General features: G+C 39.4%; 12 protein-coding genes, 3 long non-coding RNA genes and 1 other non-coding gene across 42 annotated transcripts; 12 read left to right on the top strand and 4 right to left on the bottom strand.

Annotated features, from left to right (window-relative positions):
* Positions 1 to 394: 394 nt before the first annotated feature.
* On the top strand, positions 395 to 5,025 carry LOC146574467 (uncharacterized). 3 transcript variants are annotated; one of them, XM_085274128.1, is made up of 8 exons: positions 395 to 542; positions 690 to 710; positions 2,733 to 3,020; positions 3,145 to 3,435; positions 3,672 to 3,722; positions 4,003 to 4,098; positions 4,399 to 4,488; positions 4,789 to 5,025. In XM_085274128.1, exons 1-8 carry the CDS (start codon positions 506 to 508, stop codon positions 4,971 to 4,973), a joined length of 1,059 nt encoding a protein of 352 aa, XP_085130254.1. In that variant the 5' UTR covers positions 395 to 505; the 3' UTR covers positions 4,974 to 5,025. The 3 variants fall into 3 exon arrangements, with proteins under 3 accessions (XP_085130254.1, XP_085130255.1, XP_085130256.1); XM_085274129.1 differs by having other exon boundaries at positions 4,015 to 4,098; XM_085274130.1 differs by lacking the exons at positions 395 to 542; positions 690 to 710 and having other exon boundaries at positions 2,646 to 3,020.
* Positions 5,026 to 5,232: 207 nt separating this feature from the next.
* LOC146574468 (uncharacterized) lies at positions 5,233 to 9,791 on the top strand. Its single transcript, XR_014892470.1, has 7 exons — positions 5,233 to 5,251; positions 6,568 to 6,592; positions 6,678 to 6,697; positions 6,803 to 6,837; positions 8,162 to 8,222; positions 8,349 to 8,389; positions 9,423 to 9,791. It is a non-coding gene; the product is annotated as an uncharacterized LOC146574468 (long non-coding RNA).
* Positions 9,779 to 47,218, bottom strand: cacna2d3 (calcium channel, voltage dependent, alpha2/delta subunit 3). Of its 5 annotated transcripts, none has more exons than XM_085274125.1 (39): positions 46,999 to 47,218; positions 45,468 to 45,549; positions 43,720 to 43,938; positions 42,149 to 42,265; positions 40,338 to 40,397; positions 34,895 to 35,057; positions 34,204 to 34,335; positions 32,662 to 32,722; positions 31,981 to 32,131; positions 31,691 to 31,765; positions 31,499 to 31,588; positions 29,589 to 29,702; positions 28,507 to 28,585; positions 25,757 to 25,890; positions 25,315 to 25,332; positions 23,731 to 23,802; positions 22,907 to 22,987; positions 22,748 to 22,822; positions 21,731 to 21,808; positions 21,372 to 21,443; positions 21,212 to 21,273; positions 21,054 to 21,121; positions 20,684 to 20,729; positions 20,475 to 20,572; positions 20,228 to 20,321; positions 18,775 to 18,870; positions 18,536 to 18,657; positions 17,896 to 17,973; positions 17,750 to 17,811; positions 17,615 to 17,659; positions 17,462 to 17,524; positions 15,222 to 15,292; positions 13,711 to 13,786; positions 13,418 to 13,458; positions 13,260 to 13,315; positions 12,987 to 13,104; positions 12,758 to 12,871; positions 12,395 to 12,476; positions 9,779 to 10,662 (listed from the first exon to the last, which is right to left on the bottom strand). In XM_085274125.1, exons 1-39 carry the CDS (start codon positions 47,121 to 47,123, stop codon positions 10,570 to 10,572), a joined length of 3,483 nt encoding a protein of 1,160 aa, XP_085130251.1. In that variant the 5' UTR covers positions 47,124 to 47,218; the 3' UTR covers positions 9,779 to 10,569. The 5 variants fall into 5 exon arrangements, 4 of the variants coding, with proteins under 4 accessions (XP_085130251.1, XP_085130250.1, XP_085130252.1 ...); XM_085274124.1 differs by having other exon boundaries at positions 21,731 to 21,814; XM_085274126.1 differs by lacking the exons at positions 43,720 to 43,938; positions 45,468 to 45,549; positions 46,999 to 47,218 and adding an exon at positions 42,961 to 43,202 and having other exon boundaries at positions 21,731 to 21,814; positions 42,149 to 42,907.
* Positions 15,492 to 19,145, top strand: LOC146574470 (uncharacterized). The gene is made up of 3 exons (XR_014892471.1): positions 15,492 to 16,209; positions 17,344 to 17,678; positions 17,760 to 19,145. It is a non-coding gene; the product is annotated as an uncharacterized LOC146574470 (long non-coding RNA).
* A 5,580-nt stretch (positions 47,219 to 52,798) lies between the features above and the next one.
* LOC146574471 (parapinopsin-like) lies at positions 52,799 to 60,035 on the top strand. The gene is made up of 4 exons (XM_085274143.1): positions 52,799 to 53,182; positions 53,294 to 53,622; positions 55,785 to 56,027; positions 59,764 to 60,035. Exons 1-4 carry the CDS (start codon positions 52,852 to 52,854, stop codon positions 59,872 to 59,874), a joined length of 1,014 nt encoding a protein of 337 aa, XP_085130269.1. The 5' UTR covers positions 52,799 to 52,851; the 3' UTR covers positions 59,875 to 60,035.
* Position 60,036: 1 nt separating this feature from the next.
* On the bottom strand, positions 60,037 to 122,916 carry cacna1da (calcium channel, voltage-dependent, L type, alpha 1D subunit, a). Of its 11 annotated transcripts, none has more exons than XM_085274133.1 (49): positions 122,611 to 122,916; positions 120,229 to 120,694; positions 118,333 to 118,438; positions 104,510 to 104,649; positions 99,603 to 99,772; positions 97,231 to 97,383; positions 95,313 to 95,509; positions 94,852 to 94,955; positions 93,021 to 93,190; positions 91,368 to 91,442; positions 90,109 to 90,196; positions 89,835 to 89,861; positions 89,208 to 89,368; positions 88,435 to 88,660; positions 88,114 to 88,321; positions 86,417 to 86,537; positions 86,180 to 86,267; positions 86,041 to 86,071; positions 85,791 to 85,945; positions 85,570 to 85,699; positions 84,016 to 84,075; positions 83,878 to 83,937; positions 82,377 to 82,483; positions 81,975 to 82,062; positions 81,778 to 81,885; positions 81,630 to 81,682; positions 81,389 to 81,535; positions 81,076 to 81,277; positions 80,675 to 80,833; positions 79,918 to 80,028; positions 77,626 to 77,709; positions 73,982 to 74,014; positions 72,860 to 72,988; positions 72,697 to 72,762; positions 72,511 to 72,602; positions 72,260 to 72,419; positions 71,713 to 71,840; positions 71,528 to 71,624; positions 71,286 to 71,388; positions 71,010 to 71,111; positions 69,346 to 69,479; positions 67,810 to 67,926; positions 67,007 to 67,398; positions 65,936 to 65,959; positions 65,155 to 65,283; positions 64,901 to 65,040; positions 63,976 to 64,082; positions 63,412 to 63,729; positions 60,037 to 63,245 (listed from the first exon to the last, which is right to left on the bottom strand). In XM_085274133.1, exons 2-49 carry the CDS (start codon positions 120,546 to 120,548, stop codon positions 62,940 to 62,942), a joined length of 6,426 nt encoding a protein of 2,141 aa, XP_085130259.1. In that variant the 5' UTR covers positions 120,549 to 120,694; positions 122,611 to 122,916; the 3' UTR covers positions 60,037 to 62,939. The 11 variants fall into 11 exon arrangements, with proteins under 11 accessions (XP_085130259.1, XP_085130258.1, XP_085130262.1 ...); XM_085274132.1 differs by having other exon boundaries at positions 65,936 to 65,962; XM_085274136.1 differs by lacking the exon at positions 84,016 to 84,075 and having other exon boundaries at positions 65,936 to 65,962.
* An 8,930-nt stretch (positions 122,917 to 131,846) lies between these two features.
* On the top strand, positions 131,847 to 137,201 carry LOC146574473 (uncharacterized). Its single transcript, XR_014892472.1, has 3 exons — positions 131,847 to 131,904; positions 132,022 to 132,111; positions 133,800 to 137,201. It is a non-coding gene; the product is annotated as an uncharacterized LOC146574473 (long non-coding RNA).
* A 255-nt stretch (positions 137,202 to 137,456) lies between these two features.
* On the top strand, positions 137,457 to 148,756 carry LOC146574474 (transketolase-like). Its single transcript, XM_085274146.1, has 14 exons — positions 137,457 to 138,456; positions 139,874 to 139,991; positions 140,083 to 140,196; positions 140,296 to 140,393; positions 141,127 to 141,318; positions 141,510 to 141,628; positions 141,787 to 141,983; positions 143,563 to 143,727; positions 145,088 to 145,244; positions 145,734 to 145,864; positions 145,951 to 146,034; positions 146,168 to 146,261; positions 146,581 to 146,703; positions 147,624 to 148,756. Exons 1-14 carry the CDS (start codon positions 138,350 to 138,352, stop codon positions 147,809 to 147,811), a joined length of 1,887 nt encoding a protein of 628 aa, XP_085130272.1. The 5' UTR covers positions 137,457 to 138,349; the 3' UTR covers positions 147,812 to 148,756.
* Positions 148,757 to 148,764: 8 nt separating this feature from the next.
* LOC146574475 (uncharacterized) lies at positions 148,765 to 152,455 on the bottom strand. Of its 4 annotated transcripts, none has more exons than XM_085274149.1 (8): positions 150,670 to 152,455; positions 150,410 to 150,449; positions 150,238 to 150,309; positions 150,071 to 150,139; positions 149,881 to 149,931; positions 149,722 to 149,784; positions 149,541 to 149,616; positions 148,765 to 149,133 (listed from the first exon to the last, which is right to left on the bottom strand). In XM_085274149.1, the coding sequence occupies exons 1-8, from the start codon at positions 150,670 to 150,672 to the stop codon at positions 149,100 to 149,102; spliced, it is 408 nt and encodes a 135-aa protein (XP_085130275.1). In that variant the 5' UTR covers positions 150,673 to 152,455; the 3' UTR covers positions 148,765 to 149,099. The 4 variants fall into 4 exon arrangements, with proteins under 4 accessions (XP_085130275.1, XP_085130274.1, XP_085130273.1 ...); XM_085274148.1 differs by lacking the exon at positions 148,765 to 149,133 and having other exon boundaries at positions 149,143 to 149,616; positions 150,670 to 150,711; positions 151,970 to 152,455; XM_085274147.1 differs by lacking the exon at positions 148,765 to 149,133 and having other exon boundaries at positions 149,143 to 149,616.
* LOC146574476 (protein bicaudal D homolog 2-like) lies at positions 152,395 to 161,603 on the top strand. Its single transcript, XM_085274145.1, has 8 exons — positions 152,395 to 152,938; positions 155,590 to 155,802; positions 156,377 to 156,529; positions 156,844 to 157,308; positions 157,961 to 158,962; positions 159,099 to 159,250; positions 159,769 to 160,000; positions 160,354 to 161,603. The coding sequence occupies exons 1-8, from the start codon at positions 152,699 to 152,701 to the stop codon at positions 160,354 to 160,356; spliced, it is 2,460 nt and encodes an 819-aa protein (XP_085130271.1). The 5' UTR covers positions 152,395 to 152,698; the 3' UTR covers positions 160,357 to 161,603.
* Positions 161,604 to 162,411: 808 nt separating this feature from the next.
* On the top strand, positions 162,412 to 166,499 carry card19 (caspase recruitment domain family, member 19). The gene is made up of 6 exons (XM_085274151.1): positions 162,412 to 162,464; positions 162,847 to 162,986; positions 163,896 to 164,052; positions 164,184 to 164,246; positions 164,504 to 164,569; positions 164,705 to 166,499. The coding sequence occupies exons 1-6, from the start codon at positions 162,458 to 162,460 to the stop codon at positions 164,812 to 164,814; spliced, it is 543 nt and encodes a 180-aa protein (XP_085130277.1). The 5' UTR covers positions 162,412 to 162,457; the 3' UTR covers positions 164,815 to 166,499.
* Positions 165,687 to 165,814, top strand: LOC146574478 (U6atac minor spliceosomal RNA). Its single transcript, XR_014892606.1, has one exon. It is a non-coding gene; the product is annotated as a U6atac minor spliceosomal RNA (small nuclear RNA).
* ninj1 (ninjurin 1) lies at positions 166,483 to 176,844 on the bottom strand. Its single transcript, XM_085274152.1, has 3 exons — positions 176,568 to 176,844; positions 171,911 to 172,148; positions 166,483 to 169,793 (listed from the first exon to the last, which is right to left on the bottom strand). Exons 1-3 carry the CDS (start codon positions 176,622 to 176,624, stop codon positions 169,651 to 169,653), a joined length of 438 nt encoding a protein of 145 aa, XP_085130278.1. The 5' UTR covers positions 176,625 to 176,844; the 3' UTR covers positions 166,483 to 169,650.
* A 3,002-nt stretch (positions 176,845 to 179,846) lies between these two features.
* On the top strand, positions 179,847 to 204,547 carry wnk2 (WNK lysine deficient protein kinase 2). 7 transcript variants are annotated; one of them, XM_085274155.1, is made up of 30 exons: positions 179,847 to 181,452; positions 186,224 to 186,396; positions 186,879 to 187,099; positions 187,828 to 187,985; positions 188,596 to 188,684; positions 188,896 to 189,115; positions 189,965 to 190,235; positions 191,080 to 191,360; positions 191,631 to 192,362; positions 192,767 to 192,880; positions 193,302 to 193,334; positions 193,529 to 193,645; positions 193,797 to 194,207; positions 194,379 to 195,071; positions 196,212 to 196,261; positions 196,400 to 196,562; positions 196,655 to 196,771; positions 196,865 to 197,035; positions 197,109 to 197,151; positions 197,254 to 197,409; positions 197,613 to 198,469; positions 198,673 to 198,730; positions 198,841 to 198,905; positions 199,025 to 199,608; positions 199,719 to 199,945; positions 200,042 to 200,272; positions 200,420 to 200,518; positions 201,222 to 201,266; positions 201,382 to 201,704; positions 202,088 to 204,547. In XM_085274155.1, the coding sequence occupies exons 1-30, from the start codon at positions 180,787 to 180,789 to the stop codon at positions 202,388 to 202,390; spliced, it is 7,671 nt and encodes a 2,556-aa protein (XP_085130281.1). In that variant the 5' UTR covers positions 179,847 to 180,786; the 3' UTR covers positions 202,391 to 204,547. The 7 variants fall into 7 exon arrangements, with proteins under 7 accessions (XP_085130281.1, XP_085130279.1, XP_085130280.1 ...); XM_085274153.1 differs by lacking the exon at positions 193,529 to 193,645 and having other exon boundaries at positions 191,472 to 192,362; XM_085274154.1 differs by lacking the exons at positions 193,302 to 193,334; positions 193,529 to 193,645 and having other exon boundaries at positions 179,848 to 181,452; positions 191,472 to 192,362.
* A 2,053-nt stretch (positions 204,548 to 206,600) lies between these two features.
* LOC146574481 (inter-alpha-trypsin inhibitor heavy chain H3-like) lies at positions 206,601 to 217,267 on the top strand. Of its 2 annotated transcripts, none has more exons than XM_085274164.1 (22): positions 206,601 to 206,774; positions 207,589 to 207,749; positions 207,881 to 207,985; positions 208,241 to 208,403; positions 208,499 to 208,609; positions 210,418 to 210,546; positions 210,663 to 210,779; positions 210,874 to 211,042; positions 211,136 to 211,246; positions 211,401 to 211,582; positions 211,686 to 211,865; positions 211,954 to 212,075; positions 212,650 to 212,798; positions 213,153 to 213,197; positions 213,409 to 213,495; positions 213,853 to 213,909; positions 214,386 to 214,454; positions 214,831 to 214,938; positions 215,094 to 215,262; positions 216,579 to 216,727; positions 216,922 to 217,006; positions 217,096 to 217,267. In XM_085274164.1, the coding sequence occupies exons 1-22, from the start codon at positions 206,703 to 206,705 to the stop codon at positions 217,208 to 217,210; spliced, it is 2,655 nt and encodes an 884-aa protein (XP_085130290.1). In that variant the 5' UTR covers positions 206,601 to 206,702; the 3' UTR covers positions 217,211 to 217,267. The 2 variants fall into 2 exon arrangements, with proteins under 2 accessions (XP_085130290.1, XP_085130289.1); XM_085274163.1 differs by having other exon boundaries at positions 206,603 to 206,774; positions 212,650 to 212,831.
* A 5,991-nt stretch (positions 217,268 to 223,258) lies between these two features.
* On the top strand, positions 223,259 to 239,292 carry LOC146574482 (inter-alpha-trypsin inhibitor heavy chain H3-like). Its single transcript, XM_085274168.1, has 20 exons — positions 223,259 to 223,451; positions 223,815 to 223,975; positions 224,105 to 224,209; positions 226,141 to 226,303; positions 226,398 to 226,508; positions 227,597 to 227,725; positions 227,841 to 227,957; positions 228,052 to 228,220; positions 228,314 to 228,424; positions 228,579 to 228,760; positions 228,865 to 229,044; positions 229,136 to 229,257; positions 230,179 to 230,423; positions 230,916 to 230,972; positions 231,102 to 231,143; positions 231,626 to 231,736; positions 231,816 to 231,993; positions 238,514 to 238,662; positions 238,862 to 238,946; positions 239,038 to 239,292. Exons 1-20 carry the CDS (start codon positions 223,380 to 223,382, stop codon positions 239,150 to 239,152), a joined length of 2,604 nt encoding a protein of 867 aa, XP_085130294.1. The 5' UTR covers positions 223,259 to 223,379; the 3' UTR covers positions 239,153 to 239,292.
* Positions 239,293 to 243,654: the final 4,362 nt, after the last annotated feature.

Consider the following 243,654-nt stretch of genomic DNA (forward strand, 5'->3'; position numbering starts at 1 on the left):
AATGGTTTTATAAGAAGTGATGTAATTGCGTGGTGGTTGGGATCCCTTCACAAATACCTCCACACTACTTACTTCTGTAATTACGGCACAGGAGAAAATGTCTCATGTTGCCTGTACTGCTGTACTAACTTTGGACCCTGAACCCCACGGACCCAGCAGGAAAACACCTTCAACAGGCTTAGTTTGAGTATTTTTTGCTAATCTGGCTAAAAAGACAACACTCATGTTGAACTGATACTGACATTTATATTTTTAGTTTTTTTCCCTGGTTCTGACATTTTGCACCAGTTAGTCTGCACTGATAAAACAAAATCTAAATATACAACATGCTGTGGGTTTACAGAGGACTATGTGAATGTGTTTCTGTGGCCAGTAAGAAACTATTATTGTATATTGATACTGCTTTGGTTTCCTGACATGTGTGTGACGTGTCAAAGACGAGTGTTTGTTAAAGTCAGGTAGATGTAGTCTTTGGAGGCATTTCTGTCAGCTGTGTGTCAGCTTCATGATGAGTGGACATCTGCTGTTTGTCATCCTTCTCTGTAAGTAAAACTTTCTGTCATATACATTGTTTAAATGTGAATCTGCTACTTACACTCAATAGCAATATAAAGTTGAATTTTTAATCTTGCTAGTTTTATATTATTATTGGAGCTTTTTAATTTGTTAACTAATTGTTTCTCCAACAGATTCTTTTTGTGAGATCAAAGGTCAGTCTATAAATTTGATATTTCTTTTGACAGTCACTTTTATTGATATTTAACATATTTCATACACATGCAGTTAGGTCCAGAATTATGTGCGCAGAGACAGCCTTTTTCTAATTTTCTTTCTGTACATTACCACAATGAATTTTACACGAAACAATTCAGATGCAGTTGAAGTGCAGACTGTCAGCTTTAATCCAATACGTTTAACAAAAAGATTCCATAAAAATGAGAGGAACTAGATCAATTTAACACAATCCCTTCATTTGAGGTGCACAAAAATAATTGGACAAAAACGTAAATTAAATAACTAAAAATGAAATGTCCATTTCGAATACTTGGTTAAAAACCCTTTGGTGGCAATAACAACCTGAAGTTTTGAACTCATGGACATCAGCAGATGCTGGGTTTCCTCCTTTTTAATGCTCTGTCAGACCTTTACTGCAGTGGCTTTCAGTTGCTGATTTTGTGGGCCTTTCTGTCCAAAGTTTAGTCTTCAACAAGTAAAATGCATGCTCAATTGGATTAAGATCAGGTGACTGACTTGGCCATTCACGTCTTTGCTTTAATAAACTTCTTTGCTTTAATAAACTCCTGGGTTTCTTTGGCTATATGTTTTGTGTCATTATCCATCAGTATTTTGAAATGCCACCCAATCAATTTGACTGCATTTAGCTGGATTTGAGCAGACAGTATGTCTCTGAACACCTCAGAATTTATTTGCTTTTTCTGTCCTGTGTCACATCATTAATAAACACTAGCAGCCCTGCACGCCCAAACCATCACACTGCCTCCGCTGTGTTTTACAGATGATCTAGTATGCTTTGGATCATGAGCTCTTTGATTTTTTCTCCCATACTTTTTTCTTGTCAGCATTCTGGTAGAGGTAGATCTTGGTTTTATCTGTCCAAATAATGTTTTTCCATAACTTTGCTGGCTTTTTTAGATGTTTTTAAGTGGGTTTTTTATTTTAGATGTTTTAAGTCCAGTTTAGCCTTCCTATTCTTGAGGCTTATTAGTGGCTTGCACCTTGCAGTGAAACCTCTGTATTTACTTTCATATAGTCTTCTCTTTATGTTAGACTTGGATATCGATACACCTTCCTTCTTGAGTGTTTTTCATGTGGTTGGCTGGTGTGAAAGGCAGGGCTCTAGACTAACTTTTTGCCATGGTTGCACTGGTGCGCCTAAAAATAAAATTTAGGCGCACCAGCACAAAATTTAGGCGTACAAGCACAAAAGTTAGGCGTACCCAAATCTTTTAACTGCATTACTTAACACCGCAGTAAATGCAGTGCATCATATTGTCAGCTTGGCTGTATCTTAGCCAGGGAAACTGGTCAAGCCACTCGATTCGAAATTTATACATTTTCTCACTTTTACTTTCAGTGGACTCCGGCTGGGAGTCGATCGTATGTGGCTCATTTTCTGATGCCGTCTCCGGATCAGTGTTTGACAAAAACAGAGAGGTTGATGGCTCCGTGTCAGAGCGCTGGCTGAGAATTTTGGACTGATCAGGCCTTAACTTAACGAAAAAGTTATCAATTGTTCTTTTCATATTTTCTCAATACCAACTTCATACACTTCTGACCTGGGCTACTCACCCTTCTCTATCTGCCCGCACTTTCAAATGTAAACACAAGTAGGTCTGCAGGAATATCTGGACCACGGCCAATCACAGAGGTCCCCGCCTCTGAGTATCTCTGATTGGTTTAGAACACGACATGGGCATAATGTGTGTCTGTTGTTGAACACACGGAGACTTTCAGGGTTGCTGAAACTTTTTTTCCGAGAAAATACTTGGTTGCATCGGTGCAACCAAGTATTTTTTTTACTTGGTCGTACCGGTGCAACCAAGTATTTTTTATTAGTCGCACCATGGAGAAATTTGGTCGCATTTGCGACCAAATTGGTCGCACTCTAGAGCCCTGGTGAAAGGGTTTCTCATCACATGGAAATTGATTGAATCTAAATTTGTTTCCAAATATAAATGGAATTAACTGTATGTTATTCTTTAACTTTGCAGCTCTTCCTGAACCTAAACTGACAGTGAGCAGATCAGAGATCACAGAAACAGATTCAGTCACACTGAAATGTGAGGCATCCTCTGTTCCTATGCCTCGGTGTTCTTTCTACTCTCCCACTGGAGGAACTGTCAAAGAATTGCCCTGCTTGACGACACTGACAGCAACCGAATTGCTGAAGATGGCAAATGTCAAATCACCTGCTACTGTTAAACTGAACTGTTTTTACACAACGCAGCCTGGAGCACCAAACTCTCCATACAGTGACTTTTCCAGCATCATCATTCAAAGTGAGTGGCTTTAGCACTGATTACTGATGGTAATGCAGAATTAACACAAGCAACGCATGCTTTCAGCATGTTGCTCATGTTCACAGATATAATCCTAATGTTAATTAACGCTTCAATTCTTCAGCTCCTCTTCCACCTAAACTCATTGTTAATCCACTGGTGATCACAGAGACAGACTCAGTCACACTCAACTGTGAGACTCCCCCATCTGTTTCTGTGCCTGAATGTTATTTCTACACTTTGAGTGGAGGCATAGTCAACAAGTTTTCCTGTCTAACAACACTGACAGCAACCAAACTGCTGGAAATGGCAAATCTGAGAACACCTGCTGAAATTGAAGCAAGTTGTTATTACACTGCACACTCTGGAGAGTTAACATCTCCATACAGTAACATGTCCACCATTAAAGTACAAAGTAAGTGACTTTCTATTCTACCCGATTATACATTGGACATATATAATAATGCATTATATAATACAATATATAATATATTGTATTATTGTAGGGTCTACCTTAAAATTTAAAGTGCCTTTAGGCAGCTGTTTTTGTAATTTGGTGCTGTATGAATAAAATTGAATTGAAATATTCATACAGTATCCTAACAGCAGAAGTTTTGTGTTGTAACATTTCAGTTTTCAATGTGACTTTAGGGACAAATCCAAAGGATGCAAGCACGACGGATTTAACAACCATTATTGCTGGTAAAACATCATCATCGTCATAAAACGTCATCTGTTTTAAGTTTGTCCACTATTCTAACTTACAAACACTAGTGCCACATACAGTAAATGTTATTTAATTACACAACAGTAACAGGTTTTGTAAATCTTGGTTTTACAAAACCAAATTTACAAAAGTTCAGATTCTATATAAAGATGTAAATAAAAACAAAATGCAAAGATTTTTAAATTGTCTTTTTCTATTCTACGTCATTATACAGTCATACAGTAATCACAAATGTTTCATGCTGTAATATTCCAGTCTTAAATTTAGGGACAACTTCAAAGGATGGAGGAACCACAGATTTAATCACTGTCATTCCTGGTAAAACATCATCTGGGGACAAAGTTCACACAGGTACCTGTCATGAACGTATATCATTTTGAAAGTTTTAAATGTTATCTAATTACAAAGCAGTGACAGATCTAAATCCATCTTTGTTTTACGACTCAGAATCCAAAAAAGTTATAATGTTGCGCAAGATGTAGATAAAACCTAAATGCAAAGATTTACAAATCTCGTAGACCTGTATTTCATTAACAATGAATAAAATAAACTGCAAGGTGTGTGATTTTCTATTCCACCTCATACATTTATACAGTATGCTAATCACAGATGTTTCCTGCTGTAATATTCCAGTCTTAAATTTGTTTTTAGGGACAACTTCAAAGGATGGAAGAACCACACACAGGAAGAACACCACTGTCATTCCTGGTAAAACATCATCTGGGGACAAAGTTCACACAGGTACCTGTCATGAACGTATATCATTTTGAAAGTTTTAAATGTTATCTAATTACAAAGCAGTGACAGATCTAAATCCATCTTTGTTTTACGACTCAGAATCCAAAAAAGTTATAATGTTGCGCAAGATGTAGATAAAACCTAAATGCAAAGATTTACAAATCTCGTAGACCTGTATTTCATTAACAATGAATAAAATAAACTGCAAGGTGTGTGATTTTCTATTCCACCTCATACATTTATACAGTATGCTAATCACAGATGTTTCCTGCTGTAATATTCCAGTCTTAAATTTGTTTTTAGGGACAACTTCAAAGGATGGAAGAACCACACACAGGAAGAACACCACTGTCATTCCTGGTAAAACATCATCTGGGGACGAAGTTAACACAGTTATCTGTCATGAACGTTTGTCATTTTTACAGTGTGGCTGTAATATTATTTTTAGTTTGTCCACTACCCTTCCACATAGGATACATGTTATGTAATCACATAAAAATAGCACCCTACCCTAACCCTATAAATAAATAAATAAATAAAACCAGAATGCAGTGATTTATAAATCTTATCAATCTGAGTCACCATCTCAGCTTCATCGCGGTATTAGTTTTGTGCAACTGAAAAAGAGATTTTCTTGTTTATGACTTCTCATGCTACAAAACAGGTAAACTGACATGGAAACCACTGATGGTTTCAACTAGTTGTGGATTTGCTGTGGGTGTTGTCTTACTGGGATGTTTACTTGTGAGGAATCTGCAAAGAACTGGTGAGAAATGCTGTTTATTTTTATTTACCTTTTTAATGAATTCCAAATACATTGTTTACTTAAATACTGAAACTGCTTTTCTTACACAAAATTGAGAATTATAAAAAATATTTGAAATTCAATATTTTAAATGCAATTTTTCCACTTTTTGTTAAAAAAAATTCTAATTCATTTTCAGGTTTTGCATAAACGAGACAGAAAATAAATACAGTGTTCCCTCGTTTATTGCTGGAGTTACATTCTAAAAATAACTCGCGATAGGTGAAATCAGCTTTATTTTTTACAATTATTATAGATGTTTTAAGGCTGTAAAACCCCTCATTATACACTTTATACACTTTTCTTAGACAGACATCAACATTTTCACACGCTTCTCTCTTGTTTAAACACTCTTAAAGTTCAAACCTTTTTAGAAAAATATGTCCAGCATTATAGAATGAAACCAAAGATCAAACCCTGTTTTCAAGTCCAGAACATGGGAATAGAGTAGCCGTGAGAGAATTCAACATTAATGAATCAATGGTACGGAAGTAGAGGAAGCAAGAAGAATGAGTTAAGTTTGACTTATCTGACTGTTTTGTTTCGCTTAATGCGCCTTATAATCCAGTGTGCCTTATGTTCCGAAAAATATGGTAACTTCTACCTTCCTTTAGCATTTCAAGTCCAACATTTTGTGCGATGCTTAGCATCTTCCTCTGCCTTTTGGGTGCTACCGCAGGTGCCTTTGACGTCGACACTGTTGTGTTTGTTGTCTTCTGCTAGCGAAGATTTATGTAAATTTGACAAGCTGAACGTTTTTTGTACTCTACAGGAGATTGATTGACAATGGTCTACAGCTGATCAGGACACAGAACACAATGCGCTGTAAAAAACAAACAAAGAAACAAACAAAAAAAGCATGCAAAATTGCACCCCAAAAACATTTGCGAAACAGCGAGGCCGCAAAAATTGAAGCGCGTTATAGCAAGGGACCACTGTAAATAAATAAATGTGAGCTTTTTATCTACTTCATTTATTTTCTCTGTATAATCTATGACATCATGTGCAGTGGAGTCAGATGGAGAATTGGATTAGGCATGGAAGCTCATAGTGTTCCGTGTTGTAGCCTTATAATTCCAAAGTAAATATCTCAAGCATAAATTACATCTAATGTCATATGACTTAAAACTTAAGTTACTGTGTATAATTATCAGAACTGGTTTGTTTAGTATTGCTTTAGTATTTTTTTCTCCAATATTTCCTTGTGGATCATGAAAGTTGTTTGATCAGCAATTACTTTTTTGTTTTCTTTCTTTTTTTTTTCTTTTTTTAAATAGTTCCAGTAAATTCTGTTACCAGCAGGTAAGACATGCTTTAACTTTTTCTGCAACTGTTTTCAATAGTTTCTGTACTGGAAATGACTTTGTTGTTGTTTTTTTCCTTGTAGATCACAAGCCCACTGCACTGGTAATGTAAACCCTTAGTGACTTTAAGTTTTTTGCAATTCTCACCTATAGTATCTTTATATTTTTGCCTTTTTGTGTTTTCTTTTTTTTTCACTTTCAATTGTAGATGGCTTAATGAACACAACACATCTTGGAGAAAGGGTAATTAAAAACAAAAGCTCTCTGATGTAACATTCTGAGCTAGTGGTTCTGAAAAGTATCTGGACACTTCAAGCTGTAGCAGATGGGTACCTTTTGAAGTAATTTAAAAAAAAAAGAAGCATCCTTTAACCCCTTTCAAAACACTGAAATTCACATAGTCTCAATGGAATGAGATGTTTGCACTATTAATAGGCTTTGTGACTAGAGAAATTTTAAGCGTGAGAGAAGACTTTGAGCAGTCACATGTATTTTCAAATAACATTTATGAGTAGGGATGGAAATCACTTCTTGCAGAGAATTGGTTGTACCATGGAATTGTTAGTCTGCTTGCCTGTAAGTTTGCTTATAGGTGCCTCTTGCACTATAATCAGCTGCTTTCAGTTCATTTGTCAGAGATGGAAAATAAATAAATACAATCCAAATTTTACTGAACAAAAGTATGAGAGTGTGATGGTACAATGCAAACTGCATCAAGAATAGAAACAACTGCATTATACTGCAAATATAACTTTGGCTCTTTGCAAGCATGGTAATGATACGTTTGCAAGAACCCAGAGTGAAGCACAAAAGTAATGTAATGAATGATTTAATTAATTATTTTCTCCTTCTCCTTTTTCTGTCCTGAGCCCAGGTAATGTCCCTTTTTTGAGGAGACTGGACAGCTGAGGTAAAGGCAAGGACTGTTTTGGCAGTCAGATAGGGGCATGCTTATTTGTATTTTTGATAAAAGCATCATAAAGTATTTCCATACGAGCTCTACAACAGTGATATAGAGCTGATTCTCTTCCAGTTGTAGTTCCATAAATCATGAGAGAAACCTTGATCACAGAAATGGATAAAAGCTCATTTAAAAACTATTTGTGGTCTTGATTTTGAAGCTTCAATTTTCTGACTGCAGCTACCACACAGAGGCCACTGATATAATTTGCAAAACCACAATATAAGAGTATTTATGCAGAGTCTTAGTTAAAAATAAATCATTTTCTGGGCATTTAAGATTTGGATGAGTTTTAGCTCTAAATTAGTTAACTGGTTGTATTAATCACACATGGATTTAAACTCTCTGAGGAACAGAAGACAACCAGTTATAATCTCCAGCCAGTAGAATTTCATTAAGTTCATTCCAGATGAAACTCACAAACATCATAGAAGTCTGCTGTCGAAGTGTCCAAATTCTTTATGGGGCCACTTTCCAGTATGTATATTATAAGGCTTATCAGGCTAAATGTATTGATATAAAATATTTTTTTCCACTCTTCTAATTTTCCCATCATCTCTTCAATAATCATCCTCTCACTTGCCTTATTTCGTTTTTTCAAACTAGCCACCTCCAGGTAACCAGCAAGCCTACTCTGTAATCACCTCAGTACCTGCTGCTGATCCAGGTGAGCTCCTTTGTATCCTTATTTGTAAGAATGTAAATGATACAATTACATGGAAAATTTGTTAAAACCTCAAAACCCTTTTTCTATAACATGCTTTGCATCAAAGAATTTCCTTTTCAATTGCAGATTCTACTCAAGAGGATGGACAGCAACTTCAAAAAAATGAAGTAAGTCTGTCACAAGCAGAGGTGGCAAAAGTATGGACATTCTTAAGCAGAAGTGTTAAAGAAATTAACATTGGAGACATTGGAGAGAAGAAAAAAAAAGAAAATATACTTCAGCAAAAATGTTGTGAGATTTCGAGTTACTTCTGTGAGATCCCGCAAGTTTTTAATTTAAGTCCATGCACTTCCAGGTCAGTACTGAGACCATGGAAACAACCATAGAGATGAAAGACAAACACTCGCGGCAGAGATACATTGAGTTTTACTTTGAACTTCACCTAAAATATGATAACATTAAATCAGTGCTTGACAGTACACAGGTTTTTATAATGAAAGATTTCTAAAGAGAGTTCTTTGTAGAGAGTGTAAGCAGACACAGTTGTCACAAGGCGCATTCTGACATGGCAGTCTTGGTTGAATTCATTAACAATCAGCAGCAGTACTCTCGACAGTTTTACAGGTACTGATGGAAGTATGATAGATGTAGGGGGACAAAGTATTTCTCAATCTCTTGCAAAACTTTTGCAGGATCTTGCAATGGTACATCTTTTTGTTTTTTTCTCCAGTGTCCCTTTCGGGACTCTGTACATTTGAAATTACCTGCCTCTTAAAAAATATTATACCCTTATCCTCACTAGCTAGATGCTGAAGTACCATGATCACAATTTGTGGACATCTGCACGTGTCCTGGTGTTTTGCTATAAAAAGCACCGGCCCATGTTAACCCCTATGGTGCTATAAATTAAGCAAAAATACAGTAAATGCAGTAATGTGAAAAAATAACTCAACTCAAATGTCCTAAAACAAAAGTAACAAGCCTGTTTTGAAAATGTAAGATGCAGAAAGTATTAGTTATGTTAAAATGTAAGGAGTAAAAGTGAAAAGTTGTCAGAAAAATAAATGCTCAAGTAAAATACAGATACCTTAGAAGTATTTGTACTTCGTTACTTCCCACCTCTAGTCACAAAGGCAACATCAGATCTATTGGTCATATAAGTTCTTAGGTAATACAGTTTATTTTCTTTTTTCCGCCCAGTCTGACATATACGATTTGTACTCAACCATCCCAGAGGAGCCAGCTACATCAGCCCTGAAGAGTATGGTGTATAGCACTGTGAACCCTATGTACACCTCTGTGAACCCCGTGTAAAATGCAAATGAAGATAGTTTTAAGTTGACTGCCTTAAGGCAGTTTCATAGCATAAATGTTAAATCCCTGACTAAACTAAAATGTTAAAAAGTGTTGTTTTCTGATGTGTTGTCTATTTTATGCTTAACACATTTTTTTGTAATAGGATATATTTTGTTTTCCCTCCAGGACTGTATATAAATAGCATCACATTTATAATCAATGTCTGCAATACAGCTACACAAACTCACCCACACAAAAAAGTAGCTTAATGTGTAAATGATGGAAAATATTTATTTGCATTTATTCATCAGCTTTCCTAAACATGTAGTTACGAGTATGTGGTCACCTTGACAAATGGCTGAACACATCAATGCCACATTCTTCAAACACACTGCTCTTATTCATGCATCTTGTATCTTTCTTAAATATCATTTGCTTAAAAACAGAATAAACAGAATAAAGCCATTTAATATTTTCTGGTGTCTCACTACTATTTTCCATGATCCATTACAGACATCAAAGCAAATTTAGTAAAACAAATACATTGTTTTAACAAACTGAGGACTGTGGTAGCACTATCAACTGTTTGTAATGATTTACTGCCTAAAACAAAGACCACTCTGCATTCTTTTCTCATTTCACAAAAGTGCATTTTACATTCTGGAGACAATAGCTTTCATATTTTTCCTGACACAACAAATTATCAAACATTTAATGTCTTCCTGTGCACAAAGGCTTGTCTTAGACTTTGAGCAAAGCACTCTCACTTGTTGAGAGGCATTCTGCGTTTTTTTCTTCTAATAAATTCAGCACACATGTAGAGCAAACTAACTCTCGGTGGTGTGCTGATCAAAGTCACCCAGCACTCCTGTTATTCTCATTTTCTTTTGTTCTCTGCATTAATGGATGTGTCTCAGTGCTACTGATAAAGATTTTGTCTTTGTAGAGTGCTGCCTGTATTAGAGGTATGAGCAAATTCATGTTTTTATGTGTCTATAAGCTTCCTCTAGTTGAGTTAGTCCTTACTGATTTCCACTGCAGCTGCTATTGGTCACCTGCTGATGGTCGCTGTTATCAGAGGCAGCAGAGCTGCTGCTAAGGGACTGGAGAAGCGTGTTGCTGAACCGCACTCCATGGCATTTTCCTGTAAGACACACAATCAATTGTAATATTGCAGTACACATGCTTTTTAGTAAACTTACCAGTTTGAATGCGTTGTATTTGGCAGTGACAGTACTGAATATAAACGTCATATCATATCTTTAGATAACTTTTTTAATCATATTAACTTTACACATATAATGTTATTTATATGTTAAAACAAAGTAAAGTAATGTCCCCTTGGAATTGCAATGTACGAGTGAAAAATACAGATGTGGACAGAGATGGGCAGTAACACGTCACAAGTAACGCGTTACTGTAATCTGATTACTTTTTTCAAGTAACGAGTAATGTAAGGGATTACTATTGCAAAAACGGTAATTAGATTACCGTTACTTTCACGTAAGCACACTGCGTTACTGCGTTACTAAAACCGTGATGAATGTCTCATGACAGTGACGTAAGCGAGTGCGACGTTGGTGACAACAGCTGTGTGCAGATCAACAATGGATAATATATCGAGTGCGGGAGAGAGTATGAGCGTGCAGCGTTTAAAGCGTGGAAGTACTGACCTTACTTTGAGTTTGATTCCATAAAAAGTGACAAAAACATTAGTGTCTGTTGTGCGTGGGAAGAAAACTGCTTTTTACAGCAAAAAAAACCCCTAAACTTCCAAGCAAGCACCGAGTGCGCAACGACGTAATGGGAAATTCACAGAGAAACCCGCGGATTCTTCCACTGACCGCTGCGGCTCACCTGCACCAGGGCACACCTCCGCCTACCCCACTCCTGCTTTACAGGTGAAAATAGAGCAACAGGACCGCTAGTCTTTGACTTTATTTATTTTCTGCTGTGTTTTACTTGCATCTATTTGTAAGAGTGTAAACACAACAAAAATATTTTATTTTATGTGCTGGAATGTGCAGAAAAAAGGTTTAAATGTTAAACAAATTTCTTCCAGTCAGAGAATGGTGCATATAATTAAGTTTTTGCTTGATGCATAAAGTTAAAAGATTTAAAGTTTAACATTTTAAAAAGAGACTTTTCCATTTGATTACATTTTGTATGATGGATTATGCAGAAAAAGTAGAATTGGGCTGAAAGATCTATCGCTTTATCACCTATTCAGGCTGTAAATCGTGTTTTTAAAATGTAACTAAATAACTAAGTAATTAATTACTTTTGAAAATAAGTAATCAGTAAAGTAACAGGATTACTTTTTTGGGGAGGTAATCAGTAATTAGTTACTGATTACTTTTTTCAAGTAACTTGACCAACACTGGATGTGGACAATCAGGATTTCAACAAACCAAAGAAACCAGCCCTCTAAAATTCTGGGATGAATTAACAATTCATAGCTGAAAATTTTAAATATATAATTTTAAATGTGTATATATATTTTGAACAGATTATTTTTAAGACATTTAATGCTAGAAGAGGATATGCCATCATGACTCCACATTGTGTTGGTCTTTCATATACCACTGTAGACCATATCTTAAAACTTAGAAGCAAGCCAGTGGGTTAAAAGTCAACTACTAGTTCCCTATTACTACTACTACTTTAACTACTATCTCTAAAACTAACTATTATATTATTATAAAATTATTGTGTTACAAAAAATAACAGTTTCAGTTATGTTATATGTAAGTATATTACCATTGTCACATTTTCATAGAGTAGCACATAAACTTATTTGTGTTTTCTTTACTTTCAGCTTTCACTGTATACATGTTGACCTGCATACATACACGTAGATCAAAACTTTCACATACCTCAGGGTGGAAAGGATGACATGATTCAGGCTTTTTTCTGTCCTTCTGATACTTCAGTCTCTCACATTTTAGTGACTCGTTGTGTTCAAAGGAGTCAAGGGTGTAAGAATAAATCAACAAGATATGGTTCTAAGTTTGAAACCCAACTAGCATGCATTAAACCTCACTTACCCTAAACCACAACTTCAAATTTAACCCTAAGTGTAATCATCTCAATAGTAAACCCCTCAAGATGAAATTCATAATGATCACTTTTTCTCACAGCCAGCTAAACATATTTAGGAAACAAATTTTAAAAAAACAACAACTTTCAACTATTTTGTTTCAGTTCATGAAATGTCTCTGCTTCATACAGAAAGGATATATATGATCTCAATGGGATCCATTGTCACTGGAGGAGCACTGCTGCAGTCACACTTATTATCCACAACAACCATGAACAGGTTGCTGCTGGGAATCTGCTGTATGACAAAAGATCTGCAGCACAAACACAAAGTCTAATTTTAAAAAAAGTTTAATGTTGGTTAAATGTAATCAAATGATACTATTAGATTATTATTTCATGATTAATAGACAGTTCACTTTGCAGCACCTGATGCAGCCGTCGCACTCAGTGTTTCCGGTTGTTTCTTTGATGGTGCGTTCAGACACAAATGCAGGGTATTCTGTATCACATGGTACCATCATGGTTTTACCCCGAGATCTCTGAGCTGAACGTGAAACAGAGCAGGTTTAACTGAAACACAGAGGCTTTACAAAATCAGCATTAAGCAGAAGAGGTTTTCTTTCTGCCACTCACACTTTCCAAATATTCTCCCTCTCTCAGATCTCAAATGCCTATAAATCATCACGAAGTTACGGTTACCTTTAACTGAGAGATCAATATTCCACCAGCTGTACAGGTTAAATTCTAGCAGGAAACTAAGAGAAAAGCAGAAACATAAAACATAATCAGTGTTTGTGATGAAAGTTATGAGAATAGAGTAAACCATACTAAACAAATATTTTATCAAAAATTCTTACATGACAAGTTCAGTCAGAAGCCATTTAACTACAGAAAATGGCTAAAAGACAAAGAAAAGATAAGGTCAGCTTTTTTATTTGCTTTGTTTTGTATTGATTGTTGTAAATGCTGTAGTTCATTTTCCACTTGTTCAACATGCATCAGCCACATGCAAATGATAACCACAAACTGAAATATGTTCGATGGCCAGTGGTTTAGTTTGAGGACATATGCAGCTGTAGATGTTGTGAACCACAGATTATAAATATCCTTTGACTTCTCTTCCTCTAAACGCTGTCTGTTGCACACTTACATCTGACAAAGTGCGTGCACTGTCACTGCTCCCAGCATACTCTCTGCAAAGGGCCTGGTAGTCATAAAGAGTGATCCTGAAACACACACAGCACAGTGAAGGTCTTAATAAACATCCGATCTCATCATCATCATCATCGTTTATTTATATAGCACTTCGAAAACACACCTGGTAGACCAAAGTGCTGTACAATAAAAATATAAATATAGTAATAAAATAGCAAAAACCAAACATAGCAATAAAATTAATAAAAATGTCAGTTACCCACAGAGTTAAAAGCCAGGGAGTAAAAATAGTTTTTTTTTTATCTGGACTTAAAAACTGGCACTGATGTAGCCTGTCTAATATGGAAAGGAAGAGTTTTTCAAAGCATTGAAGCCGAAATAGAGAACGCTCAGGCTCCTCTAAGTTTCAGCCGTGACTTAGGGACTGAAAGCAACAGCTGCTCAGCTGACCGAAGCGAACGAATGGGGACATGGGGCTTCAACAAAACAGACAACACAAAAAGTCCAGTTTGAGAGATACGATTTTAACCACAAAAGTGCCGAACCAGAAATTCCCACACAGTGCTGTAAGCGGGAGATCAGCAAATCGTGATCCACTGTGTCGAATGCAGCGGTCTTGTCCAACAAGACAAGCACTGCATATTTACCACGCTCTGTCGTTATCAGAATGTCATTCATAACTTTTACGAGGGCTGTCTCCATACTGTAAAAGGGCTTACAGCCGGACTGAAAGATTTCACACAATTGAGAGTCATTCAAATAGTCCATCAACTGAGTATAAGCAATCCTTTCCAGGATCTTACTCAGAAAGGGAAGCTTGGAGATGGGTCTAAAATTTGACATGACTGAGCTGTCTAACCCTGGTTTCTTAAGTAAAGGATGTATGACTGCATGCTTAAATTCGTAAGGTACTTGACCAGACAAAATACTAGTATTGTATAGTATACTAGTATGTTCAGAATGTGTGGTCCGATGGTAGGAAATACCTTTTTGAGAAAGCGGGGAGGAACAACATCATTTGGAGAGCCACACGGCTTAGATTTCAACACAGTTTCACTAAAACAGGTAAAACAATTGGTAGAAAAGCAAGAACCATGCATGCCAGATCAGCAGAGGTCTCAACCTAGCAACCTTGTCCACAAAATAATTAAGAAACTTATTGCACATAACCTGAGAAGAGTGCAAAAGAACATAGCCTTCTGTATTAAGTACATAATTTATAGTGTTATAGAATACACGAGGGTTATGCGAGCTGGCAGCAATAAGTTGAGAAAAATAGGAGTGCTTGGCAGCCTTTGCTGTTCTCTGATAGACGTTCACAACAGTGAAGGAGAGGAGCCCGTTCGCACAAACAGAGTTCAAAACTGGTGTGGCGTGTTGAAGGGGATAGCTGCTTAAAGTCTTGCTTAAATGTGCCTTATTCTCATATATAACAGCATGCTTTTTAGCCTTTGAGTTTAATTTATTAGGTTAAAGCTCAACCAGTTGTTTAACTGTGTCTCAAACCTTTTGAAGGATCCCATTTGTAGCAGTTTGTTCATAACAGCACCTTCCACCTCTCCAAAGAAAAGCCCTGTCTGAGAGAGAAATGATGTCAAAGCACACCAGAAAGCATGAAAAAAAGGATTTTAATTTGTTTAATTGTGTTTTATTTAAGCAGCATTAAGCATTCACAAAGAAACATGAGATGCAAGCTGGCTTTTTAGGGCATCAGCATGTAAATAGCGTCTACCACAGTGAGGTGGTAACCACTGAGACCAGGGGCCTGTTCTTCGTACGTCGCTTACTACATCCAAGATCAAATGACACATCCAAGACCAAACCATCGCGCTAACCGTGAGCTCGCTAATCCGGTTCCCCGAACACACCTGCTGTTGACGATCAGTACAGCTGGACGCAGGAATGTGACATCACTGGGTGTCGTAAAAGGGGCTACGCATCGATAGTAGAAACATTGATCGGCAACCCGCTGATTGGTCGGCGAAAATGTCCAAGGGGCGTGCTCGGTATTTTCCGGCAGCAGAGCAAGAACTCTTGAGTGAGGGATTTCAGGAGTTTCAGAGTTTAATTAAAACGCAAGAGAACACTGCAAAGGCTGCAAAAGCAAGGAGAGAGGGCTGGCAGAAAGTTGCTGACAAATCAAACTCGTAGGTAATTTAATAATAATAATAATAATGGATTGGGTTTATATAGCGCTTTCCAAGGCACCCAAAGCGCTTTACGATACCACTATTCATTCACTCCCACATTCACACACTGGTGGAGGCAGCTACGGTTGTAGCCAGGCTGCCATATCGCGCCATCGGCCCCTCTGGCCAACACCAGTAGGCGGTAGGGTAGATCTATCATATGACACTATATTGTCCAATATCATATGGCATTATATTATATTATAATATGTTATATTATATCCCCTTTCACATTAGAGCCACAACAGGACCCACAAGAACATGGGAACAAGTAAAAGTGGAATACAGGAGTATTCTACAGAATGGTAATATTTATCTCTTAGATTGCTTTGCGTCTCTTGGCAAGGTAATACTGGCCTGTAATACTCTGTTAGTTTGTTCATAACAGCAACCAAGAAAAGGGCAGAGGAAAAAAAGACAGGTGGTGGTCCTGCACCCCCTCGTCAACAAGTTGGTTAAGTAAATAATACCCTCACGGGAATATCGATATCTCTCTATGAGCACACTGTCGCGCTGAGCTAAAGGATCCTGTCTGTCCCGCAATATACGCTGAATTCTGAGGACTCTCCTTATCAATCTTGCACCTTCCGCAATGGGTTGGTCGCGTATACGGACAGGACATGGCTGCGACAGGCTTCCCAAATCCACCTTCGCTTTTATAGCCGTGGTCTCTCATCTTGATTACACGAAGTAATTTACAATTACTACTCTGAAATATGAATTACATCTGTAATAATCACATACATGTAATAGAATGTTAATAGTTCATTTCCCTTTTTTAGGAAATGACCTGTATGTATCTGTGTGACATCAATAAAAGGATCAAGTGCTGCATTATCTTTAGTTACATTGATAATATTTATTTATGGTGAAACAGTGGAAAAATATCGCTGTTGCTTTCGTATAAATGAAGCGGACATACCTGCGTGGCCGCGATCTAATCCTGTTTACATAAAGTAAACCTGCTCCCGAGCAGGTTTACGCTTACGGCTCTGTTGCTATGACAGCAAGTCCCGGATGAGCTTCGGGGAACCGAACGATCAAAGATCACGCGAAATCGTCAACAATCTAATCCAGCTAACTTACTTAGCGAGGTACGAAGAACAGGCCCCTGGTCAGCTAAATGTTGTGTAGCCGGAGCTATTTGTTCTTGGTCTGCAGTTGAAGGTTATGTGAATGCTCTGATGCACACAATGTAGAGCACTTATATTACCAGATGTTACTTAATGTCTTTGGGATTTTCTAAAGTGGTAAATGCATAGTTCACTCTTCCACTTTGATATTTCCTTTTGACACTAATGCATTTCAAGACTCAATGGAAAGCCATTAAAGGAAGAACTGAATGAATAAATATCATAAAGAAAATTTCTATGCCTAAATATGTAATAGAAAAATTTGCTCGTTTTTTAAATTTATATCTAAATTTGTGCTTTTCACAGAAATGTTAACCCTGGACAAAGGAAGGTCAAAATCTAAAAAGATGAGTATTTTATTAAAAAGAAATACATTCTTCAAGCCAAAACTGGTCCTTTGATGTAGTTTAGTTGCACACAGTACCTGAGACTGTTCTTCTGTAACAAGAATAAATCCATTGTTGTCAATGAGATAACAGTTGATGTCCTGTTTGAAATGTGGATATAAAGATCATAGTCATATTTTCTTCTAATACCTTTCAGCACTCCTCAAGTCAGAATAAAGAAGCTCTCTTACCTCATTATCGCAGCTAATGCTACATTTTCCATCCAGAGCTGTACACTGAGCATATAAAGGACAGGTTAGTTTCATGCATAATCATGAGGCTCACTTTTGTATGAAAAACTGTTGTGACACTTGGTGTGTTGTTACCTGTCTGCAGGCAGTCCAGAACTTCTTCTGAAAGTATTCAAGCTTCATTTGGATCCCTACAGCTGAGAGCAAGACCAAGCAAAAGTGAGCTTGGACATAAGTGCAGCTAGAAACTAAAGATATGACAGAATATTCAAAGTCATTACCAGCAACAATTGGAGATTTCCTGTCATCGAGGAGCTGAATTGCTGTGCTGGCCAAAACCACACTTTTATTTTCTAAAGCTGGAGGAGAAAAGGAGATAAATACAGCTCAAGTTATAGTTTCTGTTCACTAGATGGCACCCTTTACCCAGCAACCGCACAATAAACCTAGTAATGGAGTTCAGTCTGGTCTTTTTTGCAGCCAGATGACTATAATAATTCGGAAATGGGTTCTGTGACAGAACATTTCAGGTTATGATGGCAAAGCCTGGCTGGATGCAGTCATTATTAACAGGGGAAAGGCGGGGCAAATGTCCCGGAGAAGGAAACTGAGATCTCTACCCTCCAGATAGTAGACAGCACGTGAGCCACATTAACGGCAGGAAAGCTGTGAGGGAGATGAGCATCCCACCAGTAAAAACCACAGTCCATAACAGAGAGAGAGACGTAGAAAGACAAGTTAATGCCTACAGCAACCAAATGAATTTGCAAAATGTACAGTGTGCAATGCTGCATTGAGATGAACTTGTATATTAGAAGATACAGGAAAATTTACCAGCATTGTGGAGATAAATTCATGTTTTGTACATTTTTGTACAGGCTCATAGAGCTGATATTTCACACTCCATAATGTTCTGCATACCTGTGCTGAAGGGGATGGAGTAGACAAATGTGCCGGGAACCTGCTCTGCTGCTCTCTTGTACCACAGAGGGAAGTGATCAGCATTAAACACACCCTCCTTGTCCTCTGCTGTCAGGAAATCTCTGAGGAAGCATACAGAGTGAAACTGAGGTGAAGAGCAAAGGATTAGATTCATCAAGTACAATCACAGCCTCACCTCACGCTGAATGGTTAGAGAAATGTTGAGCGGTGGCACTCACCTGTTGGAGAGCTGATCAACGGGTACAAACAGGTTGGTTCTGGAAAGACCCGTACGTGTTCCCAGAAAAGCAATCTCCACTCCTTTGTCTGAGTTTCTGTTGATCGATTTTAAAGCAGTGAGTGTATGCCACAAAAATATACCTGCGCTTTGATTTTACACACTTTCCCTGAACATTTGTGATTGATTTAATGCAGCATGTAATTTAAATTTCTCTTTGAACACAGTATTTGACAAACTGGGTATTTTTACATAAGAGTTAACTTAACACGGATGTTCTTATTAAGTTCATACTTGATTGCTTTTTAGTTATCCATGTAATTATTCACATATGACTTCTGATGCACTTAGTTTGATATTTTATTGGCAAAATTATTTATTTGTGACAAAAAATATTCAGCAGCTTTATCAAAAGGAAATTATCATCAGTTGCAAACATGCATACACATCTTACACATTATTCCAGAATTCAAAGTGTTGCATCATATCCTGTAACAGTGTAATAGTTGATGAAGAATTAGCTTCAGCTATATCAGCCAAAAACTGAATTATACAGATGTATTAATTTGAGTCTTACAAGGCATATCTTTTTAAAGTATGTATAATTTGAACAAAAGATGTTACTTAGAATTAAATAATTTCATAATGTGTCAGAGATTTATAAATACTAGTAATAATTAACTTCATATTTGGGTAAATGCTTCTAAAGTATTAAAGTGATCAAACCTCAGCTACATCGAAGCACCTCTGTGCATATGGCACTAACACAAACAGCACTTCTGACTTTGCTGGTAAAAAATGGCGACTGGATAATTGCTGCACTCCTACTTGCAACATGGAAAGTTTTGCAATCCATCATATCAGCATAGTCAATTAAAACTTAATTTAGCGTCGTGTACACATGCCACCAGATGGCTGTTTTTAACTCCCTGAGGCAACCACAAATTTTCTTAAATGCACAGTAATATATACCCCTGTGACTGCTTAAATGAACACTAAAATCAAATAAATCATATTGTTTTATAATTTAAAAAAAAAAGAAACATATTGCATATCATATTTTTGAGGTTTGGGGGGGCTTTTTTTTAACTTCTACAATCTAATCTTATTTTAATGTTCTTTTATTCAACATGTGTGTTGAGCATAATCTTTATGTGTTTAAATGTATTCAATTATGTGGAATGCAATGTTTTTTTTAATCTATGTTTTTAAAAGCAGACCCCAGGAAGACAATCTGTGCCTTCCTAATAAATAAACAAAACAAAAGATGTCAGTATTTACCCAGCAAACCTGCTGGGCTTCTGTAGGAACCCTTCACCCTTCATTTACAGTGACATTTAAGAGTGCAGATGAATTACAAGCAATCTTGTGATAGTTTGGTATATAATGATAATCATATTATTAATGCTTTATTCACAACTATATCTCAGGAATAGGTACCTAAAGTTTCTTACTCTGACTTGTTGAGAGCCAATCCAGTCCAATAGGCCTCGAGCGGAGCAGTGACCACAGCATCAAATAAAACCTCCTGGATCAGCTCTCTGTCACCTGTAACATCAGAGGATAACATGGGTCTGATTAACTGTATATCCATCTCATTCAACATGTTTTTGTCTTGATCACACTTGATAGGATAATTACATTTCAGAAATTATAGGCTGCTTGTACTATGACTTGCTTATGTGTCACTTTATGTCTTACATTTGAGGTGCGGTCTGCGGCCCGTCATGAAGAGTTTAATAGCTTGAATCTGGGTCAGGTGACGATGTTCATGCTCCTCCTCTATGTTGCAGTAGGTCCTGCATCCAAAAGAGCCACACTGTCAGACCACAGGCCTCAGGATCCCTGGTGATCACAAAGGGGTAACCTACATAACGCATGAATGCCCACTCCCATAACCCCTGTGTTACCATTCGTCTGCCAGGGCGACATCTGGCTGTTCCAGATCACGGAGCCCTGAAAAACACAAGTCAGTAACGCTTCAGCAATGCCGATCTGCAATGACTGAAACACAGAGTAAATTTACATGTGCAAGGATTTTTATCATTAGAGAAATTTGGTTATGTGTTCCTGATGTAAACGTCTTACTTTGTTGTGTTGGTACAAAAACTCATGTATAAATGGATATAAATAACCAGGTTTTATATATTTCCTGTAAATGCCACATTCTCAGGATACTCACTACAGGATACTAACCAAGTAAGATCTTCCTCACAAGCCATTTCTTCATGTATTTGTGAAGTATTCAGACTTAAAAGTGTAAATCAAAGAGTGGAGTACCTGCTTCGAGCGACACATTTCCTCTGAAGAAGTACTTTCCGTGACCTCTTGAGAGAGCTACTCCGACACTAGAGGCACGCACCGAGAAGAACATTAGCCTGAGTCAGTCAACGTTTGAGTAGAAGTGAGACATGAATGTAATAAAACTTTTCTTCCACCTGAATGGAGTTCCTTTGATGTCAGTGTAGTAATAGTCATTGTGCATCTTTAGCACACGCCTCTGAAAGAATAACAGATTCATTCCCTCAGTTCAGAGACAACAAAGAGAACATTCTCATTTGTTATGGAGACACTAAGCGTCTTTATCTGCAGCCTCACCCCTCTATCCACAGTCTTCTTCACCTCCATAGAGAAGGTCCCTGTCCTCCTGTTCACCATAGCATTGCGTAACTAGAAGATAAAGCAGAGAGGGCAAGGCTGGGTCACTGATCATACTACCAGCCGGATTTCAATGCAATTGCACTGTGTTGCAGAAAACTGAGCAATCCCACCATGGCAATTCGTATGCTAATTTGATCTAATAGAAGCCTTTGCCATTACCGAACAAAGTAATAAATGTGTAATTACAGTGTGTAATGAAGTCACTGATTTGCTTAATATTGCAGATCCAAACACATTTAGTGGTTCATATTCTACTAAACATAAAGGCTTAAAACGATATGAATTTTGGCACATACTATGCCATCTTTGTCTTCCCATTCCACCTCCGAGAGATCCACACTGCTGTAGTTGGGCTTCCTCCTCTTCTGACCCTCCTGATACTGCATAGAGGAACACAGCATGCACAACTTAGTGACCTTTTTAGTGTAATATTATTTTATTTGAACTAATAGCTTAACTTAGGTTCAAACATGTCATCTTATCTAGCCTTATTCATCTGTTAAACATACACATAAGACATAATTTTCAAATGCATGAGCCAGATATTAAGGAAATAGATCAATTTAGAAATCATTATTTTTCACTGTAATCTGTCTTTCATGTTGCACTTTCAGAATTAAGACCTACTCTTATTTATCAAGTGCAGTTATTGAGGTTTTGCTGAGTAATTATTTAACAAATCGACTGTGAAATGAACACTGTCAGGTAAATTAAAAATAATTAATATGATTGATAGAAAATCCACGCTCAAACAACTCTACATCGATGCATTAAACTTTAACATGTCAAACTTTGCTACTGAATGTAGTCCCGATCCACATGAAACAACAAGTCAATGACTACGACCACAGCACAGTTTTAGCCACAAAGAGACACAAAGAACCAACACAGACCAACACACACACACACGCACACACAGTTGCACAGAGAGGAATAGCACTAACACTGGCACACACAGATCCACTAGCACAGCCATAGCTCCCGAGGAACCAACGGTGCCAGGGCGAGCGGCTGTGATCTCTGCCAGCGAGTGTTAAGTTACCTCTGGGAAATCTCAGGCCAGCCAGCCCTATGAATGGCCTTTATCCCTGCATGCATACATCAAAGGAAAAGGTGGGGATTACAGACTATACGAGCCCATGTAGCCTCCTAACCAGATAACACATTTGTCTCTGCGTACCCTCGTGGGAGGTTCATATTTTTGGTTATGCATACAATAGCATGGACAAAAGAAAAAAAGGAAAAATAGGGTCAAGTCAGGGAATGCTGTGAGAATGTTCAGGTGTAAAAATAATGCTAAGAAAGTGAGTTACCAAAGGCCTGAGGTCCGGATGTATCAGGATGTAGCCATTGTTTGTGATGGCAAATACATATCCATGGATCCCTAACTAGAGACAGAAAATGAGATACTTAAGGCAGAATGAAAATATGCATATGAATACATTAATCTAGCCCAAGACAGCTGATTGTACCATATGTTTGGGGATGAGCTTCATCAGCTCCTGCAGAGGGATGTCTGTTCCTACCACCCCCAACAGAATACCCTGGTTCTTCTGCATGAAAAGATTCAAAACACATACACAACTTTAGATAAAAACGGCGTTTAATATTCAGTCACCCAGCAGTGGGAGGATATCATTGCTCTAGTAAAAGGTGTTTAAAGTATGAAAAAGTAAGTTTAGTCTTTGCTTTGCATAATTTAAATGAAAGAGAAGGGGCATTTCACCTTGTCAGTTTGGTAATTCAGTCCACCAGGGGTGTTTTTAAGGTATATACAGAAGATAAAGTCAGAAAGAAAAATACTAAGGTCTGATTTCAATTTCTCTTTATTGTTCATTTTTTTCAAAAGTTTAGATACAAAAGTGTCTTTTTGTCAGAATTTTTACACCAAAGAAGCCATAGTTTGACAAATTTCTTGTATTCATATAGATTTAAAGTGGACCTATTATGTTCATCAGCCCTACATTTATATGCCTGAAACCAATTAGAATAGCTTTTTCAAAATTTCCATATTAAAAACAATCTTTAGTTATCAATACCAGAGCTTTACAAAGCCTATAAGTTTATCCATGACCCTAAAACAAGCAGTTTGAGCACCCCTTGATCATTTTTAAAACAACTTTCTTCTGACTGGCTGTTCTTTAAAAAAGAAGATTTGAACATCAGGGGAGTTTTTGCGCCCACATCCACATATAGTGATTGATCTCACCCACAGAGACGCGACACACAGCCGTTATGTGAAATTTAATCATCAAAACACCTAGTAACTAGCTAATAAATGCTATAATTGACTCACAGTTTCATTCTTTGTGCTGAAGACAGGCATGGCCACTGTAGTTGTCAAAGTTGGGCCCGATTTGTCGTTCAACTGAAAAAAAAAAAGACACAGAAAAAAGCAAAAGAGGACTTTATTATTTATAATAATAAAGCAAGGGAAGAAAAATTGTATTGAAAAAAACACTCTCTCCCCTAGATAAGCTCTGATAATCAAACATAATTAAAATAACTTTTCGTTTTTTAATTAAAAGCTCTGAAACTGACAGGAGCCAACAATGCATTCATCCACAGAACATAAAACTTTCATTAAACTTTCTTCACCATCACATTTGATACATTTTAAGACAAGTTACATACAAAGCATGCTGCCTATGTTTATGTTGACACATTTTGTTTATCATCAGTACCTAAAGTCCTGCAAAATTATATTAATGATATAGATTATGTAAAAACAATAAATCTGAACCACCCAATAAAGTAGTTAATTGGTAATAACAATACAGCCTAAGTTACATATAAGTGTGTTATTAATGTATTTATTAAATGTGTAAAAATTGATCCCATAACACAAGACTGATGTGAAAGGCAGGGGCGGAATTTATTCCCTTCACATAATATATAACTGTAGCATCCAAACGGTCCTGAAGAATTACATGTAAAATGAACTGAGACTGGTTAAAGCCTTTAACTTGTCAGACCTGAACCATGTGCGGCTCATGTGCTCAGGAGGATGAAGGCTGACATCAGCGCATGAGCACCATTAAAATAGGTCTGCCTTTCCCTCACATTGTGAAATGGTACAGCTGAGCATGCCTGTGTCTGTGTTTGTGCATGAGCGTGGTTGATGTTCAGGTTGTGTGTGTGTGTGTGTGTGTGTGAGTGTGTGTGTGTGTGTGTGTGTGTGTGTGTGTGTGTGTGTGTGTGTGTGTGTGTGTGTGCGTGTGTATATGAAGCCAACGAGCTGTGAACTGCTGTGTGTACAAGCTGGCTTGACAAAATGAAGAATGGAGGCTCCTTAAATTCATCACAGCACACAATGGAAGAGAAAACTGGCCTGCTTTAGTCCTTACAACCATACGCACACAGGTACAGCAATGGACACCTCCATCGCTCTCGCTCTCTACCTTCTTTCCTTCTTTCCTTCTTTCTTGGTCTCTCCTCCAGTGTCAGTTTTATTATGGGCTTTAGGAGATAAAGTGCAATGATCCACAGAATGATGAATGGTGTGTCTGAGGCTGAGATACAAGAGCACACACTGCAGAGGACAATCTCCCAACCCTTTCTGTATGTGTGTGTAAATGTATATGTGCGTGTGAGAGGGAGAGTGTGTGTGTTTTAGTGTGTGCATGCTTATTGCCTCCATATTGGAAAGAAAGACAATAAATGCTCCTCTGCTGTTTGTGCCCCTCAGAGCAACCCCCCGACTGAAGCATGATGTCGAAAGGCGAGAAACAATGGGCAGGTATTTAACCTCTCAAGTCACTTCTGCTTCATATAATATGACTTGTACTTTATATCCTGCCTTTTCTGGTCCTACTTCAGAACCAGATCCACAGCACAAGGCCAGTTCTTGCACAAGAAAACGAAAACTTTGCTGACGTACCTTGTGGGCCAGGGAAAGCTGATGGGGAAGAAGAGATACACAAGGATTGAATCATCAGTGAAATAAAATCTGCATATTCTGCATCGACTTTGTGGACACAGATGCACACTGGGGGGAAAAATCCATGCAGATTAATGAAGCTCATAATGAGGAATCATTCCAGCAGCATGAGGAGTAATGATGAGAGAGCAGACCCACACATGTGAATACTCATTGTACAGTACAAGAGATGGACAACACAGCATGAAAACCTCATATCATGTAGAACAGCAACAGGATACAGCATTTAAATGTCTCTGAAACAGACAGTTCGACAAATCTGTTGCTTTATTTCTGATGCTCAGGTATTTTATGAACAACGCTTTCACACCAGAAAACTATTGTATACTTGAATAATGAACCAGTAATATTAATTAATGTACAATACTTAAGATATACTTACAGCACTGTCCACGTAAGCCTCAGTCCACACTGTGTCGTGCTCATGATCGATAACCTTTGGGCGGCTCATGACATGAAGATATCTCATGACGTTCTCCTGAACATCAGCTAAGGTTGAGATCTGACTAAAATATCCTGCAATGACACACACACACACACACACACACACACACACACACACACACACACACACACACACACACACATTAACCCACAATCACAGCAAACACACTTCTGCAAGAGGAAGGATGTGATCCATAAACTCATTAAAGAACAGCCCAACATGTGGAGTATTTAACACATCAAACGCAAAATTTACATCTAGTGGTTGGAACAACAGTTCCTTTACTGAGGTAAAGTTAAAAAAAAAATACAAGTGAAAACTCCAAGTTCGCCAAACGCATCAATGAACAATCATTCATAAAATGGATCTACAGGAATTTTCATCTTAAGTACAGACAAAACGATGTAGAAAATCACAGCTTACTAAGCGGAGCATCTATGTGTAAACTATGCCGTTAGGGAGGGTCCTTCACACTCCCGTATCTAATGTATTCATATGTGTTATTCTTTTAAACTTAATTATTAACATTTTGCATAAGTGCATTAGAGACTTCCTGATGCTTTTTTTAATCAACTATCATGACCATAGTATTAAATTCCTGCTTATTACACAGAAACCACCACAGGTGTTTCCTGGTAGTCATTACTATTCTTTAAGTGTGTTTTAAAAGTCTATTACCTGGCTATTAATATGTTATTAAGTAGAAACAAGCTGGTTTGCATTTTACAGCTATGTTTTCTGCTTATTATGCAGAAACTACCCAAGATATTTCCAGGTAATAGCCTCACAAACACACAAGTTTGCTTTAATGGGATATTCGTATGTTATTAAATAGAAACAGGCAGTTTTGCATTTTGCAGCTCTGTTTCCTGCTTATTACACAGAAACTACCCTGGCTAATTGAGTGGTTATAACTTAGAAATGACCACCTTATCTCTTTCTTGTTACCCTACAATTACCACTTTATCATAGAGCTATATGTCCACATTGTTACCCCAGTTTTGGGGACCTTATTATCCTGTTACATAAATTTCAGAGTACTATTACTCAACTCTAACCACTGTTGCTACCATGCTGGTACTTGGATATTATGTAGTTATTACTTTAGTAATTGCATAGTAATAACTTAGAAATTACTATATTATTACGCTCTTGTTTCCGCTTTGTTACCCTACTATTTCCCCTTTATTACCGAGCTGTGATAGAAAGTGGTACCGAGTTTCCTGATGGTTATGTGGGAGTGTTTGAGTTATATGTGCGTCCAAGCCTGAGATAAACTTTGCAGTTTTTCCCTCTGCCCCACTTCATTCACTGCAGCAGCAACACATTCCTCCCACACAGCGTGTTTGGCTTTGTTTGTCAACCCTTTACCATTCGTTTAATTTCTAACAATTTAGCCCTACTCTTTTAGTGTGAGGCTAAATCCAACCTTTGCTAACATGATCTAGGTAAGAGGAGAGATAAGTTTAAAAGATATTACAGATCGCTGGTGTGTAAACTCCTCAGCATCCTTAGACAAATCAAATGTAAGGACACCACTGGGGATGGTCTTCAGTCTAAGTCCATTTATGAATGCAAAAAATAATATTTTAAATTTAAACTTTACATTAAAACTTTTTAAACTATTATATGTTTTTGCATGTTTTTATTCACACAATTAATAAATTCTATTAGATTTATTAAGGTGATGTGGTGCACTAAAAAAAAAGAATTCTGAATCCTAAAGCTAATACAATTTCAACATGCTGCACATTTAAATCAGCTCACAATACCCACCGTGTGTAGTTTTTAATGACTTAACAACCCAACATATATCCATCAATCCATCCATTATTTCAATAGCTACTTATAAAATTCAGGGTCATGGGGAGGCTGAACCCAGCTGTCACATTTCAACATTTCCAGGAAAAATGACCCAGCTTTGAACTCACTGTCTTCACTGATGTCAACAGAAATGTCAGCAAAGTATAAGATTGCACAAAACAGTATCTCTCAAATATTTTGTGTATATATTCCATGTTATTTGACTATTATTGGTGTGTTTTAAAACTTCTACTGATTATATTAAAATTAAGTCTAAAATAGCTTTTAATTCAAATATGGTTCCAAACCAAAAGAAAGTACCTCAAAACTGTGTTAAAGTACACTACTGCCCTCCTGCTGATGTCTCTGCTGGATTGCATAGAGCCAGTGTTTCTGTTTAAACTGAGTGTCACCTCCTGCTGTTGCTGACAATGTTTTATATCAGACATGTTGGGTTATAACGCAGCAGTGGCCTGTATGGGAAGGAGGTTTGTGGCTTGTCATTCCACAATCCCTCTGTGATCTGTTTTCCTGGCTGTGACTTTCCCTTCCAGAGGGCACTCATCTGGAGCGTTGACGCGAGGGAGCCATCAGTAGTGAGCAGCCAAGAGGAAGACACTGACAGGAAGAGGGATTAGAGCAAATTGACCTCTGACCCTCCCGAGTGCCACTTCATTGCCTCTTGGCAGAAAGAGTCTGAGCAAGCACATGCATATGCGTGCACACACACACAAAACACACAAAGCTACACATACATGTCCAAACCACACAGACCCCAAAAATCCTTAATCTATCATATTATTGCACACAAGCGCAGCATCAGACCCTGTTTGACACTCTGATACGAAGCTGTCTTGGAAAGTGTTTATCAAAAGGTCTCCAACCTTTGTTGGCACAAGCCATCCATTTAAGGTTATCAGCAAATGCAGACTCTCGTCCAATCAGGTAAGGGAATAACCGGACCTGTTTAAAGGACACATAGATGACAAGAGTTTTTGAGAAAGAAGGATTAAAAAACATGCAAAGTGATGTATCTCCTCAGTGCTTCATCTTCCTGTCCTGATTCTATCTGGTTCTGGAGAAGGAGGAAGCTATATGTTCTTTTAAATTCTCAGGAGGAAAGTGTGTCTTTGCACTTTTCTTTTTTAGGCCAATCCTTTTTAGTTTATTTTAATTTTTTCATCTTTTTTTGAGTTTATGTATTCAAATTAAATTAATTTTCCTTTGTTATTGTTTGGGCATGGGGGCATGTACAACTGTCCTTCTGAAGAACGCTGCGTGACACTTTGCCAGACCTGTACGGCTCATTGGCTCCAGATGCTTTGCTAAGCAGAAAGCATATAGAAAACACTGAAAAGCTGCCATATAGCAGCCCTCAGGGTGTATTTGCGGGGTGGGTGGGTAGGATGAAGGGGGGGTGCCCTGCCAAACACTGCCCGGTGCTCTGCCAAAAGCCCCACACATATGCTTCACAGGACTGAACAAAAGCCCTTTAGCTGTTGTTTTTATGGCTCTGTGAGCTGCACAGCAGTTCATTTCATTTTAACTGCATTTAGGTCTTACTGAGAAAGACCAACAAAAGATTTTAAACCCAGTATTGAATCCACGAAGAAGTGTGGGGAGAGCACAGCAGAGGGGTAAGAGTCCTTTGAGCCTGAGCTGCTTGTACATGCAGTGCCCTTGAAAATAATTAATTTCCCATGCTTTATTCCCTGAGCTTTAATTCATCAACACACTGAAAAACATCATATTGACAACGATTTTTACACGAGTGATAATGAATTAAGAAACCAATTCCTCAAAACATCAGACCGGAGCTCCGGCTGGGATAATGTAAAATGTACATTTGATGCAAGAAAACTGCAGTGCAAGCAAAAAACTGTGATGCTTACAATTTAAAATTAGACAGAAAAGACAGTGTGATGGAGAAAAATAGAAGGGGAGAGAGACAGCGGTTAAGACTCACTTTTCTTTCTGGCCAGTTGTATTTTTCAAAAACATCGTCATACATCTCAGTTGCCCCATCAGTGACGAGCATTATGGCCTGACTGCACACGCTGCCACGACCAGTCTGATTGAACTAAAGTACAAGGGGGGAAATGCATGAGAGTAACATAGCATAACAGAAAAATCAAACAATATCTATGATGTTATTTACACATGAAATAAATAGAACTAGCATTATGTTGAAGTAAATAAACCTGAAAAATGTGGCACACTTGACTCAGATGCAAGAAGATGCAGTGCAGTAATTAAGTGGCTTATTGACTTGTAGCAGTGTAAATGTGAAGAACCACAGGAGTGTGAAGAGACAAGATCACAGGACAAATCCTGCTGAGCACACCTGTTCTTAACATATAATATGCATCTTTTCATTTCTGTTGTCATTGGAGGACAACAAACAGAGACTGTGGCTGTATGTGCGAGGTCAGCATGACTCAGTGTCAGGAAAAACAAGGAAAAGGATGAAACCCTTGGCAGGTGCAGGTATTAAAAATTAGTTAGAAACATACAGCAAACTCTTCTGATTGGGTAACTTTGGGTAAGGTTTCATCTAATATTAGAAAACGGAAAGAATGAAAGCAGTGACTAATGTGATCATCCACCACATCTGAATGTTAAAAAATGGTTTTAGTTCATCGTGTGTTTTGCTGACAGGAGATCTTTTAAACTGTCAAAAGTAAAACATGAGAGTGGCGACAGTGAATCAGTATAAACATTATCAGGAACACCATTTTTTTACTTTGATTAGTTAGACCTGTGCCTTTTCTGACAAATGCCAGCAGAAAGCTCAGTTGAGATGTTGTGGGATGCCTTTCCAGCTGTGGTTGTTCCTCATTTCAGGCTGTTGACTTGCTCTTGTTTTCTGACAAGCATCCATTCTTTCTTATAAATTCTAAACTCTTGCTGTTAAAGAGTTAAATCCATATTATTTTTTTCAGAAAATATATTATAAATTAGTATTGGCAGAATGTTTTTTGTGTTTGCTGTTTTATGGTACTTTTATATCACTAGCTTTGTAAAGCAGCTTTACTCTCATCCATCTCACCAGGCCTCGGTATAAATGCTGCAGAGCTTGTCAAGTGCAAAGAGTTTCTCTGTGATTCGGTCTATGATAGGATGCATTGTGACTTTATTCACTGTGCAGCGGTGTAACAGTGAATTTCGATGGTAAGCTACGGGCTACCTGATTACCATATTCATTGCAGAGCTTTAATTAATCTGACAAATGCAGAGGTAAAAGCTGCGCTCCCTCAGCTTCAGCAGCACTGCCAAAGCTTGCCTGAAAACAGGGAGATAAAAGCAGTGCGGCGTGGCTCCTGGCCTTATCTTCTTTGTGTTCCAATCACACGTTATTAATCATTGACGTTAATTAGAGCCATTAATCACAGTTCAGAATAGATGTGTCTGTGTTTGGAGGGTGGAACGGGGATTGCAATGGAGCATTTCGATGGGCGGCACACCTCCCAAATGCTCGAATATATTTGACTAGAGTGTGCTACTTTTTATGATTAGCTCTGTGTTGTACTTGGAGCACATTCTGACAGTGAAAACAAATGTGGCTTGTAAAATGAAAGTTTCCCTTGTGTTCGGGTCAAATGGAGCACTTGAATTAAATGAGAACGAAGAAGCATTTGTCTTATGTGGGCACGTGCAAAAATTCATTATTTTTATGTCAAATTAATCAATAAATGAATTAAACTTTTTATAATAAAATTACAAATGCTAATAATCCAACATTAAAATGCAATCAGAAAATCAGAAGCTGTTTCACCTCCTTTGTAATAAGTTAATTTATTAGAGTATAGACTGAGAGGATGTTTGAAAGATTTGTCATTAAATGTCAGTCACAGTTTTTTTTTTACTGGAACTTACATCACTCAGGATCATGAAAGCTTCAGTCAGAGCTTCACCAAGCAGTCCGATCCCTTTGGCAAACAGCTTGTCCAGATGTTCACGGAAATGCTGACACATAACCACAAAGTGGAAGAAGAAGTTTTTCAACTTTAGCTGCGTGAATTCGACCTGCTGCGAGACATATATTCATTAGTTTTAATAGGGACTCACGTCTTTATTGGTTCTGTCGGCCCGGACCAGCGTACCATTCAAACAAGGCTCCACATAGTGGATCTCCTGATTATACTGTGGGAGTATAACAACCATTTAAACAGAAGAGATTTAAATAACCAATCTTTGTTTTTCATGGATGACTGCGCTCCAGTTATGCCGAATACAAGAACATTGTAGAAACATCTAAAAATGTGTTCATTAAAGTAACAGAGAGGGCCTGAGATTACGCAGGAATGTGAGAATCATTCATTTAAAGGAGTAAATACTTTGTTTCGACTTTAACTTACAGCAATTATGTTGAAGAAGTCATCATCTCCCAGTGTGTCTAATATGGAGGAAACAGTCTGTCTGGCAATGGTAAGCCTCAGCCCCTTCATACTTCCACTAACATCAACTAAGATCACAACATCCTTGGGAGACGTAGCGGCCTGAATGTACCTGTGAGACAGAGTTCACTTAAAGCAGGGGCGTCAAATATTTTAATTTATGGACCTTGTCTAGTTCAATTTAATCCAAAGGGACTAGGAAAAACCATCTATTATAAACAAAGTGTCTTTTTTTTTTTCTTTTTAGTGCAAAAAAAAGTAAAGGTACATTTTGGAAAAGTGTCAGTTGTGAGTGTGAGTGTCTTTAAAAATTGAATGCAATTAGTGTCTTCGATTTCCCACATCTAGTCCGTCTGCTGTAATTGCATTCATTGTGCATTACAAATAATAGCGGTTGAGCTACAAAGGCACAAAACCTTCACATGTAATTGCAGCTAAAAAAACCTTTCAGATGATGCCAAGATCTAAAAATTAACTTTTGAAATGTCTTCCTTTGTTTATGTAATTTTGACCTCCTCACACCAGGGATAGTAGGAATATATATAAGATGACTTACACACTTCCTTGGACAAATAGACTAATGACTTCTAGAATCTAGAAGCTGTGTGATGTACAAAACTTCTCAGGTACATGCAGGCTTACCACTTCCGATTTCTGCAGTCGAAGCCAATGACGCCATGCTCATCTGGATGCCACTTAACTCCTGGGGGGCAGATTCAGACAAATCAGAATTGGCAGAATTTTAAAGTAATAAAATAACATTGCTTCACAGAGAGCAAACACAAGCACACTGACAAGATATATTAACATGTAACAGTAATCAAAATATAAGTTCTTCATCTGTCAAGCCCTTCAGTAAGACACAGCATACTACATTGTTCCAGTTACAGATCATAAAGAGTCACACTATAGTGCGCTGGGTAATAAGCTACATATTGGGAGGTTTGTTAAATACGGTGTTCACCTTGCATGAATCTACATAAAAGACTGATAATGCACTATATTTTTAAAGCCACCAGATTTGTGAGGGGGAAAAAAACAAAGCTCTCCCACTATCAAATTTAGCCTGTGGGTGAATTTCTCTGAGCCACTGAGTGCTACTGTTGCCAAAAAACTATTAAAAAGACATTACAAGCCGCATTGTTGCAGTGGGCAACATGTTCCCTCGTTATGATGAACACACTCAGTGTGGCTTATCTCGAGTCAGTCCCACATTAACCATCCTGATGCAGTAGACTCACGAGGCTCATCAAATCTGGTTTAATCTAAGGATAAAAACACTCACCACAAAATAGCTGTTGAGACCTATTTATTTAAAGTTTAAAAGCTGCAGTGGTTGAAAAACCAATGACACTAAAAGACTCGACATCTCTGCAAAAACTGAAAGCTCTAAAAGGATATCTGGGTCTGAATTAATTAAATTTTAATTTGTGAAGATATGAAAAGACATGAAAAACACACAGATGTTTGGCCATGAACAACGGCCACACACAAATATATTTGTCTTCTCAGTTAGTTTCTTTAACAGAAACCAAAAACACAACAAAAAATGAACAATCAGGCTGAAAATATTAAAAGTTAATATCTGTTTATGTAAATTTCTTTCCTCATTTAATGCAACGTGTTCCCAAAACAAAGAGCAGTATTGTGGAGTGAGTAATAAAAACATGAATACATATATTAGCAAAAGACTGATGAGAAACATTTGGCCTTTAAAGATTCCCCGTTATACATTAATCACATAAAGCCTACATCTGTTAACAATCTCAAAAGCCATTTCTCATCACTGCAGCTTCTCTACAGTGAACAGGCAGCCTGTTTTACATCAGCGTAACCGTCTGAATAACATCGTCTGGATCTAAGAGATGTTACTGAGTGTGGCTGCAGACCAACTCTGGCAAATTCAGATTAATTGCAGTCTGTATATATGCATCCTCTCTGATGGTCTGTAAAATTACAACATTAGCCAAATTACCCCTTTAGTAATTCAAAATCATTTGTTCTGATCAGTTTTTTTTTCACTGACAGTTGAGAGCTCCCATGGGATGCTCTCTCTCTCTCTCTCTCTCTCTCTCTCTCTCTCTCTCTCTCTCTCTCTCTCTCTCTCACACACACACACACACACACACACACACACACACACACACACACATGCAGACTGACAGACAGATTGGCAGCACTCACCAGGGTACTGTCTGAAGAAACCTTTGGCACTCCCAAAGTACTGCCAGATAAGCGTTGGATCTCTTTCATAATTATCTACAAACACTTTATTCAGGGCCTCAGACCAGTAAACCCCGTTCACTATATCAGGATCTGCAAATGGCGGCCACAGGGACACACACACAGGCATGGTGAAAGAAAGGAGAAAAAGAGAGAAAAGTAAATTAAATGGTGATAATGGTAACCATTCTGGTCACCATTACCGAGTGCATGGTTGACCTTTGTCCCTTATTGACCCCCCTGAAAGAGATACAATGCCTGTGACTAAATCATCCCTCCCTTCCTCCTGCTGGGTGACTCCCCTTTTGTGCTGTAAACAGAGAGTTATGGGGAGTCTATTAATGCTGAACAAAAGCCACACAGGCAATACACGGGAAGAGGTGAGAACAAGAAGCGACAGAGCAGCTACCATATGGGCAGCATCTTTCCAGAGCAGACTGCTGCTGCTTACTTGTTATGTCTGGGCTCATATCGATCACCTATCTCCACTTCGCCCAGCCTGTCACACTGATACAGCTTCAGCTACCATTTCTCACTTTCACCACTTACTTTCCTCCCTCCCTCTCTCCTCCCCATTCATCAGCTTCCTGTAGGTGAATATCACTCACATAATCCTGAATTTAAGGCAGCCGCAGAGAAGAGGAATACACACCTTTGTTGTACATGTTGGTGGGCACCTGGACAACACTGAGGCTGAGGTTGACTGAGAGGTTATTGAAATGGTAATTGGGCTCCAGGAGGAACTCTCCTCCTAGCTCCACATTATTGCCCTCCTCATCCACTTCATTGATCAGCACAGCATTGAAGTATTCATACTGCAAAAAGAGCAGACACAACAGATATTAGACATACAGATATGTTAACCAAAGCCCGCAAAAACAAAGACAGAACAGTTACTGCACACACACGACAATAATAACAATATTTATGTTCATATTTAAAATATGTAGTGGGGGAAATAATTATTTTATCCACTGCTGAATTTGTAAGTTTGTTCACAAAGTAATGAAGAGTCTAGAAGTTTTATGGTAGTTTCATTTTAATCATGAGAGACAGAAAATCAACCACAAATCCAGAAAAAATGCATTGTATAAAAGTTAGAATTTGATTTGCATGTCATTTAGTTAAATACGTACCTGATCCCCGTCGAGCCAATCAGAAATTTGGCTGACACCGATTAGCTATTTGCCCATGTGGCACACAGATTACAATCAACCAATTACAGATACACCTGATCTCAACTCATTATGTATATAAAGCAAACTTGTACACAGAATTTCAACCTCTTGACCACTATGGGCAAGACCAAAGAGCTGTCAAAGGATGTCAGAGACAAGCTTGTAGACCTCTACAAACTAGCTACAAGACTATCAGCAAAAAACTTGGTGAGAAGGTGACAGCAGCAGGTGTGATTATTTAGAAATGGAAAAGATCTAAAATGACCATAAATCGCCTTCTGTCTTGTGCTCCATGTAAGATTTTGCCTCATGGGGTGAGGATGATCATGAGAAAGATGGTGGATCAGCCCAAACTGCAAGGAGCTCATTAATGACCTGAAGGTAAATGAGACCACATTTACCAAGAACACAATTGCTAGCACACTAGGAAGTAATGGATCAAAATCTTGCATCACCTGTAAGGTTTTCCTGCTCAAAAAAAAAAAAATGTTCAGGCCCATATTAAGTTTGCCAGTGGACACTTAATTTGTGTCAGAGAAGACTTGGGAGAAAAAGCTATGATCAGATTCGGCTTAATTCAGTTTAGTTTTATTTATACAGCGCCTAATCACAACAACAGTCACCTCAAGACACTTTATAATGTAAGGTGGAAATGCTGCAATAGAAAACAGAAAATCCCAACAATCATATAACACCCTATGAGCAAGTGCTTTGGTGACAGTAGGAAGGAAAAACTCCCTTTTAACAGGAAGAAACCTCCAGCAGAACCAGGCTCAGGGTGGGGCGGGGCCATCTGCTGCGACCGGTTGGGGGTGAGGGGAGGCAGACAGGACAAAAGACATGCTGTGGAAGAGAACCAGAGTTTAATTATAACTACTGACTAAATGCAGAAAGGTGTATATACACAGGATTCAGGATCACCTGGTCCAGCCCTAACTATATGCTTTAGCAAAAAGGAAAGTTTTAAGCCTAATCTTAAAATTAGAGAGGGTGTCTGTGTCCTGAATCCAAACTGAAAGATGATTCTATAGAAGAGAGGCCTGAAAACTGAAGGCTCTCCCTCCCATTCTACTTTTAAAAATTATAGGAACAACAAGTAGGCCTGCAGTGTGAGAGCGAAGTGCTCTAATGGAAGAATATGGTACCATAAGGTCATTAAGATAAGATGGGGGCTGATTATTTAAGACCTTGTATGTGAGGAGCAGGATTTTGAATTCTGGATTTAACAGGGAGCCAATGAAGGGAAGCCAATACAGGAGAAATCTGATCTCTCTTTCTAGTCCCTGTCAGCACTCTTGCTCCAGCATTTTGGATTAATTGAAGGCTTTTCCAGGGGTTTTTAGGACATCCTGATAATAATGAATTACAGTCATCCAACCTAGACGTAATAGATGCACAAAGTAGTTTTTTTAGCGTCACTCTGAGACAGAATGTTTTTAATTTTAGAGATGTTGCGCAAATGGAAGAAAGCAGTCCTACATATTTGTTTCATATGTACATTGAAGGATATATCCTGGTCAAGAACGACTCCAGGATTCCTCACAGTGTTACTGGAGGCCAGTGTTATGCCATCCAGAGTAAGAATCTGATGAAATCCAAATCTAGCTCTTTGGCATCAACTCAACCTGCCATGTTTGGAGGAAAGAGAAATGCTTTGGATCTATTTTCTGCTAAGGGTACCAAACTGACGGACCAACGGATAATATCTTGAATGAGAACTCTTTTAGCCAAAACACTGAATCACGGATGGGTCTTCCAGCATCTTATCCAGAAAAATTAGGCATCTTAGACCCTAAACCCCAACCAAAATGACCTTTACAAATGTTAACACTCATGTGTGCTCTGTCTACATCTGCAGGTTCCAAACCATGAAACCAAAAGAAGAATTAAACAATGGACACAAATGGCATCAAAAACAGACCTTTCTAAAGCAGATTACAGTTAGCACAGTTGTTGTTTTTTTCTTTATATATATTTCTCAGTTTGTCAAAAAAATTGGCACTGGATGTGCAAACAAGGACTATGAGTAGAAAGTGAAACCCAACAATTTTTCTGTCCTGTCCTTCACTGCCTGCTGCTGCAGTAGAAAGACTACCGCATCCCGTGTGAGCGGCCTCTCTGTGGCCTCTAGTCCTCATTGTCTGCACTAAGAAAGAGAGTGTGAGAGATGGGGGAGGCAGGGAGGGAGGTGAGATGGGTGATGGACTCTCAACCATCCCTCCTAGGAAGAGGGGGAGCAAGCGGGCATCGTCATCAAGCAGCCTCTGACAGCTCATACCACGCCTGAGCAGCTCTCTGACGAGCTGTGTTGGTGGTGGGGCGGGAGGAGGCGGGGCGGCTGTGGAGGAGGAGAGAAACGTGCATCCTCAGCAGAATTGAGTGCTGTAGAGAGGCACGTTAACCACCAGGGTTATTACTGTAGAGCAGGCCATGGGACACTGCAGCTCTCCGAGACGGCCCGCTGACTCTTACACCACTGCAGTTAGCTGTAGGCCTTACTGCAGAGATCTGCCCTCCATTACAAACAGCTAGGCCTTACTGTATAAGCAGGCTCGACAGCTGCAGCTATCAGGTCTCACTAAACTTTGCTGGATTTAACAGCCCTTAATCTCCACACTATCTTATCATATCGAAGTTAAAACTTGTTAGTTTCAAAGCTTTTGCTTTGTGTGATGTGATGAGTCAGATTGTTCATGGGGGAAGTGCTGCTTACAACATGAAGTCAAACAATGAAACACTGTGATAAATTCATTTATAGTAAGTATTTATAGTATAGCATCTTTAGAGATACACATCACAAAATGGTTCACAATGAAATGCCAGAACAGAAAAACAAAAGTATGACTAGAGAATTAGCATAATTGTATATGAGTGTGATTATACAAACTTAAATCTTTGTGGTGTCTATAAAGACCTTTGTTGTTGTTGTTGTTTAAATGAAGTGATTCAGATTCAAACATAGTTTTTTAAACCAGTTTTTTAAAACATCTGAAGTAGAAATAAAGGAATTCTCACAAAGCCTTAAAAGTATTTTTAAAAACATGCACAAAGTCAGACTTTATGTTGTTTTAATGTTTAGAGAAATTTAGAGCCTGTATGAAACAATTTTATTGATGTGTCTTGTTATGCATTTGTATTAGGAGACAGAATAATTCTAAAGGAATGATCTTATGAACAACAACTTTATATTGCTCATATTTTAATATTTAATACTTTCTTTTAGGCCTACTGAAAGGAACACTGACACCCCCCCCCCCCCCCCCCCAAAAAAAAAAAAAAAAAAAAGAAACTAAATAAGGCTCTACTGTACAAATGTTTCGTTTACACCATCAGACTGGATCCACACACCCTTGAATTGCACTCAGGTCAGCACAAAACATCTGAGTGTCCTGAGACAAAGCAGCTGAGATAAGAGCAGCCAGCTTATCTCACTGTGGTCAGTGAAATGGTGCGTGAAAAATGTGTGGTGTCAGAGGAGGCGAGGTTGGCTGAATGATGCCAAGAGGAGTACTATAATGACATCACATCATTACCGCAGGTGGATATTGAATTTTCCTTATTATTTTTTATGGCCTTTAAGCTGAAATGGCTGTGTGATAGGCCTGTGTGATAACTGTCAAGGGCTTGGATGAGAACTTTTCTTATCTAAGAGTGTGCAACAATTTATGTGTACCAATGCAGCCACGGGAGGATCACGAAAAACTGAAAAATAAAAAACAAAAAAATGAAATAAGATCTTCAGATATTTCAGGAAATAATGTTTTTGACAAAAATATAAAGAATGTAATATTTGTGTTTCTTTGAAGGGACTCATAAATACATAAATGCATAAAAGATATAGTTTGGTTTGTGGATTATTGCTTTGAGTCTGATAAATCTTCACATTTCCTACAGATCTTATTTCTTAAATATAAAATAGAGGAGGTTGGGGGTATTTAAGTATAAGCCAAACCGTTTCAAATAGGTTAAAGACAAAAATACTTCTTTATTTCACTGGTCATATATTTCTTTTAAGGTAGCATCTCTCCCTCTTGTCCCTCTTGTTCTGTGGATGTGAACAGCAAAGAAATGGACAGGAGAACAAGGTGACAGAATGTATTCATATGATGTAAATGCTTCTATTAACTGTAAAGTGCTCCAGTTATTTCAGTGTTTTGTTGCTCGAGTGGTTTTCCAATCTGCAGCCATGGAAGTGAAACAATGCGCCACGCAAAAGAGTTTCATTTATCTCTGTCCAGTGGACGGAGAGAGAGCGAGGGAGAGCGGTAACAAACGCCAGAAATACTGCATTCCCTCTGCAGAGACCAGGGAAGCTCTCAGCGCGCACTGAGAGCCGCTAAATAATGTCCCCAACAAAGCCCGAGCGCATGAGCAGATCCTGTGAAGTATAATTAAATTTAGAATGACTTGTCTCCCTTCCCTTTTCTTTCTGGTTAACCTACAGACCGCCCTCTAATAGACTACCTTACCTGAGGGGGAAAATTGGTGGTTCTACAAAATATAATACCATGCACAACAACCCGAAGCCCATACTTGTGCTCGCAGAGGGTGAGCTAGATCTTAATCTCCACTGTGTTCTAGTTAGTGTTAATTACAGTATGTAAAAGCTTAAAGGCTCTGCAGCCTAATTAAAAAAAAAAAAACATGGTTATGAGTTATGGCAGTATTGGCGCCGCAGCCTTCACTGTGTGAGGCTTGACTTATCAAAGAAACATTATGTATCAAACCGCTGGCAGGACGTCAGAGTGAAGGGCGCTGCCAACGCAATTAAAGACTTTTAGGGCCTATTACCCTTCTCTCACCTTGCAGCCGCTCCTCCCCTCACCAACTAAAAGATGATTCATCGTGATCTATGACAGTGACACGCCACTTTAAAAAAAATCACGTCTTTCCTTTCCTTTTCTTTTGCAGCCTCACCTGCAGGTCGGGATTTTCCTCATGCTGATGATGCGCTTCTTCGGCCGCCTCCACGAGTCGCTGAGAGGAGAGAAGTGTTGCTTAATAAGAGCAAAACTTTTAAAAAAATGCATGTTTAAAATATACAAACTCTTCCGTTCATACATGGTGACTGTACAGAAACTGTTAAGACACTGCGTAAAACTTGGCGTAGCTTCGAGACTCCCACAAATTTCCCCCGAGGCGTTAACACTCTGCTGCTTTTTTTTTCTGTTTCTCAGACTTGCTGTTTGGACATTGCTCTGCTCCTCGATAATTTCCAAAGCGCAGCGAATGACATTTCACCAAAGAGGAACGTGATCGAGGACCGTAGCACTGCTTTAAATTAAATCTTAGAATGAAATCGGCAGCATGTGAAGATTTCTGTCAGCGCTCTCCAGAACTTACGAAAATGATATGTTCTCAAAATTCAGTCGATTAATTCTTGACTGTCCTCGCAGCATTTTAAAGGGGAAAATGTACATAAAATATAGGCAACTGCTGCAGCAGGAGCGGAATGATTGATGGAGGCAGGTTGGAACGGGATTTTGATGCCTTTCACCAAAGCAGAGCTAACTTCTGGAATAGATTGATTCAGAGAAATATGCTTGACTCCGGGTTTCCCGGGAAACCGCAGGTAAGCAGGTAATTAACATCCGTCACGCGTGTCAAAACAAACTGCTATATAAACACAACTGCGGCTTTTTCCGCCGACTCCTGAGGATAAATTCAATTGACCCCAAAGCGAGTTCTAGTGGTGTCAGCAGTTGTCGAATAAAAGCAGCAGGAAATAGGTTAAATCTATTTTATTTTATTATTTTTTTATTTTTTGTGGTAGGCTTGTGTATGAATGTCTTTTTTTCACCCTTAACACTTGAGAACAGCGTCGATTTTCAATTTGGAGCAAAGCGACGACGCAGTCAGACTGAGATAAACCTGAAACTGATTTTGTTTTTGCACGTGTCCGTTTATTTATATATTTAATGTGTATTATTCAGCCGCACTTCAGACTGATTCCAGCCGGGTTTTTTTATTAAATTAAATCTGTGTATCCGGTGTCATTTGTGGCCCGAGTTGCCATGAATTATCGCGCACATGGGACAAGGCGCAGGGAGATAAACGTTATCATTTCCCAGCAGTTCGTGCGAGGCGTAGCATTAAAATGGTTACAAGCTCCTGTGCGCTGAGGTCGCAGACAGGCTGCTGCTGTGAGGCTTGACTTCACCTCAGGCCCAGACTGTAACAGACTACATTCACGACTACACTTCAGATCCACGTAATCTCTCAAAGTTTCTCAGATCGGTGACTACTCTTTTTATTTTCTTCCTGGTATTCACGAAGTTACGTATTATTGTTACCAAAAAAAAATGCACATAAAAAAAGCAAAGCCAGCAAAAGTCATTGTGGTCACTGTTACTGAGGATAACTCCTGCAAATTTTCATACTCCCTTTATGAGAAACAAAATAAGCATAAATTGTTGACTTGATCAGACTCCAGATTGTTTCTCAAAGCTAAACTCGCACTGACACAGTTAGAGCTGCTTTTAATTGTCAGGTGCGTCAGAAAACATTAAACATTGAAGCTCAAGTTAAGTAAATGAGAAGGGAAGAATTTGAAAAAAAAAACAAAAAAACAAAAAAAACCCTTATTTCAGCAAAAAAAAAAAAAAGGAAAGGAAAAAGACTGATTTCACCCCTATCCCATACATGCCCTTACCCTGACAAATTGAAATGAATATATTGTACTATAAATGTATTTTTCTGATAAATAAAAATTCAGTAACACGGCCTACCCTTGTTGCTTCGGCTTTTCTCCGGAACATTTCCTCCATCTTCACAGCCAAGTTCTTGACCACTTTCATACCATCAATCTCTTCCACTCTGACTGACTTTTCGAATTCTTTATATTTCTGAAAATAACCAGAAGAATCATAAAGTGTGGTGCTGACAGGGGCAACAGCTGTGTGTCCTGTAACATGGAGAGCATAGTTTAAACGTAATGAGATCTCAAGACTGATTAACCCATTCCTTAGATCTTACTCAGCATGACAGGGAAAGAAACAGATAATTAACATCTTCTGTGTGTATATTTGTATGCATATTTAAGCCTTATTGTTTTACTGTATCCACTATAGAAATGAGTAAATTGTTAAACAAGGTTTAAAAGCTTTCACAGGTTGGCTGACGGGCTGCATGCAGCTAGTCTCAGGTGAACATAAAATCCATGCTGGGACACAAAATGACTGATGGTCTTTATCTGGTCTCAGTTACTGGCTGCACATGCCGCATCTTCCTCGCTGATTGGCTGGAGAAGGCCATGTTGGGTGGCCGGGGAGGGGGTGGAGCTGGATCTGAAGGCTATGCATGGCAAGAGGGTAATTGAAATGGAGTCAAAGCACAGAAGAAAGATAATAACGTGTCAAGCTTGGGCGACTCTGGGTAATGAACTACACCTCACATAATGCTGATTCTGCTGGATGCACAGGACCTCCAGTGATACAGAACAAAGCCCGTCACAGCTCGAAGGAATATAGCATTACATAATCCCACACCTGCCTGCCACACACACACACACACACACACACACACACACACACACACACACACATGCCAAGTAAAAACAAAAAGCTTGATCCTCCCACACTCTCCAGTCAGCCACTTCATGCACACATCCAGCAATTGTATCTAAAAATAAACACAAGCCACTAAAGGCTCGTAGCACGTCCAATATTACATGTTACGGGGACAGGATATACAAAAAACACACACAAACCAGTACATGAGGCGACAAATTACCTACTGAAAGGAAGAGTGTGGACTTTCAGTGGAGCAGAACAGTTCATTTCACGCCTGTCCTCCTCGCCCCAGCACCCTGAGTCCCCAGTCCCACCCCAGACCCCCACCTTCCTACCTCCCACCCCTCCAAGTCATCAAGTGGAGGTTAAGCCCCATCCATCAAAAACACTCATCACTATTATTGATTAGAGTAATGACCAATGCTTGAGTGCTGGGAGCCGGAAGAGCCAGTCTTTTCCCCCTTCTTTGTGAAATCGGGTAAATCACCATAAAAAGCATCTAATGATCAGCCTTAATGACCAGCCCCTAACGACCCGTCAGTTCCCTCACAGCTCACTGCTTTGTGCTGACTGGTTCAGTACAGCTCTCTCCAGATATGCCTCCATGAACCGCAACATAAGCAAAGTGCTTACATACAGACAAAGAAAAAAAAGTATATATTTGCAGGGCATCATGAAAAAGTCTTTTTTGTTCCAATTTGATAAAAAGAAAAATAGAAGGGGAGCTTTATATACAGCTGTGTTTCACTTTCAACCACACATCTTAGCTTAAATTCAAAAGAAGTCACCTCAGAACAAGAAGATCCTAGGCTGGGACCCTGAAGACGTCTTCTAATTGCAGTTTGAACACTCTCTCCATGCTTGCGTGGACTTCCTCTGGGAAGTCCGCCTTCTTCCCACCCTCCAAGACAGGCGGGATTCTTAATCCTGCTGCTGCCCTTGACTGAGGTGGTGCCCTCAGAGCTGGAGTTGACACCTGGACGTGGCGCTGTGATTGCCCACAGCTCCTAAAATAGCAATGTGGATCAATGCATTAGTATTAGCAAGAGTCATGCACAGATTCATGTACTTAACAAGAGGAAAGTAAAGGTTATAAACAGCAGACAGGGAAGATGACAGTGTTCTGACAAGAAAAATGGAAACACTGTAATACAGTCCTCTATACCAGTTTTGTAATTAAAGCCTCACATAAATTTAAAGATTTCCCTATTTTTATTGCCACACATATGAAAGGATAACTCGAATATGACACCACCACAAAGAACAGCTTTACGATACAGTGAAAAAGAACCTGAATATTTAACTGTAGCTATACAGCACTGCCGAGCTCCTGCACTGCACCGCATTACATCACACTTAAGTGAGAAGGTCAGGAGAAGGAGTATGCACACTCAAAAACTTACTCAGTAAAAGTTGCTTTTCAGTTTAGAGACACGCGGCATGCTTACAGCATTCATCTCTTCAAGCTAAGCTGAAATTGCTTGTACAACCTTTCAACATACAAAGTTTTTTTTAAACTTTTTTCACTTCAAAATTAGATGATTCCGCAGTTTGAAGTTAGACTAAATACGTGGGAGAATCTACAAGATTTCCAGAGACACAGCCATTAAAACAGAGAATGTCCACTTTGACTTGTTAGCAGCAATAAAACATGACTGCATGTTATTTTCCCAAACGCTGGGATTCATAACTGTCATCCTAACATTCATGCAGGGTCTTTACCTAACATCATAAAGCACTTGGTGACTGTTGTAATTTGGTGCTTTATAAATACAATTGAAAAACCCTCACTTGGGTTACTGCAAATAATTTGGTGTTTTTTTCTTTTAAATCTTTTTACCTGAACCCTGTAAAAAAATAATAATTCGAAGTCTTTGCACACAGTGCTATAAGCCTGCACAGCTATTCTGTATTCATGCACAGCTCCTACAGCTGTTTGCTTTGCAGTCCCTGGTTTGGTCACTTTTGAGGGAAACCTGCAGTTTACCATTCATCCCGAATGAACACTGACCACCTTTTTACACCTCAGGCCTGTGACTACAGCGCACACCTCTGCCATCATGTGGTCAGAAAGTTAAATCTACTGCATTGGACCGTCGCTCATTCTCCCAAGGTTTCACTTGTTCATCTTGTCACTCCCCTACACCCTCTATCAAACTCCACCACACTTATTTAATTTGTCCCCTTGTCACAATCATATCCAGAGGTTGAAACTCTTGACTCCAGAGAGTTAACTGGAGACATGAGATGAGAGAGGAATCAGAGCCATGGTTAATGGGCCGTATCATGAACAAATACACACACACACACACAAATGTGTGCATGCGCACAAAAACACATGCACACACATATACACAGAGTGCTCTACCAAGCACACCTGAGTCTCCTCCAGAATAACGCATCAGCATTCAGCTGAGACACGGAAATGTCTCTGCAGTCATTAGATAGCACTACAGCATACAATGGATGTAACTGCATGGCATTCAGACAAAGGAAAAATCCATCCATGTTAAAAAATAACATAAAGGAAATCTACCTTTTGCAGTAGCTGGGAACCAGAATATTTAGCAGATATTGATTTAATTTCTCCCCCAAATGCAGAGGCCCAAAGCTTTACGCTAAGAAAAAAGACAGAAAACGACAAGGCAATTTATCCAACAGTTCTCTACATAAAAGAGAAGAAGCAAAATTTAACAAGACAAGACAATAGAGTAGAGAGTACTTTGAGTATTTAAAATATAAAATCCTTTTGATCTATCATTTTAAGCTTCCTTTATGAAATGATCAGTGAGATTATTGAAGAAGATTATCATAAACCTTCACTTTCCTGATAAAAGTTTATAATCTGATGATCTAAACTACAGTTATTGAACCCTCTTATATTAAACTGTAAATAACGTCTACGTGGCATCAAAATTTTGCACTGTGAATATTAAATTAACATCATTTCAGCTGACAAACTTGCCTTTTTATTCCTAAATGGGAAGTAGATTTATTTAATGATATGCTAATTTTAAAAAGCCCATGAAACACTGAATACATGTTTTCAAAAATAATGTGTTGCAGGTCAACTGTCTCCATGTGCAAAACAAACTTTGGTAAAAAGATAATCCTTCTAGCGCTTCCCAAATGGTTTCTCAAATATCCAAAGGGGGAGATTTTTTTTTCCTTTGCACAGTTTTTATTTGTTTTCAAAATCTGTCCATTTCACATTAAATTGCACCTTAAATGAACTTGCTAGGAGAAAAAAAGTATTTTTAAAATATTTTACAGATAGATGCACAGCACTAACTTCCATATAAGTGAGCGTTAACTGCAGTGGAAACTAGATTTATTTACACCTTACACATTATTTTAGATTTTACAGTCTTTCATTTAGACATTTTCAGAACAAATGAAGCTTGGTAAAAACTTATTTCATTAAATTATACAGCATTGAAATAGGTGTCTACAATCTGCTACAAATAGGCCTACAAATAGTTATAACAAAGAAAATGTAAATCACTTGCAGCTAAACAGTTATGTGGGCATTAAATTATTAGATTACACTTGTATAGGACTGGGTGGGGATTCCAGCTATAACACTTCACACTTATGTGTGTTATTATAATGAAGAGTGTGTCTTCTTTATTGCAACTCTTAAAAAATAAAATGATAAAAAAATTTCCCTTTAAGAAAAAGATGCTGTAGTCCATCATATTAAAATGTCTTGTTTTATGAAAAATGAATAGGAGCGTCATGCTTACATTTATGACAGCAAATGCAGGTATAACTGTAGATAAACAGGTAGCATTCACTGCAAAGAACGTTTAGGTCTGCAGTTTAGTTTCCAGATATATCTAAATTCCTCAACCTTATTTTAATTTTTACAACGTTTTTTGACATACATCCAAGAGGCAAGCGGTATTTTATGAGATGCAAAATACGTTTGTTACTAGATACATTTATTTAAATCTAGAACATAATGCATGATTTGAAACGCGGACGTTGTGGTAGTTTAATTATCTGTAAGTCACAAATCGACACGTTCAATGCGAATCAAAGTTGCACAGCAGTTTCTCACTCACACTGACAGAGGGATCCCTTGCTGGGACCCTACCACCTCTACCACATTCAAGCCGACGAAGATCCAGAGCAGAAGAAAGCTGGTGCTGCACACGTGGGAGAACAGGATCCTCCAGTTTCCCTCCATCTCCAACTCTCTTTATAAAATGTGGGTACAGTAAAATCCAGTCCCGGCACCGTGCTGGACCGCTCGACCCCAGTGCACCTTCTCAAACCCGCGCTTCTGCCAGCACGTATCCTACTGTACACCGCTGTATGGACGAGAGAGAGAGAGAGAGAGAGAGAGAGAGAGAGAGAGAGTATTACACTCCAGCTTGTCTCTCCAACCTCTCTGCTCCATTGCCTTATCTGAAAATGGGGGGAAAGCCCTTACTCGGCTCTCCGGTGCAGGAATCGCGATTTCTGTGTGTGAGAAAGCCTGAAAAGCTCGGAGAGGCAGGAGATCACTTATATCTAGCAAGACTTCATGCGTTTTCATTTCCACCTCAGCAGAGCAGCACACAGGTGTATGAGACTCTGAGCTGCAGAAGCACAATGCTTTACTTCTGTACTTGTCTTCTGTCAGGTCGAAGGAAACTGGCACTGAATTGTCCTAAAGTTGTAGCATTAACGCTGACGCAGCAGTATAACTGTACACGGCCGCTGGACCGTGCTGCCTCCAGTGTCCAATCTTTTGCCGGTATAAAGGTAATCAGGTGGTGCAAAACGTACTTCCTCTTTTTAAACACATATAAATGGTTAAATATGAATTCTGCTTGGCGTTTGAAGGGGGCATTGTTCACATAAATTGTGGCTCTGCGGGTAATAATGAGACTGCAGATGTGATGAAAGCTTCCGCACTGGCTGCACAACAAAGGAAGAAGAAAACATTCAGTTATTTGGTTTAGCGAAGATGCGGGTAGTCAACCAGAATGAAAGAGAAGAAACACTAATGGGTAACCGTGGAGGGGGGGGGAAGAAGCTCGTCTATGATTGGATGAAATCCTGCCGAATGAATCAATCATGGTCACTCAGTGCAACTTTATTTTAAAAACGTCAGTCCCGCGAATTATTTGGGGAGTTGTGAATAAGCTCCTCTCTTGTGGAAACAGTGAAGGTGCAACTAAATGGCTTGCAATAAAAGTGTTGGATTGTGCGCAGTTTTCACTCTCTGGTATTCAGTCAGGCCGAAAGATGTCCCCATCGTCCTGCACCTTAAAGGCTGATTAGGAGGCGATAATGATGTCAAGGCAGCAGGCGGGTTGATGCAGCACGCCTCCCCTCCTCCTCCCCCCCCCCCCGTGCCACCATCACCTCACCGGGAATCCTGTTTCGACTTGAAGCTTTTATTAGTTTAGTAATTGCATCATACATCAAAGTTGTGAGGAGCCTCTGCTGCCTGCGACGTGTCGATAAGGCGCCCGCATGTTGGATGACGGACAGTATCATCCAATGTCTTCTCTCTGACCGCCCGCTCTGTTCAGCGGCTCCCAGAAAGCTTTAATTAAGTAAATAAAAGCAACTCGCTCTTATTATCCTTAAGGTCCTTTGCTTTTATCGAGCTAGTTCAAGACGCTTACTGTAGCTCAAGGTGTGCTGTCCTTGTGCAAGCAGTGGCATGGTTTGAGGTTTTCATGTATTAGGATACAGAGTTCATTGACTACATTTCTTATGATCTCCACCCACAGAATGCAGCTTGGGTATATTTCAATATATCTTGTTCTCGTCGCTGCAATGTTTTATGTAAAGCAGCCTATAGAGAACCCGAGTTATTCCAGGGTCTCTTTTTAAGCATAAATCTGTGTTTTCAGGTAAAAATTTATTTACTGATCTGTAAATTTTACTGCCCCTATCAGCTGAAAGTAGAGTCTGATTAGCTTAAGTCATAATTCAGCTAATCAGGTGCTGAGTTTGATTTACAGCAGCATGAGATCAAATATGATCAATTGAGGTTTGTCTAAGCAACTCTGTTTATAGTGTATCAGAAAAAAACGTGATTCTAGGGGAAAGCAATCTATTTCCTTGATCATTCTCTGATCCCTGACACTTTTCCTCCTGAACTCCAGCTTGATTGCTTTTACTTCCAGTCTATATTGGTCCTCATGGACCCTCTGGTCCCACCCCAGAAAACGTTCACCAAAAGACAGACTTCCAAGCAGTAAAACGTAGTCAAGGTGTAGTCATAATAATATTGTGAGGGGGATGGATTTGGTCCATGCCCTTTGACCTCTATTGTCATGATATGGATCTATGTTGCCTGATATCTGAACAAGTTGCCTAAATGCAGGCTTGTTTTTTTGTTCTTGTTTTTTTTTTTAAACAGACTTAGTTTAGTTTAGAGTGGCTTGAACTTGATTCTTCTGTAGTTGAAAAGACCCTGGAGTATTTGTGCTTTGTTGACCTCTTGGACTGTCTGGGCTCTTCTGAAGTCTGTTCATTTACTGTCCAGCCTTGAGCTAAAGGTATACCTGAGACTACATGCTTGTTAGGGCAGTTGGTGTTTATATGCATTACTTTTAGGTAGGTGTGTAAATGTTGAACTGGGCTGAATGATAACCATTAAGAAAGTAATGGTTGAGACACCTTCATGAATGGGGAAAAACAGAGGGCTGCAAACACTGAATACACTCAAGAACAAAAAGGCCAGGTTAGACTCTGTAAAAAACAAACAAACAAACAAACAAACAAACAAACATCTAAAATAATCCTCAAGTCCACAATTCTGTTTGGAGATATGATACCATGATTGACTGGCACCAGAAAGATGGGAAGAGAAAATTAAGGAGAAGGAGAGAATCAGCTATCTAAAGCATGCCAAATATCTGATGAACATGATGGAGACCATGTTATCACACAGGCATGTACGGCTACCAGTGGAACTAAGCTATTAGTGTTTGTTGATGATGTGACTTGAGATACAAGTACAGAGGCTGAAGTGTGCAGGCCTATACTCTGTTTAGATTCAGCCAAATAATGTTAAACAGACCAGACAGCACTTGGATAGTGAGTTTCTTAAGACAAAAAAATGGGATGTTCTTTATTAGCAAAGTAAGTCACCTGATCTCAGCTGCTTATTATCTCAGATAACAAGCAGCAACTAAACGTGGCTGCAGTAAAGATCTGGCAAAGCATCTCAAGAGAGGAAACACAGCAACTGACATCAAAGTATTAAAATTAAATATTACAAATATTATCTTTGAAATTAAGTTAGATCATCAAATTACCGTTGTGCCTCTGAAAATGAACATAGAGTAAATGGTTAACTGAAAGCAGTGTGAGTATCTGTATTTACTGTCCTCAACTAAAAGTAAATATTTCCAAATTTATTTCGCAGAATTTATAATATATATATTTATTTATCGTACATTGTTTTGTTAAACACAGATCTACCCACCAAAGTCATGTTATACCATGCATAAATACAATATTACATGCAAGCTAAATAACAGCTGTTAATTTTACTGTGTGCATACTTTATTAGCAGGGTAACAATAGCATCAAGGTAAAAACAGAAAAGTCAGAAAAGTCAAACAAGGGCACTGAAGGAACATGGAGTGAGGAGTAGTGACACAGTAACACACTGTGTAGCACAAAGTGCTCTCTAGTTACACAAGTAAGATTAGTACAATAGCTTTCCTAAGAGCTGTCAACAACAAGAGCTGTCAACAACAACACGGTCTTTATGAGCAGATAGATTTACCCAGGAGATGTTCTGGATGTGTTCAAATCTGTCAAAAATATTTTGGGGAAGTAATTTGGAACAACAACATTTCAATATCAAAGTGCTTTCAGTGATCTGAAAACAGTTTTAACATTCTCATGAAGGTATGAAAAGTAAAGTTTTCCTGGATGAGACAATTTCCAAGAATTCAAGTAAATGTTAACCGACAACAGTACGGCCTCTGATAGTGGGATGGGCTTCTTTTTTTACCACTTAGGTAAGATTTTGTTTCAAAATGAAAGAGAAGTGCTATCATCTGAATTAAAAAAAGAAAAAAAAAATCTTTTCATCAGTGCTCTGTCATTTTTCTGTAAAGCAAATTTACCTTGCCTTTAGGTATAAATAAAGTTACCTTACCTTACCTTACCTTACCTTACCCACGACCCAAACAGTTGTAATCTGTGTCTTGACTTGATTGAAAATAAGCCTCTTAAAGGGTAAAACATCGGACACCTGTTCTCTTGATAATCTTGAGGATTAACCTCACCTTGCAACCCCAGCAGCTGCGGATAACTTAATTCAGGCCACTTCCAATGGTCATTCAGTCTTATGTATTCAGCAAAGGCCATGACTGAGTGAACTGTTCTGGCTTGCTGTGCCATATGTTATTAAGTCTAACATATAAATACAGATCACATTTCATCATCAAAAATTGGTTGTGTTTTTTTCTTTACTTTTTAATCACTGCTGTGAATTTGTGTAACACATTAATTAGTAATCCAGCTAGCAGTGAAATAGTAATATAATAGTAATATTACACTTGTAACGTGTTGTTATAAATAAATATAGATCAAATAAAAATATTTATTTTTACTTGATGATTAGGTTCAAACCTAACCTTTGCACTTGTTAAAGTGTTTGCATCTTGTTGTTGTTTGTCTGAGTTCTGGGTTTAGGTGGAACTTTAATACAGAGTTATTAATAGCACATCACCGTAATCCTGAGTCCAAACAGCCCGTTACATGAGTTTGTAGCTAAAACGTAACCGGTTACTTCATCGCTTGTTTAATCGAATCTCTCTTTAAGAACTAGTCTTAAGCCAGCCTTCAGAATAAACTTTGTTGCACACAGAGAGACAAAATTGTTCACATCAAACTAATTCCACATAATATAATTAATGCAATGATATATTTACCATTGTCATTATCCTACACAACAAGCACTTCATGGCTTTGTCACCCTGAAGTAAATATTTTATTCATATAGACTATAAAAATACTCAATATATATGTTTTGCTTTCTGACAGAAATCTGTTATTAGTAATATAGTTTCAAAATTAAGTTTGTTGAAGACATTTTTATGCCAACATTCAAGAGAAAAATATTTTAAATCCTCGGACCATTTTGTATAACCCTTCCTTCCCCAACTCACTCAAATCCTAAAGATAAAACTACTCTTGAAGAAAAAAGGATAATTTAATCACATTTGAACTAATTTGTTACACTATTACTGTCATTTTATTGATCTAAAAAATAATTTCCAAGAAAGATGATCATGTTTCTTACGCTGCTGTATTCAAAATTAGCAACTTAGAGAGTTTAATTATGCCTATGCTTTTTCTATACAGAGCAGTAGCACTAAAAGATGCATATTTGAAAAAGTTACAGTTTGATTTTTTTAAAAATATATATATGTCCTCATCTCAAGAAGTCACTAGGATGAGTGAGAAAATGTTTCTCCCACAGAAAACGCAACGTCTAGATGAACAGAATCAACTTTTTGGGGCACACAGTCCTAATTACAGTAGTTAGCACATGTTGTGAAACACCTCTCTCTAAGCATTTCACAGACAACTAAATCAGCAGTCTGATTTAGTTGTCCTCTGTGAGGGGGAGCAGTCACAAATAATCTTATATTATTGTATTTTTATTTTTGTTGTATTGTCTTGCTTTTCTTCTGTACTTGCTCAGTGGGTTGAGCGCAGCAACAAACACTGCCTGTTTAAATCCTTTTACAATTAAGAAAAGGGTGGGGGATCAAGGACCATCATTTTGGAGGAATTACTCTTTGGTAAGTCCAGATCTGGAGGATTTATTCTTAGACTCGAGTCGTCTAATCTCCACTGTCACACTCGAGTAGTGAGATATTGAACTCTGAGCACCTCCAGGGAAGAAAAGACGACCATACCACTTTTTTTCCTATAGTTTTGCATCCATGCAGCACTCTGGATCTTTGCAAAATGCTTCTTTTTACCTGGGTCCGCAGGGGGAACCCTCTCTTCCACGGGCTGGCTACATCATTCTGTCCATCATTATGGCCATTTTTACTGGTCCGGCCATCACCCTCAACGCTACAGTGATTATTGTGTCCCTCATGTACAAGCAGCTGAGGCAGCCGCTCAACTATGCTCTAATGAACATGGCTGTGGCTGATCTGGGCACAGCCATGACCGGAGGAGTGCTTTCTGTGGTCAACAACGCCCAAGGGTACTTTTCCCTGGGCAGAACAGGCTGTGTGATGGAAGGTTTTGCTGTGTCCTTGTTTGGTAAGTTCAAAGAATACCACATGGAGTACAGTGTCATTAAAAGTACTTTCACCTCCACTAGCGTCCGTGAAAATTCAAATTTTATTTTATTTACTTATTTATTTATTTTAGGTATCACATCTCTGTGCACCGTTGCTCTGATCGCAGTGGAGAGGATGTTTGTGGTGTGTAAGCCACTGGGACAAATTACCTTCCAAAAGAAGCATGCAGTTGGAGGTGTTATATTATCTTGGCTGTGGTCCCTGACATGGAACCTGCCTCCATTGTTTGGATGGGGAAGGTATGAGTTGGAGGGTGTTGGGACATCCTGTGCGCCAGACTGGCACAACAGAGACCCTCAAAATGTCTCCTACATCGTGGTTTACTTTGCGGTGTGCTTTGCTGTTCCTTTTGCCATCATCCTGGTATCCTACACCAAGCTAATGTGGACGTTACACCGGGTGAGCTATTATAGATCAGCGTTGTAAAAATAACACGCATACTTTTAAGTTATGGTGTTAAAGTCATCTGCGGGATTTGTAGCGCAATGGAAGTATGTGTTTGAATTTACATTATAACTCTGATCACTAGTAAAATCTCTTATTTTTAAATTTATCATATTTAACTGACAGCTTTAGGCTACACATACTACTCACAATAAAGACAATATACTATAAGAAGCAGAGGTGTGGACTCGAGTCACATGACTTGGACTCGAGTCAGACTCGAGTCATTAATTTTATGACTTTAGACTTGACTTGAAAAAATGTTCTAAGACTTGTGACTTGACTTGGACTTTTACACCAATGACTTGGGACTTGAATTGGACTTGAACCGGTTTACTTGAAAAGACTTGATATTTTACCCCAAATACAAAATTTAACATGCATATTATATAGAGATTGAAAATGTGACGTCATTCACGGGTAGAACCGCAAAGGATTCTGGGAACTCGTGGCAAGCGGTACTAGCGCACGCAGGCTTTCAATTAAAATCAGTTATACAGCGATAAAAAGAAACACAAAAATGTCAAGAAGCTGTTGTATTATTAACTGCAATAGCCGGTCGCATGACAGCCACGGGAAGCCGACGGGTAAAGAGATCGGTTGTTATCGGATTACGTCATTGAGGAGAAATTGTTCATGTTTCCGAAGTAACAAAGACGCGACGGATGGCCTGGATTGCAGCCATTCAAAGACCAAATATAACGTCCCAGAACACTCCAGCTCACAGGTTAGTCTGCTCCAAGCATTTCCACAAAGGTCAGTCAAAGGTCAGTCTGCTGTTGTAGTTAATAGGTCATTTTTCTTAACATAATTGGTGATATAGGTTACAAGCAAGTCTGGCGCTGAACAGAAATTGTGGCGCTATGCTCCTTTATTTATTGTGCATAAATAGTGAATTGTCCTGACACAATATTGCGTTTCGCTTCTGTTATTATGGTACATTGACAAAAACATATACTTTTATTCACAGGATAAAACAGTTGTTTTGTATCACTAATTGCCCAGTACGATTACAGCATACAGTATTATTGTCACTGCTACATTTCTGTGATGCTACCAGAAATTATTTCCACTACTAATTAATTACCGTTGAGCTCAAAGGTCCTATTAATAAACGGTTAACGAATGTGTATTTATGACGACAATTTGTGAGACTGGTAAACTTATGATACGTACGATGGTCTTTCGTTCTACATGGTGCATTTCAAGGTCCTGTACCCATCCGTCGGTAAACTGTACCTGGGCTTGTTGCAGTGACCTGAAGTTACTAAACTTCATGAGTGTATGCACTCACTCCAAGAACCGTATGATTATAAATATGCATATAAATATGCTACGATGAGATAGCTGACTTCATCTAACTAGCAAATGTTTTCCAGGCTACGTTGGTGATGCAGTTTTTTTTTTAAATGATATTTTTTTTAAAAATATCATTTATTTATGTATGATATTTTTGTCATGCGATTTTAAAGCCGGTCCTACAACCGCATCCAAGAATAACATGCAGCTTATCTCAGAACTGTCGGTGAAAATTATTCTTGGAGCTAGGTTTAATTGAGCTGCATTTTAAAGAGGTGCAATTTCACAATTTGTGTATATTTTCTAAGTTCACTATTTTGTCATGTGTTGAGAAAAACACAGATTAAAAAATTACATGGTCTAATATTTACATTTAGCATATAACTGCAACATGCTTTTTTTCGTTTTTTTTAACGACTCGAAAGGACTTGAAATTCAAAATTTCAGACTTGTGACTTGACTCGGACTTTTACACCAGTGACTTGAGACTCGACTCTGACTTGCCTGACATTACTTGAGACTTGACTTGAGACTTGAGGATAAAGACATGAGACTTACTTGAGACTTGCAAAACAATGACTTGGTCCCACCTCTGATAAGAAGTGTGTAAACTTTATGATACTGTGTTTTATTTTTCTGTTTTTTAAAGGTTAAATCAGTTCTTACCAGCTTTTTTAAAATTCTAATCCTGTTCAGTAAAGTGTTTAGTGTCTAGCTGGGGCTTCTTGTCACTTTCAGTTCAGTCTTGAATCTTACTGCAGAGATGTTTCCTCTCTAAATGTCTTTAGTGACCCTATCAGTAACACACCATTTTACAGGTATCAAAGATGGCTTGTGTGGAAGGTGGCGCAGTGGCTAAAGGGGAGATGAAGGTGGCGTCCATGGTGATCCTGATGGTCCTGACATTTCTGATCAGCTGGATGCCGTATGCCACCCTGGCCATGCTTGTGGTGTACAACCCAGATGTGAAGATTCATCCTCTGGTGGGCACAGTGCCTGTTTATCTGGCCAAGAGCAGCACTGTGTACAATCCCATCATCTATATCTACCTCAATAAGCAGGTAATAATTGTATTCAGCCAGATATGGTAAACACATTGAGGGGAACTAGTGAATCAACTTTTTTCCGTCACATGAGCACCACCCAGTGGGGATAAAATGTATTACACAGCTATTCAGGAAATACAGGAATAAATACAACACTGTTTCTGTTGGTATTATATAACTTACAGATTTGATATATTTTACGTTGAATATTCCAGTTTTAATGAGAAAATTTTAAATTTGTCTACAGTAAATAAACCATTTCACCCCAGTTTAAAACGAGCAAAGGGTTTAGAGTCTATTTTTGTTTATTTTTAATTTTACAGTTACCTTCACATATGATCAATTCTCCCATAAAGCCAGTAAAACATATTTTCAATAGACACAATAGACACACAGGAGGGGTTGTAGTTACAGACATGTATGTTTTTCTTAAATGCATATGTAACACCTGCTTAGTATAGTAGGGTTAAACTTATAGACTAAATTCGAGAGGAGTAAAATAAATTTGAGAGAATTGAGTGTTGAACAGCCGGCAGATTTATTACAATGTTACAGTGGTGCAATAATCCAATGTAAACAGCATAGAAAATTAACAGAAGATCAACAGAGAAGAGCGCTCTTTTGAAAATAACAACAAAATAAAATAAAATAAGTAGTCTCTTTAGACCTGACTCCTGATGAGCAGGATATTGGGAGTTCAATAGTTTCCCAGAGAAACAATCCGTATGAAGTAAGCAGTTTTTGCTCTTGCTTATCTGAAATCCTGCGATTCGAAGTAATTCAGACTGTAGCTCTACTCCTGCATCCAGAACAGCTGGCCACACTGCTTTTGGATTCGCCAAGAGTTTTCACAGGGTCTGGCTCGCCATCCATATCCAGAACCACTTCAGATCCAGGATCACAAAAAACCAGTCTGCACATACAGTACAGAGCAATAAACAGAATAGTTCTTAACAGTTTTTCTAAATAAAATGAGATCTCATAAAGTTTTCAAAATCAAGTACACTGTCGTTTTAACATTGTTCTGTCTCTATGAATTCCATTTGTATTGCTTTACAGCATTACAATCAATTGTATTTAAATACCCCTTTTTAAGGCATATGTAATCACATCATGAAATGTTTGTAACGTAACTAGTTTTAAATAACTTATTTACATGTATTAACCTATAACTGAAATGACAAAGTGCAGAAAAGGCACTGGACAACATTTATGGCTAAAAGAAAAGTGCATCCTGCATTAGTTTTGCGCATTTGTGAAGATGCCCAATCAAATAGACAATAAAATAAAATACGACATTCCATTTCACACACGATTCAAGTACTCCGACTGGTTTTAGCTTTTTTTAGACAATACGGAATTCGCACTGTTGCAGTGTTTACCACATGTAAAATTAGCATAAGTTTTCCTGCTAACTTATCATCTCTAGTAACTCACCGGAATTCCCAAGAAACAAATACACGCTCTGCCTGGTTTTGGTCGAGAGTAAAACACATAAAGGCCTTTGAAAAGTACATAACTTTAAGTTAGAGACTGTTGAAAATACTTTATAACACTTATTTTACAGAGGTGTGGACTCGAGTCACATGACTTGGACTCGAGTCAGACTCGAGTCATTAATTTTATGACTTTAGACTTGACTTGAAAAAATGTTCTAAGACTTGTGACTTGACTTGGACTTTTACACCAATGACTTGGGACTTGAATTGGACTTGAACCGGTTTACTTGAAAAGACTTGATATTTTACCCCAAATATAAAATTTAACATGCATATTATATAGAGATTGAAAATGTGACATCATTCACGGGTAGAACCGCAAAGGATTCTGGGAACTCGTGGCAAGCGGTACTAGCGCACGCAGGCTTTCAATTAAAATCAGTTATACAGCGATAAAAAGAAACACAAAAATGTCAAGAAGCTGTTGTATTATTAACTGCAATAGCTGGTCGCATGACAGCCACGGGAAGCCGACGGGTAAAGAGATCGGTTGTTATCGGATTACGTCATTGAGGAGAAATTGTTCATGTTTCCGAAGTAACAAAGACGCGACGGATGGCCTGGATTGCAGCCATTCAAAGACCAAATATAACGTCCCAGAACACTCCAGCTCACAGGTTAGTCTGCTCCAAGCATTTCCACAAAGGTCAGTCAAAGGTCAGTCTGCTGTTGTAGTTAATAGGTCATTTTTCTTAACATAATTGGTGATATAGGTTACAAGCAAGTCTGGCGCTGAACAGAAATTGTGGCGCTATGCTCCTTTATTTATTGTGCATAAATAGTGAATTGTCCTGACACAATATTGCGTTTCGCCTCTGTTATTATGGTACACTGACAAAAACATATACTTTTATTCACAGGATAAAACAGGTTTTTTGTATCACTAATTGCCCAGTACGATTACAGCATACAGTATTATTGTCACTGCTACATTTCTGTGATGCTACCAGAAATTATTTCCACTACTAATTAATTACCGTTGAGCTCAAAGGTCCTATTAATAAACGGTTAACGAATGTGTATTTATGAAGACGATTTGTGAGACTGGTAAACTTATGATAGGTACGATGGTCTTTACTTTCTACACGGTGCATTTCAAGGTCCTGTACCCATCCGTCGGTAAACTGTACCTGGGCTTGTTGCAGTGACCTGAAGTTACTAAACTTCATGAGTGTATGCACTCACTCCAAGAACCGTATGATTATAAATATGCATATAAATATGCTACGATGAGATAGCTGACTTCATCTAACTAGCAAATGTTTTCCAGGCTACGTTGGTGATGCAGTTTTTTTTTTAAATGATATTTTTTTTAAAAATATCATTTATTTATGTATGATATTTTTGTCATGCGATTTTAAAGCCGGTCCTACAACCGCATCCAAGAATAACATGCAGCTTATCTCAGAACTGTCGGTGAAAATTATTCTTGGAGCTAGGTTTAATTGAGCTGCATTTTAAAGAGGTGCAATTTCACAATTTGTGTATATTTTCTAAGTTCACTATTTTGTCATGTGTTGAGAAAAACACAGATTTAAAAATTACATGGTCTAATATTTACATTTAGCATATAACTGCAACATGCTTTTTTTCGTTTTTTTTAACGACTCGAAAGGACTTGAAATTCAAAATTTCAGACTTGTGACTTGACTCGGACTTTTACACCAGTGACTTGAGACTCGACTCTGACTTGCCTGACATTACTTGAGACTTGACTTGAGACTTGAGGATAAAGACATGAGACTTACTTGAGACTTGCAAAACAATGACTTGGTCCCACCTCTGTTATTTTATACCAAAAGACTCACTGTGTAGCTTGTTATTTGCTCTCGGTGTCTTGCTCCGTTTTGCCTAGCTTAATGCAGCAACGTGCTTTTGTTGCATTCACTGAACTACGGAAAATCAAAGTGTGTTCAAGGGGTGTCGGAAATAATAATACCAGGTAAAAACAAGAAAATACTAGTAACCATGTCTATAGGGGTTACACATATTTCTGTGCTTACAAAAGCCTTATTATATGTTTATACTCTCTTTTTAAAGCATATGTGTAGGGTTGGCAATGAGTCACATTTTAAAAGTTATTTTTATTTTGTCACACTTTAATATCACTGTTAGTGTTTGTTTTGTTGTATATGATATAACCTACAATCTAAAAGCCTATCTAATGTACATAGTTTCTACTGTATATGCTGATAAATCAGAAATGTTATTATTGACTTACAATAATAGACTGTGATATATGTTTCCTTTAGTTCCGTAAATACGCTGTACCCTTCCTGATGTGCGGGAAAGAGCCATGGGAGGACGATGAGGCATCGGAGGCGACAACAACTGTGGAGATAAACAAAGTGTCTCCTTCCTGAAATGTGCAAATGCAACATGCTTGTAAAAATTCATTTTGCAGACGTCTTCTGTCACATTACACAAACGTCAGTGAAGTTATGCGTTTGAATTATTTGTTTTTATTTGCGAGGCGACACTCACAGCAACTGTCTGTCTGCTAAAAAGTGTAGAATGCAAAGAGATTAGAACAGCATTTCAGCATAAGTTTATTCAATGATGATCAATAGAAAATAAAATATCAGTATCGATTCAAAGAAAATCAAGGCCAAAATAAAATAAAATAAAAAATACAAAAAATGTATTGATACAAAACCTAGAGGGTTATAGTAAAGCATTTGCTACTAAGAGAAAAGATGTTTACTCAATAAAAACATTAAGGAGCAGATATCAAGACTTTCAAGTAGAGAACATTACCATGGGTCTTTCCATATTGTACATATATTACATTATCTTCTATTTTAATACAGCTTTCTGAACATTAATAGTAGTAATAGTAATTATAATCATAACAAGATGAAGAAAACTAATAGAAACGTTCAAATCAACATGTGTTTCTCTGTAAACTGGTACTTGATCATTTTATTTTATTTTTTCTCCTACCTGCAAAACAGAGGAACAGTGCACCTTGAAAAATGTTTTTAATACTCTTTCATTCCCAGCATTATGAGGTGAGGTGTAAATGACAAATATAGATTCCACTAAACCATACACACAGTCACAAAAAGTACAAAATTGTCTCACCTTAATACACAAATCTGTTTAGAAAAGGGAGAAACAAAAAGCACTATACAGTTACTTGTGCAAAGACAAACAGCTATGTGCTAATATTTAAATACCATTGGTAGACTGAACCAAATCATTATATTCTTTTTTTCTTTTTTCAGGAATCCCTGACATGAGGTAAAAGTAAGTTCTTTTAATCTTTAGTTTAACACAACTTTTAAAAGTGTTTACAAAATAATGCATATCTTCAGTTCATCAGTACTGTAATTGCTACGAATAGTACAATGTGCCTTTTATGTGCATTGGTCCTTTTTATGACAGTTATCAACAAAAGGACTACAACACTTTTTTTTTTTTTTACTCACAAACAATTCAAAGAGCCCTTTCAATGTGCACACAAAATGGAAAACCTACATTTTCATGACAGTATTCGGTTGAATTAGAGTACAGTATGCACTCGCCTACAACAGCAGGTCACATTAACCCTTAAACGCTCTATGGTAACGCCTGAAATAGCCCACCTCAATTTATTTAGTCCAGTATCTTTATGCAAGAGAAAAACGGATGATGAATGGTTAAAAGATATTTTGTTGCCTTGTGTTTTTAAACTTGTGGGCTCCAGCTACTCCTTTATTTAAACGTACCCAGTGTGGGGTTTGCCATTCATTTTCATACAGTCACACTAAAATCCACGTTCAGCCCTAGTTAATCTCAACGAATCCACTGTGGGATACTGGGACAAACAGATAAGCTGTGACAATGATATGTCTTCACCAATGCCTAACGAGGTATACTATACGCAGGAACCAGGGAGGCTGAGAAAGAAAGGTTGGGGGTGTGGGGGTTAGTATTGCTTTGCCTCTCTGCAGCATCCTGACACCAGGACACCCTCAGTACTTTCACCTAGAACACATGTTGGGGCTGTTTCCGGCCCTTGGATGTGTGCATGTGTCTTCTGCCACCTAAGCCCTCTCCACATACAGCATGAAGGCTAAGATGTGATAGCTAAGATTCGGTACAAAGGTCTAACGAAACCCTGCCATGACCAACAAAGAGTGAAATTCCCAGCATGAGCTTTGAAAGTGTTAATTTATCCCTGTTATTACCATCTATCAGTTTTCGTTCTTTCAGCAGCAAAAAGGCATTTCAGTAGGGGCTGACAAAAACCTAGGTTTGACTCCGAAGCCAACTGAAAAAAGCAGCATTGTTAATGCACTACGCATTTTAAAATACTGTGCACAAAATATGCAAACAAATGTGTTCGTCACATCTGTGAGAAATTTCAGCACTGGATCCTTGAGGCTTGCCTTCTAAAAATGCTCCATTGTCGGTTTGATGAAGTAACAAGTGTACTCCTATGCTAAGGAAACAAAGCATATCTTGTGCGGTAGTGTCGCCACATAAGCAGAACCTCTAAAGAATGCTGTCGTCATAGGCAAAATAAAAGGTGCATATTGGCAAAAAAAAAAAAGCAAATAAATATCCGAACAGTTTACCTAATAAAATAATGCAAGTCTGCTTTTATAGTATAACATGAGTCACAAGGGTCCATATTGCTGATCTTTTAAATGATACATAATTACAAAATATAGAATATCTCTTTACAAAGTTTCTTTTGTTATATAATACAATTTACAGCATATCAACTATGAAATATTAATCAGGCTATTCTAAAGTGTTAAAATAACCTGCCTGCTAGTGCATTTATCACAAATGCTTTAGTTGCTTGAAAAGTACATATCTCAAGTTGAATGATGCTATAAGTAGGACTGTTAGTTCCTGCATAATCTGGTGCAACTCAGCTCTCTATCTCACTATTTCACTCAGCTCTAGCGATCTTTAAACGATCTGCGCTAACGACGAAGGGGTCGAGTTATTCTAAAAACTATGTGAGGAGATATGCCTTTCTATGCTTGCATTGAAAACTTGCATGATATGCCAAACCTTAAAAAAGTGACTGAGGTAATGACATCGAACATCTGATTGTCATCACCCTTAGAGACCCACCCTCTAGAGCATCTCACACCTTTGCCAGTTGGTCCATCTCTTTCACTGGCATCAGCGTTATTGTCTTTGACTGGCTGCAGGCAGAACCTGTATATTACCATCAGGTCAAAGCCTTTGGAAGGAAGATCCAGTCTGTCCCTCTGTGCTCAACAGGAATGGTAACTGGCTCTGTGCTGTGACCTCCACGGCTGGCAGGTGGAGAACAATTAAACGAACAGGACTTGTGTGTCTCTCATCCCTATGCCTTTTCTCTTCACTTTAAAGGCACTTCTTTGGGTCAGAGCCAACAGATGCATTTCTTTTAAATTTTCGCAAATCTATAAGGGTCCTAATGTGCAGAATCCTCCAGCCTCTGCTATAAAGTTGTGATGCAGATCATCTCGTCTGCCAGGTCCTCCTCGTAAGGACCTCTGGGTTCTGTCTCTGGCTCTTCATCACTGTAGCTGGCTGCGGTGTCCGGCAGTTCATAATCCCTTGGAGTCAGAAGGGGAAACACATTTACCCCATTGATACCCGGGGACATTCCTCCATTCAGCAGGTGGCTGGCTGCACTCTCCATCTCATCTATCGTCATCTCACATGCATCTGCTATCTCGTGCTTTGTGGCAGCGACAAACTTGGGATCCTTGGCATATCTCCCAAGTCCTTCTGATATCAAAACCTGTTCGGAGGAATTTGAAGAAAAATATCTCAGTGTGGATTTTTTTAGGACTGTGTTTTGTGTTTTGTTCAGATGACACAATAAATCTGAAAATGTGCTTGTGAGATCAAAGCCCAGGTCATGCAAAATTTCCAGTAACTATTCCACCAAACAGCCTTAAACTCACCGCTTCCACAAGGCTTGTTGCACTGCCTCTTTTCTGGTGGTACTGGTTATGGTACTCCGGAGGAACCTGCAGGTGCACAGGTGAGTACGTTCTCTGGGAGAACTCGGGATCGTCTGTGTACCAGGAGCTCTTGCGCACAGACACTTGGCTACCAACAACACTCTCCCTGTGTGGGTGTTCCACACGTATGAGAGGGGTGTAGTATGGTGACTGGTCTTTACTGGCCGGTGTGGCAGGGGGTGTGGCCCAAGAACGGGTGGAGCGGGTTGGGGAGAGGCGATGGGCTCTGCTAGAGTCCAGCCCTGCTACAGCCATAACCTGATGGGTGAAGAAGGAGGATTTTGACGGTGGAACACAAAAGTGACTTGAAGTATAGTTAAACTGTGCCACCCACTTGGGAAGCAGTTCTGTTTGCTGCTATTTCATAGCTGTGTAGTATCTCGATTCAACAGTTTTCTGTGATATTTAGCAATTCATTTAAGAAAGCTGATGCAATCTGCAACTTACTAACAAATGTCACTCCACCCAAGGCCAAAAATGTAACTTAAAGAATGTCTGTGTTACCTGGTGCTGCATAAGGTGCAGTGGTAGAGCAGTACGCTGATGTGGAAGCTCATCATGGCTACTTTGTCTGCGCAGACACTCAAAGTTGAAGGATGGCCTTCTATTACCTGAATTAATCCAGAGTAGAGCAGTGAGCATTAACTTAGAAACAATGAGAGAAATTCAAACATACGAGTAATACAATACAATAAAACGAACAAAAAGCAAAGTTTGTGTACATGTACAACCTTTAAAAGAAAACTACAGCTTTGTGAGGTTTGTCCACAAGCACACAAAAAACCCCACACAGCTATTTTATGTTGCTCATCTATTAAAATCACCTTAACTGGATAGAGGATTAACATTTGCCACTTTAATAATTTCAGATATTAAGAAAATCTATGCTCTGATCAATGTACTAATGTACAATGTAATAACAAGCTATGAAGAAATGAAAAGCAAAGAGGGGTGTGCCTCACGTAAAAGCTTTCTACAATATTTAACATTGACACATGGCACCAGGTCAAGGAGGACGACAATCACAGGCTGTTTTTATAGGATGAACAATTTTAATATTTTAGCCACCTTACTTTTTTGGAACCAGAGCCCACATGAAAGGGAAGGATCTGACCAAAAACCAAGGACACTATTACTGTAGCGACAATCACACAATAAGAATACCCTAAAGCATACCCTTCTTTCCTGTCTGCTTACTCTATATCAAACCATAACTGACTAAATGAACATCAGGCCGTGTTAAATAAAGTCATTACTGAGAGTGTAGACTGATTGAGAAAGATTTTTTTGAGCATAATGCTTATTTTTCTAATTGACTCCTTTTTGCCCCCTACTGGCCATTAGAAAGAATGCATTCAAATATCAGCCTCCACTTTCAGAGAAGAAAGCCATGTCTATCTTTTATATATAAATGATGGTCATAATATACCTTGAGGTGTTGCAGGAAGCAATCTTCTCTTTGGTGACCTCCGTGAGTCGCGGTAGAGAGGCTGCTCATCATCATCGTAGTAACTGTCAGGATGATGGTAGCCTTTGGGAGTCTCATACTCCGTGTCGCTGTTCTGATACCTGGTGAACATTACATTATGGGATCCATTATCCAAAACACCTTTGGAATAAATTTCTAGCCAAGTCAGAATGAAATTGCAACTGCAAACTGCAAAACTGTGAAAAGACTGTTACCTGTCCCCTGACAGCATACTGTCATCTTCATAAAACTCCTCCCCGCTGTAATACTCCCCGGAGAAATGGTCTTCATCAAACTCCTCCTCCCTTCGGATGGTGGGATGGCGACCATCCCCTCTGTGGGACCTGTGAAAGAGCCAGGGCAGAGGGGTTAGAGCGTGCACACTGTTACTGTCGTTATGGGGGTTACTGCTATACTGCCATGCACTGCCATGCAGACACAAGCCTACAGGGGGCAGCAATTCAAGAGACCACCCTTTTACAACCAAACCAAGACAAACAGAAGTCGTGGGTTATCTCTGCCATGTAAACACCCCATCCACTTTGACATTCACTACTTTAATTAAAACACATCTCTTTCTAGTAAGTCATGACGTTAACTATATGCAGTGTTGCGGGAAATGTGCACTAAACAGAAGAAGTGGACACAAGTAGTGATTTTCACTCACTTCATTTCAAACATTCTCATACACTCCCCTGTCTTCAAGCATCTGGGTAGTCCTTTAAAGCAAGCGCATCACTTTTACACATGCATTAAGCATGCTGCTCTCAGCACAATGCTGACCACTCACATTCATTTCTCTATTATTTATCCAACAATGCATAAACACAACTGTGCCATAACAACTAGGAAAGCAAAATGACTGGCCAGCATGTAATGTGAAACACTGACTTAGCAAGGATGCAACAATTTCCAAAACCAAGTCAAAATGAAACAAAAGTCCTTCTTTTGCTGTTGAGACACATTGCTGGAACCAAACCTAGAAAAACAACATACCTAACATAGGTCTCATAGTAGCGCCTTCTGTCCAAGAAAGCACAGGGATGGCCAAGAGAAAGAATTTAGTTAGGAAGGAGAAAGGGAGAAGGAGAGAACACAGGAAACTGGGTGAAGAAAGTGTGACATATATATCATACAGTATATGAAGCATATACAGCATTCTCATATATATGTACAAGGAGAACAGAGAGTGACGGCGATGACTCCACTGTCGGCTGACAATTCCATTATCTATCTTTAAGATAAGAAACAATCTGAGAATCATTTCTTTTTCATAAAGAGGAAGCAATGAAATTGTCCCCCAAACTTCTTGGGCACTAAGGAAAAACAGGCCCAATACTGGAGAATGTAGTTTAAACAGAAGATGGGAAATCAGAAGAAAAATGTGCTACTGGTCACAAATTAAGTGTCAGTACAAGAGTAGGCTTATGATGCATGGTGGAATGAAGTTTCCAGTAGAGGCTAATGTAATGGAAAAGTCTGATAAGAATCTGCCTGTGGAAAAACACAGTAGCAGTATTGTCCATCGATGTCTGACAACAGCAAGCACTCACACAGTGAATAACCACAGTGATGTTTTTAAAAATAAATCCTCTTATGTGTTGTTGTACACCATAAGAAGTCTCTTCGTGACTATCACTGGGCAGAAATGAAGACAAGGACACCTCTTAATATGTGTTAGTGCTATATGTTCTTCCATAATTATCAAATTCATTGTAACATACACTTGTAATTACATTCATACAAACGTGGTATCTGACTTTTCTACAAAGATTTTCTTACAGATAAGTTAGTTCAGACAGTATTGAAATTCCTGCTGCAACAGTCCATGTTGAGCACGTCTTGATGTGACGTAATATTTTACATGTTTAGTCCACATGTAATTGCAACATTTGACGCGTAATGGGAGTAAGTACACACTGCCAAATAAAATGTGCCAGAGACAAAGGATACAACAACAGGGTGTGAATGGAGCTTCAGGTTTATATAAATTTATATAAATCCACTTTCACTCTATATTGTTTGATCTAATTCTGCAACATGACATAATGATCACTGTGTGGATACCTTTGACCCTGGGGTGTCCGTGGCTTGTCGTAATCATAATAGGAGCTGCGTAGACCTGGATAGCCATTGGGAGGTGCGTGTTCGTAGTAGCGATGGTGTCCTCCGTTGGGAAGACTGGACACGTTGGCATTGTTGAGGTTTATGTTGGTAGATTTGGGAGACTTTCCGTAGGAGTTGTGGTGGCGGTGGTGATGATGGTGGTGGTGGTGATGATGGTGGTTGGGATGGGACATTGCATTGGCTCTAGACAGGCGTCCTACTGGCTGCTCCATGTGGGCGTAGTGAGGTGGAGGCTGCACTTGCAGAGGGCGCTGAGTGGCATTGGTTTGATGCCCATTGGATCGCCGATGACCACCATTCATGAGATGGTTACCAAAGAGTCCACCATTACGCTGTGAAGGAACACTCACAGTAAAACCACCAGCATTTCTCCTTCTTACAAGACAAATGCTATTGATGTTAAGTCTGAGGGCTGATATTGTTTAAGAAAAATATATGTGCAAAAGTAAGTTAGGAAGCTGGTACATGGCATGATGTGCGAGCAAAACAAAACACTGTTTAGATTGTTGGAACTGAAATGGAGAAGAAACATAATAAAGCAAAATGAACTCATTAGAAGAAAAAAAACTTACATATTGCAGATATAAAATCTGAAGCTAATGCTTCTGCTACAGATTTAGCTGCTAAATGCTTCCTACTCCATTTCCATCTACAGCTAGCTTTTTCACACGTACCTTTCCATGAACAAGAATTAATATTTACAAAAACAAACATTTCCCTTTGTGTAAATTTGAATCAGTTACCCTATAAATTTCCTCGTCTTCCTCTGGAATAAAGTCTATTAGTTCGTCATCCTGCAGATCACATGATATCGCCCGGCGAATTTCAGGCCCAATATCATGCAGCGTACGAAGGCCAGCCTGGAACCATGACAACAACAAGGCTAAGAGCTATGGTTGTGACCTTCATCTTAAAACTCACAGTGCGAACTCTGACATCATACAGGCACAACCACCACACATACTGAACATACACGCACCTGTGCTGTACAACACCTGACACTTACAGTACTTTCAGACTGTGAGAGATGAGAACACAGAGACAGGCAGATGTGCTCTCCTGAATGTAGCCTTCGGTAGATTCCAGATATGCTTCTGTCACATACTGGGAATACTTTGAGTACTGCAGGAAGTAATTTAATATGAATAAAAAAATGTGATTCATGGCTATTTCTTGAGTTAAATATAGAAAAATGTATGTTCAATCACCCATATGTTGTGTTTAGTATTCGATTTTCACTGCAATGATTGCAATTTGTCAAATAAAACTTGACAGAAAGAGAAATCAACAACTCAAAGAATTTGATTGCTGCAGTTGCCTTCCTATCACCAAGAACGGGAGATTATGTTGACTGTGTGGTGCCTAAAATGACTGGATTCCAATTTCTTAAACATCTTATTAATTTGGAAAAAGAGAGCAATTTACATTTCAGGTGAAAGCATTGCATGTAATTATATAATTGATTCGTTTTACTTTTTTATTTATCTTCATTTTTATTCTGCTATTAACTTACCTTCCCATTTTTATGTTTTTTCTTTAAATTAAATCATTTTTGTATGTACTCATTACTGCACTACTTTACTTTACTTTTACACTTCCAAATTACTTAACCTTACTCCAAAAAAGTATTTATTCGTATATTTCGCTTTTACTTTTGCTGATGTTGTTTTGTAGCCCTTTCAGTCCCTTTTTTTCCCTCTGAAATATTTTCCACTAGTTGGATGAAAAAAATAAAATGTAAATAATGTAAAAATATAATTTTCTTCTCACTCTTTTCTTTGTAGATCTATATAATAGCAGAATACATAGAAAAAGTTAAATATAAAGAAACTAGTTGGTCATGTTTTTGTCTGACAGTGATATATGGGACTATACTGACGCCATATATCATACGATATAAGGTAACAGAAACTGCAACAAGCTTTGCATGTGAAATTCATGAGTCGTGGACTGTGATGCACAGAAAATACATGCAATGGTGGCTGAAGACAGTGATGTGCACTTAACATCAACATCTAGCTATTTTTTTGAGACACAGAAGACACAAGTACTAAATTCACACAAGAGAAACATAAATCACAGAATCATACTGTACACCAAGATCATGAACGTCCTGCTGGATCACAAACCATAACATCAGCACTCTTGATGAGTTTTGAATGAAATGCACAGAGATGTATATCAGATTTAACAAAGTTCATTCATTCATCCATTTTAACAAAGGTCTCAACAGCCCGTCTCACGTTGTCAGAAACACACTTGAGTGTCGTAAGACTCACCTGTAAAGCAATGGCTGTGTTGTTCTGGGAAGGGTGTGCACCCACCAGGCCTTCCTCTTTACGTTTCTTGAATTTCCTAAAGTAGTCCTGTATCAGGAAGGTGGCATAGAACTTCCCCACGGTTACCTCATCATCTGAGTGAACAGACCACACAAATGCTTCCTATGTCAGCAACACACAGTACCCTGGGAGAGAGAGGGAAAGACTCTTCTCTTCCCTCGTCTATGGGTGGTGGGGGTTCACCACCTTAGAACTTAAGAATAGCGAGGCACTTTTTAACCTCCACCAACCAAATGATTTCTAACCAAATGTTATAAATCCATTTTGATGGTGTGTATACTTTACCTCATTATGTACCAAATAGGATCATTTGCTGTGTATCAGAAAGGACAGAGAATGAACATATCCCAACATGTCTTCATGTGTGTATTTCTGTGAGATTACATGTATGTAAGTATGTCTGACTTGTGGATGATTTAATTGGAGGAATTTGTGTTCAAACACCTGCAACATTAAAAGGACTGATAAAACTTTAAATGATTACTATTGCTCTGCAGAAAGTCTTTTCTTCTTCAAGAGAAGATCAACAAGAGCATTTGAGCTCATTGGAAATTAATGAACAATTTTAATTCTGTTCAGTTAATCATGACAGGAAAACAGAAAGGCTTTTCAATTTTTAAATGTGTATCAAAAACAATTTTTCCATTTAGGCCACTTGATTAATTTGTTCAAATTTTTCTTAAATTTTCTTTTCTAAATCTTTCTTGGATGTCAAAGGATGCTATTGAATGTTTTTTAACTGCTTTAGCACATGCAAGCAAGCAAAACTACAGTATGCATCATACATGTCGGTGTGTAATTTCATATGCTTGTGCTCATGTATGCCCCTACATAATATTATGTATGCTTTTTTTTCTAAATACTGTACTCAAAGCTTGTGTTCTTGCATGTATATTCTGCCATTTTTTGAATTTAAAAAGCATGTACGAGTGTGTGAGAATCATTCTGAAGCAGGGGTCTGAATCACTTTGAACAAGCACGCTGGGGACAGAGATCAGAGAGAGAGGCAACACTAGTTCCATGCCACCACCCTAAAACAGAACTGCTTCAGAATATTCTGAAGTGTTTTCAAAGTTTTGGACACAGAGATACAAAAGTATGAGAAGAAAAAAAGCTCAGGCAGTAAAAAAAAAAAAGACAGAAGAGAGAGAGTAGAGACAAGAAACAGATAAAGAAGGAAGGACAGAGATGTTGGAGAGAAAGACGAAGCATGCTCTTGCACAGTGGTCTATAAGGCCATGCAAGCCCAAAGCCCAGCAGATAGTCAGTGGCCTCCATCAGCATCCAGGGCAGGCGGGAGGGAGCAGTGTGTACTGAATACACACAGACTAAAAAAGACATACTGCTGAGGGGACAACAGGGAGAAGATGAACAAAGCAGAAACAGCACAATATAGCCTTATTTATATGTGACACTGTCTCAGTGTGAGCGTGAGTGTTAGGTTTATTTAAGGACTTGGTTACAAAATACCTGTTTGGAGTAATTATATGTGAACAGCATGGAAGCATATGGTTTGTGTGTGTGTGTTTTCTGCAGGCTGCTTTAGGCTGATTTGTGTGTCAAACAGAGGACATGAAGGTGTCTGTGATGTTAATTCCACTAACCACCAGCAGGAGGCACCACTTGATCCAGCAGCTTCATGCTGGTTCTCTTCCAAATTTTCTTGATGACAGCTCGCAGCTCTTCATTGGCCTGCTCTAGATTACCTGCACCACAGGGAAACAAGCATCCCTGAGAACCCAGCCCTCCACTTTACAGCCATTTAAACTGAAGTTGAGAACAATTAATGCAGTGTGTGCGTGAGCTGAATTTTGGGGGAATATTTTTCTTTGTTCTCTTAGCAGCAATTTAATGAAATGTCATTCATGTTTGATTTATACCTTCTGTTTTTATCTTTAGGGCTGTCCGCACCAGTGCAAACAAAGTGGCATTAAACATAACAGTACCATCACTGTTCAGAGGCATGTTCATGGCTACCAGCCTCTGAAAGAAGAGAACAAGCCTTTAATATTGTTGTAAAATAATCATCATTTCTACCTGAAATTATTAATCAAAATGACAGGAGAGAAGAGAAGAGAAGAGGAGAGGAGAGGAGAGGAGAGGAGAGGAGAGGAGAGGAGACCTTGCAAGCCACTCTGTGAGGACACAGCTTGCCAAAACCCAGTGGAGGCTGGATGCGACGAAGAAGGGTTACAACATCCAGATGTTTAATTCTGCCTCTATATGAGAAAAATACATAGAAAGTAATGGACATAGTTAAAAAATGAACATGAACATGAATATTCAGATGAGGAATAAAGCACATACTTTGCCTCAGGGTCATACTCTGACCAAATTCTTTTGAATTCATCAAGGTGGTGAGGACCAAGAATGGACCAATCACGTGTCAGATAGTCAAAGTTGTCCATAATGACGGCCACAAACAAATTAATAATCTACGAAAATAAAAGAAAAAGGTCTTAATATATTTACAAAGTATTTTTTTCAAAATAACAGACATACAGTATACATAGGGTTCTAGGAACACATTGTATTTTATAGAAAGGACATTTTTATTTTGACACTATTGTGCTATGATGCACATAACTTGGACCTGTTGTTTTATGTTATGATGATTTTAAAGATTATTCATTTTTGCCCCATTTCATATTAGCTCTAGGTGTAAGAATGATCAAATGTTATATGTATAGTAATATGTTACACATATTAAACCTGCGATGTGAAAACTGATATCTTTAAGAAACAGAACTCCCACTACTGATGCTGCAAATGATAAGGTAGTGCAATATACACCACGCAAGTATAACTGATAAGAAATGAATCCTTAGATAAACACAGTTTCATTTTTGTGTACCAAGAAAGCACAGAGCATGTAGAAAGTGATGAAGTAAACTATTGCAAATCCACTGCCACACGTCATCTCCTCCCCGGGGTTGTAGTCAGACTCTGGGTCGCACAGTTTCCCTGGCATACAGGCCAACATGATCTCTTGCCACGCTTCACCTGTGGCACACCTGGAGAAAACGCAGGCATGGCGCACACAAATTAATCACCTAGAAAACAAATTTGATTTTCCTGATGGCCTGACATCAGTTATCCACAGACCTGAAGAGAAGCAGCACGGCCTGTGGGAAGGTCTGGAAGTTGTTGTTTCTGTTAATGTGAGTGCCATCAACCATTGCAATCTTTCCAAACACCTGTTAGAGAAACATTGCCAAATGAATACAACTGCACTCTTACTGTTGTGGTTAAAAATTTGTGGAAAAAGTATTTTCTGTCCAGTTTACCAACCTGCATGCCAATGACAGCGTAGATGAAGAACAGCATGGCTATCAGAAGAGCAACATATGGCAGAGCCTTAAGGCAAAAAACAGGGGAAAAGTAGAAAAAGATTCATATGAGCAACTTCCATTTTTCCCTTAGACATTGATTAAACATTTGTGCTGCATCTCACCTGAAAGGATTTAATAAAAGTCCAAAGCAGGGTGCGAATACCCTCTCCTCTGCTGAGAAGTTTGACCAGCCGCATGACTCGAAACAGACGAAAAAAAGTGATGGAGATTCGAGCGCTGTCCTCTGTGTTCTGTGGAGGAAACATTCAGTGTTATGCAGCAGAAGAGCAACAGAGCACGTTTATAGTGAACACAGAGCACCCGGCTGTGCTTTATGGGATGATGAAGTCTTATCCAAGACGTCTGTACCAGCTACATATGAGCTGAGAAAGCAGCACTGCATCTTTTCATAGTGAAAAACTGAAACTGGATCTTTAAATCAAAGCAGAGTTTTGCTTTTATTTGAGCAGAGATTTTCTGGTTTGACCGCTATGCCTTTCAGATATGATTGCAGCTCTCAAAAACAAATGTAAAGACTTCAAAAAACACAATCTAGAGAAGTCTGTTAGGCAGTCTGCGGCAGCTGATATGTGTTTGTTTCTGCCTGTGTATAAAGCACTGTCAGGTTCCCTGTCACTGTAAAGACCTACAGGGAAGGAAGCAAGGAGGCAAGCATGCTGGAGAAAACCTTGCCATACTTGACAGGACACATCTGCACAAGCATGGCACCCTCAGTCCAGAGTCACTGCATGCGGAGTCACAGTGGGACCAACCCGAACGGGTCGGCCAGGAGGTTCACAGGTCAGAGCTGGGTGACCTGATCCCAGGGGTCATCCATGGGTCACTACCCCACCCAAGAATGGTGGCAGAGACCATGTAGCAGTGTCAACAATACAAACGTGAAGAGCGGCTTAAAAACCGCTCCCACCTAACAGGATACAAACGTCACGTTTGAGAGACACACTCTCCTTCGAAATAACTCCAAACAAAAGGAAAAATTAAAAGCAAATGTTTTGAGGATTTATGCGAAGGAGCTAACAAAAGCAAAATGAGGAAAAGAAGAAAAGAAATATAACGAGAAAGGAAACCTGAACGTGAAAACGTAATAGTACATAACATGGACTTGAAATAAGCAACAGATCATAGAAAGTGTAACTGACAACAGAAGACTAAACAGAGAAATGCAAATCCAAACATGGCATGGCCCTGACAGAGTTAAAGGTGTGGGGGGTGGAGCATCTTACCCCCATCTCATCCAACTGAGGAGTCTCCGTTGGCTTTAAAATCAAAGACCTGTATTAATGACTTGTACAGAGGCCACAGGTCTAACACACAATGGGCCAAAAACGTGGAACAACACATTTGATAGTTTTTGTTTTGTTTTGTTTTTAAAATCACACGACACCAGCACACGTCAGCAAAGACGCAGACAGAACACAGTCACTACTCTTCTCACTGACAGGACAAACTGTCTTATAGTTTCACTGTGACAAAGACACACATGTATTTACCATTAAATCTTATCTTAACACTTTAAAAGACTGCCAAACAACAAGTTCACATTACTTAACATTTCTATGTGGGGTTGACTGACATACAACATAAAATTACTTAAATACGAATCAACATTTAAGACTGACACACAACTTTATCACTCCCCCGGTGTAATGGTTTTTATTGATGAGACTAAATGATGATGAGATCCTCTTAGACGATGTTAATGAGTTGTTACGTCTAACTGACAAATGCAATGAATCGATGTTGCTATAAAAGCATCATGTGCTGTTCTTACAGAGTCCTGCTGTATCTCGACATATACCCTGCAGGCTTCAGATTCAGACAGGTACACATCAACATATGACTGCACAAAAATCATATATTGTGCGCTTGAAGCATTATCTATGGCACAAATAGACACAAGAGAGTACAAGTAGGATGTTCACAATCCAATAGTTTGTCATTTTAAGTGACTGAAAATTTGCTGACCAAAAGAGCTTGAGTATGATCAATTATGTACACACAGTCGCTCGCACAGATTCATACCCATACACAACTTTTGTTTGCAATTCATGTCAATTGACAAATAAATCATTTGATATCATCAGCTGTAATCAGCGAGCATTTATCCCCAAACAAAATCCAGATGCAAAACTTTTAAAAAAAGAAAAGAAACATCAGTCATAGTGATGGTGGTTAGGCTGAGCCTGTATCATGATAATGTGATTTTACAGCAAAAAAAAGCATTTAGCTCCATGTGGAAAATATCAGAAAGGCTCAGCACTGACAACATAAGATAATCAGACAGATGTGGCTTGAGTCAATATTTTGCAAACTGTCGTTATGAGGTGCAGCATGAGCAGAAATGATTAAAAAAAATAGAATTAGCCTGAGGAGGTTCTTTAGGTAATCCTGGCCACAGCGCCGATGGAGCATGCGTTCAGCATTGCCACGTTGCTGGGGAAGCACTGCACGCACACGCAAGACCTTTGAATGATGTGAACTCATAGCAATGCAGCAACTCATGCATGTCAGTAGTGCCCTGCAACAAAACTGCCATAGCAGGGCGCTCTCACAGTCCGGTGCAGAAGGATATGAATAAACATCAGAGAAGGAAAAGAGAGAGAGAGAAAGACACAGACAAAGAGGCAGGAGGAGGGAAACAGCAATAGAGACCAAGACTGGGACAGAAAAGAAAACCAGAGAGACTGAGCCATACTGAAACAGGGAGAAGAAGAAGAAAGGCAGAAAGGTAGAAAGAAGGAAAAAGTAGAGAGTTGCTGTGGGAGTGTTCATGCACCTGACTGGAGTCTACACACCTGCGCTACATATGAGCTCCATTCTGAGCTTTAAGAGCTCACTACAGGAAGACAGAACAAAACACAGAGACAATCACTCACAGAGACACAAACACAAGATCATCAAAGAACCTCAGACTCAGCTGCATTAAACCACCATCATTGTAAGTGTACAAAATCACACTAAATTCGTGCCTACTGAACTCCTGGGAAATTTTCAGACCTTACCTGAATTTTTACTTTGATGTGAACACTACAACTGAGGCCTAACTTTTAGTATCGTTTCCTTTTAGGTCACTCTGTGACTTGATCTGTTCCCTGATTGATGCATTACAGCAGCTACATGTGAAGCCACAGTGGCCTCTACACAACTTTAAGGACATTAAATGGTGACATTAGGAAACACAAGTAAACCTTTGTTAGGAATTCCCAAACACGCTGAGCTTCATAGGTTCATCGGTTTAATTCCCAACATTATTGCCCTTAATGTTGTGTAGAATTTCCAAGCTCTGAGCACCAGGGCCATTCTGTCTGGAAGTAAAGAGGAGTGTAGCAAGCGAACAAGGACAAACTGCACAAGGCTCTATGGAAAAAACTGACCGGAGGGGAATGGAGCGGGTGGCCAAGCGCCATCTGCGAGAGGCGGGACATGGAAAGGATGTTAGGGGGATGAGGTGAGTGTCTGACACCCCAGCATGCATTTGGAGAGGTCACGGTAGTCTGGTAAGAATCTGAGCAATGACACGAGTCATGACTGACACAGCAAGCAAGTAGAAAAAAAAATATTACTGACTCAAAACACATCCTCATAACAGATCTCCTGTTATGAATAAATGCAAAACTAGAATATCTGAACATTTACATGCAGTGCAAATAAGAAAGAAATGCCATGAAAAAGCATGTCATAGAACCACAATGTGAAATAAACATCACGTCTCCAACACACACACACTAACACACTCCTCTGCATACACTCGCACATACAACCGAAAGCACACGCTGAACACACATTAAACACACATGCATAACAATAAAAAACCTGAAAACACACCACTGTGTCTTATGCTTCAAACAAAGTTAATGTTTTGTTGTGCACTCATGCAGACACACATTTTGGAACACAAACTAAGAAGACATGAAAAATTACTCCAGAAAAACAGCACTGCAGCTCAGACATGAGAGCACTCAGGAGGCGGGAGGAGGGTCAATTTGGGTGATAAGCCTTTGGTATGCTACCCCTATAGTAAGCACCATATTCACCATAGTTATTATCTGGAAATGCAACATTTGGGTGTTTGTTGGAACTTTCTTTTACTATTTTTGTCCTAGCTAAGCTCAAAGCAAAAAAAGCACAAAAGCAGACGTCCAGTCTTTGTTTTTAGACGTTTCTTTTATCAAGGGAAAGCTATAAAGAGAAGCAATCATCTACTATTTTAATGAGCTTCGATATTAATTTTTTAAAGTACTGCGAAATTACAAAAATCTCTTTGTCTTTGTCATTAGTCCATAGCAAAGGGGTCCCAAAGATAAAGTTGTCATCAACAAAAGGTTACACACAAACAACATTTTTTCATTGCCATACTTGCCTCTACAAGTTTCTATGGAAACAAAATAAACAAGAGTAAGAGTTAGACAACTACATCAGAAACCATCCTGCTCTGGACCAAATTCTGGCCACAGTTGACAAAGAAATGTGAGGTTTTGACATTGCTATGTCCAAGAATAAACAGAATAATCAACACGTTCATCAACAAGTTTGTCGCGATGTCCTGTCAAAAACTGCAACAAAAGTTACAGCAGCACAGACAGAAGCAGAACTCCAACAGGAGAGATCTGAGTTAGGTCAATTTAGCATGAAAGAAAAGCTTCATGAAAATCAAACTGAAGTTTTACAAACAAAGCCAACAGCCAGCTTTAAATCATACTTTTTAAATTCTTTTATTAGGGATGCATTTTCAACATTTCTATTATATTTTATAGCGGAAGCTAGATAAGATTCACAGTAAATTTAAGCTAATAACACTAAAACTTGCCAGGTGGCTTTCTTATAAGGCTTCAGTTCAACTTACAAATCAGAAAGAAGAAGTACTTACGTTAACTTCTGTGATAGCGATATCGACGACACTACCGACAACAATTAAGGCATCAAATGTGTTCCAAGCATCAGCAAAATAGTGCTGTTAGTGCACGAAGGTACATGTAAGGGGAAATGATGGGGATGAAAGTGAGAGACCAAGGGAAGGGATAGGGGAAGACAATCAGACAAGAGTGGAAATTTAAAGGAAGTCGTTGTAATGAAATGGAAGGGTTGGAGAGAGAAAGAAAGGAGGAAAAAGTTAGACAAAGCAGCAGAAATCAGAGTCCTGCCCCTAAAACCTGCTGTGGAGGTGGTCTGAAAGGAAAGAAGTCAAAGAGCAGCGGGGTGCTTCAAGCTGAGCTTACTTACATCAATCTCACTGAGAACAATGTCTACTATGCTGCCAATCACAACCAGGGCGTCGAACACATTCCAGGCATCCCCAAAATATCCCTGAGTGAGGTTGAGCGTGTGGTGGGGCGAGTCAAATGTGATATCAGCACAAGAACAAGAAGGCTTTACTCTCACACTGAAATTTAAATCAACAAACTGCTTATTTAAGGACACACAGAAACCCCTGCTAGCTACTTAACCTGAAGGGCTCGTGATTATACAGACTGTGACTGATTGCAGAACACTAAATTTGCACAAATTCCATGCTAACAATAAAATTACACATGAACACTCCGTGACTAAAAAATTGGTTAAAAAAAAAAGATTATTTTTAGCTTAAAAATGGAAGCACGGCACCCCACACGTGTTTGTCTTACTAGCATCCTGTCCTTCTTCTCAACACAGAGCTGTCAGCAGGCAGGGACGCCAAAGGGGAAATGAAACAAATATTTACATGTCCACATGCTGCTTCTTTAATAAACATAACTGAACATTTTACAAATCACAGTTTTAGAAACATGCTGAAGAGATGGATACCACTCGTTGCTTTACCTAACAGTCATACTGAAATGTTATTTTCTGCAAGCTTGTACACTCAAAAAAATGAAATTGGGTGGTTGTTACATGTACAAGATTCAAACTTGTAATTTGCACTAAATAATTTCATGTTTCTATGGTGAACGTAATTAAATCATGTAGCATCTGCATGAAATTCAGCAACTTAATTTGTTCTTGTTGAGATGACATCATACAATCTAGTAAGAGTGGTTAGTTGCCTGGACTCATGAAATTCAACAAGATCGCATTAAATGTCAAACTGCAGGGAAATCGCTGGAGGTTTAAGAGGCAGACAACTACACCCACACCACGTGTATGCTATAGCTATTTATTGTGGTTTAACCTGTCAAGGACAAAAACATGCAGAAAATTCTGCATCAAGCCTTGTAATCATAGCTTTCCTAGTTTAAGCCCGGATTGACAGCATAGTGTGATGGTTAGTGCTGTTGCCTCACAGCAAGAAGGGCCTGGGTTCAAATCCACAATCTGGCTGGTTTGCAGTGTGTAATTAGGGTTAAGTTAATTGGTGATTCTAGATTACCCATGAATGTAAGTGCAAATGGTTGTTTGTCTCTATGAAATAATCAACCCCCATATTGGTTCATTAAGAAAGACTAGCAGTAATTGCCTTGATTAACAAAGCAGTTGTTCAAACAACAAGATTTCATTATTTTTTCCTAAAGTTTTTAACTTGTGTAAAAAGAATTAAAACAAATTTCACTTTACATACTTAAATGAATCACTTCAAGTCAATGTAAGTATACTACGTTGATCCAGAGTAATCAGATTACATTAAACCATCAAATGCCAAATGTGTTGGTTTGACATGGTCAAAAATGGGTTATTGTACTTGGTTAAATCACGTGGAAAAAGGTGCTGTGATTAAATTGTGTTCATCGAACAACAGATTTTTTTGAGTGTATAAAGAAACTGAATATAACCATAGACTGTACATAAAAGCTGGATAACCATCATTATGAACGGGTTTGTGATGTTCCGTAAAGTAATGGTTTAGTATTCTGGATGCTACCACCAAATCTCTTTCTATAGCAGGCTGCAAACACGTTTATTTCTGCTGTAAGGCTGGACATGTGAACTGAGGTGTCTAAGGGGACTGACCTACCATTCAAAGTCAGCTCTTGGGTTTGCCAGTTGTGTATGGCACATTTTGCCCCCTTCATATTTTTTATGATTAGCTAAGCTAACTGACTACTAGTTAGTGTATATACATCTGAGCGGTATTGTCCTTCTAACTCATCTCATAATGTTGAAAAGTTACTCTAATAAGCAAAAGCATTTCACAGCAAATGCATCCGTTTAATAGCTGGACTTAATTTGATGCTTCATGTCAGCTCACCCTGGGTTTGAAAGCGATGAGTTTGAGAACCATTTCCACAGTGAATACAGCAGTGAAGACCATATTGAGAATATCCATCACGTAGTTAAAGAGTGCAGACTGGCCGTAGTGCTGCAGACAGAGATGGAGATGTTCGGTTAACATAAAGATTCAATGTATTCAATATACAATGGGAAAGTAATGCGATGTGTCTGAACAAACAGTCTGTTTGCATTTTTTATGTTTTTCTGTGACTCTAGTACTTTTGCATGCACTTATGTTCACCACATTGCTTCTTATAATTCTGTCAAGAAAAAATAGCAAAACCTGAGCAACTGAAAATGACATTTTACAGGCTGACACATCCATACTAATGAAAAGACTTACAGCAACTTACGAGATACTCTAATGATTTAAGTCTGCACATTTACAGTCTTGTGGACTCCATGCAGTAGTGGGAAAAAACTAAAAACACCTTTATTGCTTCCATTAGCATTCAGAGGGTAAGGAGCAGCCATGTTCTGGGGTTGGTTAAATGATTATCAGCAAGTACCTCTATAAAATAACAGAGGCTTTGGCAGTTTGCCGGTTTGAAGCATTCAGGTGTGTGTTAACGCAATGCCACAATCTTTAACAGACGTCCCAGAAAATTCAAACCGAGGTCACTCATGTGGCACAAGTGTATGCTTCAACAAAAGTTTCTCCAAGTCGAAAAATCCATAACTTCAAAGACTCTTTGATGACTGGTTGTCTGGCAGGTAAATACTTGACTTCTTACCTGTACAGCCAGGCAGAGTGTGTTGAGCATGATGAGCACAAACATGATGTACTCAAACCCAGTGGAGTTCACCACATACCAGAACTTGTACTGGTATGGGTTCTTTGGGATGTATCTCCTCAGAGGACGGGCTTTAAGAGCGTATTCCACGCACTGACGCTGCACACAAATACACAAAATATTTAACATCATCATTTAAGAACAATCTTAACGTTCCCTTTTAAATGAGACACAATATTAAAAATGTAAAGGAGGTCATCAGCATTAGAACGTCATCTGTCTTGCTACTTTGTTGATGTTTTGTTTTTCTTGACACAAAGTGAGAGGAACCCCAGAGAAAAGCCTTCAAAACTAATCGTCATACTTTACACATAATGTTTTGTGCTTCTAATGACTCTGACCTGGTTCTTGTCAAGTTCACAGTTTTTATACTCCTTCTCTCCCTGTTCCTGAAATGTGACGATCACAAAACCTACAAAGATGTTCATCATGAAAAAGGCAATGATGATGATGTAGATGATGAAGAAGATGGAAATCTCCACGCGGTAGTTGTAAATGGGACCAAGGTTTTCCCTGTTGGAGTCAATGGCCTTGTACAATAACCTAAAGAAAGATGAGAACAAGCCAACACGTGATTCAGATTCACAAATTCAGGCTTTCTCCGTACATTATCTAAAACGTAATCAGCTCAGTGATGATATCTTTCAATCTTACGCAGGCCAGCCTTCAAAGGTGGACACAGTGAACAGAGCCATCATGGCCATGAGGACGTTGTCAAAGTTAAAGTCACTGTTGTGCCACACCCGTTTGTGGACAGTTGGCTGGTTCACGTCTCCATCTTTGTACAGGATGTAGGTGCCCCTGTGACAAAACATGTTGCATGGAGGTTTAAGTCCAACATGTGATGTTAAACCAGGACATCTGCAGTTCAGGAGCAAGATGGGATGAAACTCACTTGCACTCTTCTGGGCTGGACTTAGCTTCATCTGTGCAGCGATAGAATTTTCCCTGGAAAAAGGAAACGTTTTTGCTGTTATTACACATTTTGAACTTCTTTGGATTGATGTGTATTATTGATGTTTTTCAAACTCAGAGATGCTCACCTTGAACAGCTGCACGCCTATACAGGCAAACATGAACTGAAGCAGCGTGGTGACGATCATGATGTTACCGATAGTTCTGATGGCCACAAACACACACTGCACAACGTGCTGTAAGACACAGATAAAAATGTTTAAAGCTAAGGTTTCAGATAGTGGCTATTGTAGACATGCTAGAAAAGGTCTCGAGTAGCACCCACCTTCAGGCCTTTGGCTCTATTGATGGCCCTCAGGGGTCGAAGTACTCGAAGGACCCTGAGAATCTTCACCACAGAGATGGCAGAAGACCTGAGTGTAAACAAATAATAATAACAGTTTGTAAAAAAGAAGAATCAGAGAAATATGAGCTTTTTTAGGGGTCAAGAACCACTTCAGGAGGAGTAACTGCTGCACTCTGCTTGTATGGCCTGCTTCAACCAAAAGATCAAAAATGACATAAAGTGCTCAGATGATTGAACTTCTTTTCACCTCTATATTATTGCTCAAAGGGGATTTTAGTTTATTTCCTAACTTTCTTCCTTTAACTATTTTTCTTATGAATGAAACCTTTTTGTTTGTGCAAAAAGCTTAATGCAAATATGTTCTGGTTTTTCTGTACTCACTGAATGCCAAAGGAAACGAGGGAGACTCCCACCACCAGCAGGTCCAGAAGGTTGAAGTAATTCCTGCAGAATGCTCCTTTATGAAGAAAAGCTCCATATGTCGTCATCTAAGGAGAGGACAGAGGAAGTTAAAAGAGCAAATGACCAAAAAAAACAAAAAAACATGTAGCATCCAGAAACAAATACAGTGTTGCACTCCTCACACTCCAACAGAAACAAACAAACACACTGAGCTAACAGTTTAAATAGGAAAAACTCATTCTCAGCACTCATTCCCATTATCTCACAGTCAAACACACACGCCCGCACACGTCTCCACACTCTTATAGATCACTCTGATTCGGGGTGGCGAGTTCAGAGCAGTGAAACAGGAGGCTAAAATCTACCATCGCCACCCCCACGGCCCTTAGCTACATGAATGTAGTAGTAAGTCATTCATTTCGCAATCTACTATGGGAGGCAATAAAACATGCATTTTGTTGCCATGACGTCAGGGATATTTACTACCTGCAAGAGCTCTAGTTATAGAGATTGGAAAATAGAAATGGCCTTACTGTCACATTCATGTGGACCGTCGGCTTAAAGCACATTCCATTATGTTCTTTAATAGTTCAGCGTAAGGGGAAGCAGCTCCCAATTAAAACTCCAGAGATCAGCAGGCAGAGAAGAAAAACCAGCCAAAATAACTCTTCTTCAAATAATAAAAGTAAAGGATTCCTTCCAAGAGTGCATGTAAATGTGGAGACCTGCAGACAAGGACTGGATGAAGTTGCTCACTAAGAGCAGTGGACGATTTAGAGTCAAACAGCACTGGGTTGGCAAGTGTTTGCCCACTCCCACTGAAAAAAGAAAGAAAAAAGCTGCAGAGAAAACTCCACATTTCTATGCACTCAGTCGGGGAAAGCAGACTGAACCATGCTCGGCAGGAGCATGGTTGATTTTGCCCCCTCTTTTATGGGTAATCTGAGGAGCAGTCAGTACGAGAGGCATGGAGTTAGCTTTGACTGGAGTTGATTTTCGACTTTCAATCACCGCCACTCTGAAGATGACCTCAAACTCAACTTCAGCCAATGCTCTGATATGTCTGAGCAGCCCGTTAAAAAATTGTGTTGCATCGCACGGGAGGGGGTTGCATTACGTATTACATATCTGCATCATCAAAATCATTTCAGCAATGACTGCCCGAATGAAGTGACACCCATGTGAGTATAATGTAAATGTTCATGATGTTTCCTTCCCCTAACAGTTCTTTCATCAGTGCAATTTGAGCAAATCTTGTGTTTGTGTTCGTGTGTTCAAAATAGTGACTAACAATTCCAAAATTCGCTTCATCTTCTTCTTCTTTTTTTTTTTGCTGTTTTTTTTTTTGCTTTTTAAAAGAGGTGCCATGAAGAAAAAAGTAAATAAGAGAAAGGAAACAAACAAGCCAGGTTGTACTGAGTGGCGGGTGACACACAAGGAGAGAATGCAGCAAGGCTCTCGTTGTCATTTAAGGGGTTACCTTCAATACGATCTCAAATGTAAACATACTAGTGAAGACATAATCTGCATAGCCTAGGACCTGGAAGGCAACGAGACGTTTGGAATGTTATTGGGGTGTGGTTAGTTACAGCACGCACAGGGGACACAGGGAATTTACCTTCAAAACGATCTCAACAGTAAAGATAGCCGTGAAAGCATAGTCAAAGTAACCAAGTATCTGCAAGAAGCAACGTAGATGTTTAACAAAGACAGTTCATTGTGCAGCGTCATACATTACATGTTAACAAGATGAAAGGGGAAAAAATGAAAGCATTTTCTGGAAAGGATTTGTTAGAGTGAAGAACTCACAGCAAAGTTACTTACTGACCTTACAGCTGTTTTTGCCTGTTTTAGCTCATAAAAAACGAGTCTGCACCTTGAAGCAGACAAGGAGCTTCAATCTGCTTTTAAATGGAAGTGCAAATCGAGGAACAGAAACCAGGAACTAGTCTGATGGACTACTGTGTTTCTTATTTTCTTGTAAAGCACATGCATGCCCAACTAATTAATCAAAAGCTCTACTAAATGTACTGCAATCACATGCAAAACAATAAAAGACAAACAATACTATAAAAGGACAATGTGAACTTGAAGTGTCTTAGATTTAAAAGGCTGCCATTAACGACTTGATCTCTATATCTTGGAAAGGACCAGAAGGAACAGAGCGATCAGATGTCCGCTTTCAATATAGACACTAGATTTTCAAGTACTTATCCCGGTGTCCTGACAGGACAATTACACTGAATATATGTTTTAGAAAATAAACTGTATCTAATGCTTTCTTGTCTAGGTTAAAGAGAGAATAAATCACATGGCTCAAGATAAAGAAATTGTGAAGTGCAGAAATAACAGACATGAATTTAATACATACCATTTTCACTGCAGTAAAAAGAGTATTGAATGTCATCCTATTACTGATTACTATGGAAAATAAGTGATTTATATTAAAAGTAAAATGCATCTTTTGTTTTGTTACTTTTTTATGTTTTTACAAAAGTGTATAAACTCATGTAGAGTATGCTTTGCAAAATCATCCATATAAAGTACAAAGATCAGCTATAGCAGGGATGCCAAGCACAAGGCTCAGGTGACAAAGACTCCAATCCAGCTCACTGGGGGAAACAAATTTCGAAATTCTAACCGTATTTTCAAAGGTTTTACAGCTTTTTCTACTGATAAAAAGCTCACCTACCGCCATTCATACTGCACTTAAGTCAAGTAATAGATAAACAGAAAAATTCTTGTTTTTCATTATCTATAGAATTGTGCATTTTTTATAGTGGGTTCAACAGTCTTAACAAATTGGAAAAAATTACATTTTCTGGGAATGACCAAAAACCTTTTTTCATGATTGCAGAACAGGCCATGAGCTCCCAGAACTTTATCTGTACATGTCAATTTTGACTAATTTAAGCCCAAAGAATTGTGCTGACAGACTTCCTATGTGGCCCACAATGTAAAAAGAGTCTGAGATCCCTGATTGTAGTAATTACAATAAATGGGCTAAAACATGCAAAACCAAGAGTACGGTCATTTATAGAAGCATCACAAACTGTTACGCAAAGGCAAACATGAGAAAAGTTATTTTTAAATTATTTTACTTCATTTATGTGACTTTATTAATCTGTTCATTTGAAGTTCAAAAATTTTATGACAGGGTTTATAAACTTACAATATTGCGAGCTGAGAAGTTTCGGATTGGATCCTCAGCAGCGAGGGAGACGGAGCTGAGCATGATGAACACCAGGATGAGGTTGGTGAAAATGTGATGATTAATGAGTCTGTGGCAAAACACACGAACCCTGAAGAAAAACAACAACAAAAACACAGCAGACATCAGTGTGATATGAATAGCGACCTGTTTGTGTCTGCACAAAGATAATTTCAGCTTACGGGTTTGTGTTGCTGAAGATGAAGAAGGCACTTCCCTCTGGGATAGGAGTGATCTTCTCCTTCTTTACCAGGTCGGAGATGACCGGCCGAGGCCCCGATGGGACTTCAGGATCCTCCTCCTCCGCTGCAGTGTCGTCATTGTCCTCCTCCTCCTCCTTAAACGAAAGCAGGAAATATGTAATGTGTAACACGCGTAACTTTTCAAACTGTAAACATGTTTTCTGACTTAATAAAATTAAAAAAAGAATACCTTGTCATCTTTATCATCATCTTTTTTGTCCCTGTAATGAACACAGATATTTTTATAAATGCAGACTGGAGTTTGACCAATTATCCAAGCAAATATTTGAAGTAATTCGTTGTCAGAGAGAGACATATTGGACGGTCACCCTTTTTTGTCTCCTTCATCTGTGTTGAGAGATTCTGCATCTGCCAAGTTGTCCACAGCGATAGCCAAGAAGACATTCAAGAGGATATCTGAGTAAAGTGTTAAGTCGAGAACAACTCTCCCACTACGAATAAAGTAAAATTCTAGTGACTAATCAATAACACATGTCTGCAGTGGATACAAAGAATTATTGTTTTCTTTGTAACAGCTACACCTTTGTCAGTGTGAGCGAGGATACAGTTTCCACAGATGAATAGGATGATGAAGTAAAAGCACACAATCATTCCAGAGGAGGACGGGCCACCATACGCCATGATCCCATCATACATTACAGCATTCCAGTCTTCTCCAGTCAGAATCTGAATAGTTCACAATATTTATTATGTGAGAAACACAACAACTGAAAAACATCAAGCATAATAAGTGGCCGCTGCTTTATACGATGCAGGGTGGCTACAATGAACATGTTAGAGCTGCAGTAAATTTGCAGTGATTGTGGGTATGATGTGGATGTTGAAACAAGTTTACTGGCATTCATATGCATTTTGACGTTGTGGTCTTATGCCGAATTGTTTTAGGAATTGACACTCACGGCCACTTTTTTAGGTACACCTTGGTATTTCCCTTAGCCTTCAGAACTGCTTTAATTCTTCATGACACAGGTTCAACACGGTGCCACAAATAGTCCTCAGAGATTTGGTGCCATACTGACATGACAGCATCACAGCGTTGCTGCTGATTGATCGGCTGCATGATGTAAATCTCCCATTCCACCACATCCCAGGTGTTAAACTGGATTCAGATCTGCCAAATGCCAAATTCAGACCCCATCATCTGAATTTCACAGCAGAATTCAAGACTAATGAGATCAGGCAACATTTTCCCAGTCTTCTATTATTCAATTTTGGTGACCCAGTGTGAACTGCCTCTGTTTCCTATTCTTAGCTGCTGTAGCTCATCTGCTCATTTGACCTTTGATATCAACAAGGCATTTTTGCCAGAGAACTGCTGGTGACTGGATAACTTCTTCTGTTCAGACCATTCTCTGTAAATAATAAAGATGGTTGTGTTGTAAAATCCCGGCAGATCAGCACTTTCTGAAATACTCAGAGCATCCTATCTGGAACCAACCACTATGCCACATTCAAAGTCACTTAAATCACCTTTCTTCTCCATTCTGATGGTTCAGTTTGAGTTTCAGCAGGTTGTCTTGATCACGCCTACTTACCCTAATGTCGTGAGTTGTTGCCACATGATTACATATTTGTATTAACCAGCAGTTGAACATGTATTCCTAATAGTGGCTACCTAAAAGTAGTAATAGTAGTAATATTTCAGGCTGTGCTTTTCCTGACTAAAATCCAATCTCCAGTCCAGCCCCTCCTGCATGTATGCCCTGGTTGTACATCACCTCTCTCCAGAGGTTTACTAGCAGCACTTCAATTCTGTGTTTTTGCTAACCTGTGTCTCCTCATGTGTGGTGTCTGTCTGCTCATTCATCTGTGGTACAATTCTCCCGTCTACAGTGTCTCACTTTAGTCCGCTGTGCTCAATCTGCCACAACCTTTCAGCCTGCCGCTCACAAACCATGCCATATAAAGAGATCAAAATGTTCTTTTGAAAAACTTCTCTCAAGAGTTCAGCCTTCAGGCACACTCACGATCCTTGAATGTTTAGTTGTTTTTATAAATCTGTTCTACAACTTCTTGTTACTTCTGAACTGACATATACACCAAAATCTCTAAAATGGGCAAATACTGACTCATATAATGGCTTGTTCACAGAATCTGTTTAGTCTGCCACAAATTCTTCTACATCTGTATGAAACACACCCTTCACCAATTTTATTTACATTTTCAGCCTATTTCACTTGCTGCGTATTTGTATTTAACAGTCAGATTTTACTGTATGACATTATCTGAACTCTGTTAATACCTGAAACACAGTGAGGAGGGCCTGGGGAAAGTTGTCGAAGGTGCTCCTTTTTGTCTGGGTTTCGTCAAAGTTGAATTTTCCACCAAACACCTGCATGCCGAGCAGGGAGAAGATGATGATGAAGAGGAAGAGCAGCAGAAGCAGGGAAGCAATGGACTTCATGGAGTTGAGCAGCGATGCCACCAGGTTACTCAGAGACTGCCAGTGTCTAAACAGAAGGTCGACCAAGAGAGAGGAGGACGGACGGGATTTTAATCGAACTCCACAGGCACGAGACTGTGAACACACGAGCACGAACGCACAGCATGTTGACAGTCTTACCGTGTGACCTTGAAAATCCTCAGCAGGCGCACGCAGCGGAACACAGAGATACCGAGTGGAGACATGATTTCCAGCTCCACCAGAATGGTTTCAGTGATTCCTCCGCACACAACAAAGCAGTCAAAGCGGTTGAAGAGTGACACAAAATAAGCCTGCAGCCCAAGACTGTACATCTTTACCAACATTTCACATGTGAACAGGGCCAGCAGCACCTTGTTGGCCACATCTAAAAAGCAGAGGAAAAGATATTAAATCAGATGAATAAATAGTGAAAGAGAGTGATGCATTATGTATTGGAGGGGTTTTCTGTCTTTTAATGCAACATATAGTAGTCAAACCTCTGGTTGCACAAATATTTTATATTACACCTTCTTGCAGCTTCTTGTAGCTTTTTCTTTGTGTGCACTTCATTTAATTATTACTCTTTTTTACTTCAACCTCATTTCTATTTTTTATTTCTATTTCTTTATTTTTTTATCACAGTTAGACAAAATCTTGCTATGAATCTACACAATTCACATTAATGAAACACATTATTTGCATAAAAATCATGACATTTAAAACAATTTAGCCTTAGTCATCCACAAAATACATACAGTAATAGAGAAGATGGGAAAAAAATCAAATTAGTAAAAATATTCTGATATTTCATGAGAACATCATGACAACATGTTACATTAAGTAATCCTTTAAAAAACACTAATTAATAGAAGATAACCCATTTAAACAAATTCATTCATTTTATTTCAAAATGAGACGTTTGTAATTCGTACCTTGCACCTGTGTCAGCCACAAAGGCTGGTTGTAATGTTCTGATGATATGGTCAGGGTGTTGAGGAACACAAGGATGATGACCAGCCAATAGAAAGGCACTGACTTGACAGCCAAACGGCACTTCCTGCGGCAGAATCTGTTCCATCGGCGCCAGCGCCGACTGCAATGGCAAAGGACACTTTCAGCACATAGAGGCTCAGTTTGCACATAAAGAACACAAGACGCAGTCACACAGATTATGAAGTCAAAACAATGGAACAAACTCATCACTGCAGTGTTTTTAAGAAAATCTCGAAAGTGTGTGCCTCGAAAGTGTGTGTAATAAGAAGAACGCAGTGAAGTATGGGTGAATGCCCACAGGGGACTGCATCAATGCGTTTCTGCAAGTCATACAGTACAGTAAATGAGCTGAAAAGTACTGTGTAAGCCTATTCTCTAAAAATACCTTATAGCACATGCTGACTATATAAAAGTTGTTGATTTATCATTCCCTGTAACATCTCATTAAAAATACAGTAAAAAAGAAGCCAAGCAAAATAAAAATCAGTGTGATTGAATGCAGGCAAAAACCATATATTAACAGCTACATGCACTATGTAGACACGCCTACCTACAAATATACTGACCTGAACTTTGACTTTGAAATCTTTTGACTGAAAAGAAGAACAAGTGAAAGTTGATGAATGCATCTTGTAACAGAAATGAGTTGTTAGCATGTAGTTAACTGACATCAACCCCAAAAAAGTGCAGCTGCAATGTTTGCAGCATGAAGTTTACCAGTTTTTTTAAACACATATGACGAGATAAAGCAGGCACTGACACAGCAAAATGGCTGTGCTGACTGAAATTAGTGACACCGAAAGAAATCCTGTGTACAGGTTCATGGTGCAAAGTTCTCACCACAGAGGTCCGCAGCATGGCGTCTTTTCATCCTCCCCGTTCTGATTCTCGGTGTTCACAGACTCTGTTTCACTGGCTGGAACGCTTGCTGTGGCATCAAATAAGGGAGCATATTTAAAATATATATATAAACAAAATCTATGCACTTTGCAATGGTAGAAGATTCTTCAGAAAGGCACAACGCATGCTTCCCATCAGGAGCAAGTGTAAAGAATGTTCCCATTGTATCAACAAGAACGTAGATGCACAAGAAACATATAAACAAAGAGAATTCAGAAACTCTTTTCAGGTGAACAAGAACTGTATGACAGTGATTTTAATCTCCAAAGCCACAGTGCAATCACAAAGCTACCTCAATGAAAGGAACGTGCTAAGTTCCACAGCTCTGCATCACTGTCATCATCAGTATCATTTACCAAGTGCTGAGAGTGAGCTGACGTGGGTCAGGCGAGTGGACAGCTGCTACGTGAGAGCTGTCTGATGCAGACAACGAGGAGCGGAGAGAAGACGGGAGCCGAGAGAGGAAGACAGAGCTCTTTAAACTGTCTCTGAAATGCTACACTCAAACTACTGCCAGCACTTTGGAAAGACTGTGTGTGTGCAGACTGATGATGATTAACTGTGTGAAATGTCTCGGTGCTTTAACTCATGTGAGCGAGCGTGGTGTGCTCTCCTGCTTAGCTTACGCAGACGTGCCGGCTTTGATTCCTAAGTGGTCGGACAGCTCTCAGCTCTGAAAATAGTGCTGACTGCTGGAGTAGTCATCTGGGTTTAACCCTGTTTCCTACATTCATACTGAGCTCCTGCATTTGAAGTGGAACACGGGAGGGAAACAGGGTGTGGTTGCTATCAAGCACAGCTGTACGGCTCTTCCATATCGGACTAGTTTAATAGGTAAGAGACAAGGGGTTTTTATTCAGGACGAGGACATAAGGAGAAACGTAAGAAGGCTGTGATGTTTGGACACAACAGGTAAAAAACAATTGTAAAGCACAATGTGATGGTATATTTTGTCAGGTTTCACACACACACCCACAAAGCAACAGACTTATTAATCTATCCTGGTCAGTAATATGACACTGACTGGTAATATTGCAGTAATGACAATGTACATTTCAGTCTAGTCTTAATAGTTTGAGAAAATATGAGCTAAATTTTCTGTATCAGATCAGTTTGATCTTAAAACACTAACACACACACACACACACACACACACACACAAAAGCTAAAGAACACTGGAGGGAAACCACAGGATTTACCATGAGTGTCGGACGACTGGCTGAACCACCCAAACCTTCCTTTCTTCTTCTCAGTAAGGTCAGCCAGAGTCACCCCTTCATGTGTAATGCATGCAAGCCAATGCATTCAGACACAACGGCACAGCAGAGGGACATGGAGGGGAGGGGGGCGAGAATGGGCTGCTATCAAAATGGGTCAGAGCAGACAAGCACCACAGGACAACAACAGTTTTCAAAATATCAATATTCAACCACGACAAGAGCAACAGGAGCCACACCGCAGACACTGAGGAGGGCAGAAGAACGACACAGAGAGCTGTTAGTCAAAGGAAGCGTCTGGAGGTGGCAGCGCCCTGTACTAACATGTGACCATGCGAATTAAAGCATTTACCTTTGAACATGTTAGTAGGGGTTCATGTTTCGTGGACACACACTATAAAGCCAGCATGGATGTTTTAGAAAAGCAGTATGGACTCCCTTCTTCTAACACGGCACAATTAACGGCGATTTTCCTGCTTTCTGGTAAACTTACAGAGCACCGCTGTTCTGAAAAATTGGAGCAATAGACTGGTGGAAGAGGCAGGAATATACACAAGGAGTACATAACAGACGTGGGGAAATCATAATGAGTTGACAAAAGGCAAAAAATAGAAAACCCAAGCTCAAACTCTAGGATGAAGCAGTTGCAGGTTTTCTTTTCTGTATCATGTGTGCCGCTTATATAAAGAGGATTTGGATCACTTTTTTTCTACTGCTTGAGTAACATGTTTCTTTTTTTTTCCTTTCCTTTCCTTCCTTTCCTTCCTTTCACTGGTGCTTACAGAGTGCTCCACTTCCATCACCGACATACATGGAGGCTGGAAACAAAACTAGTCTGATCATTTCGTTTCAAACACCTTTCACATATCCACATATGGATGTCAATACTGGCCTCTGTGTCGATATTTGTGCATCTACGCATTTGTCAGTATGTGTACTCTGCTTCTCTATAACCAAAAGGTAGACTATTCAGAAGCACAGTGGATCATCACTAAATCCCAGGAGTCCTTCTGAAATCACTATAGTCCTGTTTTGTTTTGTTTTTCTTTAACTGTGGTGATCAGCTGGCACAATTGATCAACTTGCCTTGTCTAGCTCCATTATAGCATCCATTTTTGCAAATTTGCATGAGAAAACTGAATATTTCAGGGCTCAATCAGACCTAATTAAGATTTCCATGATGCTGGTTTCAAATCTCTGGTGGCTTTCTTCCTGCTTGATTCAAGCAGAATTATTGGGCTAAAAGCAAAGAGGACTTAAATGATGCGTTAGATTATTAAGATTTTTTTCTAATTAATACCCCCTCTATCTGTTCTCAATATGTCTCAGCGTAATTGACCAGTTATCTGGGGCAATATGAAAAATGGAGCACTTTAGACCCAATAAGTCAGGACACAGCACCAATTCTGATTTAAGCAATGTCACGTTCTTTCTCCAGAGTGATTTTTGGTTTGAAGATACTGCTTTTAACCAAGAAAAAAGAAACTCTCTCAAACCAGTAATGATGTACACTACTTGATATTTATCCTTGACATGGCAAGAGTAGCTTCAACCAGTTATTTGCATTGAAGCTCTCTTGTGATGGTAGCGTAGCGTTAACAGCCGGAAAAAGGAAGCGGGTCAGACGGCGCTTACGGTTACGCTTGCTCTCCTCATCTGCCTCGTCCTCATTGTCAGGGTCAATGTCCTCAGCCTGAGTGATCCAGTCCAGGTAACCCTTCAGATCCTCCTCCAGCTGTTGCTTTTCACGCAGCTTCTGGAAGTCTCCGCGAGCTTTGGCCTTTTCCCTCTCCTTGGAGAACTCTCTGTATTTGGAGAAAGAACCCCCAAAACAAAACAAAACAAACAAAAAAAAACAAACAAACAGAAACACCAACAAATACACAGTAATGCACGAATTAAAGACAAACATGGGACGTTTCACAGCAAACAAGAAACAAATTGTTTCACACAAAATGGAAAGCAACAAACATGTTGTTCTGTTCTAGATCATTTTCCCGACAAAATAAAGACATTCTGTGTATGAGTTTCTGTATATCCTCTTTTCTACATTCTTTAGTCACAGCCTTTTAATTTCTTGTGTGTTTTTCAGAAATGTAGCCACTGGAGGGAGATGTACGCCTTTAAGAGACGACACAGAGCTATATTTAGAGCCCGGCAGTACAGTAGTGTATCTGTCAGGTGGGCATCTTCATCTTACAGAAAAGGCAATTCAGGTAGACAGATTGTTTCAAGAGAACTGCAGCATTTGCACAGTATCCAAACTTATAGTTTATATAAGACAATGAACTTGAAAACAACGAGATTCGACTGTATCTACCCACAGTGCATTGTGAGATAGTCTTATTAGAATAACCTGTATTTAAGCTGGTATACTAAAAAATTAAGATGAATGAAAAAGTCACATGTGTGACAAAAAAGTGAAGACGTCCAGTGTCAAGAAGCCAGCAACAGGTAAAGCTGTATCAAGGTAACTGGTGCTGACAGGTCATGCCAGTCTAAAGACGCCAACATGCACTGTAGGAATGCTTGACTCGATTGTCATGTTAATCTTGTTTTCTTTAAAAAAAAACCACAGGTTTTCTTCGCTGGTCAACCAGCCAGAGTTAGTTGTACTGTAATACCCCACCCCCCACTCCACAGAGCAGGGAAAGCAAACTGGGGTTTGAGAGAGCTTAGGCGTGCAGAGGGAGTGAAGGGCGAGGAATAAGATTAATTTCTTTCACAGGAGGTTGGGTGAGCTGTCGAGGGGGTGGGGGAAGAAACGCTCACTTTGCAGTTGCCGTGGAAAGGATGTAATAGTTTGACATCAACAGAGGTCAGAGAGGAGCGCTTAAGAAACAAAATAGACTCTAATGTAGACTGGCCACTTACTGCTTTATTACTTGTAATGATTTTTGCATTTCTGGCGCACAATTTCCCAAACACACATACTAATTCAATTTCAAGTCAACTCTATTTTATTTATGTAGCGCCAAATCACAGCACCAGTTGCGTCAAGGTGCCTTATATGTTTATAGGTAATAAAGTGAAAACCCCAATAATCAATGGCCTTCTTTGAGCAAGCACTAGGTGACAGTGGGAAAGAAAAACTTCCACTTAACAGGAAGAAACCTCCAGGATCAGGGAGGAGCAGCCATCTGCTGCAATCACCTGGGGATGATGTTGTGAGTGTCAAGGAGCACAGCAAACCCAAAGTGCATGCACTTTGCACACTACAGACCAAACCCACCGCAAAAGTTGCCTCTTACCCACTTAGCACACCTAATACAAGGTTTAACACGAAAAAGGATCCCAGTATAATCAGACTGACAAAATAAATCCACGGTGTTTCCCATCCAATGGCGTCATTGACCTACAGAAGCCAAAAGTAGCCCGTCAACAAACATGGACACATACAAAGACAGAAACCTTCTGCCTCAAAGGAGCAGAAAGTCTCTGTTTTGAAAGAGAAGATGGTGCTTACCCGCTCAACACACCCAAAACCAGGTTAAGAACGAAAAAGGAGCCGAAGATCACAAGACTGACAAAGTACACCCATGGAAGTTCAAAGCCCATGGCATCGTTCATCTGCAGGAGTGGATCGGTCACCGCAGAGAAAGGAGAGCAGGGGGAAAAGGAAGGAAGGATGCACAGACAGAAAAAGGGTGTTAAACTGTTAGAAAGGAGGAAGAGAGAGCAAGTCTTAGGAGTGCTGATGACTGTCAGGACAGTATCGTTTTATTTGATGAGTTGTTGATTGAATTCAATCATTTAGCCAATCAATCATATCAGAGTGGTAAGAGCCGCCCCAGGAAATTATCAGCAGCTTCATCATCAGACTGTCAGTCGCATTGGTGTTGTGTGTTTGATTTGAGCAGACATTAAAGCTGAAAGAATGTGACAGTCACAGGTTATTGAACTGGGTGCACAGAGCGAGAGACTCACCCAGTACAGCACATCAGTCCAGCCCTCCATGGTGATACACTGAAACACCGTCAGCATGGCAAACAGAAAGTTGTCAAAGTTGGTGATGCCACCGTTGGGACCTTGCCAGCCTTCCCTGCACTCCGTGCCGTTGATGGGGCACTGGCGCCCATGCCCTGAGATCGCACATGGAGCTGGCTCCTCTTCTGCTATCATATCTACAGAAAGAGAGTTTTAAATAATCTGACACTTAACATAAGTGCTGCAAATAAAGTTGCTTTTTAGACTGCCTAGTCTTAACTGCAGGATTTCCTACTATAAACAGTGTTATGACTAAGAGCACTCTGATTCACTGCATCTTATACCAAATACTCTCTTTAGCAGCTGTCTTATTCTTCTCATTTACAGTTGTTCAGCAGTAGAAAAGTCTACTTTAGACTTTTAAATAACTTTGACAATAACATATCTATATATCTTAGAGACGAACCACTTTTCAATTTACAGTTTCACAATATACAAACATATTATACAAAACATTATTGGAACGATTAACTAACATTTGTGGTTAGGTTTTATGTTTCAGTGAGTTCCATCAAAGAGGTATTTCCATCTCTGAAGATTTAGTTCACAAACTATTAAAATGATTATATTTCTGTGAAATATTGCTCCATCTCACAACCCCTCACATGGACTTGTTCCCCTTGGGAAATTCCTGACGTTTGAAGTAAACTACTTAGAGAATAACTTCTGTCACGTAATCCAATATATCAGTCATGCAGTACATACTTTTATGTTTTTGTCTAAGTTAAGAGTTATATTTCAGTTTAAGGAGAAAACAAGCCAGTCGAGATTGAGTTTGGCATGCCTGATTTGATTTGACTTGCCACATTAATTTATGAAAATTCATCATCCCTCTCAGAGCTAACTGTCAGTGTTCATAGAGCACTACATATTGTTTTGTTTGCCATTAGAGGTTATATGAAATAAATAACATAATTTGAGTTCTAACTGGAAAAAGCATGTCTGGGACTCATCTTTGTCTGCTTCATTTTGTCAAATATGAGGCATAATCATAAACTTCTCTAACGATACCCATAAAAACAATCAAACTAGCTTACTATATCACCTTTAATCTTGGCCAGTCTTCCCTGACCAGCGCAGGAACTGTTTGAGGAATGCTTCTATAGGTCGATTGCTACCTAAGATCCATTATAACTACTTGTACTTTGCGTCTGCAATGAATGCTGAATTTTCTCCAGTGTGTCAAAATCCTGAACTTTAAACTCGAACAGTATGAAGCAGCGCTGAGCTAAATGTGACTAAAAAACAAGCTGTGCGCTGGCACACAATGACGTGCACCACAGTTCAGGTCGTTTCAGCTGCCTCGCTCTGAGACACCTCAGGATGCTACAGTAGAACTCTGGGTTGGCAGTCTGGCCCAGGGGGGACAAATTGACAGTCCACAACCCCGTGAATGACGAAAAAATGGCGCACACGTTCCTGACCAATGTGCCGCCTTGAGGCTTGGACACTGTAGACTGTTTTACTGAAAACTGCTGCGTGATGTCTGCATCATAGCAACAGACCCTGCTCTCTTCAGCATGAAAGTTGTGTCAGTTTGACACAGAGCAAGAAGGGAGGTCAGGTATGGTTTTTGATAGTCACTGACAGAGGCAAAGAAGATTATGACCACACCCAATAAGTAATTAAAGCACAGAAACTATTACTGTATCTGATAAAGCTATTACCTGTCCTGATAAAAATCCCTTGTACTCATTTGTCTGGGTAAGCAAATCACCAGACTAAGCATTATCCTGATTATACCTTTAATCTGTTGTTGTTAATGGAAAATCACAGCTGACATACAATAACCTCAACTCCTTGTTACTTTATTTAAAAAAAACAATTTGATTTTATATATAAAAGTCAAAGTGCTCACCTGTACTGGGGAAATAGCAGGTTGCATGCATTTTACCAATGAACAGCTCCAGGCCGATAATAGCATAGATGATAATGACAAACAAGACCAGGAGGGCAATGTGGAGGAGAGGGACCATGGCTTTAATGATGGAGTTCAACACCACCTGTAAACCTAAGCAAAGAAAAACAAACACTTTACACAAAGCCCGGCCGTACTTTGTAGTACCAAATGGAAAACACAAACTACAAATTCTACCAGTCTTTGTACCTGTTCTTAACACAAAAATTAGATTCCTGGCTCCAGATGGTGAAGTGGCTAATTCTGTTTGCTCTTGATCTTACTTAGCTTAAATTGCATAAATACATAAAACGTAATCACAACTGTATAATCATTTCACAGACTGCTGACATAAACAAACGGAAGTATTTATGGTTTTCAAGTATATAAATATAAATAACAATGTAGAAAGAATGTAGATACTCCTTTCAGTATATACAGTGGGGCAAAAAAGTATTTAGTCAGCCACCGATTGTGCAAGTTCCCCCACTTAAAATGATGACAGAGGTCAGTAATTTGCACCAGAGGTACACTTCAACTGTGAGAGACAGAATGTGAAAAAAAAATCCATGAATCCACATGGTAGGATTTGTAAAGAATTTATTCGTAAATTAGGGTGGAAAATAAGTATTTGGTCACCTCAAACAAGGAAAATCTCTGGCTCTCACAGACCTGTAACGTCTTCTGTACGAAGCTTTTCTGTCCCCCACTCGTTACCTGTATGAATGGCACCTGTTTGAACTCATCATCTGTATAAAAGACACCTGTCCACAGCCTCAAACAGTCAGACTCCAAACTCCACCATGGCCAAGACCAAAGAGCTTTCGAAGGACACCAGGAAAAGTATTGTAGACCTGCACCAGACTGGGAAGAGTGAATCTACAATAGGCAAGCAGCTTGGTGTGAAAAAATCAACTGTGGGAGCAATCATCAGAAAATGGAAGACATACAAGACCACTGATAATCTCCCACGATCTGGGGCTCCACACAAGATCTCATCCCGTGGGGTCAAAATGATCATGAGAACGGTGAGCAAAGATCCCAGAACCACACGGGGGGACCTGGTGAATGACCTGCAGAGAGCTGGGACCAAAGTAACAAAGGTCACCATCAGTAACACACTACAACGGCAGGGAATCAAATCCCGCAGTGCCAGACGTGTTCCGCTGCTGAAGCCAGTGCATGTCCAGGCCCGTCTGAAGTTTGCCAGAGAGCACATGGATGATACAGCAGAGGATTGGGAGAATGTCATGTGGTCAGATGAAACCAAAGTAGAACTTTTTGGTATAAACTCAACTCGTCGTGTTTGGAGGAAGAAGAATACTGAGTTGCATCCCAAGAACACCATACCTACTGTGAAGCATGGGGGTGGAAACATCATGCTATGGGGCTGTTTTTCTGCCAAGGGGACAGGACGACTGATCCGTGTTAAGGACAGAATGAATGGGGCCACGTATCGTGAGATTTTGAGCCAAAACCTCCTTCCATCAGTGAGAACTTTGAAGATGAAACGAGGCTGGGTCTTCCAACATGACAATGATCCAAAACACACCGCCCGGGCAACAAAGGAGTGGCTCCGTAAGAAGCATTTGAAAGTCCTGGAGTGGCCTAGCCAGTCTCCAGACCTCAACCCCATAGAAAATCTGTGGCTGGAGTTGAAAGTCCGTGTTGCTCGGCGACAGCCCCAAAACATCACTGCTCTCGAGAAGATCTGCATGGAGGAATGGGCCAAAATACCAGCTACTGTGTGTGCAAACCTGGTAAAGACCTATAGTAAACGTTTGACCTCTGTTATTGCCAACAAAGGTTATGTTACAAAGTATTGAGTTGTATTTTTGTTATTGACCAAATACTTATTTTCCACCCTGATTTACGAATAAATTCTTTACAAATCCTACCATGTGGATTCATGGATTTATTTTTCACATTCTGTCTCTCACAGTTGAAGTGTACCTCTGGTGCAAATTACTGACCTCTGTCATCATTTTAGGTGGGGGAACTTGCACAATCGGTGGCTGACTAAATACTTTTTTGCCCCACTGTATTTCAGAACATCTTTGCCTCGTATATTTCATAAGCATGTCGTGTTTTTTTCTGTAAGTTTGTTTATTATTATGGAACTGAGAGCACATGGCCCTTGGTTGCTGATGTAGATGCTTAAAGAAAATAGTCCTCAGGGACTGCACATGGACCATCTGGACTTGCCGTGTTTAACCCTTAGCCCTGCATTTTTCTATTAAAAAAAGACTCATTTTATTGTACGACAGATGCAAAAATTATGTACATTTAATAAATATGGGTTGCCAACGTGCGGAGCTTAAAAGTTCTCTTACTGGGTACTCCTGAGACCAGCCGCAGGGGGCGCAGCACACGGAAGGCTCGAAGGGCTTTAACATCAAATCCACCTGGCTTACCCCCGTGCCCATGCATTGATGCATGGTTATCTCCTTCAACTTCTCCCTTTTCTTCTTTGGTCAAAAACTCCAATGCAACACTAAAGAGTCTGTTGGAAAACAAAGAAAAATCCTTACATTAGTCACCTCTGCATTTGAGGTACATAATGAACAGTGCTGACAATCTTTAACAAATAGTAGATAAAGATTAAAGATCATTTTCGAGAAGAAGCATGGCAAACCTTTGACAGTTCAATAATTAATGTAGGAAATAAAGAACAGATTAAGCAGCATTAGATGTACTGATTCTTATATAGCATTTTTCTACTTGAGCACAGAGTAGCCAGTTTTCATTCAATTCTACTATTTTCACTCGTCAATAATTTATTGTAATTAAGAAACAAACCTTCACGAGCATGAGTAAAACTAAGATGTAACAAGTATGTTGTTGAATGTACGAGGCGCTAAAATGGGGTTAATAAACCTTCAGATTCTGACAAAATGTGAGAATATATTAAAAGTCTTACTTTCTCATAGTTCATAAGCTCCTATTCACATCAGTAATGTCACTAAGTCAATTTAAGGTCTCCAACAAACACTTTTGACATTAAAAATTTTGCCTGGCTGAAAGCTTTTCACTTTGCCGTTATTCCCTCAAAGTATCATTTAGCTGTGAAACTATTATGTAGTGGCATCAGTTTACTTTACAGCCACCCACAAGCCATACTGAAATCTCCAGGATACAATTTGATAAAAAGCAGTCTGAAACCTTTATTAACCACAATCCGCTGTAAATATCATTTTAGACTGCATCAAAATGGTTAGTAAACACCATACTGATAATGATCCAATCAAAAACAATTTTAAGACTAGAAAAAAAAAACTCCCAGATATTTCTTGCCCTACATGCAGCGCTTCAAAAGAAAAAAAAAGAAAAGCCAGTGGATATGTTGAAAGAGCAGGATAATATGACAGCATTGTAACCTGTCAGTGCCCAGTTTGAGTGTACCAACAAAACCTACCCACCCAGCAAAAATTTGGTGAAAAGACGACTTCGTCATACTAATTTGGATTTTGTTAAAAAGTGAAAGTAGGCTATTTACATATGTTCCCAGCATGTGTCACAGTCAAGGTCCATGGAACAAATGTGGATCTCCAAAAGATTTGGCCCCTCCTTACTGTATGCGTGGTCTGGGCAGAAATGCTCACATCTTGCAAACAGCAAACATTACACAAGCACATATCCACAACGTCTGCAAGCTAAAAAGCCAGCATACAAAAATATGTATTTAACGTATTATTTTTTAATCTACCCGCCACCAAAGATCAAATTACAGATTTTCAGAGAAACAAAAGTTTTTCTGTCTTTGTTGAGCAACGGAACCAAATAAATATATGAACAAAGTTCTGTAACTTTCACAAATACTAAGACTTATAGAAAAATGTGCAATATTATTTACATGCAGAGGTATTTTGTTTTACTAAATAGATCAGATATCACTAGATTGAAAGATGGATATTTATAAAATACACTTTATGGACAAAAGTACTGGGCCATCTGTATATGACACTTCCTGGGACATCCTAACCCATGGTATGAAGATCCCAGTACACAGTTTTTGTGCTGATGTTAATGGCAGAGGAGGTTTGGAGCTCTGCAGTTCCTGAGTCAGCAGATCATTGGTGACCTTTACACATATGCCTTCACATGCTCTCTACCATGCTTTATGTGGTCTCACACTTTGTGGCTAAGTTGCTGTGGTCCCTACTCCATTTCACAATAAAATATTAATGTCTGAACTTTCACTTTTCCCAAATTTAGGCATAAAGGGACATTTTTTTAAAGGTCATGTCTGGCCAGCCAGATTAAGCCCAGAATATAACATCCACTGACATCTGGTGCACGGTGGATCTGTATACAAGAGATAACTGTACCATAGGAAGTGGCCCCTTCCGTGGTCGTAAAGTAAAATCAGCAGTGAACAAATCCCTCCCCAAGAAAGAGGACCCTTCATTACACTCAGATAGACATTCCTCATCTAGCCAAGAGGGAAAATCATCTCAACACATTACATCAAAGCTGCGGACTAAAAGCAGGGAATAGAGCTGCCGATAGGCGCTGGAAGGAGTTCTGATGGCCTTTAAGCACAGTCTGCTCCGGCTTATGTTATACTGAGTCACAGCTGTAAGACTGACCGCCTGCCACTGGGGGTTTTATTAGTCATCCAGTCATGCTTAAAAGAAAACCCTCCTTCACATATTGACACCTTTTTGCGAAACATATTTCATAAAGTAAATCAGAAGGATTTTGAACATCAGATTATTTGAAGCAGGTGTTTTCACAGTGTCTCCAGTCAATATTCAAAGGGTCACTCCAATAGGTTTACAGGTTTAAGCCTATTTGCACCAAATCACAGTTTAACTCTTCCTCCTAGAAACGTGTTCCTTTGCAAAATAGTTTTCCAGTTATGTTTAAGTCCAGCACAATCACTGGCTAGATTATAAAAATGTTTTTAACAAATTCACTGAAACACTTATGAACTCGGTCAGAGTTGGCTCAAAGCTTCAAGCATGGCGGACCTTTTAATAAACCAGACCACAATCTTTTCAAAACCTTATCCAAGTACAGCCAGTGAAGAGAAATATCTCTAAAAATGTTTAATAATGCACATCCCAACACTGCAGTAGATATTTTACAGCAAGAATATCAGTGTAGTATATTAAATATGTTGCCAAAAATGTGTCCACTCTTTGCAACATAGTAAAAACTTTGCTTTAATGCATAATAAATCACAAGGACTTCTGTAGCTTATGCAACTTTCTGAGTTTTCTCTTTGGCTTTTAAACTGCACAAAAAATGTATTTATATTAATGTATTATTTAAGATTGACTGCATATAGTGTAAGAAATATTTACCTTATCTGAGCCAGTATGTTTATAAGACAAACCTTGGTTTAGTATGTGTAAAAAAAAGCTGTGGTACATGAAACCAAAATGGAAAAGTAAAAGAAAGACATTCATTAGCGATTAAAAACTGTCATGTGATCATTTTCTACAGCTTAGTTACCATTAATGATTCCTTCCCATCCAAGACTTTATCCAATGTAATCTAAAATTCTGATCAGTGCATCTTTAGAAATCCATTTTGTAGATTTCAAGACAGTACAATGGCTCAGTGGTTTGCACTGTTCCCTCATAGCAAGCAAGTCCTGGGTTCAAGCTTGTGTACCATAGTACACTTGCAAAAAAGTCTGACTTCCTGGTAAAATAAATGTTAAAATGTAGGTTTAAACCCAACAATATAGTTCTTCAAGTTAAAACAAAACACTATTTTTGGATTATTTTTTTCTCTATGGGGAGTGTGTTTGCCTGTCATGAAGTCCCTACACACTACTATAGAATAAATAGTGGACACACAAACATCCTGATGACTGAACTGTGACGATTTTCATCAGATCCTCGCAAAATTATTTCAAATATGTCATTTCAAATTTTAGAAGCTGCAGTCACATTTAATAGTTGGGACAGCCGTCTTTGCATTTGAGTGGATGGCAGATCAACCCTGCATGCAGCATACAGACAGCGATCTGACCCAGCTACCCACTGGACTGTGTGTATTAGAGGAGAGAAAGAGGGAGGAGAGAGGAGAAAAAAAGAGATAAGGCTGAGATAAGGATGAAGATAACACGGGGAGAGTGTGCAAGAGATAGGAATGAGGGCAGAGAGAGGTGGGGAGGTGTAAAGCATGAACCATTTGAGATATGAAAATGGAAGGGGGCAGTAATAAGAACAAGCTGCAGAGACAAAGGAGAGCAGCGTGAGAGAAAGACAGTCAGTGAGAGGAGAGGGAAAGATGGGAGGGAGTGTTGGAGAAGAGATGAAGTATGGAGAGATGGTGACTCACTCCAGTGGTGGTAAAGCTCTGATTTATTCTCTCTGTCTTTTCTGGGTCATATACTGTGGGTGTATGAGGGTCTCTGTTAGCCACTTGGAGCAGAGGCTTAAGCAACTTTAGCTTTAATACTGACTTCTCCTCTTACAAACACTGTAAACTGCAAATGTCACAAGTCAAAAAAAATCCTAAAAGGAGACTAAAAATAGCTAAACCTTGTGACCTGGCCTGCAAACCAGCACATAGAACGAGCAAATATAATACATAAATATTAACAAATTTAACAATCGCAACTAGTTGTGTCAATAAATGAAATAACAAAAAAAAAAAACTGAACCTAAGATTTTAGATTTCAAACCCCACCATCTGGCCAAAGTTCAGGTAGTGGGTTGCAAAATAATAATTATAGTAAACTAGAACTAACATAAATAACAGTTTTGGTATCTGGTTGACAAAAACTAAGTGGTAACATTTCTGTTAAAAACTGTCAGCCAACCAATTCTCCTGGTGTGAATTTTGGTTATGATCATTTCCCTTTCAATCAATGACTTACAAACCGAAATATTTTCATAACAACCATAGTCATACCAAACGTGAAATAGACACACATGCAGAAGCTGCATTACTGCATGCAGAAATTGCAGTACCAGCACGGGCAGATAATATATTTAAAGTTAAAAGTCGGTAGTGAGTAAAAAACATAAAGTATATTCCAGAGTTTTTAATTTCCGGAACTGATTAAACTAGTTGGCTCCCAGTCCACCCATGGACAGGGTGGACCAGCATGCCTATTACACGCTTTGTCCTGATATCCTGATGGACTGCATCAACTACATCGCTTGCAGAGGATCTCATTATGGTAGTGCCAGCATTCTGTCAAGGTTTAGCAAAGAATCCACCATTGTCCTTTTACCATTTACATACAGAGCATTTATCATTTAACTTGAAAACTTACCCAATCACCACAATGACGAAATCCAGCATGTTCCAACCGTTTCTCACATACGCATTCTGGTGCATCACCAAGCCATAAGCGATAATCTTCAGAAAGGTCTCAATTGTGAAAATGATGAGGAAGGCATACTCAACTGTTTCCTGCAGATACACAAAAAGGCAAAGAAAGAAAAAAAAAAACGAAAACATGAGCAAGGTATTAATACAGACAGTGTTTTGGAGATTCAACACACACAGGTACAGGAATAGGTGCAAAAGACACAGTGCCTATGAAAGGATAAATTAAGCTCTATTTTACTGGTGAGCAACAAGAAAACGACTTTTTGTCGAAGCAAAAATATTTATAAATATTTTACAATTAAATGTAAAAAATTAAGTTGTTTTAACTACTTAAAAATACAGTAAATCTATAATTTACAAGAACAATGTGCCTCCAAAGCAATATTCTCGTCAACTTTCATTGATCAGTAGGCACTGAACTGATACATCAGGACACAAAAATAACCCAGGTTTGCAGAAATGACAATACACAATACAGTTACACTATAGGAAACAATATACAAACAGACCAGATTGCTGTGCAGTTTGTCACAACCCCACATTGATTTTACTGACATTTAAAAAGCAAAAGGCCAAAAAAGGTAAACACTCATTCATAGCGTACTTCCAAAGCACTGAACAATGATGTTCCACCCTAAGATCAGAAATACTGACACGGTGCACAAGAAAAGACAGAAACGAAAGATAAGGACATCAATGTTAGTGTAAATTGTCTTTTTTCTTTTTAGATGTATCTTCTAAATTTTGATTACTGGTTTGCAAACATTTCAACGCTCGATGACAGAGTGTGTCATTGCCTGCAGGACAACCTTCCTCAACACTGCCTGAATGTCTTTGATGGACTTCCTATTAAAGGGAACTTTGTGTACAACAACAGCTATTAGAAAAATATCAGAGAGAGAAGAGTCAGAAAGCCAAGAAAAAGTGACCTCCAAAGGGAAACTGAAACTCCTGATTTGCCTGCAACATAGATATGTAGACATCAAGTTTCACAGCTTCTAAGTGTTGGTAATACTAGTCAGTGTATGAAGCGGACATTGTGTGGCTGCCTGTTCACAGCCATTCAGTGACCAAACACAGTGATTAACTTTTCTTGTAACAACTTGGACAACTTTTGTATGTGGAATCAACATAAATCCCATGGAAATGGCATCTCCTGTGTAAGCTTCACCTATAATCCTGAAAACATTTCAGTGCCTGGAATGTATCTTTGAATATGCAAAATTAAAATAAAATTGTGACCACTGTGTACCACTAAAAAAGGGCAAATCTACAAAAGAGCCAGTAAGAGCCATGCTAAAATGGTTAAAACCAATTGACTAGTTTGGAATGAAAGGCATGAATGTATCAGAGAGCTATAGAGGTTAAAAAAAGGGACAAACACTCTCTGAACAAAATCTGTGTTTTTAGAGGGTATATACAGATTAGAACGAGTGATGTAACTCAGCAGTGCGCCTTTCTCCGGTTGTTTCAAAGGCAGAGAGAACACAGGAACATTAAGCCATCAGGTTGAGGTCAACTGGGAGTGGATCTGACAACAGAGGCGGGCAAAGGTAGTATGTGCATTTAAGACAGTGAGATGTTTGTGAAAATGGGGGTGAACACACTAAAAGGTGACATAGCACCATTTAGAAGAGTCCTCGCACCTTTTGCTAAGATGTGAAATCAGAAAGAAGCTCTTTGCATTTTTCAAGCTTGGCAGGTCAGCATAAACTGCACAAAGGCTGGCATTCAAAATATCTGCCAATCAGTACAGCAAGCACTAAATGTATCACAGGCAGGAATTTAACCTTAAACACACTGCGGAAAAATGCATGCATGCACACATACTGTAATATACATAATAACCTCGTCTGCCTGAGGGAGTCTTTAATCCCTTTTCTGTGCTCCTTTTCACGATAAATGCAGGGGTACTGTGGGCTGCAGGGCTCGTTTTCCCAACAGTTTACTGCAGATTGTGAGAAGCACTTAGCCCAGAATAAGAGACATGGGTGTCTTTGTTACTGAAGTAAAAGGTTGAGTTAAGCTTACGGCCGCTGCCTCTATGACAGAGCACGCTGAGGCCACAGGGAGCAGAGAGAACAGAACGATTCATGTGAGGATGGAAGGAAAGTGACAGAGAGACAACTGAACAATTTTAGAGGCAGCAAACAGAGAGGCGGTCTCTTGCATTTTTCTGTTGTTGGTTAGCAAAAACATATAAATAAAAGTCAAATCATATGCTTTAAAGCAGCCAACACACTTATGCATATATGTGTGTGTGTGTGTGTGTGTGTCTATATATATATATATATATATATATATATGGATAGATATAGATATATCTATAGATAGATCACTAGCAATTTAGCAATGACTGTGAAAGCATGTTAAATATAATAGCAAATGATAACCGTTCCCTTTCAATTAACCAGCAATTTATTCATTCATCAGCAACGGTGGCAGAAATAGAAAGAGGGAGAGAGAGACAATAAGAGAAAGAGAGCAAGGAAAGAGGCCTTTGGGGATGACCATAAATATCTCTGACTCATCTTATTGTGCTGTAAAGACACTTACTGTAGCATGTTTCCTCGTCTAATACAGTTTATGAACGATATATGTAGTTAATAGTTTACATCACTGCCATCCTCTTAGGTATATCACGACACATAAAGCACATGTGCTTACACATGCTTACTTTGCATATTTAGACTCAAAAATGCACCGTAACGGCAAAAGCAATAAACTTAGAGTAGGATACTACACGATATAACACAAGTTCCTCCTCAAGCCCCACAGCAACAACCCCAACTGGCCTTTCTCTGCCACAGGGTAAGTGTTCGTGTCTACAGGCACAGCTCACTTCATCTCACAGAGCTCACTTCACCATATGACATATGATGCTAACCCACTGAACCATGCATTCTTCTACATAACACGCCATATGACTGAGCCAGGCGGACAGCAGTAATGTGAACCTATTAACAGTTCAGATTGGCCTGTCCGCAATGCTCATGAGCTGCAATTTAGCTTTCTCTAGACTTCACACAGAAATGACAAAATTCTAGATTTACAAAATTAAAGACATAAAGCTTGTTGTGTAATTTTGTCTATGCTGTTAAAACACTGTGGCTTAATATTTAAATCTGAAATTGCTCTTGAATGAATACATAGTTTTAACAAAGCAGCCTAGCAACCAATCAACATGCATCATTTTGCAAGAAGATAGATAGAAATACCCCTCTAACTTCTGTCTCTGGTTTAAACAGACAGAGCTTATAGACCATTAGCTTGGTTTCGAGACTGCACAGAAGGTGAAATATTAATAACAGTAATCTTTATATACCCTAGAAACCTGCCATACTACCCCTAAAAGTAGGGCTGGGCCATATCATACCGTTCATGGTAATACCGGTATAATGTTGGCCAACGAAAAGAAAATGAAATATTGCGATAGAATATGGGTAAAACGCGCATGCCCAGTGGCTTTGTTTTCATACGCACATGGCGAAAAAGGCACGGCGGTGACGGAGAATGACAAGGGCGAAAGCGAATCGTTGAATGAAACGGATGAACCAGAATTGGTTTGTAAAAATGCTGCAACTTCAGTGGTGTAGAACTGGTTTAGCTTTCGTCCGTCAGATACACAACAAAGCACTATTTTTGGTAGAGCATGCTAGCGGGCTGTCATTATTACCGTGTTTTTTGGTAAATACGGCACACTTAAAATCAAACCTTTGATTTTTCTGAAAATCGACAGTGCCCCTTATAATCCCGTGTGCCTTATGTTTGGATTCTGGTTGTGTTTACTGACCTCGAAACGATTTTATGTACACGGCGCTCAAAAATCTGTCAAATGTTTTAATACGACTTTGCTAAGCTACGAAGCCGCACCGCTTGATGGATTGTCGGAGCATTACGGCTATCGTAGGCAGGAGCCTCGCGGAGTGATACATACGGTGCTTCAACGTAATATTACCATACTGTGTGTGTATAAGCTCTTTTTAAGTTTTGTGGATATTATACATGGTTATGCTGAGGATATGTCGGCCAATTTCCACTGGAAATGCCTTTTGGTTAAACTGTCAGCAAGGAATTTGCATTTGCACTGTTACGTTTTTATACAACTTTGAGCTTGTTTAAGTGAAAATACATTGATGGGGTTTTTTTTTTTGCAATAATAAAATTGTGGAGTTGTAAAGTATTTTGTCTAGTGTCAATTATATCGTCAGTTATATCGTTATCGCAAATTTTCAAATCTATATCGTGATAAATAAAAGCCAAGTTTGTTAGCTTATCAATTTTCAACTTACATATCATGCCATGTGAGCAGTTCAGAAATGTTTTAATTTATCTTTAATATGCAGATAAGTACCAATCTCTTACTCTCATTAAAAATATAAACTTTCTCGTTCACAAAATCTTTCCTGTTGTTGATGTTTCCTGATGTTCCTTCAAAAATAGGTATAACCACCACAAAAAAGGTAATTACAGAATGTCAAGCTAAAAGATACACCAATCGCTCAGCCCTTTTTCAGCATGTCCGTTCAACTGGTCGATCTCACATAAGTCTCATTATGAGCTGGTCCGTTTCATGCATCCACAACCAGTGTTGGTCAAGTTACTTAAAAAAGTAATCAGTAACTAATTACTGATTACTTCCTACAAAAAGTAATCCCGTTACTTCACTGATTACTTATTTTCAAAAGTAATTAATTACTTAGTTACTTAGTTACATGGTTACTTTTTAAAAACACGATTTACAGCCTGAATAGGTGATAAAGCGATAGATCTTTCAGCCTAAGTCTACTTTTTCTACATAATCCATCATACAAAATGTAATCAAATGGAAACGTCTCTTTTTAAAACTTTAAACTTTAAATCTTTTAACTTTATGCATCAAGCAAAAACTTAATTATATGCAACATTCTCTGACTGGAAGAAATTAGTTTAACATTTAAACCTATTTTCTGCACATTCCAGCACATAAAATAAAATATTTTTTTGTGTTTACACTCTTTCAAATAGATGCAAGTAAAACACAGCAGAAAATAAATAAAGTCAAAGACTAGCGGTCCAGTTGCTCTATTTTCACCTGTAAAGCAGGAGTGGGGTAGGCGGAGGTTTACCCTGGTGCAGGTGTGCCGCAGCGGTCAGTTGAAGAATCCGCGAGTTTCTCTGTGAATTTCCCATTACGTCGTAGCTACTCGGTGCTTGCTTGGAAGTTTAGGGGGGTTTTTTTGCTGTAAAAAGCAGTTTTCTTCCCACGCACAACGGACACTAATATTTTTGTCACTTTTTATGGAATCAAACTCAAAGTAAGGTCAGTACTTCCACGCTTTAAACGCTGCACGCTCATACTCTCTCCCCACTCGATATATTATCCATTGTTGATCTGCACACAGCTGTTGTCACGAACGTCGCACTCGCTTACGTCACTGTCATGAGACATTCTCGCAAAAAAAAATCACGGTTTTAGTAACGCAGTAACGCAGCGTTCCTACGGGAAAGTAATGGTAATCTAATTACCATTTTTGCAATAGTAATCCCTTACATTACTCATTACTTGAAAAAGGTAATCAGATTACAGTAACGCGTTTCACGTTACTGCCCATCTCTGTCCACAACACAACACAGCGCAGCAGCACAGACAAAAAAAAAAATTGCACGCTGACTCACGCGCAGCCACACAGTAACATGTTTTGAGCTTGGAACCCTTCACCGTGAGTAACAACACAAACTTCACTAAAGTAAAGTACACGGAGACCACCACAAAAATATTCATAACAACAAATCAGATCAGAGTGTTACACTTCACCTACCTAGCTTAACATGAACATTTAAAGAAGCTAACAAAGGACAAGCAGCTAAAGTGATCCAGAGTTCAGAGCTAGCCAGGCACGGGCCAGCAGCCTCAGTATGAGCCTTGGTATGAGCAACAGATCAAAACAATTAAAGGAAAAATTAACAGTTATTGTCCTGTTATCTGGTGACATTATAAACATTATGGAAAATACTTAAGTACCTATTGTCACAACCTGAGACCTCATGGTTAATCTTGGGTTTGACCAGAAGACAGTTAATTTCTTAATGCACTACATGACCACAGCAACTTCTGGTGCAGACCTAACCTACTCTGGAGCAGGTTAGAGATGAACAGGCACAAAATCTCAGCCTACTAACTGATCAGTTATTCAGATTCTTAAACTGAAAAATAAAAGCTGAAAATGTTTTACCCGCATCTAAATATTAACTAAATGAAATAAGAATCGCAATTCATCAGATTCCCCTATGTCTTAATCATAGAGCTGTTATACTAAGAAGTCTGCCCACTTACACAGTCAGCATTTTTGCCAGTTTTCTGTCCCGACTTTAAATAGACTAGATTTTTTTTATTATAGTCTTTTACAGTCTTACTGACCAAAGCACTTAAAGTGCTCACACATTTATACAGAGCTTTTAATACCTTTATTCTAACGCACTGATATTCTTCAACCTCATTGGTGTTAGACTGTATTATGTGTTTAACTGCTTGATATTGTTGTAATGCTGCAGTTTTACTTTTCTTCTGAAATGTTTGCCAACACCACCCCATTGGCTTCATACTGCAGCGTTCGGCAGGAGAGTCAAGACCGCTGAGGAGGAACACACAAACCACATCATCAAGACGAAGGCTAATAAGTTAGGAGTCAGGAACATAAGACTGGAATAAAAATATATCAAAAATAAATCAGGAATCTCCACAAAGATGATGACATAAACCAGGGTTAAACTTTTTTATTGCATTAAACTTTAAACCTCTAGATGTGTTGAAAATGGTCACAATTAGACTGAAAATATGTGCAGGTTCCTCTGACATAACATGTGCAGTGCACATTTAATTTGCTGTTTGCTCTGTTTTCATAAGTACCTGATTGTCTCTACTGTATACGTACCTGTAGGAATATCTGAGTATGAGACAGCGAGCCCACAGATGGAAATCAGAGTATAAATATGCATGTTTGAGTCCATGTTTGAGTGTATGTCATATGTAGAACAATATAGGGTATACACACTCCGTCCAAATATAAATTCCACAGTTACCAGCTATGGGACAGTTTGAGAGCAGATATCTCTCGAATCTTAAAGAAACATTACAGTGTCATTACGGATCTGATTCTGCACTGAGTAGACATACACTCTCACTCTCCCGCTATCGCCCTCCCCCACGCCCTCTACATCTCTCTTTCCTTCCCCTGTCTGTATAGATCAGTCAGTGCCATCCAGCCAAGCCAGGGGGGGGGGTGAGGGCAGCCAATATTTAGTGCTTTTTCACCGCCTACTCCTGCAGGTTTTCACAGTAAATATCTGTGCTTGAGTGTGCAGTCTATATTGGGATGGCTGTTCAAGTGTTTATCAGGTACATCTTTTAATAAGACAGTAATCAGATTACCGGTTAGTCATATGTTTAGTAAACTGGAATATTTGTAATATGGTATTCATATACTTTTCTCAGATATTGTAGCATTTTCAGTAATTCTTAACTACTGATTACAAATACAAGAATAACAAAAGCAGGAATGCAACAAATTGAAATCTGGCAACTACTCTAAGAAATACCATAATGCACTGCGCATCTGCCCTGTGCTCTCTTTTGTATTTGTTCATGTGTTGAGTTCTGTAGAACAACCAAGGTCTTTTTGTGTAGCTTATGTGTGCGTATCTGAAGTACTGTGGGGGTGGGCAGGAGTTGCGTGTGAGATGTGGATGTCACTCAGCCAAGGAAAACACTACTGTACAGGTCATCTTACCCACACTGCTAAAATGAATGTCTCAACAAAGAAAAAAAGGAAACATAATAATATATACACATATTTGTTGCATAAGAGATAAGTGATAGCTTTTCCCTAAAGCTACATAGTCGACACACAGCTGAGCAGCGATGTAGCTGCTGAATAAAACTGTTGTCATTTCCTCATTTGAAAATGCTGCTGTTGTCAGAGATCAGGTAGTTTGTCTCGCCACAGTTACAGCTCAGTGGAGGGGAAAAAACAGGATTGAGTTTTTACACTACAGCAGTTATCTACAATACCACATGACCTGTACAGAGCAACAATGCTTCTGACAGGAAACAACACAAAACAACCTAGGAAAACATGGGAGATGCAAACTTGACAAAGAGGTACACAGATGCATATACAGTGTATACACTGCCAGAACTATAGCACTCACTGAATGAGACCCAGGTCAAAGTAATCAACAACAGGTGGACACAATCAGGGGAGGTCAGACAGGAAGCAAAACTAACACATCAGAGGAAGGAAAACTATCTTTCAAAATAAAACAGAAAAAATGCCAAAAGACATGGCACATAAACTACTGACACATAACAAGTGAACACAGAGAAACCAAGACATGAACAAGGAAATAAGACAAAGGATAATGCAAATGGAAACCAGAACTAAGACTTACATTATACTATAGACAAGGCCCCAAAACAGGAATCCAACATTCACAAAAATCATCACCAAAATCTAAACTTCATATATTAGAACAACCAAATATAAAGAGTCCAAAACTGACAAACATACATGTAAAATTTTTACGACAAAATCCAGGGACGACAACATATTTTATATGAAAATGTTGTTTTAACTGAAATAAAACCACAAACACTCATTTTCAACAGAGAGGTCATGAAGGTTTTCTTGGATCTCATGAATCTTATGAAGGGTTGGTATAAAGTTTGTCAGTGTAACATGCAAATAGAAATTCAAATACATCACATTATATTTCTAATCATCATCTATCATCAACAGCAAATCAACAAACGCTTAGGACAGCAAACAAAAAATGGCAACTTCTCTTTTTCCTCATGCAATCTTGATGAAAATATTTTTATAAGAAATGATTCCGCGTCTATAGAAAAAAAAACAGAATTTCTTCCTAAAACAGTTTTCCCCTTTAAGAAGGCCTGTTTGATGCACAGCCTTTGCACATGCTCGGCTGTTGTACATTATCATGGCTGCACAGTCACACAGCATTTGCACAAAGCTAGCATAGCTCTGCCTCTCTCCATCTCTACCTCAATTACACACACACAAACACACACACAGACAAACACACTCTCGCACTTAGGCACATGTGCAAAACTACACATTCAAGATAACAAGCAGGGACAGAGCTAGTGTGAGCCACAAATGAGCAGCTACGTTAAGTGACTAAACACATACTTCTACAATCATCTCTATGGGAGTCCACGGTCCAGGCGTTACTGCTTGTGCCAGCCATTACACACACACACATACGCACACAAAGAGAAAAAACCAACTGCTTCATTTACATTTACACTCTTCTATAACACAACATGCCACTAAAGCACTGACATGTGAACCTTGGCAGCACTTCCTATACAATACTTGTCATCTGCTCCCTCAGCTCCCTCCAAAAGCTTAGGGATAGTGGGACCTTTTACACCTCCAAGCCCACGTTGGCACTTTTTGTGTTAAATTATAATTGTGAACAGCATATGGTCTATAAAGACACATGGTGACCATAACTTTTTTTTTAAATTGGCCACTTCATTCTTTTGCTGAGACATACCATAAAGACCACTGCGTATATAAAGTGGAAATAGTGTATATTGTATATTTTTGCTGATAATAACAAAGGCAAGCTGTACACATCATAAACCACCAGTACTACTGAAGTGGAGTTTGAACCTAAGTGCAATGATTATGTTCAACACACTAATGAAAGTGTTGGTGTAAAATATTCAAAACATTATCTCTAAAATCTCCAGCCGTGTAAAAACATTTTTAAAAGTGAGACTGACAATAATCCAGACATGTTCAAATTATAATTAGTTGTGAAAACTTTGCTGTGCTGTGCCTCAGATTTGACAGGAAGCACTGAATGCCTCTCAGTGGTTCGTTGTCACTCTGAAAAACTTGATGATTGTGATCAGTCAGCAGGCATTTGGCTTTGGGTCACAAGTTTGGCACCTTGATAGTTGTTGGTACGTATTTACATCAGAACTGATGATGACGCTGTTAGTTGCTCATTTTCTAGTACACAATAGGCACATTTCATGCCTAGGACAGAGTCCCATGCATGTTAACTTCACATGTAATAGCCTCTCTTCTTTTAGTTCCTGTAAACATGTTGCTCATTGTGTGACATATCTATGTGATTTTAGTAGAGTTGGCATTGCACTGTGTTGTAACTGACTGAATGTAAGCTTAGAGGGATACATGGTGGTGGATTTGTGTGATTAGTTATTCTGTAGTATATTTGAAGCCATATATGGCATCAGTTTATACCATTACCATTATACCATATCAAACTTATACCATTTATTTGTATTTTAAAAATTGTGGCACAGTAAATTGTAACAGCATCCAAAGGGAAACTGGTCAGAATTGATCATTCTCTGCTGGCATCCAAATGACCTCGTTGTTGGTTGAAGACTGACTCTTTACATGTTAGTGTCCTTTTGTCCCCAGTAAAATAAATAGCTCTGCAGCTCCAGAGTTACGCAATTACAGGGATATGGGCACAGACACTACCTGATACCAGACGCAATTCACTGCATGTTGCCTGACAAAGGATAAGATGTATGAATCATATTCACCGTGAAAAGGTCATTGTTTTGCTCAGCTACCTTCAGCAGGAGCTGCCTGTGGTGTTGAGACTCAGATAGATAAGTCAGAAATGACCTTAAAGCAAAGGCAGGAGGGTCACAGACTATTTGTCTGTCCCTTGGACAAGGTGGGTGTGGAGGAGACGCAGTCACGTGTAGGGTGGGTTACGTGTACATTTCTTATTACTGAAGTGAAATGACTAAACAAAGAAGAGCAGTCAGAGAGCAAACTAAGCAAGAGATTAATGAAAATATGACTATAAGGTCCTGACAAGGGTTTGTGGTCTCACGGTGCATGTGTGTATTTGTGTGCTGGCTACATCCTGTTACTCACTTGTGCCTCCTGGTGGTAGCTAGACCCCAATCTTATGCCCTCTGTTCCGCCTGAGGAGAAAATTGCTTTCTATTTATAATGAGCTGCTGCATTTAACCAAGCCTTACTAACAAGATGGGCAGACTCAGGCTATAAAGGCCTCTGTGACTTTGCAGCAATGTAATGTTCCAAGTCAAGCAGCTCTGCAGCACCTACATACTGTGCACACAGTGTAAAATGCACAGACTGAGTATTTTATCTTGTGATTTCAACAGAACATGCAGGGACTGTCCTGAATATAGTTTACACATCCACACATCTACACAGCAGCGTATTGCATGCTGGTTTTAGTGTCTCTGTGCTTTGTAAGTGAATTAAAACCTGCATGCTATCGCAGCTTTCGGATATCATTTGTTCCGTGCTTTACACATCAGCCTCTGAGCACAGCAACTCAGGTTTCATATCAGTCCACCTGTGAGGCTGCAGAGCAGAGTAGTGTGAAATGGCAATCTTCACTCCAGCCTTACCTGCTGGCTGCTACAACAAAACCAGCTCAGCGTTTTTCTCTCTAGTGCTCCTCCTGTGACTACAGCGTGAGTTCTGTAGAACAACCAAGGCCAAGCTGGCACACCTGCCCTATAAAGATTTCTATTGTTCGAGCGATGCTGAAAAGGAAAAGATTGCATTATTTGCCCTCTAGTATTTGATTATATGCTGCCTCTGCAGAATTAAACCAAAAGCCTGTGCAAGCAAGAGGAAGCTGTGTGTAGCACTGGGCAATAATCAGTGTAACCGCTGTAAGCAAAAAAAAAAACCTATATAGTGTACTAAAAAAGCCTCTGTATGAATTCAATACAGAGTAGGTTAGAGTTATACGTCTAAAAAGTTAAAGCTCTAACTGTAAAAATTACTGAAAGCACACCAATACATGATAAATCTATTCATATCTACTCATCAGCCCATCGTCTCATCTCTGCTTAATGGCCTTGTTCATGAAGCATGAGAGCCACATAAATGTACTATTCAGTCCTGGATCCTGACAGGCACTGAGGTTTTTCGTTAATTCTTAATGGGTGCATTCATAAATCCAATTTGACACTCCTATGTAAACCACTAGAAGACGGTGAGCAAGTTCAGACAACAAACATAAAGAAGTAAGACACATACAATAACTGCTATGTGGCAAATAGTATCCCTCCTAATAAGTGAAGGTATTTGGTAACCATTTAACTCAACATTTAAAAGGTTCCCAGACTTTGCTGCCAAACTAATTCATATCTGAACAGACATATATGTAAATTCAGACACTTTGAACTGATTAAAATGCCACCATGATGCTCACAGTGCATTAAGGTGCATTTGTAAAAAGATCTAAGCTATAGACACTATACAAAGTTACTGGTACAAAATAAGCAAGCAGCCACACAGTCCATTAACAGTTTGAAGCTAGACACATATTAGTAAGTGGCATCTGTCCCTGAAAGCTGTTTGGTTCAACAGCCATCTAATGCACAATGAAGCTCTCATTCATTTGCATGTAGTTTATCTCAATGCTCAAATAAAACTCAAATGTATGGTCTGTCATTAAAGCATTTTCCTACTACAGATATTCTATGATATAAAGGCAGACAAACACACACAAATTAAATCACAAAAAGCCTTTTGTATCATTATTCACAATGCAAAAGAATGACAATAGTTTTCAAATAAAATATGTTTTCATATTCAGAGAAGAGGAACTAAGTATTACTTATTTCTAGACTCTTTTTCTGTATTTTCTTTTACAACAGTTTCATCTAGTTGTCACCATTACGATTCTAATAGACCACTTTTGGATTTCACTCCAAGCTGAACTTGACAGCATATGGTAGATAATACTGTATCAGGCACTGTAACGTCCCAGATGGCCCACTTTTCTCTGATGTAGCAGTGCTGTGTAAACAAACACCCCGAGGTCACCCTCCAGGAGGTCAAACTGGGACGCAGCACACCTTTCTAAAGTAGACCAACTCACTTTTAACCAGAGCTGTAGCTTATCTTTCACAGCACGTTCAGCAACATAACAGTCAGAGGAGTCATTTAGAGCAAGCCAATAACCTTTCACTCACATGTTTCTGCTCATAAATAGAGCTTTCAAATCCTTTCATGTCTTCATACTCACTCGACACGCCACTCAAAACACACTAAACACTATCAAACTCTGTTCATGCGAGCATCGCAGATTCTATGCATCTGTTTGGCCTTTGAAGAATCCACTTATCCTCAGCTGTGGAACAATGCTTACAACAACTACGCCCCCCATAATTCATCATACAGACATAAATGCACAAGGTGCAAAGAGTGGTGCAATGACGATAAAATTCTAAAAATAGAACGCTGAATAAAACCTGAAAACGATGACATGATAAAGCACCGTGAGAATGGGTGTCTAAGTATTTCTCTCCTAAGCACGGCAGATGCTAAATAATAAAGCTACTGTATACACAGAAAACACTGTCTCTATGCTGTTACTGCAAAACCTCTGGTATCTTCATCTCAGAAGAATGATATTATCAATCTATATACTTAAAGAGGATTATAAAGCAACAACACGTTTGATAATGTGTCGTGAAACAGCTTAATGATAATATAATCTGATGAAAGCTAACCAGACAAGAAGAGTACAGCATACACTGCACTCGACAATCTTCCTTCAGTTTCATCACAAATACAGCAAAAATAATATTTTTTATATTCCTTACTAATTATCCAATCATTAAGAAGACAGTAAGAAGTTGACATTCTTAGTTGATATTGTTACTATGTGGAGCAATGTGTATGTAGCAGACACCAACAGATACAAACTACTCACCAGGTCATGGTTAGTGGAGTTGGAATCGTCTTCAGGGAAAGGGATATAAACAGCTAAGGCCATACAGTTGGCAAAAATAGCAATTAATATAAAGATATCAAATGGCCTGAGAGAGGAAGTTAAGGAAAATGATGACAGAGAGATGAAGCAATAAATTATATGGATAAAAACTGCACATTTGAACTTCTGTATTTTTTTGAAATCGTGTATCTAACAAAATACTTACTGAAATACTTCACTTATACAGTAGAATACAGAGCTTTGTTTCATGAATCTTAGCTCTCATTTATTTTTATTTGTTTTTATGTATTTGTCATTTAATGTTTTGATTTGGTTTTTATAATAATGCAAATTTTACCCCTTTTTCAAGTTTATATAATTTGCACTGATGACGCCACACATGCGTACACATGCATATAACGTGACTGAAAAAGGCAAAAAAGTTGAAAAAACTGGTAAAAATATCTATGATGGAAAATAATGGAAAAGAAAGAAAAACGCTTGCATCTAAAAAACAACTGCAATCCCAACAGAGGGTTTATGACAAGCTACACTGATCTAATGAAATGCTGAACCGTGCCAGATTTTTATGACTAAAATTTTTAAAACAGTGGGAAAAGCATTCACCTCCATTATGTCCTCCATTACAGTAAGCACTGACATATTTTACTCTAGCTTTCCATTTTCATTTTCAAATCCTGAAAGGTTAAATTTAAGCTTCTTGTCATTCAAAAATGTAATAAAAAAGGAAAAACGACCCTATTCCAACAACATTTGAGAAAGAAATGCCATTTGTGCCATGCTGTTGCACGTAGTCCATGCAGAGCAATTTGGGACACCTGATATGGCTACAGCTGCATTTCCTAAAGTGTACTGGTAGTCAATCCCCAGAGACTTTTTTTTCAACAAACATGAAAAGAGGGCTTATGAATATATCTCTGTGATTCATGTTGAGCAATCTACTTTATAACATCTGACGGCTTTTGTGATAGAAGCATCTGTTCCAGCAAAAACACCACCACAGCTGTGCTGTGCCAGGGTTCAGTTGCTTCGTCTATAAAGCTCACCCGTAATGACATGGTAATGTTCACTCTGTCTTTATTGGAGAGACATGCTTCAAATAGCACATAAGCTACATTGCGCCTACCTAAAATACATATATATATATATATATATTTATCAGCATTTAAGATAATATAGAAACTTCTTTTCCTGTGACTTTAAGTGTATTCGTTTTCCATCAGAATCAATAAACTAGAAAAACTGAATTCAAAGCTTTACTAAACACAAAAATGCTCCAAAATAAGCAGACAATATGTAAACCATGAGAAATTTAATCTGTTTACCATTTAGTTAACCTAAGTCTACATTTAGTGGCAGTCATCAATAATCATTACTTAATTATCGTAGCTAAGATCCAAGAGTTGTAGACACCAAAAATGATCAGTTTTCATTGATCAGGAAAAAGATCAGCAGAAATTTGTTTCCCTATCAAGGGTCATAAAAAATTTAAAGCTGCCTGTCGCAGTTTCTCACACATACAAACATATTTTCAAACATTTTTGTGTTTCTGTGCTACAGTGACCCAAAATCCTGCACTATCCTGTTCATATGAAGAGAAACAAAGACTTTGCTACTTTGCAGCCATACTGCTTCTATCTGAGATGTTATTTTACAATTTCAATGATCATCAAATTATTTAGAGTTCTGAATGATACATCCAATTATTAATGGCTATTAGATAACTCGATGTAATACGTAATTACATGTGTTACATAAAGCTCTAAACACCAAAATTTCACAGTTTCCTCCTTTGCCCATATCTACTCTTTTATCAGCCTTTATCTTTTGTCCAATCTAAACACAAGCATGCACATGCACCATTTTAAAGGATACTTCCACTCCACCAGGCTGATGCAGGCCCTGCGTATAGGGTTGTTGAGGTTGAGACAGAACAGAGCCCTCGGTGGCCTACTGTTGGCGTTACTGCCCTGTTTCTTGCTTTTGGCATACTGCTGCCGCTTCTTCTGTGCCAACGCACCTACCGGGATGGTAGAGGATGTTGGGGCAGGTGGAGCGGGGGGAGCAGGTGGTGCCGTGGGAGCCGGTGCTGGGGCTGAGGCCGGGGCTGGACCCGGAGCAGGGGCGGTCGTTGAGGTGGGAGGGGCTTCTGGGGCGGTAGGGGCTGGGTCTGGGGCAGGCCCGTTGGCGCTCATGGTGCGGGCGTGGCTCTGTGAGGAGCATCCAGCAGCATGGATCTGCCAGGGTAGACCGGGAGACTATAGGAGGGCAGAGTAGTCTGACCAATGAGGTGGCAAGTCACCAGGGTGTCCGACTCTGATGCTGCTGGCATAATTTGCCTCTGAAAAAAATGTGAGAAAGACAGTTTGTTTTTTGTAACAACACAAAGCTCATTACACTGAACCTACCTCAATTGCTGCAAAGGCATCCAGTATGAACAAGTAAAGATTTTAAGGTTCTTTTTCTGGATACAAAACTGTGAATGGCTTTACTTCCTCATATCCATGTTCGCCCTGGGACCTGGAGTCCTGACAGTCTGTTCAACATACATTCAAAGCTCCATTACATTGGACCCTAGATGCTTGAATACACCCTGGACAAAGTGAATGATTTATTTCTGAATGTTGTGAATTATTTTTTTTTGTTGCTATTGTTTTAAAACATTATTGATCGATAGCATTTCCATTAATTCTACTATTTTTATGTTGTTCTCGTCTTCATTTCTCTAATTTTCCCTGCTGTGTAAATAAAACTGGCTTTGCCATGCCTTAACTTTGTTTATATTCAGTACTGACAGTTAGGAATAACCTCTAATCTTTCCGACTAATAATAGTGCTAAATCAGCATACAGTTCTTTCCCTGTCATCTGCTGTGTACTAAACATATATACAACACAGGAGGTGCTCCCAATGGAATTGCAAACAATTGGAGTTTAATGATGTAAAAAAAAAAAAGAGCATTAACCATATCGATACATGCCTATAATTAATGTTTGCAACATTATAAGGTCTTATAATTTATGATAGGAATGATAATTAATCTAACAGAGATACCAAAGCACATTCTCAGTGAAACTCTAACCCATTTTTTATTTTCCTCTCTGATAAGCAATCCTGGTTCCACAGTCCTGTGAGTAACTCAAACAGAGAAATTACCTGATCACCTTCAACAAATATAGCAGGCTTTGATTGGCTTTGATGTAACGATCAAAGTCTGGGATTAGTAAATTGCCCCAAATTGTCTAAAAATAACCATATTTCACAAGGGGGGGGGGGGGGGAATAAAAGCAACATGCCACAATTCAGAGCTGCCACTCTCAGGCATCACTTGGTCACATCAGCTGTGTAAGTCCTTGAACTGCGAGCAGGCCCGCAGAGGAAGAAACACAAAAAGGTCACACTGCAGTGATGCTCCAAGAAGAACTAATCTTCTTATTGCACACACACACACACAAAATGTGATATGTGTATTATTGTAATGCATGGCTCTACACCTCGCTGCAGCGAGACTGGCTGCTTTACGTCTCTTTTTGCACTACGCTCCTGCCATCATGTAGCCAAGGCTAGTGTGCAAGCTCAAAATGAGAACAATGCGTATTAAATGCATAATTTTTCTAGATATTAATTTCACTGCTGCATCGACGTCGTCGACCGTGCGACCGTGATGGAAACAGATACTGACATTTCCATGAGCAATTCGTGACAAAATAACCATCATCGAGCGTCCTCGTGTTTCTCCTTGGACACCACCAAGGTAAGACATGGTCACCCCCCGCCCCCCCCAAAAAAACCAAAAAAAAAAACCCAAAACACAGCGATGTGAAATGACAGGCTGGACTCCGGGCGCTCATAGTGAAAATTGAGCAGCGCACAGCCGTCAGATGGTCCCCGCTGCCCATCAGAAACAGCTGGCAACGTTATTACAACAAACCTCAATCAGCGGTGCTCTCACACTCGGGGCTAATACAGTGGACGGTCCACATGACCAGAAAAGGTATCAGCCTGGTATCAGCCCTGGAGAGCTCTATTCATGTCAATTTACCAGTGGCCGCTATTGTTTATGACAAGGCGACAGATCTGTGAATCTACAGAACAGGACAGCATCGAGAGGAAAGTGGCCTTTAATATCTGCTGTCCTCTGACAATAATAAAATATACATTAAAAAAAAACATCATTGCCTGCATGCAGGAAAACGCGGCTATGCTAAGAGGCTAACTTCAGTTTGTGGAGCAGAACCCGCACCACGCTGTGAGCTACCTTTTCTGAAGACTTTATAATTCAGTCGCGGTCCTCTCCGATGGATAGCCGAGTCCGGAGCTTCGGAGGGCGAAAAACGCAGGTCCCGTCTCTAACGGCGCTCTAAAATTCATCAGCTCCGGGAGTGGGAGAGACACGGAGAGGCTGTGCATTAATTAGGCTCTTCCATGGTGATTGTGGAGAGCTGGAGACAGGAGAGTGCGCACCAGACAACAGAGCATCCTCGTCTGCTGCCTGCTTATCGTCACGGAGCCAGTCAACAGTGAAACCAGTGTCCAGCTGAGAGCGAGCTCTCCTCCTCCTGCTTCCGACTCATGGTTCTGCACACTACAGATCGTTGCTGGGTCAAGCGGGCTATCCAGTGACAGCGCCTCTTTAATAAATAATAAATAAATAACAAAGCGACACCTTTCAGTTTTCCTTCCGGATATTGTTGCAGAACATAAACTTATCTTTAAACTAATTACAACCTGTTAACTCCCTCGGAAGGCTGTCTTATGAGAATGTACCACCAAATATGTCTAAAATCCATTTGAAACCCCGAAAATTAAAATGAATAAATAAATAGCAGGACATCAGTCATAAACTGGGTCAGTCATATAATTTACTCGATTAAAACTTGCTGGTGCTCAATAAACTCCCACCCCATGTATGTATACTCCCCTTTCAAGAGTTGAGATCCAATTGAAAAATGACTTGACTTCCGAATATTTAAGCGCTACGCTCATATAAAAAAAAAAAGCATATTAAACCTGAAACTTTAAAATGCCGTCCCTAAAATATATTATAATCAAATCGGAAAGTCAGCTTTGTATAGACAAGATTCTGCAGTGAAAAGCAGTGCATGGGCTCAGGAAATTTGAAAACCACTGCCAGAAACATAGCTTACTGTTCCATCAACAATGGAAGTTTAAACTCTACCATGCTAAAAAAAAAGAAAAAAAAGAAAAAAAAAGTGGCAAATATAAACAACATTCATAAATTCTACCACCTTTACATTTAAGATGGACTGAGGCGAGGCGGAAAAACTTTCCTCTGAGCTGACAAACCAAAAATGTGAAATTCCTTTTTGAAAACAAGTCTCACTTGAGTTTCTATAAGCCAGTATTTAAGCAGATACATGGCTGTGTTAGTGTACATGGCAGAGAAAACTTGCACATGCTTAATGACTCTATCAATGCTGAACTACTTATACAAGTTTATGCTGCCATTTTTAGCAGGAAAGGTCTTGCCTATATCAGCAAAGCAATGCTGAACTAGATTCTGCACATACAGTATTCAAAAGTATTCGGCCCCCCATGAACTTTCCCACATTTTGTCACATTACAGCCACAAACATGAATCAATTTTATTGCAATTCCACGTGAAAGACAAATACAAAGTGGCGTACACGTGAGAAGTGGAACGAAAATCATACATGATTCCAAACATTTTTTACAAATAAATAACTGCAAAGTGGGGTGTGCGTAATTATTCAGACCCTTGAGTCAATACTTTGTAGAACCACCTTTTGCTGCAATTACAGCTGCCAGTCTTTTAGGGTATGTCTCTGCCAGCTTTGCACATCTAGAGACTGACATTCTTGCCCATTCTTCTTTGCAAAACAGCTCCAGCTCAGTCAGATTAGATGGACAGCGTTTGTGAACAGCAGTTTTCAGATCTTGCCACAGATTCTCGATTGGATTTAGATCTGGACTTTGACTGGGCCAGTCTAACACATGGATATGTTTTGTTTTAAACCATTCCATTGTTGCCCTGGCTTTATGTTTAGGGTCGTTGTCCTGCTGGAAGGTGAACCTCCGCCCCAGTCTCAAGTCTTTTGCAGACTCCAAGAGGTTTTCTTCCAAGATTGCCCTGTATTTGGCTCCATCCATCAACTCTGACCAGCTTCCCTGTCCCTGCTGAAGAGAAGCACCCCCAGAGCCTGATGCTGCCACCACCATATTTGACAGTGAGGATGGTGTGTTCAGAGTGATGTGCAGTGTTAGTTTTCCACACATAGCGTTTTGCATTTTGGCCAAAAAGTTCCATTTTGGTCTCATCTGACCAGAGCACCTTCTTCCACATGTTTGCTGCGTCCCCCACATGGCTTGTGGCAAACTGCAAACAGGACTTCTTATGGTTCTCTTTTAACAATGGCTTTCTTCTTGCCACTCTTCCATAAAGGCCAACTTTGTGCAGTGCACGACTAATAGTTGTCCTATGGACAGATTCCCCCACCTGAGCTGTAGATCTCTGCAGCTCGTCCAGAGTCACCATGGGCCTCTTGGCTGCATTTCTGATCAGCGCTCTCCTTGTTCGGCCTGTGAGTTTAGGTGGACGGCCTTGTCTTGGTAGGTTTACAGTTGTGCCATACTCCTTCCATTTCTGAATGATCGCTTGAACAGTGCTCTGTGGGATGTTCAAGGCTTAGGAAATCTTTTTGTAGCCTAAGCCTGCTTTAAATTTCTCAATAACTTTATCCCTGACCTGTCTGGTGTGTTCTTTGGACTTCATGGCGTTGTTGCTCCCAATATTCTCTTAGACAACCTCTGAGGCCGTCACAGAGCAGCTGTATTTGTACTGACATTAGATTACACACAGGTGCACTCTATTTAGTCATTAGCACTCATCAGGCAATGTCTATGGGCAACTGACTGCACTCAGACCAAAGGGGGCTGAATAATTACGCACACCCCACTTTGCAGTTATTTATTTGTAAAAAATGTTTGGAATCATGTATGATTTTCGTTCCACTTCTCACGTGTACACCACTTTGTATTGGTCTTTCACGTGGAATTGCAATAAAATTGATTCATGTTTGTGGCTGTAATGTGACAAAATGTGGGAAAGTTCAAGGGGGCCGAATACTTTTGCAAGCCACTGTATTAGAACAGTGTGATTCCATACATAGGTTGAGAGTGAAATCTCTAGTCCATCAGTTCATTAAGATATGACAAAGGGGGGTCTGAAATGATAAGAAGCAAAAATCCTATATTAATCAAGAACTGCAAAACATTTTGCTTTTAAAACTAAAGCAGCTGTTCCAACAGCTCACAGTGTGAAAGAACAGCTAATGCAACACAACATCCCCCCTTTTTTGGGAAACAAGTTGCTGGCATCAGATTTTGGGTGTTTTAATTATGTGTGTGTGTTTCAGAATAAAAAAATTAAACATATATATAAAAATAACAGTTACTGGTGACTGAAGTTCATGCTTATCGCATCTTATTAAAAGAAGAAGTGAAGTAAAACAGTGGAAAACAACTTTTTTGTATAATGTTGCAATAATTCATTTTTTCCATCATCACTTAAATTATAATAACTATTCATTATCATAAACATTCAGGCCTTTAACCATCCTCTGTGATTTGTTTCCATAGTTATTTAAGCACAGAACTAATTAACCTGCTTGCTTTGTAACCACAAAGCACCCTATCGTGGCTTCTAAAACAATCCAGCACTAAAAGCATAGCAGTGGGACACAAAGGGGGTCAGTTCTTGCTCAGAAGTGGGTGTTAAGCAGGATCTCAATGATTTACATTCTTTGATAAAATCTGTGATCCCTTCATCTCCCAAAACCAAAAGGTTTGCATTTATCACTTCACAGATGTGATGAATGTGATATAGCTCACATGGAATAGCCTTATAACAAATGTACCTTAGTTGCATATATAAATACATACTGCACTGTTAACGTGCTGCTATATAATATTTCAAAGGGAATGTTTACTCTGGCAACCATAGGGGGTTTGTTATGGAAGGTGCCAATTAAATTTAATGAACTGCATCTACTTATATAAGGTAATCATTCAAAGCGATGCTCACTATTTGATTTAAAAATATTTTCTGACGTGTATACCGTCTATACAAATATAAATGATTGCTGTTATTTGTTTTCACAGACCTCATGTCAGCGAGTGTGATTCCTTTTCACTGACAGTATGTTGCATGTTTTCATGATGAGAAAGTAAGTCAACACCACCTAGCCTGATCTAGTTGTAACACCTACCTCTCTCCCATTACAGCTGTTGAGCAAATAACCGAATGTTCCAGATGTATGCAAACATACAAAACACTTTCCTTTCAGCCATGTGTGCTATGTAACAAGGGGATGAGTCATACCTTATTTTGCTTTGCTACAGATTTTTTTCTCTGAGTGAGATTAAAAATCGTTATCAGAAACATTTGAGCAAATGCATTACTTAAAAATATTGTTACTGACATTAGCAAGATTCTTTCCGTTATGCATTATGAGTCCAATTCACTACCTTCTGTTGTTTTGTAAAAAAAGATATATACCTCCTATACAGGTCTACTATCATCATTAAAATCGTTAAGTAAAGACTGCATCTGGCATACACAACAGTATCACAAAACACTTGTATCTGTTATACATAGAAGACCATTTAACAACTTTTGTCTTCATTTTAATTTCAGAGACTATATACAGGTTCCTTTGCAGTAGCTATGAATAAGTCAAATGAGACATGGTAGTGGTAATGTAATATAAAAGTGTAGGTATCTCAGTTCAACCACATTCACTGTTCACCAAATTTCCTTCAGTAACATCCCACAGACAACATGAAAATGGAGTCTGAAATAATTCCTACATTCCATTGTTGTTATTTGCACAAACAGCTCAGTATGGTATTACAAAGTCCTACCTGCTAACAGCTGAGGGAGGCCTCCGTCTCACCTACATGTTCCAGTGGACAACAAAGAGCAGAAAAAACCCCTCTTCGTCCCCGCTGGAGTAGTCAGTGAGTTAACTGCAGCAGCAGTTGGTGAGGGGTAAAATACACCTGGGTGAGGAGGCAGGGACGGGGTACTGTATCAGCTTACCTGTCTGCTAAGGATAATGGTTCCTTCTAGAATCATCTTGAATTATTTACATATAGAAGAGTAGTGTGTGCGTGTGTGTGTGTGTGTGTGTGTGTGTGTGTGTGTGTGTGTGTGTGTGTGTGTGTGTGTGTGTCTTGGTAATTAAATCCAAAACTGTTCTGAGGACAAATGTTTGTTTAAAAGTCACTTTATTCATCATACATTGTTGATAATGTAATCATAGTATGGACAAATATGTGACACATTAAAGGAAAAAAGTTCCATAGAAAGGACAAAGGGGATGATACAGTTGGTTTACTCCAATTTATAGACAAAAAGATCATTAACTGGTATTTAGGCATGTGAAAATTTGGAAAATATAATAATACTATGCTTTTTTTCTTCTTGATGTGAGTTAGATAATAATATTTATACCTTTCTCTTATCTATACTTTAAAAAAGAAGTTGGAAAGAACAGCTTACCTTAGCATAAAAAACAGAGACTGGCAGGGGAATTGCTTGGATAGAAGCCAACCTCTATTTGAAATGCTGACTAATCAACATTATATCTTGTTTGTTTATTACATAAATGTATCATTGTGAAGTATAATGAAAAGACTTCAAGGAATCGCTGCATCCAGCCAAGAAATAGCAATCTGTAAAACAATGTGTCATATTTATATTCTGCTTTTTTGTACTGATTAAAAAAGTGGGGTTGTATTTGTTTCTCACGAGTTAAGTTTTTCATTTGTGAGAAATTAGTCTGTGTGCAAAGCTCACACAGACTAACTGTCACGGTCGTGGGTCGGTGACCCAGTGTTTTGAGTTTCTTGTGTCTCTGAGTTTTTGTGTTATGATCTTAGTTCTCTTTGTTGCCTCAGTTTATTCTTTAGTCTAGTGTCTTAGTTTGGCTTTCTTGTATTCTCTTTAGTTTTCTGAGTATTTAGTAGCTGCCCTCTGTGTCTCCTTGTTATTGTTCTCTGTGTTTCTTAGTTGCTCTGTCTCCCCTAGTCAAGTCTGCGTCTATGTTACATTTCCTGTTTTACTTTGAAGGTCTGTGTCCTACGTGAATGTATTGAGTTTCGCTTCCCTTGGGTCTCGTTATGTCCGATTTCTCCCAGCTCTATCAGTCCCCTCGTTATTTCTAGTGTATTTAAGCCCTGTGTTTCTCTGTGTCAGTGTCGTGATCTCCCTCAAGCTGTGTGTGTTTTGTTAAATTCTTCCCAGTTTAGGTTTTGTGGAGTTTTGTGTTCAGCAATAAAAGCTGCCATTTTGAGTTCAGTCCTGTTTCCAGTGAGTTTGCGTTTGGGTCCAATTCCTGCCTGCATACAGCCGAATCATGACACTAACTGCTTCCCATGTTTTAACAAAAATAACAATCAGTGGTTTACAACATTGTATGTTAACAGCTGGCAGTGGGGGCTTTATTTGACTTTATTTGTGTAATGATTTAGTACTAACCAAACTCTACCCATACAAAGCATTCTTCTTCTTTTTCGCCTCATGTCCAGAACCTGGCTTCGCTGCAGAGACGACCGTATGGTAGTGAAGATAGTGGAAATAATAGTTAAATGTTGTAGGGTTCACTCACCTGGAAAAGCACTGAGCATGTAACAGCACGTCCATGTTTTTAGTGAGACTGTGTTCAAATTTGTCTCCTTCAAAATCACTGAAAATGGAATAAAAACACAGACGGAGGTTGCAGTGGCCCCCATGGACCACTGCACCACCAAACTTTCCCAACCAAAATGAACTTTTAAAAGATTTTACGCCTTTAATACTTTCCATGCGTCACGCGAGAAAATTAGTTTAACTTCAACCATTTTTTATTACACTGCCAGACAAAGGGACAGTGACGTTTTAATCTCCCTGTCGATATTTTTTCAACAGGTCCCTGCTGAGATGTTTTGTCTTTAGTGTTTCATCCATGTACAGGAAAAGCAGCAAAATAAAATTACCTGCAGAACATGCCTCATGTTCTCATTGTTGCTGGACTGAATATGTAGTGTATGGGCGATCTCTGAAGGTAGTTTTTCAATTGCAATTCATGGTGTAAAAGCTCTTATTTTTCTATTTAAATTTCAATGCACTTAGCTTTTACTCTATGTCTTTTATGTCTCGCATTGAATTAGTTAAATTAGTTATACCATATATACCTTAAGGTGGCCTTTGCTAGTGCTCATAAGCTGCCTTATTGGTATTTTCTTTCTGTTCCAGTTTAATCCTGGCCGCAGTAAAAATTCCCAGTAAAAGAAAATTTGGGAATTTTGAAAGTATTTTAAATTTCACCACATACGTCTGAAAACCTGGCGATTGCTACAGCACGTTCATGTGCACTGATGCAACAATCAGTGCTTTTGTGATGTTTATGAGCGCTGTGTGCACATTTGTGTGTAAGAGAGGGAGTGTGTTGGTGGAGCTGCTTGAAGGAGAGCAGTAGTGATGGAGCCTGAAAGCCCTGCAGCGCAGCTGTTCTCCCAGTGCATCGTCAAATTCGCTGCTGAGCCCACAACACACCCTCAGCCTTAACCCCTGCTCACACACTCTCCTCTATGAATCTTCGTCCCTCTTTGTTCTTTTTTCTTCATCCACTTTGTCTGCTTAGCTAAAGCTCTTCACTCAAACCTTTATATTTCTTTAAATTGCTCACTGAATACTATTTGCTTCAGCTGTCTCAATAAACTATAGCACCAATGTGATATGGATATACTTTGACATCTCTTTGATTTCCACCTTTTTTTTTAGCATATATAATCTCAGCCCAACCCAGACCTGCACTCACAGGGTGGTCACCAAATCCTGTCCTGAGCATTTGAATGACTGAGTGCTCTGTTGATAATTCAATCGCAAATGCCATGCTTTTGTATCATGCACTGTCAGTGGGTGGGACCTTTGAGTGACAGGCAGCATTCTGATAGAAGGGCAAGCACCATGTCATCATGGTGACTGCAGAATGTTTTAAGGAAATGGAGTGATAAGAGCAGAGTGGAAAAGGCTCAAGCCTGAAGGAACGATTGGTATTAAAGAGAAGCACCAACATTTTGTGTGCGCAATATGTGTATATATATATATATATATGAATGTGAGAATAATTTGTGTGCAAGTGTACTCATGTTCATATGTCAGCATGCCTGAGTACATATGCACATTATGTTGGGCTGTATACGTGTGTACATCTGTGTCTTCTGTCTATGCCATTAAGCATTCAAAGCCAACGATGATGAATCTCTTTTTTTGCTTTGTGCTCGTGCAACCACACACATGTTGTGTGTTATTTAAAGGCATTGTTTCAAAAGTGGTGGCTTTGCTCCTCTTTTTCTGCCAGAGAGATTAAAAATAGAAACATTTATGATCTCTGAATGTACTTTCCCTCCAGGAAGAGTGCAACTGTGGGTGTCAGACATTGGCTGAACATCACCACGTGGTGTTGTCTTCCCATGCCACCATTGGCTGGCACCTGTGGGGCCCTGTGAAGCAAAGCTTTTCTGACAGGACCCAGGAGCCCAGAGGAGTTGCTGGAAACTGAGAGAAGGACAACGTCGGTGGAACCAGGATAGCAGTAGGAGGCTCAACTGATGGCATCAGCTTGGCTATGAATGCACAGGTGCTGAGACCTGACTCCGAAGCTACAGAAGAGCGAAGGAATCCATAGAGATCATCTGATGACTGTAAAGATCAAGTGAAAACTGAAACAGGGACAGTCGAGGGGCTGATCAATTGTAGTAGTTACACTCTCAGCTCACACTTCAGTTTGTTTGGATCTTGTTGGAGTTACTAAATACTTGTTTGGTTTCTCTGCGAAGTGACCAAATAATTCATCTTTGAATAAATATGTTATTCTTCTAATGATTCCCCCACTATAACACCCCTGGCTGTTATAGTATAACAATAGTATAGAGGAACATTTTTTTTGGTTACATTCATACAACATTTATGGGGAGACAGTGTCCTCTGGTGTCTAATGTTTAGAATACTCTTGGCTGTGACGAAAGGACTTTCAAAATGGAGTACTGGAAAATAATGACTGTTCATATAGCATTTGTCACACTATGCCTTGCTGATGCCTACACACACATACACACACATTTTCAACTAAGAAAATTAAATAAAATTGCTCAAGATATTGTGTTAATTATAAACTTAGTTTCTGATATCTGCATATTGCATACTGTACACACGAAAACATTCAGAAATAAAGATGGACAGTCTTTCCATATTTCTATCCTTTTTGTAATACTGCATGATCCAATATACAAACGGGTTCAAAGTGAAACTCAGTTAATGAGTAATGAAGTCTGATTGGCAGTTTAATACAAAATCCTGTCGAGTGATTTCAGCTTTTATGAGCTGCTGTCCGGTGGTTCTTTCAGCTGATGCCACAGAGACCGTTAAATGACCACATGATCCCGCATGCATGCGTCATTTTCCTGTCTCATCCCTGTGGTGCGTTCACGGTTCAGACGTGACGTTAGCCAGCGCTGCAGAGATGGGGTGAGCGTAATCTGAGTAACTTTAGAAATTACTGTATTGGCAGTTACACTGTTTCTCTTTCGAAGTTACTCAGATGCATTGGGAGCCATCATTTCTAAATCTGAGCTGTTTTTACAGATCAGCATGACAAACTGTTTCTGTATAGTATGACCCGCACTTCCGTGCTAGCTTAGGGTACAGTGATTGCATTTCCAAGGAATTTTTAAGGTAAAGACTGCTCAGTAAGTGTCATTTGATCAAAACAGAAATTGAAAGCTTATATAGGCTGTTTATTTTGCATTTGTTTATTATATCTGTATGTGTAATGTGTTGCTGAAGTTTTCTGCTTGATAAATATTCTAAAACATTTTACAAAAGCAAATTTATGATAATGATAAATGATAATACTGGGAGAGACATAACAGAGAGACGTGGCTCTCAATTCTGAAATGACATTTATGAGAGAAAGATGGTGAAACTGTAGCTACCAGGAGAGATGCTTTTTAATCTTATTTCTGTGCAAAGCGAGCAAACATTTAGACAGTCTGTATCAGGGTCCATTTGACGTTTGAAATGAAAGTTAATTTAGAAAACGCTTCGAATTAATTATAATTTATTATAAGTGCCGACATATGTTTTGATATGGATGCTAAGTAAAATGATTTTCTTCTAGAAGGAGTCATCCTTTTGAATTTAAGCTTACCGTGTTGTTAATATCTAATAATAATAGTTATATTAAGTTCCAGTCTTAATAGCAAATGTAACATGGGCTTATATGTTGTAAAATGTTGTTGGTCTACCCCCTGCACCCTGCCCCCTACACCTGAACTTCAGGTCCCCCTACCAAAATGTCGCAGACAAAAGAGTGCACCGAGTATTGATTTGTCTCCAAGATGCTATTGGTTCATACATCAGATACAGCACGTACCCATGTAGAAATAGACCAATGTGATATCAAAGATTTTCCTCTAGATGGCAGGACAACCCTCCCCATAATTACAGGTCTGTCAGATGCTGTTCGCAAAGACTGTAGATCAGGGGCGATTTTAGCCCATTTTGGGGGGTATGAATCAAAGAATCAAAGCACCCCCAAAGATTTCTTACTCTTTTTTTTTTTTTTTTTTTTTTTTTTACAATATTTGCTGTTTGTGTGACACACTACTAAAAATATAAAAAAGCATTCAGTACTTGGTTGTGACGTAACATTTTAACAACAAAAGTATAGATATCCCCCCCCCCCCCCTCCCAAAATGGTTTGTTCCAGCTCGCCTCTCCCCTACTCTGGCTCCAGCGCCCTTTGGTGGCTGAGACAGCGGAGCCTGGCTTAAAACAGGACATATTAGCTGCATTTAACCTTCAGTTACTCTTTATATAGTTAGGTAGGAGTCAGACCATGTTTCTTTTTAGCTGAAAAACATTACACCAGGTACCCTGCAGTGTTGGAAACGTGTTTTCCAACAATGTTTGCTACCCTACAGTCCGTCCTGCTCTGTGGTAAAATCAGCCACATTTGACCGTCGACATGTTGCTCCCATCGAAATTTATACAGCCTATTTAAAATCTAAAACTTTAAATTGTCTGTAGCTTACTGTTGTTGATACTGTCCTGTTTGAAATGGAATGAGAGAAGTTGGTTATTTTGTCATATGTGCATGTGCCCATATTAAACCCAGGAACAACATTCAGGTAAAACTGTAAGAGCAAATGATCCGTCAATCAAGAATAATGTTGGATCAGTGTTTCAATATTTATATCTTTTATTAGATGTACATGTGGTTTGGTTATTTGCCTTTTGGTTGAAAGTACACTGAGAGAGGACTTTTTTTTTATTATTAGTGATCTTAATAATATATTTTTTTCATATTGATGTAATTTTTTCATCTAATTGAATACAATCTATATGTGTATGATTGTCAGTCCAAAGAAGGAGAGAGGAAAGAGGGGAACGTGAGGAGAAAGTACAAGGTCAGGAAGAACCAGGTAAGAAAACAGACCGGGAACAGTGACAGGCACAACAGAAACTGTTAAACTGCTTGAGAGAGTTGATCACCAAAAAGTGATAGACAGATTTGCCAACCTCAAGGTGAGGCGACACAGGTTAAAATAAAATAAAAAATCTGCAGAGCCATAGTAGTATCTGTAGTAAAGGTCTTTTCATACATAGTATACATTGTACCACAGGCAAAGTTGCCTCCATTTTGATAATTGTTTTTTGTTTTTTGGGCAGGGATAGCTCAGTAGGTAAAGTGGTCGCCCCATGATCGGAAGGTCGGCGGTTCGAATCCACTTAACGGCTACCCTGAGGTACCCCTGAGCAAGGTACCGTCCCTACACACTGCTCCCCGGGTGCCTGCTTAGTGGGCTGCCCACTGCTTCACTGAGTGAATGGGTCAAATGCAGAGAAAAACAAGTAATTTCCCCATGGGGATCAATAAAGTATCCATTATTATTATTATCAATATTTTGTACATTTCAAGGACTCTATTTTCATTTATCTGTATTGTATTATACATACACATTAAAAGTGAATCTCAGGGACAGGGAGGAACAGGGGTTTAAATGCACCAAGGAGACAGTCAGAGGGAACTTGGGACAACTGGAGACATGTCAGGATGCAGGGACTGACAGAGAAGGGGAAGAAGTCTCATCGTGACGAGTAAAGTTTATCTTGCCTGTAGTACAGTTGTGGGAAACTTCCAAGTAAGTGTTACATCCTGTGGACAGGAGAACAAGGACTTGGTGGTGGAATGAAGAAGTACAGGAAAGTGTTCAAAGAAAGAGGCATAAGACCTGTTGAACAAGTTTAAGAAAGAGGACTTTTTGACCAGGTTTAGCACAGTTTTGGGGAGTGAGAGGAATGGAGAACAAGTATACTGATTTTCAAGAACGAGGGTGATGTGCAGAACGTTAGTAACTACAGGAGGATAGAGCTGATTAGGCATACCATAAATTGTGGGAAAGAGCTGTTGAAGGTAAGTTAAGAAAAGAGGTGACAATCAGCAAGCAGCAGAGTGGCTTTAAGAGCATTACATAGGTGATGTTTGCTTTGAGTGTTGATGGAGAAGTACAGAGAAGGTCTTTGTGGATCTAGAGAAAGCATTTGATAGAAGACCAAGAGAGGAACTGTGGTACTACCACCCTATCCCTAGCCTCCTCTTTTGTCACACCAACTCTATAACCCTTCTTCACCACATCCATGAATCTTCTCTTTGGTCTTCCTCTTTTCCCAAAATTAGCTTTCTGAACAACACGATAAGTCAGGTTGTTATAATAATACAAATGTTTGGTTTAATGCTTCAAGAGTTTTGATCTTGTTTTTGTTTTTTTATCACCACATGCAGCCTTTATACAGTGCACAAAGTATCAAAACCTCCAGTAAATCCTTCAGCAGGATCTTCCTCTTCAAGAAGAAAAAGGGATTTGTAGTTTTCACAATGGGTCACCACACCATGTAGCTCCACAAGAGTTTTTACACTGGATTCCCTTCTCACAACTCCAAATGAATTGGTGCCTCCTCCCAGGAACAAACTGTAAGAGAAATATGTAAATCTCTACACTGTGGAGCTACAGGGATCTTCCTCTTTTACCACAGTAAAATAAAAACGATGAAGTGGATGAGCTGGTAGATCTGTAAACAGAGGTGAGGAACCTTGACCTGAAGGTAGCTGAGAGTCCTCCATTGTATTATCAGAGTCTGGCAGAGGTGGAGAGGAATAACGGTAAGGTTAAATTGCTTTTGGGTGGATAGAGTTTGAGAATGAAGCTGTAGGGCTGGAGGGAGGTGTCAGAATTTGCAGATGAAAATTTAGCTGGCTCCCCGCAGTTCCTCCAGTGGTCTATCAGAGTTTTCCTGCAGATGATACAGTTAATCCCCATCATTCTTTTCAGCATCATTAATATCTGGATGGCTAGCTGGAAAGTGAAAAGGTCTAAGCTTCTGTCTTGATGTAACCACCTTCAAAGATGTTTCCTTATTAATGCTTTAGCAGGTGCTGAAGATGTATGATGATCAGAGATGGTAACGCGTTACTGTAATCTGATTACTTTTTTCAAGTAACGAGTAAAGTAAGGGATTACTATTGCAAAAACGGTAATTAGATTACCGTTACTTTCCCGTAGGAACGCTGCGTTACTGCGTTACTAAAACCGTGATTTTTTGCGAGAATGTTTCACGACAGTGACGTAAGCGAGTGCGCCGTTAGTGACAACAGCTGTGTGCAGATCATATCGATTGTGGGAGAGCGTATGAGCATGCAGCGTTTAAAGCGTGGAAGTACTGACCTTACTTTGAGTTTGATTCCATAAAAAGTGACAAAAACATTAGTGTCCATCGTGGGAAGAAAACTGCTTTTTACAGCGAAAAAAACCCCTAAACTTCCAAGCAAGCACCGAGTGCGCAACGACGTAATGGGAAACTCACAGAGAAACTCGCGGATTCTTCAACTGACCGCGGCACACCTGCACCAGGGTAAACCTCCGCCTACCGCAGTCCTGCTTTACAGGTGAAAATAGAGCAACAGGACCGCTGAGTCTTTGACTTTATTTATTTTCTGCTGTGTTTTACTTGCATCTATTTGAAAGAGTGAGTGTAAACACAAAAAATATTTTATTTTATGTCCTGGAATGTGCAGAAAATAGGTTTAAATGTTAAACTAATTTATTCAAGTCAGAGAATGTTGCATATAATTACATTTTTGCTTGATGCATAAAGTTAAAAGATTAAAACTGATAAAACAAGTTAAAAAAAGAGACTTTTCCATTTGATTACATTTTGTATGATGGATTATGTAGAAAAAGTAGAATTGGGCTGAAAGATCTATCACTTTATCACCTCTTAAGGTTATAAATCGTGTTTTTAAAAAGTAACTAAGTAACTAAGTAACTAAGTAATTAATTACTTTTGAAAATAAGTAATCAGTAAAGTAATGGGATTACTTTTTGGGGAAGTAATCAGTAATTAGTTACTGATTACTTTTTTCAAGTAACTTGACCAACACTGATGATGATTCTGTAGGAAAAAAATGTTTTGTCACCATTACTGTCTAATTTCAATTGTGACATCTTTAGAAGAGTGAAGTGATATTTCCACCAACTTCCTCCACCTTCCTGACTCAAGCATCCACCAGCATGATTAACATAGTCTTGAACACCTTGCAGTCTGATGAAACACTCCAGAGCAAAGTACTCTGAGGCAGTCTCCTCGACAGACTCACATCTTTGGCTTGGATGGAAGCCATCGGCCTGGGGAAGTGTTTTTGAATATAAAATAAGAAACATTTTTAGCACTATGAATGTAATGTATACTTTATTAATCTGCGTAGGGAAATTACTTCTCTGCATTTAACCAATTCACTCAGTGAAGCAGTGGGCAGCCACCAATCCAGCGCCCGGGGAGCAGTGTGTAGGGACGGTACCTTGCTCAGGGGTACCTCAGGGTAGCCGTTCAGTGGATTCTTCTGATCACTCTACCTACTGAGCTATCCCTGCCATCTTCCTTCCAAAGAGCTCTAAGTTGCTAGTGAAGGTACACAATCTCGGATGTTAACAGACACAGTTATGTCCTCTTTTTCTTTATCCACAAATCGCTTAACCACTCCAAATGAGGTAAGTTTTAACACTACCCAATCACAAAAGACCTCTTCCCAGAGTCTCACCCACCAGGTACAGACAGAATCCCCCTTGGACATGTTTCCCCATCTTCCACTCATTGGACAAGACTCTGAGCACCACTCATCTAGAAGAGACTCTGTTGGTAGCAACTAGATATGGCAGAGAAATATCACAGCCTTCCCGAGGTAAAGTTTCTCAGTACATCATCAGTCGTGTCACAAACCAAGGACGAGGAAGGCATCATTTTGATTTTTAGGCGCTCCTCTTCCTTGTTAATGTATTTATTCACACTCTAAGACAAGAGTTTTTTGTTTTGTTTTTCTTAACCTTATCACACTGATAGACTGCATGCACTCACCCATAACTAAATAGGCAGGACATGTGGTTAAACACAGCTCTATGATTTGTAGGAGGGATAGAATTGAACTGTAACACAGACACATTTTTTTAAAATTACCCTCTGGGATCTTTCACAACCTTTTGTGACCTTAGCTGTCAAAACATAGTCTGGTAAAAGGTATATAGTTTTGGTGTATGCCGTTGTATTTTAGCAGTAACGCCCAGTGCACGTCACTGGGTTCCTCCTCCTTTGTGTCTGTCAGCGTGTGTGTGTGTGTATGTGTGTGTGTCCCTGTGCATCCATGTGTGTACATGCCTGGTAGGTTAAATCCAGTTTCTCCTCGTTTCTATCTCTCTTTCTGCCTGCCTCTATAACTCACACACTCACACTAGCTTTGCTCTTTGGCAACACACACACACACACACACGCACACACACATATTAAAACCACACAAATTCAACAGAGGATTGTAGTTGGTCCATTTTTCTGGTGCTTTAAAACTCAATATATCGCCTTCATGGAGGATTACCACAAACCTGACCAGCAGACAGTGCAAGCACTGAGGAACATCGCCAACCGCCTCCGAATCAACTCGATCAAGGCAACAACTGGAGCGGGCAGCGGGTAAGTTGCATTTACTGATTCTTGCACACGAGCTTTGCTGTAAGATTGTAAATGAACTGCACATATAAACATAAGAAATGTGTGCATAACATAATGCAAAACCTAGTTTTCCTTTGCATCGTGCACTCATCAACAGAAATAGTCACACCCAATGAACTATGCATGAACAGATTAGGATGTAAGGAACAATGTGTTCTGCTTTTGTTCTCCTCCTTTGACAAATTTAGATTTGGCTGAAATAATTTTAGCATTTTATTTCAGAAAATGTAAATATCTACATTGTGTTATTTCCGTGTAATTATACTTTATTTATAGCATATTAGAGATACACAATTGTTTAAAAAAAATTCCAAATCTTTGATGTGCAAGCAGAAATGAATGAAAAACATGAACAGATCAGGGTGACATCAACAGAATTTAGGTTATTTGATTTTTTTTTTTACATTTACTTTGGTTACAAGATAATAATTGTCTATAATCATCTATTTTACTAGATATACCCCTATGAACAATTCAACAGAGCAGACTACCCTGTATAGTATAATGGTGGGTGAACTGTACGTAGCAATAGACTCGAGTACTGTGTGGCCGCTGCAATCATGCGATCCTCTTCAATGGAAATTTCAATGAAAAGCTGCCTGTAATCTTTAATATAATTTCTCCTTCGAGCTCTTATTGATTATGAATGTCTAATTTTGAATAGCAAGAAAATTATTTTATCGGAGCCTAACTCCACATTGCACAATTCTGCAGTGTTAAGCCTACAGTGATATGAAAAGAAAAACACTGAGCACCGAGAAATATTACTTGACTTAAAATATTCCAAGACTTATTAGAATTAATGACTTATTGATCTCGAATGCTTGGAAAGATGGAAAGGATAGCAACGAGCTGAACACAGCAAAATACTTGCCTTCAGACTCCATGGAGCTGGAATTTGTGATTTCTTTGTGACAGAAGTTGGCGGTTTAATATAATGCATTAATGCCAATTATTTATAGATGCAACATATTTTAATGCTACAATTAATTTTGGGCAGCATATACTAACAGTTTACGGGTCTCTGTGTGATTGTCTTTGCAAAAGCAATTTGAAGTGGTGTTTTTTTTTTTTTGTTGTTTTTTTTTTTGAAGTGGTGTTTTTGACTTTTTTGTGTTGCACTCTTTTGAATAGAATCTTCATTTGGCATCTCAAGCTGAAATTTTAGCTAATTAAGTGTGCTTTGTGATAGCTTTACCTAGAGTGATACTGCAGCCTTTTGGGACAGTACCATAAATGTATAGCTATAGTGGATTTTATGCAAATACAGTAGGCTACTAATAATAAACATATTAAAGTTTAACCTGTATTTTCTGTGTTTTTGAGTTTGCTGTTTATTTGGATTCATTTTAATAGCACCCTCTCATACACTGTGCAGATATCCCACGTCATGCTGCAGTGTGGCAGAAATCATGTCTGTGCTTTTCTTCCACACTATGAAGTACCGCCCTGAAGACCCAAGAAACTTCAACAACGACCGCTTTATCCTGTCTAAGGTGAGAGTCAGTAAGCTCCGCTGGTCTGAATATGAGAGCCTCTGTTCCTTTTGTAATTGTAATGCCTTGCTTCTTTTCATGTCTATCTCAGGGTCATGCTGCTCCTGCGTTGTACTCCATATGGGTTGAAACAGGTTTTCTCAAGGAGAGCGAATTGCTCAGTTTATGCCAGGTTGACTCTACCCTGGAGGGGCACCCAACCCCCGTAAGCCGCCACATACTGTACCTATAACACACCTCAGGACTCAAAGAGCACAAACTCTACTCAGAGTTTATTGATTTATTTGATCTGTGTACATTTCAGAAACAACAATTTGTGGATGTCGCCACTGGATCGCTGGGGCAGGGTCTTGGTGTGGCCTGTGGAATGGCTTACACTGGGAAATATTTTGACAAATCCAGGTAATTCCTTGTCCACACGCAATACACAAAACACCTATGGGAAAAAAAGGTGTTTTTGCAGCTTTACATGAAAATATCAACTCAGTTGTTTAAATTATTGACACAGCGTTGCATCGTATTTTTTTTGTAGTGCTTTGAATTAGGATTTTCTTTCATTCTGTGGGTGTATACTGCAGCTACATGATCTGCTCTAACAATTCTTCTGCTCTAATAATCACAGGCGCAGCAGTCACGCCTGAGATATTTTTACCACCCAAGCAGATTTCATTTTGGAGTAAAATCCAGATATTATGCCGTAGACTGTTTATTTGTTTTAAGTTGCCACAAAAGTGGAACGCTGTCATATTTTAATATTCCTTTGTATAAGCAGCTACTTTGATGACATTTGATTCATCTGCTAATATTTCAGACCGTGTGTGATTAATAGGTGAATAACAGTACAAAAAATGGTCTTAGTTAAACACTATTTGGCTCTTATGGCAAAGTAAGTTACAAAGGTAGGTGTGAAATTAAGTAGTCACATCTCAGCCCTCAGGAAGCTTAAACACGTCACAGTTGATTACCCATCCAGGTGTCAGATAATGGCGATAAAACAAGCCTGACTGGAAAGGCGTTTTCCTCAGATATGACTTTTTTTTTCTCACATCCACAACACATCACCCTCATCTACACAAACATAAAACACAAATACAGCATGCACAGTATAATCATGTAATCTTGGCTTGTTCTCCAGTTACCGTGTCTTCTGTCTGCTGGGGGATGGTGAGATGTCAGAGGGGGCTGTCTGGGAGGCCATGTCATTTGCCTCCTACTACCAGCTTGACAACCTGGTGGCCATTATGGACATCAACCGTCTTGGCCAGAGTGACCCTGCACCCTTGCAGCATCACGTAGAAAAATATCAGAAGCGTTGTGAAGCCTTTGGGTAAAATTGCATATGAGAAATCCATACTGATTTAGAGGCTGGTTAGCATCCGTTTATGGTATAAGCTCTGAAGGAAGACTGTATTTTCCTATATTTTCTGTATTTCACATATTTACGTATTTCTTATTTCCTATATTTCACATAAATATGTGTGAGACATACCGAAAGCCTTTTCATGTGTGTGTCTATAGCTGGCATGCTATCATTGTCGACGGACACAGCGTAGAGGAGCTTTGCAAGGCTCTGAGCCAGCCATGCCACCAACCCACTGCCATCATAGCCAAAACCATTAAGGGCAAAGGCATTCCAGGTAAATATTGTCTTTCATCTTTGCACCCTTTGCACTCATTTTAAAATAAATGATATTCAAAAGTACACTGCAGTTTTGCAGTTTGAATGGCACCTACCGAGTAATGTATGTGTGCATATGAATTAAATGAACATAAGAGCATTTTTTTGTGTTTTCAGCTGCAGAGGATAAGCTGGGTTGGCACGCCAAAACTCTGCCCAAAGACATGGCTGACATGGTCATGAAGGATCTGCAGAGCCGTATCATGAGTAGCAGCAAGCACCTGTACCCACCTGCTCCTATTGAGGACTCCCCACCTGTCAGCCTAAGAAACATCAGGATGCCAAGCGCACCCAGCTACAAGGCTGGAGAAAAGGTCTGTAAAGTGGACATGAATACAAATACTTTATTCTCCAGGTAGCAATGAATGAATGAATGAATCCCAAACAACCGTGTCTACAAAAAAGTTGGAATGTTGTATGAAATGTAAATAAGTTTAGATCAGACATTTGCAAATCATACAAACTCTGTGGTTAACTGAAAATATTACAAAGAAATGCACAGAAACTGTGAAGTTTGAGCCAAGTATGGGGTGGCTGTAGCTCAGGAAGTAGAGCAGGCCATCTACTAATCGGAAGATTGGTGGTTTGATCCCTGCATGCTCCAGTCTGCATGCCAAATATCCTTGGGCAAGATACTAACCGATGCATCCATCAGAGTAGGAATGTTAGATGGAAAGCACTTAAGCATAGAAAAAGGTGCTTGTATGATAGGTGTGACTAAAGCATGTCTTATAAAGTGCTTTGAGGGCTCTGGGAGAGTAGTAAAGCACTATATAAGAATCAGTCCATTTAACATTTAATTATGGAAACTAATTCAGTGCAGGGACAACAAAAGGGGAGGTTAGACATGATCACCACTCTGTGGGAATCTACATAAGCAAAAGGATATGTTAGAGCATAAATTTAAGTATAAATAAAAGAATAAATATGTGTAAGATGTGTATGATCAATCAAGACAAGAATTCAAAAGCAATCATACTTGAACTTGTGCGTCTATGAAGTAGCAATTAAAACCAATTGGTATATAAATATATCATGTTTGATTGTAGCAAATGTTTTGAATTTGCATTTACTCAAAGCAAACACAATAGATTTTTCACAAAAGCGAAAGCCTGATTCATTAAAAATGAAAGCATAGACAATGTTAACCAAACCAACTTTTGTTCATATAAGAACAGTAAAATGTGGTTTGTGTTCATCATTGAGAGTCCTGGTTTTAAACAGTGTTGCCTAAAGTCCATATTATTCACACCCCCTTCAAAAGCTTGTGGTTTCAACTGCCTCCCAATATACAAAGCACAGGTTTCCTGCAGCCCCTTCTGCAGGTGGTCTGCCCACAGGAGGGTGGACCCATGTGGCTGATCCAGGCCCCATGGACTAAGGCCTGGGAACCAGGTGCTCGGCAAGCCTGGCTTTTGGGGAACGGGGCTCATCTGTGTCTAGATTTTTCTACACAGAGGTGCTCTTGATCTGGTCCATCACCCAGAACTAAACTGCCTTGGAAGACCCAACCAGGGCAAAATGCCTCGAAAACATAGCTCCTGGGATCACTTAGGCATGCAAAACACTCCACAGAAGTAAAGAGCCAATTTGGGATATATATTAAAATAAAGGGAAAAAAAACAAATAAAACAAATTGTCACAAATTAACTATCACAATTTTCACAGTTAATACATTAACATGAATTCAGTTATTAAAAATTGTTGATCGGAATACTTTTAATTGAATTCAGTACAACAGTACAGTTCAGTACAACTAAAGAGGAGGTTAGGCCTGATCACCACAGGCGTTTAAAGGATTTGTAAATCATTGTGTTCTGTTTTTCCTTTTGCAGCATCCAACCTTTGCAGGTTGTAAAAAGATTGATGAATTTGGCCTCCTTTTCTCTGCAGATTGCCACACGGAAGGCATACGGAATGGCACTGGCCAAGCTGGGACGCTACAATGAACGTGTTGTGGCCCTTGATGGAGATACCAATAACCTCACCTACTCAGAGATCTTTAAGAATGAGCATCCCAACCGTTTTGTTGAGTGCTACATTGCTCAGCAAAACATGGTATGATCTTTGGTCAAATTTACGCCTTTTTCTTGATAAAAAATATTTCTTCAAAAACAGATGTGAATCCTATCATTCTGTCACTTTTAATTTAATGCTATCATTTCATTTTAGATGTAACAGAGTTGCTTTTTAATAGCGATTCTTCTCCGTAAACTGCTCTTCATTTGCTGTCTGCACAACCTAGCTTGCCATAGCTGCTGAGCTGAGCTTATGTTATTAAATTATAGATGGCTTGTCTGTACCTGCCCTGTAATATAAGGATAGTCACATAAAAAACTCAAGTTCCTCCTTTTACATCAATGTGGCAGCTGCTGACACCAGTGGTTAGAAAACCCCTTTATTTTGCTTCGGTCAACATTTTATCAGATCCTAATTTGAAGAGAGACAATCGAATTCTAATTTCTTGTCTTTTCATGTCCCCAGCAGCAGCCTGCTTCAATGTAGGTCAGGCATTTCCATGATGATAAGCAGTTATGACAAGTGTATTCAGAAGTAAAATATTAATCACTACAGAGGGTGGGACCATCTGGCTGAATGCATGAGAAAAGTCAAAAGTTCAAGGGTACAATCGAGATGAAATTAAAAAAATATGCAAGACTCACCTACACTGAAAAAAAGGAAATTGGTTGGTTGTTGCATTTACAAAAGTCTAACTTGTAATTTGAGCAAAATAATTTCATGTTTCTATGGTGAATGTAATTAAAACATGTTGGATCTGTTTGAAATTCAACAACTTCATTTGTTCTTGTTGAGATGACATGTCAAGGACAAACAGAAAATTCTGTTTCAAGCCTTGTAATCATAGCTTTCCTACTTTTGTTAAGCCTGGAAGGACAGCTTTGTGGTGTGGTGGTTAGCACTGTTACTTCTTTTAACTCAGTTGTTTAATTGTCTGCCAAAGCAAAACAATTGTGTGCAACCAATGTCCACAATTGAATTAAGTAAATCCAACATGTTCTGTTTTTCAGTGTACAAAAACTTAATTAGTTACAAACAAAAACAAATGGAGTTTCGTTGAATTCATTTATGTAGCGTCAGATGTTACTTTTGAGAAAGAAGAGAAGATGTGGGACTGTGGAAAGGTTTGGAGACAGGACAAAGGAAATTATTTGTAAGAGGAGGTATGCCACTGATCCTGTCCATATGGTAAAATAAGCTTCAGAGATTTTTGCAAAACTTTCTGCTTACTGTGGTCTTTAGTTCAAAGAGGCTTTCAAATATGGTTTGCACTACAGATATTTTACCCTCTGGGTGATCTTTTTGTGGTGACGTTCTTGCAGCCTGTGTCTCTTTAGTTTGGCACATGAAGGTTTCCTCGCTCGCAAAGGTACTAAGAAATAATGATTTCATTTCCCAGGTCAGCGTTGCGATGGGATGTGCTGCCCGAGAGAGGAATGTGGTATTTGCCAGCACTCTTGCTTCCTTTTTCACTCGCGCCTATGACCAGCTTCGTATGGCAGCGATCTCAGAAAGCAACATCAATCTGTGCGGCTCTCACTGCGGTCTGTCCACCGGTCAGTAGACTGCTGCCAATGAGCAATTCACATAAAAACCCTTCTCATACATGTCACCAAACTCACACCTTCACAAATTCACCCTCATCCCCTCATACACTGAATCCAACCACTTCAGAGCACCCAGTTCCTCAGAATATATCCACAGCCTCCTTAATAAATGCACAAGTGTATACAAAGAAGTCTGTGTCAGTTTGTGAGTTGTTTCAATCCTTTCTATTTTTCCCCTCTAATGCTGTGTTTTCCTTGCCATTTACCCTCCTTGACCTTACAGCTATTACTCAAACTTCCCCCTTTTCTCCTTTCGTGTCTGCCCTGGAAGCTGTCAACAGGGAACCAAGTGTCCCTCTGTTAGTGCAGGTACACTGCATGCAGCCGAACTTTATGCTTGTGCACCTGCATGCTTCAGCTCACCTAACAAGTAGATAACTTTTGAAGATTTCCTCAGTGTTGAATGCATAAAATCAACTATAAATGTGTATGTTGCAGGAGAGGAGGGCCCTGCCCTGATGGGTCTGGAGGACGTAGCTATGTTCAGGGCCCTTCCCACAGCAACCATTTTCTATCCCTGTGATGGTGTGTCTACAGAGAAGGCTGTGGAACTGGCTGCAACCACAAAGGTACTTAAACAAAAATGGCAGCGTTACAGCTCCCCTACATGATCATCTATTGCAGTAATGATCTTTTCATTTTCCTTTTCATTTAGGGTGTTTGCTACATCCGAACCAGCCGCCAAGACTGTGCTATCATCTACAACAGCAATGAGGACTTCCATGTTGGACAGGCAAAGGTGAGACACTATTTGTGCTTCTCTTAAGACAGTGAGAGATAAACACATGAGGCAGAAATGGCAGATTATTGTTCCAAAATAATCACTCGAAACACTACAGCTTATAGAGGGTACATTTCCTTCTCTTTGACAGGTGGTGTACCAAAGCAAGGACGACCAGGTCACTGTGGTGGCAGCTGGAGTGACTTTGCACGAGGCCCTTGCTGCAGCTGAACATCTAAAGAAAGGTCCGCAAGATATGTGCCGACACATCCAGAACAATTACAAGAAAAACATTGTAATCCGCTGCTAGCTGGTCAGATTTATATCTCTATTTTTTTTTAGAATGTATCTGTTAGACCATTGCTGTTCCTTAGAATAGGTTTTGAATGGTTCTGTGTTCAGTTTGTCATTTAAATGTTAGCCTGATCTTAGTTTTTGTGTTTCTTGCACAAACTATGCTTTCTTTATCAGGTTGGCAGAACTGCTATATTATCCTATATTCAATCGCTGTGGTTCGGTTAACCGTATGATGTATCTTTATGCATTGTATTTTTCATCTTCCAGAGAGGATCTCTGTCCGAGTGATTGACCCCTTCACACTCAAACCTTTGGATGTCAAAACGATCATCGACCACACACGTGCTACCAGGGGAAGGATCCTCACTGTCGAGGACCACTACTACGAAGGTAGGTTTATATAGAAGTTGCTTGGATTTTGCATATTGCATGCCTATCGCCAACCAAGCAGCAACAAGCTCAGTAGCATAATGCGGCTGCGCCTCGTCATTGGCGCATATCCTTGGGAGTGTTGTGGTGGCATGTTTCCATTGGTTCACTGATGTAGACGGGTTGTGCTGGCAATTGCTTATTGGCTGAGGGCTGAGACCGCCTGTCGCGTGCCTTCATTGCAGGCAAGGTATTGGTACTGTGGTGCATTTTGTAAGTGCGACAGCCATGGAGGCAGAGTGCTGTCAGATTTCCTTAGCTAAGCGGGTGCCCATGGGGCTGACTGTGACCTAGATAACACAGACAGCTCTGGCCTGTGCCTACTAAGAGAAAGGGGATGGGTGATGGCATGGATGAGGCTGGACAAAGGAAATCTAACAACTGTAATTTGTCTGATGTTGTGCATCTCATTCATTGTACATCTGGAACAGTTGTGGTGCAACGTTCAAGGGGATCATTTTTACACTTAGCTGTAATGATTTTTTTGTTATCCCTTTATGTCATGTGTGCACAGAGGCTCAGTGTTTTTGGATACTGTAATGGGAGCCAAATATGCTTGAACTTCCCGCTCCATGTTTTTATTCTTGGACACAATTGGGCAGTACTTCAAAATTACAAATACAGTACTTGCTACATTATTACATCTATAAGAAATAATGTAAAACAATATCATTCAAAGGCATAATTTTTCTATATAGCTACCTTTATTTCATTTTTTTATTTACTTCTGAATTTAGGACTTTACACACACAGCCTGAGATGACCATGTTAGAAATGTCCCATCCTTAAGACATCACATTAACCAGACAGTTAAAAATGCATTTAAGTGGATTTGTCTTTCACATTTGTCTTTTATATATTCCTTTGCTGTTTTTCCACAGGTGGTCTTGGCGAAGCAGTGTCTTCAGCAATGGTCAATGAGTCTGGCTTCAGTCTGCACCGTCTCGCTGTGTCCCACATTCCTCGCAGTGGAAAACCCCACGAGCTGCTGAAGATCTACGGTATCGACCGTGATGCTATTTCTCAGGCCATTCGCAAGATGGTCAGCAGCTCTACCAATGCCAAGTAACTTTCTCCCTGCAACCACCTACCTATCCAATTACACCCCTGAAGATAAGGCTAGTAGTCAAGTATGTTTTCGATTCACATGGCACCCAACTCTTTGATTTTGTTCACAGTGAATACCCCTAAGTGTGTAGGCTACTAAAGTAATGTGATTTTGTGCTGTACACATTAAAGTAGAGTTCCACGTTTGCCTTCCTTTTTGTGTATTTATCACCAAAAACTGAGACACACAAATTCATGCAACATGCATATCCTCACTGATAATACCAGCGTTGTTATAGACCCATTTCAATGACAGAGATGTGGACATACCTGACATTTTCATTGGTGGATGCTCACTATTAAAAAATAATAATAATAATCCGGTATTACATGTCTGCTGTGTGATGCTCTAATGTGTTCTTAATGCTCTTGGATTCATTCAACTGACAGTGGTTTTATATTGTTTTGCTATAGCTTGTAATACTGAGTGGGGCATAGTTTTCAAGTCGGTGTTTATCATAGAGTGTGTGTGTCAGACAGAAACTTAGTGAGTTGTTGTTGTGAAAGACAATAGGAAACAAAGTGAAAGAAATGTGTACACGTCATAAAGAGCAGTCATGCAGAGCCAGAATTTAAACATTCAGATGATTTCACTTTCATTTTTGTAGTTCTTAAATTTATTTCTATTCACCATTGTCTTTTGTTATTGAAATTTCAGTTACCGTAAACCAACACACCTCAGTGTTCATTTGTGCTCTAGCACTGCTTTTGGACCTCAACAGCAGTGTAATCTTTACACAACGTCGAGCAAAGAAGAGCCACCCGGTGCTGATAGGGGGTATAGTGGGCTGTGATGTTGAATAGCTAGTTACGTCCAGCGTGTCAGCCTAAGAACACTTTCTTTGTTACTTGAAATTTTGTATGTACCATACTTTCATGTAATAAAGCCCTCTGCATTTGACTTTGACCATTTACAATAGTTTCTATTCGCCTTTGTGTTGACGTGTGTTATTTAAGCACTGCTCATAAACAGCAATCTGCAACTATAATGGGAAAGTATCTATGAAATTTATGAACAGCCATCAGCTTCAGCATGCATTGGTATGAGACAGGCCCATCTTATGAAAGTCAGATGAACTTCAGTGTATTGGTATAACATACATTCACAAGATTGCAGAGACATTTATAGTGGAAAAAAAGAGGAAACTACAGTGTTTGTTTCTACAGTGACATAAAACGTCGCCATCTCGTCATCTTAAATACCACTTAAATAGCTTCCTGTAAATCCCCCCACTGTAATTTTAAAATCACTACCACCAGGTTCTCGTTCTCTCTCTCAGCTTCCTGTTCAAAACAAACAAATGCATTTTTTGGGTCATACAAATCCCAACTTTCAGAAATATTTTAAAACATTGAATGAATTCTGAAGAAGTGCTCCTAAAACTTGTACTAGCATGCCCCCTACAGGAGCGAATAAAGAAAAAGAAATAATGACATCCACCACCACACAATTCATATCAGTCATAATCGATTAAGAAAAAGAGTTTAAAGTTTAGTTAAATGAAGATCAGTGCCATAATATAAGAAAACCCGTGTTTGCTTGTAGATCGAGCATTTTGACTGAACATATTTCCTCTCCATATTTCCCACTGGCCTTCTACACTCTTCACCCTAAACTTTGATAAGCACTGCTCTTTATACAGTCTGTGTTCTACAGGAATGTGCAAAAATAGTTTGTAAAGAGGACAAACCTCAGAGAGCTGTATTTCCGTTTTGCTCCTCTAAGAGCAAACGTTATGATTCCACATCCATACGATAGTGTGTAAACTGAAATACACAATATTTAACCACAGTTAAAACAGTATATCCCCTGAGTATCTGAATATTCCATGTATTCTATAAAGTCTTATATTTAAAGTATTGTGGTCTTACCATGATATGAGTGGAGGTGCAACAAAGCAACAAATAGTGCAACAGCAAATCCCCAGTAGGTATCTAAGGAGAGTTTGATGGTAATGTTTAGCTTTTATACAAAACCTAAATATGGATGTAAAATTAGGATTCTGACTTTGATATAGCAGCAGGAAGTACCTCCTTTGTTGTAGGGCGCACCTTTACATCTTTTAGTATGGGCAGGCAGGCCTGAGCAGGGTAGAAAAGTCAACACAGACATTGTGACAAGCAAAACCTCCAGTGCATTATGTAAAATTACATTTTTCTTTTTGGAAAAAAAATTTCGCTTAAAATCTTTTTGTGAATTTTATAAAAAAATTCTACTTACCAGTAAACATGCCCAGAATCTCAAACGCTATGGTGCAAAATATACCAAGACATACTGGAACTGAGAGTGCTGAAAGTGAAAGCAAAAATAATAAATGGGTTGTTAATCAATCTTGGCTCAGCCAGGGGTTAATTACTTTGAACAGCGGCTTAAAAAGTGTAACTTACTTCGAAATGGCCTATAGAAAGCCATTCCACATCCCAGTCCAAAGCAGATTGAATAGAAATGGTAATATTTATCTGAAATGTTCAGAATAATAGGTTTCAAATGAATATTCTACATAAAGGAACATTTCTGCCAAATCTGCTGATAATAAATAAACATAATAGATATACATACAGTGTTGATAAAAGTCAAAAATTAAATTCCTTTTGTACTCCTGAAAAAGAAATGATCAGTAGCTTGATGGATAAAAAATACAACATACTGCTGCTTGATAGGAAATAAGAAAAAAAAGCATGTGAGAGAAAGTGAAAGCAGCAATAGACACACTGTGTAGACACATTGTTATATTTATAACACAATGTGTCTACACAGAGCAAGAGCTACAATCGTAGATAGAAAACCTCAGCGAAAGGCAGAAACGCAGGTGTACACACCATTTCAGCTCAGCTGCTCCTGAAGTCCCCAGGCAGGTGTAGCTGAACAAAACAAACAGCATTCAGTAGACAACTTCCTCAAACTGCTGCCAAGGACTGTCAGTACCAAGAATTACCACTGAATGGAAGTCCCGCTGACACAGTTTTTCTTTCACATTCACGTGTGTCAAAGGTTAAAAACAATAAGACAGTGCTCTGTCACCTTGTGAAGTACTAGATTTGAATCAGGTCCTCAGTTGTTTGGCATTCAAATTTTTACACAAAAAAACCGACACTCTTTGCACTCTTTGATCACATGACCACAACTTGGTGTCAGTCAACGTAGTTCATGAGCAGATTTATGACAGATACCTTTTGACCATTTAACAAGACTTCTAAAAGTACTTAATTGCCAGCTACTTTTATAATAAACGTTTTCCATTCTCTAATAAAGAAGAACATAAACAAAATATTAAATATTTTTTGTGATTTTTTAAAATATATTTATATTCATTAGCCCCCTTTTTTAGTTACAGATAGTTGCAGATTTGTCAGCTGCACATCCATGACCCAAATCTCCCATTGTATCACATCCCAAGGGTGCTCTATTGGATTGATATCTGATGACTGTGGAGGTCATTTGAGTACAGTGAACATGTACAAGAAACCAGTTTGAGATCATTTGAAGACAGTTATCCAGCTGGAAACAGTCAATAGAAGATAGCCACAGTGTAAACAGATGGACATGGCTAACAGCAGAATTCAGGTAGACTGTGGCATTTAAATGATGCTCAGTTAGTACTAAGAACCCCAAAGTGTTCCAAAGAAAATATCTCTCACACCATTGCGCCATCAGCATTAGCATGAGCAGCTGATACAAGGCAAGATGGATCCATGCTTTCATCTTATAACAAATTCTGTCCCTACCATCAGAATGTTTCAGCAGAAATTAAGACTTATCAGATCATGCAATGTTTTTTTCCCCCACAATCGTCTATTGTCCAATTTCCTGTTCTTAGCTGCCACTTGTATGGAACCCGCTGTGGTCTTCTGATACTGTAGCTAATGTTCTTCAACGTTGCACGAGTTGTGCATTTAGAGATGCTGTTCTGCACATCTTAGTTGTGGTGAATTGCCATTTGAGTTACTGTTGCCTTCCTATGAGCTTGAAGCAGACATCAACCATGCTCACAGGATATTTTCTCTGTAAATCCTAAAGATGGTTGTCTGCAATAATCTCAGTCGAGCAGCAGTAAAATACTCAAACCAGCCTGCCTGACACCATCAATCATAAAACTTAAATGAAAGTCACCTAACTCACCTTTCTTCCACATTCTGATGCTCAGTTTGAACTTCAGCAGATAATATTGGCCATGTCTACATGCCTGGATGCATTAAATTGCTGCCATGTGATTGGCTGATTTGATATTTGCGCTTACGAGCAGTTGAACAGGTGTACCTAATAAATAAAGTGACTGAAGATCATATTTCTATAATTAACTAATCTAGTGTTCATTCGACAAGTGACTATAACAAAAATACCCATAAACTCTAATAAAGATCCTAATAAATATGCAATGTAATTATAGTTGCAGTTTCACAGTTGATTCTCTAGATGGCGTTTCAATAAACTGTGGGGTCATGTCTCGGCAGACGCAATGCATTCTGGTACTTGAAGTCAACGCGGCTTCAGAAGCAAGGAGTCCTTGAGGTAGCGCGCCTCACTGAAAACTACATTTCCCTTCGTAGTCACGCTGATTTGAATGCCGTGTAGGGGGAGCGTTTTTTTCTAATCGATGAGCTCAACTGAAGTTTCCTCTGTCAGCTTCAAGAAGAGGCAGAAAAATATCGAGAATGAGCAAACTGTTGTCCAGTTTGAGCTCCGTCGAGGTCCGCAGTGAGTGAAAGGCCGGGAAGCTAAACACAGTTTAAGCCCAACAATGCGCCCCAAACAAAGAAGGCAGTGATTTGCGGTCTTGGTGGTTTGCTCCGCTGCTCCCGCTAGTTAGGGCTGGGTCCCGTTACGGTTGGGAGTCGGCGGCTCGCCAAGATGTCTATGGAGGAGCAGGAATATCCTGAGGCGGTACTGGTGACAGAAGCCGGGCCGCAGTGGCTCCAAGTCGAAGTGGAGCGTCTGACCCGGGAGCTTCGCGAAACGACCCAGGAGAAGATCCAGGCGGCTGAGTATGGGCTGGCGGTGCTGGAGGAGAAACAGCAGCTCAAGCAGCGATTTGATGAGTTGGAGACGGACTACGAGACGGTCCGACAGGAACTGGATCAGCTGAAGGAGGTAACCCGAGGTCACCGCCACGCAGCCAGATATAAGTCCTGGCATCAGTCAGTATGTGAAGGCGAGGAGAGCAACTTAGTGCATGTTATAATAGCAGCACGGTGGGAATTTAGAGTGACATCGGGGATCAAACTAGAAGCAGTCGGTAGTGGGGTTTGCTTCCCCTGAGCCCCAGCCATGTCTATTTATATCCCTCCTGCCTCCTCAAATATTATATGAAGTTTGAAATATGCATAACCACCTCCAAGCAGAAATATTGCAGTGTTACCTAATGTTGCCTCGCCTTAAAGGATGAAAACTGTCATTAGTTTTGATTACTTGCCTTTACTTGCTCCAAAGGCTGAGGCCTTGAAATCAGACTGTAGCTGCAGTGGCTTATGTCACATTTAAGCCTGTTTGGCCAATTTGCTGTTAACCTGTTTAAAAATAAGTTTTTCCAGTGGTGAAATCATTAAAAAAAAGTTAACAGCCCTGAATAGCTGTGTTTCTTTTCATCTCCTAATAGCTTGTCTGTTGAGACATTATTAACCCACAGTGTCAGCCAACCCCAAGGCCCTTCAGTCTCACAGTAGAGGAATAACCTCTACAGCTAAATATGACAGGTGAAGGCATCTATCAATCTAGTAAACATTAAGCTGAACAAAGATAACTTGGCAACACTTTTTCACAGCAACTCATGAGATGCACCGCCAGCCACTGAGATCCTAACATGTGGGAAAATCTGTCTGTATTTCATTAGAGAATAAAGAAGTGTGTGTGTGTTGGGGGTGGTCGGGAACTTCCCTTCAGTTCAGTCTTAAGACTGTTGTCACATCCAGTCTATCAGTCAGTAGAGGAAGTGCATCCTAAAGCATTTCCACATTGCTGTCTGTCAGCTGTATGTCTAAATGTCCAATTTCTATTATTAGTGTCCTTCAGTGGTTGTGTTCACATGAAATGGCGATAGGTCATTGTGTGTAGGCTGGGCTTAAATGGGTCGCAGTCTTATTAATACCTTTATACTGGAAATCTAGTCTAATATCATGAAATGTAAATTAAAAAGGAGGATGTGAGATTTTTGCCACTACCAGTAATTTTCTGGTTTATAGATTATAGTTGCATCACGAAGTGACTAATTGTTGGGGACATTTACTTAGTATCTCATGATTGTGACAGTTTCTCCTTACTACAGTACATCGCTGAGAGTGATGTAAGGTAAAGGAATCATCCATCCTCGTCCTCTATCAGCCTCCTATTGATTCACATCATCATGACTGACCATGACTATGATCCTAGTTACACAGATCTGTTTGTCTGACTGAGAATTGGCCAGAAAAAGACATCTAGCTCTACAGTGAGGTCCATTTGCTCTCACATCCCCACTTAGTAACTGTTGACTTAATGTGTGTTTAGCTGTTTAGTTCGTAACTGTGCAGATATGGCATCAAATTATTCATCAATTTACTGCTATTCTGAAAATTAGTTCACCTGCTTAGTAAAACCATTCAACTGACATTTTGCAAAAAGACTGTTCCTAGTAGCTGGTTAAACATTGAAAGTAAAACACATGCTGCAGCTTTGGGAATATTGCTAGCCATTTATCCAATCTGTTTTAAAGTAGATAAATATTTATTTTATAATATCAAAGCAATATCTATACAGATTTGTGTTTGATGATTATTTGAACAGTGTTTTTTTTAATTGCAGAAAAACACTGACCTGTCAAAATGTCAATAAAATTAAAATTTCTGACACATTTTGAAATGTACATTTGAGTTCTTCTGTAATCCTCAAGGGACTGAACTGTTTTACCAAGTGGGAGTCATGTATGAAGCCAGAGTATTTTATTTTATACTGGATACTTTTTTTAAGATTCTATATTTTAAAATAATATTCTATCATTTATTTATGACAGATATGCTGCAGTGCTCTATTTTTATTAGTCATGGTTTCATGTATTACTGGGCTTCAAGCATTTACAAATACACTTGAAGGCAGTTAGTTTTTTGTTTATGGCCTATGTGCTTTAATTATTGTCACATCCACTTTTTTTTAGTCTATCTTTGTGATTATTATGCAGATTGTACTGTTCTGTTACAGTATAATTGTTGTCTCTGCTAGTTTCAGTATCATGTTTGATGTTTTTTGTGCTAATGAATGTCTACATCCATAAAGGCGCTGACATCATCGTCATTAAATAGAGAAATAAATTCATGTTAGGAAACATTTTATCATTAAAAAATCAGTTTGGCCAAAATTGTTGTATGAATAAGTTTCAAATGTAATCTGTGTTTGCAGCAAAACTCTTCATAAAAACCAAAGAAATAAACGCAGTGAATGTAGCATGTAAAAATGCATCGCCAATTTAACTACAATTTTATTTAGAGTGATGACTAAGAACTGATACTCGTGTATATTTCCTTATCTGTGGTTTCATTTCCTCTCTTGAGATGGAGAATTTTACTTAGGTCATTGTTATTAGAAAGAGCTGTCCAGTACCCCGTACACACACATTTGTGATATTTTCTGAAATGGTAGATCTTTATTTAACTGAAGTCTCTAACTAGTTATGTTGGCCATGCTCGTGGTTGTGTGCATGTGTCTTAAAGCAGGTTTGTAACAAATCCTTAATCAAACATGTTTGTTCTATTGTTTTTTCTGTCTGTCTTTAGGCCTTTGGACATGCTTACTCAACCCACAGAAAGGTGGCAGCAGATGGGGAGAGCAGGGAAGAGTCTTTGATACTGGAGTCTGCCAGTAAGGAGGCTCTCTACCAGCAGAAGGTCCTGGAGTTACAGAATGAGCTCCGACAGTCCAAAGCTTCCCTCGCCAGTGCACAAGCTGAAAATGACCGCCTGTCATCCATTGCCCTGGAAATGAGAGAGGTAGGTATTGAGAGTGCTGCAATATGAATTTCTTCTCACAATTTACACTCAAATGCTCACTTTAACTCCTGTTGAGCATTTTCTTATCATAGTATATGGTCGGCCAAAGTTTGAATCGGCGTCTTTTATGTGTCATCATCGGAGATCTGCTATTTGCAGCACGATTGGGAAATCAATGAAAGCTTGTAATGCTAACTGAAGTTGACTTGTAGACTACGAAAAGTTGCCAGTGTTGGTTGTGAGAGAGCTGCTTCTTATCATGCGGGAGGGCCAGTTTGCACTGAGCCCAGCAGGAAAGATGATGTAATGGTCCGCAGTGAGTGACACAAAGGATGTCCTCCACCGCGGCTCTCTGTAGAATGAATTGGTAAGTGGACCATGTCCTCCTTCCGTCATTGCACATGGCTGCCAAAGACTTGTGGCATGTGAAGCACTCTTGCCCTTATTTTAACTTATTTGCTGAACTATTGCAAGCGTGTAGTTTGTGGTTTACACTGCATTTGCTAATGGTGAACATAGGTTTAAATGAAAGGTCATCCAGTTATTCTCCCGTTGTCCCCGTTCTTGTGTGCAGAATTCAGAGCTGGCAGAGCTGCAGCGCAGTCAGCTGCGAGACGACATCAGAGAGTACAAGGTTCGGGAGGCTCGACTGCTGCAGGACTACAGTGAGTTGGAGGAGGAGAACATCTCACTTCAGAAACAAGTGTCTGTGTTGAAACAGAACCAGGTGAGACTGGCCATAAAACTCAAGTTTTGTAGTGGGTGGAAATCATTCAGAAATAGCTGTGTTGTTCATGTTTTTATGAGTCAGACTAACCATATTATCATTTTGGTTCTAATATCACTACACAGTCATTATGTCATTTCCTTACAATTTAAAAATATGAGCACGCACCAAATTTTACATTCAAAAAATGGGTCTGTGTATAATATTTTGGCCAACCACGATGCACTCATGCCTGTTTCACAAATTATAACAAATGCTGCCTACTGGTGTAAAAGTATTAGCTGTGTTATTTATATTTTTGGCTGTCTCTACAGGTGGAATTTGAAGGTCTAAAGCATGAGATCCGCCGCCTGGAGGAAGACAGCCAGTGTCTGCACAGCCAGCTGGAGGAAGCAATGCGCCTGAGAGAAATTGCCGAGCGGCAGCTGACGGAAGCTTTAGAGACCATCAAGACAGAGCGTGAGCAGAAGGCCTCGCTGCGCAAAGAGCTTTCCCACTATATGACCATCGGCGGCTCTGTGTACAGTAGCTCTTTCAATATTTCCATCGATAACCCCAAACTCCACGAGGATCCTTCGGCCATCAATGAACCGGACAATGATGATCTAATAAGAGGCTTTGAGAACGGCTTGGTTAAATTGAGTGAAAGTGATGAAGACAATAGAACTGCAGTGAACAAGAGAGGAGAGGGCTTCAAACCAGTCCCTAGCTTGGTGGACGATCTGCTGAGTGAGCTCAACATATCAGAGATACAGAAACTGAAACAACAGCTGGTGCAGGTATGAGATCCATCAGATGCACTTGGATCAAGAGCCATCATTATCTGACTGCAGCATACCTGATGCCATGATTTCACATTCAGTAAAAAGCTCAAGTTCTACTGTAGATGTCATAGAAAGGCTGCCATGCTATTTTCGCTAGATGATTATCGTGGCCAAAAGAATTTAAGATCTTATCACAGGAGTTTTGAGAAAACAGGAAATGCTGTCAGTCTAATGCATCCCTAACTTTATCTGTCGCTGTGTATTCTGTGGATCTAGAGCGTAAAAAGGGAAACTGGGCTAAACCAGCATGGACAAATGTCACCCATGTGTGCAGTAACTCAGTTTGTATACCACAGAACACCACAAACTGTGTGGGGTTTATACAAATGTACTAGAAAATTAGAGAACTAACTAAGTAGCTGAACTAAATCTGTAATGTAGTGATACTAAATTACTAGTAATCATCAGGATTGGCAGGTCACACTGAGATAGGTAATGTTGGGTACACCTTTAACTGAGTCACTCAAAAGTTCCTGAAAGGTTGTTAAGAAACTTTAATTGCACTCTGTCACCTGGCCAAAAAGGCCGTTCCTGTTTTGTTCTTTCTCTTTTTTTTTCTATAAAGTTGCCTAGCTGACTAATGAACTCTTTATCTGTATTTCTGTAGGTTGAGAGGGAAAAAGTTGCCCTGATCAACTCTCTGCAGGAGAGCCAGAAGCAGCTGGAACAGGCCTATGGGACTGTGTCCGAGCAAAAGGAAACGGTCAACAGGTTGACTGAAAATCTAAGTGCAATGAGGAAACTTCAGGCCAGTAAGGAGCGGCAGTCTGCCCTCGACAGTGAGAAAGACAGGGACAGCCATGACGACGGAGACTACTATGAACTGGACATTAACGGGCCTGAGATTCTGCAGTGTAAATACACCGTTGCAGTGTCTGAAGCTGGAGAACTGAGGCAAGAGCTGAAAACACTAAGGGCGCAATACGAGGAGTGTCGAACCCAATATGAAGATGAGCGAGCGCGGCTGGAGAGCGACGTCCAGGACTTGAGGTCAAAGCTGTCGTCCTTGGAGAAAATTAGCCAAGCAGATAAAGCAGCGATGTCACGTCTGGAGAGGGAGCTCCGTCTGGCCAGCGAAGCTGCAGGAGAGTCACTTGGCAGCCTTAATGTGGCGCAGGATGAGCTCGTAGCCTTCAGTGAAGAGCTGGCCAATCTCTACAACCATGTGTGCATGTGCAACAATGAAACCCCTAACCGCGTCATGCTCGACTATTACAAGGAAGGTAAGGCCATCGTAAGAAAGGGGCAAGAAGCAAAGGATCACCAGTCAGTACTTCTCACTAACGGGTTAATCGGTGAGACTGAATCTGGAAAGTCAGACTCCGGCAGCGCAGCAGTTACTGCAGCTCCAGCACACGAGCACCGGCCGGAACCCATGAACATCTATAACCTTGTTGCTATTATCAGGGACCAGATCCGCCACCTGCAGCAAGCGGTGGACCGCACCACAGAGCTGTCACGTCAGAGACTTGCCAACCTGGAGCTGAGCGCAGTGGCTGACAAAGACAAAGAAGCGTGCATGGAGGAGATTCTCAAACTGAAATCCCTGCTTAGTACCAAAAGGGAGCAGATTGCCACTCTCAGAGCTGTTCTCAAGGCCAACAAACAGGTGGGAGGATGGTTTGTGTATGTGTCAGGGGAACGATGTTTATTAATGCACACATAGAATAGAATAGCGATGCAAAAACCACAGAATTTAAAAACTGCAGAACTTTACATTAATCTTTTTATGTTGTTCCCTTCAGACAGCTGAGGTTGCTCTGGCCAACCTCAAGAGTAAGTATGACAGTGAGAAGACCATGGTGACCGAGACTATGATGAAGCTCCGTAATGAGCTCAAGGCTTTGAAAGAGGACGCAGCTACGTTCTCATCTCTCCGGGCCATGTTTGCTACAAGGTACGACACATACTTTCAATGTAAATCAGCCATTATGTACATAAATTGGGCAAATATAATTTAAAAATAAATAAATAAATCAGGTGGCTCAGACCAAACGAATCCTTCTCGGTTACAGGAGACATTAAAAAGAACATTGATATAGATTTGTAATATTTCTGCTTTTTCACTCGAGAGAAAATATTTTGCGTTTCTGTGTATTTCTCTGAGAAAGATGCAAAGCATTGTGGGAGCAGTCTGATGTAATACTTGTGCAGTCAGTTAGCGTGGTAATCATACTCCCATCTGGAAAATGCAGTCTGGGGAATCATGACAGCCGCAGTAGTTTGAGGCAAATTGCTCCACCTGCTGGCAGTAAAGTTTACCCCCTCTTCTCTTCTCTTCTCTTCTCTTCTCTTCTCTTCTCTTCTCTTCTCTTCTCTTCTCTTCTCTTCTCTTCTCTTCTCTTCTCTTCTCTTCTCTTCTCTTCTCTTCTCCTCTCCTCTCCTCTCCTCTCCTCTCCTCTCCTCTCCTCTCAGGTGTGATGAGTATGTTACACAGCTGGATGACATGCAGAGGCAGCTGGCTGCTGCTGAGGATGAAAAGAAGACGCTGAACTCTTTGTTACGTATGGCCATTCAGCAAAAACTCGCATTAACTCAGCGCCTAGAGGATTTGGAGTTTGACCACGAACAAGCACGCCGCAACAGCGCCACAACAGTGGGAGGCAAGGCCAAAACGAAGGGCAAGGGAGCCTCTTCCAGCCGCAGTGTAAGTCACGAGCTGTAATGCAGAACGACCTCTAAGGCACAAAATTTCAGTGAAGGCCAGCTCTTCTAGATGTTTTCAAAATGTAAAAAAAATAATAATTTGGGTCAGAATAACTCTTTCTTTTACTGGTAGGTCTCGATATTCAGCATTGAGTTATTTGTTTGTTTTGACGAAGTATAAGCAGGTGTAATGTGGAAAGAGGAAGAACTTGTCCCCTGTAGTAGCCTAAAAGTCTATTGGTGATTCATGTCTGAACCCTGCATGCAAAGCACACCCAACACCTTTGTTGTGCATCTCACTTAATGCAGGAGAAACTGAAATTAATTTCATTTTTTTCTCTTTTGTCTTTGCAGTAAACTCATGAAGCCAAGTGTCCTTAACGAGCTCCGTCAGGTTATGCACGTCGGTGGCCAGTTGTCTGCTCTCCTGGTTTCTCCACTCTCAATCACACGCCATATCGTGTCACTACTAAGACGAGAATATATCAAACAGTATTAGCCAAGAGCCTTGTTTTAGAGTGCCAGAACAGCTATTTAAAATGGCATCAAATTCTATGAAAACTGCAGAAAATAACACACCAGCTACCCGGTGCAGTCCATCAGTCTTCCAAAATATGAACCACTATGATTACTCAACCGGTGGAATAGTCACAATGGGTGTTTGGTTGGTTACTTAACGCCTGACTGACTTAGCACTTTTCTGTTTCACGTATTTGCTCCAAGCTTATTCCACTTTCTAAAATGATGCTAACTGTTTCAAGTATTGTGTAATGTTTGTACTCTGTGTGCATGCTTGTCTTCCAACATACCTTTAACCTTATTTATTTCATAGCAACAAAGTCACAGATTGCTTTTAAAGCCAGAAGTAAGTCTCTGATTTTGATGTCTGTTGGCCTTAGATTTAGTATTTGACACATACTGACAGCCAGAATTCTTGACAACCGTGTCTTCTGTCGTGCTGTATTGTCATAACTCTATGATCCTGGAAATATGAAGCTTCAAATACGGGATCTTAACTACATTGTGTATCACTATGTTCCTAACAGATAAAGCAGAGCGGTTACAAATTAAAAGTATGCTCGTTATGTCTGGAAAAAGAATAAAAATGCAAATCTTATTTAAGGATTTATAAGTTAAGGTCAGATGTATAGTATTCATAAACTCTATTCATGATAAAGAATTTTTAAAGTTACTGTTTTAATACAATTTTTTTTGTAAAGCTTTTCAAATAAGTCTGCAGTGCCATTGTGTGTTTTTTTTTCTTTATACAAGTGCCACATTCAGACATGACAACAAAAGAGAACCCTAAGTGTTTGTGCTATATAATAATATTTTACATCTTGTTGCTCACATTATTGGTCCTAATTGATTGCAGTTTTTACTATAACTGTAATTGTATTTATTTGTCTCAGTTCATTCAGACTACAGGATTTGAAATCCTTTTTATTTCATAAGGGAGTGTGCATTTAGCTGGCAGGTTGAGGCTTAAAAAAAGTACTGAAATGGAAAAAAAAAAAACCACAAGCAAAAATCCTAATTGTAAGATCCTGTCACTGCTTCCTGCTACAGTATGTCTGGTGAAGAAATAAATCTAACTTTTACAATTCTGATGGTTTTTTATTTTTATCTTTTTAACTCATGTCTTTATATTTTTCAAGGAAACATCTGCAAACATACATGTAAATATAAGTATATAAGGCAAAATGAGCTCTCATGCAATTGAGGCTTCAGTGAACAGCAGAAGAATAAACTGAAGGGCCAGGTGTAGCTCTCAGGTCCTGTGTCAGGTCTCTGCTGGATTTTTCCCAAATTCCTAAGGACATGACTTCAAGATACTGTTCATCTGCTGTAAATAGTTTTTCCTCACTTTGCCCAGCTTCCTCAGATCTAATAAGCTAATAGCTCTGTGGGAATCACATGTTGGTGCAAAATGGTATTTTGTGGTTGTCAAACTATGTTATCTTCTGCATTTTTCTTATATTTATTAAAAGAAATGGAAAAGAAACGTGTTTTTCCAGCTAGTAGCAAAGTACCTGAAAATACTATTTAAAATTGGTTATTTGACATGTTAGTGTAAACACAATGCTGCTTCCTCCCTTGAGTTCGGATACCCATTTTATGCTTGAATGACTCATTGGTCAGTGATGGACTATATCACATCTAACATTAGCAACATTATTTACGCTATTAACATTAAGTGAAACTAGGTGGTTTTACATAGAGCTCTCATTTTGCACTTATGTGTATAGACATAAAAAATATACATCAATCATGATACAAATAGATCCAAATAAAGTTGTTACAGTTCTAATTAGTTACAGCAAAAGCTGCATTTTATAAAGTCTTTGCGCTGAAAAAGGTTCTTTTTCCTTAATGGGAGACGTTGACGTAAGCCCATCCCTGCCGGCGGCATGACGTCAGCGGGCGTGTCCAACAGAGGGCACAGGGGGACTCTGCAATGGGAGGTTTGTGTATTTCTTTACCTAAAATAACAAATAACGCTTATTCTACATTATCTAGCCCTCAGTTTTGCTATAATATGACCCGATTAGCTTGGAGTGACCAATATTACGACAGCAGTGGCAAGCTGAAGTTTGCGCTTTGCCAAAGATAATGTAACGTCTCATTCCAAGTCATGTTCGGGACTTTGAAGTTTCTTAACTTCGCCACGCCTCATACTCCACTCTTGCTAAAGTTTCGAGAGAGAAAAAATAACTGGCTTTAACGTTTCTTTTCTATGAGTAAACCACTGCCTACTTACGTACCCTTCCAAAGAAAAATGCTAGCCTGTTGACAAACAACTGCCCATATAACGAATGGCTTTAACGCCTCCGTTTACACCGACAGACAGTTTTTGTGAGCAGCTCACAGAGGACAGCACCTTCCTCAAACATGACCCGAGACTGGACACAGAAGTCGTGGATAAACTCATCCTGCAGCTCAACAGAATCTACCCGCAGATCCTCACTGACAAGGAGGCAACCAAAGTGAGTCCTCCTCAGCAGCCTTTTACTGTCTCTGTCGCATACTGACAGTGGTGCAACGGAATAACATTCAAGTAAAACAATGTTAAAAAAATCGAAGTTGTACTGCTCTAGAAATACACTGCGGTGTTTATTAGTGTAGTTGCAAGTGCATAATAAAACCAGTCAAACAGCAACAGAATGGCCATGAGCTCACAAGCTGTATAAACTATGCTGTTATTACTAGTTTGATCACTTGCATGCAGCATTTGGTTTCGCTATAGCTGTTTATGGTAGCTGCTATGGTTTATGCAGTGGTTGCTAGGGGTGTAGCAATCTAGAAACCCAGACCAAAACCACTATTGAAACATCTGCATACCTGTATCACAGTTTCATCTTTCCTTACTGTGATATATACGTGGAGGTGTTAATGTCTGGTTAAAGCTGCTGTGTTCAAAGATCATTAAAGTGTGCGCTGATTGGAAATACATCACAATAACGGATGTTTTTTGTTCATGTTCAGTAATAGGAAAGTTGTCAGGTCTGTGGTTTAAAAAGAAGAAGAAAAAGTGGGTTTGGAGAGTTGTTATAATTGTAGTGATTGCAGATTTTCAGAACCTCATTCTGAAAATGGAACCATAGTCAACAGGATAGCAGGAGTAAAGAAAGAAAAGCGTGAAGCTGCATAAAATTAAAATGCTCAAGCATCGTCAGGTGCCTTTAACATTGTATTTCAGCAGGCACGCTTACATAAACTAGTTTAAATTCCAGTAATAAATGTATTTATTTATGTCCCATCGCTTCAAGTGAAAATATTCCTATACAGACACCTGGAAAGCATTCACGGTTCTGAAAATCTTGAGGTTAAAACACCATAGTGAATGATTTCAGTGTAAGATTAACAAATAATATCTGTTGTTAACTGTTGTCCAGTTCCGAAACTTGGATGTACCCACAAGTGTTCGACTGGGTGAGCTCTTGACACACCTACAAGGGAAAGGAGAGGAAGCATGCAGGGAATTTTACAGGGCGCTTCACTTGCATGTTGAGGAGGTCTACTACAGTTTGCCTACAAGGCTTCACCTCAGAGGTTCGTCTCTGAAATGGCTTATACTCATATCATACCACTTTCATACATATCAGTTTTTTTTGGAGGTTATGGGGAGTAATTGTGGTTATATATGTAGGCATATTTTACATTTTATTCCATCCTGCTTCCAGATTCCTTGGATCCGCTCAAACTTCCACGGGTCATCAAACAGAGACATGCTTTGAATGACAGAGGTAAGATTTGGAGGGAGAGTAAAGAATTAGTGCCAGCATGTGTGCCATGTAATATACAGTGTAATTTATTTATGTATATAACTAAGAAACAAAACTATAAAACATAAACAGTGATGCTGCTTTTAAGCTATGAGGGCTTTACACATGTTTAAAAAATAACTTTCAAAACTGTGACAAAACTATTCAAGGCAAAACTTGTATCTAATTATTTAGCACTGACATGATGCCTAATTTTTTATGTGCTTCCTGTTTTGCAGGTCCCCTCTTCTTTATGGGCTGTTTCACTTTTGTAGTGGGAATGGCTTTCTTCTATTACTACAGTGGTAAACTTTTTTTCTCCCAAATTTTTCACATGACTTCATTTTATATTGTCAGGATTATATAAATGCTCATTTTAATAGTGTGAAAACAATTTTCACTTTTCCAGAGGTAATTTTTATTTCTTTCTTATTGTGTAGAAGCTAAAGTGACTGGAGGAAGCCGGGCACTTGGGATGGCTGCTCTTGGACTGAAAAGAAAAGCTCAAGAAGTTCTTATATGGTACACTGAGGAAAGCCTCATAAAGTAAAGGGAGTCTTCTTCAGTTGTTCTGCTCTTGCTGCTTTTACCAAAGCACAACACACTATATATTTTCAAGGGTTTTAAGGTAATCATGTACACAGTGCAAATGATATATACGCTTATTTTGCTTGTTTGCATTTGGTACTTCGCAATTGAAAGTATCCCATTTAAATGGTTTTGAGGGATTAATACAGTTGAGGTTAAAACTGGTGTAGGGAAATGAAATGGAGGATTTGTGCTGTGGAATGCTTCCACAAAACTAGTTTAAAACTTTTTTTCCCTAACATCCAACTTTATTACTTTTTTCAAACTGAGAAATTTGAAAACTAAATAATGGGGTGGTTCTTGACTTTAATCTATGATTTGTTAAGAACAATTTTTTTTTTTTTTTTTTAAGAACTAGTTTTAAGCTCTTCAGTTAGGTCAAGAACAGCCCCTGGCTGCCATCTTGTGGTTAAAAGAGGAGCTACATCACTAAATTTACGTCTGTTTCATAAGAACTTCCCCAAATTCCGCCTCTCACAATACAAAAAGGATATTAAACGTGTGAACAATCCAGTGCCACATGGGGCAAGCCAAATCCATAAAAGTAATGCTTTAAATGTCTTTATAGCGAATGTTACAATCACGTGACTGCATCTACCAATGCGGGGACGGCTTCCTACCGCAGTGCAGTGTGGGTAGAGTTGCAACCAATTGAAAACATAAATATCGAATGTAACTGAAAACAGAGAAGACATAAATAGTGAACCACTCGTTTGAAGAAAACCACAAATATTCGACCTTTTCAATTAGACTAAAGTTTGGAAGTGACACCGTGAGTGAAACCAAGCTGTGTCCTCGCGGGTATATATGACGACGTCCTGCTTTAGGGAGGTTGTGTTGTATGAAAGGAGAGAAGGTTAGCACTCCCCTTGACAAGGATGGAATTGGCCCTAGTGGCCTGCAACACACATACGGTTAAGGCATTGCCACCTACTTCGTGGCATCTCTAACCATGTTTTTTTTTTAAAATTGTTTTTAACCGTTCCTTGACCTTCCCCGTTACTGTTTAGCTGACTCTGTGTCACTTACCGCGCCCTGTTTTTCCACCGAGCAGCTGAAGAACGGAAATCTATCATACTCTTTGCTTCCGCTGTTTCGAGCAGGACGTTAATGTTTGTTAATGTCCTCGTTTGGCTTACCACTGAATGCACTGAAAACCCGGCGTCAAACTTCTCACTGAAGTAGTTACATTTAGTTTGCTACAGTTATAAATCCATATTGTATCATATAGTATGGATATTTTTGTCTTGTTGTTCATACTGTGCCTCTCCTGCCTATTTTAAATACTGTCTAGCAATAAATTAACTTGCACCAAATGTTGAAACAAATACAACTTCATAGTATTTTCTGTAAAAACGCACACAAGATATACTAGTAATGGTGCTTAAACCTTCTTCATGGTTTGAAGGTTAATTCTCAGGATGTCAGATGCTAATATTGTGGCAAATTGTAGTTTAAATTATTTTTGTGTTTGTGCCTTGTAATCAACAACCTCTAAACATAAAAATTTGACTTGTGGTGAAAATTAGTTAACATAAAGCCAGTTTGTCATGATTTGTGTGTCCTGTGCCTTACATGTGGGGATGCTATTTTGTAAAACTGACTTGTCTTCGCACAATAAACCAGTAACAACAAAAAAACACTCAACTTGATGGTTATGTAGTTTTATTTTGTATAACAAATTGTTTAAAAATAGGCAGTGTGTAACAGGAGATTATTAAAGGATAAAGACAGTGATCCTTAAAAATGCATTTAAAAAAGTCTAAAAGTAACCATATAATTCACAATAAACAAACAGAAAAACAAACTAATTCGTAAAGCAAGGAAAAAAGTTTAACCTGTTAACATCCACCAGGTCACCGGTAATCCATCATGAGTTAGGGTTTGGTTTTATTTCAACCACCGTTGATGAGGTGTAATACATTTCTTTTTGGTTCATTTGGGGTTTCCCATTCAGGTGAAAATTCTATAAAAATGGTAAATGGCCAGTATTTGTATAGCGCTTTACTAGTCCTTAAGGGCCCCAAAGCGCTTTACACATCCAGTCACCCACCCATTCACACACTGGTGATGGCAAGCTACATTGTAGCCACAGCCACCACTGGGGCGCACTGACAGAGCCGAGGCTGCCGGACACTGGCGCCACCGGGCCCTCTGACCACCACCAGTAGGCAACGGGTGAAGTGTCGTCCCCAAGGACACAACGACTGAGACTGTCCAAGCCGGGGCTCGAACCAGCAACCTTCCGATTGCAAGGCGACCTCCCAACTTTTGAGCCACGACCAAGAAACGTGGTGGACATTAACCAAACCAAAAACTCTTAACCATAGGTGGGTCAACAATGAGCTGGTGTATGCTAGGAGGTTGAAATTTTCTTTAGACAGATTTTGCATAGCTCTTTAAAAAATAAAGCAGTTAAGGCCCACTGTAAACATTATTAGAATGGTAAAGCTGTTACACATATAACACCTCTTACAGCAGCAAGACAGAATGAATCATGATGCACTCACCATTGTTAATTTTCTTTGGATTCTGTGGTAGTAACTGTGGCATACTAACCTGTTTAAGAACTTCAAAATAAAAGCAGGTGGTCTTCTTTAGCTGTTGTTTGGGAAACCTTCACAGTGATTGTGACTATTGCTCCTGATGTTTGTTTTCTGCATACAGACAATTACTTATTTGCATCAGTAACCTGAGCATTATAAGATCTGAGGTAACAGACTAGTTAATAGCCACATGAAATAAGAACTGATCAACACATGTAGGGGAGACTGGGGATAGTTGTAATGTGGGTCAGTTGTAACACTTCCAATTTCTCCAATCAGGGCTAAGTTTCAAATGATGTGACTCATCCTGTCACGGTCCCCGTGTCTCTCTGGTTGGCCCACGCTGGCTACAGGTTTTGTTGTTGTTAGTTTTAGTTTTTTGTCTCTCCTCCTCCTCTCTGCCTGGGTGGAGCTCATTACGGGCTCTCACTCTTGGCCCACGCACCCCTGTGGATGGTGTCCACCTGCGGCTGATCTGGCTGATTTCCCCAGCTGCTATTTAAGGCAGTGGCACAGAGCAGCTCACCGCTGGAACGTCGAACCACCTGAATTCTGGACCGAATCACCGGACCTGTCCAAGTGGGGCAGTGTGTGGAGTGTTGGAGCGAGTGCGGCTGAAGAGGAGTGCGTGTGTGCGGAGGAGCCGTGGCGGTGACTGAGTGGAAGAGGAAGCGTGTGTGTGGATTCCCCCCCCCTTCTCTCCCTGGAGCCCTGGACCCCCTCCCAACTCACTGTACATATATTTTGCACTAAGGTGATCCCTATTGTAAATAAATCCCCTTTTGTTTCCTTGAAAGAACTGTCTGCGCGTGGGTCCGTTCAGTAGCCATGACACATCCTGTGCATGCCCAATTCAGTTCTGCTATCACATGTGAAAAATCAGCACATTTTGTCAAACACAGACAGTTTAACATGAAAAAAAGTAATTTGTATGCCAAAAAGTAAGTTTTTCTATTTTATTTCAATTTGTAATAGCATTATCTGCTTTGCAGTTAAACTCATCAAACTTAAATTATGTTATTTGTATGTCTATGGGGATATATTCTGTGTAGGTCTTTAGTGCTAATGTTTTAGCCATTGGCTGTAATGTTAGCTAGTTCATGGCTATAGGAGTCTGGGTCAGTTGTAACAGCAACAGTCTGGGTTAGTTGTAACAATAATGCAGATGTTGCAACTTACCACACTATTACTTTAACTTATATTAAACAAGTTGGGGCAACGACATCAGCAGAGAGAGGTTCACTGGTCGCTTTAGTATATGCGGTTAATGCCATTGGCAACACAATTCCTCCACTGTTTGTGTTCCAACACATACATTATGCAGACCTCTGTGTCAGAGATGGACCAGTAGGAAGTACTGGTAGTGGAAATAAGTCAGGATGGGTGCAAGAAACAGATTTCCTCATCTTTCTGAAGCACTTTGCAAACCACACCAAGGTAAGCCATGATAAAAAGTAATGGAATTGCGATGCTGGTGAACAACTACATTTTTTCAGCTTCATTGTTATGTTCAAAATTGGTGCAAGAGTTGTAGGTTATAATGCCCACTGAGCCAATGAGGCCAAACTCAAGGAAGACCAACCAAAATGAATGAAATATTCAGTTGCAGAAAATTCCATAATTTGTCTTTTTTGGGGGGTTGGAATATGTTCAAAAGCTAGATTTCTGCATTCTGTCACACACACACAGCTACATAAATGGCTCTAAGTGCATTCATGTGTTGAATAAACAAAGATTACATGTTAATGTTTTGTTAGTACCCTTATTTCATTGTGTTACATTTCACCCCAGGATATGTTACAACTAACCCAGACTATGGGGTTAATTGTAACATTTCACTCTTCGTGTTTGAAGCCATACCATGCAATGGGTAATTGTGCTGCAGAGAAAATAGCTGCACTATTTAATAGCAGAGACATGTAAATACTTTGCATTACATTTTGAATCCACTACCTTCAACGAGCTCCAATTTACAGACAGAAATGTCAAAAATTTTACAACTATCCCCGGTCTCCCCTACATGACTGGCCATGGTCTGAGGAACTCCTTTTACTCAGAAACACACACACAGGAGACAATATAATGTAACTTGATTCTCTGAGTTCACTGGTTCTCCTGAGAATTACAGAAAAGCAAATACACCTGCATGCCAGCCAGTTTGGTGAATAAATATCTTGTCTTGTCTCTCCCTGTCTGGATGTCCTGCCTTTACTAAATTGATCAGTAGGGATTGAAAACTATTTAAAACACAATCAACCGCTCGAGCTGGGCTGCTGGACACCGAAGGCCGTAATGAAGACGTTGATAACCACTATGATAAAGACGAAAGCTGTGGTCACATTCTCCAAGATGTCCAATCTGTAGTGATTTCTTTCATCATTTAGATTCCACTTAACTAAACAGAAGAAGAAAAACATAATCGTGAGTATAGAGGAATGGAAACATTAGTCATCATTACTGTTTGTGCACAGTCACTAGGAACTACCTCATTTCCTCACATGGGGGCAATACCGTTTTCTGTCACATCAATACTGAAAGATAAGATATGAATTAGCCGACAGCTGCTGCCCTCAGATGTATAATTAGTTCTTTCCTTCAGTGAGACACTACATAACAAGGCAATGTTTATGGGTCTGTTTATAATCAAGTGATACATGCTATCTAAATGCACCAAATCTTCACGTCAACCTTGGCTGAATGAAACCACCCGTGCTCTCAGACACGACGTGCAGAGAGAAAATGGAAAAAGCATCCTGCATGACCGCTTAACAAAATATCAGAAAACTGATAAAGCTGCAAAATCTGCTTTCCTATCCAGTGTAATTTCTACCAGTAGTCACAAGCCCAGATTTCTTTTTAATATTTTTATTCTGTGGTTAACCCCTGTGCCACTGTTCCTAGTGTAGCTTCCTTTGCACTGTGAAAACTTTTTGAAACATTTCACTGAAAAAATCTCTGCTTTAAGGTCCCTGCATTCACAGGCAGTGTTAGACCTAGATTCACTTTCTAAATGCTCAGCTGTTTTTCAGCAGTTTGAGCCAGTGAATTTTTCTGCGTTAGCCTCCTAGGACCTGGCGTCCACATATGGGGACATCACATTTTGGGTTATTTAGACCAAAATACTCAATTTTTCTCTACAAGGGCCTGATATCCACTTACGAGGACATTATACTGCTACTGTTCTATCGAAATTCTTCTTTAAACGAATATCCTCATATGTGGCTCTCATTTTTCTTAGAAACAAAAATCAGGTAAAAAAAAAAAAATCGGGTAATTCTTTGTTTTTACATTACTGTACTGAGAGTGCGCTTTTAAGAGTTTTTAATGATCTTTTAACAGTCGACTCAGGTTGTTCTATTGTTTTTGTCCTTTTAGATTTGACTGCCACCTTTGACACAGTTGATGATAAAATTCTTTTATCAAGACTTGAACACGTTGTTGTTCTTTTTCTGTTACTATTGGGCAATACTCCTCTTCCTCTGCGTTGTGTTGTGGTGTGCCACAGGGGTCTGTTTTGGGTCCAATTCTGTTCTCCCTATACATGGGGTCTATTTTTAGGAAATACAACATCCCCTTTCATTGTTATGCTGATGACATCCAAATTTACTTTCCCTTGAATCTGGATGTCTCTGTCCCCCTGCAGGCTTTGCTAAACTGTCTACATGATGTTAAAGACTGGTTAACTCAGAATTTTCTCACACTAAATGAAAATAAGACTGAAGTTATGGTTTTTGGAAGTCATGTCCCTTTTGATAAGCTAACTGACTAAGCTAACTACCCTTGGTCCTCTTGCTTCTCATCTTTCTCAAACTGTAAGGAATCTCGGAGTGTTTTCAGGTAGCTCTTTTAAATTAGAGAAGCAAGTGTCCGCAACAGACTACTGCAATTCTCTCTATTTGGGTCTTCAACACTCATCTCTCCATCGCTTGCAGTTAGTCCAAAATGCTGCTGCCCGTCTTTTAACAGGTGTTAAAATGAATGAACACATCACTCCAGTTTTAGCAAATTTACGCTGGCTTCCAGTCAAATATCGTATTAATTTTAAAATTCTTTTACTTACTTTTAAAGTTGAGAATTTTGCTGAGAATTTTGGTTAAAAGGCTTAACAATCTTCCTTCACGTTATAGTACATGCTTTAAACTTAGACTTCACATAGCTGACAATGAATATTTGCCATTTTTGCAATCGATAAGAGAATCGATAAAGAATCGACTCGTTAAACAGAATCGAAACTGGAATCGGAATCGTGAAAATCTTATCAATACCCATCCCTAGACAGCGACTAGAAAAAAACAACTTTTAAATTGCATTTATGAACACATTTATGAATAATACCTATTTATCACTTTATAAATTAAAGTAGTAAAGATAATAACATTATGGTTTACACTGAATTAAAAAAAATTCTATAGGCTCATGTTTTGATTTTTTTAAAGGTTTCAAGCCAAAAATACCAAGAAAACTGTAACAAAGTTAAGCAAATGGAAATCTGGCAACAACCTCCAGACTTACCTATGAAAATGAGCAGAACTCCGACTAGGATTTGCAGAGTGAGAGAGATGCTAATGAGAATAATGAGGGGTACGTAAAAGGTGAAGCTTGGTCCTTGCTGCATCACTGCCTTCAGCTGGGAGGCATTAGCCATGAGCAGAGCTACATCCAACATGCTTTCTGCTGCACTCTTCTTATTGGCATAGTGGTTCATATTCAGGGATCTCTGTAGCCGCCTCTCATGGCCCCACCGCGGGGTCTGAACACAAACACAAACCCCAACATAAGTATAACAAAGACAGTGAATATTACACACAATCACATTTAACAGCTCTACTCTCGATAAAGCTCAAAACATTAATACATTCAGGTAAGTTACCGGTTTAGTAATTATTAAATTAAATCACAATAAACACACTTGAATGTAGTACTTATTTTGCACAATTTAACTAAAAAGCACAGCGATCTTGTTCTGTTGCATAAACTGGGGTATTTACAAGGTTACTTTAATATACAGAAGAGGGAGAAGTCCTCTGCTGCTGCCATCATAATGGAATTTATTTCAAAATGTAACTGGCTGACTTTACAGTTTTGGTTTCCCTAGAACAACATGTCATGATTAAGAATGACTTTCTTTTGTATTCAGCTTTCGTCGGCTCCGAACTATAAATGACAAAAATAATGCAGCAGAAACAGGATATTTTTTGACTAAGCTTCACGTAAGACAAACAGCCCAGAGTTTGTTTATCGCCTGCTTTAGTCAACACATGACTTCTCAAATCTCACTGAATGTCTTTAGCAATATGGTGCATTGTCCATGTCTGGGTGTTGTTTCAACATGTCACATGCTGAACCTGAGAAGCGATGTGGACGATATTAATGGAAGTGAAAGTATTTTTTTAAACTGAACAGCAATTCTCATCAAGTAGAAGGAGAAGGAGTTGGATTTGGGCCAAATGTCATAAATAACACACATCCTCTTATTTCTTTTTTTTCCCAAGTGACCAGGTCACAAAAACCCCAAAATGACCTCTATCCAAACACAGGGGAAAGTGAGTGAAGACGCTTATTAACATCTCATGAATAAGTATTTGTTAGAGCATACATTTGACATCATACAGGGTGAAATCACCACACTTATCCCACTATCAGGGTTACATGTTTGATTACTGCGAGATACTCAAGATTATTTATTCAATACTGAACAGAAAGCACTAAAAGAGAAAAAAAAAGTAGTAGTTATCTTCAGTTTCTATTCCAAGTTAACTGGAACTAACAAAAAAAAAAAAATTAAAACTTTTCGTCACAGGAAACTATGGTCACTGGTGAAACCCCAGTTTCTCCTAATGAGATTCTCATACAAATTGCTCAAAGTTTCAGCTGGGTGGAAGTTTAATTGCCCAACAACACCAACCGTGTGCACCGGTTGGCAACATTATAGGCTGAGGTCTGACTCTGACTGCAGCCATGAAAGCCTGCCAGGCCACAGAGGGAGAAAAAGATACTTATGAGGTAGAATTGAGAGTCACCAGCTTTCACTCACTATATACTTAAACTCCTAACTGGTGCTCTCTCTCTCTGAGCTACTTTTTCTTTGTTTAGTCTTTGCTATTTTTAGCTGAAGTTTTCTAGATAGTTCACCACATGTGATAATCATCTTCCTTCAAGGGATACAAGTAGGCTGGCAACTAATTACAGTCCTATTTCCAAAACGGTTAGAACACCTATCGTAAATATAAAACTGCAAAGAACTTTTGGGGATTCCATCCATTAAATATCATTAATGGATGAAACCACGGTTACGGCCGACCGTGGTTCAGGGGGTCGGGAAGCTCATCTTGTAACCGGAAGGTTACCGGTTTGATCCCTTGCTCTGTCTGTCTTGGTCGTTGTGTCCTTGGGCAAGACACTTCACCTACTGGTGTTGGCCAGATGGTGTGATTTGGCAGCCTCACTTCTGTCAGTCTGCCCCAAGGCAGCTGTGGCTACAACTGTAGCTTACCTCCACCAGTGTGTGAATGAATAGTGGAATTGTAAAGCGCTTTGAGGGTCTCGAAAAGCGCTATATAAATGCAATCCATTATTGTTATTAATATCATCAAAGCATCTGCATATTTTAGTCTCTGTTTGACACTTGCAGTACTATCTGACAAACAGTTGAATGGCCCTGATCTTCAGATGAAACTGCACTAGCAGCATTCTTGCTAATTTCAAACACATTCCAGCAGCGTGGGTTTATAGTATATATATATATATATATATGTATGTATATGTGTATGTATATATATATATATATATATATATGTGTATGTGTGTGTATGTATGTGTGTATATATATATATGTATATGTATATATATATATATATATATATATATATATATATTAAATATATATAAAATTGTAGGTTGTGTATCCTTCAGGTGTTAATGGGGTTATTGAAAATGTGTATATGTGCGTATGTGTGTATATACGTAGGTATGGATAGATAGAAACATATATGTGTATATATTAAAAAAAAAAAAAAAATTACACATAACATATAATGTAATTACAAGGAGGTATTTCTGTAGTCTATTGATACTAGATAGTGGAAAAGGGGTGGGATTAAATAAGCTTATGCTTCTTCCTGCTCCTTTTTGAACATGGACGTTATTTGGAGTTGTGGTTGCTCGTTTTCCTTTTGTTTGCTTTGTTCATTTGTCTCTTTTAATTCTATTTTTTTTTTTATACTTTTTCAACATGTTCAAAATAAAGATTCAATCAATCAATCAATAGTAAAGGAATTATGTCCTGACCCCACATTACTCAAAAAAACAAAAAGAGTCAAACAACAAACTGTTGGGTAAAAAGGGCAATGGGAACATACTTTGCTTTCTAGTGCAACAACTGATTTCCTCGATTCAAACATTGTCAGAGAGTAAGGCCACACCAATTTACAATTTTTAAGATCAATACTGATATATAGTGATGTAAAAATCCAATATATGCTCGCTGGCTGGTGAGTGATGACTTCTGATTAACAACTCATTAGCCAATGAGCAACCTTTTTAACTCATTCTGACCCAACTCGAGGGACTGACCTCACAAACTCAGCAGGGAAGTCTTTACAGAGGTCAAGAGAGAGAGAGCTGTTTCTATAGGACAGGAAGTGTTTTTACAACCACAGCTTTAACCATCTTCAGATAGAATTTTTTGAGGTACTTCTGAATTGGCTTTTGGTTTTCTATCAACATCTACCAACAACTGTGCTGCAACAAGAGCTATGACAACACAGTGGTAAACAGAATGAGCAAAAAAAATTCCTCTGTTTCAATTTTTTGGACTCAGGGCTGCATTATTTATGTGATCACATCATCTATCAGCAGTATTATTTTATTTTACATATCAAAAGAAAGCCTATTACTAGTAAAGATTAGAAATCATAACACTAACATTAATGGGGCAATCTGGATGATCAGCTTGTAATACTGCGTTTAGTCTTTGACTGTTGCTCATGTGTGATGTGGTTTTCATTGTGTAGCTAACCAAAGGCCACCATAACCCAAACTACTATGGGAATGAGTGACCTTTGGCTGCCATTCCTGTTTTATATAATGTCTGTGGTTAATATTAAATCAAGCTGAATGTACTACGCAGTCTAAGGAGCACAGGAACTCTGAGGTGAGAACTTGGTGTATGTCTCTCACACTGACTTGATCATTATTACTTTTAATTATTACTGACATATCGGGAATGCAACTAATGCGACTCAAATTATGACTAATCAAATTCATAACTAATAGCTATTTAATAGTGGTAGTAACAAACTGATTATAAGATTCACTTAATCAAGTAACCTAATAATTTTGATACAACTCAAATGAGCCTGTCAATCATTAATGACTGGGTTTCTCTGCCTTGGGTTTAGATTACCCATTGCATACTTCAGAGTCTTTCCTGTGGACTACTATCGCAGAATAAGCAGTGTACCCCACAACACTTTATTGTAGCTTTCCACTGCACTCATCTGCTAAGGTCAGCATGCAGTGTATTCTCATGCAAGTGACACCTTGGACGTTTTGATAAAACACAAAATGTCATTGTTACTTTAATGTCATAGATAACTCTAAACATCTCATATAAATAAAGCTCCTACTGATCTCAGACTACGGACACAAAGGCATGTCAAAGGTGTACTATTTGAACAAACCACTTAGTTACATGTTATCACTGATTTTGGGTGAGCTGGTCCACCTGATCCACCTGATCCTCCACAGAACAATGCTTAAACTCCGTCCTCATGTATCATCTGAAGTAAACTGAGCCTTTGGACAACAGCAGATGAGCTCTCTCTCACACCACAAAACCAAGTGGAAAATGTCAGAAAATGTTCAAATTAGCCTTGGAATTTGAGGCAAATTAAAGCAAACCCCAGCTAACTGGCTACAGTTAGCTCACTACATGTCTAATACTTTGAATGACACAAGTTCAGTCACTCTGGTCTACATCAAGCGACATTATGAGGAGGAGTGAACAGATGAGAGAAATGGGGGAAAAAAAACCCCGTGTAAACCGGGAATATCCCACACTGCCACAAACTGGGAATTATTTCTGTGGGAATGTGCGCTTGGCTGAGCCTGAGCAGGATGTTAGTGGGGGCTTAATATTGCTAAACAAGAATTTGTTGGCAGTCCTTACCTCTGCCTCGCCGTTTTTGTCCGCATCGCCGGTCAGTTCGAAGTTTTCAGTAGCCATTATTGTCAATGTTTGTCGAAGAGGATGTTCATGTAGCTCCGCCGTGGGTCTCTGGGAAGCCGCGGCTGTAGTCGGTCCTTACAGGCTTGTACAATGAATATGTGAGGAAGAAGGACGAATAGCTTCAGACTACCGCCCCTAAAACATGAGGGCGGCTGTCCTCAGAAAAGCGGGGGACTGATAGCAGAACTGCGAGGAGGGCTGGGTATCACTATACTATATATATGGGGTTAGTACGACACACTTATAGTAACAAATACACATAAATGGAATTTTATTTGGATAATTGTCACACTTATTCGCTGACAGACGGTTGAAGAATGACTTTACTGCCATCTAGTGTGGTAACACTGTATTGCCCTTAAAACAAAAACCAGAATTGGAATAAATGAACTGACTCTTTTTTGCACTCACATTGTATTTATATCCAAGGCTGTCCACTGAGAGGAGCTCACTCTCTTTTGAACCAAAACAAAAGTAAAAAAGTGTAAATGATGTGCAAACTGCCAATAAAATGTAAGGATAAATAACGTAATCTGGTACAATAGTTTGAGGTGTTGGAGAGCATTGTATACCTGGGCTGTCAGTCTGTGGGGCACAGAACCTGTGAGAGACCAGTCGTATATGTGGAGCACAACAAGTTGAATTCATATGATTATATAAGGAAAAGAGACAAAGAATTTATTTAAAAAATTAGCGTTTGACATGTGAACTATTTTTATTTTTTGATTTTTGAATGTGCTACACTGTCTTAGATATAACTTTACCTGTAGTCGACCAAAGTAAAAAAAAAAGAAAAAGAAATATATATATATATATATATATATATATATATATATATATATATACATATATATATATATATATATATGTATGTATGTATGTATGTAAAACTCCAGGAATAAACAGTTCCTAAACCACCCACTACATGATGTCATAGCATCATATATTTGTCACCAGTGGATGATGATTACGTTTTACAAGATTGCTTTCTACTACAAGTCAAGTATCAAATTAAGTACGAAAAAGCAAGTCAGATCTTTCAGCTGAAATGTCGAACATACTTTAGGTGATGTGTGAGTGCTACATAAGGCACAGTGAGGATGACAGGACTGTTTAATAATTGTTTTTATGGGCCTTTAGAGCGCCTGTAACCACCCACCAACTGATTCCCATTGCTCCCTGCGTTACCCTGGTGATCTTTGTCTCACAAAGTCGACACTATATAAAAAAAGAAAATGTTAAACTCAACTTTCCTGTTGACAGGTGTGGAGAATGTAAAAATACTTTCACAGTATAGTCTTAGAAAGAAAGAAAGAAAGAAAGAAAGAAAGAAAGAAAGAAAGAAAGAAAGAAAGAAAGAAAGAAAGAAAGAAAGAAAGAAAGAAAGAAAGAAAGAAACCTTGATACTATACTGTGTGCTAGATTGTTGGGCTCTAAATGAGGGGAATGGCAGTTTCCACATTTTATGGCCAAAAGGGAGGGTAAGTGATAATATTGCAAATATTTTGATTCTGTTGCTTAAAATCAAATTGTTTTCTTCAGTTTGAGACTCCTAGCTTTAGGATTTAAGAGATGTATGTCAATTTTACCTTTTTAGTTATTTATTTATTTATTTTTTACCTCTTTACTTTTAATCAGTGTCCTTTGTAGGGACCTCGCATTTTGTGTTCAAATTATAGGAAGCAGAGGGCAGCCTGAGGCAGAAACGATTTTCCTCACAATCGTGGACAAGGAGTCAGACCTAGAGCTGTCAGGAGATGAGAAGCACAAGCATCAGCTTAAAGTTTGACAGTATTAGTATTTATAGTATTTATTCTAAAAGTGCATTACACCGTACCTTTCCTGTCTTTATCAATTCAATTTAGATGATACAGAAATTGGGTGAAAAAATGACAATGCTGCCCACATACACCAAGACAGTTGGTCCTCTGATTACATCACACAGAAAATAGGAAACCAGATTTTAGAGTAGAAAAAATGTCACAAGCCAAACGGAGGTGCTTCATCTCCGAATATGGCCTTAAAACTGCAAACATTCATCAGCATATCTGTGTTCACAGCATGACTCGGATAACATTAGATCCATATTTAGTGGTTCCTAGTTATTGCCAAACCAATAAATCAGGACAGATTCTTCAAGATTAGTCCATCACAGAAACAAATGAGGGGGAAAAGATAGCAGTTGAGAAACCAAACCTCAGAGCTCCACATCTTCAGAGCCCTGCCTTACACAATACTTGGTATCCATAATTGATATTGGGGTCATCATTTTGCCCCAGATCAGGTGTCTCAAAAACTGGTTATGTCCTCCTCTGAGCTTCCACTTGTTTTATTTTGGTCAATTATTTCTTTGTTGTAACAATGCTTTTTGGAAATAAATCTCATAGTGTTAGAAAGCCTGTTTATTTCCCCTTAAATGGTGCCACACTTGTAAGGAAAATGCATTTGTGGATTGAGCAGCGAGTTGAGTGTGTGGGCTGGGCCCTTATAAACTTGTCAAATCTTCCCTGCCAATGCCAAACAGCTTATCCAATACTGACTTCTGTTTTGAGCTTCTGGTAAGTAAGTAAGTAAAATTTTATTTATATAGCACATTTCTAGATAAAAAGATCACAAAGTGCTTCACAAAGTATAAAACAAAAAGTCAGTACCCCAGGTGCTGACAACATTTTTTCCACTAATTTTGCTGATACCAAATGCCCTGATTAAAATTATAAATATATTATATTATTTTTAAAATAAAGATAATAACATATTTCGTACATCTTTCAGATCACCATAAAAAGTGTTTAAATACTTTAAAGATATGTGATGTAGACTGTTATCAGATCTTCGTAGTTTATTAATATAATGAAAATAATATTTGTCACAGAGATAATATGAAAATATGTTAAATATGTATTAATATATGCTACCTTTCTGACTTAATTCCAACTTAATTTTTATAATTTGTTTGTTTTTGTTTTACGATATGGATACAAAGACCCCGTTTAACCCTGTTTAATAAATGTTTAATAAATCCTGTAAGCACAAATAAAATGTCTAAGGGGACTAAAACCTATGATAGCTCTTCGAGAAATACACCAGATGTTCTCATGTGTCGGTCTGTCTGCACGTCATCCATCCGGATGAGTCTACTGTTAAGACAGGGTCCGGTGCGTGTTATCCGGTAACCCACAGCGTGCCTCTTGGTTGGTAGGCTTTCAGTCATCTTCCCATTGGAGGCTTAGCGCGTCACGATGAGGGCGGACAGCGGTGTGGACCACACAGCCTGTGTCCGGGGAGGGTAAAGGTGCCGCCTAAAAGCGTGCCGAGTTATTGGATACGTGTTGTTGCTAGGGGCGTGGGTTGTGCCGTGAAATGTTCTAGTTTCCCCAAACCTGAAAGAGATGAAATTGAAGAAGAAAACAGCATTATCATCTGGAACGACAGATGCGCTGAGAGCTGTGTGCTCCGACGACGTGGGGCAAGCTGTGCCGCAGTGAGCATAATCTGATAAGCGCTTGTGTCCATCCTGCACTCGGCTTCAGGACGACGCAGGAGAGGAAAAAGTATATGCGGAGTGTGAGGATAGATGGAATTATGCTGAGGTCACACTTCTCGGAGCTGATTCACACTTTCACCCGGAACACCTGCTGTATATTTGCATCCACCGGAGTCCGTCTCGATGACTGACGCGCACTTGCTTGTCCCGTGATGTGTCTTTGGAGGAGCCGGTGCGTGCCACGGTCTAAACATCCCCGCCTGTCCACTGTAGGCCTATAGAACAGCTATTTGTCTGCGGAACAAATCACAGTTTTATAGTAGGCGCAGGATCTTATGCAATGTGGTCGAAACGGATTTCGTGAGCTCATAGGTTAAACTGACAGCGACACCAGGCTTAGGTCGCCTTGCTCTGTGCTGTACTGCAGCAAGGTGGACCACCGGGGCGTGAGGTGGCAAGGAGCAATGCACGCATCCTCCCCGCTGGACATTTTTTGGGGGATGTTTTGTGTCCCGAACAAACAAAAAACCCAAGGCCATACACCCTAAACTGGCGAACTGCGTCACCGTGTTGGAGTGTTGCAGGTAAGCAGCGAACTCTTCCACCGCTACGAGAGAGCGGCTCATCATCCTCCAGAAACAATGTCGCCGGTGAGTGTTTAACAGCGTAACCGGGATGGATTCGGTGGATTCAAGCAAAGATCCGCCACTGGGATCCACGTTTTCCTCAGCACCTAATCTGGACTCGGACATTAATGCAAATGCTTGCAGGCCTGTGTATGAGAATGGTACAGACCACAATGTCAACATACAAAACACAGCCCTGCGTGGAGCAAGTGACCCCAGCTCATACCCCTCCACAGACTACCAGGTGCCGGTCCGCCACAGGTTTATTCGGCGGAGCCAGTGGTTGTCAGACTCCGAAGAGCCGCCGGTGGACACACCGGAGTTCGCCAACAGCAGCCCGGCACTCAACATCGACCTGCGAACCATCGTTGACAGGAGTCGGGCGCGGGTTCTGCACGCGACCCGCCTCCAGGAGACCTCGAGCACGGAGAGCCAGGTGGGCCTGAAAGACATGGCCACAGAGAGCGTGAACGCGGACGAGGAGAAGGGAGGCAGGAGCGAAAGCGAGCCCAAGGCAGAGGTCGTGCCCTCCGATGTCACAGGTAAAGCAGGAAGTGACGAAAACGAAGAGGAGCCCGGAATGAAGGCTGTGGCCACCTCGCCCGGAGGGCGCTTCCTCAAGTTTGACATCGAGCTGGGGAGAGGGTCTTTCAAAACTGTCTATAAAGGTCTCGACACCGACACCTGGGTCGAAGTGGCCTGGTGTGAGCTTCAGGTGGGTTCGCTAATCACTGAGGTCCAACATCAATCAAATTAGCTGACTACAAGAGCTCTACAGCATCATTGATTGTTTTTCATTCGCTCATTTGAAGGTTAAAAATAAAAAGCAAGACAATAATAAAGATCTTTATATTACACATAAATACCCATATACATGCCAGTCATGTACCAAACTCTCAGGCAGGGTCAGTGGATGCTGTGTTACATTGTTGCCTTTGGTTCTTTCCCTCATTAGCTCAGCCAGGTCACAGCCATGGTTCTGTATATAGCTGGGATTGATTAAACAAGCTGAAGTTACAAGCATTTACAATACATATGACAGGATTTATGTGTGAACACACGCACACATATATATGTATTACAAGAAACTTCACTTTTTCACTTTTTTAAAATTCAGCAATCAGTTTACAAGCTTTTATTTTTATAATTCTTAGCCTAGATGTTGCTATTTCCAAACCAAGTTGAAGTAACAGCACATTTCTGATTCAGTAGATTACAAAGATGTCATTTAAAGGAAATCTGCATCCTCCTTGTCCCCTGCGCACATTATTGACTCTTAAGTGAATTGAATTTCATCTGTACCTACTCAGCCATGTCAGCAGATGAACTGAAATGGCACTTTAATTAGTCAGATTTGCTTATAGGCTATATTTTAGCAAGGGGTGATGCAGTGTTTCATATGAGTGACAGCTTGCTGTATCACTAATCTGTGTATGTGGTAATCTAATGATTAGTTTAGATGCTGCCCATGTGATATACAGATTAGTCTGCAGACAGACCTGTAGACAGTGGCTGCCCTTTAAGGGCTCAAATTGTGCTAAGCTTTTTCAGTCTGCAGATTTATGAGCAGGCATAAGAATAGAATTTTAAAAATTAAGTATTAAGACATTCTGCATCAAAACACAAGCAGAAGCGTCTTTGTTTTTCCCAGCAGATCTTTTTCATTAAACTTAAATAGCTACTACTTCTTGGTGTATGCTTAGTCACTGAATTGGCTTTCACGTTACACGCGGACTTAGACGTTGGGGCCAGTGCACAAAATGATGAGTCACCATCTCATCGTAATCTTAGAAACCTTTCGTGTGCTTTAACTGATCATAATTACAATTATTTCATATAAGATGAAAAACATTTCACCTCATACTCTTGCAGAAAGTGTAGGAAGGCATCTCAGCAAGTCTGGCCCAACAAATCACTGAATTTCTCCCTAATGAAAAAATCACAGCCTAGCTCTGTAAGGTTCATAGAATTAAGTGGTAGTTACATTGTGCTTCTATTTGCATTCAGTAGATGAAAATGAAGTTCTGATGTAGCCCATTCAGCGTGTCTTCATCTCATTTGAAGAGTGAGAACGGCGATTGTCCAAGGCTGTACCACAATGCGTCACTACTGTTTAAGATTAACTTTATTACTTTATTGCATTTGGTTTTCTGATCCTCATCAGTACACCTATCCATATCTTCAGTGCTCATTCTTGTCTATTAGAAGAGAATCCAACCACTGGGCATATTTTTAAGCACTTAAACACATAATTAACTGGATTTCACAGCAGAGTGTGCTTTTTGAATGTGTGTCACGTTTGATGAGCTCTACAGTAAGTGTATTTGTGCATTATGCGTGTGTGTTTGCATCTGCGTGGTGTCTGAGCAGGTTCTTAGGGGAGATCTAGTGATGATTCAACCATTCTGTCCCTCGAGATGAGGCCTTGCCCTTTGGAGTGTCTCTGTCTGTGTAACTCACTCACAAAAAAAGCTGCTGTAACTCAGATGCCCTGTGTGGTTTGTACACTGTGTGCGTACGGAGGTAGAACTAAGAATGAGACAGCAGAAAACATAGATGCTCATAGAAATCAGAAATGAATTGTATTTGAAGTGGAGCTTTTTTCCTGGTGTTGAGCAAACCAGGCTGCCAGTTTTGCTACTTACTTGCCTGCAAAAATGCGATCAAACGTTTGCTGACTGAGTTGTTTACCCGAAATTAGCAAATCGCCTAACACAATTTAGTAAAATGCCAAAGCACTTTACCACACTGAGAAGTGTCTCACAGTTGTACATTTTGTCTGATGGCTTAGTAATAAATATCAAACAGCGATTTATACCCTTGTGCTGTTACCACACAGATGTGTCTGGAGAGTGAGTCTTGCTGATGCAGCCTTCTGCACCATGAGAGTAGAAACGGGAAAGGCTGGGTTCATCTAAGGACAGTTTATAGTATACGAAGTATTTGATACACAGTAAACCAAGAGTTCTGTATGTTTATATTATTTCCAGATTTGTGTCCACAACATTCTATTTTATTTCTAATATTATTTATTATTTAGTTTTTCATTGTGCACAATTATGTCTCAGTAAAGACAATCCTGGTGCCACACCCTGCTGAGATCTTATCCCTCAAAGCGTCTTCTAATAATTTGTATGAAAATTGCTTTTAAAAAAGGACAATGAAGATATGGGGATGAGGCAAACTGTAATATATTTGTACACCATAAGAATCAGAGTTATGAAAGAAAGTCGGATCTGTATCCTTCACAGTGTTGCATGTAATATAAGACACCTCAGACTGAGCACTGTATAGATCACTATGAGCTTTGCAGGAAATCTGATTCTCAGGTATTTGTCGATAATCAATAGCATGAAATGTACATCAGGTTATTGTGGACCCCCTGGCCTTTGAAACATCAACTGCACCCGAATGGTTTCTGCTGAAACGTGTCTATGGAGACGGCTCTAAAGAAACCCTGGAGGTCATGCAGTTTTTGGCGTTGTCATAGTCTTTGAGTTGGATGTGTTGTGCTGACAAGAGAGAAACTGAAATGCGGAGGGTGTTTGCTGTCAGCTGTTTTACTATTTATACAACAGTTCAGGGAAGAAAGGGGACAAAATATTGATCCATTATACACAAACCCACTCAGGCTTGTATAAGTAAAGATGTAGAATTCAAAATTTGTGCAATTTAATTCCTAAATCAAGGATTTTCATTATGCTTTGTGGCTTTGTGATTGAAAGGAAAATAAAAAGAAATCCTAGCTCGCTGTTATAAAGTCTTAATGGAATTTTTTTTGTTCCATTATTTACCAGAGGCATGTTTGACATTTATGATTAAAAATGTGATTAAAGCTCACGTTTATCTGCCATGACAGATGTGTCTGTCTCTGTATCACAGCAACAGATTAAACAAGACTTCTACTCATCTGTCTTTTGAAAATGTGATTTCACGAATGCTGTAGTGCTTTGTGTTTTCTACACAGTGGTAATAAAGAGAGTAATTGGTTCAGACCCCCATGTATACCCACTCAAAATGCCAAAGCTGCTTTCACTATAAACATGAGCCACAGGCAGCAGAGTCCCATCATAAAGCAATGGGAATATTCAAAGGAATCATATTTGTTCCATTACCATCTCTAACTGAGAAGAATGCATATCTGTCCTAAATGAGAAACAGGTGCAGCGACTTATTGAAACATTTGCAAACAGAAGTGGAAATACATTATAGAAGGCAAACACAGAGGCTGTACAAAACTAATGAGCTTGAAAGTCAGTGTTTGGTATGTTCACCTTTATTCTGCAGCACTGTCTGAACTATATTAGGCAAGTGTTCTTGTATTTTCTTTAAGCAGTCTTCAGGTATAGCTCTCCAGGCTTCTTGAAGGACATTCAAAGCTCTTCTTTGGATGTTTCTGCCTTTTGTTCTGTTCTGTCAACACGATCCCACACTGCTTCAATATATGCATTTCTATATATGTGTTTGCTTTCAAAGAAATAGTTGTCATGTTGAAACTAAAGCTGTTTCTAATCAGATGCATTCCAGGTGATATTGCATGATGGAGAAAATCTGATGGTACAGAAATTCCATCAGTTTTGACAGGATCGCCAACCCCACTGGCTGAAATGCAGCCCCAAACCATAACAGAGCCTCCACTGTGTTTCACAGATGGCTCTCCTTCTTCATCATCATTCATCAGTTCTTGTGTAATTTGGCATACCTCAGCCTTTTCTCCTGGCCTCTCCTCTCCATTTCCTGGCCTTCCACTGAGGCCATTTTTGCTCAGGAATCTGTGAACAGTCCATGAATCAAATGAAGATGCATCTCTCAGGGCCTGTGTCAGGTCTTTGCTGCCTTTTTTCCCATTTCTTAAAGACAGGACTTTCAGACATTGTTCATCTGTTGCAGATAGGTTTTGAGACCTGCAACTTCTTTTATTCTCCACTCTCCACAGAAAACACTGCACAACATGCTGAGATACGCAAAGTTTTCACCTAATAGAAAAGATACTATTTTTTGTCTGTCAAACTGTGTTACCTTTGGCAATCTTTTTAGTTATTTATTTTGTAGATTTGACTAAAGAAATGGGCCCAAAATAGGTATTTCAGTCCCAGGCTGCTAGTAAAGTGCCTAAAGACACGAGTTAAAATTGTTTTTTTGCTAAGTTGTCTTCTATGTGTAGACCCATTACCAGTTAGTCCCCTGAGTTGCCTTTTTATGATTAAATGCTTCATAGGTCAGTGTTACATGGCTTAACAAACAAACAAGCAAACATTCCTATGAAAAAAGGACTGGGCTGAAAATCCCTCAGAAAACGTGGAGAACTATTATTTGAGACCACTTTGAAAAGATAGAAGTCTGGCTTGTTGGAAGCAAAATATAAAGAAATGAGGTGGGTAGAGAAACACAGAGAGACTAATACTGTTTCTTTATACTCTATAGAAGTAGATGCATAAATAATAGTAAAAAAAAAACCAAAACATTTTCTTTCTTCATTTTTCCAGGAACGGAAACTGTCCAAAGCAGAGAGACAGAGATTCAAAGAGGAAGCAGAAATGCTAAAGGCTCTCCAGCATCCCAACATTGTGCGATTTTATGACTTCTGGGAATCACCCGTCAAAGGGAAAAAGTGTATTGTTCTGGTGACAGAGCTGATGACCTCAGGAACACTAAAAACGTGAGCGGCAAAAGAAAAATATTTCCTGTCATAACCTTTGTTTGTCTTTTTTGCTATATTTTAATTTGCTCCCCAAAGCTGTTGAATGGCATAATTTTAGTCATTCTATGGCTGAAATCCAACCAAAAGCTGAAAGATATATTTATGTGAATAAGGGGGTGGATTTTCTTCGTAAAGAGTAATTAGCAAAATAAATGAATACCAAATAGAGGGTAGGACAGAATAGAAAAAGATTTTCAGGCAGTAACAATTAGGAAATTGGTTTGAGAAAAGAACAATCATTAGAGAAGGCTATAACAATTAGCAAGAGAAGAACAGCTAACTGGATATATTTTATAAATGCAGAGGTTACTTGGGGATAGATCTCTAAATGTGATTTCAGCAACTATCATTCAGCATGTTTGAAAAGCCAGTTTTTACTTGTTGTCAACTGGAAATTCTCTATCACCACAATAATATATACATTCTTTATCTTCCAACAGGTATCTGAAGCGCTTTAAGGTCATGAAGCCTAAAGTTCTTAGAAGCTGGTGCAGACAAATTCTCAAAGGCCTCCACTTCCTCCACACTAGAACTCCTCCGATCATCCACAGAGACCTTAAGTGTGACAACATCTTCATCACTGGTCCTACGGGCTCTGTCAAAATCGGAGACCTGGGCCTGGCGACTCTAAAGAGAGCCTCTTTTGCTAAAAGTGTTATTGGTTAGTTACCATGCAGTTGGAAAAAATGCTGTTTTAATGATTTGGGAATTTTCACAGTGCAGAAAGAAACTAAACGCAGTGCAGACACTGTTAGACACCGTTAGAGGTCGAGATTATTTTACCTGATGCATCAAAGTCAAACATTCGCTCTAGTTTTGCTTTTAATTCTTGGCTCTGTTTTTATCTTTGGCAAAATATTTCACTGCACTCACCAATCCCACACTAAAATGTGTCAGCGGGTTATTTGTTGCTGCAGGTAGTGTTCAGTACCAAAAATGACACTGACGATCACTGTGGGAGTAAACGAAAACAGTAAATCTGTGTACTGCATAACCAAAATAAGGGAACTTGTTCCTTCTAAGTGTGGGATTTTGTGCCTGTTATGTTTTTTATGTAACAAAACAAAAAATTCTGTGAAGTGTAGAATTACATTAAAAGCTCAACATCTATGTGTCACTGGATCCGACCAGCTGTGACACAATGAGTGTTTTGAATCATTGGCCACTTTTAAAAAAACATTAACCCTACTTGGTGTAGAGTTACCGAGACTGTTTGGGCTTATTATTAGCTTTTTGACCACCTTAAAGTTGCTATATTTTACTGTCATGTTTAGAAAATTCTTCATGATTTATCAGGCCTGATCAGTTTCTGCTGTTGATGCCACTGGAGTTCAATTAAACCATCAGTAAGTTTGCAATTTATCATCTTCTCTTGCATTAATTTTCCAGGCACTCCAGAGTTCATGGCTCCAGAGATGTATGAGGAGCACTATGACGAGGCCGTGGATGTCTACGCCTTTGGGATGTGTATGCTGGAGATGGCAACATCTGAATATCCCTACTCTGAATGTCAAAATGCTGCTCAGATCTACCGCAAAGTGACCAGCGTGAGTTCACGTTCAAATCCTGCTACTGCTATAATAACTTTCAATCTATGATTACAACAAAGCCAAGCTATATCTCAATTTTTTGGTTCTTATTTAGAATGAAGGGTTCATTATAAGCCTGCCACAATATCCGATTTGTTCTGCACATTTGCAGTGATCAAAAGACAGTCAAATTTACATGTAGGTTTGCTTATTTTGTTGGAGTTTTTTTGCCTGCACAGATGCACTGTTGTATTCTTGTGGTGTTCCAGGTCAAACTTGGAAGAAAAAAATAAAGCATCTAGCTGGTTCTGCAGCGCTTGGAACACAGGACCCTGAGAGCATGGGCAAACCTCGGACTAATTTAGTTAAATTACTGTTATAACAGACAACAGTATCTACCTAATGTAGCTAATGCTGACACTTTTAATTTGGCAGATGAGAACGGTCCTATTTCTTTTGAAAACCTTTATTCCCAGGGCTCATATGTCTGAAAGACAATGTGTTTAACAGACTCTGTATTTAATGATTTTATACAATGCAGACAGAAGTTTCTTCTGTTATTTCTCCAAGTACTTCTGTTTAAAACCTGTCATTTGGTAAGCTAAGACATGGATTACATTTTTTTTAGGGGGTGAAACCTGCCAGCTACAGCAAAGTCCGCGACCCAGAAATTAAGGAAATAATCGGGGAGTGCATCTGTCACAGATGGGAAGAAAGGTAATTGGACCAGAACCTCTATCTCTAGCTTATGACGCATTGTTGTGTGGGTAGAGATTGACTCTTATATTAGCACTGCGTTGTTTTGTTTCTCCTCCTGCAAAGAGACGTCAATACCACTATTTGACTCTGACATAGTTTGTGCTCCTCTGTGTTTTACTGTGCCAGTGACATGTAGTGCAGGTCTGTAGTGTTTGTGTATTTCTTGCAGGTACTCCATCAAGGACCTCCTGAATCACGCCTTCTTTGCAGAGGACACGGGTGTGAGGGTGGAGCTCAATGAAGAAGATGATGGGAAAAAAGCATCCATCGCTCTAAAGCTGTGGGTCGAAGATCCTAAAAAACTGAAGGGAAAATACAAAGACACTGGTGCCATTGAGTTTACCTTTGATTTGGTGCATGAGGTCCCAGAAGTTGTTGCCCAAGAAATGGTAAGGAAATTTTTTTTCAAAAAGCACTGTTTCTCAGTGCTTTGCCAGTTCATGTTTCTTATTGGTGTCTGTTAAAATGTTGCCTCGCAACAAACACCTGGGTTTGAATCCATCATCTGGCCGGAGCCTTTCTGTCTAGAGTTTGTATGTTCTCCCTGTGTCTGGGTACTCTGGCTTCTTCCTACAGCCAGTCAGTGAGATTAGGTTTATGGACTGATAGAGGGGAAATGAATTTAAACTCTAACCATAACAAAAGTAGTTTTGTTTTTTTTGTTTTTTTTGTGGTTTGCTATTTCAATTCAGTTTCTGTTATTTCCTGTTATGAGGTAGTTGGGCTATCAGCATAATGATATACAAAGTGTCTAATAATGTTATGGAAGTCATTACATTGGAACACATCTTCTGATGTAGGTCTGATGTAAGGAGTGCGTTACTGGTTTGCAGTACTGCGAAGTGCTTCAGATACCACAGGACTATGTCTACATAGACACTAGAGCAGGGGTGTCAAACATAAGGCACGGGGGAAAGAATCAGCTCGGCAAAGACAGTCGGGCCCACTAGAGAGCTTTGGGAAAAGGAGGGCATATATTTTCGATTTTCAATTGTATTTTAATCAATTTTAGAGTTTTTCCTGTTGGTAAAGAGCTCCATCTGGGCATTTATATTACATAACAGTAATTATTAATTGTTTAGTTAAAAGTCTTTACATGCACTTGGTGTAAAAAGTGAGTTTGACGCTCCTGAACTAGGGCAACTGATCACTTGACCTTTCGCTCTTCATGCAAACTTCTGTTAATGCAGGATGGGTAGTTCTGAGCTGCAGTGAGTATCTTGCCTGTGCCTCCATAGGTGGATTCAGGTTTCTTTCTGGATTGTGATGTGAAGATCGTTGGGAAGTCCATCAGAGATCGTGTAGCTCTAATCAAATGGAGGAGGGAGCGGACTGTCTCACCAAATGGAAACAGCGAGACACCCGTGAAGAAAACTCAGCAGAACCTCCTACAGGTTCCCAGTACAGGGATGCCACAGGGAGCTGCATTAGCTACTACAGATTATGAAGACCAAGAGTCAGAGCAGCAGACTCTGATCTGCACCGTCCCCGCTGCCACATCTACCACATGTAAGAAACTGGAATTAGAATATTATGTGAATGTGTGCATTAACACAAAACCTGAAGTTAAAACCAGTGTTGATTTTAAGAGCCAATTTTGACCAGTTTTAATTTTATTAAGAATTTAAACATCTAAGCTCTTTTAGTTTTAGTTGATTCAATATCGCAAGAGCATCACAAACTAAATCTGAAGTGATTCAGTTCACTAAAATATAAAGTGTAAAAGTTTGTCATGTTTTTACCAGTGAGAGTTGCTCCACGTGGTTTACAAAGCATTTTATTTTCCATGACATCAAATATGAAATGCTGCTGCTTTTCCTGCTAAGAGATATTTTGTTGTGTTATCGTGAGAAAGCATAGCTGAGCCTGCCCTCCCTGCGTGTTTTTCAGATTAAATGTGTGTATCTAACCTTACTGCACAAGGAGATTACTTCTGATTGGATCCTACCTATCTACACAACGTAATTAGCTCTGTTTGGATCTCGTATTTCCAGAACGTCTTCATCTCGCTCATATGAAATGTGCTGACAAAAGTATCAACACATGTCATGATAGTTTTTCTCCTTGTGCATTTGTTATCATCTTGGTCAACAGAATCAAACACTGGTTAAAACACACGACACAGACTGTTGCTAAAGTAGTTTCAGTGAACCTAAGCGAGAATCAGACATATGGCTGCTGCAGTGTCTGAGTGATGCCAAATTACGTGACATCATTTAGCATTTGAATTTTATTAAGATTCTACTCCACTGTCTCCCACACCCCATCTCTCTTTTTGAGTGTCTGTCCTTCCTGCATATGGACAAAAAGCATCACGGTGAATCATAATCTTTTACATGCTCTCTTATTACAGCTGGCAGTGGAGTGAGCTCCACCATGCAATTAGATGAGCAAAACAATCAGCAGAATGGCCCCTACCCAACGTTTCAAGAACCTGTTACCACAACTCAGATTATCTACAGTCCTCCTGCACAGACTGACCCTCAGCTGCACCAGGGGCCTTACCAGCAGTCCACTGCACAGTCCGTGCAGTTACACCAAGGAGCGTACCAGAAAACCGCAGGCCAGCTGCACCCTGGGACCTTTCAACAACCTGCATCACAACTGCACCAGGGGCCTTATCAGTGTCAAACAGTGAGTAAAAGCATTTCATGTTATTTTCATTTTCTCTTTCTGATATCCTTAATGATATTTTTCTGAAATAACGAAAATGTTATTTTCTTTTTCGGAATGATACGTCATCAGCGTCACTACAGTGATCCCTTTGTTTGCCATGAGAACCTGCTCATCACTGAAAGTACTATGTGTCTTAGGCGTGGCAGTGCCTCAATGGTTGAGATGGTACAGTGTAGGATGCAATCGCTAACTAAGACAACTCCACTCCCCTGCTTGTGTCCGTTACAGGAAGTGTCTCCGGCAAATAGCACAGAGAGTCGAGTGCACGATACAAACTGCCTGTATGCTAACTCTGCCCAGAAGCCGTCATTGTTATCGCCTTTCTTGCTCCCCCATCAACACTCTCATCATGACTCAGCAAGTCATTTCGATTCACCTCACCTTCCCCTTAATTTACAACCTCCTGCAGAGCTGCCTCCATGTGTCCCACGCAGCCCAGGGCCTCACCATCACTGCAAAGCTTGCATGTCTCTCCTCTGCAAGGACAGGACAAAAGGAGGTGGATCACTGGGACACACACACAAACGCACTGACACCACATCCACCCAGTTTGCTCCAGTCTCCAAGCCAAGCTCGCCCACATCTCTTCATCAGCCAAGGTCTCCTCCCTCTCTGCCCACTACCACATCATCAAATTGTCAGCCCGTCGTGGCAGCTTCTCCTTCACATCTTTCTCCACCTTCACAAAATGTGTTCCCACGGAGTTTGTATGAAGGTGGAGATCTCACGCTCCTCAACTACTGTCTCCATCACATTGTCAGTCGCAGGACCAGCTCCCCCACCCTCTCTGATAGAGGTGTTAATCATCCACTACACAACCAAACTGGGGTTTGTTGTTCTTCAGTACGTGAGCATAAAGACAAGAGCCAGAGCCTGGATGCTCCGTTCTACTGTTCTCCAAATGTGGTTAGGAACCTGCAGTTATCATCACATCACAGCAAAGACAGAGCCAATTCTCTGGTGGGTTAGAGAAGAAGACTTTGCATAGCCTGAAATGCCATAGCAGCAGCCTGCTGTATCTTTCCTGATCCTGCAAGTTGCCTCTCTCCCCTGCCCAGTATGTTAGCAGCCTGTTTTTGCTCCTGCTTAATCAACATTAAGTGCTAAATTACTCGCTCAAAGTGCTTCTCTTAACATGTTGGATGGGCAATGATAGATAAATGCTGCCGCTTCCCATTTCCATTTTAACTGCCCTTGATGAACAATTCCAGCTGCTAAAAAACACCCCTCTCCATTTTCTTGCAAGTGACCACAAATGCTTTGACAAACTAAAGTGTGAGCCACATTTGTTGTATTAAATACAAGCACATATTATACAGTTCTACTATCCCTAAAGAAGGTCTCCCATTATGTGTTTCTGACAGACAGCTCCTGCTCCAGCTACGCCAGCCACTGCTGCTAACCAGAGCAGACAGTGCTTTCCAGCTGCAGGCCCAACTCTACAGACACAGAACACTGCCCAGCCCAACCAGGAGCAGGTACTGCATACATCTGACTCTAAAATACCCTGGCAACATCTGTAGTGAGACCCAAAAATCTGAATTATGAAGCGACGGTTTGAAAGTCGCTCATTGGAGCCCACCCAGCTGCCTGTCCTAGCGTGCTTGACTCGCAGGGTCTCGTCATTTGACATGTAATATAAAAAAATACAATTTCAACTTTTAAATCATAAACTGAAACATGCAATATAATGGAAGTTAATCTGCCATTTGATTTAGTGGTGCTGGCCATTTTAAGTCAAGTAGGTCTAGTGCTGTGTGTGAGGTGGGTGAAAAGTGTATCTGATTTTCCCTTTAATAGCCAATGTGCACTGTACTGTATATCTGTGTTTATGTGTGTGATGTGAATAGCTGTTCATGTGGTTTGTGTCTCCTTCACATTTATCTCTCCTCACTGTAGTACCATCTCCAACCAGCTGCTATCCTGCCAAAGGTAGAGCAGCATGCAGAATAACTGAATCACAAGTCTGCCCGCCCTGCAGCTCACTTGTAATAAAGTGAAGCTGTTAAACTGTTTAATTATTAGTTTGAATTCTCAGTTTCAGATTCATACTGTAAAAAAAACTAAATAAGTAAAAAAAGAAAAGAAGAAAGACAAAACCCCAAACATGTCATTTCCTTCCTTAGCTATTATCTGCAGAGCAGCCTGCTTCCCACCTGAGTCATCCTGACACCGCTACCAGTTTTCCACAGTTAGTCTCCAGTGCTCCTTCCCCACTTCTACCCCTGCAGATCAGCATGCAGGTGTGTTGTGTTAGAGAAGACAACAACAAATCTTCCTATAAAATGATATAATAGGTGGCAGGGTAGAGTAATAAATAAGGGGCCTGTGTGAATGTTATTTCTATTGGTTATCTTTGTTCATTTTATATCATTTTCCCTTTTTCTTTCCCAGTTTTCCTCACCATATGCAGTTATTCAAACAGGGGGCCACAAGCCTTCCCCCGTCTCGCCAGCTCCTCTGCCATCTGTCTACAGCAGCAGTGAATCCACTATGTCTAGCACCTATTACTCACGTTCACCCCACCGTCCCTCTCTGCCTCTGATTCCTCATTCTGCCATGCCATCTATGTCTACTCTTGGCACTCCTCTGTCCACACCTCAGCATGTAGCCAGTGTGGCATTCCCCCTCCCATTTTTTGCCATGGCCGTGTCCTCAGCAGTGCCACAGCAGCAGGGCAGCCCCTCCACATCTCAACCAAACCTAAGTTTCCATTCCACCCATCCCTTACCTCTCTCTCAGGTACAACCCACCCCATACCCTGCCCCCAATCCTGAGCACGGTCTGGCTGAGCAGCCTGTCCAGGTGAATATTTCACTCAGTTCTCACTGTAATGGTTGGTTGGATCATAGGAAATCTGTAATGCTAAGGTGGAATGGGTGTGATGCTTGCTGGGCATGGGTTTAGCGACTCGAAGACACAGAGTACTTGAACTAACTGATGAACAATTCTTTAAATGTGCTTGTTTTCTTTCAGATACAGTCACTCACTCCGCATGGCACTCTGGGAGACTTTCAGCATTTGGGTGCGGTTCACTCAGTTTTGCCTACTGTTCAGACTTCTCTCTGGGGAAGGGGAACAGATTCAGAAACTAGTGGAGCTGGCCTTGACTTAGCAGGAGCTTCTACAATTTCAGCCCCAGTCCCAGCCCCAGCGTCAATCCCAATCCCAGCTAATGTTGTTACTCAACCTCCAGCACAAATTCTGGCTGTGGTGGGAGCACAAAACCAACTTCAAGTCCCAGTATCAGCTCAGGCCGCAGCTATGCCTCAAACCACAACCCTTCTTAAATCCCCCACTTCAATCCCAATACAAGTTCCAACAGCAATTCAAGCTGCAGTCTCAGCCCCAGCTCAACCACTAGTATCAGCATCGGGTCCCATTTTGGAGCAAACAGAAGTCTCCTCTGTGAGCATACTTTCATCCAAACCCGAAATGTCAGTCCCAGGCTTGGTTTCAGGCCCAAACACCCTGCCAGCACCAGTTCAGTCTGCAGCTCCTGTTCCCGCTCCAGCTTCTGTCACAACTTCAGTCCCAGCTCCAGTTCTGCAGCCTCCTGGCACCCAGACAACAGTCTCAATACCCGAGTGTTCCAGCCTGCCTGCAACTCAGCAAACTGCAGACATGGCATCTGCATCCAGCACCCCTCATCAAGAGCCCTGTGCAGAGGTAGTGATGAATCCAATGTCTGTGCATATTTGAGAACAATACCAGTTTATACACTTATGTAAATTCTATAAGCTTTACCTGTGCTTGATTAAAATTGTCTCTGCAAATGACAAATAAAGTCATGTGAAAAAGAAAGTTCTTCACAGAACTCTTTGGAGATCCATGAAAAAGTAAGTACACCAGCCAGGTGCTTCTAAAGAAAACTTGATTAACTGATCATCAGCACTTGTGAAAGCAGAGGTTTAGGCAGTTAGGTGTGGGGGTAACTCAACGCCACAGTCTTACCAGTTTTTAACGTCTCTGAAAATTCAGCCCAAGATCAGACCTTACGATGCTCCAAGAAACTGTGGGGGGGAAAAAAACGCTTCTCAGACTCCAGAGGCTTTATTAACCATGTCAGGTGTTAAAGTTCATGAAAGAACATGGCTCCACAGCTTAGGTTCGTTTAGATTACAATACGCCAGCACATCAGTGCAATTCATAGCAGCTGTGTCAAGCATGGTTGAGGAGGGTGATTATTTGTGCTTGTTTTGCAGCTACAAAACCAGAGCATTCATTGAGTTGACCACGGACTCCACTGTATATTAAAGTAATCTAGAGTCACATTTGAGGCCATATGCCTGACAGCTCAAGACTGGCTGAAATTGATCCCAAACGCAGCAGCAATTCTACAACAGAATGGCTGAAAGAGACAAGATGTGTCACTGGTCCAAAGTGCAGACCTCAACCTGACTGAAATGCTGTGGCAGGACCTGAAGAGAGCCGTGCATAAATGAATGCCGGCAAACCTCAGCAAGGGATACAGAAACCAATTACTTCACATTATTACTACTTCCACAAATGATGGCTCATACTGTAGCTCTGTAAAAACTTTCTTTTTCACATGACTGTATTAAAGTATCCGCTGGTCAGAAAGAACGTTCAAACTGCAGGATTCATTTCAAATTACATTAACATAAATTTTATACATCAGTCCCATCATGACACCAGCTTCTGAATCTTAGTTTAACATGCTGAGAAGTAACAACACACATTAACCATATTACATTATACATTAACCACAGTAAGGCTTAGTCCCCCAGTGATCCATTATAGGTCCTTCATCGAGGTCCTCTTACACTCCCATTTTTCTATTTTCAGGAGGTGCTTCAGGAAAAACCAATATCTTTACCCAGTTATGAATTTGACAGGTGTGTATCTGTTATTTTTTTTAAAAAATATATTTTATGTCTTTTCAGATTCTGTAGTTTTTACAATTTTGTGTGAGGAAAATGTGCCACTTGGCCGTGAATTGCTAAACTGTCTTAAAATGTTCTTTTTCGTTTTAGTCTCAAGTCTGATATACCATCTGGTAAGGAAACAAGTGATGGCTATGAAAGCTTTGCTAGTGTGGGAAAGGGAGATGGGAAACCGAGGAAACATCACCGCAAGTCTGCCCGCACCCGTTCCAGGCAGGAAAAGACCAGCAAACCAAAGCTGAGCATGCTCAATGTGAGTCTTGGTGACATTCGTGGTGTCAGAATGTACAGTTTCTTGAAATCTTTTATTTTTCAGTTTGTAAAGTGTAAGCACTGCTCCCACAGGTTTGCAACACTGGTGATAAAATGGTCGAATGCCAGCTGGAGACTCACAACCACAAAATGGTGACATTTAAATTTGATCTGGATGGAGACGCTCCCGAGGAAATCGCTACTTACATGGTTAATCCAGACTTGTACAATCTAGACTTTGTGTTTAATCATTTCTTAATATTTACATTATTGTTTAACATCTTAACAACTGCATATCTACAGGTAGAGAATGGCTTCATCTTGATGTTAGAGAAGGAAATCTTTATTGACCAGCTGAAGGATATTGTGGATAAAGCTGAAGACATGCTGAATGAAGACATGGAGGGTGAAAGGGACACAGCTTTGAGTTGCAGTCCTTTACAAGTCCAGCCATTTGAAGCATTAGTAGGAGAGGTAAGAAACACTCATTGCTTGAAATTAGCAATTAGCAGACTGACTTAGCTTTCATCTGTACATTTCTTTGTAGAGTCAGCAGCCTGGAGGATCTCAACCAGTCTATCAGCAAAATGGTATAACACTTTTCTTAGAAAAACATTTACCCATATGCATGTCTGGTAAATCCTTTTTCCTCGTCACTATAACTTTTTTTTTTTTTTTTTAATTCTTCCCAGTTCTTCATACAGGAAAGAGATGGTTCATAATCTGCCCTGTAGAGGAGATACCTACATCCAGTCAGGAGACCCCCTCTGACGGGACAACTACGCAGTCACCTGGGAGCTCAGCCGCTATGCACCCTGCTGACAGCACCACTGCAAAGCCCTCCAGAGGTGACTGCAAATTTTCCAATAATATCCAGCAGCTTCAAGGAGCAAGAGCACCACCTTGTGGCAGTACAATGACAGGCATCCTGCAGCTCAGATGGGCAAAAACTGATTTCACAATAAATAAAGTAGACCTTTTTTTAAAATAAATAAATAAATATCACAATTCTGTGTAATTTTGATTCTACCTTTTTAAAAATCTTTTGCAGAAGAGGGTTCATCTTCCACAATGTCTGGGGGAAGTGGAGGTTTCTCTTACGACGTGTACGGATTCTGCAGTCCTCCAATAATGTCCAACACAGACCCGCTCCTCCTGGCCACCCTGTCACCTCCTGTGTCTGCACCTCCGACTCTCCAGTCAGTGCCATCAGTGGAGCCAGCAGGCAGTTCAATGCAACACAGCATGCAAGCCCAGACAGCCAGAACACAAACATCATCCCCGCATGCTGCTTTCCCTGTGGAAGATTCGCAGGGATCCCCTCTCGGCTCCATCTCACCAATCCATGCATCTCAGAAGTTGCCTGATATGACATGCCCGGTTTCTATTGCTGACGACGTGCCCTGCTGCCCTCTGGTCATGCCCCTCTCTCTCGATGTGAGCACTTCACAGGTTGGATCTCCGCTTACTCTTCCGCTCCAGGAGCCAGGATCAGTCAAAGAGGCACCGGCTGTCTCCTACGCCCCTGCTGCACGGAGCGAGCGACCACAGCAACCTGTGGTGCTGCATCAGCCTTTTGCCACTGTTGGAGGGACCAAAGTGTCCTCACTACCACAGAGTCCAGCACCATCCCAGCATGGTGCAGGTCCCAGTGAGTCCGATGGTGAAGGAAGACTGGCTCGTAGCGGCTTTGTGGACAGCACCATTAAAACCCTGGATGAGAAACTACGGAATTTGCTCTACCAGGAGTATGCTCCCATGTATCCATCAGGCAGCGCTGCAGAGACACCAGGGTCTGGCACAGAGTACATCCAGTCTCCTCCTGGTCCAGACAGCGCCACAGGAGGCTCAGGAAACAGCACCCCAGGGCCAATAGGGGAGGGACGCTACAGAGGAGGTGAACAGCTGGTAAGTATGTTTTGTACTGTGTTGTACTGTATCCAAATAATATTAATTTAACTGTTTAATATATTTTAGTGTTTTAATGGAGTTCAAGAAAAGGAGCACAGCTAAACTGATCTAAGAGAGAATGACAAATATTATTTAGCTGTTCCTCATCAAGTATTTTAAAGGACAACGAGTAATAGTTTGTATCCTCTGCCCTCTATAAGCCTCAAATTCCAGAGAGAATGGACAGTTTGAGCGCACTGAGTGATTCAGCTGTGTGTGGTACGTCAAACATCGCAACATAATCGGCATCATTATCTCCTAAGTAAAATGAGATGCGAGTTAATTCCTGCAGTGCTACAGTTTTAGTACTGTGGATATTTTCCTTCCAGCATCCCTGTCAAGAAGACACGTTCCTCACTCTGCTTCATGCTCTGGAGCAAGAGGTCGATTTAAGGTATGTTCTAGAGTATGTTCACACATTTAAAGTGAAGGTAGAGCTGTGTATTCAGCACCATTTTCTTCTTTCACACCATTCATGATGTCATACGAATTCTTCTTCTGTGCTTTTGGCAGATCACTCCTGTTGCCCCTGAAGTGGCCAACAGACGAGATGTGAAGCAAAGGAGCTGGAGCAGCGCTGCCTCACCGGCGCACCCTGTGGGATACATTAGGGACCATGGTCAGTTTGATGCCATGGCTACCTCCACCACAATTGGCCGTTTCTCTGTGGTGAGCACTGAAGATGACATTACACAGAGGACACGTTGTAGCCGTTACTCTGCACCGCCTGATTTCTATCTGGACACGCCTCCTTCTAACGCCAAGCGGGGCTCTTTACCTCGTGCAATGACATCCGTCCCTGTGGATGTCACGGTCCACGCTCGCTTCCTCTCCTCAGATTCAGGGGCAGAGAGCAGCCCTGCAAAGCTGACTCCTGCCACCCCGTTGCAACACTCCCGCTCTGAGCGCAGAGGAAGTGACCTCATGAAAAGGGCAGTGGCCTTTCTCCGTCGTTCTGGTCGCAGCAGCAGCGTGCAGAGCTCTGACTCACCGAGCAGGCATGGTGGGGTGCACGGCTCTGCCTATGGCAGCAGCGATAATGACTCCGAGATGGAGGATTCAGACATAAAGAGAGAACTACAAAGACTCAGGGAGAAGTAAGCATCGCTTTTGGTTTGCTTTCTGTCATGCAGCATGTTTGTATATGAAGATATTTTGTCATTTAGCTTGTAAGTCATTATTATTTTTCTCTCCTGGGTTTCCTCAGACATCTGAAGGAAATCTCTGAGCTGCAGGCCCATCAGCGAGGGGAAGTGGAGCTCCTGTATCGAAGACTTGGTAAAGTTCCTCCTCCTGGCCTGGGAGTTGCTGCACCACATGCCAGCCGTAGAAAGAGGTCCAGCAAGCACAGGCTGAAGCCAGGCAAACTTCTCAGCCCTCTGGTTCAACAGTTTAGAAATGTCACAACCAAAACTGGTGACTCTAGCAGATCCAGTGAGTGGCTTTGCAGAAATCCAAGTACTAAAAGTTAAGAATATGTACTGAAAGACTATTTATCGATGTTATCCTCTTGCATTTGTGTGTCTTTAGGTGCTGCTGCAGGTACGGGTGACAACACAGTTAGTTTAAATGGGTCTCCAGCTAAAGGGTCTTTCCCCACTCACAGCAGGGCCCGGTCATGCACCAGCCACCTTCCCAGCTCAACCTCGGAGCCTGTGCAGACTCAGCAGCCCTGCTCCCTTAAAGGCTCTTTATCTTCTGATAATATTTATGCTGGACTACACGGAGATGGAACTGGCACACAAGTGCCACCGGGGCAAGGTACCACACACCCTGATTCAACAGTATTAATAAAAGAGTATTAATAAAACCATTATTTGTGTTGTTGCTTTGTTTAATAATGTTGGCAATGGAGTGTTTATTCTTCTTACCCTGTTGTCTTTTCCCCTTGATTATGCTCCTCTACAGGCTGGTCTAATTACCCTCAACCATCTGAGAGAGTGACCTATAAATCGAGTAGCAAGCCACGAGCTAGATTTCTCAGTGGGCCTGTGTCTTTATCTATCTGTTTGTATCTCTTCTCTTCCTGCATAGCTTCATATTTTCTGGTTTCCATATTTTCAGTAAAACTCCTTTTAGTTCACAGGGTTTTTTATGTGCTATTTTTTTCCCTGCCTCATTGTTATTAGTTGGTATTTTATTGTATTATTTCATTTCAGAGATGATTTTATTTTATTCAGCAGTTTACACAAATTCCCTGAAAGAGAAGCTGAGAATTTTACCCAATAGCTATCAGTCATGTTTAAAAACTGTTTTTATTTATTTATTATTCAACGTATTTTTATAAGTATTGAGTTTTACCTCACGTTTCACGTGTCTCACTAATTCTTCTGCTCTCTGTCTGTGTGCAATAAGCACTTATCAACTTTGTATTCCTAGGAAATAGACTCTTGCATGTCTCATGCATCCCAAACTACAATAGATTTTCTCGTCATGCTTCTTTCTAACCCTGTATTACCTGTTTGTTATCTGTCACTTTGATATCCTGCACTTTGTAATGCCTTAAACATGGGTCATCTGCATGATTTGCTAACTATACGGATTGTCTCATTTAAGGGGAATGATTGCCTTCTTTATCCATTTGTTAGTGTGACTTTATTCCCTTGTTTTGCAGTGCTCTGTAGCTTTGTTTTGCACCGTTCCCCGTTATTGACCATTATAACCTGCTGATGAAAGCAGCGATTTGCATTAATCTTTTTTTGTTCTGTAGGGGCGACACTGAAGCGACTTTGTCTTGGTAAAGAGCGTGGTAGCAGTATGTAAAATTACAGTCTCATTAAGAATTTGTTTTTCTATAAGTCAAGTTGTTTGTTTCATGTTGTAATCAGGGTATTAAACCAGGTGTTTATATGTGTGTGTGTCTTTTTTAGGGTCTGGAGCTTCAGCAGGGGCTTCCAATCAGTCACAGCAGCTGCCTGGGGGTGTCACACCTCCTCCACATCAGCCGGTGATAGGATTGGCCCAAGCTCAAGCCAATAACAGCAACAACAAAACAGGCACATACAGTAGCACATCTGCGAGTGCCCATGATAGCAACCTGCCTGAAGACTTACAACGACTAATGGATGACTGGGCCCAGGAGGTTCTGATTGTCACCCACCGGCCTCGCACTAACTCTTTGAGTATAACTCGACCCCAGCTTTGGGATCAGGATCCACTTCAAACAAGTGAACAGCTTGCTAGGGCTTCAGATGTGAGTGCTATGGTTATTATCTATTCTATAAAAGAGATATTGCAAATATACAGTGTTTAGATCATGAGGCCTGAAGTGTATAAAACTACTCTAATGGCTATAACTTCAAAATGCCTTAATGTTGTAGGGACTCATTAATTAGAAGAGTTCATTACAGAATACAGTAATACGCTTTCATTTTATCATGACTTGCACTCTGACTTGATTATTGTATTTCATTTCCTAATGCATGCTGGGGCATTCGTTAAGATTACTAGAGGTTATTGCCATGCTAGTATTGCAGTACTGTATCCTGCATGTCTACATGTTAGTGTAGCTATTATTGTTTTAATATGCAAAAGAGCTATGTTTACTATTTGCTTTTAACTATGTAACCCTTTTAGTTATCGCCATGGACAGCTTCAGGACCAGAGGCCTGTAGTCTGCCACTGTCCTGGCCTGATGCCCCTGGGTCAACAATGATCGCTACCCCGCCGGCGGGGGCACATCCCTCTTATCAGCATCACTCTCCTGCTCCATTCAGGGCCTTGCCCTCACCTCTCTCTATTAGCCAGTGGCCTGGGTTTTTCTTTCCCCTTCCTCCAGGAGTCTTTGCCTTTCCTGCTGTGGCCTCAGCTCAGGATACCCACAGCTCCATTCCAGCACCATCATATCAGCCAACTGACCCCAAGGCGAGGACTCTCTAATCTCTGTAGCATTGTGTCTTCCAACTCCGTTACCAAAAATATATCTCATTGTAGTTCTAGTCAATCTGTACATAATAGTGTAAATATATATAACCAGCACGTATGTAATCATATGTACATACTCATCCTTAGTCTTTTTGTTATTTGTGTCATTTTGCATCAACATACCTCATGTCCGTATTACAATGCATAATCCTTGAGTGCAGTCCACTTGTAATTAGCTGAATCGTGCATTAAAGTGCAGATTTCTTTTTCTGTATGTGCATTGAATGTACATACTGTATTTCTCATTCATATTGTGTTTTCAGTTAAACAGCTGATGTTTGTGTTGCTCATCTCACTCATATATATATAAGCTGCCGAGTGTATATATGAATTATCGTCAGTCTGTAAATAGCTCCTGTGTTTGTACAGTTACCATTAGATAATCTGTAGGTTGGTGCTGCAGTTACGTGTCTTAATGCAACACCTTATTTGCCACCATCATGCCATCACTGTGAAGACTTGACATCCTGGTCACTAAGGCCAGTCGCTTTACTCTCTCTCAGTCCAAGGATAGGTTTCATTCTTCATCGATGAAATGCTTCCAGCACAAGCGCTTGAAACATCCTTAAGAGATTTGAATGAACTTGAACTTTATCTTCAGGTGGAAAAAAAAAACACCTGTGAGAGTGCCTTGAAATGCAGTTTCTGTTTTTTGAAGAAAAGCATTTAGATTCAAAGCATACTCTAGATATATTCTATATAAGCTTTCACCTTCACAGGTAAATTATGTGATTTGAATAATGAATGTGGATTAAAACATGTTTAATTTAGCAACAAAACACAGCTAAACACTACAATCCGGTGTTGCGGTACATTAAATATCAGAGATTGTAAAAAGATTAATGAATATCCAAAGCTGCATTAGGTTAGCATATACTTGTGTAAGTTTCCTTGTTCACTGAAGTCATGTTCTTGTGGGATTGCTTTAGCACCTGCACAGCAGCCTGCATGACCACACGGATGTTCTCTGAATCCCCACTGAGTGGTGTTCTGTGTTTAGAGTGGATGTTGTTCAGAGAAAGCGATTGAAATCATACATAAGGAGGGCTGAAGGACTCAACACACGAGTCAAAATCATAATCATCCCATACCTCTACTAATGCAATCTGTAGCTTTACATATTGTTGCCTTGTGGTTTTTAAGAGATTACTGCGTGGATGGTTTTCGTTTGATAAATGCTGTTGATGTAATAATATTAGGGGGGCATATGATGAATGTGAATTACCGAAAAGCCACAACTGTTTGATGTTTGCGTAATAGGCATAGGTTTTCAAAATTGTATATTAGATGCTGGCCTTTTAGCTCATGCTTATACGTATTAAGGCTGAAATGATTCAAGGATTTCCAAAAAATATAGTGCTTTCACTATTTTAGTCAAAAACAATACTTTAATACATCTCTTGCATAAATCATTTACTCCCTTACAAGAGTTCTGGGGTTGCATAAGTCATTTTGTGTATTTTTGAGTACAAATGGCACAGTCATCTTAAGAAAACACTTGCTTTTATAAATGTGGTCCCTTGTTTCCCCGTGTAAAACTACACAGTCAGTATGGTAAGCCAAGCAGTTCTGTAAAGGCACAATAAACACTTTTGGGGAACCAAAACAGAAATGTTCTATATTTGCAGAATTAGAGGACGCTAGATTTCCCATAATGCAACACGCTAGCATCTTTACATCATCAGGGTTGTTATCTTTCAACATTTAAAAAAATAATTTCAAATTCACAAAACACATTACGCAGACTGAGTATAACACATCATAAACTGAACCTTAAATGTAAAATCATTGGCATGACCCTTTAAAATTGTTTCACTTTTGCACATTAGAGAGTAATTGAAAATGGATTATTTGTCTATAAGGTAGATCTTTAATAATGACCTAGATATTTTTTTTAATCTCCTATGCAGTAGTTTTCTTTGTGCTTTCCACTGTAACTTCTGTCTTTAAATCTAATGCTTGCAATGACAGCTAGATGTATGATTGCTTTTGCCTGCTATATCACCTGTTTTCCCAGCAGTTTCCTGACCTTGTCAGATTGATACCTTCTCAAAAAAAAGCTGTACATACTTGAAGACATAAATAAATTCATTTTTGCTTGACACCACACAATATTAGTCACATACTGCTTTCATTAGTAGTCACAAGCCAAATTGTCTCTGGATCTTTACTCTTCTCCACTCTGATTCGCCAAAACAGTATTGCTTATTACAAATGAAAAGACAGTTTTGCAAATGCAGTTCTGGGAAAGTTATCACTCTATATTTCACCAAACAGAGGCTAAAATCTATGTTAAAATCCACATTTCACCACTGGTATTTGTATTTCACTGATAATAGGAGATTTCTGAGGTGTTTACTTAAAGTTTTTGTGTATTAGTATCTTTCTGTCAGGCATAATACACTTGACACTGCAGTTTGAAGATCATCCTGATCTTGATTGTGGCTCAAAGAGTTGGCAGTTCGTCTTGTAACCGGAAGGTTGCCGGTTTGAGCCCCGGCTCGGACAGTCTCAGTCGTTGTGTCCTTGGGCAAGACACTTCACCTACCGCCTCTGTCAGTCTGCCCCAAGGCAGCTGTGGCTACAACTGTAGCTTGCCTCCACCAGTGTGTGAATGAATAATGGAATTGTAAAGCGCTTTGAGGGCCCCAAAAAGCGCTATATAAATGCAATCCATTATTGTTATTATTATTATTGTCCAAGGAAATCTAAAAAGTAGAACTCCAGAATTACACAAATTGTCAAGGTGTCTTGGAAGCATTTCTAAATAACTGGAGATTCCAAGATTGTTAGTTTAAACAGTTGTGTATATACACAAGTCAATCTGGATGTGTCACCACATTGCCAAGGTCTTAAAGAAGGCCAGCAGCCACCCTCAGATGTGAGGAAATTAGTGATGTTCAGGAACAACACTGGATCTACCAATGTTCAAGTACGCTACCAACTGGAAACTGGTTTCATCATCGACCAAGACATGTTGACCAAGAAAGAAACCCCTGCTCCAAATTCCACAGATTTAATATTGATTGAAACCTGCAGCTGCCCACATGGGCAAGCAAACTGGCTTCTAGAAAAAATGTTTTGGACAGATGGAGAAAAGATTGAGCTACTTGGCCACAATGACAAGAGGTATGTTTGGAGGAGTAAAGGTGAGGCTAAGAAACCTGAAAACTCTGTACCCGCAGTCAAGCATGGTGGTGGTAGTGTCGTGGTCTGGAGCTGTTTTGTTGCTAGTGGTACTGCAACACTGCACAAGGTGGATGAAATAATGAAGCAGGAGCAGGAGGACTCCACATATGTTGACTTGGAGGTGATTTGGACACAGCTGGGTGTTCCAACAGAATGCTAATCTGAAGCACACGCCAATTACAGTTTTGGATAAAGAAAGCAAACATCTGCAATGGCCAAAGCTTCAGCCTTAATCCTATGTGGACAACACTTAAAAGCTGGCTCTATGCAAAGAAACTAATTTAAATGAACTCAGTTATGCCAATTATGCCAAGAAGAGTGGTTAAATATCCAGCCAAATTATGCCAGAAGCTTGTTAATTGCTACCAAAAACATTTGGCTTGGGTTCAATTTGCGAAACGACTTTAAACCAAATATTAATGATGGTGTATGTATAGATTTGACACTGTGTGGATTAGATAAAATTTAAAATAAATTTAAAAAATAATCCAATTCATGCTTTTTAAAGTCGTTAAAGATGAATGCTGTATTCAACCTTGGAAAAAGAACTTTTCAAGTAAATCATTAAAAGCCCCAAATAACCATGATATTCATGCCAGTGATGAATGCTTTATCTAATGCTTGCAATGAAACCTTCAAGGCTGTTTTTCCCAGCACCTTTCAGATGGTTTCAGAATGGCACAGTCTCAACTACATACTTTAAGTCATAAATATTTTTTTTGCCCTAAACAAAACATTATTAGTTACAGTCACTAGTAATGGAAAGACAAATTATTGCCAAGACAGGAAACAGAATTTCCTGTCACTAATGAAAAGACAGCCGTGGGACCAAAGTCCTGGTAAAGTGCAAAGGTTTGACCCTCAATGTAAACATGAACTCCCACAGAAACTGCTGGACTTCTGGTAAATTACTGATTTACTTATGCGAGTGGGTGTTTTTGTCACAGACAGTTGTTGAAACTGGAGATAGGGAAAACAGAGTTTGAACTTTAAAAAAATAGGTACACAATAACGCTGTCCTTGTTTGAGTTCAAAAGAGTGTTTTGGCTGTTTTGCTGGCATTTTGGTTGGAGGCGTCATGGGGAGAACCGTGGTGCAAATCACCTTCATCATATTCCTGCTGGTTTTGGCTTCCACACAGCCAAACAAGGTAAGTTCAGTACACATAAAGGGCAGCAACAGTATTTCAATGTAACAAAATCCTTAAAAAGTGCTATTTATACTTCACAGATAACAAGAGATTTATGAGGTACATTGATTTTTATCTCTCTTGGCGTCTTTCAGTCAGGTGAAATACACTGAACTTTGCAGGGTGAAGGTCCTTTTGACTTCTTCCTCCAGGGTTACTTCATGTTGGTCCTATTACATGATAATAATTTAACATAAGGACTGGAATAAGCTTAAGCCTTTAAGTAACAGATAGAAGATAATGTAATCACCTGAAGTGAAGAAATCCTGAATGTGTGCATGTTTACTGTATCCTTTGTCTAGAGTCAGAGTATAAAGTAGTCTATTAGCTCATTTTAATGTTTAAAGATATACATTTAATAACAGTGATGGTTAGTGCTAGATTAAGCGATTTATCATCATCCATAAAAACAAAACAAAACAAAACAAAACAAAAATCAACACATAGCACAGTGTAAAACTCTGTTTCCATGTATTTACTGCATCCTGGTGAACTGTTGGCATTTATCAGGTTGCAATAAATATTTGATAATTTATTGCACCCAGCAGCTGCAGTGTGTCAGCTGGTGATTCTATTAATTCATTTATTTCCATGTGTTGATGTTTTTCAGCACATAACCAGTCACATTTATGGTGTGGATGTGTATCTATTTCCCTCATGGCGATGATATCATCCAAAAACAAATTATTTTTCTGCTAAATTTGACCTTTGGTCAGCTGCTAAGCTCAGTTAACCATTATGTTTTCGGTGAAATGTGCCCCCTGTGTTTGCTCAGGATGACTGGGACATCTACAGCTTTCACATCAACTCCACAGTGACCAGTCGTTATGCCACCACTGTCATCACAAGCCGTGTGGCCAATCGTATGAACGAGTCAAAGGAAATTGAATTTCATGTTCAGATTCCCAAGAATGCCTTCATCAGTAAATTTCGAATGTGTGTGAAGTTAAAATAATGTGTAACCATCCAGAGATATTTGCAAATAATGAATTCTACAGTGAAGAATAAATGACAGGATACTCAGTAGTATGTGCATTTACACAAGGGCTTTTCTTGGTCCTTTTCAGGTTTATCGATGGCCAGGTTTATGATGGTGTTGTGAAAGCTAAGGAGCAAGCTCAGCAGCAGTACACTGAAGCTGTGTCCCGTGGTGAAAGTGCTGGACTTGTCAGGTATTAACTAAATGATTAAATGATAGGTATTGTACAAATACACTGAGTGTTCCTTTGGATAAAGAAGAAGAAAAAGAAAATATTTCTGTCATTCAAAATTAGTTTGGTCTGTTCTTGTGTTTTCTCTTCTTTCTTCATTTCTCTAAAATAATGTTAATGCGAATAGGAAAATATATTTAGTTAATCTTATTCTCTGCTCAGGTCCAAACTACAGCCATAATCGCAATTTAGTGAGATCATTTTTTTCTGCTTTAGTTCTGTAGGGAGGACACTGGAGGAATTTAAGACCTCTGTAACTGTGGCTGCTCACAAAAAGGTCACTTTTGAACTAACATATGAGGAATTAATGAAACGCACACATGGCAAATACGAGCTGCAAATTCATGCTCGACCCACACAGCCTGTCAGTGACTTCAAGGTGACTGTCTTATTGGTATCTATTAGTGGAAAATGCTGAGATAACATCACACATGATGAGATCTTTTATTTTTATTATATTGTATTTATTACCAGGTGGATGTGTACATTCACGAGGAAGCTGGCATCAGTTTCATCAATGTGAAAGGAGGCCTGAGCACCAATGCCCTCGCTAATGCCATCACCAAAACACATGCAGATAAACAGGTACTGAAATCTTTTTTGTTGCAGAACAGTAAAAAAAACACGAGCTTTCTAACAAGAGACAGTTTGAGGTACTAACAGGTTGTTATTCATTTGCAGTAAGAGGGAGCTTGATCTCAGTGTAAAATGAATGACTATAAAATGAGTAAAATGCACAAATAACCATTATGGTAACAATGATATTTCTTCCAACATTATGGCTCATTTCTCATCCTTGTACACAACACAAATGCTAGCAAAGTTCTGATGTCTGGCGTAATGTAGATGGCAGCACATCGTGCTTCCAAATCGTAAAAATCCTACAGCAGTTTATTAACTAGAGATCACTTGGAAGAACTGAACATGATTTACAGAATTTACATGAGATACAGAATTGGATTAATAATTATTTGGCGATTAGATTCTGATGAACCATCATAGTATAATGAGGTCCCAGCAATGATAGGCATAAGGGCAGGATCCCCATGGATTCTAGATGCCAGTGAAGGTGAAGGTGAAGATGGAGACATGGATGCGCCTCTGAATGATCAGTCGGAGGTGGACATGGTGATGAGACAGGCTGGATGAATGAATGGCAGAAGAGAACTGAGATTTTAAAACACACCAAACAAAGTCTGATTGGCTCATAAAAGGTTTGGAAGAAAATGATTGGACTAGAAAAATGCTGTCAGCACCAGTGTTTGGGTCATTACTCAAGAAAAATCAACTATCACACAATACTTAACAAAAAAACAGTAATGTAGAACATTACTTTCTTACTTGCAGGAGAAGGTAATTTGTTACATTACTTGTTACATTACTTGTTAAATTACGTTATCATCACTCCATAAAATGACCTGAAACAGTTACATAATTACCAGAAAACAACAGAAACCTGAGGCTACAGTCCCACACACAAACACAGATCCCTATCATATTGCGGATGAAGACAGTCTTGCTTTTAGTGTTTACAGATGAACACAAAGCAGAGAAAAAACAGCCCAAAGAGACTAGAAAAGAGGCTGGTTTCTAAATCTTCTTAATATGTTTTTTTCTGTACATGGCTAAGTTTTAACCCACATTTGTCTTTGCAGCAGTGAAGTGTTTTTGGTTTTCTGAAGTATTCACGATGCAGTGGTTCAAATACATATTGTCATGGTCCGGAGTCTGTGACTCCGTGTTTATGTTAAGTTTATTATTATTCTGTGGTTTTGGTTATCTTGGGTTTTTGTACTCTTCTGTTTCACATTTCATGTTCCTATGTCGGTGTCCTCCAGTCTGTGTTTAGTTGGTGTGTGTCGTGTTCAGTCGGTGTGTTTCCTGTTTTACTTTGAAGGTCTCTGTCTGATGTCAGTGTGTTCTGTTTACGTTTCCCCTGCCTCGTCAGCAGTTATGTCTCCCAAGTGTGTTTCCCTCCTGTTTCCCATGCCCTGATTACTGGTGTGTGTAAGTGTGTGTTCCCTCGTCCTCGTTGCTGGGTCGTCTGCTTCTCTCCGTCCGTCTTCCTGTGTATTTTCCTGTGCCTCCCTGCATATCTCTTTCCGGTTAGTTTCAGTTAGTTTTTCCAGTTTAGGTTTTCTTAGTTTCATGTTTCACCCTCGCCATCTCTGTTGTATCCACTGTTGGTAAATAAAGTCACTTGCACCACTGCTGCCGCATCTTGGGTCCTTATAATTCACAAATTCACAATTCAAAAACATAATTTCAGTAGTTTACTAATCATTTAATTCTGTTTGCATTTACATTTTCAGCAGACCATGTATACAGAAAATAAAATCACTGACATCGCTCTCTACCAAGTTCCTAAACTCTGTGATTCACTCTGTTTCCAGGCGTGGGTGTATTTCTATCCAACAGTCGACCAACAGAAAATGTGTGACAGCTGTGGAGATCAGGGTATGAATGGAGATCTGGTTATAGTTTACGACGTTAACAGGGATAATGGACTGGGACACATCAAGGTAAACCCTGGTCTTTTAGCAACACAAACCGTATGACTTGGGCTAAAAAGCTTCTTGAATAATCCTATAACCAATCAAGTTTTGTTTTTTGTTTTTTTTTCATAACGCCGCCTTAGAAATCTGACGGATACTTTGTTCATCATTTTGCACCATCTGATCTTCCACGGATACCAAAAAATGTCGTCTTTGTTATTGATCAAAGTGGCTCAATGGGGGGCAGAAAAATTGAGCAGGTAAAGTATTTGAAGGGTCAGTTTCTGATATTATTTTACATTTTTAATGAAAAGAAAAACAATATGTAGCCATGAATTATGTTTTCTTACCCAGACTAAGACCGCATTAATCCACATTCTGAATGATCTGGCAGAAGATGATCACTTTGGTCTGATCACTTTTGATGGCATAATTTCTTACTGGAAGCGAGAACTCGTTCAGGCCAACAGCAAAAACCTGGAAAGTGCCAAAAACTTTGCACGCAATATTCAAGACAGAGGATGTGAGAAGTTGCAGTAAATACACATTTTGGAATATCAACAGTTGGGAGGAGAATAGCAGTACTGAAAATGCATTTGTTGTTGTTGCATTTCAGCCACAAACATAAATGAAGCAGTGCTGCAAGGAGCACGTATGCTGAATGCACATAACAGAGAAGGTTCAGCATCTATCCTTATACTTCTCACAGATGGAGACCCAACCTCAGGTTGTAATAAAACACATCTGTAAACAAATGTACACAAATATTTCATGAAACTGAGATCTTTATGAGCTTATTGTGGTTAAAAGTCCTGATTTATTATGACTTATGAGACTACATTGTTTCTGAGCTGAACTGGGTATGTCTTGTCTTTTTTCAGGGGTGACAAATCTGGAGAAAATCCAGTCAAATGTAAGACAGGCTATTGCAGGCAAATTCCCACTGTACTGTCTCGGTTTCGGTTTTGATGTTGATTTTAATTTCCTTGAGAAAATGTCGCTGCAAAATAACGGTGTGGCACGACGGATTTATGAAGACTCTGATGCTGATTTACAGCTGAAGGTATTTAAATTATGCATGCTCTTCTTTTATGTGATTTGAAACCCCTGAGAATTGAAAGAAAAAAGAGCATGATTTGTATCACTTCCACACTGTATGTCAACAGGGTTTCTATGAAGAGGTGGCCACACCTCTACTGACAGATGTGACAATGATCTATGTGGGTGCGACCAATCTAACCCAGACTAACTTCAGTCAGTATTATAATGGTTCTGAGATTGTGGTGGCCGGTGAGATCACAGATAATAACATTGAAACCTTCACCCCTCAAGTTGTGGCTATTTCAGTAAGAATCAATCCACAGGACTCATCAGCAGAACTCTTCTCAAAACCTTTTTTTGTGATAGACTGACGTTAGAATTAATTTATTACAGAGTAATAGAAGAATAATGTTCTCTAACCCAAATGAAACCGTGGAATCCACTGGAACAGTGTCTGATGACCGTATCCAGAGGGTTTGGGCGTACCTCACAGTTAAACAGCTTCTGGACAAAGAGTGAGTTTGACTTACAACATCTTTCCACTTTTTTTCTTTTCAAGTGATGAGCTTATTTTAAAGGGTAGTTGTTGATTGGCACAGCAAAGCTGAGATTTCGGGTAAGGCTCATCATAATTTACCTGAGCCTGAAGAAGAAATGGTTTGTTCAGTCCAAGGCCCAAAAGATTCTGTTTTACACACCTTTATATATTTGTTAGGAAAATACTGCACACTTTCCAGTTTTAATGGTGATATGAGATGGTAACAATCTTACCACCATATTCTATTTAATTTATTTGTGTACTTTTTAACCGGTTGACTCTGGACTAAAGGCTGGTTTCCAAAGTAAATTTATTTCTTTAACTCTGGGGTGTCACAGCTGTTGCGATACAGCTGCAAATCCTTCTTGAAGGAAGTAGTATATTAATTTATCCATGTTCATAATTCAAACAGCCTTTCAGGTTTGTAACCCTATATCAATATTTTCAAAACACTGGATTATCTTTGGACATGGAAACATTTTTTTTTAATTACTTAATTACATTTGATTTCTGTGTCAAACCCCTTATTCGTTTAATCCTTTGTGACACAGGCTTCAGTTATCTGAAACTGAGAAAGAGAAAGTGAAGAAGGAGGCTTTGGAGCTGTCAGTGAGGTACAGTTTTGTGACCCCTCTCACATCCATGGTGGTTACAAAGCCTCCCGGAGAGAACACAGATGTGCTTCATAAACCCAAGGAAGGTGAAACACCACAGAGAAGGCATTTCACTGGAGGTTATTAAAAGATTATTAAAATTCAAGTATTTAATTTGGATCAATTCACTTAATTATTTGTTGTTTCTCTGTCACATAAAAGAGAACCATTGAGTATTTATAATTTAACTACTAGAAAATGTAGAAAAATTGAAAACTAAACAGTTATGTAATAATATAAATTATTAATTTTTATTATTACTTGTAATAATAGAAATTATTACAAGTAAAGTTTCTATTTAGTGTTTTGTTGGTGATTAAATATGAGAATAGTGATGCCTTGCCTGAAACCATACAATATTTGCCAGAACTTTGCAATATTCTTGTCTGAATTTTTTGTAGTTCCTGTTAACCGCAGGACCAGGATCCAACATGTTCCTGTTCATGGTATAAAGCGTATTTTTACATTGTATTGCATGGATGGTATATTGAAAATACAAGAAGTTTTTTTTTTTGTTCTTTTTTACACGATTTGGTTTTTATTATTATTATTTTTCCTTTTGAGCTTTTAGTGATGTATTGTCTGAAGCCATACAGTATTCACCAGACTTTTGTGATATTCTTGTATGTAACTAATGTTGTCTGAATTTTTTTGTAGGTACTGGTATGGCCAAGTTCAAACATGCTCCTGTTAACCCCCCCAGGCATCAGGCCCCTGTTCGTGTTTTAAAGAAAAACACTCGTGGTATAGTATTGCATGGATGACATACTGAAAATACAAGACGTGTCTTTCATATGAATAGGATTTGTATGACTTTTTTTCCTTTTTATGTTTTAGAGGTCCAAACTATGTCTGGCTCCTTCAATTAAAATCCACTCCTTACTTCTTTCATTTCTCTTTTTTGTGTGTGCACATCTTAATTTTCAGCTATATAGAGCAGTTACAAGATGTTATCAAATAATAGAGATCATTAGAATCACATTAAGTGTGTTTTTTGTTTGAGGTTGAATATGAAAACAGTGATGTCTGAAGTTATACAAAATTCACCAGAGCTTTACAAAATTCTTGTGCGTAACTAATGTTGTCTGAATTTTTTTGTAGTTACACTCAGGAGTGGACTTCTAGACACTTCTAGTGATTTTCCACTGGCACCTAAAGGTATAGTATTGCATGGATGGCATACTTTCTTTTTTCTTTTGATAGAATTAAAGATTTTACAGGGGATTTTATACATGGCATCTCCAGGTTAAACTCATGATACTTCCCCAACTGATGACTTAAAGCAGGCTTGGCCAACTCCAGGCTTTGAGGGCCGGTGTCCTGCAGGTTTTAGATCTCACCCTGGGTCTACACACCTGAACTTCAAGACATGTTGAGGACTTAAATCAGCTGTGTCAGATCAAGGACACATCTAAACCCTGCAAGACACCAGCCCTTGAGGCCTGGATTTGGACACCACTGACTTAAACAAAGGAAATTGTTTTTGTTAATGTAAATATTTGCCATAGAACAAAGTGTGTATTTATTGCTTGATGTTTAATATAAGAACATACATGTTTTGTCCAAAGTCATACAATATCCATCAGAGCTTTGCAATATTACTGTGCGTAACTATTGTCTAAATTTGTTTGTAGGTCCTGTTCCCCGTGTCCATGTGGTCCCGTTCTTCTCTATAGCTGCCAATGTCCCACAGGCAACTGATGGTATTGTATTTTATTGATAGTATAAAGATAGATCCTCAGAGAGGATTTTGTAAATGGCATCTACAGGTTAAAATGTAAACAAAAACATATCATCACGATACTTCCTCACATGATTACTTAAACAAAGAAAATTATTTGTATTTAGTCTATTTTCTAAAACTGTGTATCTGTGGCATGAGGTGTTGTTCTTTTATAGATTTATAAAAATTAATTTCCATGTTTAAAAAAACCTGAATTTGTTTTTTCAATGTTTACTACCCAAAAGAAGTAAAGTGACTAATATGTGAAAACAGTAAAGTTGGTGTTGAATGTTAAGCTTTTTATTTTGAGGAACAGAGTTTCTATATACTGACTCAGTGTGTCTATGTGTATCTAGTTCCTCTTCTTCACAGGTTTTTAATAAACACTGAGAATCAGACTGTTCCATTGTGCTTTGATGTCAGTGGCTCACTACAACTTAAACTACTTCACCATCCCAGTGAGGGTCAGTAGTGTTAACTTTTCCTAATTTAATGAACCCTGATATATTTTTTCTTTTCATGCATAATAAAATCTTACTATTCTAATTTCTCATTAGCATTTTAATATAATCCCCAATTTGTGAAGTGTGTTAAGAGCTGCATTTCTCTTTTGTTCCAGAGCTGTTTGTGAATGGTGAGCTTGATTCAGTTGTGAATGGAGGCTTCAGCAGTATTTTTATACACTTCCAAACTGACCATCATGTTGAGATTGACTCCAGGGGCGTGACTGTACGAGAAGGACAGACTGTGGCACATCACACTGGACAGGATACCATCACAGCTGGGAGGTAATCTTGCAATATAATGGTACAAACTCATGTTCTCAGTATTGTATACAGATATGTAACTTCACTTTTTCCAAGAAGTATAGGAGATGACGAATCCTAAATTAGCTTACATGTTTCAGACTGAACAAGAGAATAAACACGCAACAAATGGAGTTATCACAGATTTTTATTTGTACCGATTAAACATATGAAATGTTTTTAGTGAGATCTAGTTTGGTAAGCAGACCCTTCAACAAGGTTAGTAGTTTACAAATGCAGAGCAAATTGGCTGCACAACATTATTCTTATAATGCTTTTTAAAACTCATGCTTACATTAAAGGTTCTGTACACCCACAAAAGTGGAACAATTTTTTTTGTCAGTGACAGAAACTCTTCTCATCTTCAGAATTACAAGATTCGTCTTTGTTGGTGTTCGTGTTTGTACATCTTGGTCACTTTCTCCTTAGCTTTGTTTTGGGAAACAATTTTAATCTTTCATTTCATTATAATCCATAAAATTGTGGCCCTTTGTAATGCCTTTAATAGTTTTGGAAGTGTAATCTGAACACAAGGCTGTCAGGAGCCCACTGCAGCATTTGGCAGGCATCACAGCGGTGCCTGCTAATTGCAGAAAAAAAGATTTAAAAAAGATGGTAAATTTTAAAAAATATATTACTCCTATTGCTACTTATCTAAGCAAATTACGATTTAGGACGTTATGATAAATATGAAACGATTGAGAGTAACTATTTTCTTCTTTGGCGATATAGCATCAAATTATGTCACCTGTTAATTTCTGAAATTTTGTTTTAAAGCCTGGAATTTAGTTGGAAAGACGAGATGTGATAAGGAGGGGTAGGCCTGACTGGGAAACCACACACTTACTGGCAAATGACTTTTAACTGATAACTCATTAGCCAATGATAAATGGACCAGTTTTTACACAGCGCTTTTCTACTCTAATGCAGCACACAAAACTATACAACTTGCCTCATTCAACGATATTCCAATATGAATGGAGAGCAACTTCACATTACCCGCAAAAGAGCATCTGATGTTGGATGCTGTGCATCTTTGAACGTGTTGCCTGTGGAAAAATAGGCCTATAGTATGTCTTGACTGGTGTAACTAAAGGGATCTTGTGAGACTAGCAAACCTTTCAAGTTTCAAAATGAATTTGCTCTTAGGCATGATAGTCAGCCTGTGCACCCTCTCATATTACAGAAGTTTCATTATTATTGTATTATGTGCAGAACAAAAATCTGCCAAAATATGTGAAATGCTCAGAAACTTTACAGAGCTTTAAAAAGTTCAAATAAACTCCATATCCTTGCAGTGTGACAGTGGTTGTGCACAACAAGAAAATACATGTTACAGCTGGAAAGATGCGCCTGGTGATCTTAGTTCATGAGAAGAATAGCAACAAATTCCTTTGGCCAGTTTTAAAAAAGCATCGCTCGGCCAACGACTCTGAAGGACTTTTAGGTGAGTAGAAGGTTTTTGTGTATGTGTGAATATTCACTGCATGAGCTGGAAAATTGTGTATATACAGTAGTTAAGAAAAACCCGTTTACAACCAGCAGTGGTGTTTTCTGTAAAAATATCTTGATGCTGTGTCTGTTTTAGTATCTGATTCTAAATGTCAGGTCCTATTTTATTGTTTTACTCCCTTTTTCCAGCTGTAAAGCCTGCAGTGTATGAGGTGGTGCAGCAAGTTCCTGTCACAAAACTAAAGATTAAAAACCAAGAGATAGATGTTACAAGGTACGTTTTTTGTAATGTTTTCAGTTTCTTCATTCAAAACAGAAAGCCGTTTAAGATTCCACCTATAATCTTTTTTTCTCCTTTTGTAGTGACAACGCTACTGATTACAGCATCGACCCTCCTGTCACAAAGAACTGCTGGCTTATGTCTGCTGACTCTGCCCTGCAGAGGCCACTGGCAGATTTTTCCGTGGCACAACTTTAAGTGTGAACTGTGCTGAATTACAAACATGAAGAAATAAAAAGTATCAGTTTAAAAAAAGAGCATTTTGAAACTTATTCAGTGTTGGTCTCAGAATGTATGTCTATGTAATGGGAAAGGCTTTAGGACCCAGGGCATCAAAGGAAGGTAATAAAAGAGGAAGTAGCAGAAAGTGTCTTCTTCTGTTTAGATGTGTAGTCGTTGAAAATTGTGGTTTTGGGATGTTACAATGTTTTGAAGTCCATGCTGAGTAGATCGCGTTGTCATTCAAGCACTTTGCGATAATACTGCCCTTCAGTATGATTCAAGTAATGAGTGAAAGGACATTAATCATGTTGTGCAGCAAGCATAGTCAGTTGGAGGATGGGCTGCACATGTGATTGTGCCACTGTTTTTCTTCTCTCTAGTTTGTTTTAGAGTGAGGGTCGTATTTTAAAACTGATTCTTTTTTCCTTGGTTTTGTCTTTATGTAAACTGGACCTGCTGCAATATTAATTAAGAAATGTCCAAACACCTCACAGCAATGTGCCACCAATTATTTCCTTAGCAAAGCACTTAGTGGATGTAATAAGTGTCCCCATGGGATCGCATTTATTTAGGGTGGATTTGGTTAAAGAAAAGCACCCATAATTTTTCTGCTGGCTAGATTGAGTTATTAGGTGATGCTACATTGCTGGCAGGTTGCACCATTAAAAGTACTCTGTAAATCATTAGTGGCCTTTCACTGTGATAGTCACATTTTATTGCAAATCCTTTTTAGTCATAAAATTGTATAAAGGTTTGGTGATACTGACCTCTTATCCGGTTTATTCTGGACTCTGGTGGTCCCTGCATGATATTCTGACTGGGAGTTTGTATGACAAGGTTTACAGAAGGTCTTTAATCCTCCACAGTCTACTTACCATATCTTGTCTACACATTCCCTCAAATTGTTTTCGTTTAGTTTTGAGCCTTTGTTAAGGCCAGATCCCATCCAGGAATGTTCCAGAATTTCTTCAACCACAAACATTTGTGGCCACATGTATTCATTGGGTAAGTCCAATGAATACATGTGGCCAAATAAAATGGTAAGGGCATGTGCAATGCTAACAAGGTTGTAAAGCACTTACACCTTTGATGATGACTCCAACACTGTCCAGGTCATCTATGGTTTCTTCATGTTCACGTTTCATGGCCAAGATGGCCAGGATTAAATTCATTAAAGGCTTGCCTAATTTGTTTGAAGATGAAAGTTTGTTTCCCTCGCACCAGGATCATTTTGGTTTTTTGGGCAATGTCATTTGTCAAACTTAAATCAACCAAAGGTGGTCTGTATTTTTACACATTACAGACACCATAAAAACATTAGTGTCATGATGCTCAGTCGTTTTGTATTTTTGCAAGGTAAACACAGCAAAACCATCAGGATGAACAGTACTTACGTACTGTTATTCAAAACCTCCACATTTAATAACAGATTAATACGTTAGCTTGTTAAATATTTCCTGGACTCCAACATTTCTTCTTGGAGAGTTTTGAAGACACCACCAAAGAACCGCATGGCTATTTATTGATAGACCTCACACCAACCTGCCCAGAGTGGGGATATTGCCTGAAAAGCAGCTTTGTCTTTTTATTTTACGAGGAAAAGTAACCAAAGAAACCAAGGAAATAGCCATTACTTTTTCCAAAGACACTGATAGAAAAAGTTTGGACTCTGGATTAGAGCCTGGTACTGACAGTTTTTGATGATGTCTTTTTTTTTTATCTATCTGCTCATCTCTGGTCTGGGCCGCTCCTTATTGATGCATCTCTCTCAGGCTCGTATTAATCTTGGGGGTGACAGTCAAAATCAATACTGCCCAGTCAGAGGTTGTCAAAGTGACTCTGGTTGTTAGCAGTTTAGAAACTTCACGACTTTTAACCGGTAGAGCTTCAGTTCTGGGGCAGAATTTAAAGCCCATTGTTCTTCCAGAGTTTTTTCAGCTGTTTTATGGACTCTGCAAACATATATCCAAAGCTGCACTGGTACCATTGTAAATGCCCTGTTGTTTGTGTTGGGTGTCTGGCTGAGCAGCAAAATGTTGCAGGGCCTCATGGGCACAATGGTGAAAAGTTAAATATTGTTTACACACACACACACACACACACACACACACACACACACACACACACACACACACACACACACACACACACACACACACAAAAGCAGTTATGAAAACAACGTGTGCCCAAAACTTCCTGTTAAAAGGGAGTTTTTCCTTCCCACTATGATCCCCTATCATATGATTTTTGGGGTTTTCTCAGTATCTATTATTGTAGGATCTACTGTATAATATAAAGCGCCTTGAGGCAACTGTTGTTGTGATTTGGCGCTATATAAATAAAATTGAATTGAATTAAATGTGATAACATTTATAATTGTAATAGATTTTATTACCTCCCATAGCAAATCACTTGGTAGGTGCCGGTCATAAATGACATTTTTGACAAAAATTTACATCACATCTCTCTTTTTTTCATGCTTTCCCAGACGTCTCCAGTACATACATGCCAGCCCTCCCGATTTTTCCGGGAGAATCCCGAATTTCAGTGCTCCTCCCAAAAATCTCCCGGAGCCACCATTCTCCCGAATTTCTCCCGATTTTCCACCCGGACAACAAAATTGAAAAACCATATCGCAGAATTCATAGCGTGGCCCAGCCAGTTCCAGTTTCCAACAATGGCGGCAGCTACTTAGTTTTAATATTACTCTTTCTGGGTCACAAAATAAACTTTTATTATATTTTCAGGCAGGGCCGTCTTTAGCCCAAAATGAATCAAAGCACCCCCAAAGATTTCTTACTTTTTTGACAACATTTGCTGTTTGTGTGACACACTACCGAAAATATAAAAAACATACAGTACTTGGTTGAGACATAATAGTTTGTATATATATATATATATATATATGTATATATATATAAGAAATACAGCAAGCTGTCCATACCTGAGGCCTTGGAAACTGCCAAGCAAAGACTCATAGCCTTGGCCAGCCGCTTGAGGAGGTACACCAGAGAGATAGAAGGCAGGAGAATAAACCAGCTGTTCTCCACAGAACCAGCAAAGGTGTACTCTCAGTGGCAAGGGAACAATAAGAGAACAGCACCACCAAGGCTGGAGACGGAGCAATACTGGAAGAGCATATGGGAGAAGGACGCAACCCATAACGGCAATGCTCAGTGGCTAGTGGATCTGAGGGCAGACCACAGCGACCTCCCTGAACAGGGTCCAGTAACCATCACAGTGGCAGATATCCAAGAAAGGGTCTCCAGTATGAAGAGTTGGACAGCACCAGGGCCCGACATGGTTCACGCCTACTGGCTAAAGAAGCTGACTGCACTCCACGAGCGTCTGGCAGCACAAATGAACCAGCTGCTAGTTAACGAGAGACACCCGGAATGGCTAACCGAAGGTCGGACGGTCCTGATCCCCAAGGACCCCAAGAAGGGACCGGTCCCCTCCAACTACCGACCAATAACCTGCCTCAGTACTACATGGAAGCTCCTGTCAGGCATCATATCGGCTAAGATGAACAGGCACATGGGTCAATACATGAGCGGGACACAGAAAGGAATTGGCAAGAATACCAGAGGCGCAAAACACCAGCTACTGGTAGACAGAACAGTCAGCCGAGACTGCAAGACCAGACTGACCAACCTGTGCACTGCCTGGATTGATTACAAGAAGGCCTATGACTCAATGCCCCACAGCTGGATACTGGAATGCCTAGAATTGTACAAGATCAATGGGACCCTAAGAGCCTTCATCAGGAACTCAATGGGGATGTGGCGTACAACACTAGAGGCCAACTCCAAGCCCATAGCACAAGTCACCATCAAGTGCGGGATCTACCAAGGAGATGCTCTGTCCCCACTGCTGTTCTGCATAGGCCTGAACCCCCTCAGTGAGATCATTAACAAGACTGGCTACGGATACCGACTACGGAACGGAGCAGTTGTCAGCCACCTCCTGTACATGGATGACATCAAGCTGTATGCCAAGAGTGAACGAGACATCGATTCACTGATCCACACTACCAGGCTATACAGCAATGACATTGGAATGTCGTTCGGACTGGAGAAGTGTAGTCGGATGGTAACAAAGAGAGGGAAGGTAGTCAGAACTGAGGGGATTGAACTACCAGAAGGCAACATTGCAGACATAGAGGACAGTTACAAGTACCTGGGGATCCCGCAGGCGAATGGGAACCATGAAGAGGCCGCTAGAAAAGCTCCAACCACCAAGTACCTGCAGAGGGTCAGGCAAGTCCTGAGGAGTCAGCTGAATGGTAAGAACAAGATCCGGGCCATCAACACGTACGCCCTGCCCGTGATCAGGTACCCTGCTGGGATAATAGGCTGGCCAAAGGAGGAGATAGAAGCCACTGACATAAAGACAAGAAAGCTCCTTACCATGCATGGAGGGTTTCACCCCAAGTCCAGCACCCTGAGGCTGTATGCTAAGCGGAAGGAAGGGGGCCGGGGACTGGTGAGTGTCAGCACCACAGTCCAGGATGAGACAACGAACATCCAAGAATACATTGGGAAGATGGCCCCAACTGACCGAGTGCTCAGTGAATACCTCAGGCAGCAGAAACCCAAGAAAGAGGAGGGAGACGAGGAACCATCATGGAAGGACAGGCCCCTGCACGGTATGTACCACCGGCAGATAGAGGAGGTGGCTGATATCCAGAAATCCTACCAGTGGCTGGACAAAGCTGGACTGAAAGACAGCACAGAGGCACTAATCATGGCAGCACAAGAACAAGCTCTGAGCACAAGATCCATAGAGGCTGGGGTCTATCACACCAGGCAAGACCCCAGGTGCAGGCTGTGTAAAGATGCCCCAGAGACAATCCAGCACATAACAGCAGGGTGCAAGATGCTAGCAGGCAAGGCATACATGTAACGCCATAACCAAGTGGCCGGCATAGTGTACAGGAACATCTGTGCCGAGTATAACCTGGAAGTCCCGAGGTCAAAATGGGAGATGCCCCCAAGGGTGGTGGAGAATGACCGAGCTAAGATCCTGTGGGACTTCCAGATACAGACGGACAAAATGGTGGTGGCTAACCAACCGGACATAGTGGTGGTAGACAAACAGAAGAAGACGGCCGTAGTGATCGATGTAGCGGTTCCGAATGACAGCAATATCAGGAAGAAGGAACACGAGAAGCTGGAGAAATACCAAGGGCTCAGAGAAGAGCTCGAGAGGATGTGGAGGGTGAAGGTAACGGTGGTCCCCGTGGTAATCGGAGCACTAGGTGCGGTGACTCCCAAGCTAGGCGAGTGGCTCCAGCAGATCCCGGGAATAACATCGGAGATCTCTGTCCAGAAGAGCGCAGTCCTGGGAACAGCTAAGATACTGCGCAGGACCCTCAAGCTCCCAGGCCTCTGGTAGAGGACCCGAGCTTGAAGGATAAAACCGCCCGCAGGGGCGTGCTGGGTGTATATATATATATATATATATATACCCCCCCCAAAAGAAAAAAAAAATCTGCTCGGTTCATCAAGACATCACATATTTTAAAAAAGCTAGGCTCATTACAACCAGGGGGAACACCGCACTCCCGGCACATTGTGCCTCGACCTCCTGGTCGACGAGCCGGTGGCCTCTGAAGGGTGCGCCCAAAACATTTGCGAGATCTTGCAGAAGTTTTGTGAGCACTCGCAAAAGTTCATCTTAATTTTTTTTTCTGTCCCTTGTGTGGCTCCGTACTCCAGTCCTTGTCACATTCATACTGTTTTAAAAAAACTGTTCATACTTGCAAATAAACTTTTTTTGTTCTGAGACAATAATATTACTCAAATTCACCAATAGTGAAAAGCTAGATTGTTACTATATATCTTTCACTTTGATTTGTCAGAGTGCTATTGCTTATCACAAATGAAAAAGACAGCTGTGGGATCAAAGTTTGGCCTCGTTTGGCTCAAGTGCACAGGTTTGACCCTCAATGTAAACATTAAAGGTCTAATAAAGTGCTGGGTAAGCAGTAAATTACTGTTTACGGGGAATGTTTGTGTGAGGGGATGTTTGTGTAAGCGAGTGAGTTTGCCCTTTAAAAAAACTTTGTGCATAATAACAGTGTCCTTGTTTAAGGTTAAAAGAGCGTATCAGCTGCTTTGCTGGTATTTTGGTTAGAGGCATCATGGGGAGAACTGTGGTGAAAATCACACTCATAGGACTCCTTTTTGCTTTGGCTTCCACGCTGCCAAACAAGGTAAGTTCAGTAGACCCAAAGGACCAAAAGAGCACTTCAAGGGAACAGAATAGAAGATAATGTAATATCCTTTGAAGTGAAGAAATACTGACTGTGTGCACATGTTTACTTTATCCTTTGTCTGAGATCAGGGTAAAAAGTGGTCTATTAATTTATTTTAATGTTTAGAGCTTGGCATTTAATAAAGGTGTTGGTCAGTGCTAGGTTAAGGATAAATTGGCCTTTCTGATTATTTGATTAAGTGATTTATTCATATACATGTGGGTTTTTTTATAACTTGTAATACTGTCATGTTATTTGGACATTGGAAAGACCTGGAGAGAGTTAGGTTTTCTGTGAAATGTGCCCCCTGTGTTTGCTCAGGATGACTGGGACATCTACAGCTTTCACTTCAACTCCACAGTGACCAGTCGTTATGCCACCACTGTCATCACAAGCCGTGTGGCCAATCGTATGAACGAGTCAAAGGAAATTGAATTCCATGTTCGGATTCCCAAGAATGCCTTCATCAGTAAATTTCGAATGTGTGTGAAGTTAAAAGGATCTGTAACCATCCAGAGACATTTGCAAATAAAGAATTCTACACTAAAGAACAAAGTACAGGATACTCAGTAGTGTGTATTCACACAAGATCTTTTCTTGGTCCTCTTCAGGTTTATTGATGGCCAGGTTTATGATGGTGTTGTGAAAGCTAAGGAGCAAGCTCAGCAGCAGTACACTGAAGCTGTGTCCCGTGGTGAAAGTGCTGGACTTGTCAGGTATTAACTAAATGATTAAATTATACATATTGTACAAATACACTGAGTGCTCTTTTGGATAAAAAAGAAGCAAAATTGTCACGGCCGAGGCCGCCTCAAAAGTGAAAGGACTCAAATGCTGGACACCGAACAGCACGTAAGTAGTTTTAGAGACGACGTTTATTTACTCAGTAAGTGTTCATAAACTGGAAAGTGAGGTTAACAAGTGCGAAGTGCCACAACTGAATTAAAGGGGTCAATCTGGTCTTGGTCAGTGGAAACAGCCGTTCCAGGGATTGGGCTGGAGGGAGAGTCACACACTGGGTCCAGGGAAAGGGTCAGAGTCACTGTAAATAGAGTACAGACGTTCAGGTATGGTTCAGGAGAAATATGGATAAGCTGTTTGTTCTGAATCTTCCTTCGTACTGCGTACTTGCCGCGGGTGGTCGGTGGTGACGTGCAGGGGTGAGTGGTCCGGGTGTGTGGTCCGAAATTCCTGGCGTAGAGGCAGGGAGGCAGGCAGGTGGTTCGGGTGAACAGCCCATGGGACTGTCAGGTGGTCCAGCGTCTGGGTTGGAGCTCTTCGGCAGAGATTAGTGTTTGGCAGCTTGGTGTGGTAGGGTTAGCTGAGAAGTCCCCGGCTAAATTACCCACAGGTGTGAGCAATCAGCAGAACACTGAGGCCCCTCCCAGGGGTGGAGATGCCGGCTCGGAGGGAGACACAGTGGCACACACCCGGACCATGACACAAAATACGCCCAAAAGGTTGATTCTGTTCATTTGGACGTAACATTTTCAGTGGGAGAAATATTTCGTCACTTATCCGCAATCTTATAAACAGTACATTTGCACAATAAAACTAGCCCACTGAATGAACAATGGGCTGTGAGGTCAGTTCCTTGATCATTAATATGCAAATTGTCATGACCATTGATCCACAACCACTGATCAAGGCCCATGAGTACCATTCACAGAGAGTTGGGAAATGGCTGCAATCACAGCATTGTAAGATGGCGAAAGATGTACCCTTAGGCCCTCGCCTCAATTCAGAGATGGTCTTTCCCTTTTCACGTGAATGGCCTCCTTGACTCCTCACTCAAACCAGCTTTTCTCCTTGTCCAGAATTTTTACATCCTCACCTTCTGCTTTGTGCCATTCGCTTCGCCAGAAGTTGTTTAGTTTCCCCGATGTATAAATCATGGCAATCCTCATGGCACTTAGCAGTGTACACTATAATCACTAGGTTTGACTCTCATCATCCACTGGAGCACAAACTGGGTGTTATCGGGATGCTACAACACAGAGCAAACACTATCCCCACAGATACAGCAGCCAGGGAAGCAGAAGAGCATCACATCAAGAAGGCCCTGAGTAAATGTGGCTATCCCAGCTGGACATTTGCTAAAGCTGGGAAGGCGCCTAAAGAAAGCTCCAGCTGATCCAGGAGAGAAGGACAACTGCTGCCTAAGTGAAAACCGTTGGTGATCCCGTGTGTGTCAGGAGTATCAGAATAGTTAAAACACATTTTTTCTAAACATCCCATCTTTGTGGCTTTTAAACCCCAAAGCACGCTGCACCAAAAATTGGTCCACCCCAAGGATCAAGTTCCCTGGGGGGCTAAGGTTACATCTTTTGCCATCTTACAATGGTGTAATTGCAGCCATTCCCCAACTCTCTGTGAATGGTACTCATGGCCATTGATCAGTGGTCTTTGATCCATGGACTTTGATCAGTGGTTGTTAATCAATGGTCATGACAATTTAATATTAATGATCAAGGAACTGTCATTCAAAATTAGCTTGTTCTGTTCTGGTTTCTCTTCTTTCTTTTTTTTCTAAAATAATGTTAATTGTGAATAGGAAAACATAATTTGAGTTAATCTTATTCCCTTTTCAAGTTCAAACTACAGCCATAATTACAATTTAGTAAAATGATTATTGTTTCTGCTTTAGTTCTGTAGGGAGGACACTGGAGGAATTTAAGACCTCTGTAACTGTGGCTGCTCACAAAAAGGTCACTTTTGAACTCACATATGAGGAACTGATGAAACGCACACATGGCAAATACGAGCTGCAAATTCATGCTCGACCCATGCAGCCTGTCAGAGACTTCAAGGTGACTGTCTTTTTGGTATCTATTAGTGGAAAATGCTGAGATAACAGCACACATGATGAGATCTTTTATTTTACTTTATTGTATTTATTACCAGGTGGATGTGTACATTCATGAAGAAGCCGGCATCAGTTTCATCGATGTGAAAGGAGGCCTGAGCACCAACGCCCTCGCTAATGCCATCACCAAAACACATGCAGATAAACAGGTACTGAAATCTTTTTGTTGTAGAACAGTAAAACAATTATCAGCTTTCTAATAGACAGTGTGAGGTACTAACAGATCATTATTAATTTGCAGTAAGACGCAGCTTAATCTCAGAGTGTAAAATGTATGATTATAAAATGATCAAAATGCACAAATAACCATTACGGTAATGATGATATTTCTTCCAAAATTATAGCTCATTTCTCATCATTGTACAGAAGAATTGGGTTGAAAGCAGGGGTATTCAGCTAACATTTCTTTAAGCAAAGATCCGGATTATCATAATGTGAAATTATTTCGTTTGCGATTTTAGACTGTCAAATCAAATGAAATCAGTACAATTGCAAAACCTTTTGACAAATAATTTGAAAAATAATTCCAAAATGATTATTGGTCACACAGCATAGAACTGAACATTGCTTAAAATTCTCATACACCTGTGGAGGTGCACACTGATGATTAGTTTGATTATGTTCACTTTGGACAAAACTGCCTTGCTTTTGTGTGTGGAGCCAAACATTGTCAGGATACATAAGGCTACTTTCCTTAAACCTGAAAAAGTTGTCCCAGGAACCATTTGAATCCAGAGAGTGGAAAGATCAGTTCTTACAAACTGCTCTTTCAGGCAGTTTATAATTGCCTAAAGCGCAGGTAAAACTGCATGTGTTGTATCTTTTCTTCTTATACTATCCTTTCAACTTACTACATCTCAACTATTGGCACTGTAGAGACCAGTGTTTATCACCTGGAATCCACAGAGTTGATTGGCTGAGTAGTAATGGGATGGCTAAACTCACATCCAATGCTTTTTCAAAACCTGGACCATGGTCCACCTGTTAATGACATCTGGTTTAATGTTTTGATCCTTGAATACATTCTCATTCCATTTTCTTCTAAAGGTTGGGCTTCTCCAACACTCTTTGTATGTAAAGTCATGTTGCGTTAATTTGAGACAAATTAGTAATTCTGACAATGTTTCATTTAGGATTTTTAACAATACAAATATCAGCCCAAAAAGGAAAACAGAAAATAAAATCACTGACATCTCTCTCTACCAAGTTCCTAAACTCTGATTCACTCTGTTTCCAGGCGTGGGTGTATTTCTATCCAACAGTCGACCAACAGAAAATGTGTGACAGCTGTGGAGATCAGGGTATGAATGGAGATCTGGTTATTGTTTATGACGTTAACAGGGATAATGGACTGGGACACATCAAGGTAAACCCTGGTCTTTTAGCAACACAAACCGTATGACTTGGGCTAAAAAGCTTCTTGAATAATCCTATAACCAATCAAGTTTTGTTTTTTGTTTTTTTTCATAACGCCGCCTTAGAAATCTGACGGATACTTTGTTCATCATTTTGCACCATCTGATCTTCCACGGATACCAAAAAATGTCGTCTTTGTTATTGATCAAAGTGGCTCAATGGGGGGCAGAAAAATTGAGCAGGTAAAGTATTTGAAGGGTCAGTTTCTGATATTATTTTACATTTTTAATGAAAAGAAAAACAATATGTAGCCATGAATTATGTTTTCTTAACCAGACTAGGACCGCATTAATCCACATTCTGAATGATCTGGCAGAAGATGATCACTTTGGTCTGATCACTTTTGATGACAGAATTTCTTACTGGAAGCGAGAACTCGTTCAGGCCAACAGCAAAAACCTGGAAAGTGCCAAAAACTTTGCACGCAATATTCAAGACAGAGGATGTGAGAAGTTGCAGTAAATACACATTTTGGAATATCAACAGTTGGGAGGAGAATAGCAGTACTGAAAATGCATTTGTTGTTGTTGCATTTCAGCCACAAACATAAATGAAGCAGTGCTGCAAGGAGCACGTATGCTGAATGCACATAACAGAGAAGGTTCAGCATCTATCCTTATACTTCTCACAGATGGAGACCCAACCTCAGGTTGTAATAAAACACATCTGTAAACAAATGTACACAAATATTTCATGAAACCGAGATCTTTATGAGCTTATTGTGGTTAAAAGTCCTGATTTATTATGAATTATGAGACTACATTGTTTCTGAGCTGAACTGGGTATGTCTTGTCTTTTTTCAGGGGTGACAAATCTGGAGAAAATCCAGTCAAATGTAAGACAGGCTATTGCAGGCAAATTCCCACTGTACTGTCTCGGTTTCGGTTTTGATGTTAATTTCAATTTCCTTGAGAAAATGTCGCTGCAAAATAACGGTGTGGCACGACGGATTTATGAAGACTCTGATGCTGATTTACAGCTGAAGGTATTTAAATTATGCATGCTCTTCTTTTATGTGATTTGAAACCCTTGAGAATTGAAAGAAGAAAAAAGCATGATTTGTATCACTTCCACACTGTATGTCAACAGGGTTTCTATGAAGAGGTGGCCACACCTCTACTGACAGATGTGACAATGATCTATGTGGGTGCGACCAATCTAACCCAGACTAAGTTCAGTCAGTATTATAATGGTTCTGAGATTGTGGTGACCGGACAGATCACAGATAATAATACTGAAACCTTCACCCCTCAAGTTGTGGCCATTTCGGTAAGAATCAATCCACAGGACTCATCAGGAGTACTCTTCTTAAACCGTTTTCCCTGTTGACTGACATTACATTGCATTTAAATTATTACAGAGTAATAGAAGAATAATATTCTCTAATCCAAATGAAACCGTGGAATCCACTCAAACAGTGTCTGATGACCGTATCCAGAGGGTTTGGGCGTACCTCACAGTTAAACAGCTTCTGGACAAAGAGTGAGTTTGACTTACAGCATCTTTCCTTGTATGACTCTGAAATGTGTTATCAGCTGTTATGTCTTTAAAATTTCTACCTCTACATCAGTGTCTTCAAAACACTATAAAATAAAAAAAATATATAAAACTGTATTTATTTTATACTTTTCTTTGTTTATTTTTCTGATATTTTAAGCATATATAATCATTGAATGCTGTTTAGGATCACATTATATATACATTATAAGAAAAGTCTGGATATATTGAATGGATGTCTGAATATATAGAATTAAATGTAAACATACAGACTGAAACTTGAATGTATAGAATGAAATTTGAATATACAAGGTGTCAGAAAGACAGGTGAACTGCAGTAAGACAATATGTTTTAAGTTTGTTAGATCAGGGCAGCAGGTTGAAATTAAGTCCCAAAATTCCAAGTAGAAGTCTGTTAAAGGGACATCAGATAATATGCCTGCAGTAATAAACTGTGTTCTCTTCAGTGTTGAATAGTTTGACATCAACATCTCCATTTCTTACCTTTCTATTAAATAGTCATGTACATCTCCCACATAAAATTATATTAGTACAATTATGTTTGTTCATCATCACTCATCTCCTTAAATTTCAAAAACAATGTTTTTCACATCTTTTTAAAGGCAGAGTTTTTACACTTAATCATACAAGTATGTTTCTCAGAAGCTAAGGATTTGGACAATATAGACAGCAAAGCTGTCTATGGTCTGGTAATGGATCTCTATGATTTGGCAAGACTGTATTTTGCCTGTAACAAACAATAGATTGTGTGTTTTTTTATGAACTTTGCTGAATTGACTTTCAGTGAAGAAAATCTCTTAGATACATATTTTAGGACATGGATTCAGCTTAAAACCTGTAATGTGTGAAGTTACATACAAAACCATTTTACACTTTGTCACACAGGCTTCAATTATCTGGACCTGAGAAAGAGAAAGTGAAGAAGGAAGCTATGGAGCTGTCACTGAAGTACAGTTTTGTGACCCCTCTCACATCTATGGTGGTCACAAAGCCTCCAGGAGAAAACACAGATGTGCTTCATAAACCAAAGGAAGGTGAAACATCACGGAGATGGCAGTCGCCAGGAGGTCAACCCAATTTAGCACACTTTACTCCTGCTAGTGGGGGTTCTAGTGGGCGGGTTCATTCTGGTGAGCAAATCAAACCAATACAACAACATTCATCAGTTCAGCTGAGGAGACGATTGCTTACTGTACAGAGATGTTCTGTGAATGAAAGAAAGGGAGTATGAAATAGACTGAGTCAAATAGATGTGAGTCAGACAGAAGCAGGATGTAAGATGCAAGCTGAGGCAGCTTAAATTGGGTGGTACAAGTGGCTAGGTTAGTGTACAGGAACACCTGCCGCATAGGATTAGAAATCCCCATGGGAGACACCACTAAAGGTGTGTGTGTGTGTGTGTGTGTGTGTGTGTGTGTGTGTGTGTGTGTGTGTGTGTGTGTGTGTGTGAGTGAGCTATTTAAAGATTTAGTTAAGAACTTTAGTGTCAGGGCATGGATGTTAGTAAAAGCATTAATTAAACTCAATTATAAATGAATTAGTTATCCTTATTTATTATTATGTCCCCTGCATTGCCTCTAGCAATATTAACTTTATGTAATGTGTGTAAATGTTTTTTACAGCTGCTGATTTACATTATGGGTTTAGCTCCTACGATGACGTGCTCTATGAAGATGCAGGTACTGTATTGCATACATGGAATACTTTTTTTGTTCTAAGACAGTCAAAGATTTTTTATTGTCATGCAATGTCAACCAGAGATCTGAAATTTTCTGCTATGTAACTAGTGCTGTTTAAATTATTTGCAGGTTATTTAAAGGCTACCCATGTCCCAATTGAAGTAACTGACGGTACTGTATTGCATAGATGGAATACTTTTTTTTTCTAAGAAAATCAAAGACTTTAAAGAGGGGACTTTGGAAAAAAAAATCCTCAAAAAAAAAGAAAAGGGGAAAAACAATTTTTGGATAAAATGGTCTTTAGTGCTATGCATAATAAAGTCTCTTACACTTTTATTGGAAAACTTGTATTTATAGGTGAAAATTTAAAAAAATCTATATCACCATGACACTTTCTTAACTTAAGGCAAGTTTTCTAACATTCTATGACTGCATGGGAAACTTTTTTTTTTTTAATATAAAAATTGATTCATTTTCAGAATTGTGAAATAGACAAAGTATGTAAAATTAAAGAAGTGTTTTATGTTTACTTTTCCAAAACTCTGAAAAAAAAATTCAAAAATGCCCAATGCATTAAAAGAGTTGAGTAGGTGTTGATTGCACAGGTCTTTATTTTCAGATTCCAGTCTAACTTTTTGTCTCTATACCTCCAGCTCCTCTTCTCCACAGGTTTTTGCTCAACTCAACTGGGAATCAGACTGTTCCACTTTGCTTTGACTTCAGTGGAGCTATAATCCTTAAACTATTTCACCACCCCAGCAGAGGTCAGTAGTAGTCTTTCTTGTGAGTATTTTCATATTTCTCCCCTAGTGGTTAAACAGCAGCATTTCTCTTTTGTTCTAGACCTGTCTGTTAATGGTGAGCTAGATTCAATTGCAACTGGAGGTTTCAGCAAAATTTTTATACACCTCAAAACTCATCAGCATGTTGAGGTTGATGCTGAATCACAGAGAGTCACTGTACGAGATGGACAGACGGTGACATATCAAGCTGCTGGACAGGATCCCTCAACAGTTGGCAGGTGATTTTGCAATATACAGTGGGGCAAAAAAGTATTTAGTCAGCCACCGATTGTGCAAGTTCCCCCACTTAAAATGATGACAGAGGTCAGTAATTTGCACCAGAGGTACACTTCAACTGTGAGAGACAGAATGTGAAAAAAAAAATCCATGAATTCACATGGTAGGATTTGTAAAGAATTTATTCGTAAATTACGGTGGAAAATAAGTATTTGGTCACCTCAAACAAGGAAAATCTCTGGCTCTCACAGACCTGTAACGTCTTCTGTAAGAAGCTTTTCTGTCCCCCACTCGTTACCTGTATGAATGGCACCTGTTTGGACTCATCATCTGTATAAAAGACACCTGTCCACAGCCTCAAACAGTCAGACTCCAAACTCCGCCATGGCCAAGACCAAAGAGCTTTCGAAGGACACCAGGAAAAGTATTGTAGACCTGCACCAGACTGGGAAGAGTGAATCTACAATAGGCAAGCAGCTTGGTGTGAAAAAATCAACTGTGGGAGCAATCATCAGAAAATGGAAGACATACAAGACCACTGATAATCTCCCACGATCTGGGGCTCCACGCAAGATCTCATCCCGTGGGGTCAAAATGATCATGAGAACGGTGAGCAAAGATCCCAGAACCACACGGGGGGACCTGGTGAATGACCTGCAGAGAGCTGGGACCAAAGTAACAAAGGTCACCATCAGTAACACACTACAACGGCAGGGAATCAAATCCCGCAGTGCCAGACGTGTTCCGCTGCTGAAGCCAGTGCATGTCCAGGCCCGTCTGAAGTTTGCCAGAGAGCACATGGATGATACAGCAGAGGATTGGGAGAATGTCATGTGGTCAGATGAAACCAAAGTAGAACTTTTTGGTATAAACTCAACTCGTCGTGTTTGGAGGACGAAGAATACTGAGTTGCATCCCAAGAACACCATACCTACTGTGAAGCATGGGGGTGGAAACATCATGCTATGGGGCTGTTTTTCTGCCAAGGGGACAGGACGACTGATCCATGTTAAGGACAGAATGAATGGGGCCATGTATCGTGAGATTTTGAGCCAAAACCTCCTTCCATCAGTGAGAACTTTGAAGATGGAACGAGGCTGGGTCTTCCAACATGACAATGATCCAAAACACACCGCCCGGGCAACAAAGGAGTGGCTCCGTAAGAAGCATTTGAAAGTCCTGGAGTGGCCTAGCCAGTCTCCAGACCTCAACCCCATAGAAAATCTGTGGCGGGAGTTGAAAGTCCGTGTTGCTCGGCGACAGCCCCAAAACATCACTGCTCTCGAGAAGATCTGCATGGAGGAATGGGCCAAAACACCAGCTACTGTTTGTGCAAACCTGGTAAAGACCTATAGTAAACGTTTGACCTCTGTTATTGCCAACAAAGGTTATGTTACAAAGTATTGAGTTGTATTTTTGTTATTGACCAAATACTTATTTTCCACCCTGATTTACGAATAAATTCTTTACAAATCCTATCATGTGGATTCATGGATTTATTTTTCACATTCTGTCTCTCACAGTTGAAGTGTACCTCTGGTGCAAATTACTGACCTCTGTCATTATTTTAGGTGGGGGAACTTGCACAATCAGTGGCTGACTAAATACTTTTTTGCTCCACTGTAATGGTCAAAACGTATGTTCTCACAGTATTGTTTACAGATGTGTGCCCTTATTCAGTTCTTTTCCCAGGATTTACATGAGGCAATCAGTATATACATCTCTGATGTCAGTTATATATATGACAAAACATTTGCTGGGAAATGAAACCTTAAAAGGGCAGTTTGGGCCGTTTATTATTTTGATTCTACACTTTTTTGTACGGAGTATTTTGTGAGATTTGGCCAAATCTCACTAATTTAAACATGTCTGCCATAAAATTAAAATAAAAGGTTAATTTCTATCACAACTACAAACACATCAGTAGCAGTGTATAAGCTTTGTAGCACAATATTTACTTTATATTTTTTAAAAGGCTCAAATTATGTCATTTGCTTTAACCATCCAACACACAAGCTCTCAAGCTGAGATACCCAGAGAAACCAAGAACATGGTGGTGAGAGGTCTCACTCTTTAGTAACAGGAAAGAAAAAGAATCCAACAAAATAATTTCTGGATGCAACAGCAACTCTTCAATATTGGAATATTGTAAGGCAAATATACCAGGACAAAAAAGGTTTTGGATGGGAAAAGCTAGGAACACCTTGCAGAAAGGCCAAAAAATTAATTCTGTTCATCCAATTCAATTCAATTTATACAGCAATAATAGATTCTTTTCATCATCAGCGTTTTCAGTGGCAGAAATTTGTCACTCATCCAAGTGACCTTTCCAGTCTCAGTTGACTGCAAGTTTCCCAAACCTTATAAACAGTACATTTGCACAATGACTGAAACTAGCACTGAATGAACAATGGGCTGTGAGGTCAGTTTCTTGGCCATTGATATGCAAATTGTCCTGACCATTGATCAACAACCACTGATCGAAGCATCATCTTAAAATGGCCTGCGGAGACAAATGGGATAAGCTTCTTTAGCCATACAACATATGATATCCTTCCATCACCTGTCCCATCCTGTCCCCACTGTTCAGTTCCAGTCAGTCTCAAGCACGTATTAGCTGTGTCCCAATTCAGGAATCGCATCTTTCGAAGGATTCAGCCTCCGCTGTCTACGTAAGCTGGGTCCTTCGAAGGCTGAGAAGGCCAGAAGTCTGAGGCTGTTAAATGGGATTGTCTAGCCTTAGTCGCACTGCTCAGGTTGCCCAGCAACCATGCTTCTAGCCGCTAGAAACGTTTTATAGAGGATGGTTTGACAGAATGAAGGCAAAAAAAATCATCTTTTTCTTGTTTCATGAGGTTTTTTTTATTTGTTAAGTATCTGAGGCTGAGACCACAGGACTTTAAAAACATGATTGTTGGGCTTCATTTCTATACCAAACAATAATTTTAAGATTAGGTAATAAATAACAATTAGTAACAATTAGTAATAACAACTAATGTTGTTCATGAGACTTGTGCCATCTCATTTTGGTCATGTAAATATGATATGGTCAATATTAAATTTATTGTATTAAATTAAAAACATACAGCACTGAACTTGAACTGTGTTTCAAATACTGAGCTTTAATAAAGATTCAAGTTGCATTTATTTATTCCTATCACTTTATATCTTCATCTCAAACACAGTACATCTTTTATAGTGTAAATATAGATGTATTGTATATAAGAGAGATAAATATTGTTTTGTAAATATGTTGGCATTATTAAATTTGTCTGAATGCTTACATATATGGGTGAAAAGAAAATCTATGAGCTGGGATAACTGTCTGTTTGTGATAAAATGAAAAATGAAAATGTAGACTAATATATTAAATATTCCCTAATATAAACATGTTTTACTGCCTTCATAGTTTTTAACTTGAAGGCCTTGAATACTTTTTCTGACTCTAAAAACAGTTGAATGATAAACTCATTTTAACATTACCTAATAAGACTGATAATTAGGACAGACAATTGGTTATTTTAAACATTTCTAGCAGTCCTTCACAAAGAGGGAACACTCTCTCTCAGCTGGTGCTGGCTCTTCCTCCTCCTCTTTGGGGTCCTTAGGGACTAAGTAAAGAACTATACAAATACAGGCGATTTACCATTTACCTCTTCCTCAGACTCTGCTTAGTTTGTCCTGGTGGGTCATCAGGGGTGCAAAACCTCACAGATGATCTGCAGCAGCGGGTTCCTTAGTCTGTCCTCACTCTGGCGACTTGCAGTTCTCAAACATGGAAATCAAATGTGCAATAAGCTGTAGGATTCAAACACACTTGTAACTTATGCTTATTCTTTTATTTAACAATCAGAGAGAAAGAAAAAGAGAGAGAAGGGAAAAGTGCAGGACAGACAGAAAGGTGAAAGTCTCAGGTGGCAAACACTACTAAAAACAGCAACAGAGAATGAGTATTTTCTGTTTGTTATATAAGGAGTACTAAATAAGATAAGATACCTTTATTAGTCCCACAAGGGGAAATTTCATGTTAAGGCTGCCGGCCCAGTCGGTACATTGGCCACATGTTTGGCTCCTATGACTAAAGCACCTTTTTTTTAGCTTAACAAGTGAACCGTTGGCACTAACATCACTAATGTCACGTGACGTTGCCACCATGTGGCCAACAGTAATGTTTTAATGTTTTAATGTTCTTTGTTATTAAAACTAGAGATGGACCGATCCGATATTACGTATCGGTATCGGTCCGATACTTACCTAAATTACTGGATCGGATATCGGAGAAAAATAAAAAATGTAATCCGATCCATTAAATATCACGAAAGCACCTCACAAAACTTGCAACACGCCGTAACTCGCCTCAGAACGTTAGCACGTCGGAGCAGTATGCATCACGTGATAGAGCGGCTGTGGCATGCGGGACCTGTCGGTGGTCTGGATAGCATGTGGAGCTTCGCTAGCAACCCGGCATTTCATCTCTGACAAAGTTATCCCCGAGAGAAGTAAAGAAAGTGTGTAAGTCCATCTCTGAATGTAAAGCATTCCTGCGTTAAGCTTAACAAGCGACTGCCTCTTCTTGCTGCTACTTCAATCATGAAACTGCTTAATGATCAGCTGATCGGCTTTTCTGTCGCGAGTCGGTCTCTCTTGTTTGTTTTTGGCCCACTTTGCACCAGAAAGAGGAAACCAGTGGATAAACAACAGCAGCACGTTTAAGCTTGATAAGCTGTTGTTAGAATTTATTTAATATTACTTTCTACTCGAGGATCTTTTTCTATGTAGCTGACGGCTGGTAACTGTGCAGGGGCGGATCTAGCAAAGTTTAGCCAGGGGGGCCGATAGGACATTAACAGGGAAAAGGGGGCACAAAGACATACTTTTCTTTCTTATTCTCATTTAAAATGTCTAGCTTTTAATAAATAATTATCTGACACCCAAAGTTTTAATTTGATGCAAAATGAATAGAAGTCCATTACTGTATATAGTAACTATTAAGTCTAATATATATACCCTAGTATAGTACATTTTCCTTTGGGAAGGTACCACCTGTGCAGTCTGCAATTTTGTTGAAGAAAGATGTTGAATCTATTTAATATTTCTTGAAAAATAATTGATTTCTGTGCATTTTTTTTCACACTGCATCAAATTAAGGTTGATTACGTCGATTAAGCATCATGAGGTGGAGCATGAGGGGTGGTTCCCCATTTTTTATTTATTTATTTTTGTTGTTGCTGGGAGTTGGAACCCTATTAGTTAGGTTGCTTAATATTTACGCTAAGTACTCTTTAAAATGCCAGAATAGGGAGGATGGTGTAGGTTTAAGTTTATTAGATTGATCAGTATTGCTGAACTATGAAATTTTTTTTTTTGCATACAGGTATAACAGAATAGCTTTAGTGTAGTTGTTGTTTTAAACTTGAGTATGAACTTATACAAAATGCAGCAAGATATTTTAAAAAACAGTTTTGTTGATTAAAAAACACTATATCGGATTCATATTGGTATCGGCAGATATCCAAATTTATGATATCGGTATCGGACATAAAAAAGTGGTATCGTGCCATCTCTAATTAAAACATTTGCATCGCCACATAAATAAGTGATATAAAATTCAATACTTAATTTTAAATATGTACTCTTCGGCTGCCCCCCTTCAGCCGTTGGCCATTTTTTTCAAAAAAAACCAAACAAAAACTATCCACCGCTGTGCTATGAATCCTGGGATATGCTGGGCCTGACCACTTGACCCATCCTTCAAATCGGGGGAATAGGAGGACACATTTGTGGGCCGCATTTGGAGCAGCCCTCGAATTGGGACAGCCTTCGTCACCTGGCTGGGACATAATCGGCCTTCAAATGCGGCCTCCGAAGGATGCAGCCCCTGTATTGGGACACAGCTACTGATTGCTTGTAATACCAGTCTGACACATAGAAGATACAACTTGACACACCACCAGGTATCGAGATGCCTGGCAGCTGCACTAGAGCACATGCACATCCAGATTTCCCAGAGGCTTGGAGGACAGGCCTGTAGGACAATCATCAAAACACTGTCAGGGATGCATGCATGTATGCAGATCTATACAGAAACACCCAAGTGAAGATACATAAGTGACGATTATCAATCTTCGATCGAGTAGCAGGAAATCCAAAGGTGTGTGCTGATATTTTGGGATTGTAATATTTATAAAGTTTTCATTAATTTCATGAATTTTTTTTTTACAACCAATGCTTGAATCAAAGGCCCTGCACACTCATGGTGAACCACAAAAAGTGACTTGACTTATTTTCAATGACACTAGCTTTTGTCAAGCTTAGAAAAGTTTCTATTACCGTATCATTGCCTTGTTGTACCTTCCAGGTAGAAGCAAGTTTGTTGGATTACATGGAGTTGTGACATTGTGAAATGTCTATTACAGCCCTCAGTCGGACAGTAGTCAGCCAAGACTAGTGAAATGATCTGTGAAGGTTTTTAAAATCTTCAAAGAGCTTTAAAATATTCATATAAAGTCCATATTTTTCCAGTGTGACAGTGATTGTGCGCGACACTGAAATTCACATTGCATCTGATGACATTCTCCTGGTCATCTCACAACATGAGAAAAATGGCCAAAGACTCCTTTGGCCTGTTTTAAGACAGCAACCCTCAACCAACGACATCGAAGGACTTTTAGGTGAGTGAAACGACATGCATGCACATACTTTGTTCATTGCTTAAGAAATAAATGAATTTGTCAGTGTCATGTTAAGAATATTAACAAAGTTTGCACTGAGCATAAGTGGTTTCTGTAAAAGTACCTTGTTGCTGTGTCTGTTTTAGTATCTGGTTTTCAGTGTCAGTTCTTGTTTCATTGTTTTACTCCCTTTTTCCAGCTGTAAAGCCAGCAGTGTATGAGGTGGTGCAGCAAGTTCCTGTCACAAAACTAAAGATTAAAAACCAAGAGATAGATGTTACAAGGTAAATTTTTTGTAATGTTTACAGTTTATTCATTCAAAACATAAAACTGTTTAAGATTCCACCAAGACATGAGCTTGTTTTGCTTTTGTAGTGACAACGCTACTGACTACAGTGTCGACCCTCCTGTCACAAAGAACTGCTGGCTTATGTCTGCTGATTCTGCCCTGCAGAGGCCACTGGCAGGTTTTTTCGTGGCACAACTTTAAGTGTGAACTATGCTGAATTACTAGAAAATATTTGGTTTAAAAGTAGAGAAAACATTTTCTTACTGTGGAAAATGTCCTTCCACCTGTTCAAATGAACAAATAAAGTATCCCAGATTGCAAAATGGCTCATGTCTACATAATTTTATTAAAGAAAGAAAGAAAATAAAGAAATAAGGATTTGGAGATTGTGGTGCCAAAATAATACATCTAACCATGTGAATTCTAATGAAACGATTACACAGAAAAAATCCACTGTGTTACTTCAGTGAAGTTTCTAATCTGACCCAAATCTAATAAATGACAATAGATAGAGTAAGAGGTTAGAGATTAAGAGATTACTATTAAGAGATTAATAGGCATTTATTCTACACTTTGTTGTTAAACAGAAAGTTAAAACTAATTAGATTATTTTAGTTAAATGAAATATGCTTTGCTGGGTGATTTGTCTGAAAGAGAGTTATACTGTAGAAAAGGATTGTGCAAACTCAGGGGCTACACTGTGCTGGAAAGTATGACAATGTGGTCGGGTTCGCCATTCATTGTTTACAAAGGAATTTCAGTGTTAATACTTACATTTACTTTTAGTGGTAACAGTGTGGTTGATCAACCTTTTTTGCCAGTGCATCAAAGTCTGGTGTTAGTTTTGTTGTGGCAATTCTCAGAACAGATCGGAGGTGTTCATCACTCAAATGGGACCTGTGGGGTTCTTTTGTTGGTGTTCATCACACTAAAAGACTGTTCACAAACACACACACGTAGCGCCAAAAACATCAGCATCCTCCGTGTCAGCTTCTGGATTTTTATAGATTTTGTTGGTCTTAATAAAGTATAAAACTCATCCAGTTTAAGAAAGTTGAACTTCTCCTAAGGCAATGTCACATTGGAGATCAATCAGTTCCAATTGCAACTCTGCCTAATGCATCACCTGGTGGAATGTCAGTCAAATGAATGTAGTCATAATTATTATATTATTTGATTTGGGCAATTCTGTAGCAATCTTTGGCAGGCCAGACTAAAAAGACCAAAAGGCCAGATGTGTCCTGCAGGCCGTAGTTTGCCCACCTCTGCTGTAGAACGTTTGCATATCAATCACAAATTCAAATCATTTTAAATCTTGGTTAAATATCATTAACAGAGAAATCGTCTTACAACACTTATTAGCTGCTGGCCTCATATCGTTTGCCTCATACTGCAAATACAAAATATTAAAGCATACTTGATTCAAGGATGTCCAACAAGTATGACTGTTTTAGTCAAAACAGTACTTATATTTCTTGAGAAAACACCCTTAAATAAACTGATCAGTGCAGTTTGTGAACTTAAGCAAACAGTTGCATTTATATACTGTTTGTGTGTCCTCATTTCCCAAAGTTTAAATCTTGTTAAACCTTTACGTTTAACAAGATTTTTTTGTCAGTTCACCAAAACTCTTTAAAACTTGTCCTTTATACACTTTAGGGATTTTTAAAAGGATTTCAGGGTCAAACACATAAAGACATGTATTTCAAACTTCAGTTTATGATATATTTCTAAAATGTGAAAGAAATACAGATGCCTACATTTCATATAATGCAACGCATGATCATCTTTGAGATTATCAGTGTTACTTTTTTCAAACGTTAAAAGCCATTTCTATAGCCACAGGATACATTACACAACAGATTTGACAGACTTTACCTGAATAAAAACAGTAAAATGACCTATCAATATTGTCAAACACTGCTGTAAATCAGTGTTTTATTTACAGTGTATCGGTAAATAGTTAAAACAATGAGGTTTAAAATTGCAGAAAAATATTGTTGTTTGTTAGGTTTTATTAATTTTGTGCTAAAAGTACATGTAATGCATTTTTACTCGAATAAAATGATACATCAGTCAAAGTCAATATAATGTTGTAAAACTATTAACTGGGCTTATAATTACAACTATCTCTTTGAAAGTTTTGACTATATCACCTGTAATATGGGTTTTTACTTTTTGATGTAAATTCACATTAAAGCTGGGAGTTCTTCATCAAAGGACCCGATCCACAAACTCCAACATGATGGAAAGCGAACTCCATCCAATGCTGTTTTTTGGGGTTTTTTTACACAGCAAAAAAGCTTCAGTAAGCCTCCAGAAGTTGTATTAAAATATTCAGATGAACTGTTAACTTAGTCTGATACCAGACTGCTGAAGGGAACAGGGGTGAGTCTAAAGGAGGACACTGGGTGTACCAGATCATATTAATTCAGATATTGTGTTAATTAATGTCCTAAGACCCGAACTCTTTCGTGGCATGCATTTTAATTTCTCTTTGCTATTTGGGCTTTATCATGTTCGACAGAATACTTGTCACGGCCCGGCAGACCAGCCTGAGGAATATTCAGCAGCAAATGGGCTTTGTTGTTGTTTTGCTTTCTCTCTTGTTCTCTCTCCTTCGTTCTCTCTCTCCCACTGTCGCCTGGGCAGAACTCATTATGGGTTTCTGCCTTTGGCCTACACACCTGTAGGATGATAAACACCGGCGTGTCATTAACCTGCCACTACTTAAAGGGAAGAAGCGAGGCTACTCATTGCTGAATCATTGTTTGACTTGTGTCAGTGAGACTGCTTGCATCACTCTCTTGGATTGTGCATTTGTTCTAATTTGCCTTCTCGTTGTGTTTAGACACCCTGGACCTGTTCCTATTCCTTGTGGATACTTGAGTGTGAATGAGAGCAGAGTGGCTCGCAAAACGTTGTGTGTGACAGAACAGAAGTGAGAGTGTTTTCCCCATTCCTGTCCCTTGGATCCCCTGGAGACCCAACTCTTGCACTATTGTACATAGCACCTTATTCATTGTTGTACATATCATCTGGCATTTGTAAATGAATTCCTCTTTCTTTCTTTAAGCAACGGAGTCCCGCACTTGAGTCCCCTAGTTTACCGTAACAAAGATATATATAGTCACAACACAATATATATATATATATTTACTTATTTGATATTATTTGATTTGGTTTGAGATTGGACTGTAATTATTTTATTTAAGAAAATGTTTTCTTTATGAAAAAAAAACAACAACAAAAAACTGTGCACATCACAAGGACTTTGTTGCCACAAAGTCCTTGTGATGGGCACTGGTTTGACCCTCAGTGTCAACAATAAAGTTTACCGAAACTGCTGGATTTCTGGTAAATAACTGCTTTGGGGGAGTATCTTGCGTGGGTGGGAGGTGAAAGAAGAGGGAGAGAAAGTTTGCCCGTTAAAAAAAATTATGTACACAATAATCTTGTCCTTGTTTGACTTCAAAAGACAGTTTCATCTGTGTTTGTGCTCTGCTAGGAGGCATCATGGGGAGAACTGTGGTGCAGTTCACTCTCATTGGGCTGCAGCTGGCTTTGGCTTCCACACTGCCAAACAGGGTCAAAATACATAAATGGCCATAGCACCACTTTAAGGATCCATAATTAAAAATTAAATATAAAGAGTTAAATAAATAGTTTAAAAGCCAAAAACAAAAGAAAACAAAACAAACTTTTTATGTACCTCTGCAATTCATATTTCACAAATAATGAGATATCTGAGGTGTGTGATTGAATATTTTGCGTCTCAGCATCTTTCTGTCAGTTCAACACCAAACTCTGTGGGGGTTGAAGGTTCTCATGACTATTCTCAGGATTATATCATGTTGTTCATGTGTGGTGTTTGTGTACAAGTCAGCTGACACATTAACACTGGTAGTTGTGCATTAGTTTGGAGATAAAAAGAAGGATTGGGGTAAGATGAAGTATTCTGCTAAGCAATATGAAATAATGTAATGTCCCATGAAGTGAAGAATTTCTAACTGTATGTGTTTGTATGTCTTCATTATCCTTTCTGTGCATCCACAATCACAGATCTCATTTTAATTGTTCAGGCTTGTTATTTGATGATGGTGTTGATTGGTTAAAGTAAATTTGGCTTGTTTGGTTGTTTGAACTATGGAAACATGTGTTGGATGTTTCTAATAACTCCCCTTATGATGCATAAAAAGTTAGTCTTCAGCAAATAAATGTAAGTGAGTGTCATGCTCTTTTGCGTGTGTGCCATGAAGACTAGATGAAAAATAATTTGAAGGTTTTTGCAGTGAGACCAATGAAATTCCACTGAAACCAGTCAATGAGATTGGTTAAGCCTGTCGTTTTTTCTCAGGATGACTGGGACATCTACAGCTTTCACATAAAATCCGCAGTGACCAGTTGCTATGCCACCACTGTCATCACAAGTTGTCCCCTTCATAAATTTGTAATCTGATGGCAATCTCTGCAATCCTGGTGTTAAAGTCCACCCATATGGAAAAGAAATAGTAAAAACTTACATGTGATTACTAAATCATATAAGGCTTACATGATTTACTCATGAAAGTGGCCACTTTCTCATTACTTTCATACATTGTTTTAGTAAGTATCCAAAACATACAAGTTTCATTATATAATTTTTCAAGGGATCTTATATCTGTTTTCACTCTTATATGCTTTTCAAGTTTCACACAAGACAG

This window comes from Mchenga conophoros, linkage group LG5, assembly GCF_057382185.1.
Source record: "Mchenga conophoros isolate Kocher_MC1m ecotype Shallow Benthic linkage group LG5, M_conophoros_male_GT1.1, whole genome shotgun sequence".
In the NCBI taxonomy this organism is placed as follows: Eukaryota; Metazoa; Chordata; class Actinopteri; order Cichliformes; family Cichlidae; genus Mchenga; species Mchenga conophoros.

Bases quoted from the DNA above. Each gene is read 5' to 3' on its own strand.
- LOC146574467 (XM_085274128.1), top strand. From the start codon at position 506: ATGATGAGTGGACATCTGCTGTTTGTCATCCTTCTCT. The intron at 3,436-3,671 runs GTAAGTGACTTT...ATGTGACTTTAG, and splicing joins GTCCACCATTAAAGTACAAA to GGACAAATCCAAAGGATGCA. The intron at 3,723-4,002 runs GTAAAACATCAT...GTAATATTCCAG, and splicing joins TTTAACAACCATTATTGCTG to TCTTAAATTTAGGGACAACT.
- cacna2d3 (XM_085274124.1), bottom strand. From the start codon at position 47,123: ATGGAGGGAAACTGGAGGATCCTGTTCTCCCACGTGTGCAGCACCAGC. The intron at 13,459-13,710 runs GTAAGTGTGCAA...TTTGTCTTTTAG, and splicing joins GTGCACGCACTTTGTCAGAT to CCATTTTCTGTAGTTAAATG. The intron at 12,477-12,757 runs TATCCTTTCTGT...CTCCTTTGAACA, and splicing joins GATCCCATTGAGATCATATA to CAACGAGTCACTAAAATGTG.
- LOC146574471 (XM_085274143.1), top strand. From the start codon at position 52,852: ATGCAGCACTCTGGATCTTTGCAAAATGCTTCTTTTTACCTGGGTCCG. The intron at 53,183-53,293 runs GTAAGTTCAAAG...TATTTATTTTAG, and splicing joins TTTTGCTGTGTCCTTGTTTG to GTATCACATCTCTGTGCACC. The intron at 56,028-59,763 runs GTAATAATTGTA...TGTTTCCTTTAG, and splicing joins ATATCTACCTCAATAAGCAG to TTCCGTAAATACGCTGTACC.
- cacna1da (XM_085274132.1), bottom strand. From the start codon at position 120,548: ATGAGCGCCAACGGGCCTGCCCCAGACCCAGCCCCTACCGCCCCAGAA. The intron at 81,278-81,388 runs GTAAGATTGAAA...ATCTTTCTTTAG, and splicing joins ACCTTTGAAGGCTGGCCTGC to GTTATTGTACAAGGCCATTG. The intron at 67,399-67,809 runs GTAACTGATTCA...GTTCCTTCACAG, and splicing joins AAGACGAGGAAATTTATAGG to CGTAATGGTGGACTCTTTGG.
- LOC146574474 (XM_085274146.1), top strand. From the start codon at position 138,350: ATGGAGGATTACCACAAACCTGACCAGCAGACAGTGCAAGCACTGAGG. The intron at 141,984-143,562 runs GTCTGTAAAGTG...TTTTCTCTGCAG, and splicing joins GCTACAAGGCTGGAGAAAAG to ATTGCCACACGGAAGGCATA. The intron at 146,035-146,167 runs GTGAGACACTAT...TCTCTTTGACAG, and splicing joins TCCATGTTGGACAGGCAAAG to GTGGTGTACCAAAGCAAGGA.
- LOC146574475 (XM_085274148.1), bottom strand. The intron at 150,310-150,409 runs GTATGTATATCT...TGAACATTTCAG, and splicing joins TTTTGACTTTTATCAACACT to ATAAATATTACCATTTCTAT. The intron at 150,140-150,237 runs GTAAGTTACACT...TTTCACTTTCAG, and splicing joins TTTCTATAGGCCATTTCGAA to CACTCTCAGTTCCAGTATGT.
- LOC146574476 (XM_085274145.1), top strand. From the start codon at position 152,699: ATGTCTATGGAGGAGCAGGAATATCCTGAGGCGGTACTGGTGACAGAA. The intron at 152,939-155,589 runs GTAACCCGAGGT...GTCTGTCTTTAG, and splicing joins AACTGGATCAGCTGAAGGAG to GCCTTTGGACATGCTTACTC. The intron at 157,309-157,960 runs GTATGAGATCCA...GTATTTCTGTAG, and splicing joins TGAAACAACAGCTGGTGCAG to GTTGAGAGGGAAAAAGTTGC.
- card19 (XM_085274151.1), top strand. The intron at 162,987-163,895 runs GTGAGTCCTCCT...ACTGTTGTCCAG, and splicing joins CTGACAAGGAGGCAACCAAA to TTCCGAAACTTGGATGTACC. The intron at 164,053-164,183 runs GTTCGTCTCTGA...TCCTGCTTCCAG, and splicing joins TACAAGGCTTCACCTCAGAG to ATTCCTTGGATCCGCTCAAA.
- ninj1 (XM_085274152.1), bottom strand. From the start codon at position 176,624: ATGGCTACTGAAAACTTCGAACTGACCGGCGATGCGGACAAAAACGGC. The intron at 172,149-176,567 runs GTAAGGACTGCC...GTTTGTGTTCAG, and splicing joins ACAAAAACGGCGAGGCAGAG to ACCCCGCGGTGGGGCCATGA. The intron at 169,794-171,910 runs GTAAGTCTGGAG...TCTTCTGTTTAG, and splicing joins AGTTCTGCTCATTTTCATAG to TTAAGTGGAATCTAAATGAT.
- wnk2 (XM_085274153.1), top strand. From the start codon at position 180,787: ATGGATTCGGTGGATTCAAGCAAAGATCCGCCACTGGGATCCACGTTT. The intron at 181,453-186,223 runs GTGGGTTCGCTA...TCATTTTTCCAG, and splicing joins TGGCCTGGTGTGAGCTTCAG to GAACGGAAACTGTCCAAAGC. The intron at 197,410-197,612 runs GTGACTGCAAAT...AATCTTTTGCAG, and splicing joins CACTGCAAAGCCCTCCAGAG to AAGAGGGTTCATCTTCCACA.
- LOC146574481 (XM_085274163.1), top strand. From the start codon at position 206,703: ATGGGGAGAACCGTGGTGCAAATCACCTTCATCATATTCCTGCTGGTT. The intron at 208,404-208,498 runs GTGACTGTCTTA...ATTTATTACCAG, and splicing joins AGCCTGTCAGTGACTTCAAG to GTGGATGTGTACATTCACGA. The intron at 212,076-212,649 runs GTGAGTTTGACT...TTTGTGACACAG, and splicing joins AAACAGCTTCTGGACAAAGA to GCTTCAGTTATCTGAAACTG.
- LOC146574482 (XM_085274168.1), top strand. From the start codon at position 223,380: ATGGGGAGAACTGTGGTGAAAATCACACTCATAGGACTCCTTTTTGCT. The intron at 227,726-227,840 runs GTAAACCCTGGT...ACGCCGCCTTAG, and splicing joins ATGGACTGGGACACATCAAG to AAATCTGACGGATACTTTGT. The intron at 238,947-239,037 runs GTAAATTTTTTG...TTGCTTTTGTAG, and splicing joins CAAGAGATAGATGTTACAAG to TGACAACGCTACTGACTACA.